Here is a 288358-nt window from a genome sequence, read left to right as displayed (position 1 = left end):
CTCCCCAATTCGCCAGCTCTAGTTATGACTCCTGTCCTCATGGTCTGGGATGGTGGTCCCCGCATTCCAGGAAGCAAACTGGAGGAAGGGAAGCAGGGAAGGGAAGAAAGGGCCAGCTGTGTATGTCTTTGAAGGAAGGTTTCCGCCATGCTGTAGCACCAGTAGGCAGAGAGGGAAAAGCTTTGTACTGGGAGATACTGGGCATGAATGATGCGGCCATTGATGATTAGTTCTGTGATGCTGGGGGAGGTTGGACTACTGTGAGGTTTAGTTTCCTCTCTTGTAACATGATAATGATGATGGTGATGACGTGATGGTGATGGTGATGACAAGGATGATGATGGTGATGAGGATGTGGATGAGGATGGAGATGATGGTGATGGTGATGACAAGGATGATGATGATAAGGAGGAGGATGTGGATGAGGATGGTGATGATGGTGATGGTGATGATGGTGATGGTGATGACAAGGATGATGATGGTGATGAGGATGTGGATGAGGATGGAGATGATGGTAATGGTGATGACAAGGATGATGATGAGGAGGAGGAGGATGTGGATGAGGATGGTGATGATGGTGATGGTGATGATGGTGATGGTGAGGACAAGGATGATGATGAGGATGAGGATGTGGATGAGGAGGAGGATGTGGATAAGGATAGTGATGATGGGGATGGGGATGGCAATGGTGACAATGATGGTGATGCCGATATAATGGTGGTGCTAACTGTGATGGTGATAATCATGATGGTGATAATGGTGGGGATGATGGTGATGGTGGTAATGGTGATGGTGATATTAGTGATAGTGGTAACAGTGATGGTGGTGATGATGATGGTGATAACGGTGGGGATGATGGTGATGATACATTAGTGGTGGAAGTAATAGTGATGATGATGATCATGATGGCAATGGTGGGGGGGATTATGGTGATGGTGGTAACGGTGATAATGATGGTAATGATGATATGTTGGTGGTGGTAAGAGTGATGGTGATGATGATGATAGTGATCATGATGGTGATGATATTAGTGATGATGGTGGGGATGACGATGATGGTGGGGATGATGGTGATGGGAATGATGGGGATGATGGTGATGGGGATGATGGTGATGATGGTAATGATGGTGATCATGATGGTGATGATATTAATGATGATGGTGGTGGGGATGATGGTGATCATGGTGGGGATAATGATGACGATGGTGATGATGGTGATGGTGATGGTGGTAGGGATGACAGTGATGATGGTGATGGTGATGATGGTGGGGATGACGGTAATGATGGTGATGGTAGGGATGATGGTGATGATGGTGATGGTGGTGTGGATATGATGGTGACGGTGCTGTGGCCTGCCTCCCAGAACTGTCGTAAAAGACAAATGAACTAAAGTGTACAATCCCTTGAAACTTAGAATGTGTCATACAAATCCCACTTGTTTTATTCAGGACCCACTTCTGATGAAAACTGTTCTTCTCTTGAAGGCTTACATTGAAAAACAAGCAGCTCCAATTAATTAAAACACAATTATTTATTACATTTGTGTTTGTTTATGTATTTCTGCATTAGAAGAGAAATAAATGAATATGCAGTGAATGAATTTTCCAAGAAAGATGGATTTATAAATACCTCTCAGGAAACACAAACAAGATGCACTTTCCTAACTGATCCTCGCATTAGACAGACCTGGTGCGACGCCATGCTGTATCCTGGTTATATGTCCCTCTGCGTATCACAGCTTGTATGAGAAGCACTAACTGCTGTCTCCCCGGCACCTGGCTCTGTGTCCAACATCTCCAACATGCTCCACAAAAGCCTTGATGTGAATCACACCAGCCGTGGTGAGGTCCTGGGGTGGTTTTCATCAGCTGCTTGCAGATCAACCAGCAACTCTTCGAAAACACACTTGCCCTAACATGCCTGTCCTGTCATGCATCCCATGGACTCAGCTCCTGGGGAACATTGATATGCTTGCATGTGAGTGTGTGGGTGTGTGGTCACACTCATCACTAATCTGCATCCCAGACCTTTGTCACAGGCATTTAATCACCAGGTTCTTTTTTAAAAATTTATTTATTTATTCATAAGAGACACAGGGAGAGGCAGAGACATAAGCAGAGAGAAGCAGGCTCCCCGCGGGGAGCCCGATGTTGGACTCAATCCCAGGACCCCGGGATCACACCCTGAGCTGAAGGCAAACGCTCAACCGTTGAGCCACCCAGGCGTCCCTAATCACCAGGTTCTATGCCAGCATGAAGCTACACCAGTATTTACTTGATATTTCTGTCTTCTAAGACATTTAAGATACATGTGCATGGCTGGATGCATATAAAATACACAATCATACCTGTTTGTATGTACATATGTGTATATATGATACCATGTACACATGTTATACAATTATATATTTGCACATATGTGTGTATATACCATATAACACGTATAATTATGTAATTTGTATATATATTATATAATGTACATAGTGCATATATGTCATATAATTATGTTTCTATATTCTGTATATTTGCATACACATTGCATATATGGATATTATATAATGTATATATAATCATTATTTGCAAATATGTGTATGTGTTATGTAACAAAAGTATATAATTTTTATATATATTTGTATGTATATATGTGAATACATGTATATATATTATGCAATATATAATTATACAATCACATAAATGGATATTATGTAATGTATATATAATCATGTATTTGCATACATGTATATAGGTTATATAACAAAATTATATAATTTTTATATATATTTGTACGTATATATGTGAATACATGTGTATATATTATGCAATATATATAATTGTACAATTACATATTTATATGTATATATAGGTGTATATACATATAGGTATGTGTGTATATATAGATATGTGTATATATTTTTATTTTTATATGTGTGTATATATTGTATACACATAGAGGTACATATTTGTAAAAATTATATATATTATGTTATGTGATTACATACGAACGTCATATACAATTATATACACATAATTATAAAAATATATTACCCATCATACCAAGTACTCTATGCAGCACATATACTGAATAATATGTAATGCATACATAATATACATAAAAATATAAGATTTATATCCTATACTCTATATAATATGTATATCCTATGTATCGTATATTGAATGTATATATACATATAGAGTATACATGTAAAATGATAGCTAATGTCCTCATCATGTGCACTGTTTTGCAATGTAAGAAATGGAACCTGGGATAGAGCTCGGGGGCCTTGAGGTGATCGGTGCCGGGTGTGCGGGCTCGGGGCTGGGTCCATACGACAGAGGTATGTTTCCGCACCTCACGGCACATTCTGATTTTGTTACTTGTCCTTCTCTACGTGTGAGCACAGCCGATGCGATCAGCCAAGCGTCTGTTTTCTCTGTTCCACACACCCTCTTGAAGACGAATGCACTGGAGCATTTCTGCGCGGGCAGGCATGGACGCAGGTGCCCACCCTATGGGCCCTGCGGCTGGCTCCAGGCAAGCGCACAGGTGAGCACAGGTGAGGGGGGCTCTGGGCGTCGTGAAGACTTGCGTACCCGGGCTTTAGAAGCAGGTGGGAGTGTACTAACTCCAGTTGTCTGTCTGCAGCCCGGGCTGGCTTGCGGGTTCCCTCTTCTTGCTGCAATGTGAGAGCGTTTTAACACGGGAGGAGATTTGGGTTGAAGCCTTGGGAATTCGTCCATGCCGGCCATCGTGTGCTCCGCTGTGACTGCTGAGCTAGGCGTCCACGGGTGCCCAGAGTGTGTCCCGTGCACCTGCGGCACCGACCTCACCTGGGGGCAGAAGTCTCGGCTCTGCTACATCGCAATCTGCCCTTCCGCAAGACTCCCGGAAACTGCCTCGCCAGCCTGAGAAGCCGGGACGTGTACTCTGAGGTCTGGCACGGTTTCTGCAAAAAGCGACCCACAGATGGGGGGAAATAGAAAACTGCCAAAACACGCACCAGGCTCCACTGTAGTTTTCAGACTCCCCATGCAAGACTGTGGATGCACACATGGGGACGAAGGATAGACGCCGATGTTTGCACTTTTGAGCTGCTCTAATACGCCAGGCCCACAAGGCAGGGGAATGTGGGAATTTTACTAACGCACGTATTGTCCGTGGCAAGTGAATATTCGGTTAATCCTGCTGGTGTGGAAGAAAAGCACCAAAGTTTCTCTTGGAGACCCTGTGGAGCCTGTCACTAGCTCCAGGTCTCCGGTCGTTTTGTCTTCCTCAACAGCGAGCAGATCTGTGATGGTCGTTTTTATGTGTCAACGTGTCCAAGCCACAGGGCTACAGAGATGTGATCAAATATCATTCCGGAGGGTTCTTTGTAAGTGTTTTATGTTATTTTCGGCACGCGGTTGGCATTGAATGCAGTGGACACTGAGTGAAGCAGATTGCCATCCACGAAGTGGATTGCCATCCACCCATGAGATGGGTGGGCCTCATCTAACCAGTTGAGGGCTTTAAGAGAATGAGCAGTGACCTCCCCTGAGCGAAAGGGAATCCTGTCGGCACATGGTCTGCACACCTCAGCTGTTTCCCGCATGTCTAGTGTGCTGGTCTACCCTGAAGGTTTTGGACTTCTCAGCTCCCACTATGGCATGACCCAGTTCTTAAAAAAAAAAAAAAAAAGAAAAAAAACATCTCTGTCTTTATATGAATATGCAACCTTTCAGTTCCGTTTCTCTGGACAACCCTGACAGATGCACGATCTGAGCCTCCTTGGGGCTCACCGTAGTACAGCTAAGAGCGTGATCACATATTGCAGCTCATACACAAGCACCAAATCCACCCACCCACGATTCACGAGCCCTTGCGGGATAGGAAAAAGAAAAAACAAAACGACATGGAAACATAAAAAAGCATGTTTCTCCCATCCCAGAAGGCTGTGGGCAGGTCTTCAGGGTAGGGATACCTTCAGAATGCTTCGGAAGATGTGAATCTAGGAGTTTGAGGGGACTTGCAAACATAAATGGTTATATCAATAATAAATAACAAATAACTTGCAATAACAATAACAATTAATAATAATAATAATAAAGAAGTCCTCATTGCTACTATGTCTAAACAAAGGAGAACAAACTATCGGATGGCAGCTGTCAGGGGGATAGTTTTGTATCATTGATATTGCGAATTCGGTGGTGGCGAATTGTGTATAGGGAGCAGTATGTGTCATGTGTTGGTACATGTGTGCGTGTATGCATGTGGTGTGGTACGTGCATGTGAGGCCGAGGACATCAATGCACGTATGTACGGACGTGTGTCTTATACCCACGTAAGCACACATGTCAGCTAAGGACGCCAGGCATCAGGCAGGTGCATCAAGGCAACCCCAACTAATTGAGACATAATTGGAGGAGCACGTGCTCAGATGTGTGCCCGTCACCCAAATACACCACGGGGCCACCGAGACTTGGTTTTCACAGTCTGAACACGCAGGTCCCCAGAGTCCCTTCCAGGTCAGACCGCCTGTCATCCTGGTGGGAAACCACAGATGGGATTTAAGTCACGAGCCATCTGCCACGGGAAGGAGCAATGTCCCTGAGGGAGGCAGCCTCCTGGAAAACACTGAGCGAGGCGTAGCAAGCCTGACGAGAGGCGACAGGGCACGCCAGGCACAGTTACCGCCAACGCCCGACACGGGATGCGGCGACTGGAGGGTAATAGACTGGGCTGCCTGCATGCATCAGTCGTGTTCACGAGGCACGGTGGCCCCTAATCAGCTCCACAGAGGAGCTCAGAGGTGAGGAACAGCCCCGGTCCTGCCGCCGCTGCCGCCGCCGCTCATCACACTTGCTAACCTCTCCCCGGCTCCCTGAGCGCGGCTGCTGCGGGTGTGTGCACTAGACCGTGTTCACCAGACCGTCCTGCTTTGAGGAAAAGACATTCAGAGCTGCACGGAGATCCCGTCTGGACCAGAGTGCGCTCCAAACGAGTGTCCTCTCGAGAGAGGCAGAGGCACGGCGTGGGGCAGCAGCATCCCGTCCTTTTACCCATTTTCTCCCCCAGTATTTACACCTCTGGATTCAAAGATCTCTTTCGAACTGGAACTCTGCACGCTCCTCCTGGAGCAGGTGCACACGTAGACACACACGTTACCCATCACTGGGTAGCTGCACTTATTCCTTGAGGCTCTTTCTGGCACCACTTCTACGTAGACATGCATGGACCTCATTCAAATGTCAAGGTTGGAGAACCCTTCGTGGACAAGGAGAATGCCTCCCTTCATAAAATGATTTTTTGGAAACGGCCTTTTTATTCCTTAGAGCTGCTATGCCTGGAAATGCACAGAAGATCTGGAGACTCCAGTGTAAGCCGGCCGCCTCCCCGCTCGCCGTGTCACCTTGGGCTCTGGAGATCTCTGGGGTTTTGCAGGGTCTGGTTGGGGAGACCACATGTAATCACGTGCGTGTGCTACCACAGCTGGGACTACCAACACCGGGAGTCTGACTTCTCAGAAGGAAGTCACAATCCAGTGATGGGACGGCTGTGGCTGCTGCATTGACTCCCATGAGCTCATCCCTGGGTGCTCCCGAGCACTTATGGGCAAGGCCATTTCCATCCCAGAAGGAAGGTCCTTCTGCTTCTAAACTTACGAGCCCTACGGGTTTTCTAACAGATGGCGAGCATGTTTCTCAATGGACTCTTAGCCCCGGCACACCAGTCGTTTCTTCATCCTGCCCCTGGTGCTATGTGAATGCGTATCCGCGCTCTTCCGCATCTCCATGTTCTTATTTTTTAAGAAAGTAGCCAGAAGAGTATTTTCCTCTCAAGGCTCTAGTGGAGAACAAGCAACTTTCTCTGTATGCATCTTATCTACAGCTCATCGATGGTGCACGTCCCCCGGAGCCACTGGAGGGTGACTGAGGTGTTCTCAGCCCAGCTATGGCTCAGAACCCATTGGGCTCCGGGTGGCCTGGGTGCATGGTACACTCTCCAGGGCCCGAGTGCTACGTGCACCCAGGGACACGCTCTAACTGCTCATTTCAAAGATTTTATTTTTTTTTTATTTTTTATTTATTTATGATAGTCACACACAGAGAGAGAGAGAGAGAGAGAGAGGCAGAGACACAGGCAGAGGGAGAAGCAGGCTCCATGCACAGGGAGCCCGACGTGGGATTCGATCCCGGGTCTCCAGGATCGCGCCCTGGGCCAAAGGCAGGCGCCAAACCGCTGCGCCACCCAGGGATCCCTAACTGCTCATTTCAACCTCCATCTTGGAGGCTCCACCACAGACAATGATGCCCATGACTAGCATGGTGGAGAGACCTCTCTCAAGCCCCCCACAAAAACCTGTTGGGCAAGGTCAAAGTGCGGGACCTGGTTTTGCACAGAGTAGCTCATACGTATGCCCACGGCACTCACTCACAAGGAAGCATGCACACTCACCGGATTCTCCAGCTCTCCATGAGCACAGATGGCACAGGTGTTGGCCTCTGCACCTTGGGTTCACACCAACCCCATGTCCTGTGTGTTAGATGGGATTCTCCGTAAAGCAAAAGGAGCGTTCTGATTTTTCTGAAATTATAAAGGATTATCATATCAGCACAGTCATGGATGCACGATTCTTAAAATACCATGTTGTTGTCTTTCCCAAACAAATATTTGGGTTTTTTTATTCCTGTTTTTTTGGTACCACATGACCTTTAATGGGATTTCAGAAAACACATAAATTCTTATAAAGGGTCTCAATTTTAAGATTTTCATATGGGAAGACCTTCTTCCATCTATAAGGGGCACTAAGCTACAGAGGGAAGCATTGAACCAATTAAAATAGGCCCATCCTGGTTTTGTTCCCTTGGAGAGGAAAATGTAAATACATTCAGTCATAGTCAGGAAATCCTATTAAGGGTATTTTGTTCATGTTCCGCAGCTTCACAGACGTGAGGGCACAGACACATCCTCTGTAGCCCCATTTGAGCAAGACATTTGCAAATCATCATCTGGTTTGCCTTCAGATTTTTACTCTTTTTTTTTCAAAGGTGGATTAAGAATGAAAACCTCTCTCTAAGTTCTAAATGCTCTGAATGTAATAATCAACCATAACAAAAACCATTTCTTTTAGAGGATGAAGATTTTACCGTGGATCCCTTAATGTGGATCCCTGTATGCAGCATGGCTTTGGAGCACTGCATAATTACCAAGTCAAACGCCGTGGATTGCATAAAGGGTATTAGAAATTATTATAATGGTATTTGGGGGAGACAGAGCTCATTTCCTAAAGGTCTCCCTATGTCATTCTTATTAATGATTTTTTATTTTTTATTTTATTTATTTTATTTTACTATATTTTATTTTATTTTTTATTTTATTATTTTATTTTATTTTATTTTATTTTATTTTATTTTATTTTATTTTATTTTATTTTATTTTATTATTTTTTTATTTTATTTTATTTTTTTGCCCCCTATCAATGCCAGGCAATTCAATACCATTTGGTCATTTCTTATGTCTGAGATGAAATGAAGCCAGGCGAGTTGGATTCTTCTGTTGTTTTATTTTTATTCCCCACTAGGCTTTTGGAGAGTTTTCTTTATTTTATCTGGTTTGACAGCTCCGTCAGAGTATGTCTAGGATTGGTTCCGTGTTTTTGTTTTCAGCGAGGCCTCCGATGTCACATTTTCTTCTGACAATGTCTTTGGCAGACTACATCCGTCTTCTGTCATTTCTATAATTACCGCTTCTGATCCATCTTCTAGAGGGCTGGAAGGACTGAGTGGGTCCGAAGACCCGAGGGAAGTGTGGTGGGCCTGATGCAGGGAGGGCAGGGGACAGGGTAGGGAGACACGGAGAGGCCGAGGCATGAGATCATCAGGTCTTAGAGGGTTCCGTGGGGTACGCGCAGTTGTTTAGAGCCCACAGCATGCAAGCGAGTCCCTGAGCATGGAGTCATGGCGGCTCCACGTCAGTGCTTGGAGAATGATCAGAAACGGGGAGTGAGCTCATCTAGTAGACTGTGATCATGGTCCAGCTGGGTGGTGGTAGCTGCCTCGGGGCTGGTGGCCACCATGATGGAGAATAGGGGGCAGACATGGAAGTATATGCCTTGGAGAGAATCGACAAAGCCTGAAAACATATTGAATATGGGGGAGGATGAGAAAGAAGAGTCAGGCACGTGCCCTGCAATTCTGCTTTGTGCATCTGGGTGATGCTGTTTATCACAATAGGGAAGGCTGGGTGCATGGAAAGAATCATGTCCCTCCGCCAAAGCTCACATGTGCAAGCCCTACTCCCCCAGTGGGATGGTTTTAGGAGATGGGGCCTTGGGCAAGTCATTAGGGTCTGATGGGGGCGCTGGTGGCTGCTTACTCTCCTTATAAGAAGAGAAGAACTCAATCTCTGCATCATGTGAAGACATACAAGATGGCGGCCATGGACAAGCCAGCAAGAGCGTCCTCCCTAGAATCCAACCCTGCTGGCCCCTGGATCTCACACCTCCAGCCTCAAGAACTGCACAGAAATACATTTGTGCTGCTCGGCCCCCTGGTCTGTGGTATGTTGTCACGGCAGCCCGAGTTAAGACACCAAGGGTGGTGGACTTTGGATGTCCTCGGCTATCTTTCAAGGAGATCCTCTTTGTCTCTGAGATGCTCCCTGCGTCCTTAACGGTGTTGGTCATGGAGGAGTTACTCAAGCATTCTGACCATCTTTTGTCCCAATTAAGTCTGTCTAAATCTATTAAAATAATTGCAGTGGGGTGCTGCCAACTGGAAGGGACTAGGAGCCTGGTGCTTCTCATATTAATAACAAGACACAGGGGAGGACAAGGGATAGGATGGAGTCGTGAACCAACAGGAGGATGATTTGTCACTAGAGGACCCCAACTGGAGGGGGACGTGGGAGATTTGTTGAAGATGCCTGATTGCCGTCAGGATTCCTCTTATAAATCACCTGCATACGACAAGTTGTCATATTTGAATGTTGAAGAGTCGGCCGCCAGGATCCACTTAGCTGCTCATCATCCATGAGCCCCTCAAAAAGCTGCACCTGCTTTGTGGACCGGAGGTGTTGGGGGAATTTCCCAATCTTTCTCTACTGCGAAATATCCTTGCCCCCAGACAGAGACAGAGAATCTCAGTGGGGCTGGACCCAGAATCATTTTCTTCAGCCCCGTGAGATTTACACTCTGTAAGGGGTGGTTGAAATAATTATCTGTAGACACTAACTTGTCCTCTTGTCACATCAAGCAGATTGGTATGTGCTGCATGATTTGGACTGATTTCCCTACCACAGTGTCGGATGTTGCCCCTACTGGCTGTTTGGCCAGAATTCCCCAGAGATCATGCCTCATACCCAAATCCTTTGTTCAGACGTGCGTTTCCCAGGGCCGCCGTGACAAAATGCCAAAGTGGGTGCCTCTGAAAAACAATAGAAATGTATTCTCAGTTCTGATGCCTGGACACCCAAGGTTAAGGTGCCAGTAGGGTGGTTTCCATGTGGATTCTCTGACAGAGACTCTGTTGCAGGACTCAGTGGTTTTCCAGGGTTTTTTTGCATCTCAGCTTGTGGATGCATCTCCCCAACCTGCTTAGTTGTCTTTGCCTTTTTTATAAGGACACTAGTTACAGTGGATCCAGCCCCACAATCTCATCCTAACCAGTCATGTCCACACAGAAACCTTGACACCACCTGCTTACCATAGCTCCTTCCCACCCAGGCTGTGCCTCTGAGGTCCCAGTGTGCCTCCCAAAGAGCTCACTGATGTATCTGGCGGGTGCTCTGCCAAATTTCTGGGATGTTCGGACCCACTAACAGGGTGCCCTCCTTGGTCTAGGAAAGGGTTTGATGGACCTGAGGCTTAAGTAAGGCTGCAAACATCAATTGCATTTTCATGAAATTGGATCTCTCTACTTTTTAAAAGTCACCCACAAGCATTGCTTGCAAGAGGAAGCGTTCTCAAAATATCCCTCAAAACACCCCACAAATACGTGTGAGGCTTAAGAATGCACATTTCTCCCTCTGCCCTTGTCTGGGCCGTCTCAGGCATTTCTTGTACTCACTCTTCATGACCATCTGCCCCATCTGGACCCTTTGTCCAGAACATTCTCTTCCAAATGATGCCACTTATCCTCAATCCTCCAAAGATAAAAGAGGGATAATCAACTCACTTGTGTGATGGACACATCTCAAGCCTCAATTTAGCCACCAAAGCTTTGCACACTGAGTGTGGCTTAGCGTCAGGTGGTCCTGCGACCTTGTCTCCAGCCCCTTGGCCAGCCTCACAGGGCCTCAGACATAAGCTGGGGTCGACTCAGGGCTGCCTGTCTATGGAGGGACTGGGCTTCTATCTTCTAGGCACTGAGTAGTAGAATAAAAATAGCCTTGTGCACTTGTATTGGGTCTCCCTGATTCCTTGTAACCAAATTAAGACACTGATAATATTAAATCAGCCATTTTAATCATGTGGAGATGTACTGTCAGCGGCATGGAGCATATTCACACCGTTGTGTGATCATTCCCACCATCATGCCCAGAATGTCATATTCCATTGTGTGCTCATCCACTCATCTGTTGATGGTCATTGGGTTGCTTCCACATTTCCGCTATCGTGAATCATGCTGCTCTGACCGTGGGTGTGCAAATGTCTCTCCGAGACCCCGCTTTCAGTTCCTTTGGGTCTATACCCAGAAGTGGAATTCCTACATCACAGGGTAGTTCTATTTTTAATTCTTTGAGGCACCGCCATACGGTTTTCCACAGCAGCTGAGCCATTTTACATTCCCACCAACATGCACAAGGGTTCCAATCTCTCTATATCCCTGGAAATACTTGTTATTTCCCGTTCTTCTTCGTTTGTTGTGAGAGCAGCCAAGCTCATCAAGATGCCTAATTCCAGCATCGTCCATACTGCCTGGAATCTGCACTGACCAACAACCTACACGGATACCTCCCCTGGTGTCTTCACATCAACTTGACATCTACTGTCGCAACCTGTACAACCATTGGTCTGAAATTCCCATAGAACATCTGGATGTCTCCCAGGATGAGGACAGAATGAACACTTACGAGCATCGTTTTGGTGTTTGGCTGCAGTCAGGGGATATGAGTTCTGGGGTTTTGGCCAGAGACTGTGCCCACTGATGGCTTCATCTGCTCCCCACATTTTCCCAGCATAGCTTGCACAGAAACATCAATGTGGGCAGTCCTGCCTGGTGCAATGTTGTGTGTGTGAACATGTCTTTCTTCTTCCACATTAACTAAAGATGGCGGCATTTCAGGTAGTGAGGTCGCCATGTCAGCTTGGATCTCCACGTCAGCACGGAAAACATGTAGGTCCTGCGGACACACACACCTTTGTTGGGTTAAGATCCTGGCGTTGCAGTACAACCGGGACTCCCCTGACTGGTTTAGAGGAAGAACACTGAGCCCCACTTGATTTGTATTACGTTTTGACCCCCCGAGGACTAACAAATGGTGTGTTAGCCTAATGCAACCTACTGATGGGAGAACAAATGAAATCCTCCCAAATTAAACACAGCCAATGTGCTCCTCTCTGGGTGCCAAACAAGAGTCGAAAGACCTGCTGCTTGATTTTTCAGAGAAGAGTAATTATGTTCAGGGTCTTTAGAAAGCAGGATAAATTAGTGAATTTGAGAATCAGTTGGGTAGGTGGTCCTTGGAATCGTCCATTTGTGTGGCACGTGCCACTTAATGCTTGCCCCCTACTGTGCTCTTTTTTTTTTTTTCTAATTCTATGTAGTGGCGAGTATACGATTGACATTGAAATCAGGTTGAAGTAGGTTCACTGGAGAACAGTTATAGGCCCAAGATGTGATCACAAGAAATAAGGACATCCACCCACTTGTTGCATTGGGTCCTTCCACTATGCAGGGCAGGATAATAAATCTGAACTACTAAGATGATCTGAAGGGGGTCACATTCAGGATTCTCACAGAAATACACAGTTCATGGGGTGTTTCAAGTTTCTATACCGAGTCACAGAATATGCTGGGGAAGTAAGAATGATCTCACAGAATAAATTCTAGCTACGTCAAAATCAAATCTTTCATAAAATATGCCTGCTTTTCATGGTGGGAACTGATCCTTTCATCTGCCTTTGCTTGTAGCTTAAAAATGTGTAAATTGACTTATTTTTATATATATCTTCCTACTTATCATTGGTCCTATTTTGAGGTCCAAAAGGAGGCCAAAAATAATTGGTTTCAGAAGGGGATGACTGCAGGAAAATGCCTGACCTGACATCCGTGTCTCTCATCAAAAGGAGGAAGTGCAGCTAGCCTGATTTTCCATTTGAAAGTCAGAAATTGTCTTATTTCTAAGCAGAGTGGAAGAGATGAGCTTGGCTCCAGAGCTCAAGACCATAAAAAGCCAAAGGACTCATTAAAGCTTGAATTCAGATTCATTATTCCGAGCATGCCTTTGTGAGTTCCATTTCCGGTTTCAGATCTATAAGCTCCATTTTTTTTTTTTTGGAAGAGTGGCCTTCTCTTTTTCAAACAATATACTACCAATTGCACATTCACAAAGTTGTCAGGAAACACCAGGCTGGCTTGATTAATGGCAGCCACCGAAATGGAGCCTCCGTTATGTACGGGAGTTTGGGGCAAGCATTTAATCATCTGGACATGTGTTCGGTCCCCGTCATCTCTCTCTGTGGTGCCCAGACGGGAACGTCAGAAGAAGTGGGAGCCTCCATCCTCCCGTGGAACCAGCGGGAATGGAGGTCTGTGTTGACGGCTCTCCAGTTTAGTTCGAGGCATGTGCAAAGCCAGGGCTGTTTGGTGCATCAGTCCAGAAAAGTGAACTTCGAGTCTGCCAACCTCATTTACAACCAACACGATGCATAAGATCGCCCCCTGGAAGGTCTCTGAGTGTGAATTTGGTGCAGGGAGATATACGCATTTGGAGAGTTTTCAAGGATATTCAATGAAAAGCCAAAGAACCACGGAGACCCCACAGACGGCGGGCTTGGAAACACAGAATCTGATTTCCGAGGGCTCGGGGAGCCACCTGGAGCAGCTAGGTTTGCCTCAAGAGCGCGGAGCCCTATGCAGCCGACAAAGAACGGCTGGACTTACCCATCGGGAGCACACATGTGAAGGGTCCTCCGGGGAATCAACGAAACGCCGTCGGCCACCTGAAAAATCAAGCAATCAGAGAGTCTTTTTTATTTCCCAAGGAGACTAGAAACCACATAATAATACAATAACTGTAACGTCAAGTGACTGTGTTTGCATGGTTAGGACCAATCGGTTGATTTTTACAGATAAACCAGAATTAAGAACTCTTACCAAGAAGCAAACACTTGTCATCTATTTTGGGTAGTGGCTGGCTTTTTTCTTAAATTTATTTATTTATTTATTTATTTATTTATTTATTTATTTATTTATTTATTTTTTTTGCAAAGTGGTCCTTCCATGTCCCAAATACAAGCTCTGAAGGACCAGATATGTGGTTCCTGAATATTTCCTCCTGTTCTGCAGACTGTGTCTTCCCCCTGGTGATCACTCCCGTGGCTGTGCAACGTTTTTATTTGAGGCAACCAAAAAATCAATCAATCAATCAATCAATAAAATAAGTAAATTTTAAAAAGCCATTCCTCTGCGAGTTAAAGGTTGCGGATCTCAGGTTTGAGTCTTTAATGCATTTTGAGTTAATTCGCGCCTGTGTGTGTGTGGACGGGGTGAGAACAAGGGTCCAATTTCATTATTTTGCACGTGACTATGAAGTTTTCCCAATGGTGCATGTGGAAGGGACCACCCAGAGGGGTCTGCCCAGAATATACAGCACCCCAATCCAAGAGAGCTCATCTCCTCAAAAAAACAAAAACAAAAACAAAAAAAAAAACAAAAAACAAAAAACAAAAAAACACAACACACACACACACACACACACAAAAACATTTTTTGAGCAATAAAATTTTTTTAAAGCAATGAAACAAAACACTATTCTTTAAGGCAATAAAGCAAAATAAACAAAATGCTTCAAATCTCCCCAGTGAGGAGCACCAGGCTGCCTGAGTCTGCAGAGCATGAGACTCTCGATCTCAGGGTGTTGAGTTCGAGTCCCATGTTGTATACAGAGAACTGAAAAATAAAACTTTTTTTTTTTAAAAAGCCTCCCCCCCCCAAAAAGAAAACTTTTCTAGTTAGTTCAGCTTCTAAAATTGCACCATTTCCTTTGTTCCATAACAAAGGAAGGTAAAGAATCAGCTTTTAAACTGTGCATCAAGAGGGATGGTTTTGCTTAGAGTCCGTGACATGCGATGGACGTCGCTACAAATAGAGGCGGGAGGGACTGAGTCCCCACATCGGGAGGTCGGAGCCAGATGTCCAAGCTCTGAGCGCCTGCGCGTCGCTGCTAATTAGACAAAGGACTCAAGCGGGCGGAGCTGCCAACACTGGAGAACCGGTGAGCGGAGTCGCGAATGGCAGAGGTGCCCGAGCTCAGCGCGGGTGTAGCCCAACGGGGTTCACTTCTCCCAAACACCCAGAACCGAGGGAGTAATTCTCCATCATCCCCCCAGAATCCACAGCTTCCTTTTGTGTTGCCTGAAATACGCCCCGGCCTGTCAGGGCTCCTGCTCTCCGCAAACCAGGCACGGATCTGTGCACCAGGGGACGATGATCCCATTGACAGTGTGGGCCTCGGGGCGGGTAGTTACGACAAAGAAAAGGCTTCGAGAGCTTAGTAGGGGTTGAAGCTCACAGGGGATTTGGGAATGACAAGGTGCTCCGGGGGACCTGGGGAGGAGGAGTAGCACCGGATGAGCAGGTGTGCTGGGTGACACAGGGACCAGCAGGTGCACTGGGTGACCTGGGGAGGAGGAAGTGATGGGTGACCTGGGGATGAGCAGGTGCCCTGAGTGATACAGGGACCAGCAAGTCCACTGGGTGACCTGGGGATGAGTAGGTGCGCTGGGTGACACAGGGACCAGCAGGTGCATTGGGTGACCTGGGGATGAATAGGTGCCCTGGGTGACACAGGAACCAGCAAGTCCCCTGGGTGACCTGGGGATGAGCAAGTGATGGGTGACCTGGGGATGAGTAGCTGTGCTGGGTGACACAGGGACCAGCAGGTGCACTGGGTGACCTGGGGAGGAGCAGGTCATGGGTGACCCGGGGATGAGCAGGTGCCATGCGTGACACAGGGACGAGCAGGTATGCGGGATGACCTGGGAATGACTGGGTGTGCTGGGTGACCTGGGGAGGAGCAGGTGCTGGGTGATCCAGGAATGACCAGGTGTACCAGGTGACTCAGGGACAAGATGAGCAGATACTGGGTGACCTGGGGATGAGCAGGTGATGGGTAACACGGGGATGAGCAGGTGTGCTGGGTGACACAGGGACCAGCAGGTGCACTGGGTGACCTGGGGAAGAGCAGGTGCTGGGTGACCCAGGAATGAACAAGTGTACTGGGTGACACAGGAACCAGCAGGTGCACCAGGTGACCCAGGGACGAGATGAGCAGGCACTGGGTGACCTGGGGATGAGCAAGTGCGCTGGGTGATCTGGGGAGAAGCAGGTGCTGAGTGACCCAGTGACCAGCAGGTGCACCGGGTGACCCGGGGATGAGCAGGCGCTGGGTGACCCGGGGATGAGGAGGTCCGCTAGGTAACCCCAGGGAAAGCGGGTCTGCCAGGTGACCGGGTGTGCTGGGTGACATCAGGAATCCGCCAGGGCCCCCACCCCAGGCTTCTCTGTTTCCCCAAGAACAGCAGATTGTTGAGGGCACAGGCAGGACTTAAATATTTGGTGACACCATTACTGACCTCCAGGCAAGGGACCAGGTCTCAATCACCTGCTTTTTCTTGGGGCTTTTACTCTCTCACCTGCCTCCTTCTAATTTACACCCACGTGTGCGGCCCCTGGGTCTCTGTCTTCTTTCTCGTACACACACAGACACTGATGCACACAGATGATATTTTACTGATTCCTGTTGCTTGGGGATTTTTTCAGCCTTGCATCCCTAGTTCCTAGAGCCTGCTGTATACAGTAGGTGCTGCATAAATGCTCCCTGCACGCAAGAATCCGTGCATGCATGAGTCGTCGAGGTGCCCGCCTTTGAAATCCTGCACTTGGATTCCAGTTCTTTCTCCACCACCCTCTGTGCTCGTGACCTTGGGACAAGCACTGGGACATCCTGGGTGTGCGTCGGCCCACCTGCCAGATGGTGACCTCGTGACCCCGCGGGACGCTTGCGGAGGACGGATGGACGGACGGACGGATGAGAACAGAGCCCGCCCCTCGAAAACACGTGGCCGCTGGCCCATCTCGTTACCAGGGCAGGAGCTGCGGAGTCCGAGCAACGAGGTTGGAAAATCGTCTTGGCGGCGAGACGCAGAAACGTAACAAGTGCCGCCGTTTGCCTGACGTCGTTTCCGACGTGGAGGGACAGGAGCAGAGGCGGGCGGGCGCCTGAGGGCAGCCGGCCAGGGACAGGCGGATGAGCGCACGGGACTTTTAAGAAAAAGACTTAATTTTTTCAGAGCCTTTCCAGATGTGCAGCGATGGAGAAGCAGGTGCGGAGAGAAGCCCTCGTCCTCACGGCCCTGCGAACGCCCAGTCTGCGCCGCCATCAACGTCCCCACCGGACGGGGCGCTTGCTCCCATCGATGGACACGTGGACATGTCATCCCAGACTGGCGAGGTGACATTAGGTGCCCTTGTGCCTCCTGTGGGCTCACACAGACGTCTAAGGACGTGTACTCAGGACTACGGGGCCGAACGGGGTCGTGGGGCAGGGAAAACACCGTGTGATCCCATGGGGGGCAGCTATCGTTACGTGTGCATCGACACCTGCGGGCTGGACAGCATCCAGAGGCACCCAGGTCACCCAACATAGCTGCTCCTCCCCGGGTCACCCAGTGCACCTACTGGTCCCTGTGTCACCCAGCGCACCTGCTCATCCCCACGTTACCCACCATCTGTGCTTCCCCAGGTCACCCATCACCTGCTCATCCCCAGGTCACCCATCACTTGCTCCTCAGGGCATGACCCCGGGGTCCAGAATCGAGTCCAGCATCCAGCTCCGTGTGCGAAGCCTGCTGCTCCCTCTGTCTCTCTCTGTGTCTCTCAAGAATAAATAAACATCTTAAAAAATAAATTAAAAGCGGCAGGTGTTAACGTCCAGAAGCTGGAGGTCACGGATCAAGTCCCCAGCACGTGCTGGCACCTGCACAATGTAATAAATCCAGAATAAAGAGCGTGGCTCACCCACCCAGGCCGCCCTGGGAGTTCCACAGACAGGATGTGACACGCGTGTGCGACGGTGGGTGCCACAGAGACGTCGGGAGGCTCGCGGGCGGAGCACAGGGAGCAGCGCCTTGCTCTCAGTGCAAAACGTGCATAAGGTCCAAGGGGACTTGGGTCGTAAGGGGAGCCGCAGAGGGGGGCTGGGTGATAGACAGCCCGCTGCGGCCAGATGCCAGCACACACCCCCACCCCGCCCTGGATGTCACAGGATGACTTCCGATGGCGACAATCTGCGTTTCGCTGCCGCCCCAAGACGCGGGTGCGCGGAAAGCCCCGAGGTGCTGAGGTCACCGCGGTCACTGTCCCCGAAGCCTCGCTTTTTGCTAAATACCGCTTTATACAAAGATTTAAGGGAGGTTTTCCGAAGCTGTGCAAATATCCCGTTCCTCTGGCCGATCTTGGCCTTCACCGCCGGGCCCTCGCCGCAGCCCGCCTGCCGATTTTGTCCATGTGTTTGCGGCGTCTCCTCCTTTGCGGTGGGTGTGTCTTCGGTGCGCTGCCTTGTCTTTCCGACGAGCTGCCGCACGTCTCTCTGGGTTTGGCGGTGGTCATTCCTGAGGCTGACACGAAGCCAGATTTCTCAGGAACGCCGGGGCGGGGGGCCCGTTAACGGGGGCTTGGATGTTTTCAGACCGCCCAGTGGTCTTGAGCGTGGTTTCATGCGGTGGCAGGCATGGAGCGGACACAAGTGGTGTTTCTTGGTGGGGGCCCCAGTTGTGCTTTGGGGAGGATCTCCCTGTGGGCGCCCCGCACTCCTGCAGAGATTAGGGAAAACTGACTCGCACCTGCCACTGGTTCTCCAACCCCTTCAGGGCAACATCCAGGGATCGCGCGCTTATAACCCTTGTGGGTTTCGTCTTTAGACTCTTCCGTGGTTTCCAGCCAGCTCAGTGCTTGAGAGGTGACGTCTTTACCTATGAAGACCCAACCGATGACCCATGACCGCCATTACTGAGGAACGCCACCTGCTGGCTGTGATCGTGTCAAGGATCCCACACCCACGCGAGACCCTGGAGTTCGTCCACGAAGGCTCATGTGATTGCAACAAGGCAGATGCATCTGGTCCTTGGTATTCACCCAAACGAGCTACAAACACCCGTCCACACCTGAACCTGCACCCTGGTGTGTATAGTAGCTTCCTTGGGTCCAACACGGGGCACATGCACCAACCTACCCTTGGTCACCTTGACTCGCCATGTTGGACGCTAGATCTTTGGAACTTACTCATCTTATCATTGAACGTTTGCACCTTTTTTTAAAGATTTGATTTATTTATTCATGAGATACAGAGAGAGAGACAGAGAGACACAGACACAGGCAGAGGGAGAAGCAGGCTCCATGCAGGGAGCCCGATGTGGGACTCGATCCCAGGTCTCCAGGATCACTCCCTGGGCTGAAGGTGGTGCTAAACCACTGAGCCACTCAGGCTGCCCACGTTTGCGCCTTTTGACTAACATATTCCCATTCCATCCTGCTTCCCCAGCTCCTGGTGATAACCATCCTAGCCTCTGGTCCCCTGAGTCTGGTTATTTTAAATTCTGAGTGCAAGTGATACTGTGCATTACTCATGTCACTTCGCATAACGCCTTCCAGGTCCATGCATGTTGTTGCAAATGGCGGGACTTCCTTCTCTTTCAAGACTCAATAATATGCCATATACGTACACATTGGGAGTCTTGATGGACAACCCAGAGCTTAGAAGATCCCACTCAACTGAGGTCTGAGCTATAATAAAATATATACTATTTATATACAAATATGCAATATTTATATACAAATGAGCATCAGGTCCCACTCTCCAACAAATTCTTTGACGAATCCAATCTCATCCTGTTCTTCCTGTCCTGCCCATCCCCATTGCCTCTTGCTTCCCCTTCGAAAATTCAAATTATACACTTAAAAAAATGTGAACTGCAGGACACCTGGGTGGCTCAGGGGTTGAGCATCTACCTTCAACTCAGGTCATGATCCCGGGGTCTTGGGATCAAGTCCCGTGTCGGGCTCCCTGCATGGAGCCTGCTTCTCCCTCTGCCTGTGGCTCTGCCTCTTGCTGTGTGTCTCTCATGAATAAATAAATAAAATCTTTAATAAAAAAAAGTGAAACGCACAGCTGTATTGTCAGGACACAAATTTCTGGAGAAACAGGTAGAAAGTGTGGACAGAGCCGCCATACTTGCCGGCCTCCGCCATACTTGCCGGCCTCCGCCATACTTGCCTTGCGGTGGAGAGAACACCGCAGTCTGCAAAGTGTGGCTGACACAAACCCATGTGGCTGCGTCTCCTCCGCCCCCAACCATTGGCCTCAGCAAGAATCTAAGGACTCGCAGTGACTTAGATCCGGAATCTGACATGGTGCCACGTTTTGTCCACTGGCAAGTGACAAATAACATCTTGCTGAGATGGGAGGGGTAGCTCCTGGGTGTTTCAGATAAGGGTGTGAAATGCCAGCGATGATGATGATGATGATGATGATGATGGAACAGTCCTCCCGTTGAACAGCAAATGCAAACAGGAAATAGCTTGGTCATTATGGCGGGGAGGAGATGAGGACCCCTGGGAGAATGGGGAGAACCAGGGGCACAGCCAGGACATCATGGATCATGACTAAAGCCCGTGGCGTTATGATTACAGCCCTGCCATGCCAGCCCCGCCCTCTTCCTGCGTTTGGCTGCCATGTTTTCTGATATCAATTATCACCATTAGGTTCCGAGCACCGTGTGGGTGTTTGAAGCAAACAATCCACGGTCTCTGCCCTCAAAGAACTGAAGGCTTTGGGAGATAGCAAAGGACAAGAAGACCAAGAATATGTAAATCTTCCTACGAATGAGACAAAGTGAGATTTCCGACCCAAAAAAGCAAAACAAGCAAAAGCATTTCACAAAGAAAGCACTTCGATTCTTATCCAAGGTCACTTTGTAAAAGTTGACTTTGCTGAATGAATGAATGAATGAATGAATGAAGAGTCCAGACAGATGGAGCAAGATTTTAAATAAAAGTGGTTTGCTGGGGGCACCTGGGTGGCTCAGTTAAACGTCTGCCTTCGTCTCAGGTCATGATCTCAGTGTCCTGGGATCGAGCCCTGAGTTGGGCTCCCCGCTCAGCAGAGAGCCCGCATCTCCCTCTGCCCCTGTCGCTCCCCCTGCTTGTGCTCTCTCTTGTGTGCGCTCTCTCTCAAATAAATAAATAAAAATTTAAAAAAGGGGTTTGCCAAGATTTGTGAAGAAAATGATACACGAAACTTGCCATCACCAAAGCAGAATAACATGGCGCCACTATGTGTGTAAAAAGTCAGAATGGAGAACACGCTTATCGTGAGGAGCACCAGGTGATGGATGAGAGTGTTCCGTCACGAGACTGTACCCCCGAAACTAATATCCCACTGGATGCTAACCACGGTGGAATTAAAATAAAAAAAAAACTTAATTTAAAAGACACATTCCACATGTGGGAAAAAAGAAGTCAGAAAGGAAATGAAGATCAGAAATTCGCATCTTGACTGTACAGAAGAGAGGATGTGTAGATCGTACTTTGTTCACGCCGAAGCCGAGAGTAAAACGGGAGCTAAGTGGGTCGGGGCGCTTGTTGAAGATAAATTGGAATTGTGTGTTGGTGTTTGAACTTCTCTGAAGAAGGATGAATGCATCTCCCTGCGGTGTGAGTGCTGCTTTGATGCCGGACGTCCTTTTGAGCCATATAAATAGTGTGCATGTGCTCATACATGTGTTGGAATACCCATCCTACACGACACTGTGTTCTAGGGTCTAGAGGCAGGCGCGTGAATAACGACGGCCATATCAGCTGCCTCGTTGGGGAGGCCAACATGGAGACCTGGGTTTTGAATATGGTTTTGGAACGATGCCCCTGAACGGCTCCTTAACTGGAAGCTTGGAGGACACAGGACCAGGGAAGCACCTCGGAAGGTACTGAATGGTCCAAGGTGTTGGTGGTACAGATGGAAAAGGTAGTCACTGAGACAGCAGCACCATGATGACGTGCTAGAAGACATGTGTTGACTTGAGATGCATTTGGGATGCAGAAGCTGTAATTTGTGAGAAGAAATTAGTGATGCACATAAGGGGGGCCTCCAAGTCCCTCCATGAGGCACTTGGCGGGGGGTGAGGCATTCCATCAGCCAAGATTGGGAACACAAGGCAGGAAGTACATTTGGAAGGTGAGGCAGATGACCATCTCAAGGCAGACTATGGAACTGAGTGTGACGATGTCTCTTCCAGGGCCAGGAGAAGACCCAAAAGGGTCAGTTGGCTTTGCGTGCAAGGGGTTCCTGGGATCGCACAGACACACGGGGTTTGGGAGGTAATGGCAACTGTGAATATGAGCATGTGGCCAATGATAAGGCAATAGGACCAGACCGCAGCCTGGGACCAGAGTGTCAGGAGTGGAAAAGTGATCAAAACTACTTGCCAGCACCAAAACTGTTAAAACGTAGAGTTACCCTATGACCCAGCTATCCCCACTTCTAAATACATAGCCCCGCAATTGGGAACAGATGTTGAATCTAAGCTAGCACATCCATGTTCATAGCAGGATTATTCACGACAGCCAAAAGGTGGAGACAACCCAACTGTCCACGGATGGACGAAGACATGAACAGAACGGGGTCCATCCGCACAGTGGACTATTACTCAGGCGTGAAGAGGGAATGGCACCCTGGCACATGCTACAATGTGGATGCACCTTGAAAGCATGAAATAAAAGCAGCCAGACACAGAAGACCGCACATCGTATGGTTCCACTCACACACAGTGCTTAGGATAAGGAAATCCACAGAGAGAAAAAGGGAGTACTGGCACGCAGGGGTGGGAGGAAGTCGGTTGGGGAGGGCTGCTTGATGCGGCTGCAGGGTTTTTCCATCTGGGGCGATGCTCTGGCACAACAGGTGGTGCTTGCACAACACGGCGCACGTGCTCAACGCCACTGAACCGCACACTTTGAGTTTGTTCATGTTAATGCAAATTTCACACCAAGATAGAAAAAAGAGAAGAAAAAACAGCATGGCCAGCGTGGGTGGATGAGCATCGGCAACCGAGGATGTGAAAGACTGAATGTTAAAGTAAGAATCACCAACACAGGGCGTCTGGGGGGGGCTCAGTCGGTTAAGCGCCCGACTCGTGGTTTATTTCAGCTCAGGTCACGCTCTCAGGGTCGTGACATCGAGCCCTGTGTCGGGCTCTTTGCTTAGCATGGAGTCCCCTTGGAGTGTCACCAATGCCACAGGGAGTGAAGGAGACGGGCCGGTGCTCTCTTTAGTGATGGCGACATGGTTCATCTGGATGCATGCCACGTCCCGTGGAAGCAGGAGCCAGTGTAAGAGGCACGTGTGCAAGGGATGGGCCACAAGGTGAGGTGCTCGTTTCAGGAGAAGATGGAACTAGACCACGTGTGTAGTTAAAAAGAGTCCGTTAGAGTGACACACCATGCGACTAGGCAGCCATCGGCCGCAGTGATGGACAGCTCGGCCCCTCTGGGAAGACGGATGATTAAGCACCACCGCCATGATGGACCCCCATGGAGCTCGCTAGTTTTGGCTGCCTTGCTCGTACAAGTGGTTTGGCTCCAGGGAAATACGGTCTGAACAATGTGGGAAGACCCATGGAGACATAGCCAACTCCACCAGCCATGTCGGAGAAGGCTTCACGGAGCGGTGGCATCCGTGTCAGGGTGTTGAGTGACCTCCCCATGGCTGCCTGCCGTACCAGGTGCCACAGAGCAGAGGGCACAGGACAACGGACATGTCCTGTCCCTGTTCTGGAAGCTGGAGATCTGCAGGCCAGGTGTGGGCAGGGGTGATTCCTCCTGGAGGCTCAGGGGGTGTGTTCCATGCATCTCCGCAGCTTGTAGTGTTTGCCAGTCATTGCTGGCAGCCCTCAGCTTGGGGGGGGGGGGATGCAACACCGCATCTGCGCCCCCAGGTCCGCCTCACGTTGCCTGCGCATCTGTGCATTCACTGGGATGTCTCCTCCGTGGGCGTCTATCTCTACCTCTGTCTCTTCTCTTTTTTTTTTATTTTCTTTTTTTTTTTTTTTTTTTTTTTTCTGTCTCTTCTCTTATGGGGACACCTGCCATACTGGACTTGAGCCCACCCTCGTGGTCTCACCTCCACGCGATCCCGTGCAAAGACCCTATTTCTAAATAGGGTCACATTCACAGATCCTGGGGGCTAGGACTTCAGCATTATTTTCGCAAGACAGAGGGACACGGCTCAACCCGCGGCAGGGTGGGAGGCGTATGAAGAACCAGGGTAGTTGACGAGCAGATGAAAGGCACTTCTCCACCAGGGAGTAGGATGAACAAAGTCAGCGCGTCGTGCTGCGGGACGAGAGGCAGAGCAGCACTGGATGGTTGAGGTAGCTGGACACGAGGACACGAGTGCCAGACAAACAACGTAGGGCCCATGAGATGCAGACCCCAGGCTGACCTCTTGTTTTCCCTGGTGTAACAGCCCGGTGTCTCTCTACCCCATTGCTCACATGGATTTATTGTGGTTTTCAGCCGGCCTTGCCTCACGGCCTGTGACCATCTGGTGGTAATCAAAACGCAAGGATGGAGTCATTATTAAAACCAGCAGGACTATTAAGTGCGGCGTTGTCTTTTGAGCTCCACATTGTTTATAGGGATGGGGCCCATAGATGTCCGACCCCTGCTGTCCAGAAAAGAAAATCTGGGGAATAGCTAAGTGAGTCATGAGAGGCTGAGGAGGCGTGAAGCAAACAAAGTAATGGAGGCAGAGCCAGCCCCGGGCAGTGCGCGGGGGGAGGCAGGGCTCACCCCTGGGTCTCCAGACCTTCCAGATGACAATGTGCATCTTTTCACTCTGGTCCCTTCCTGGTCCCTAGCCTGCCGGGTCTTCGGCCACCAGGGACACACGAGATGAATGGAAGGATGGAAGTTTCCAACAGTGAAGGTTAAGATCAGGTTCCAACAATGCCGGTGATAAAACACTAATAAATACATCTCCAGGACCGTTCATGATATGTATTGACATATCGGCTGATTATAAGGAAAAACTAAATACGGATCATCGGGGAAATACAAATCAAGACCACAGTGAGATCCCGCCTCCCTGCTGTTTGTCAGAATGGCTAAAATCAACAACTCATGACACAACAGGTGTTGGCGAGGATGCGGAGAGAGGGGGACCGTCTTGCACTGTTGGTGGGAATGCGCACTGGTGGAGCCCCTCTGGAGAACGGTGTGGAGATTCCTAAAAAAAAAAACTTAAAAATAGAGCTACCCTACAACCCAGAAATTGCATTACTGGGTATTTACCCCAAAGATATAAACACAGTGATCTGAAGGGGCACCTGCACCCCAGTGTTCACAGCAGCCATGTCCACAGTAGCCAAACTATGGGAAGAGCCCAGATGTCCATCAAGAGATGAATGGATAAAGAAGATGTGGGAGATACAGACAATGAAAAATTACTCAGTCATCGGAAAGGATGAAATCTTCCCATTTGCAATGACGCGGACGGAACTAGAGGGTATGACGCTGGGTGAAATAAGAGAAAGACAATGTGATTTCACGCATATGTGGAATTTAAGAAACAAAACAGACGAACGAAGAAGAAAAAGAGGCAAACCAAGAAATGGACTCTTGACTCTGGGGAACACGCTGCTGGGGAGGGGAGGTGGATGGGGGGATGGGGGAAACAGGTGATGTCGTGATGAGCACCGAGTAATATACAGAATTGTGGAACCACTATATGGAACATCTGAAGATAATATTTCAGTGTATGTTAACTATCTGGAATATAAATAAAAACTAAAAAAAAAAGAATATAAAACGTTACCTTAGTCTCCCGGGTAGACCAGAAGTCCCCGTCTTGACTTTCTGTCTGGTGCCTAAATTTCCATTATTCTGCAAGGAAACTGTGTCCTTGGGAGACTATCTGTCCCGGCTCATTGACCTAGGAGAGAGTCAGGTTGTAAGTGGTCTTCCTGGAAGCCAGAACCCATCCCTTTAATATTGGGGTTTATTGTGTATGCAAATGGGAATTTTATACATTTCATGCCGAGTAGAACTCTGCTCTAAAGGACAGAAAAGGCTCTTTTTCTGGGATCGATGATGCACTTCACAGGTGTCCACCCTCAGTCGGGGTGTGTTGGGCCCGTCAGAGCAGAGGGATGCAAACGTTGCAGGTTGGTGTGGGGATGGGAGGTGGAAGGGGGTGGCCTAGCAGGGACATGGCCCCCCGGGGGTCAGCACAGTAACCAAGGGGCTTCCCATTCCTCATCTGGAAGTCAGAGGGCCCTGCAAATGCTCTCCAAAGCCTCCCCCATTCTTACATTTCAGGTGTTCTTTTCTTTTTTAAGATTTTGTTTATTTATTCATGACAGACACAGAGAGAGAGAGAGAGAAAGAGGCAGAGACACAGGCAGAGGGAGAAGCAGGCCCCACGCAGGGAGCCCGACATGGGACTGGATCCCGGGTCTCCAGGATCATGACCTGGGCTGAAGGCGGTGCTAAACTGCTGAGCCACCAGGGCTGCCCACGTTTCAGGTTTTCACGAATTTTCCACATTTTTTGAGTTGGTGTCACTGCACAAAGACCATAAGTGAGTCCTCCCGGCCACCAGAGGGGGCTCTGCAGACAGGATTTCCTCCCTCTCAGGAAAATTTGGGCTTATTACCCGTGTGATTCGTAAAGCTTGTCCTAGTATCTCCAACTGATCTTTGTCTTTCAGTTTTGAATGACTGGTTCTGCTGCTCCTTCAAGGGGGTGCGCTGCGGGGGGTTTCATTTGTCTTCATTTCTTCTCTTCCCGCCTCCAAAAAGTCCCTCCGCTCCTCAAAATACCACCTTTCATAGGGCCTAACGGGTGCTCCAAAACTACATTTCCTGCACGGACTTCTTTGCTTTCTCTAACTGTCCTAGGATGTTTCTCTTAGGCGTCTTGACTTTCTCAAAATTTCATCATTCTCCAAACCAGCGGTGATATCTGTAGGCATGTCCTGGGGTGGCTTCAACCAAGTACCTCAAACTTGGTGTTTAAAATACAGAAGTGCATCCCCTCCCCCAGCTCTGGAGACCAGAAGTCTGAGCTCCAAGTTGGGAGGACCACTGAGGTCCAGAGGCTCCAAGGAGGGTCCTTCCTGCCTCTTCCAGTGTCCGGGGCCCCAGATGTTCCCAGTCTGGTGGCCGCATCGATCCCATCTCCACCTCCATCCTCACAGGGCTCCTCCTCTGCATCTGCATGTCCTCTTCTGTCTCTCAGGAGGACCCCTGTCGTTGGACGTAGGGCCACCTCGTCCAGGATGAGCTCATCTCAAGATCTTTCACTTCATCCCATCTGCAAAGACCATATTCCCAGAGAAGACCCCATTCCCTGGTTCCTGAAGGTCCGGATATGCATCTGTGTGTTGGGAGGCCATCGTTCCCTCTGCTGCAAACATTAAACATCTGTTTCCCCTCCTTTGACATGGGCATGGGGCACTCAGAATGGGGTCCGGCCATATGGCCAGAGCCCTCCTGGAGACCCTTTATGCTGCTAGGGTCTCCCCTGGATCATGCAAGGGTCCACTGCATAGTGGTGACACACACAGTGGGGAGTGGGCTTGGCCAAGTGACTGTCTCCCACCCGATACAGGACGTGTTGCATATTTTCACAAAAAAAGCAAACATGAGCACTGCCAAAACTCCCTCTTTCATCCCTATCACACCTGCATCCCGGCTCCCTGTTAACAACGCCATTATTTTTCCCAGTGCACCAGGCAAGAAACTTCAGAAGTCGTCTTCTGATTTTCCCGGGTCCATCTTTCCCTCCATCTCCTGTGTCCTGTCATCACCTTTTCCACCTGCTCACCTGGGCTGGTCCCCGTTGCTTGAGGACCGAGCCCTGCCTCAGTTTCTTACCTGCTCTGTGGGATTCCTAAGACCCTCCGCTCTGAGGCCCTTTTCCTAGCTGAGCAACTGGATTTCCCACTGCTTTCTAACACTTCCATTTTTGTGAACTAAGTGGATTTTTTAAAAATATCTACATGTGCCTTGATAAATTGTGCAATACCACCACCACCCCCTGCTTTCTGCAAAATTCTGAATCCTGGTCAATACACAGCAATGTGTTCAAAATAGAGGGATAAAAGGAGTGTTTCAGTTCAGGGTCTTGGAAGCCTGCAGGGACATTGATATTCAGCAGTGGGGAAAATGCGGGTCAGCGGAGGCACGGACAGGTCAACCCACTGCCGCTGTGGGAGCCAGTCTAGACGGAAGCATTGTTTGAATAGATAAAGGTCACTCACCCCAGACAAAGATGTGCTCAGCCTCAGCCTCGGAGGTCACTGAGAACAAAACAAAAGAGCAAAAAACAAACAAACCACCACCTGCTATTCTTTATATTCACATACACCAGGTTCCTATCAGGTCATTGAGAATGAAACAAAAGAGCAAAAAAAGAAACAAAGACCCACCTGCTATTCTGTATATTCAGATACCTCGCTTCCTATCAGGTCTAAGTCTCAAATTTTATTAGGGGCCAAATCAGAAAACTATATAAAAAACATTATTTTTTAAAAAGATTTTATTTACTCATGAGAGACCCAGAGAGAGGCAGAGACACAGGCAGAGAGAGAAGCAGGCTCCCTGCGGGGAGCCCGAGGTGGGACTCGATCCCAGGACCCTGGGGTCACGCCCTGAGCCAAAGGCAGATGGTCAAGCACTGAGCCACCCAGGTGCCCCAAAAAACTGAGACTTGAAACAATCCCTCATTGATTCATAAAACTGAGAAGAGAACACCACGGTCTGTTCATGAATGTCACAGTCATTCATCAATTGATCAATTGTTCAACAGATACGTATCGATCCTGTGGCACTGGACACATATTATGACAGGCGGAGAAAGACATAAGTTCTATCCCTGTTAACGGAGTTCACAGCCCCGACAGGATCACGCAAGGCATTCCTCCATTTTAGATCAATGTGATGGGAGTCATTTCTGACCTTGGGTTGGTACAGGTGCTCGCATCCCAACGATCTTGTCAACCTGTGAATTCACGACAGTCTGATTTCCCCAACGCGACCTGAAGATGAAATAAATATCCTTACACGATTCGAGTTTGTGACACAGGAACGCAATCGTGATGACACATGTCGAGAAACGCCGGTGGCGTCTTCCTGCCAACGGCACATACGATGACTTGGGACATTTGAAAGGCACCATGTAGTAGAACGAGAAAAATCCTACATGAAGGCGAATCACGTAGCACTTCCTTGTATATGATGGGAAGACTCAAGACTGGGAATATCCTAATCGTTAACCGGTGACAGCGCAAGCTCAAAACCGCCGTTCTGTGTTCTTTTCTTGTATATCTCCCCGATCCACCGCACTCTTGAATTGTCACAGTTGGATGTTTCTCTTTGCAGCATTTCCGGGTGCGGCGGGATTTAGCGCGGGACCCACGTCAAGACACATTAGCAAAGATGCTCACTTTCCAGAGGGACCTTGCTCTGGGGAGACAGGGGTGAGCTGCCCTTCCACTTCTTGTGCCCGTTCCTATTATTTCATTCCTCATTGGGAGGCTCCCACTGGACCGTGCCCCGCAGGAGGACGGTCAGGTCAGCCACCGCCTGGCCGTCCCTGCTACCATAGCGACGCGTTCCTGTCCAGAAAACACCCGTGCGTCTTTCCTTCTCCGAGGGGAACTGAAAAGTGAGGGGTTGATGCGGGCATCGCCTGAGGACTTGTCCCTCTTGAGAAGCTGTACCTGCCCCCTTCCCACCTCCTGCGGTCATGCTCTGCTCATTTCCATCAAAAACAAGCCGAGTGGAAAACGCGTTCCCTTCTGTTCAGTTCACCGGAGACGAGTCAAGACCTGCCACTGACATTTCCAGCTCTACTCAAGGTTGCAAGGAAGAAAGGAACGGATGAATCACTACTTCCGAGGAGAGCGAGCGGAGCTCTCGACGTGGGATCTGACCCTTGGAGACAAAGCAAATGGGAGTTTGGGCAAAACCGGCAAAATCCCATCTGAGCAAATCCCATCTTTGCCGGAAAGCCACGATGCGGACAACTCCCCCTAAAATAAAGCAAAGGGGATTATCTCCAAGAGGAACCCGGTTAACCACGTTTTATGGGGTCGATGCAGGCACAGGGAGACGATTACGGTTTCTGGGAGGTGAGACTTTCATAGCAACTTGGGAAAACCCGCAGATCCCCGCGGGGAGTCTGTTCTCGGCCACTCCTCACACGTCTGTCACCGAGAGCGCTCAGACCCAAATACCTTCTCTTAAGTCTCTAAATTTGCGTGAACGATGAGATTAAACTTGCAAGCTTTCTAACCGTGGGGAGGCGATGCTGACAGCTCAAATTACAGGTTTTCACAGCCCCGGTGTTGTGCCTTATTTTTGCTTCTCGGAAACAAGAAATAGGCGTGCATAAATTAACCCGAAGAGATACTGCAGCCAATAATTAGCCACGCTTGCAGTGCAAAGTATGGGGTTGGTAGCGTGAGTCACAGAATATACAATTTTCTCCTGATCTGGCGCAGAAAATACATCGCATTCAGATGGCTCTTGTGTCAATCATAGCGAAAACTAACTCTACCTCCACCCCCACATTTTTTTGATAACAAAACCCCCAAAAGCCCAGAACCCAAACAACAGGCCCTGCATATTGATTAGAAGTCCAGATTCGTGTGCATCTTCGGGGACACCTGTCTTTGGGGTCTTGGCGTCACTGGCTATGGGAACGCAGATCCTTTTCACTTCCTGTCTCTCTGTTCATATAACTGACCAGCCATGCATTTGAAATTCCTAAAATCCACCTCACTTTCTCACATGCACCATTCTTGTGATGTATTGACTAATGCTATTTGCTTAATCAATGTTCATATTCTGTTTTTTTTTTTTAGAAAAAAAATATTTTTTTAAGTCAGCTCCACATGGGGGCTTGAACTCACAACCCTGACACCAAGACCTGAGCTGAGGTCAAGACTCAGATGCTTAATTGAACCACGTGGAAGCCCCTCCATGTTCATATTCTTGGCAGTGATATTCCTATAAGTTTCAAGAACTCTTTCCCTGTGCGTTTTAAATAGAATTTTAAATCATTCTTTGGAAACTCTCGCAAATCATTTGCAAGCACTTCTCCTCGCCCCAAGCTCTGAATAATATCCATACCTTGAGGGATCCTTGGAGGTTTCAGAGAACTGAGTTAGGAACTCTATGAGCTGGAGCGTTTTTATGCAGAGGTAAATCTTTCCAAATTTATTTAATCACTGAGACGGGTTTATTGACCTTTGCTTTGTTTTACTAAATTTTGGCAGCGCATGCTCTTCCTGCAATTGTCCGTTTAATTCTGCTTTCCAGGGGCATTTGCATAGACCGCTGCCAATCGCATTGATTTTCACGATTAACGCACCATTTCCAAGTCCGTTTGGGGCACGTGCACCCTGTCTTTCTTTTCAAGTTGCTTTCCAGTGGTTTATGCGACATTTTTTTGTTTGTTTTCAGAAAACTAAGTGTCTGCTCTATCGCACACACTTCTTAAAAATATTTACTGGGCATCTCTTTTGGACCATGCAGTGTTCTAGAAGGTGGACATAAAGCAATGGCTGCAATAGCGTCCACCGAGTGCATACTGACAGCAATGCACCTGCGGGAGTGTCTCGGGGGGCAAGCATGGAAAATACATGCGTGTCTGTACGAGTGCAGGAAATGTATAATATGTCGCGATAGGTGCTATGGAATCCTGGTAAACAGGATGAAGACTTAAAAGTGATAAAGAGTCTATGACAAGGTAACATTTGAACACAGACCAGAGAGGGCAGAAGCAGCCAGTGATGCTCATCTCTGGGCGTTGTAAGTCCTAGCAGGGGGATCAGCCAGTGCAAAGGTCCTGAGGTGGATTGTGATCCCTGCAGAGAAAGGAGATCCAAGTGTCGGAAATAAAGAGACAAAACCAAATGCTGGTGGAGTTGGAGGTCAGACAAGTAGCTTGCATCCATGTCAGGCCCCTGTCGGCTTTGACACCAAGGTAGGATTTTATATTCCCAACAAACAATTTATCATTTCTGCTCTTCGTCTACATACTCATGCACTAAACTCCTCTTTTAATCATGAAAAAAAGTCATTTTCTTCCTTTCCTGAGATTTGTTCTGCTTTAAAAATTCCTCAGTCTGGTGCTTCATTCATTACATAAAAACTAAAATCATGCCAAAACAGTCAATCCCCTTCAGGCTCCAATGGGAGTAACTTTTGCCCCATCCCCAAATTTATGAAATGGTATTTATTTCCATTTCCTTCCCTGGCCCAAAGGCCTTTAAAAGAGACTTTAAAAAATTCCAGTCCTGTAGTAGTTTTGTTTGTTAATACCTTGTGATTAAACTCTAACTTCATGACATTATGGCCCAAAATATGGTTAATCATATTTACACTGTTTGGATTAATGATGTTTTGCTTTTGAGCTAATATATGGTCTGAAAAAAACATAATATGTATTTTATGGATATGGATTTGATTATACAGGCATTAAATTTCACTTCTGCTATATAATTTGAATCCTTAATATCCCTATTCCCTCCTTTGTCTTCTTCAATCTGTCATGCACAAATGTCTTAATAGGAGTTTTATTTTTGGTCACAGGGAAGATGAGGTTATTTGACCCAATAGTCCTGCTGAAACAAATTGAATGTGCTGGAGAAGCCGATCTGTAAAGCATCTTATTAAAAGCATCACAGCACTGATGGGACGGCAGGATATCATCTGACTATGGTCTCCAGGGAGGCAGCAATGCAGAGAAGTAATGGGATCCCTGGAGCCACCTTTTCCCCAGAGGGCAGCTGGTGAACTGATCAAAATTAAACCTCATTTTTAACATCTCCCTCATGTTTCCAGAAAGAGAAGACAAAGGCTTTATGTCCTGGTCAAGGTAGAGAGTCTAATGGAGGGGTTTTCCTGCCCCGAGCTACAATTCTGAAGTGTTCTAACAGCAGTTCTCAAAGTCTGGTACAGAGAACCTCGAGGGGTGGTTCCTTGAGTCAAAACTATTTTCTTTTCTTTCTTTTCTTTTCTTTTTTTTTTTTTTAGGATTTTATTTATTTATTCATGAGAGACACAGGCAGAGGGAGAAGCAGGCTCCCTGCAGGGAGCTCAATGTGGGACTCAATCCCAGGACCCTGGGATCATGCCCTGAGCCGAAGGCAGATGCTTAACTGACTGAGTCACCCAGGTGCCTATAAGATTTTATTTCTAAGTAATCTGTACACCCAATGCAGGGTTTGAACTCAAAACCCTGAGATCAAGAGTTGCATGTTCCACCAACTGAGCCAGCCAGGCAACCCTCCAAATCTTCTCAGTTTGAACTGCTGATGCAGTAAATAGTTATTGATATAAATCACACAGACAAGAGTTGGGGTGCTTCATCGTTATTGAGAGTGCAAAGAGTTCCTAACACCAAGAGGTTGGAGAGACACTGACTACACTGTCAATATAAGAGTGGACAAGATGCACATCTGGGTTCCATTCTAAGAATCTACAGAAGAGATGCACTGGCACAAAGCTAATAAGGCAAAGGGAAGTTCTTGCAATATCTAAACACCTGTGTAACCTCTTGCAGAGTAGAAGGAGAAATTCACACCACGTAGCGGTACTCCTCCTCCCAAATCCCAAACTCTGAATTTAGTTTAAAATATTCCTGAATTGATCGTGTCCTCAGGCACAGTGATGAAATTTGAAAATTTGAAAATCAAATATATAACAACTTCTAGAGCAAAGGTACCTAACCATTCAGAATGAATAATATCATGGTATTATACATTCAGGCTGAGTTTCAACCCCAAAGAGACACTCAGAAGGACCAAACACATATCTTCTCTGGAGGAACGTCCCTTTCTTCTTGGCACAAGGAAAATGAGCAGTGCAAGTGTAGAAATTACTAAACTCATAAGGACTTAAGTCAGTGTGAGCCAATTCCAATGTGCGTGAGACATGGAACAAACAGAGCAACGAGGATTTCACAGGTCTGAATTGTCAGCTGCAGATGATTGTGTGACCAACCCCGAAGATTTTAAAAAGACCAAATCGAGCTCCAAGAAATGAAAAATACACACAGTGATGTTTGAAACTCAGTGGATGGGGTTTAAAAAGGGGATGAGACATAACTGAAGAGAGAATTAGTGAATTGGACGATTCGGTGGTCCGGAAGCCAGCACAGAGGGACCTAGAAATCAAACACATGAAAGAGATGTGATGAAGCGCCAAAGGTACAAGAAGAAGAAGAGCTAACAAAGGTTAGAAAGATGGGGGAGAGAGAGTAAGCCAACAGGAATATTTGCAGAGATGATGGCTGAGAACCAACCAGAATCGAAAAGGCAGATACCTACATGTACAGGAAATAACGTCAGTCTCAAGAAGACTAAAATTACGCACACGTAAAATACGCACATGTACCCATCACACGAAATTTCAGAACATCAAGGACATAAAATAATCTATCTTAAAAGCAGGCAGAGAACAAATTATATATATATTTACATACATTTTAAATTTTATTTTGTATATAACGTATATATGAATTATATATATTAAGATGAAATATTTTATATTTAGTTTATTTTATAAAATATGTATGTATATTTTTCAAAGGCTTGAGAGTAAGCTTCACAATTGTCGTCTATCAAGCGGTGGAAGCCAGAAATTCGAGAAGAGAGAAAAATAAAATAATTTAAGGATTGAAAGGAAATCGGAAAAAGAAGTAATTTAAGGATTGAAAGGAAATTGGCCCCCGAGAAAATACCTTCCAAAAACAGGGGCCGAAATCAATACGGTTGCAAAACCACGACACTCTGAGAACAAATTTCACGAGTGGACCATCCCAGAAGGAAAATGTAAAGACTATGTATGAAGGAAACTGAAACGAACCCAAGTTGGACGCTGGGAGAAGACAAGAGGTGAAGAAATCAGAAAGTGGCAAACACACAGGCAGATCTACACAAACACCGAATGCGTAACACAGTATTACTCATGTCCTGTGGAGGTGGAACATCTGGTGATAAAACGAGGAGCCGCATCTGAAATTAGTGCTTACCAAAGAAAACTTTCCACGGAAAAAGATTAAAAGTAATTTTTAGAGCGGGCAAACTTTAGACAAGTGACGTCATGCCTGATGTTACCCATGTGGTAAGGGTTGGTGAAATCGGTATATCCCACCGCAGGGGTCATATACATGGTGACCGTGTAGGGCCCCAGAGCTCCATCTTGCTGCAGGCTCTACTCGAATGCTTGGGAATGGAAACGGGGGGATGTCTTAATGGATAGCGTCTACACTGAAATAGATGCCAGCAGGAATCTTGCAGGAGGTGGCATCCCTCAGAACCCTGCTCAGCAGCCATTCTGCTGTACCTGGCACGCATGCGCACACATGCACCCACACACACACACGACTGCAGGCGGAAGTCTCACTGTTGACCTAGCGATTGACTTGTTAAACCAGGCATATTTCATTTCCTTTCAGATCAGCAGCAGGCTGCCAATCAATGCCGAGAGCTACCTGGTGGGAAGGTGACAGAGGGAGGGGGACACATCGCTGTATATGCTAAAGGGGAAATTTTGGTTGCAAAGAATGAGACTCTGGAAGTGAGTGATGGGATTCCACGTGTCACATCAGACAATTCTACGTGATAGCTCCTTTCCATGAGTCTTTCTTCGTGGGGTGAAATATTCTACTCTGAGTCCTCCCTCTGCTGACTCACTCACTGGTTAGTTTATTAAAAGAATTAATAGTAATGGGAGACCAATATCATTGATCTGCTCTTATATATGACGTGCTTATAGCTCAATTACTTTTTAAAAAAATCTACAATGTTTTTCTTTTTAACTTGGGGGATACGGTCTGATGGTCTGTCTAACCTCACTTCACCACGTCAGCTTTACACAACTCATGCTGCCATCTGTACAAGAATCACAAGAACCCCCACGTCACAACAGCAAGTGTTCACACACGTGGAACCCAGCCCAGAGTCTCAACACTTACAAGGTTCAATTTATGGGAGTAATTTTGTACATTCCTTGAATCGCCTTTGATCGCCCAGGGTAATTGTATCTGAAAAGATGCAACATGTTCAACTTCCTTCTTTGGAAACTAAATTTTAAAGGACATTTGACAACTGCTGTTGAACAGAGCATTTCTCAGCAGAAGTATCTTTCCATGGCGATGTTCACATCAATGTATATAGTCTCATTTCATATAGACTAATATCTTCCTGGTTAAATATTTGGGGAAAAATATGAACCAGGGACTCCTGGGTGGCTCAGGTCCCACATCGGGCTCCCCACATGGAGCCTGCTTCTCCCTCTGCTGTGTCTCTGCCTCTCTCTGTGTGTTTCTCATGAATAAATATATAAAATACTAAAAAATGAACCAGTGAAGTAATACATAAAACTGGATAACTCCTGAATTTTACTTGCTTTCACTTCTTTGGACAATCATAGTTAAGTCATCACCACTTGATGGTTTCAAACAACATTTTCTGGATACTGATGCCATGTCAGCCAAGAAGAACAGAGACAAGTAATACCTCTCTCCCTCTCATGCCTTGCCACACACACAGTCAATAACATTGCTCGTTATTGGTCTGTGGTCATCAGTGGATGCCCAATGGCACTCAAAAAAATGTTAGCATTTGAAAGACAACTTATTCCTTATAAAATCCAGAGCAGAAGCCCTGTAAGAAACATTTTGATACTTGTCTTAAATTGTATTTATTTAGACCAAAAAAGATCTTACATGACAACTCAAAACTGAAGTGTGCATGATCTTATTTTTTGATATGTGCTTCATAACTTGGCAAAAAGTATCCTCTTCATCGTCATTACCACCACCATCATCATCATCACCACCATCATCACCACCACCATCATCACCACCATCAGCACCATCATCATCACCATCACCACCACCATCATCACCAACATCATCATCATACTATCACCACCATCATTACCGCCATCATCACCATCACCACCACCATCACCACCACCACCACCACCACCACCACCACCACCATCACCACCACCATCATCACCACCACTACCACCACCACCACCAAGATCATCATTGTACTATCGCCACCATTACCACCATCATCATCATCACCATCACCACCACCAGCACCATCATCATCACCATCATCACCACCATCATCATCATACTATCACCACCATCATTACTGCCATCACCACCACCAGCACCACCATCATCACCAACATCACCAATATCATCATCGTACTATCACCACCATCATTACCCCCATCATCATCATCATCATCATCATCACCGTCATCACCACCATCACCAGCTGCCATTTGGGCTTCTAGAAGAACAATCTGACCTCATAAGACCTTCTCTCTACTTTATCCCAGGAAGACAATGGTCTGACTGATTTCTTCCTCTGAGCTGTGGAGCATTCTCGGCGACCTAGAAACAACTAAAAATGATGATCGAACCTCCTTGGGAGACACCGTCTAAGTGGCCTGTTGACAAATTGGTCTGGTCTGAGCATCCTAAATGATTTTCAGTGCCATTTCTGTTCTTGTACGCTCATTTGTTGTGCTGTCACTCTACAGCTCCTTGGGAATAAATTAATGAAAACTGAACTGAATGTTGTCTTTTTCTCTCTTTTAACTTCCCTTCAACAAGTATTGGTTTTTATCTGTGAGAACTCACTGTCCCGAACAAGTGTAGGCACAGAAATCTTCATTTTGCTACTTCGCCCTTCTGGGAAAAATAGCAGGAGTTAAGGATGAGCCATCTCTGGTTATGGCCATCTGGATACTAAAATACTCACTAAAATACTCCATCAACTAATTTTGAACAGTGGCTTTAGATACATGGTGTGCATCTGCGAAAGTGAACTTAGATATAAGTCAGAGAAGGGAGCCAAAAAAACCTATGCTTGGAAAATACACTAGAAAAGAACTGGAGGAGAAAATTAAAAACAACGGTATTTATTTAGATCAGACGTGGTTGTATCTGACTGGACCAAAAGCACAATCTTCTTATGGCCACAGCTCATGCTACACCTGAGTGCCATGGAAGAGCCACAGAAAATTAAGGGCGCCAAATAAACCATTTAGTTTTGACCTTCTGTGACTGACAATTGCATTTTGGCCCCATTTAGTGAGACCTGGTAGTGTCTTCTTAGCAAAGTTAGGGCTTGGGGTCCAAATATTAGTGAATCTGTGAGGACAACCTACCTGACTGCTATGAATCAACCAGGCCTGCCTGCAATCTCACAGGTTGAAATGATTGTTCAAGTAGATGAATGGTATCAGGCTGCCAAGGTGTAGTGGCAAAGTGTGCAGGTGGTGATGGTGATGATGAGGACACTTTTTGGCAGTCAGGGAAAGCCATGCAGGAAAAGTTTGGAAATAGAGGTAGGGATACTTCTCTCATTGGATGAGCCACCCATCTGTGCATCTATCCACCCATCTACTCATCTCTCCATCCATCCCCCATCCATCTACCTACCTAAGCATCCATCCATCCATCCATCCATCCATCCATCCATCCACTCATCTCTCCAACCATCTCTCCACCCATCTACCCATCCATCTACCTACCTAACCATCCATCTGTCTATCCAACCAGCCACCTACCCAATTACCCACCCATTTACACATCGATGTATTCATCTAGCCACCCAGCATCCAACCATCCATTCATCCATCAATCTATCATCTATATCATCTATTGCCTCATGCTCTCATGCACGCATGATATGTGAAGAACTTCTCTAGCCTTGTGGGCACAAGGCATAAAAGCTATGGAATAGTTAATAGAACTCCAGGATACCAGTCAGGCTTGAAGCTCCAGGAAGGAAGAACATGGACACAGGGGGGGAGGGAGAAAAGCCTGGGCTCCATAATTCAGATGCAGCAATCTCTTACTCTAGAAGACTGACCACAAAGGGCATGGTGGACTATGATGTAGGGCCCAAGTCAGCATCTTGAGATCAGCACCAGGGTGTTCCCTAATCAGGTAGCCCAGTGAGAGGAATGTAATTCTATCTCTCCATGAAGGTGCTACTACAAGAAGAGCTTTCTCTGTGGCCTGCTTTAAAGCCCCCTTGCTCAGGTCCAGATTGATCTAGGAAGGGACATGAAAATGAGCCTTTAAAAAAAAAAGAAAAAAGAAAATGAGCCTCTTAGTTGAGTTGTTGGGAAGGGGCAGTGAAGGACTCTTTGGATGAAGTCAGAGGCTGGAATGAGGAAAACGAAACCCAGGAGCAAAAGTTAAAGAGAAGGTGCAGAGGTGAAAAGAATCTGGAGCAGAGGTTGGAACAGAGATTGCATTTTCACCGGTGAAGGGCATAAAAGAATATTCAAGGCAGGAGTACTTGGGAGGGTTAGTCAGTTAGGCATCCAACTCTTGATTTCAGCTCAGGTCATGATCTCAGGGTCCTGGGATCATGCTCCAGGCTGGGGCTCTGTGTTCAGGGGCAGGATGTTTGAGAATTCTCTCCCTCTCCCTTTACCCCTTCCTCCTCTCACTCACTAGTGCTCTCTCTCTCTGTCTCAATTAAATAACTAAATCTTCAAAAAAATATCCAAGGCAGAGGGAATTCTAGAAGTGCAGGGCAAGAGTTATTCATGAGGGTCTTCTTAGTGGAACAGCATGGAATCCAGGGCAGCTGTAGGACACATGGTGGGTCATGGAAGACGGATGTTTGGGGAGACTTGAAGATAGGAGGAGGTGGACAGGTGGCCATGGACTTTGGATTGTAGGCAATGAGACAATGGTGTAGGTGTGGGAAGTAGAAGATCACTCTTCTGCATCACCTGGATTCCATCAGGAAAGAGTATAAGCAGGGAAACCAGTCATGAGACCATTGTAGTTGGAAAGAACAACTCACAGCAGGAGGTGACAACAGACAAACAAAGGCTCGAGAGAGATTTTGACAAGGGAGTGAGGTACGGGAATGTGGAGTGCACTAAAGTTTCAAAATCACTCCCTCTAAAGGGTCAGTGGTGGGTGCTTATTTGCATCCTTGGAATAAATCGCTGTGTTTTTAAAATAGAATAAATGGAAGATGCTTATTATGAAGATGTTTATGTTCTCGTAGAAGATGTGGGCAACGGGGGGACGTATTAATGGTACTATTAGAAGTGTTGTGTGAATGAGAAGGAAGCTCTCATTCCATCCACCCACCCATCCACTCATGTCTCCATCCATCTACCCATCCATCTACCTACCTAACCATCCATCTATCTAACCATCCACCTACCCAACTACCTGCCCAGAGAATGTGAGGCACCTGTAAAGATGTGCTTGCAGGAAATTCAGACTTTTAAGGGAGAGTGACCCCCTCACAATTCAACTTTACAGACTGTAATAAAACGCTGGGGTTCGGCTACAGGAAGCAATAAACTATTTTTGAGTAGCTTAGTTTTAATTTATTTAAGGAGCAAATATAATTTTTTAAAGATTTATTCATTTATTAGAGGGGGGGAGGGGAAAAGGGAGAAGGAGAGGATCTCAACTGGACCCTGCACTGAGCACGGAGACTGACCAAGAGGCCCGATCCCAGGACCCTGAGATCATGACTTGAGCCAAAATGAAGAGTCTGATGCTCAACTGACTTCACCACCCAGGTGACCCACAAAAAAAATTTTTTTTAAATATATCTCTCTCGGGGGTCCCTGGGTGGCTCAGCGGTTTGGTGCCTGCCTTTGGCCCAGGGCGCGATCCTGGAGTCCTGTGATCAAGTCCCACATCGGGCTTCCAGCATGGAGCCTGCTTCTCCCTCTGCCTCTGCCTTTCTCTCTCTCTCTCTATGTCTATCATGAATAAATAAATAAATCTTTTTTAAAAATCTCTCTAATATAGGGATCCCTGGGTGGCGCAGCGGTTTGGCGCCTGCCTTTGGCCCAGGGCGCGATCCTGGAGACCCGGGATCGAGTCCCACGTCGGGCTCCCGGTGCATGGAGCCTGCTTCTCCCTCTGCCTGTGTCTCTGCCTCTCTCTCTCTCTCTGTAACTATCATAAATAAATAAAAAAATTAAAAAAAAATTAAAAATCTCTCTAATATAATGTCCAAAAGCATGAGGCCAACTCAACCAGCAAGAGAAGCAAGGTGTACAGAGGATTTATGGAGTTTACATTTAGGGACTTCAGCACAAACATGCATCCTGACTTCTACTGGAGGAAAAGACAACTTACACGGGGATTTCCCCTGTTAGGATGCAATCCCCATGATGGAGCGCCCTGTCTGAGTCAACAGAGGAACCAACGACCACCGCTATCCTTGAGAACCATTAGCATCAGAATGCTGGGGACAAGGTGCCCAGCTTTTTTGGCCCATAAATGGTTACATGGAAGGGAATGAGGAAGGTGAGTAGGTTCCTACAGACTGGTGATAGTCTGGATTGGCTGCAAAAAACCCAGAGAAATAGCTCCTACAGTCTGTTCAGGATGGAGTTTCAGATGGGGGCATCCAAGTGGCATCCTCCCGCTGCGAACTTGATAGTACAAGAAATCAGTCTGCCCAAGATTTAAAACCGAGAAACCCACACTCACATCTCACCAAATGGACGCGACCAGCCATCTGTTGAACGCAAACCAAGAAGAGCCTGTCTATAACTGTTTAATTGAAGAGTTGGGGAACACCCAACATTCCAATTAAGACGACCTGGCTCTGATCTCCTGGAGGCAGGCAGAAACGTGACTGTGATTTAAGATGTGGGAATCCAGTTAATCATGTTATTCTGGGTGTACAGAAAGGCTGTGTTAATTAGAACAGACACAATCAGCTTCAATCACGGTTGCCCACAACATTCAGGGGAACAAGGAAACCTTCTGCATCATGATGGATGTTAATAAGTTGTATATATAACTCAATATCCTCAGAGTGTCAAGTTAGTACATATATAATGTAAAATGTATTATAATAGAAAAATACACCAGTTATGAATCATATATGTCATCTATTTGCATCTGCATGTAGGATATCTTTCTATGGCTGCGTAGGCTGAGCATATTAATACATGGGGTCTAATAGTCAAGAGGCATCTATACTGCGGGGCACGTCACAGGTCTAACATGGTAAATGTCCACTATGAGCTCCTAAGGACAGGAAGTCCAACAAGAAGTGTCTCTTCAACATTTATAGGTGGAGTCTTGTGATATCTGCTGACCATCTTTCTGCTTTTGTATTCTGTGGAATGCATTTTGGGACAATCTGGCAAAGAACTTAAAAAAGATGACACCGAAGGACTGACCCTTGGCAGTGGGGTCATCACTTATCTGTCCCTGACTGTGGGGTGCACATGTGGGCCCAGTGATGCCTAACCTTGTGGCAGAGCCTGTCCTGATGCCCACCTAAGTCCCCTCACCCCTCCCTTCACTGTAATGGGAGTTTTGGGTCAGACACGCTATTTGGGTGGCCAAGAAGAGGGAGAAGAACCCAAGTGTGGAAGGAATCCTGGCATCTGGGGAAAGAAAAGGGAGGGGGAGATCAAAAGAATATGACACAGAGAAGAAGATGGTCTCAACATTGAGGAGAATCACGGCAGCCCAGACTGGGACCTGACAGAGGATGCGGAAGCCCGTGGATAGAACGCCCAAGGGAGATGGAGCAGATACCAGCAGGAAACACATCCAATAAGTGTCTGGATTTGCAAGCTTGCGAGGAGAAACCACGCAGGGCAAGTTGCAAGAAACCGAGTTGAGGTTGGTGGCAGCTATGAGGCTGGCAAAGAAAAGGGCCCTGTCTTCACTAGACAGCGACCCTCAACTACACCTGTGGTTTTGGTTTAGAGATTAAGAAGAAATTCCGTCTCGTTAGAATTGTGAGGTCATAAAAAAAAAAAAAAAAAAGAAAAGAATTGTGAGGTCATGGCATGGACTTTCAAGGGAAGTCTTAAGTTTCATTTTCTGAGTGTTGTGCTGTTTTGAAAAAAGTGAAAAAATTTTCTTCCAGCTGTGCCTTGAGTTCAATCCTACGATGGAGCCGCAGACTTTACCAGGAGGGCCCACGCACAGGAGACTTTTTGCAAAAAATAAAAAAAATAAAAAAATAAAAATGAGTGGCAGGTGAAATTGCTTTGAGCTGCCAAAAAATCTAACAAACAGCCCGCTGTCAATTACTTGTCATGGGCTTCTCGGTGCTTTGCAAAGGCTTATTTTAGCTTTTGGGAAAAATCTACTTATCCCAAAATAAATGCCTGCAGTGGGTTGCTGTAGGAGAAATAGAGCCGCATCGTTCACTGGAAGACTGTGCAGGGAAATGATGCTGGTAGAAGCACACCTCCTAAATTACCTTAGAAAATACCAAAGGAGCTAAGCTACCGTGACCCTTCACAATAAAGAGCATGCGGCACACTCGCTCTTAGAAACTGCAAAAGGAATTAGGTTCATAAACTGCATCACGCACAGCTAGAATTGGAGGGTCCTCCTCGAGTCTTAGGAACTGTGCTGACCTGACACCATATACCTACCATCGATCTAATTCCGGCAACAGAGTCGCGTGCAACTCTATACGAGACATCTGTTCTTATTTATCTTTTACTTTATTTCTTAGAATGGAAGATGCCATCCAGCAGAAAACGGAACCAGGGAGGGGAAAGTTTACAACCCCAGAACCTTCCCGGTTTTGGTCCTGGTTTGAGAGTTTTCAGATCCTGGATGCAAACACCCAAACGACACCCTTGGATGTAGACATTTCATGACATCATGTCCCAGCGAGAAGAGCACATTTTATGCCAGCCATGCCTCTAGTGATACTATTTTAAGTCATTTTGAAAAAAACATCTCAAACTCTACTGTCTGATTCCCAAACTGCTACATGACCCAGGAGACGAGCAGAGACAGCCAATGATATGACGGATTTTTCTTCCTCATCCCGTATCAGATAGCTGACCGTTTTGGGGAGCTCTGCTATATAAACATTTATTTTATTTTCCCGAGCATTATAACTGTTTTTCTCCAAGTCCCGAGCTCCCCCTCCCGCCCCCGCGCCATGAAAATGTGTATCCTTCTCCTTTCCAACTAGGAACTCTGAATCTTGTGGACACATTCCAAAAAGGTGCATATCACTCCCTCTTTACCAATTTTTGTCATCATGTCAGAAAAAAGATGCTAATATATCTATTGGGGGTCACTAGTCGCTTGGGGACAGAGTAACCCCACGGTGTAAGCCGATAATGTCCAAAATCCAGCCTGGCCCATCTCTCCATTGATTACGGTAGATGAATTTTGATGAGTCCGGCAAAGCAAGTACGTATGGGTGAGGACGTTTCATATTCTATTTTCCAGCATCCTGACAACAGGAAAACTACAGAACATTTCTGTGGACATATGGTTGCCTCCTCTTCTCCAACACCCAAGGTATTTCTCAAGAAACAGAGAATTTAGAATGTTCTATAGCGTTCTAAATGGACACCGCAACCTGAGCCATCTGAGACAGTCCTATAAGCTTTCTATCTAAATATAAATAGGGAGGTTTGGTGATTCATCTCTCAAATTCCGCTTTATTTGTGTGTTTAGGTGTCTGTTCTGTCCCCCATCACTGGGTGGCAGAGCAAAGCCTTCCTAGCTGGATGACATGAAGGCTTCCCATGGCAACCAGGAAATATCAGACTCACTCACCGTCATCCAATAGCCCTATGAGAAGGTGATCAATATGCAGCTACAGAGTTCAGCTGCGGGGAATGGTTAAGGGATCAAAGATGCCAGCCTCCCACATAGCCAAGTGCTATCAGGACCCCGGGTGGGGTGCAAAGGAGAGAAACGTAACCCAATCCGGCAGGAGACCATTGAGGAGGCTCCAAATTAACCCTGGACCATGCACAGAAAGAATTAACAGCTGGCGACCGCTAGATTTGCCGTCAGTAGCGGAGGATCTTTACTAGGGCAGGACTCATCCTGCTCGGAGCATCTGCAGACTCATTCCCTCCGGGGACCCTGTGTTTATTGAGCACGTGGAGAAGGTTATGCGAGAGGTGCTAGGACCTCCTCCTCCTTCTCCAGGGGTGGACACGTGTACATGAATAATAAAGTCTCTACGGAAACAGGTGTGTGAAGTCCACAACGGACGTTCAAAGCAAGGCATTTCAAGTGGTGGAGTGACTCGTGGGGTCTCAGCAGAGTCCTTGCACGGGGGAAAAGAATTGTGCTGTGAAGTTTGTCTCAGTTTTCTGACGCTGCTATGACAAATGTCTACACGCTGGGTGCCTCCCAGCAACAGAAATGTATTCTCTCTCGGTGCGGAGGACAGAAGTCCAAAATCAAGGTGTTGACAGCACTGGTTCCTTCCGAGGGTTGTGAAGGAGAATGTGTCTGTGTCCCATGTTTCTCTCTCCCAGCTTCAGTGGCTGCTGGCCATCCTTGGCATTTCTGGGCTTGTAGATACATCATTCCAACTCCCGCCTCTGTCTTCAGATGGTCTTGTTCTCTACGTTTCTCTTCTCTTCCGTCTGCTACAAGGACATGAGTCATTGGATTTGAGTCTACCCCACATCTTGGGATTCTTACACGAATAGCATCTGCAAAGATCCTTTTCTGAATCAAGGTCACAATCCCCAGGTACCAGCGGTTGGGATGTAGGACGTATCTTTTTAGGGGAATGAAAATCCAACCCATTGTGGACCTTGAACAGTGTAGTCATGTAGGAGAATGAAAAAAAAAAAAAAACACACCAGGGAGGTCCATAAAATCATGAACCCTTTTCTTTTCCCGTGCAGGATTAGCCTCCAAGACATCTCGGGCATCCGTAAGCTACACAGAAGGTCGGTTTGTTAACAAGTTCGCAGATTCTCATGACGGGAAGTATGTCCTAGACTTTTGAGCATGTTCATGATTGGAGTAGAACCAAAGTCTTAAAACCTGGACCAATTTGTGTTGACAATACCCCCGTGTGGAACGATTTATTAGAAAGACCAAGAACGTGAGTCTTTTAGGGACTATGAGAGAAAAGGTTGCCTAGGGACTGCTTCGGAAAAATCACCACGAGGCACAACTGAGAGGTCCAGCAAAGAGTTGGCATGCTTTCGGACTTTTGGGTTTTTATCTGCTGATTTACTTCTCTCTCCTCAACTCATCCTATGGGCCTTCCCCCGTCCTGTTCTTCTAGTTCTTTCTTCTCATTTCTGTGTACATCAGTCGTAACAACTGCCTAACTAAGCGCTTAAGGATCTTCAATCCACCTTCCCCCCCGGTTCAGAGCTCCTTGGGTGTGTCACAAAGTAGCCCAATACTGATTATTATTATTATTTTTTTGCTTCTCAGCCCTCAATAGGTAAAGGTCCCCTCACGTGGACAGGAATCTAACCGTGATCGAGTGGACCCCCATTCACGGCACACGTGCAGAAATGCCTGTCATGAGACGAGCTCCTCTTGGAGGCCATGACGTTGATGTTGAAAAGGAAAGTTCTGCTGAAGAGTTTCAGGCGGGGGAAGATGATGGAGGTGCGAATGAGCAGGACTTGGCAGCTACCCGGGGTGCGGACAAGTGGGAGCTCAGAGACGTCAACCTCAGAGATGATGAATTGCTTCCATCACCCTGTGGAATTTCTGCCTTCCCAAATCCAATTACCCAACATTGGGCAATCTCACTCTCTCTGTTGGCTTTGTCCCCAAGAATGAACTGTGCTGGGTGGGGAAGCACATAGCAATGCAGGATGTTCTCGTTCTTACCCTTTTTCTCTGTGAGTTTTGGGTATTTCTCTGTTCCAGCTTGCCCGCTGGCTTCACTCCCTTCTCCCGGTGCCTCCACAGGGTGGTGCTTTGGGAGAAGACGCCAGACACATCTTGATGGTGTGTCCTGATGATTGAAGCTTGATAAAATCAGATTCTTTGTGTTCAACCAACACCTGGAGCATGAAGGCCATCCCTTCCCCTTAGTTCTTAGACTGGCTCTTAACTTTATGTCCTGGAACAAGTCGACAATGGTCATGGCCATGAAGCCATGGGGTAGGTGAGTTGTGGGTGGGACATCCCCACGAAACCTGAAACTTCTCCCCCCTGAGGTGGCTGATGCATCTTTATGCAAGATCCCTCATGAGTAGCGTGAGGGCCTTTTTGAGACATCACCTGGGAGCAGAAAAGTGCCCAAACCATGCTGTTGACAAAAAGAGTTTACATCTCACCTGCTAGTTGGGTAGATATGGAGAAAAACATTGATGGGGCAGCCCGGGTGGCTCAGCGGTTTAGCACTGCCTTCAGTCCAGGGCATGATCCTGGAGACCCGGGATCGAGTCCCACGTCGGGTTCCCTGCATGGAGCCTGCTTCTCTCTCTGCCTGTGTCTCTGCCTCTCTCTCTCTCTCTGTGTCTCTCATGAATAAATAAATAAAATCTTAAAAAAACACATTGATTTGCTTAATTATAGTTTGGAGGTGATTTCTACACACTAGGGCCATACTTCCTCCTGAGACTCAAGGCGGACAGTCCTTCCTGCCTCTTCCAGCATCTGGGGCTCCAGGCTGGTGGCTGCGTCCCTCCCATCTCTGCTTCCATCCTCATGTGGCTTCTCCTCTGTGTCCATGTCTCTTCTTCTGTCTCTTCTAAGGACACTCATCATTGGGTTTAGGGCCACCCTGATCCAGGAGGAGCTCATCTCAGATCTTTCACTTAAGTACATCTGGAAAGTCCTTATTCCCATTTAGGGTCACATTCACACGTTCTAAGGATTGCGACCTGATACTTGGAGGGCCATTATTCAGCCCACCACACCTGGCAGAGAAGATCTCCTTGGGGCTAGGCCACTCCTTCCCGCCATACAAGACCAGTCAGGCTGCAGAATCTGAGCCCTGTTTCCTTTGTTGCACAGTCTCATGCTGGATAAAGGACCTCATCCTTAACAACCAGAAAGCTTCACTGGCACTCTATTTCCTTGAGAGTTCTGAGAGGAAAGGAGGCATTTGTGGGAACAAACACAGCAGAAGGGGAACTTCCATTGCTCTGTGCATTTTGTGGGTGTAGTCATCTTCCCAGATAGCCAGAAAGCAAGGCACACGAGGGTTGCACTTGATGCCAAGATTTACAGAAGGAAAAGGTTTCCAAAAGGTGAGAGCCAAATTAGGAAAGATGTCTCCCCACCCATCCCCCAAGAGAGCGGCAAGGCCTTGGTAAGGAACCTTCCAATGTAACTTGAGATTTTGAAAGCACTGCAAAAAAAGGAACGAGAAGGATTGAAACGTATCTGGTCGTAATCAGGGAAACGATGGCGCCAACTGTCAAGATATGCCATTTTTATGCTTTCCAGTAATTAAAAACAGGTGCTTCTATTGCACGAGGAAAGCCATATGTGTATGGTGGGTTGTTTCCAAAAAGGACGGGTGAGGCAAAGGAGCGTCTCTTTCAAAGCAAAGCACACGTCCACGTGTTTCTGGGAGACAGCAAGTTTCCACACCGTGGTATCTCTAGATCCCCTTCCCGTAGCCGCGGGCATCTCCTTGAACAAAAGTAGGGGTCGTGCAAGTGCCCTGTAACATGGGAAGGTTCCCATAATAACCAAGTTCCTGGTTTCTGTATTTATGATGCTCTGACATGGTGGCGTCTTGCTGACCCTTGAAGGACGGCCCCTCCCAGGGTTAGCTAGTTCAGAGAGACACCAAACACCACCCCGGGAGACATGCCTTTTGAATGCAAACGAATCACTCCAGGGCCCACGCTGCCCACTGCCTCCTTTATGGGGTTCTCATATTCCGGGACAGCTGCCCAAATCTCCCCAGGACCAGGTGCCACACAACTGAGACAGCCCCCATGCCCGGCAACCTGCTGAAACTATTCACAGTGGCCGATGCTAAGCCTACTCACCCTGCCTGTCCCGTTCCTTCCCACGGAAACCACGATAAAGACTCTTGTCCACGTTTCACCCTCTCCTTCTGCCTCCTGACCAACGGGGCTGAAGCTTCCCCACTTGGCCATGCAAGCATGGTGTGCCCCCTCCCTTTGGGGACTGTCAACTATCTCTTCTCCCCCATCTTTATGGACATAAAATGGACATATAAAAATTGTATATATTTAAAGTGTACAATTGATGTTTTTGTATACAGAGATGTTGTGACATCACCACAAGCCAGACGAACACATATCTATCATCCCAAACAATTACAATTTCTTTGTTTGGGGAGATGCACCCTCACAGCACATTTCAACTACACGATAGTCTTATTAAGAATAGTCACACGTTGCTATAAATCTCACGTAAAAACCACCTTCGGACCTGCTGGCCATCCTATACCTGAGTGATAATAAAGCTCCCTGCCCTGAAATTTCCCGGTCAGAGTGTTGCGAAATTGTGTCTGAAGCAGACGTGATGCTGCTTAACCCGGCTCCTGTCATTTGCCATCAGGTCATCTTGGGAGCCATCTGCCCCAAGCAGCGGCAGGCATCAGTCATCGTCAACCATATGGAGCAAAAGAACTCCCTTTTGGATATCAAAGAGTCCGTATTTCCCCACGTGATCGCAATACAGCACAGCGTTCTTAAAATGAGGACATACAATGTCCCCAAAACAGCTACTACTCATTTTGTTGTAACTTATTATGTATTTGTATTTTATCTGAAAAAAAAATTAACCATGCGTTCATAGTTGGCACATATTATTGATGAATATTTTCTGTTTTGGGGCAGCTCTTGGGGTGGATATGGATCTGTGGCCCCATGCAGTGATTCATTACCCTCTGCCCTCTTCACTTGCCCCCACTATAGACCTACAATCTGCCCACTGTGGGCCGTTCTTCTGCATGTTGTTCCCCTCCTACCACCTCCAGCGACTATACTAGGAATTCTATTTGCTATACCAGGTACAGGTTTTAAAATCAGATAGCCTTAACCCTGAAGGTTGGAACTGGAATATGCAGGAAGTGCTTCCATAGAGGGCTCTTCTGGAGATTATTGAAGGGTGCCATCCACGCAAAGTGCTCATGAGTACCTTCCTGTGTTTACTAACTACCACCTCCCAGGGTCCACCTGCACCCCCAGAGCTCCCCCCTCCCAGGGCCCACCTGCCCCCTCAGAGCTCCCCCCAGGGTCCACCTGCACCCCCAGAGCTCCCCCGCTGGGTCCACCTGCGGCCCAGCAGCTCCCCTCCTAGGGTTCGTCTGGGGCTGTGGTCCCACCCTGGGGCCTCATACTGAGGTGGGTGTTGAAATGCCTCACCAGCTACAATTCTCAGTCGAGTGTTGAAATGCCTCACTGAGTACATTCATTGAGCAACAACACATGTTTATGAGATGCCAGTTAAATGCAGCACGCCGAGGGGCAAGTGAAAGAAATAATATGTGCCTTGAAGAGCCTGGTCTCCCTGGACAGAGTCACCAAGTATTATGGACTGAATTATATCCCCTACAATGTCTATGTTGAAGCCCTACTCCCCAGGAGCTCAGAATGGGACTATATTTGGAGATTGGGGTCTTTAAAGAGGGATTAAGGTAAAATGAGGTCACTAGGGTGGGTCCTGATCCAATAGGACTGGTGTTCTTATAAGAGGAGTAGATGAGGACACAGACACACACAGAGGGACAGCCACGTGAAGACACAGAGATGAGACAGTGTCTACATGCCAAGGAGAGGGATCTCACGAGAAACCACCCTCGGCCACACCTGGATCTCCGACTCCCAGCCTCCAGGACAGGGAGGAATAAACGTCCTCTGTTGAAGTTGCCCCATCTATGGTGATTTCTTGTGGCAGCTCAAGCAGACTCACACAGAAGTCGAGGACTACAAAACAAGAAGCACCATGAACCATGGCCAAGTGGAGGTGGGAGGAGGTGGCAGATGCACGTCCAGGTCGAAGAATTGTCATTTGCACCAGGATTAGACCCTTCCATACTGTGGAAGCCTTAAGCTTCTCTTCTGTATTTGCAAAAATCGCAAAAATCGAGGAGCCCCAGAGCAGGTCTGTTGCTTCTTTGCATTTCCGTAGACCCCTCCCGAGAGGGATTCCACAGTTGATTGTGATGGCCAGGATTAAGAACTCTACATTCATTGACTGTATGTTTTGTAGTTGGGCCAGGGTCTCTTGTCATTGTTTGGTGTCCAGGGTGGCCAGCACTCTGGGAGGGACCCCTGGGCTCCAGCCTGAGTCAGGGAGGAAGATGGGCCCTGGTGGGTCTTCAGCTCAGAGAGAACTGGCATCAGAAGGGGGTCTGCCTTTGACTCCAGACCCCATTCAGGCCAGGCTCCAATGTAGATCATCACTGTGGCCCTCCATACATCACTCAGACATTAAAAAAACGATGCCACTGGCAGGTTGGGGATGAGGGGGAATGGGGAGTGGTTGTTTAATGGGTCCTGAGTTTCAGTCTTGCAAGATGAGAATAATTTTGGGGACAGATGGTAGGGGCGGCTTCACTACCACGTGAATGTACTTAATACCGCAGAACTGTACACTTAAAAATGGTTCGCGTTGTGCTATTTTACCACAATTTAAAATAATAATAATAATAATAAAAAGAACAATTTGAAAAAAAGTCATCAAAAGATTCCAAATCAGAATGGCCAGAGAAAGGCATTGAAGGTGTCTGCAGGGCTATCTAGAGAAATACATGCTTTCACCCTAGAGCTGGTATTGTCTCTCGAATCTGCTGAGTACGTGTCCAGATGTCACAAAGCCAAGACAAACCAATGAGACGCAGAGGACACCTTGTAGACCAAAAGTAAAATTATGAAAAAAAAAAAAAAAGTAAAATTATGCAAATTTGCAGTACTGGTTTCCAATGGGCGCCATGTTGCAATGTGACCTTCCAGGGATGGGTTACACCCAGTTGATGATGAAGACACTAGAAGACTGAGAAAATAGCAATGTCTGCCTTGTGTTTTCCAGGTGGAAGGACAGACAGAGCTCATGCATATGGAGTGTCTCGAAGGCTGCCTTCATTTTACATAAATAAATGGCCTTTTTGCAAAGAATCCCTGCACGTCAGGGTTGCGCTGTGCGCGGCGGGTGCCTTTTTCTCCTTGACCTTCATGGAGGCACGATGAGGTCCGTGTGGTCATCTCCATTTTATGTGCGGCTGAACTCCTATTCAAACTCAGGAATGTTGTTCAAGTGCTCAGCAGAGCACTGTGGCTGGGCGGCAGGGAGGATTAAATTGGACTTCGAGTCTAAACAATGAATGAAGGGTACATGTCGTCTGCTGCTTTCCTCAAAGTGTCTATCACCTGAGGGCTGCTTGGTGGCCTCAGGAAATGAGCTTTTGATGCACCTGTTAAGGACAGAGGAAGCTGCGGGAGGGCAGGGTAATGTTGGGCAGAGTCTGCCCTGCTGTCCGGGTCCCTTCCTAATGAATACGAGTGTTAGAGCTCAGACAGCACAAGCCCCAGGCAGCGGATCAAGCGGCCACACGCCTAGTGTGCTGCTGTGTGCACAGAATTTCTGGACACTTTCTGTGTTTTCAGCTGCCGCCTCAGATTAAAGACCGCACTGCCAGATACATGATTTTTGAATATAGAACAGGATGAAATAGTCTAACCCGAAGCTTTCTAGCTCATTTAGTACTGTAGCTGTTTCTACTGGGATTTTTTTCTTTTTCCCCTGGGTTTGTCTTCCATCATGATAAAAGATCTGAGCTGGTCATGGGTGGCTAAAGAGTCTCCATCTGCTGGCTCACATGGTGGTGATTGTGATGGTGTAGACAATGGCAGTGGTGGTGTGGTGGTGATGATGCTGTTGACGATGGCGAGGATGGGGATAATGATGATGGCTACCAACAGATTTTGATCCCTTACTACCTGTTTGATTCTCACAGACCAGACCTCTGCATCCTTTGTTTCACATAATTTGATCTTTTCAAAAAGACTGAGCTTGGCCGTCTATTCAATTCTGCAAATGGTACCCTACCATAGCATGCACGATCCTTCAACTCTCATTTGCTTCTTTTATTCCCCCTAGAGTCTGATCACTTTCTCTTTATCATTATTACACCAGAATATGTAATTATGATGCCTACTGGTCACTATATCCCCTGTATTACACCATAATATGTAATTATGATGCCTACTGGTCACTATATCTCCTGCTAGTCATAAGCAAAATGAGGGCGAGGATCTTTGGTTGTTTTGCTCCCAAGCAGCTCAACAAATCCTTCATGACTTGAATCTTCAAGAAACTCTCATGAGGTGGTAAAATGATAGCTGCCATTTGCCAGATAAGGAAATAAAAAATAAATAAGTGGCCATAGTGAAAGGTAACATAAGAACTGGAACCCAAGCCTCCCATGATCCATGTCCTCTTGACAGTATTGTTCTCTGAAGCTTGATGAGTACGCATCAGTGGGTATGATTATTTGAGGATGAATGCACTTTCCACTCACACTTCAGGGTTACCTACATGCCAGAGGCCCCAACACTACGCAGCATTCTCTAGACTCTTAAAACAAGAATGAGTACCAGTCATGACGCAGGGCAGCTAATCAGATGTGATCTCATGGGATTCGGACACAATGGAGACCATGTCAGGATTACTCACAATGACCAAAAGGTAGAAAGGGCCCCTAATTGTCCATCAACGGATGGTAATTCTGAGTTTAACTTTTTGAGAAACTCCCACATGTCTCCACTGCAATCATGGAAGTGTTTCATTTCCGGGCCAAAAAAAAAGAAAAAAAAAAAAAAACCACCAGTAAGCATCTGTTTCATTTAAAAAAAAAAAAAAAAAAAAAAAAAAACCACCAGCAAGCATCTGTTTGATTAAAAAAAAAAAAAATGAGGCGAGGTGTTGGTGAGAACACAGAAATGAGAAGCTTCCTATGTTGCTGGTACAAAGGTAAAACGATACAGCCACACTGGGGGAGAAGAGTGTGGGAGTTTCTCAAAAAGTTAAACTCAGAATTACCCTATGACTCAGCAATTCTACGTTAAGAGTATATTTCCTGAAGAATCGAAAAGTGATAGGTTTCAATAAGAACCTGTGCAGGAAAAAAAAAAGAAATTCAATAAGAACCTGTGCAGAGATGTTTACGGCAGGATTACTCACAATAACCAAAAGGTAGAAAGGGCCCCTAATTGTCCATCAACGGATGAACAGATGAACAAACATGCGATAGTCACACCAGGGAATATTATTCAGCCATGAAAAAGGGAGCAAAGTACAGATCCGTGTTGAATGTGGATGAATCTTAAAAATATGATGCTAATTGGGGGGGGGGTGCCTGGCTGGCTCAGTTGGTGGACCATGCGACACCTGATCTTGAGGTTGCGAGTTTCAGCTTCGAGTTGGCTGTAGAGATTACTTAAAAATAAAATCTTAAGAAAACATTACGTCGTTGGAGATTACACTGATTGGAAACCAGTATGCTCATCGGACATGACGCGAATGGAAAATGTTATGGTAATTCACGTTCATGGCGAATCACGATAAAAACGTATATCCCGTAGTAAATCTCTTCCACCTTACTCTAGCTCGGGTGGACTCGGTGCTAACCGAGTGCTGGCCTGTCCACGTTTTCATTTCTCTGTGATGTGCAGCCACGAACGCTCAGGATTTGAACAAAACGGTGTCCTCAAGAAGTCTCCGGCCCTATGAACAAATTTGCCCTCTTACGCCCCCATTTAAAGGACACTGAACTAAGTAAACGGGGGAACCTCTTACATGGGTATAAGGCTGTCGATTTCATTTTTGAAATGTAAACCGAGGAGCCACGCTTTGTGTCATGCTGCAGATAAAATGACAATTTCCCCCCAAAGAACATGAAATTTATTTATCTGAGGAAACCAAGAGTGCAGATAAACAATTTCAGTAAATTTTGGGGCCCTGTGAAGAGCCAGAAGCAGACTGCATCCCTGTTGGGAGACATCCAGTAATTTCGTTTCATCACGGAAATGAAACCCTCTCCTTGGAAACAGTCAGGCGGGCAGAGAAGTCCTCCCTCAGAGGAGCCCGGAGCTGTCAGCATATATAAAGCGTCTCTACTGTTCTCCCCGGAAGCGGTTTTGGTCGATGCGTTTTCAAAAGTTTCTAAAAGTCTGCTGGCAAAATTAGATGCTAGCTGTCTTTAGAGAGAATGGCCCACGATTTTCTTGAAAACGGGATATTGGGTAACGACGAAAGCTTAAACACAAGCAATGAGCAAGCGTTTATTCGGAGACGGGGATTGCTTCACAAATTATCCTTGTAATCACAACAGTGAGCAGAGAGAGAGAGAGAGAGAGTGTTTAAGAAGCAAACAAAATTCCCAGTCACGCAAAACCCAAGCTCCTGGGGATATTAGGTATGTCTGGTGTCTGGTTGGAGAACATTCTTCAGTCCCGGGAGTGGAAAGCAGAGAAGCGTTACCAGGGCCTTGCTCTGTGCTGGGGTGAGTGGCGATTTAAGAAAAGGGTGGATATGAAGCAGAAGGAAAGCAAAGGTAGAGGGAGGAGCAGAGACCCGCGAAGTGGGGTCAAGGCTGGGGGCACAGAGCTCTCATCCGAAGGTCGCAAGATCATGAATACACGCACCGTCCCTCGAGCGTGTGGGAATTCTGTTGAAATGAGCAGAGAGATCACGGCTGGGCAGAGCGGCTTCGGCCACCCACAAGCAGCGCTGTGGACGCCACATGCTTGAGTGTCCACACCTGAAAATGTCGGAATCGAGGAGTCTACGCCAAGGCGAACGTGCCATTTTAGAAAACGGTGGACCATCGCCTGTGGGCATCGACCACCTTTCCTCCCCTGTCTGACACAGTGAGATAAGGCCCAAGGAGGAAAAAGCAAGATGTGTTTTCTGAAACATGGATTTGACTCCGTCAGTCCCTTATTCGAAAACATGTTGGTGATGTACACGTCAGGAAGAAAAAAAGTTAGGTAAAAATCATAAAATAGGAAAAAAAGTGCGTTGGTTCCTCTACGTTATCTGCAGGATGATGTCAATGTCTTGGTCCAGTATCCAATCGGACACCCCTTCTACCTCTTCCAGGTGAACTCAGTGTGGTCCACCAAATAAATCATTTCTTCAATCAGCCCTGTCAGGACCCAAGACGCACGTATTTCCCACTTTCCCGAGGAGAAGATTCCTCACGTCCGCTTCGCAGGTCAATGGCAGAGTTGGGGATTCAACTCTGGGTCTCTAGGCTCCTGACCTGGGCTTATTCCAGTATGAGGCTGTCCACTCCAGAAGCCCGTCTTCTCCTGGAAATGCTCCACCACGAATTACTTAAAATAGATAAAAATGCTGCCTTATCCAATATGATAATTAACTGGGTATCTCGATCTTTACATGCGAATTATGCATGCGTGGATGTGTGCGACTGTTGTAAGTAGAATAATAGACTCGTCGCAGTGAACGCACTTCAACATTTGATAGAAATTTAAGTAAAAGATCGCTGATCTTGAGTTTTGCAATTTCATGTTCACATTTCAGAGGAAATAAGACGTTTTCAGGCCTGAAGTCCCAAACACTCTGCAATGCAGCACTATGTGTATATAATATATTATAAATATATTATTTATATTATTTATTTATAATGATTATAATTTATAATTATAAATAAGTATTTAATGTATTAAATTAATATATCAATATATTAATTATTATTAAAATATCATTAAATAATATTATATGTAATTATATATTATATAATTATATATTTATATATGTTCATGTATATTATATAATTATAATTATATAAATATATATAATTATATATATAAATTTTTATATTATATATTATATATTATATATAAATTATATATAATATATTTTATTATATAAAATAATATATAAAAATATATTTTTATTATATTTAAATATAATTTATAAATATATATAATTATATATATTTATATATCATTATACTTATAATATTATTTAATATTATAAAGAAATATATATATTATATATATGTATTTTTTTTTTACTCCAGGGCACATGTAGAAAGTGTGATGGTGAGTTTTATGTGTCAAACTCGGTAGGTTGTGCCACCGAGATTTTTTAATTTTTATTTTTTTATCGAACCCTAGTGTAGATGTGGTTGTAACGCTATTTTCTACGTGAGATTAACTTTTAAATCAGTAGACTTGCAGTAAAGCAGATGATCTTCCATAATGTAGGTGGGCCTTCGGCTGGCGGCCTTGACAGAAAAGGACTAAGGCCTCCAGGAAAGGAGTTATGCAAGCACTTGACTCCAGTCAAACTATAATATCAGTGCTTCCCTGGGTCCCCAGCCTGCTGGTCAACCTTGCAGATCTTGGACTTGCCAATTTTCACAATCATGAGCCAATTCTTTAAAATAAATCTGTCTCTTGGTATCTATCTGCCTATCTATCCATCCATCCATTATTTATCTATCCATCCACCTACCATCATATGTATTTACCCATCCATCTATCCATTCGTCAATCTATATCTCCATCTATCCATGCATCTATCTTATCTATTATCATATCTATCATCTCTCTATCCATCCATCCACCCATCCATCTATCCATCCATCTACTATCATGTATATTTATCCATCCATCCATCTATCCATCCACCAATCTTTCTATCTACTCCACCCATCCATCCATTCATCATCTATCTTATCTATCTACTATCATATCTATCTACCTATTATCTATCTATGCATCTATAATCTATCAATTATCATATCATCTATCTACTATTATATCTATCCATTTATTATCTATCTATCTATCTATCTATCTATCTATCTATCTATCTATCTATCATCTATCCATCCATCCATTCTACCCATCCATCCATCCATCCGTCTATCCATCCATTATTTATCTATCTCTCTATCCACCTACTATTATATATATATATATATATATATCCATCCATCAATCTGTCTCTGTCCATATCTCCATTCATCCATCCATCATCTACTTTATCTACTATCATATCTTCCTCTCATCATCATCATCATATCTAGTATCTAACCATCCACCATCTATCGATTATCATATCTATCATTTATCTTTCTATTATTATATCTATCCATTGAGCGTATAGGCTGCAGTCTCTATGGCTCAGTAAGAACGACAGGAGACAAAAAAAATTAAAAAAAAATGACGACAGGAGATGGTGCCTGCATTAGTAAGTGAGGTTCTGCTTCTCTTGTTCCGCCCGTCACTCTTACCTAAGAGAAGGCCTTTCCTGCCTGCCTTCCCTCCTCTGCTTGGTGGACAGACTGGGTAAAGGGCAGCAAGCGGATGAGCTTTATAGGGAAGCAGAACTGAAAGCAGGGACTCAGCTAACAGATTAGAATAAGGATGTCACAAACTGCTGTATACCCTGGGGCCAGACCTCCTTGTAAGAAGATCAATGGAGCAAAATCCATCTTCATTGACCTCAAATGGGCTGAGGCCCTGGGGAGCAACATTGGCCTGGCCCATTGCCCTGACTTCACTCACTCCCTGTGTCTCATGGGCCTCCAAGCTTCCAGGGAAAATGCATCATCACTTTAAAACTTTAACCTCACTAATAAAAGGGAAAATACAAATTACAAAGTCCTCATTTTGTGGTCTTGAAATAAAGAAAAAAAAAAAAGCCGGTAAAACCCAAAGGCAAATGCATTTTTCTCTGAGATAGGACTTCCCTCTGAATAGGGACTGGAAGCTCTGGGAATCCTGGCAGGATGGGGCTACACTAGTAGGGCTGCTAGGCTGGGAGCAGTGAGCCCAGGCATGGTGCCAGGGAGGGGAAGCAGGCTGCTCCCACTCCGCAGGGATGAGTGAGACCTTCCTCGAGGCAGGTCCTCTACGCCTGGGAAGCTCCTGGTTTGGGGACACTCAGTATGGGAGTCTGTAGTGGTCACTGCTCCCAGCGGGTTGGAGAGCAAGCATTTCTACCCTTCAGGAAGGGGATGGAAGTTTGTGCAATGTCGTGCCACAGCCACCAAAGTGGGCGTCTGCAAACTACGGTGTCTGGGCTTTTGTCACTAAAGTTTTATTGGCACGTGGTCAGGTGCCTCCATTCATACATTGTCCATGGATACTTCCCGGAAACAGTAGCACGGGTGAGTTGCAACGAAGACTTTCTGGCCTGGAAAACCCAAAATATCCACTGTCTGGTCCTCTACACAAACAGGTTGCTAACTTCTGACTTTTGGTATCTAAAACCCTTCCAAAGTTTCCTTTTAAGATAAACACAAAAACCCTTAGGTTCATAATATCTCGTCCAGGCTCTGCGGGGTTTTTAAAGATTAATAAGGAAAATAAAGAAACATTTAAAATGTGAAACCACTGCATCCCCAAAACTCATTTTTTTTTTTTTTGTGATTGTTTTGGGAAAAGCCTGCTGAAACCCTCAACTTCACAATACGCTCAGCCCTGACTTACCACGGATGTCATCGAGTGATGACAAAGCAACGACGCTGGGGTTCGGGACCTGTTGCAAGCCTGCCTGCGGGGCGCGGGCCTGTGTGTTTTATCTGACACGTTGCAGCTGCTGATACCAGAGCAGGGCGGGAGCCAACGCAGGGGATGGATGTAAGGGCCAAGTAGAGAAATGGCAAGCGAGACACTCCCCGCTAGCAGGCTTGATTCATCAGCACCCCCGGAATGAACCTACGGCCTTTCCATCCCCAGGCTGACGACAGGCTGTGTTTTAGGGAGCTGGAAAGAGGCTTCACTGGCGGTTCCTGTGTTCTCTGCAAACGTGCCTTCACAGTGGCTTCCAGGGCCCTCCTTCCGGAAGCTCTGTTTTCTCCGTATCTATTCATATGCACTCACACGCACGTGAACAAAACTGCACACATGCAGTGGACGCAGGCACTCCCACACTCATACATTCATACACACGCGCACATATATGCATATAAATGCACACATGCAGCGCACACCTGCACACGTACATTTACTCCTGTAGTCGTTCATGCATGCACACAGGTGCATAGAAATGCATGCCTGTGTTTCCTGCACACACACGTTTACATACACATAGTCACACACTCATGCACACACATTCACAATCATGTAAGAGCACAGACGTGCACACACGCGTTTGCTTATGCAGACATACATGCATGTACACATGTGCTTAGAAATGCATGGATGTGTTTCTCTCACACATACATTTAACCATGCACACACATCCACACACTTGTGCACACTCATTCCTACACACACATGCATGCACATACATGCATATAAGTGCCTACATGCAGCACTACCTACAGATACATTTACTCATCACACATATTCATGCATGCTTGAAAATAGGTGCATACAAATGCGTGAGTGTATTGTGCATGCCACGTTTATGCACACCAATTCACACACCTGTGCACACACTCATACACGCATATGCACATATACACTTGTGCACATTTATTCATGCATGCATGCACCCATGTGAATATAAATGCACAAACCACTGCACACATGCACGAGGCATCCACACAGCCATGCACACTCTTACACACGTACACCCATGTGCACACATATGAAACTCCTTGTGACATTTACAATATAAAACAAAGTCCAAGTGTTTATGTTTGGATGTCCCCTTCAAAAGCAGTGAATCCACGACAAAATCCATCTTCTTTTCCCAAACTGGTCCCTCCCTTCCAACTTCTGGTGTTTTCTTAGGGAGCTATTTGAGACAAGGAACCTTCTTTCAAGCCCCAACCAGCCTTGGGATGTACTGACCCATGACATGCTTTGCAGGAGGCAGTGACCTATGACTTGCTCTCTGGTTTTATAACTCTGCTGTCTCACTTCCCTGTCCTACAGAACTAAGGAGAAAAGGCTCAAGCACAATGTGACGATGGCAGCCACCGTATTAAGCACCTGCTCCCATCATTTCTCATTACTCTGGGGCTTTTATAGTTCCTGCTTTACAGAACGAGACACTACAGCACAGCGTGGTTACACATCTCTCCTGGGGTTGTGGGCACACAGGAGGGCAGTGGCGGTGCCAAGATGAGTCCTGTCATTTATACCACATGCTGTCAACCGTCTCTCCACCTTCATGGCTCCTGGGCCTCCTTCCAGCCCAGAAATCCAAGTCTCTGGACCGATCCCTGTCTCTGGCTTCCCACTTGTCACCATCAGACACTCACTCTTTGGAGTCAGAGTTCACATTCAAGCCATTATTTGCATCTGCCCAGAACTCTTTGGCCGCCTGCTTGGGTTCCTTTGTGCAGCCCTCCTCAGCTTTCCACCTGTGCTGGTCTTTCCGGGGTGCTCAGTGATGATGGGATGTCCTTGCTAGGAAGCCATCTTTCAGGAGGATGCCATAATGGGAACCCTACGGAGCCCCAAATGTGCCTTGTCATGTCACCGTTCATCCCCAGAATCCAGATCCTCACCAGCCATTCTCCACCAGCTTGCAACAAGCACCTCCATGTGCAAGGCACACTCAAGAGCTAGAAGGAGTTGAGGAAGTGCCCACACATGATCCTGGGTGACCCTGTCATCATCTAATGTCCAGAGGCTCCAGCCAAGGAGCCAGGGGAGGTCTGAAGGTGTGCCCTGCTTGGTCACCAATGGCCATGCCTCCATTCGGAACCTGCCTCCCAACTTCCCCGCTCTCCTTAGCCCAGTCCACCCACTGTCCCATCTTTCTTTCCTTGCATTGCAAATTCCCCCTGTCGCTCTCAATTCCCAGATGCTGGGGCCACTGCAGAGAGAAATCTTTCCAACCCGAGTCACATCATTCTCCTGGACTTGGTCTCACGACACTCCCATGACATGAGTCTCCTTTGCTTCTGGAATCACCAAACCGATCCCTGCCTCAGAGCCTTTGTGCATCTTCATGGAGCACTCTGCCATCCTAGATATACGTATGTCTCATGCCCTCCATCGAGGTGGTCTTTGCTTAAACATCGCCCCTTCTCTGATCCTCTCTCAACTCTCTCCACCTGCTTCTATGCCTTATCTGACTTTATATTTCTTCTTGGTGCTCATCATTCTCTGTGTTCATTTATATATCCACATTCAGATCCATATCTGTATGCATTTATATCTACGTATCTATGCACTTATCCTTCCTTCCATCCATCCAAGCAACCATCCATCCATCTTATCTATCTGCCATCCATCCATGCATCCAATCTATTTACCATCTATCTATCCTTCCATTTGTCCATCCATTCATCCATCTATCCATCCACCCACCCATTCATCCATTCATCCATCCATCCACCCGTCCACCCATCTGTCTATCTATCTATCTATCTATCTATCTATCTATCTATCTATCTATCTATCATCTATCATCTATGATAGTGGTTAAAAACTGGGGAAGTCTATGCCCCTAAAGGACACTAGGTAATGCCTGGAGACACTTTGGTTGTCAAATAGGGACAGGGGACTGGTTCTGGCATTTGTTGGTTGGAGACCAGAGATGCTGTTCAACAGCCTACAGAGCCCAGGACGCCCCACATCAGAGAGTCATCCAGCCCCAGAGGTCAGTAATCCCCAGGCAAAGAAGCCCTGGTCCAGCAGATGAAGGCATCTTAAGAGACTGAATGCTGCAAAAGCAGCAGTCTGGGAACATCCCCTGAAAAGCATGCACTCTGCCACAGAGTAGCCTCTGAATCAGCCTGTGTGTCTGAAAGCTGCAGTTAGAATCACCACGACCTTGCAGTCATTTGGGCTTCAGGGAAGGTGTCGTTTCCCAGAAAGCAGGGCCCTATTGCAGCATCTTATCCAGTGATGCTTCTTGCAGGACACCAACCTTTTACAAAATCCAGTATTTAAAAATTCATGTTGCAGACCGCTTCAGAATGTAAGACATCTCTGCTCCTTGGCTTTGAGAGAGGAGGGTCAGACAGATGATTTGAGGCTCCCTGATCCCACCCAGGTGGTGCTTATACGACAGTCTTTATGCAGAAATGTCAGTCTCTATGCAGATGCACAGGGGGCGGTGGACAGATCTATCGATCCACAGGTGCACACCTTTACAGACAGCTGCTGCACCTGCCTTGTACCATTCTATTTCATCTTTAAGGAAAGGCATTTCTTTGTTATTTATTTTTCTGTCCCTGCCAGCTCATTGTCCCTTTTGACCAATGCACGGACCCAGAGTGACTTGCAGAATTTCCAAGGGACAGAGCCTGAGTCTCTGCTTGGGAAGACGGTGGCACAGAGCATCAATTACTAATGTGGTCTGCAGCACAGCCGCGGGGCCCCAGCGCTGACTGCGTGCTCGGCATCTGTGCCCTTGGCCGGGACTAAGCCCCAGTGGAGTTGGGCACTTGGATGTCAGAAATGGTGTCTCTCTGTGAAAACAGCTAAATTAACGCCCAAGGGACTGGCAGCAGTCACAGTGTGGTGGGTATCACACGGCTTGGAGTGTGACCTGGAGAGACCCAAGAGGATGAAGCACATACTGTGTAGAGAAGAGAGGAGCCTACAGCAAGGGAGATAAAACGGAGAAGAAGGGTGGGTACAGAGACCCATTCTTGGCACCATCCCGCTTTCCAAGCCACAAAAGATGCTCGTAGGTGTCTCTGTTGGGATTGTTTTCAACTCCCGTCACGTGAAAGAATAACAAAACCTCACAAGACTGCAAGGAATGCCCAGAGTCAGGAAAGCTTTGCCTTCTCTCTGTGCACGTGACTGATGAGCATGCACCAGTCCCTGGAAGATGGATCAATCTCCTGTCATTAATGACCCCAAATTCAGAGGCTCAAAACAACACAGAGGTGCGGGCCTGCCACTCTGGAGGCCAGAAGTCAGAAAAACAGCTCTCAGGGGAATGAAATCAAGGCTTTAGGCTGGCTGGGTCCTCCTGGCAGCTCCAGGGGACAATCCATTTCCCAGCTTTCATGTAGTCTCTAGAGCCACGTTCTTCATTTCCCCAGGTTTCTGGTTCCTTCATACAAACCCAGCAGGCTAGCGTCATCAAACCCCTGCTTTCGACACCATGTTGCCTTCTCTGTATCTGACCTTCCCACCTCCCTCTTATGGAGGACCATCATTCAGCCAAACATAGGCAGGAAAAAAAAATATTTTGCAGAGCAAGTGGTGTTTGGTGAATTCTGGAATAAAATGGGATGCTCAGTTAGGAAGCCCCCCCCAAGGGCACATCCACTAGCACATGCAGTCCTTGTATGGTTTATGTTATTAATGTGTGATTTTAAGCAATTTGAAGGCACCATTTTCCTGAAAACATATCGTGAGCCTACATCAAGGATTTCTTTCTTTCTTTTTAAGTAAGGGAGGTTCATAAGCATTAAGATGTCGATGGAGGTTCTATGCAGGCTGGAGGGGTTGGCAGATACATGGCCAAGGCATTGGCATGAGATGCAAAAGGCAGGTACAAAGGAGGCAAATGTCCTACAGGACAAACCCCATAACTTAGAGTCCTCTCCTCTCTCCAGCAGGCATTAACTGATAAACTCCCCATTATCTGCAAGTTCCCACATCAGCTGATAAGAGTTGAGCCCTAATCCATAACCAATAGTAATTCATACAAGGTTACAATTGCTGAGGGTCAGATGCCCCCAGGTGGTTTGGTTCAACAAATGTTCATGCAGGACATGGAACAGGAGCACGAGAGTGTTTTTTCTCTCGCCCCATTTCCACAGGCTGCATGATTCCTATTGTCTCTGAGCACCCCATGTACCAGCTGGCTGCAGAAAGGAAGTAACAGACGCTACAAGTAGGTCCATATGGTTTCTGCATCAAAATGGTGCAAACGACCTTTCTGGGTGTTGGACGCAGTGGATGAGGCCCTTCTCTTGTAGACGCTGGGTCTTTGGATACAGGCTACGAGGTATCCTGTGTTCAGCCTTTAGAATCAGGTGCACACAAACACAAGTCAAGAGTCTTTGAAGGGAATGTAACATGTGGCTTGAAGGATGTCCAGTCCGAAGGGGGAAAGAGAGAGAGGAAAGTCCAACAGAGGCCAGGCCCCACGTGCTGGGGATGCTTCTAGACCCCATCCTCCCACTGCCTGGAAAGACCATGCCTCTGTTAGCTCCAGAGGACCATGGGCCCTCACCTGTGCGTCACTAGTTTTGCATGTGTCTTCCCTGCCAAGCAGGTGTCTCCTTGATGGAGAACTGTAAAGAAGAGAGGACCTTGACTTTGCCACATCCCGGGTAGGGTTGGACGTGGTAGCTTGCCATGAGATGGGAAAGGTTCCCCAAACATGAGGTGTCCAGATGCTGGCTGACCTGACCGCACACATGTGCTCATCCAGACGGCACCAGGTACACCTGTGCAGGATTTCACCATGAACATGTGATTTTATTCCCAGGTAGGGAAAAAAATCTGGTTATGGTGTCCAGGTTAATGTTTTATTAACAACGGACTTCATTCTTTTCTTTGTATTATGTTAGAGTCAGAAAAATAGTTACTTCCAGTCATATATCTTGAAATTCACGTCCCATAAAAGTAGCCATTTTAAAGTGAACGATTTAGTTGGATTTAAGTACATTTATCATGTTGTGCAACCAGTACACCTGTCTGGTTCCAGAACATTCTTACTCCCTCAAAAGGTGACCCCATCCTCATGAGCAGTCATACCCCATCCCCCTGACAACCATGAATCCACTTTGTTTCTATGGATTCGCCTACTCGGGATGTTTCTTATATCCATGGAATCATACACTATGTGCTATGCTGTGTGTGGCTTCTGTCACTTACCACAACGTTGGTTTAGAATCTATACTAAGAAATCACTGGAAAATATTCACGATAAGCCTCTAGGTTCCATGAAAAGATGCACATGAGTGAGCACGACCTAGGTAACAGAACAACTAAACTGAGAGTAGTCACAACACCCAGTGCCAGTGAGGATGTGCAGCGGCTGAAACACTCACATCAGGGCTGCTGGCCGGGGATGCAAACTGGAGCACATCTCTAGAAAATGGTTTGGTAGCTTCTTACGGAGCTAAGTGCACATTTCCTATAGGATCCAGCAGTCCCATTGCTCGGTATTTATGCAAGAGCGGTAACAGTGTACATTCACACACACACACACACACACACACAAAAAAAAAAAAGCCCGGTGTGACTATTGAGAGCAGCATTCTGCCTAACTTGCCCCAGAAACAGCCTGGAGTGGGGAACGGCTGTAGCACAGTGGTGCATGCATGCCCTGGGACACCACTTGGCCACAAAAGAGGAAAGACCACGATTGCATGCACAACCCTGACGAGTGTCAGACGCTCAGTGTTGAGTGAAGGAAGACAATTGTGAAGGGCTAACTACTGGATGGTGTCACTTATACCACTTTGTGGAAAAGACAAATAGAAGGAGAGAGAACAGAGTGGTGGTTGTCCTCAGTCATTGCTAGACAAAACGCTGGACTGTGAATTCACAGGCAGCAGGAGGAGGGAATTGGCCGGGATGGTATAAAGGTTCTGAATCCCACTGGGGAGGGGGTGCTGGTTACATGCATCTCTACATGTGTTAAAGCTCACAGGACTCTACTCCAAGATACGGTGAATGTTCTACTCTTTGTAAGATGTTGAGAAGACCTCCACTTGTTCAAAGAAATTGAAAATAGAATGACCATATGATCCAGCAATTCCATGACTGGGTATTTACCCAAAAGAAGTGAAAGCATGGACTTATAGATATTTGCACACTTGTGTTCACAGCAGCATGATTCACAATGGCCAAGGAGTGGAAGCAATCCAAGCATCCACGGATGGATGGATGGATGGATGGATGGATGGATGGATGGATGGATTGATGTATGGAAGGATGGGTGGATGGATGGGTGGGTGGATGGATGGATGGGTGGATGGATGGGTGGATGGATGGATGGATGGATGGATGGTGGATGGATGGGTGGATGGATGGATGGGTGGGTGGATGGGTAGGTGGATGGATGGATGGGTGGGTGGGTGGATGGATGGATGGATGGGTGGATGGATGGGTGGGTGGATGGGTGGATGGATGGATGGATGGATGGATGGTGGATGGATGGTGGATGGATGGGTGGATGGATGGATGGGTGGGTGGATGGGTAGGTGGATGGATGGATGGATGGATGGGTGGATGGATGGGTGGGTAGATGGATGGGTGGGTGGATGGATGGGTGGGTGGATGGGTGGATGGATGGATACATAGATGATAGATGGAGAAATGGATGGAGGGATGGATGGATGGATGGATGGATGGATGAACAGCATGGGATCCATACAGTGGAATATGACACAGCCTTGAGAAGGAAGGTCATTCTGACACCTTCTATGATGTGGATGGACCTCGAAGACATGGCACTCAGTGACATAATCCAGATGCAAAAGGACAAATCTTGTGTGATTCCACGTACATGAAGTCCTGAGGGGAGTCCCATCCATTGAGATAGAGAATAGATGATGGAGCTAGGGCCTGGGGTGGGGAATTAGTGGTTCACGGGAGCTTCAGTTGGGAAGATGGAAAGTTCCAGAGATGGATGGTGGGGGTGGTCACACAAAAGTATGAATGCACTCGATGCCACTGAGCTCTGCACTTAGAAATGGTTAAGATGGCAAATTGTATGCTGTGTGTATTTTGCCACAATTTATAATCTAAAAAAATTATTTTTTTGTTTGTGAACCTCTAGGTGAAAAAAAGTCTTGCTCTAGAGAGAACATGCAGAAGGACTCAGAAAGGTAGGACTGTGAGTGCTATTTGCATTTATTTTTATGCCACCCCTTTAAATTGTTTATTTGCAGTGGAATACAGAACATCATACCTGTATGAAGTATTTGTCTACAGACGTGCACCGGGGCATGGATGAAACGCTCTGCCTGCTGGGCGTGGCACCAGCCCTGTGAGCCTGCAGGAGGGACAAACATCCAGCGTCCCTCCCCAAGTCAGGCCCAGAGCTCTGAACTGAGCTGAACGTAGTCCCAGGAAATTGAGAAGGGAGGTGGCCAAGTGTGAAGTTGCCAGTTGGTGCTACAGACTCTTCGTCTCGATCATGGACCAGTCATGATCCTTGGGTGGATATCAGCTCTGTAGAGATGTGGAAGCTGCCGTAGAGCAGGGCACCTGGTCGGAACCTGCGTGCTCTCAGGTGAGGCTGGGATGCCTGCCCACCAGCCTCTCCCCAGCATCCCAGACCCTCAGAGCTCTGAGAGTATCACCCCGGGACACCTCTCCTCTGGAAAGTAAGCAGCAGTGCTCACGGGCTTCTGCGGATATCAGGAACTGTTTTAAAAATTTATTTCTTCATTTTTGGTCTGGAATGAAGTCATAACTCACTTGGAATGTTAATGGGGACTTCAGCTCTGCAATTGTAAAATCTAATGCACACAGCTTGAAATGTTTGGGACTGTGTGGTATTTGGGGTGGGCTCTTGGCTCCCCAATGGGAGCAGTTTGACCCTCAGGGGACCCCTGGGGGGTCACAATGAGGGGGCTGCCACTGGCATGTGGTGGGTGGAGATAAGGGATACTGCTCCACACCCTGCAATGCCCAGGACACCCCACTCCAGTGGTCATTCAGCCCCAGATGTTAATAGTCCTAAGGTGGAGACACCTGGCTCAGCATAACAGATTCTGTCTATCTATCTATCTATCTATCTATCTATCTATCTATCTATCATCTATCTTGCTGTCTATTGACCCATCATCTATCCATTTATCATATCTATGTATCATCTACATATCCATCCATCCATCCATCCATCCATCCATCCATCCATCCATTCATCCACCCATCCTATGTATCTAGCCATCCAGCCTTCTATCTATCCATCTATCATCCATCCATCCATATCTTCTCTATCCATCACATCTAACCATCTATCCACCCATCATCTATCCATCCAGGTACACATCCACCCATCCATTCCTATATCTATCTATCTATCTATCTATCTATCTATCTATCCACCCATCATCTGTCTATCCATTTATCATATCTATGTATCATCCATCCATCCATCCATCCATCCATCATATCTTCTCTATCCATCCATCATATTATCTATCTATCTATCTATCCATCCATCCAGCAGGCATGGCAGTGGTTTGCAACCAGAGACCAGCTTTTACTCCCCAGGGGACACTTGGGCACATTTTTGATCGTTAAGATTGAGGAGTTACTACTGGCATCTGGTGAGTGGAGACCAACAGTGTACAGTGCCCAGAATGCCCTGCCCCAGAGAATAAACCAACCCAAAATACTAATTTTGTCCAGGTGGAGAATACGTGGACTACCTGAGGGTACCCAACAATATCCTCCCATACAAATCATGCATATATATGTCTCTCTGTATAATTCAGATTTTGCAAATTTGTCTCATGGATACAGAATAGCTACACATATATATGTGTTTGCATATGAATATATGAATGTCTGTGTATAATTCACAAATTTCACAGATTTGTCTCATGGATACAGAATAGCCACACATATATATATATGCATTTGCATATGAATATATGAATATGTCTGTGTGTAATTCACAAATTTGCTTCATGATACATAATGGCTATATATCCATAAATACATATGCATTTGCATATGAATATATGAATGTGTTCTGTGTCTATCTACAAAATAAATTTGTGAAAAACCCAAGATCTGCCCACGTGCTTGTGTTTCCTGGCTCTGTCGGGACCTCAGGCTGGTGATTTATAAACTGCCAATCCCACCCAGTCTCCGCTTGGGCACATCCACGTTCCAGCAGCCATTTGTACTGGCTGGCGATGGCTTCGTTTGTTTTCGTCGCGGAGTTATTTTGTGTATATGACTTCACCACGAGTCATTTTCTCCTAATACCCAAGGCACATCCCGAAAACCAATCCTGTGCTTTCCGACAGCTTCTTGGAGTGGCTGTCATCATCTGGGACTGTAAGGGCTGCATCTGTGTGGCACCTCTCGGCTTCCTGGGTTCCCGGAATTGACCATCATATTTCACTCCGCGGTGCTGCTCACCAAACCTGCCATGGAAAGAATTTCCAAAGACGTGCAGAAAATGATGAAACCAAATTGGATCCATTCGTTCCCATTTTGAAGGCCGCTGGAACTCATGGCTCATATGCGCTCTCCTTCGCCTCCAGAGACGCGTAGCCCACGTCTTCCAGTGAAGCAGGGGTTTGGCTAGGAGGCAGCATTAGAACGGCTCGCCTTTGCCAATGATGTTCGAGTGAAGGCCAAAGAGAAAAAAGCAAAGCTGCCTGCAGCCATTTATATTCAGACCAGGCAGCAGAGGCCAACTCAGCGGATGAAGAGGGTGGGTGTGAGACTAGACTGTCCAGATATTACACTTTTTAAGTATGCAGGGATGGAAAACACCACCAGTAGAAGGCAGAGACGTCTTTGAAGAGGGGAGGTGTGCTTTTCTCCCTGGGACCTCGAATCTACATGCAAATGAATGACTTGACATTTTGCAGGTTTTTGTGTTTTGGAAAGCATGACGTGCCGCCCACGAGGGTGTCTCGAGAGCCTTGTTCAAAGTACTCGGTGTCCCAACATCAGGCGTGGGAAGAGCACCTATAATGGTCTGGTGGACCGAGCCCAAGGGGGGCTGCAGGACCCCCTTTCCTTCTGTTTTTTTTCCTACATTACTATGAGGATGGGAACACCTTGTTTGCAGGTGGCACATAGGGTAAGTGAGGTGATACTGGGAATCTCCCGCCTTGACGTCTTAGCTTCCCAGCTGGATGTGACGCCTCCCCTCTCATGACCCACCCTAGTTTGAAAAGGAAACTAATACCCCATATGCATGTGGGCACCCAGTGTGTGTGCCCCAAAAAGAAAAGCATCGTCTTGCTTTGAGGTGCTTTGCATGCTCTTCACAGCAAATGTTTTATTGACGTGGGATTCAATTAGCCATTTAAAGTGCACATTCAGATGCATCTAGCACCTTCACTGTGTTGTGCAACTACCTCTGCCTGGTTCCGGAACATTCTCATCCCCACAAAAGGAGATCCTGTCCCCATTAGCAGTCATGCTCCATATCTCTCCTGAGACCATGGGAACCACAAATCTTTTTGTGTCTCTGGATTTAACTGTTGTGGATATTTCATAGAAATGGCATCATACACCATGTGGTCTTTTGTGTCTGGCTTCTTTTGTCACGATGTTTTTGAGGCTGGCCCATGGTGTGTGTATATACGGGTACTCCTTTCCCTTTTCAGGGTGAAATCATGTTGCACTGTAGGGATGTATACTAATTTTTTTTTTTTTTTAAGTAGGCTTCACACCCAACCTCAGGCTCGAACTCACAACCTTGAGTCAAAAGTTGCATGGTCTACCGATGGAGCCAGCTAAGCACCCTGCTAATACTTTTTTAATGTGTTCCCACTATCTTCAAGTGAAATCACAGATACTTATAAGGAGACTTAATAGTAGCCATTTCATGTCCATATAATGCAATTTATAATGAAGTGATAAGCATTTGAACATGTCAATGCTCAGAGATGATGAAGCAGTAAGATGCTAGCCTCTGCATGTTGGATCCCCAAGAGGGTGCAGACGGAGGCAGCCCCAGGCATGCTGCATTAGTGACTCAAGTGCCATGAGCTTCAATCTGCGTTTCTGCAAATGGTGAAAAATCCAACCAAGGACAATCTTGAATTAATGCAGTGTTTGCTTGCCTGGAAAATTCAATGATTGTATTTATGTGTCAACATAGTTAAGTTCTAGGCTTGATTTCATGACACACAGGATGTTCACCTGCACGGACATCTGGGCAGATGTTGAGAAGTCATGTGGGCGTTTGGGGACACTGTACACCGGGTAGTCCTGTCCTGTGTCCTGCAACACATCTACCATGCTGGCCTCCACCCCGCTAAACATGAACAGGAGGTTTTGTTTTGCTTTAACTTTTTTTCAGTGTGTTCTTCTCTACCTTTCCATGAACCATGTGGAGAACAACCAGCATTGATAACCACTGGGCCACTGGAAAGGAAAGCCAACTCATCAGGTGGTGCATGTGACGTGGACACAACTCACAATGGTGGCGTTACTCACATAGGCAAGATCCTCCGCAGCCTTAACTCCCTTCTATAGCCAACCTCTCATGAGTGTGAGGACCAAAGACCCATTGAGAGGTGCCCGGGTGGCTTGGTCAGTTGAGTGACTGACTCTTGATTTTGGCTCTGGTCATGATCTCAGGGCCGTGAGATCGAGGCCCGAGTCAGACTCCATGCTCAGCACAGTCTGCTTCTTTCTCTCTCTCTGCTCTTCCTCCTCTTACCCCTTCTGCTCTCTCTCTCTCTCTTTTTCAAAGATTTTATTTATTTATTCATGAGAGAGAGAGGCAGAGACACAGGCAGAGGGAGAAGCAGGCTCCCTGGAAGGAGCCTGATGTTAAGACTCGATCTCAGATCCCAGGATCATGGCATGATAGAAGGCAGATGCTCAATCTCTGAGCCACCCAGGCATCCCCTGCTCTTTCTCAAATAAATAAATAAATAAATAAATAAATAAATAAATAAATAAATAAATAAAATCTTAAAAAAAAAAAGACCCATTAAACATAATAGGACACACTTTGCCCAAGTCATGGCCAACAGACATCTCACAGTGTAAATGTAAATCAAAACATCGTGCCCTACCCCTTAAATATATACATTTTTGGTAAGTTATACTTCAATAAAGTCAGAAAGATAAAATGAATATCCCTCCCTCTCCAAAAGAATGGTCCTTTTACTTAACATGCTATGATTTTCTCTAAGCTATTTTGAATGAAGGGTGCCTGGGTGGCTGAGTTGGCTAAGAATCTGCCTTCAGCTCAGGTCATGATGCCAGGGTTCTGGGATCGAGCCCCGCACTGGGCTCCCTGCTTAGCAAGGAATCTGCTTCCTCTCCCTTTGCCTCTCCCCCTGCTCATGCTTGCACATGCTCTCTGTCAAATAAATAAGTAAAATCTTAAAAAAGAAAAAGATATTTTGAATGAAAACTCACTGCACCACACCTGGCACCATGGTAGACCAGCCGTACCGCAGGTCCTTTGAAGAACAATATAAGTAGATCTTAGATGAAATAGAGCAAGCAAGATTTTTAATGCATTGCTGCAGCTAGATATATGGAAATAAAAAAATAATAAATGACATTCATCAAGTCAGGAAGTCGGACCATATATCCCAGAATGTAGGGAAGAAATTTAGCAATGGACATAACCAAAATTGATAAACGCTCAATAAGTGCACATACTGGTAAAGCTCTATTCCTGAACCAGAGAATGTCCTTCCTCGACTTTCTAGAATCCCAGAGCTGGAGAACTCCCAAGCTTGTTACTAGGCATAGACGTTCACACGCTGACGCTACAGGGCACATGCTGGAAACCAGGAGGGACTTAAGTCTGGGTTTACCTTTGTGCTTTTGTGGTGTTTGGTAAACAAGTTAAAAATCTAGGCCCCGTGACTAGGATACTGGTACCAGATGACAGAAAATACAATCCCAACTACAGCTGACCTTTGAACAACACGGTGTGAACTGCCTGGGTCCACTGAGATGCAGATTTTTTTTTTTAATACATATAGCACAGTCCTGTAAATGTGTTTTCTCTTCCTATGATTTTCTTAATCATACTTTATTGTCTGTAGCTTATTTTATTGTAAGGACACAGCATGCAATACATAGACTGCATCAAATATTAACTATGTCATTGGTCAGGCTTCCAGTCCACAGTGGGCTCCTACTCGTTACGTTTTGGGGGAGCCAAAAGCTGTATGTGGATTTTTGAGTGCGTAGAGGCTGGGCACCCCTAGCTTTGTGCTGTTCAAGGCTCAACTGTGACAAATTAAATCCCAGGGCTTGCACCCAAAACCACAGGCGTCATATTCCTGAACACTGCTGAAGCAGAGCATCTACAGAGATCTTGTTGTCTCAGAAAACCTGGGCTCAGGCAAGGTGTGTCATCATTCAGTAGATGAGGCATCAGAAAAAGAGACCCAAAGGCTTAATGATGGCGCCTTCCCAAAGCTCACATCCAATGGGAAATGGGCGTGGCATGCCCTCCCTGACCCGTAGACCAATCTAAGAAGTTCCCCAATCCCGCCTCCCAACCTGTCCCGCCTTAGAAGGAGCCTAGTGCACCTTGTATGGCCGTACTTTCAAATAGGCAAGATGAGGGATGCCCATGCCCACCTGTTCAAGACACAGAAACCCTTCAACATCCAGTTGGCATCCAGAGGGAGCTTGTGTCCTACATGGACTGGCCTTTGCCGAGCTCACTATTCTTTGTTAGACGTCCCTGCTGTCCCCTACGGTGACATCTCCAGATTCCAGGTGTTAGGACCTAATATCCACGGAGGCCATTATCTACCCACCACAGACCTCAAGCTCTTTTGGGACAAGAGCTAGGTCCCACTCAAGTTGAGTGAGCTTGTCTGTCCTCAGACCTTGGCTTGGCAGATGGAATGAATGAATGAATGAATAGATGAATGAACAAAGTGGTCCCTCCCATTGCTGAACCCAAACAAAACTCCCTGTTGCTACACCGAGGGAACAAAACAAGAGCTTTACCAAGGAGAGAAACACTCATGTTCATGAGTCCAACTACTGAATCAAGTCTTAGTTCATGGATGGAAAGTCATCACCCTGGCGTGCGCACAGAGACCCCGTGACTCCCATAGCATGAGTGACAGGCTCAACCCCATGATTCCCCCCATGCCTGTGAAGCCATGGATTCAGCTCTACTCACCCAGAGAGCCACACAATTTCTCCAGCTGCTGGGAAGGGTCTCTGAGCACCGAGGAATTTTACGATTACGTGTGGAGGGCACATACTAAGTTCTCCAGAACTGTGATTTTTTTTTTTCCCTCTCTCCCGCAGGGAGGAACAGCAACACAAGGGCTGTCATGCGACAAGGAGGAACAATCTGAGGCCAGGGTCCTACAAGGTTCAGATTGCTCTTGGAGTGCATCTCCTCAGCTTGGGGATTGCAGCATCTGCCAAGCCGTGGCATGCTTGTTTTCTCAGTGATGGAGTTTGTCAGCTTGGCCGGGAGCCATCCTGAGCCTCTCCTTGGAAAGCACCTTGGTGATAACGACAACGGTTGCTGGCTCTTGTGTACGATGGCCTCAGGCTGTAATAGGCTCTTGGACAACATACACGTGCTCCAAGGTTGGCATCTTCCAGAATGCAAGACTCTGCTTTTTAGTGCAAAGGGCTAAAGATGAGGCACATCTTGATCGTGAGTTTAGCTCTAAGAGACATTAGTCTGGGGTCTAAGGCTTTAGCAGGACATCTGGGCAGCTTGAGGAGGTGCCAGCACTCAGGGCGGGAAGCTGCGATCCGAATACGTCTGGTTCAGGTTGGGTCTTGAACTGGCTTGAACAAGAGGATGGTTTGAGAAGCTCTACAGAAATATGCTCACGCCCAGATGAATTAAGTCTGGAATTCTTTTGAGGGTGGGGATGAGCAATGCTCATTTTCAGACCCTTCCCCAGTGGGCAACCAAAACCCACCAGCCTAACTGGACCTTCAAGAAGGCCTTCCGCATGTTCGCTGAGAAGAAGCTTTGTTTAGGGTTGACCACCTTGGCCAAGAAAAGACGGAGAACTCTGTCACTGAAAGAGAATCCACCGGGGGCACTCTCGAGAATCCCAAAGCAGAGCGACGACACTCCTTGGCATTTTATTGAGTTCCCGTTAGGTAATGCTCCATTCCAGGAGGAGAACTTGATGCTTAAATCGCTTCACGGTGCCACCCCATGTGTCCTGGAGCAACCAAACGTTAACGTATGACGCACCTGTCCCCGCGTCCAGGGTGAACCCCACACTGGAAGCACTATCCCGGCAGTGATTCCAAAGCACGCATGTGCCCGGGGTCGACATCGGCTTTGGGACTTCAGTGAGACTCTGTTGGTTGAGGGAATGGATGGTCAGCTGACCAGCGGTTAATTTCCAGAGGTGAATTCAGAAGGTACTTAAGCAGCAGACCCACACCGTCCTGTCCATTGCGTCTGAAATCAGCCCGCGTGTCCGTGTTGGCATTTGGGAACATCCTCCCCCAGAGGGAGGACTGAGGCTTCCTTGCCTGACTGGTGGGTGAATAAGGGTGAGAGCCCTGAGGTCCAGGATGGTGTCCAGTAAACTGCAGGAGATCTTTGGAACCACGGGAACTGTGAATTTCCTGAAACAAATTCCTGTCAATTTGCTGGAGGCTCAAAAACCACAGGCATTCATTCGTCCTCCCGCAGCTCTGGAGGCTGGAAGTCTGACATCAAGGAGGGGGCAGGGCCGTGCTCCCTCCAGAGGCTCAGGGGAGGGTCCTTCCTGCCTCCTGGGTGTCCCTGGGCTGGTGGCCACGACCCTCCCATCCTTGTCTCCTCGATGGTCATATGACCTCTTCTTATTTTGTAATCAAATCTCCATCTGTGCGTTTTTCATATGGGAACGTGGTGAGTGCGCTGAGCGTCCCCTGATGAGCCAGGATGCCCTCCTCATCCTAAGATCTTGATTCCACGGCAAAGAGTGCTGTGCCTCGTCCCACAAGACATTGTGCTGAGTGATTACAGATCCTTTTCCCCCTCCCTCTCCCACAGAACCCCATGGGGAGTGCTGTGTAGTCCGCTCTCCTCCCCCCTCTCCTACAGAACCCCATAGAGTGCTGTGTAGACCACTCTCCTCCTCCCTGTCCTACAGAACCCCATGGGGAGTGCTGTGTAGTCCCCTCTCCTCCCCCCTCTCCTACAGAACCCCATAGAGTGCTGTGTAGACCACTCTCCTCCTCCCTGTCCTACAGAACCCCATGGGGAGTGGTATGTAGACCTCCCTCCTCCTCCCTGTCCTATAGAACCCTATGGGGAGTGCTGTGCAGTCCCCTCTCCTCCTCCCTGTCCTACAGAACCCCATGGGGAGTGCAGTCTAGACCCCTCTCCTCCTCTCTGTCCTACAGAACCCCATGGGGAGTGCTATGTAGACCCCTCTCCTCCTCCTTGTCCTACAGAACCCCATGGGGAGTGCTGTGTAGACCCCTCCTCTCCCTCCTCTCCTACAGAACCTCATGGGGAGTGCCACTCAGACCCCTCTCCTCCTGTCCTAGGGAACCATACAGGGAATATTGTCCTGGACCTTGTCCTCCCACCTGATGTACAGAATCCTTGACACATCTGGTTATATACACATGGCTCATGGGCTTGAGCTCATGACAGCAGCTCTGAGGGCTACAGGAAGCACCGGGGACCAGGTCAGTCTCAGGTTGTAGAGTTTCGGGGGCCCATGAGTCAGAGTGGGTGTCCAGTTCTGTGTGAATGGAAGAACAAGGATGCAGGGGACCCCCTACAGCCCCAACGATCGTGCTCCCCTAAAATGCCTATCTCACCTGGAACGCGCCTCCCCAGATCTCCTCCCTGCCTTATGCTACACAAGGAAGACCGCACAGTTGGGTTAGGCAGCATTTAATTGTTCATGGCACTTGTAGCAAATTGGCACATGATTATGGCTCAGAATCACCTACTTGGGGATTACATTCAATGTTTCTTTTGGCCCTTGATTTCCTGCAAAGGTAGGACGGCAGACAGGAGACCTCTGGGGACACAGCCGTGAAGGCGGACGGCTATGAACAATGCAGACATGGGGATCTGTCACAGACCTGTGCTTGGTAGACAGAAGGCAAGGTCTTCCCCAATGCAGCAGCTACCCCGAGAAGGTGTCCTGGGACACGTCGGTGATGCCGGTCATCTGGCAACTTCTGGCCCACAGCTCTGTTTGAAGATCTAGGTCATACGTGACTGCGAGAGACTTGGTCTCTTTCTCGTTGTACAGGTAGCGGCCGCCAAGTCCCTCCAGGTCCGGGGTGACCGCTGCATAGACTGACGTCCAGGCTCCCTCATCTGGGGTCTGTGGGGAGAAGGAAGAAGGCCAGGCCATGTCAGCTTTTAGAGCAGAGCGCATGGGATTCTCAGGACCCCCACAGGTGCCGTTGGGTGAGACAGCATGCTCATCACCTGGGTCGGGAAGCTCAAGCAGAAAGCCACGAGCGCAACCTAGCGGGGTCAGAGCCCTGCAGCTCCTGGCTTCGGGTTCGACACATGCCAGGTTGCACTTCCGAGATGGGTTGGTCCATTTCCACAGGCAGATGCATATTAAAATCCCAGACGTGCGTCGTCAAGTTCTCCAGCTCCTGATGAACCCCAAATGCGTCTTATTGGCTCAAAGCGGATGAATGCGGAGCCTCTGTGTTTTAGCAACACTAGTTAGCAACTGGGTGGCTCATGGCCACCATGCAGAAAGGCTCTCGGTGTCCGTGCAGCACGGTGAGCTTCCCACGGGGACGGACGCGTTCGCGGGCTACGGTCACTGCTTAGGGGCAAAGCAAAGTTCAAGCAGAAGCTGGAAACGTGGACGACACATGTGAGGGGTGGGAGTCGGCGTGGTCAGTGGGTGTTGGCGTGGTCAGGGGGTGTCGGCGAGCCAGGAGGAGCTCCAGAGACTGCGAGTGGTGGGAACCAAGGCGCCTCCGTGCAGCGCTGTGGTTCCAGATCCAGAACCGACGGTGTCCCCCTCGCTTCTTATTGTCAGGATAAAGACGTTTTCAGGAGCTTATTTTGTTTAATAAGCTCAACCCGCCCTCCACTCTGGAGCTTCCCATGTGCCTCTGTAAGTCTAAACAGCTGACCCCCGAACAACACAGGTTTGAATTGCGCAGGTCCACTCAGATGCGGAGTTTTTCAATAAATGTAACACAGTTTCATACATGTGTTTTCTCTTCCTCAGGATTTTCTTAGCTGCGTTTTCTTTCTCTATTGTGAGAATACAGCATATAGTACACACAACGGACAAATATGGGTTCCCCTACTGTGTGTGGCATCGGTAAGGCTTCCAGGCAAGCGAGGGCTTCAGTAGTTCAGCTTCGGGGAGTCAGAGGGGATACTGGGATTTTCAACTGCATGGGGGGTTGGCATTCCCATGCACACACACACTCACATGCACACATATATTCACATGTATCTGTGCTCACATGCACACACATATACTCCCTTGCAGACACATAAACTCACATGTACCTTCCCATGCACACATACTCATATGCACACAAACACATCCACACATGCACACACATTCACGTGCATACACGTAAACTCACATGCACACACGTAGTCACATGTAAATGTGCTCCCTTGAGACTCACTCACATGCACACACATGTATCCATATGTGCATTCATACATTCACACACATATACACATACATACTCATGCACACAGATATTCACATGCACACACATACTCATGTGCACATATGTTCATGTGGACACACATGTACTCACATGCACACACATATACCCATGTCTACACACATACATTCACATATACACACATACTCATGCACACACATATTCACATGCACACATACTCATGTGCATGCATATGCTCACGTGGACACACACTCACATGCACACATATATACTCATGTCTACACACATATATTCATATACACATACAGACTCATGCACACATATTCACATGCACACACATTCATGTGCATGCATATGCTCACGTGGACACACATGTACTCATATGCACACACATATACCCATGTCTACATACATACATTCACATACACACATACTCACGCACACATATTCACATGCACACACACTCATGTGTGCGCATATGCTCATGTGGACACAGGTACTCACATGCACACACATATACCCATGTCTACACACATACATTCACATATACACATACATACTCACGCACACACATATTCACATGCACACACTCATGTGCATGCATATGCTCACGTGGACACACATGTACTCATATGCACACACATATACCCATGTCTACATACATACATTCACATACACACATACTCACGCACACATATTCACATGCACACACACTCATGTGTGCGCATATGCTCATGTGGACACAGGTACTCACATGCACACACATATACCCATGTCTACACACATACATTCACATATACACATACATACTCACGCACACACATATTCACATGCACACACTCATGTGCATGCATATGCTCACGTGGACACACACATGCTTATGCACACGCACATGCACTCATGCATATACACATACATTCACACAGCCACACATACATTTACACACACACTCACCTGCACACATACACACAATCACCGTAGCTGGCCCTGGGCAGCCAGCTCTGCTAACATACAAAGGGGCAGAAAAAAAGAGTTGTTTTTTGGCTACAAGGCATCTTGCGGAGAATTAATCACATCCACTTACCAACAACTATCATGTGCTTAAGTACATGATAGATGTGAGGTTTAAAAAAGCAACCGCTGATCGTTTGTAGAACATTTCAAAGCCTTGGGCTTATAATGAAGACGGAAATGAGATTTCATTTGTATTCTTTAATTCCTAAATGTTTTGACAGCTCATGAAATAGATGGTTTTATTCATTTATTTCTCATTACATCTCATATCACATGCTAATCATCACCCATCAGAGCCATTATAGGACGAGCCCGTGTAAAAGGGAGGGTGTCATGATGTTGAGATGTACATATGTGTGTAGAGACGTGTGCACACACATGCTCACATGCACCCACACACTCACCCATAGACACCCATATGTGCTCATACACACTCACATGCTCCCGTGCACACATGCATGCTCACCAAGATGCACACGTGTACTCACCCACACATATATGCACCCACATGCACAGTCACATGCTCACATGCGCACACATATTATCCATATGCATACACATAGCCCACATGCACACACGTGCTCACCCACAAGCGCTCACAGTCACACACATTTGTACATGCAACGCTCACATGCACCCACACACTCACCCATATACACCCATACATGCTTACATACCCCACACACGCACACATACATGTTCACCCACACACACGCACACTGTTCACCCACATGCACACATACATGCTCACATGCACCCACATGCATATTCACCCACATGCATGGACAGTAGCCCACATTCACACACATGTGCTCACCCACAAGCTCTCACACACAGGACTTTAACCTTTGGGAACTGATCTGCATCTGCATCATCTGGAGGAGGAGGAAACACCCAAGAATCTTAGGACCTGGGTTCAAATTCTGCCTCCACCTGTTAACTGCGAGACCTTCACCGAACCACCATCCCTCTTAAGCCTGTATCCTCTCCCGGAAAATGGATATTGTAGCAATACTTTTCCAAACGAGTATCAGGGGAAACAAATGGCACCTCACAAGTGACCCATATAAACCCAACTGCGAACGGTAAACAGTAAACACGACAGGGGTGGCCATACTGTGTGCTGGGCATTGTGCCAAGGACTAACACCCATTTCACAGGTGAGGACCCAGAGCCCAGAGAAGACTAGTGCCTTCTCCACAGCACAGAGCTGGTGGGTGGAGACGCCGGGATTCGTACCCAGGGCCGCCACCTCCCTAGCCAACGTGGTTGCCCATAGCGTGTGCTGGTTTCTCCTAGAAAACACTCAGAAAGGGGCTGGGAAATGCAGATGGGACAGTGGGTTTGGGAAGACTTGTGAGCCCAAATGAGCTCTTGCAGCAGGAAACATCTCGTGCAGAGAGAGAGAGCCACCACACCTGCTTAACCAAAGGGAGAGTGTCCACGGGGCACAGCTCCTGCTTCTGTCTCGGCGAAGCAGGAAGGCTGAACATCCACCAGAAAGCCTGAAATGACCTGGACTGTGTTCCCTCCCGACCCCAAATACATATGTTGAAGCCCTCACCCCCAGGACCTCAGATGGGGCTGTATTTGGAGGTCGGGTCTTTAAAGAAGGCATTAAGGTACCATGAGGTTGTTAGTGTGCATCCTGATCCCATAGGGCTTGTGTTCCTATAAGAAGAGAGGAGAACACGGACACACCCAGAGGGACGACCACATGACGACACGGGGAGAACACAGGGTCTCCACGTCAGGAGGCCTCAGCCTGGTCTGGATCTCACACTCCCAGCTCCCAAGACGGAGAGACGATGAATGTCTAATGTTGAAGCCACCTCGTCTGCCTCGGCAGCCCCAGGCAGACTCATACGACGTCCGTGTGGTTTCTCCTCCCCAACTGGGGGCTACAGTGACAGCTGGCCGCGGTGGCTCTGTGCCCGTCCCAGGAAGGAGCTGTGTGCACATGGCTTTTCCAGGAAACAGGTGCTTATGCCTCTACTCATGGGCTGCATTGAGTCATGGCACGGACATGCTCTGATTCAGCAGGAGATACTTCTAACATACATCTCCAGTGAATGCATGCATCCTGTTCTCACCGAGTGTGCATCTCCCCCCCACCCCCGCCACCCCTCAGTTCATATGTGGAAGCCCTAACCCTGAACGGATGGTATTACCAGGTGGAGCCTCTGGGCCATAATTAGGGTTGCATGAGGTCATGTCAGCAGCAGCGCCTGTCCCCATGATGGGATTGGTGCCCTAATAAGGAGAGGACACCCCAGAGCTCTCCGTCTGTCCATCACGTGAGGACACAGGGACAAGGCCATGCACGTCCAGCAGAGACGTCGCAGGAGAAACCAACGTTGGCCACGCCTGCATCTCAGATTTCCAGCCTCCAGACTATGAGGAACAAGTACCTGTTGTTCAAACCTCCCCCGTCTGTGGGATTCTGTTCAAGCCGCCCAAGCTGATGAGTCCATGAGCCGACACCAAGCTCTATTTTTGAATGAGGCCACATTCCAGGTTATGAAAAAAAACACAAGGAGGAAACAACCACCCGTTTTTCCCTGAATCTCTTTGAGCTAGAACCCTGCACGCCACAGTAGTAGTGGAGGGTGAGACCAGCTTCAGTGGGAGCGTGAGAGACACCTGAGCTGCATTCTCGCTTTTCCTGTGCTTCCTCTCTTCCCTCACTTTTCCTCTTTGTCTCTGTTTTGTGTTACTACCTGACATCTTGCACCTGTGGTACCTGTGGCTCATGGCACCATGATCCACCATTGGCTGGGCACCAGGTCACGGGCTGGATGTCCCAGGGAGCCACCCCCGCCCCCAACACACACACATATACACACACACTGACAAGGAAAACTAGCTGGGTTGACTGCTAACAGGTCCAGCCCTGCCGCTCTTGAAGATCTTGGGCACGGTGATTCACTGTTGCTAACTCAACGCTTCACGTTGGCAAAAAGGCAAGATCAAAAGGCTTCCTCTCCTGTGACCCCTACAATCCGTCCCTGCACGGTGAACACGTAGACGATATTTCATGACTAATAAGCTCAAGCTTGGAGATGCTCGTCTCCAGCAAAGAGAGTTATTCATCCGTTCTTCCTCCCTGGGATCACTGCTTGGGTCATTCGGTGATGGAACCTCATGTCCTAGAGAAGCTCAGCGGAGCCCATGATCTGCTGAGAGCTCTGGGGTCACGAAACCGCAACAGGCTAACGATTGCCAACCAGAGCGGGTCAACGAAGGAGAATCTCTAGCTTACTCTGTCCCGGAGTATCTACAGGAACACAGCTGACGGCATTCAAAGCTGCTCTCCTCCAACACGAAAACGGACGTTCTGTGCCTGTATCTATAACCACACTCCCCTTCTAGAGTTTTCTAAGCTGAGCATGGAATCGTTTGGTTTTGTCTTGTTTTGTTTAATTCACCTGTAAGGATTGTCTCCTCTAGGAAAGTACCTGGGATCCGGTAGTCGGCTGTGTTCAAAATGTCTGGGCATTCAGGTCCATGGTGACGAGCATGACGGAGGCAAATTACAAAGTACCTAATTAAGAGAGACATGCAGAATGATCCAATCAACTCTGTGCTCTCTCTCTCTCTGGCCTCAAGGAACACCAAGGACGGATGACCAGCATCCAACGGTGCACCTGCAGATCTATCGGAGCCCCCCGGCAAAATTTGATTATCTGCCCATGTGCAGTTGTAGTTGAGATGAGCTGTCTTCCAGCTCATTCCCGGGATGACGAAGTATGTTTCCCGGGCGCTGGGTAGGGAAAAAATCAGCCGGTGTCTGAATAGATAAGAAGGTCCTCTAAACAATGCTTCCTCAGGCACAAATAACATATCCCATCTTATCTACAGCTTGTAAAAAAAAAAAAACAAAAAACATATATATCATCCTTAAAGACTTGTAAGATGTCTAAAATGTAAAACCAAACCCAAGAAGGGAACGTGTTACTCTTATCAGAGGCGGGGGGATCACTAAGGAACCAGATGCCCGCGGGGAGACCAGGGAAGAGGGCTCCGCGTATTTATAGTTAAAGGTTTTCTCTGCACGAAGCCGCGGCTGGAGCTGGAAGCTATGCACCCCGTTTCAATTGGATTCAGCACAACAAATGCTTATTAAATGCTCACCAGTGTTTTGTTGGCTCTCGGGGCAAAGAAAGGCAATTTTGAAAACAACCCCGACAACCCTGGAGTTGACAACAGGCAGGGGCTATGGGTCGATGGTTGGGCACAAGCGCGTGAAAAAAAAAAATAATAAAAAAAAGAAGCCCAGTAAGTAGAATAAATACAGGATGGAATTTAAGGCGTGCTAAATAGAGCTGCAAGCAATGTACGGTTGGAGGGAAACATGAATGCCTTATAATTACATAATTACATAGCGCTTTACAGTTTTGGAAATGCTTTCACATATATTATGTTAGCAATTTTCACAACAGTCTTATGAGATATTATTATCCGGAATTAACAAATTACCAAAGCAAGGGGCATCGCGGAGGATGAGAAGGAGAGGGAAGGGGTGGCCAGATCTCGGTTCTTCCGGAGACCCCAACCCTCTGCATCTCGGTCCTCAATCGACCTCCCTCTGGGCCCATCCCCCATGCCTATGGATTCCTTTTTCTTCTCCTTCCGTGTCTTCATGTTTGAAATGAAAACCCAATTCTGCTGTCTTCTGAGCCACAGACATTCACGGCAGCCCTGCTGGTACCTGGAAGTAGAGACTCAAGGTCGAGCATCCCTAAATCCCTCCTTGGACGTTTCCAATCACCCCGTCATCTTGACAGGCACCACCATTACCCTCACTTTCCTGAGTCGGAAACCCCATATTATCCTGATTCACATCTCAGAATCAACCAGCCAAGATGTCTTGATTTTATCTCTGGAAATAGTGTTCAAAATGATTTCTCTCCCTCTCCACCGCAGCCAGGACCACCTGCACCCCTGCAATGGTCTATAAGCAGAGCCCTCAGAAGCCCCCATGTCCTGCAGTCCATCAGATGCTCTGTAGGCTGGATGGCTCTGTAGGCTCTGACCCTATTACCTCGTCACTGACATTTCTCAACTGGCGCCTGCCCTGAAATCCTAAGGTGGCCACTGCTTGTAACAGATGATAGACTTGTCTCTTGGTACACCTGAGATGTGGCTCTTCGGAGAACTGAGACATGGGTAGCTCAGATCCTTTCTAAGTCTTGATGGGGGACACAGTTGACGTGGTGTCAGTTTGACCACCCGCCATCTTGAACTACTTTCTCTCTGACATATGGTTGCAGCATTGCTCATGGACCCTTGCTTAACCTTCAATCCACCTTCAAAGGCTCCATCCCCAGGAAGCCTTCTCCTCCTGCACCCGACGCTAGGACAGACCACTGCCACCATATTCGTCCTTTCATCAATCATGAAAATGCTCAAAGTCAAAGCAAGTGATAGCTAGTGGAGTCGCCATAGCCCTGGGAGCAATGATGGGAAGTGCCCACCTGACTCCCCAGTGACCATTCTTGATCACTCTGCACCTGGAGGGATGCATGAGAGGTCATCTGTCCAAATGAACATCATGCACTGACTCCCCGCTCCACGCATCCTGATTTGATGTCATCTTCATGATACCCCTGTGGGGTAGCTCTTTTTCCACCTGCTTTACAGACAAAGATGCTGAAGCCAACACATTGGGCAAAGACATAAGAGAATAGTCTTGATAGCTGGGATCCAAGGACAGCGAGTATGAGTTTTCCTTGGCTACTCTTTTTTTTTTTTTTTTTAAGATTTTATTTATTTATTCATGAGAGACACAGAGAGAAAGAGAGAGAGAGAGGCAGAGACACAGGCAGAGGTAGAAGCAGGCTCCATGCAGGGAGCCCGATGTGGGACTCAATCCCGGGACCCTAGGACCACACCCTGGGCCGAAGACAGGCGTTAAACCGCTGAGACATCCAGGGATCCCGTCCGTTGGCTACTCTTAGTGAATTATCATAAGCTTCGTGGCTTCATACAACACAGAATTAGCACATTAAAATTCCACAAAGTCAGAAGTCTACAGTGAAGGTCAATGGGTAAAACCTGGGGGTTGGCAGGGGCTGTGTTCCCCCTGGACGCTCCAGGTGAGGGTCTGTCTCCTTGTTCCCTGTCATTGTCCGACTGACTCTCCCTCCTCTGTCTTATGAGGACCCGTGTGATGACACTGGGCTCCCCTGGGTCATCTGGCATCTCCTACACCCCAGGATGGAAGAGTAATAGTGGTAGGTGCCTATGGCACGAGAGAAGGTCAACTGAAGGTTGTTAATTCAGCGTGCGCTTGAATGCTGATGAACGATGGGGAGGAGCTGATGATGCAGAGGTGGGAAGAAGGATGGCCGGACGTGTGTCCTTGACTTGATTAATTAAACGCGCCATCCTCCTGACACATCCATCAAAAAGCAATCAAATGACCCCACGACTGGGTTGATTCAAATGTATATTAAAGAGAACCAACCAGCACTGGTCACATATGTTGTGAGGTGAGCGAGCACATGCTACACTGTCCATTTGATCCTTTTTAATTGGAGACCGTGTATAAAGTATTCCAAGGAGGCCTGCTATTGTTTGACGTGAGCCCCGTACAGGGGTCCCGACGCCCACGGCACTGAGAATCACGCTTTTATGTGGCACCCACTGAACCCGAGGCCGGAAGGCAAGCAGATAGGGATGATGCCCCAATGCATGGGCCCCAACCCTGTGCTGAGCTACAGACTCTGTGCTGTTTCCTGATCCTATTTTTACTTCATTTCCATCATAATGAATATTCTTCCTACGACTTAGGTCTACAGCTTCCATATTCTTTTCTCTTCTGTACAGCGGCGGCACCACGCACACAACGGCTGGCCTGAGGTCATTTTTAATCCAAGCGGGCAGGTGCTGCAGGACGCAGGCCCAGGCGCTCAGGGCTGGGGCCAGAACGAGGTGGGTGTGGACGCTTCCCTGGCCAAAGAAACTCTTTTGAAATCTCTTTGCTTGAGGAAGTAGACACCAAACGATGAGTTGGTAGGAAGGCAAATTGGGAAGGAAGGGAGGTGATGAAGCCCTAAAGGGAGCTCCAGGTCTCGGCTGACCTCATGAGCAGTGCTCGGAGGGAATCGAGAGCGGGTGTGGGAGGCGGACCCCGCAAAAAGGCTTGGGAACCATCCTCATTAGTTCCCAAACTTGAAGAAACAGATAATTATCTAAGAGATGAAGCTGTCAACACTGACGTGGAAAGAGGGAGGAGTCCCCAAGAAAGCAGTATGCATTAGAGAAAAATTTGAAAACCGAGCTGGAATTATCTTTCTGAAAATTCCCAAACCCAGAGAGTTTGCAAAGGCTAATATTTCCACTTTTCCAAGGTACAGAGTTCTCACGATAATTACATTAGGGCTGAACTATAAGAGAGAAAAATACGGGGGGAGAAGTGGGCTTCTCGATTCTCTCGTTCTTTTGTTTTTTATGATTTTTATTTATTTAATTTTTTTTTTAAGATTTTATTTATTTATTCATGAGAGACACAGGCAGAAGGAAAAGCAGGCTCCCTGCGAGGAGCCTGATGCGGGACTTGATTCCGGACTCCAGCGTCACGACCTGAGCCAAAGGCAGATGCTCAACCACTGAGCCACCCAGATGCCCCTATGGCTTTTTTTTTTTTTTTTTCTTAAACAAATCATCAAGACTTTAGTATCTCAGCTTGATAAAGATAGCACAGAATGGGATCTACAGCGTTGGGATAAACATTAATCCAGAAGTCCTCAAAGAAGTGGCTGGGGAATGGGATCCTCTCGTGTACTGGACAACACTGCTGCATTACAGCAAGAATCATTCTAGAAATTGAGGACCATCCATTCTAGAGTAAGATATGGATCCACATTATCCAGATAAGGGAGTTAAAGCAAACAAAAACGTAGTCATCTCTGTAGATCCGACTCCGCAGATGTTTTCTATAAATGGCTGAACAGTAAATATTTCTCGCTTTGTGGGCCATCTGATCTCAAGGCCTTTATAACACGGACAACGTGTGAATGAATAAGCATGTGTGCCAATAAATCTTTATCGACAAACCATGTGGCCAGCCCGTGCGCCACAAATACCATAATTTGGTATGTAGCGAACTATTTTGTTTTGGGTAAAATTCAACATTCATATTTCATTCAAAGGAAATGTAAAATGGGAATGATATACAGCATAGTACATAAGAAAGTACAGTGCGTGGGACCCCTGGGTGGCTCAGCGGTTTAGCGCCTGCCTTCAGCCCAGGGTGTGATCCTGGTTCCGGGATCGAGTCCCACATCAGGTTCCCTGTGCAGAGCCTGCTTCTCCCTCTGCCTGTGTCTCTGCCTCTCTCTCTCTCTCTGTATCTCTCATGAATAAATTAAAAAAAAAAAAGTACAATATGCAATTGACAATATATATCTATAAGAAAATCATTACATGATTCACCATCAAAATGGCAAATAAGATATGAGTTGCCTACACCACCTACTATTTAGTTGCCTATCGAGTAGGTAAGAACATCTTCAAGAGAAGCACATATATTAGAAAGAAGAGGAGGGTTATGATATTTGCACATTAAAAATTCAAAACGGCTTGAAAATTAAATTGAAATCCAGCTAATTTAATTAAATAGACCAGAAGTGTATGAAAAAGAGGACGTCAGAGTTAGAATCCATAAAGACATAAGGCCAGAGGCATTCTCAGTACTTGCAGCATGTGTTGGTAAAACTGCCCTTGAGAGCCCAATGGCATGCTCTGGAAAACGTGGACGAGAGAACCTTCTACAACCTTCTCATTCCAGAGCCCGCCATGTTCCCTAGAGCAATGGGGATAGAAGCAGATGTGGAGATGTATGATTGATCCCTCAAGGCAACATTTCTGGAAACCCCAAAGAACTAGAAACACCCCAAATGTCTCTGATCTGGAGGACAGGTCGAAACCGTGTTGTACATACATGTGGATGGGTGCCACCGGGGCAGGATCGAATAATCTACTTCTCCAGGCGTCCATAGGGATTGATTTTAAACACTGAGTATGGAGAACTAGGAGTTAAATTGGTCCCCCCTACCCCCAAAAAACCCCACACAAGTTGAAGTCCTAGCCCCTAGTACATGGGAATGGGACCTTATTTGGAAATAGGGTCTTTGCAGATGTGATGAAGTGAAGGATCTGAGATAATAGATAGATAGATAAGAGATACAGACAGATGGATGAATGGTTGGATGGATGGATGGATGGATGAATAGATAAGAGGTGTAGGTAGATGGATGGTTAAGTGATTGGATGGATAGATAAATATGATAGACACATGGATTGATGGATACATGGATAGACACATAGACAGACGATAGATGGTAGATAGATACGACGGAGAGATAGATAGGTCTTTTCTCCTCTGCCCACAATGTTTTATTGTTTTATGAGAAATTATTCTAATGTCTTTTCTCTCTTCTGCTGCTGTTTAATCTGAAAATGGTCATAAGTTTTGACATTTCTGAATCAATAGGACACAGAAGATGTTGGCCACCAGTTTCTGGTTTTTCCACCAGCTGATGGGAGAGAGCTGGCTCTAGGGGCTTTCTGATAAAGCTCCCACTGCCCTGGTTGGGCTCCAGAGGATAGGCCTGCATCCAAATCCGGGCATCTGTGAATCAACACTGATTTGGAAATAGGGTCTTTGCAAGTATATGAGCTCGTCCTGGATGAGGATGAGCCCTACATGCAATGACAGGGGTCCTTGTAAGAGACAGAAGAGGAGACACAGACACAGAGGAGGAGCCATGTGAGGATGGAGATGGAGATGGAAGGGATGAGGACACCAGCCTGGGGACACCTGGGGCCTCAGACGCTGGAAGACGCAGGAGGGACCCTCCCCAGAGCCTCTGGACCTCACTGGTCCTGCCCCACCTGGACTCAGACATCTGGTCTCCAGGGCTGGGAGAAGATGAATGTCTGTGGTTTTAGCCCCTTGGCTTACACGTGCCCCCCAGGAAACTAATCTACTGAGCAAAGAAAGCAAATCACAGATATCATTCTACTTACCTTGGGGTCAAAGAACGCAAAGTCAAATTTCAGAGACAGACATGGGTGAGACACTCATGAGGAGAAACAAGAAAACAGTGGATGCTACAGACGTGTGGGTTAGTTCCTGCAGGTGCATTTGGGGGGAAAGCTTGGGCACCTCAGGTGGTGTGACAATGTGACTTCTGACCATCGAATGTATTTTGTTGTATTCACGGTTGGCAGTGTTTTGAATAAAACCTATTCACAGCAGAATCAAACATCGCAGCTTCATAAAACAATTAGCAACAAATGCCAACAGGAAAGGTACAGGCATTTACGGAGAATTAATGAAACACCTCTTGAGAAGCATTAGGGTTCTGGTCACAATTCCAAGATGCGGGGCTGCCCCCCACGTCAACCCAGTTCTGACCTATCTACCTGGCCGTGGCGTCAGATCCCACAGGGTAGGGGGCTCAGCCCTACAAGCCTGCCCGGCATCCCCTACGTCATCACCAATCCAGGTTGTCACCTGTGCTTCTGACCCACCCAGGTACAGAGTGGAGGTTCCCAGGACATCCTCCTGGGGTCTCACTGATCTAGGGTGACTCACAGGGCCCAGGAAACAGGTCACTGGCTAGATCACGGGTTTTTTATCACAGGCTCTAACTCAGGAACAGCCAAGGTGAAGGGATGCCTGGGGCCAGGTGTGGGGACGGGCGTGGAGCTGCTTCCATGGCTTCCCCAGGTGCACCTGTCGGCCCAAACCTGCACTGCCCACCAACCCGGAAGCTCTCTGAACCCCGACCTTTCATTTTCTACAAAGGGAGGCTTTATCGCAGGAATAAATCATTGGTCGCCGGGACTGATTCAACCTGCAGTCCCCGCCTCCTCTCCCGGGAGGTCAGGGGTGAGGCACAAAGTGCCCAGAGGCTTCTAATCACGTGGCTGGTTCCCCTGGCAACCGGCCCCCTCCTTAGGGGATTTCCGAAAGTCAGCCTATTCACATGACAAAAGAGACCTCCGGGCTCTCCGCACCCACCGGAAATTCCAAGGGTTTCGGGAGCTCTGGGCCAGAAACAGGGCAAAGAGCAAACATGTGTTTTCATTATAAATCACAAAGTCGCAAGCTTGGAGAAAGACACAACTGAGCGGAAAGACGACTTATTCTCTGACAAAGATGATCACCGTGTGAGGTCCCAACGCCCACCCCACCCCAGATTAGTTAGAAATGCCTGCCAATTAACTTCCGTTCTGGTTCTCCTCTCCTCTGCCCGTAACTCTAGCCCAGCCCAGCCCGGCCCAGCCCGGCCCAGCCCGGCCTACTCTACTTTGTTCCCTCTTATTTTGTCCTCTTCCTCTCTACTCTAGTCTAGTCTATCCTACCTGATTATTTCTTATTCTCTTCTATCCTATTTTATTCTTTCTTACTTTATCCTATCCTATCCTGTTTTTTTGTGTCCTATTCCTCTTCCCTTCTCTTTTCTCTCCTATCCTGTCCAGCCGTTTTATTCTATGCTATTCCTATTCCTCTTCTCTTCTCTTCTCTTCTCTTCTCTTCTCTTCTCTTCTGTTCTCTTCTCCTCTCCTCTCCTCTCCTGTTTTATTCTATCCTATTCCTCTTCTCTTCTCTTCTATCCTATTCTCTTTTTTCCTATCCTATCCTGTTATTTTATTCTATCTTATTCTATCCTATTCTGTTCTATCCCATCTTACTCCTTCTTCTCCTATCCTATTCTGTCTTGTTCTATCCTATTCTGCTGCTCTTTGTTTCCTCTCTTCTATCCTATCCTATCCTATCCATCCTATCCTGTTTTATTGTATCTTATTCCTCTCCTCTTTTCTTCTCTTCTCCTTTCCTATCCTAGCCTATCCTATCCTACCCTATTTTATTCTATCCTATTCCTCTTCTCTTCTCTGTCCTATCCTATCTTGTTTTATTCTATTTTATTCCTCTTCTCTTCTCTCTCTTCTATTGTATCCTATACTATCCTGTTTTATTCTATCCTATTCCTCTTCTCTTCTATCCTATCCTGCCTTATTCTACTCTTTTCTTATCCTATCCTATATTATTCTATTCTATCTTATTCTATTCTATTCTGTTCTGTTCTATCCTATCTTACTCCTTCTTGTCCTATCCTATTCTATTCTGTCTTGTTCTATCCTATTCTGCTGCTCTTTGTTTCCTCTCTTCTTTCCTATCCTATCCTGTTTTATTGTATCTTATTCCTCTTCTCTTCTTCTCTTCTTTCCTTTCCTATCCTATCCTATCCTATCCTATCCTGTTTTATTCTATCCTATTCCCCTTGTCTTCTCTTCTCTTCCCTTCTGTTTTCTCTTTTCTTTCCTATCCTATCCTGTTTTTTTGTATCCTATTCCTCTTCTCTTCTCTCTCCTATCCTACCTTATCCTGTTTTATTCTATCCTATTCCTCTTCTCTTGTCTTCTATCCTATCCTGCCTTATTCTACTCTTTTCTTATCCTGTCCTATATTATTCTATTCTATCTTATTCTATCCTATTCTGTTCTATCCTATCTACTCCTTCTTCTCCTATCCTATTCAATTGTCTTGTTCTATCCTATTCTGTTGCTCTTGGTTTCCTCTCTCCTTTTCTCTCCTATCCTACTCTATTCGACTCAATTCTAGTCTCTTACCCTGTCTTATTCTATCCTGTTTGATCCTATCTTCCTTTATTCTATCCTATCCTGCCTTATTCTACTCTTTCTTATTCTATCCTATCCTATCTTATTCTAACCTATTCTACGGCACGCTATTTGGTTACTGTTTCTTAATCTACCCTACCTTATTTTATTTCATCCTATCCTATCCTATCCTATCCTATCCCATTTTATTCTATTCTAGTCTTTCTTATTCTATCCTATTCTATTGCATTCTATTCTGTTTTTGTTTCTTATTCTATCCTGTTTTATTCTATTCTATCCTACTGTACCCTATTCTATTCTTTCTCATTCTATCCCATCCTACTCTGTTCTATCCTACCCTATCTTATTGTTTGTTATTCTATCCTATTCTGGTTTATTCTACTCTATTCTAAGTATTCTTTTTTTTATTCTATCCTATTTGATCCTATCCTGTTCTGTTCTATCCTATCTTATTCTTTCTTATTCTATCCTATCCTATCCTATTTTATCCTATCCTATCCTATCCTATCCTATCCTATCCTATCCTATCCTATTTTATTCTATCCTATCCTATCCTACTCTACTTTATTCAGCCTTACTCTATCCTATTCTACTCTTTCCATTTTCATTCTATCTTCTATCCCATCCATTTCTCTCTGTTCTCTTCTATCATAAAAAGCTGGCAACAGCCTAAATGTACAGATGTAGAGACATTGGGTGAATACAGATACATCCTCATCATCAATTCTGTTTTCTTCAAACTGCAAATCATCTAAAAGTTGATCTTGAAAAAATCATTAGGGGCAGCCCATGTGGCTCAGCGGTTTAGCGCCTCCTTCAGCCCAGGGTGTAATTCTGGGGACCTAGGATCGAGTCCCGCATCGGGCTCCCTGCATGGGGCCTGCTTCTCCCTCTGCCTGTGCCTCTGCCTCTCTCTCTGTGTGTCTCTCATGATTAAATAAATAAAATCTTAAAAGAAAGAAGAAAGAAAAGAAAGAAAGAAGAAAGAAAAAAAGAAAGAAAGAAAGAAAGAAGAAAGAAAGAAAGAAGAAAGAAAGAAAGAAAGAAAGAAAGAAAGAAAGAAAGAAAGAAAGAAAGATCATTAGGCCAAAGAGAGAAGGAAGCTCAGAACACAGAGCCATGGCGGAGGGCATGGCCAGAGCAGACACAGAGCCATGGGGGAGGGCATGGCCAGAGCAGACAGGTGAATTCAGAACAGACAGGAGCATCCAGGTATTTAGAAAAGGAGAGTCCTTCCCCTCTGGGATCAGTGGGATCAGCAGAGCAGGAAGGACGGGCTTCTGCACACACAGGGACCAGCATCACTCCCTGCTGCATCCTCCCAGGAGGGATGCTCAGGGATGCACGCAGGCGAGGCTCCTTAGAGACACACGCAGGTGTGCAAAGCACGCCCAGATGCCTCCGCCAGGGGGAAAGCAGAGCCAAAATCGCATGTGCTTTCAGAAAATACTAAAGGAGTGATGCACACCTGCTGCAGGGGGATTTTCCAAACATGACAATAGCCCTCAAAGTAGGAAGTCTTCACAACGCCACAAAGCGAAACTCGACCTCTTGAGAGAACAGACAACCAATTTTAACGCCTTTGACTCGATTTTGGCTTAAATTACCCCGTCGAAGACCATAAATGACGAGAAATTGGGGGGCGGGGAGATGTGCCACAGGAGACGCATGATTAAATATCCCTCATTAAATAGAAAGGGTTTTTGTTTCTTTCTTTCTTTTTTCTTTTTTTTTTTTTCTGAGCCCGCAGCCCCCCCCCCCCCCTCGCCGTGGGGAAAACAAAATGGCTAAGGACCTGTTCAAAGAATTCACTCAAGAAAGTCATGTCCATAAAAGGGGATTTGGATTTTAAGTGGAACTGCAGAGGGGAGCTGGGTGATTGACAGCTGAGGCCAGATGCCAGCGTTCTCCCCCAACACCCCCTGCCGGAAGTCACAGGATGACTTCCATAGACTAGGATCTGGGTTCCCATGTGGCCCCAACATGGGGGTGCACGAAGAGCCCCAAGGTGGTGAATTCACCGCGGTCACTGTCTCCGAAGCCTCGCATCCTGCCCTCCATGGCCCTGGACCTTGTCCTTTCTCCTTTCTCAACCGCGGAAGAAATTAATACCATGCGCTCTCCAGGACCCTGGGAGCTGGAAGCGGTGCCCGGATCCCACGGCTGCGTGCTTCCTTTCATTGTCATTGTCACACGAGACGCCCCATGGGGGAAAAAGGAGCAAGAATCTAAACTGGAGCAATGAAGGAAGCTGCAGACCGACGCGGACGTGCCTGCCAATAACCACAGACCCTCCATTGCTTGATGGGAGAGCGGGGACACGGATTGGGAAGGATGATGGCCCCGTTGACAGAGAAGCAGCACCAGGGAGCTCCTACAGGTGGGATTTGGGGTGGCTTGAAATGCTGTGCACAATTCCACGCCGCGCAGAATTCAAGCTGTGTGCGTGGCGGCAGGTGCATCTCATGCACCATCTGGGTCTCTGCAGGATGAGACTTGCTGGCTTCAGCCCCACGTGTCAGAAGCTCACGCGCTTCCCCCACACGGGGACTGTCCCATCTTTGGGCAAAGGTCTCCCATCAACCTCATGGGACCTGGGGCACATCAGGGAGGACCATGTGAGTCCTGCAAGGGGCCTTCTGTGCGACTTTGTGTTTGTACAACGGAGGCAGCCTGCATCCTCCCGGGAGGGATGCTCAGGGATGCACGCAGGCGAGGCTCCTTAGAGACACACGCAGGTGTGCAAAGCACGCCCAGATGCCTCCGCCAGGGGGAAAGCAGAGCCAAAATCGCATGTGATTTCAGAAAATACTAATACGTGCTTGAATCCACACCCCCTCCCCCCCACACACACACGGGGAGGCTGTAGCGCGAGGCTTCGGTGTTGGCGACCTGGGACACGGGGATGCTCACATTTCTGAGTGTGCACCCAACCACGGCTGGTACGTGGCCTGGGGGTGGCCACCTGTGGGGCCGTGGACCTGAGGCGGGCACAGCCAAGTAAGCGCAGGAGGCCTACCTTGAAAAACCACCATCCGAAGAGCTTCTTGATGAGACGCGTGCCCCAGAAGACGTGTCTGTAGAGGTTCGTGTTGACCACCCCGGGGTCGACCACGTTGGCCGTCACGGGGCTCCCCTGGGCGGCCAGCAGCCTCTGCAGGTGGTAGGTGAACAGGACCAGGGCCAGCTTGCTCTGGGCGTAGGCGGCATGTGGGGAGTAGCAGCGGCTGGGGAAGGAAAGCAGGACATGGGTAAGAGTTTGATGCATTTCTCACCTGCAGGCTCCCTCACTTGCCCGGATCCCTACCTGACCAGGTCCTTCACCTGCCCGGGTCCCTACCTGTCCAGGTTCTTCACCTGCCCGGGTCCCTAACCTGCCTGTGTCACTCACCTGCCAGGCCCACACCTGACTGGGTCCCTCACCTGCCCGGGTCCCTCACCTGTCTGGGGACACAGTCTCCCACCTGTTGTCTTCCCCTAGGCTATTCTGATGTTTGGTTTCCACTCCCTCTGCTCATGACGGTTCTTCCAGTTTGTACAACAACCTCGAGGCTCCATCACCCGGGATGTCACCCAGGCCACTGACCTGATGCCCCAGAACAGAACAGAAAGTCCAGCATCCCAGTGATCGTAAGGATGGGGCGATCCCCCCACCCACCCGCCTTTAATGTGAAGGCAAAAACAGCTGAGAGCCCAGCTCCAAAAGCTTGGCATAAATCCGACCTGTCCACATGTGACATTTGTTTCTACGTTCATTTTTTCGAAAACCGACACGCTCAGTAAAGTTTCACAGTAAATATACAGAAGTGCGAATTGGAGTGAGGTCAACGTTACCATCCTTGTGGCCTCATGACGTGCAAGGCACACGATCCTCATATTTTTTACCAGAATGTATATTTTTGGAGCAGTTTTCGGTTGACGCGACACTCAGAGGCAGGTGCAGATTTCCCGTGGCCCCTCCGTGTCCGCAGATGGACATGCACACCCCCAGCCCACGCCCGTTATCAGCATCCCCAGCAGAGGCTGTGCTAGGCACACCTGCTGCATCCGCACGTCATCACCACCCAGGTGCATAGCGCACCGTGCGTTAGAGCTCATCCTCGCGGGCACACCTCCTATGGGTTCGGGCAAATTCAGCGACCGGTGCAAGGACGGCAGGTCAGCAAAGGGTGCCAACCGGGCCAACGTGCCAACGAGCGATTGCCAAAATGATCCCAAACGTGCCCTTTTTTGTAGGGACGGATTACAAGAACAATACAGGCTGGTGGAGACCGTGCAAATTCCGTCCCCGACACAAGACGAGCTGCAACCCCTCAATTATGGTCAACGGACTTTTTTTTTTTTTGAAATGTGTCCTATGTGCTTCCCATAGGGGAGAAGATGCAGGTCCAGGAAGCAGGGGGTGATGAAGTGCATGGAAATCGATGCCGACTTTCATCTTGGCTTCCGGCCACCTGCGCGCCATGTGCACGCGAGCGTCGGGGTCTCCACCTGTCCTGTCGTTTGGGACGCGGCCCTTATAAATGGTGGGGAACATCAATACGCATGTTTGTCGTGGGCAAACGGAGGCGTTGTGTGATGATGGTGTTACAGGGTAGCAGGGAGAGGGGAGCACCCAGAACGTTAGGAACACACAGCGGGGACGGGGTAGGGGGTCGTCAGTACGTGCGTCTGTGTTTCTCTACACGAGGCAGGAAGAAAGTAGGTAACGACCAGCTGTTTCCGGGAGGTTCCCACCCCCATCCTCCACCCCCACCCCGTCCCCACAGGTTTATGGGGAAATGACACTCCCACCTCAGGTCCAATTAACAGGAGGACGCGATGCCCCCGCTGACGCTGGTCCTCAATGAAACCCCATAGCCCAGAAAGGCACTGGGCACCATAGACAACGAAGGTATTGAACGTTCACGGGTAACACGCGGGCGCAACCAGAACCACACGGCGCCCCTCGCCGCCTGCGATGAGCGGACTCATTCAGGACGCGGCCGCGTGGCTCCGATCTCAAGGCTAGGCTTTAGTGACTCGCTTTTGTAATAAGCGTTGTCACAGAGCAGAATCGAGACCCGTAAACACAGGTCCCTATTTTCAGTAAATAAAGAACGTTATCGGTGTCGCCGCTCCACGCATAAGCAGGAGGTCAACTTGAAACCAAAGTCATCGACGGTCATAATCTCGCCTCCCATCGAAGCAGAAACACTTTTCTGGTGTACTTTTGTGCTCTGCAACGGAGGGATGCAAATTAAATACGACAGCCCGCTTTACAGGGGGAAGTCATGCCAATTTTAAATACACGTATGTGGGTTTTCATAGAAAATAGCTTTAAAAAAGTGCAAAAACAGCATTAGACTTGGGTTTATTTACAATTTACGAACACTTGGTAAATGGTGGAGGTGTGAGGAGACCAACGAAAGGGCGTCTGGGCTTCCGGACATGGTAAGTTCTGAAAAGGTTAATAAATATATATACTAACAGCAGTTAAAGGGTTACTTTGGTAGGATTTGTGAATTTTTCTGAAGTTCTGCTCTAAGTCAGATCGGAGCATACTCCTGTCTACACCATGTCCGTCGATATAGTTTCTATGTGGTTTCACGGGTTATTTAACGACTCCCACGCCGGCACACAGGGCTCCTTCTCCGCCAAGCTGCCCTATACTGCCCGTCAATCTCTTGTAGGACAATCAACACCCTCCCGTCCTAGAAACCCGCGGACCTTTTCTGTTATTTTTCATTGTTTCACGAGGAGTGGGTTTCCCAAACTAGAAGTTGTGCCCAGGACCATGGGATTTCTGAGAGAGTATCTCGAGCTGCTGAAAAACGCAATTTATTGAGTTTTCTTACTGAAGTAAAAAAAAAATTCAGGTGTCTCTGAATTTGCATGTCGCTCACGGTGTTTGAAACGCACATTTTCAGCTCGATAAAGAGGCGTGCAGAAGGCAACACAACCGAGGGTGTCACACTCACATCATGTGAGTAAGGTGTGAGATCTCCCTTGTGGGACATTAACGCATACATGGCACAAGCAACACGATGATGGAAAGTCCACCTGCGACCGTGAGCCCAGACGCTCCCCGGGTCCGACCCCGATCAGTCTCTTCGGGACCAAGGATGAACGGCACCTGTTCTGAGGCAAGTCTAGTCACCTGTCACCTCCAGACCACGTTTTCCATTAGCGGGACGGACACATGTCATGTGGCGCCCATCCCTGGCCTTCCACCTTTCATATTCCCGAGGACTGTGGGAATACGGACCGCGCAGCAGGGGCTCAGGAAATCCCGTGAGCAAGGAAGGGCCTCTGCGTATACACAAAGGGACGCCCCAGAAACAGCCCTGGGGACGTTGGCGCCCACGTGCCAATTTGCAGCCTTGTGCAAACGTGCGATGTGGTCGCTGATTTAACACGGCGGGCACGTCTGCGGCGTGTAACGCAATCCCAGGGCAGTGCAGAAACGCGTGAACACTTTGGGGAATTTATTGAGAGCCCTGGGTTTCCAATGAGTGACATCACGGGCTGTGAAAACGTCCGTACAAATGGCCACACAATGCACGGACACTCACTCTTCAGGTTTACACAGAGGAGCCTGTGGCCGAGGGAGGCCAGACACTCAGACAAGCCGTAGTGTAGGCGGAAGAGCCTCCTGCATATGCTGCCCAGTGGCTTGCTCAGACACCAGTCTAATCGTCGCTGCGAAGGTATTTTCTTAGATGGGATTAATGCTGACATCAGGAGATTCGGGGTAAAGCAGCTCCCATTCCATCATGCAGGTGGGCCTTGTCTAATCAGTTGAAGGCTTTAAGAGGAAACATGGAGGTCTCCTCCAAAGAAGAAAGAATGTGGCCTCATCACTATAGTGTGGAAATCCTGCCTAAATTATCCGTGTGTAGGGTCAAGATGGCAACACTGACTCTTCCTTGCATCTTGAGCCTGCTGGTCGACCCTGCAGATCTTGGCCTTGGCCGCCGCGCTGATCTTTGAGCCAATTCCTTAAATGAATCTACGTCTCTGTCGCTCTCAGTCGTACATGTAAACCATCTATAAATATTTATCGAGATGTTTTTAACTTAAATAATGACACTTTCACCCCTTTCCCCCAAAGTGAAACTCATTTTTTTTAAGAAAGCTATCCACTTCTTCACGAGTCCGTTGCCACTGATTTACAATTTTCAAGAGTCCGCCCCTCTTCTCTGTGAGTTTCCAGCAAACATCATTGCAGTGTTGGCAACGATAACTGGCCAGCTTGTGTCTACACCAGGGGGAAAGCGAGGATCGAGTTTCTTCACGTGGGAAAGCAGAGGGTTTGAAGCCCAAGGGGTTGTCGAATTTTAACATGCGGCCACCTCTCCAGCATGGCTGTCCATGCCCGCCAACTCCCGCGCGTTGGCTCCCCCTGCTTCCTCTCTGCACAGGCTCATCCTGCAGCACCTGGGCAGCCCCGTCCCCATGCCCGTCCTCAGAGACCACCTGCTCCCCCACAGAACCTCGGATCCACTTTCTCCCTCCTGCCCCCAGGGGAAATCCCAGGGAGGGTGGTCCCTGCCCCCAGGGCACAAGCAGAGAGCCCACTCACCCACCCACCCAGGAGCCTGGCTGGCTAACGGTTGGCTAAGAACTCCCTGGAAGACCGGATGGGGCATTGCCATGCATAAACACGTGCTGGAAAGCTCCCCCCGGGGCCGCACGGCTGGGCCACCCTATCCCTTGGGGCGCCGAGAGCATCCAGCCCGCACACATCCCAGACCAGGGGTCAGGGGCCTCGCAGGCAGGGCATTTCCTCCGCACACAGTTACAGCTGCCCACACAAACGTAAGCTCGCACCCCAATCACACTCGGGGACTCTTTTCTCCTTAAGGAGCAGAGAGCGCGAAACACAGACAGGAACGCGGCGCCTCCTGGGCCACCAGGAGTCACCCGGGCGCGGCACACCGAGTTAGGGGGTTGGCCCCCGGCAGTTGCAAAAGAGAAGATGTCATTGCTTCAGACGCCCAGGTCCACGCCCAACTTGTGTCTTTCTACCAAAAATAAAAATAAAAATGATAACACCGCACAGCTAAGCAGCAGGAGCATAAGATGCATGTGGTCTGACGATGATGCATGTTAAATGCAATTAGCAATTAGTATGATGACGATTTTGGCATTCGTGCCAGTGGCGAATCGTTTCCTTGTCCCCCCAACACTAACGGAATGTCACATGAGGTGGCGATTGTAATTATCACATTGTAATGTGACAACATATGTAAGGTCGATTATATAAGAATTATAACATGATAACATCGTGCGCCACATAATGTCACATTGTATGATAATCGTTAACAGGATAACGTGACACATATAACGTCACATTGTATAATTGTAGCAGGATAGTGTTGTGACACATATAACATCACATTGTATAACTGTAACAGTGTAACGTCGTGACACATATAATGTCACATTGTATAATTATAACACTACAATGTTGTGACACATTAGTCACATTGTATGATTATTGTAACAGGATAACGTCGTGACACGTTATAACAATTGTGACGATGAAACAATATAACATGTATAATAGCAATTATGACATGACATGATAGATATCATATAATTTCAATTACATTATGACTTTTTAATGTGTAAGTTACAATGACAACAGTATAATGTCATATATATTATATAACAATCATACCCTTTAAAACATGTGTGATAGTATATAACACTTATAATTACATTATAACATATAATGATACATAACAATCATATTTGTGACACTGTAATGCCATACATATGGTATATAACAATTATACTTAAATTATTTGTGACATATATCACAATTATAATCACATTATAATGTTACAATGTATGTTATAATTATGATGTCATATTTAGGATTATAATATTGAGGTACAAATGTAATTTTTGAGTATATAGCAATTGTACCTCGATAAAAAAAATTAGAATTTAAAAAAACGCTGAGGGGGATCCCTTGGTGGCTCGGTGGTTTGGCACCTGCCTTTGGCCCAGGGCATGGTCCTGGAGTCCCGGGATCGAGTCCCACATCGGGCTCCCTGCATGGAGGCTGCTTCTCTCTCTGCCTGGGTCTCTGCGTCTCTCTCTCTCTCTCTCTCTGTGTCTCTCATGAATAAATAAATAAATCTTAAAAAAATAAATAAAAAATTAAAAAACGCAGAAAACAAGACATGCATTGTGGGGTGCAGTAAGAGAACACCACAGAATGTTCGCAGGGAGGTTTTTAGTGATTCTGACAATGGAGCAGAGTCCAAATTGGTGGTTTTGTTCTGTTGTGCGTACTTATTTCCTGGGATGGAATATAGACTCTATGCGTGATTGTCTAGTAACATTAGGAGGATTTTTTTTTAAGATTTTATTTATTTACTCACGAGAGACCTAGAAAGAGAGGCAGAGACATAGGCAGAGGGAGAACCAGGCTCTCTGCGGGGAGCCCGACGTGGGACTCGATCCCAGGACCCCAGGGTCATGACCTGAGCTGAAGGCAGATGCTCAACTGCTGAGCCACCCAGGTGCCCCAGGAAGATCTTCTTATTTTAATACGCTTTGGTTTCATCAGGCATAAAATGAAGACGGGAGTATTTAGGTGAGGGCATTTGTGTGCCATACTCATGGGCTGGTCCCCATGAGGCGCTTCAGAGCAAAACGGTGGATAATTCGCAGCTAGTGGTCATGCTGATGGTAAGAGAGGTGTCTGACCAACCTGGTCGGAGGGGAGCACCGGTTCCCGTGACGCTGCACACCATGCCCCGCGCCCCCCCGCGCCCCCCGGGTGAGGCCCACCGCAAGCCCGAGCCCCGCGCGGCCTCCCGCGAGCACGCACCTGCCCTGGAGGTCATCCATGTCCAGCTCGCCGATGTAATGCGTGGCCGACGACACGGTGACCACCCTGGCGCAGCGGCCGGGAGCTCCCGACTCCTTCAGCGTGTCCAGCAGGAGGTTGGTGAGCAGGAAGTGGCCCAGGTAGTTCAGCCCGAAGTGCTCCTCGAAGCCGTCCTCGGTTGTCCTCTCAGGGACCATCATCACCCCGGCTGCAAGGAAGGGGATTGCAGGGACATGGGGGAGCCGCTCCGCACACGGGCTCGGTGCGGGGGGGGGGGGTGGGGAGACACGTGGTCCTCACGGGCAGCCCAGGGTTCCTGGTCCTAAATCCACAAAGGCTGCCCGCCCGCACCCCACGCCAGCCCCGGGACGTTGATTCTTCCCGACACGACACAACAGTCGTCCACACAAACGGTCGCTTGTTGGAGGAGCTCCCCGCACAGGTAGGGGCGCTCACGCTCGACCCCCAGGCTGCCCCCTGCAAAGTACTGACCCAACTATTCACACAGCCGCCCCCGCCCCAGACCCCAGGCCAGCCCTGTTGGCTGGTACCTCACCAACATATTCATTAAAGCATGTTGCCTGTGCCTGCCATATGCATCCTCCCCCAAGCTCACTACATCCCCACGCCCATCAGGGCAAAGCCCAGCTGACTGCCCATCACTACGTCCTTTTATTTATTTATTTATTTATTTATTTATTTATTTATTTACTTTTAGATTTTATTTTACTTTTTTTTTTTTTAAGAAATTCCATTTGCCAACATACAGTCTAACACCCAGTGCGCATCCCCTCAAGTGCCCTCCTCAGCGCCCGTCACCCAGTCACCTCATCGCCCCCCGCCCACCTCCCGTCCTTACATCCTTTCCGTGGACGCCGCCTCCCGGACGCGCAGCAAACACGCCTGGTCCGTACGAGTCCGTGTCCTGGAGCAGCCCAGCTTGCTTCAGCGTCCATCTGTCGGACGGCACGTATGTACCTGTATGTGTATCTCACATGGTGCAATCCTGCGTGTGCTTGGGCAGGTTTGTTTGCATATGTACACGTGCATATGTGCTTACAGGCACTTGCATCCATGTGCACATGCAGCTGCACACAAACGTGTAAACGTATACACGTAGATGTTTCCAGGCACAGCTGCATATGCCTAGTTATGTATTTATGTGTCTCTTTATGTGTGTGTTTACACATGTGAATGTGCTTGTAACTGTGTCGGCAAAGGTGTTTGAATATCCTTCCACGTTTGCATTTCTCGTTTTTGCAAACATATTTGTGGATAATGCATGCATTCCCACGTTTACTTGCGCATGTTTGGAATTTCCAAACGAGCCCATATACGTGCCTGCTTTGCACGCACACGGGCATATCTATTTGTGTGCACATTTGCATGTGCTTGTATTTCATGTCTACGTGCTTCTCTAGGTAGGTGTGTTTGCACCCATGGACGTGTTTGTGTTCATGCGTCTTTCACGTGGACACATAGATGTATTTGCATATGTACACGTGTGTTAGGTGTGTGTGCAGATGCATATCCACATGTAATCGTCAGTGCTTCTGCATATGTGTAGAGTTTTCTGCTGGATTGCGAGGCCCCTCCCTGCACACACAGGCCACACGGCACTCCGCCGCACACCAGCGGCCATGCAGGACGCACTCTGTGCATTCACGCCCCTACACGTCCAGCCCTCATGCAGGCTTGTCACTTGTGAGGTGCTCAGGGCAAAGGAAATGTCTGATCCGGGCTGTGGGGATCACGGCAGGAGTATGGAGTCTGGGGTGCAGCAAGGTAGGTAAGTCACTTTAAAGAGGTGGAAATGAGAGCCCGTGGCCTGCATCCCACACACACACCTTCTGCGATGCTAAGTGCTTTCCGCCACCTCCCGGAAGGCCCAGCCGTCTGAAAACCCATCCAGTGGATTGAAAATGGATCCCCTGAGCTTAGCTCTCACAGACCCGCAGGGATGAGATCTACATACACGGGCAAACGAAGCCCCATGGGGTCTTAGAATACATTCAGTGAAAGGTGTATTTAAGAATAAATACACAGGTCCTCAAGTCAGCTAAGAACGCATTCCCGAAGGGCACCTGGCACCCGAGCCTTCAAGCGGGTGTGAAGTCTGGCATTTTGAGAACATGTAAGCGCCTCCCTGCTGATGCCATTTCCTTGGTTATCATATTGTTCGTGATGATGCCAGATAAGGGAGCTGTGTCCATGCCTAGGGGACTGCAGATGCCTCGCCGGGGGAGCCTGGCTCACCTCGAACTCCCGGCTTCTGCGAGGCTGGTTGGGACAGGACCCGAGCTCTAGGCAGCTGGAAATGAGCCTGCATACGTTTCTGACTCCTGCTTGGTCGGGAGACAGAGTCTGTGTCCCATCATCCCTCAGATCTTGGCCGCCTCGTGCAGCTTTCTGTGCTGAGTACAAGGCAGCAGTGATGGCAATTCCGGACCATTTCCAAGGCTTGGTCAGGAAAGACCCTGCAGGCCCTACCTGCCTGTGAACGCTGCTTCTGGGGAGAACCAGCTTCACTGAAGAAGACTGGCTGGTGCCCCCGAGGCTGCCACATTGGAGAGAACTCACGGCAGTCATCTGGTCAACCGTCCTCGCTGAGCCCGAGCGCTGGGCAGCATCAACCTCCCAGCACTGAAGCAAGCCATCTGGACACCCAGCCCCGGGTGAGCCGTCATGTAAATCGAAGCTCGAGGGACACCCAGAGCTAGAGCCGCCCAGATTCCTCTGCCCCCACCCCAAATTGCAAGCAATAGAAATGTTCATTTTTGAGTCATTCGGATTGGGGGTGATTAATAACACAGCGGTCGCTACTAGAATATCAGTGCATGCCTAAATTACCAACTGCTGCGATACCGGCGCATGCCTGTTATTAATTCCTGCACATTCGTGCATGAAGAAATTATCAATTCCTAGAACATTGCTTCATGAGTAAATTACCAATTTGAGGAATATCAGTGCATGCATAAATGACCAGTTCCTGGAATATCACGGAGTGACTACATGATCAATTCCTGGAAGACCAGGGTATGCCCATTATCGATTGCCGGTATACCCGTGCATGCCTAAATTAGGACTTTCTGCAGTATTACTGCACACCTAAATTATCAATTGCTGGCATATCACTGCATGCATAAATGATCAGTTCCTGGAATATCAGTGCATGACTAAATTATCAATTCATGGAATATCCCTGCATGTATAAGTTATTAATTCCTGGAATATCAGTGCGTGCCCATTATTGATTCCTGCAATATGTCTGCATGCCTATTATTGATTCCTGCAATATGTCTGCATGCATGCATTACCAATTCCACATTGGAGAGCCCCATCTCGTGGGACAAAGGTTTGTCACCAAACTCAGCCTTCCAAGTATCCAAATTCATTGGAAAACCCCACATAATGGAATAGGGGCATCTGTGGGGGGTATGGGGCTCACTAAGGATTATTCTGAATTTTGGGGTGCTAACCTGCAGTGAGGTCCCAGGGCTTCCATCTGGTTAGTTAAAGACAATCTGTCATAAAATAAATAACTATTGTGGGTTATTCTCTTCCTCGTGATGGCCTTCGAGTGCCTGCAAGATGGTAGCAGAGAAAATAGCTAGGGGACTCTGCTGACCCTTGGGGCAGCTGCATGGACCTTGGGTTTCACTCCCCTGCGCTGAACCGCTGGATTCATTAGTGCTACTTGTTTCGGGGACGTCAGCGGTCCAGTGAGCACACACAGGAGCTGAAGGACAACCGGAGCCTAATCGCCCGAAGGCTTACCATATCCGACTCATTCTGTTTCTATCATGGATTATCTATGATAATGTCCCCGACAAGTAAGCGTGGGGTAACTGTCGAGCCCGAGGGGAAATGCCAGCATGAATCCTCGTCTGACACAAGTTTCTGGTGACAGATCATAGCCCAAACTCACTGATCCACACTCTTAAGAATTTGACAATAATGATGCTCTGGGCAAAGAACGAGTTCAAGGTTACTCCAGAAATCATAAACTGGTTTTGGAGCAAATTTTTGGCGTTTTAGCAGCATCATCGGGGAAAAAGGTGCTTTTAAAGAGTGGCGAGAACATCACTGTCATGCCTACAGTTGGTCACCTCCTGGAGTGTCCAATCCATTCCCGGGCTCGTGGAAGCGAGGTGGGGTTTCTCGGCACCATGGAGGCTGTAGCCAAAACCGTCTGGGATCCCCTGCACACTCATAATCCACGATTATGTCGCATACTGAGACACTCCACGTTCATCTCTAATTCTAAGGCAAAATGTCCCGGACACCTGCCTGTGCAGAACATCATTGATCTCAGACGATAATATTTATGGAACGTCTCTTCCGTGCTGAGGGAGGAATTTTAACTGTGCATCCAGGGAGGTGCATTTGTGTTTTTGAGATATTGCTGTCACATGAGCGCTTCGGAGGGCTGTCCCTTGAGACTGAGCATTGCTGAGACCTTGGTATCTCCCTTTGCCAACTGGAAAGCGGGAAAAGGAGCAATAAAAATAATCTGCTCTTTGAGCCATGCATTTGATAGGTGAGTGGACCTGCATGCAGAACCACGTGCTGTGGCAGAGGAGAGAGTGTCGTGTGCCTTGCAGAAAACAAGAAAGGCAGAAAGAAGAGAAGGAAGAAAGCACTGTCTGGTGGCACATGGGCCAGATGAAGGCTTCCTCACTCCAGAACACGAGGAACATTTCAGAAATGCCACCACCACTCTGGGGAATGACTGCTACCCCTACCTTCAGAGCTACTGTCCCTGTCCAAGCTTTGGATTCCATGGATATATGCATTAGTGGCATCACAGAAAGCAAAACCAAAGATGCCTGGAAGCCGGCAACCGTGGTAGTCAGGAGAGGGATATGCAAATGTGGGGGATGGCGGGGTAGAACATTCTGGAAGGGAGCAATGAGCGTCCTGATTCTGCCCATAAAACATGAACAGGGAAGGAGTTGTGCATGTGCCTTGCAAAAGGACACTGGGAAAGATCTATCTATAGGTTGATGAACATCTGTCGTTCCAGGCAACATGGGTGGCAATGAACCCACAGGTGCATGGGGACTGGGGCACGGGGGTAGTGAATGCACAGTCACATGTGAGCCAGTGAAAATGTCGAAATCGAAGGCACAAATAAGCGTATCCAAAGTAATTCTTCAATGTGAACACAACGGGGAACACATCATGTGGATGGATCCCCATGGCTTGCCCAGGCTCCGTATTCCCATTTCCATTGTGGAATAACTCTCCCCGTTACCATAAAAGGCAAACACATCACCCACCCCATACGCCGTGACGATGGCAAGGATCCAATCATTTCCTGAGATGTTTCCATAATGAGCAACGGATCTCGATGGAAAGTACCATCCACTTGGATCCGCCATCTGCACCAACGAGGACACCTGAGGCCAGGTGGTTTTCAGAAGAGCTTCTGGGGAACATGCTTCCGGGGCATCTGGATAATTGGAAAACCAATGTTTACTCAGCGTACTTCCTGGAAGCTCACAAAGGGCATGTGGAAAAAACAAAGGTGTTCAATGCAGGAGATGCAATGCACATTCACAGCCTCCAGCCTACTCTTCTGGCAGTTCTGGGATATAATAAATCATGTCAAACAGCCCTGCAAACACCCACCACCAGAGGAACATCCAAGTGCCTTCTGTTCTAGGGAAACCCATCACACGGCAGAAAACAGGGAGAGACACATTGGAAAACAAACAGAAGGCATCGATGAGAAGTGGTCTACACACATTCAGATCCAATAATCCATTGACGCACACACACGCAGTGCTGATTCACCACCTTCCGTGTTCCTGGAAGGGAGACCAGATGATGGCAGAGCCTGTTTTGTAGAGGAAACACCAAGTGCATAAATAGGAAAACGGCTCAGGCATCTGTCTGCCAAGAAGCAGGTACCATTACTCCTCATTCAACTGTAGTCTTCTGTGGATGCAAACTCCATCAGGATGTACCTGGCCAGGTGAGAATCATTTACTTCTCACGGTTATTCTATTTCTCAAGGGTTACCACTGCCATATTTATTTTTAGGAATTCTTGATGTCGGGCAATTCATCCATGAGAGGTATGGGAAGAAGTCCTACAAGGATAAAACATCAATTCTGTGCAGTGATTTCAAACCTGATCAGGTGTGGAGATGGGAGACGGGATAAGTATAATTTTTATGTGAATATGCTATAAATACTGAGCCGGCCCTGTAGGAGATATACTATTGATTCTTCGTGTGTTGGATAAATGCTCAGCTTGGATCCTGAGCTTCCAGAAAGAGGCAGTCTGGTTCTATTTTCATCACACTAGCAAATGCAAACACTATTCCTCTCTGAAGTGCTTAACATTTGCAACATCTTGATAGCTCTTATCTTTAGGAATTAAATAAAAGAGAGAGAGACAGAGAGACAGAGAGAGGACAAAAGCGCAAATTCTAGCTTCCCTTAGCCCCCGGGAGTCCTCTTTGTGGAGCACAGTCAGGTCCGTTTTCCAGGAGACAGGACGCATGTAGCTGCTAAACAGAAGTGGGTCCCATTAACCCACATCCTTTCAACCAGTCACCTTGGCGGGAGAAGATGATATCATAGAGGAGGGTCCTGGGCAAATAGTTTCGGGAAATTCTGCAGACCCTCCTGGACATGGACCATACCATTCCTTCTCTGTCAAGTCCTGTGGTTGAAAGACCTGTTTGCATCTGTTGACTCCTCCCAAATATCTCCAAAAGAATATTGAGTCAGAATTCCCAATGCACAGAGCAAGAATGAATGCTCACACACAAACCAAGGTGAGAGACACAGGAGACATGCTTTTGCTTCCCATAAATCAAGGTAAATCTGAGCACACTGCACTAGTGATGAATCCATTGCAATATTGACTGGCACCATCCTGGCTGGCCCCAGGGCCATTTGTCCCTGTGGCCCTACTCCCATCTTGGGTTCCATGGGATGCCTACTTCAGAAGCCCAGGGCTTTCCAGACAGATCATGTTTGGGATGCAGACTCTTCTATTATTTATACGTGACCGTATTGTCATATCGCAGGTGGCACTTCTAGGATAAGCCATGTCCCAGAATAATTGCCTGTTGAGTGTCTGTCTCCTTTGCTAGAGAATGATTTCCAGGAGGTCAACGGTGCTTGTTTATCACCTTAATGTTCCTGCCTGTGAAATACCGAGCTCTCCTAAGGTGGGTGTGGTGGGTTGAATGATGACCCCCCCACCCTGCCCGCCAAAGACATCCACATCCTGAATCCCCTTATGGGAGACAGAATAATGTCCCCAGAAACATCCACATCCTGGTACCCATGTGGGAGATAGAATGATGTCCCCCAATTGTCCTCATCCCGGTTCCCACACAGTGGACAGAACAATGTCCCCACTAATGTCCATGTGTTGATCCCCATGTGGGAGAAAGAATACGGGGTAGATGGCACCCCCAAACACGTCCACATCCCAAACCCAGTGTGGTGGACGAAATAGCATCCCCAAAGATGTCCACATCCTGATCTCTAGAGCCTGTGAATGTATGTCCTTAGATGAATAAAGGGACTTTGCAGATGGGGATTGGGTGTGGGCCCCTGTGATGGGGATGGTCCTGGATTACCTTAGTGGTCCAAGGTCACCACAAGTGTCCTCACAAGAGGGAAACGGGAGGCTCAGAGTCAGAGAATGTGATGCGCAGACAGAAGCAAACATCATAGAGAGACAGGGGGAACTGCAGATGCTACCCCACCGGCTTCGAAGATGGAATCGGGAAGTGGCCACGAGCCAAGGAATGCCAACAGCCTTTAGGAGCTGGAAAAGGCAAGGCAAGTCAAGTCAAGAGAAATCAAGGAAATTTCAAGGAAAATCAAGAGATTGTGTCTTAGGGCCAATGCCACCTTTCACCTCAGGGTGAAATCCCTGAGCATGTTGTGTCTCCATGTGTCTGTGACATGGAGCAGCAAACACAGGTCCCAAGCCCAGAGGAAGGTGTGTGTGTGTGTGTGTGTGTGTGTGTGTGTGTGTGTGTGTAGGACAAAGTCTGGGCTGAAGTGACAACAACATGTGGATAGGATTCCCCGAAGAGGAAAAATGGACACGGCGTGCAGAGGGTCCAGCCTCTCCAGACCCACATTCCAGCTGTGTCCCGGAAGATGTTAGATAAGCCAGACGTGCTTGGTTTACGATCTGCAGAAAAGAACAAGGGGCTGTGGTAGGACCACCAGGATCACCTTGAAAGTGAAGGGCAGAGAGTGAATTATGGAGCATCTACCGATGATATAACAGAGTCTTGTTGTGAATCTGTCTGTAAAGTCTCAAATTCCTGTTGAGCGCAAGACACAGCTTTCATCCCGCTGTTGCCAACTTTCTCCATAATGAAGTGCTCCGGTCGCTAATTACCGAGGGTGCTATGTAGACTGAGGACATAAGACGTATACTTGGACTGGATGCCCACAGTCCTGCCAGCTCGTGTCTACACTGGGTGATTCATATTATTATAATTCTCAACATTTATAATACTGATAAAGGCCCTGACAAAAGAAGCCCCCACCGGCGCCAACATGGAGAAATCCCAAATAACTGATTTCTGCAAATAAATTTAAGGTATGCTCATTTCGGGAAACCTTGAAAAATATCTAAAAAGGTCTGTGAAGAAAGTAAAATTAAAATCATTCTGAACCTTTCAGTGAGTAGCCCCAGTACTAATAACATGCACGCAGTGTTTGCTCCCAGGCTAAGTAAGTGGAAGTGGTGTTAGTTACGACTTTGTCCAGCACTCGCACATCACAGCTATATGTGCACACATCCTCACACATAAATAAATCAGTGGGGTCGGACCCTCTAGGTTGTATACGCTGCGTCTTTCCCTTCACTGAGAATTTCCAATCAAACAGATGCATTGGGCAGAAGCATGAATATCCGCACCCACTTCCTGCCCACCAACCCCATTAATGGACTAACGCGGAACAGCCGTAGGATACAGACTTAGATTCACTCCTCCCCGCAGAAGATGTCCACATTGTTATTCCTGTGATTTCTCACTGTGGTTCCTCCCGTGGCAAAAGGACTTTGGAAAAGAGAGTCAACTAAGTCTCTTTAGTTGGGGAAATTTGCCTGGATCATCCAAGTAGGCTCAGTGGAATCACAGGGGTCCCATGGTAATGTTTTCCCTGCCATCCAACAGATGAACGATTTAGCAAATGTTTTACGTGTTTTGGAAAGAAGCTGTAGTGTCCGATTGTGGCTATTCCTTTCACTGTACTAATAATGCCATGTATCTCCTCTACGCACAACCAGGTGGTCTCTGAGATGGAAAGCGATGCCTGACATTCCGCCTTATTTCCGGTAGTTTGGGTGTTCTATGTGGATTCCATTTGGACATGTTAATGGTGCTGTCTCCTCCCTGTGGAGGGTTTGGGTGAACTTCTATGACATCTTTCAGGTGTAGCAGGGGAAGAGAGGAATGTCTTGGGTACGAAGGTGAAAAACCAAACTTGTCTCTGTTGCTCTTAAGAGCTGGATATGGGGGGAATCCCTGGGTGGCTCAGTGGTTTAGCGCCTACCTTCGGCCCAGGGCGTGATTCTAGAGACCCGGGACTGAGTCCTACATTGGGCTCCCTGCATGGAGCCTGCTTCTCCCTCTGCCTGGGTCTCTCCTTCTCTCTCTCTCTCTGTATCTCTGATGAATAAATAAATAAAATCTTAAAAAAAAAAAAAAAGAGCAGGATATGGCTGAAAGATGGGATCAGGGTCAAGGCTGGTTTGTGTTAAAGATGGACAGGTGGGCAGATTGAAGGCAGAAGTCAAGAGACACTGGGGGATGCAGCCTGCTGATGACGCCCATGGGGACATGGTGAGGATTTAATAAGGTCACATTTGTGAAAATGCCCAACCCTTACACACTCATAACACAACTTCCTCCTTAGCCCACATGGGCCAGTGAAAATATCAACTCCACACAACGCGTATCAGGCTTACCGTCGTCTCAAATTGATTATACCAATGACAGAAGCCGAATGCATCAATGAAGCAAAGCCGTGGGGACCACAGCACATGCTCTCATGAGCTTTCATGGAAATCCTGCTTTCCCCAAGGACGCCTCTCACGGGACAGCCAGCGTGCATGTGTGTATCAGAGTTAATGTCTGGATTTCCCCAGGACTCACCATTATTGACCAGGACGTGGAGAGGGATTTTCTTCTTCTTGAACTTCTGGACGAACTGCCGGATGGACCTCAGAGACGCCAGGTCGCAATACAAAAACTCCACTGCAAAAGGACAGAAACACCGACTCGTGATTATGGCTCAGATCATGATCTCAAGCCCCGTGATGGTCTCCACACTCAGCAAGGAGTCTGATTGAGATTCTCTCTCTCTCCATCTCCCTCTGCCACTCCCCCTGCACTCTCTCTCTCAAATAAAACAGTAAATCTAAAAAAAAATTCACAACACAGGAGAGTCAGCCACAAGCACTAGGTCGGGAGGGTACATATTTTTGGAACATACACACTTGCTTTCACTTCGAAGGGACATTTTGAGATAACCTACAGTCCCCAGCTTCTCAGTGTGAAGTACGAAGCTTATGTGTGCCACGTAACATGGCCAGTGAGGGTGAGGAAGCACCCGTCTTCAAGATTTTCTGTAAAGAAATATAGTGGGAATGGGGGGTGGACATGCTTTTGGATCAAAGCCCTTCCGGGTGAGATCTACAGATGGGTGCCACCCTGCAAATGGATTGTTACCAGTCTGCTGTAAGACACAGCCCAACGTTGAGGACAGTGGTTAGAATATTTAAAAAAAACAAAAATCAATAGTCATTTTATGCTTGCTGAATCCAATGATTTTTTAAAAAGTGAAATCGGAGGCCCCACTTTTGCATATTTTAAAATTTTAATCTTCTAGTGATTCGTGTCTAACCCGTCTACATCAGTATCAGTCTGTGACATGTTTGGGAAGAGAGAGTCTTGCCACAGATGGTTTGGAAGCGCTGGTCTAGAACACCGTGCCATCTGGATACGCATTCCTGAGGCACCATTCGAATTTCCCCCTGACGTATATTCACAAGGAGAAGACTGATTGATTGATTGATTGATTGATTGATTGATTGATTTTTTAAAGAGGGAAAACCTACACTACTTCTGCTAACCAGAACCCCTGGTAACAGGGTTGGTAGACAGGCACAGTCAGCTTCCAGAGCCAGACCACTGGTAGTGCATCTCTGTCACGTCAGGAGGCACTTCTTCCCTCCCTGGAGAAAAGGGTTCCCAGCTCGCCAGAAACATGAGAGCCACCTTTCCACCTTGGGATCGTTGCCTTCTGAGGCACCTGAAGGGCTTGGCTACACCTGCTTTTCTACGCTGATTCAGGAACTCCTGCCCCCACCCTTGGCGCCGCAGGAACAGGAACACATGCTGGAGGGGGCTGGCATTGTTTAGGGAACATGAGCCCCTAAACCAAGCTCCACAGTTGGGGAGGGAAAGGCAGCCACTGCAGACCAGGACTCGTCACAGGGTCCATCCGTAACAACGGGAACATACAAGGCAAGCTGCAGCACGTGGCATCCCACCCGTGTCAAGTAGAAGCACCAGGACTGAGCTCCGACAAGACACAGGGAGTCACACTTGCTACGGGTTCAGTCGGCACATCCACCTAAAATCTGCATCCCACCCACACCCTCAGGCCTGGGGTCATAGGATCGAGTCCCATATCGGGCTCCCTGTGTGGAGCCTGCTTCTCCCTCTGCCTGTGTCTCTGCCTCTCCCTCCCTCTCTCTCTGTCTCTCTGTATCTAATAAATAAATAAAATCTTTAAAAAAATAAAATAAAATAAAATGTTTTGAGAATCTTCAATGTACCCCTCGGGGACCAGAAGTACCCTATCTGTCAAACATATGACTGGCAAATATGAGGTATACCAGTCGTCCACATGGACAAACTGGAAGACCCAGGAAAATGCTAGAAGGAGGTGTGAGCCCTGGGCCATTGATCTTGATTCAAAAACAATATGGCGGCATCCCATTGGGGCGGGTGGAAGGTGAATTTGATACGTTGGTCATAGTTTTGAAAAGCAAAGATTAGCAATGAAAAGGCCAAAAGTTATCCAACAAGCCAATGGGAAGCAGGCCTGGCCCTGCTCCTATAGGGAAGGGCTAACTCAAGACTGTGATGTTAATGGGACACAGAGGATTATTAGCGGTGGACCCAACGGTCGATCAATATGGTGCGCCATGGTCGTGCTAGGTCACTTCCAGCCACACGGTGTTCCGAGTAGCACAACATCGAGCTGTATTTGTCAACGACTGTTGCACACGCAGGGAGAGATGGCGAGAGAATCCCAATCCTTACGGGAGGCTCCGCGAGGGTCCATCTTTGCTCATTTGACAGACTGACAGACAAGAAGAGAGGAGGATCCAGAGAAGGCTGCGGATAAGACACTGGACAAGACTGTAAAACGAACTTACAAATAGGAATGAGTGGTGGGTTTTGTTGTTTTTTTCTTTTTTTTTTTTTTTGGTAATGAGGAAGATTTTATAATTATGGGCACCTATTTCTATATTAGTATGTGAAATTGGTAACAGAAATATGATCATTTCAGGGAAATGAGTGCTTTTCTGTGAAAATACTGATTATTATGGCCTAATCAAGGAAATTAGGAGTAATCAGACTGACGAATATGAGAGCAATAAAAAATTACAAAAGTATGGCATCCGGAAAGGAGGGGGTGGGCGGTGACGGTATTTTAGCGAATTGTTTTATACTTTGAAAGAGACAATCCACCTCTCCTGACTCCACACACAGCCCCTCCCCCCCAAAAATGCTGAGTTGATTCATTTGATGACATTTGCAGGGTTCTGATAGAACAATCTGGAAAGAGGTAGCACCAGGAGGGCAAGGAGACAGAAACTGGAGAGCACCCGACGCGCTGGTAACATCTACCCACACAGATGAAAATGCCGCGAACACAAACGTAAATTAAAAACCCTTTGGGTTAAAGAAAAGCCCGTGCGTCCAAGAGGAGGGAAAAGAGCAGAAGGTCGTTCCCAGAGAGGTTATCTGTTTAATGATGGATCCCCCCAGGAAGAGGCCATGTCCTGCTCCCCGAGTGCAAACAGGAGGCGGGGTACACCTGTGCCCGCGGGTGTGACACCCATAGCTGACCACGGACCCCAGACCGACCCCCGGGAGCTGCTGCACCCGCTTCAGGCACACCCCGGGGCAGGGGAGCAGCTGTGGGATGCAGTGTCCCCCTCCCTGCCAGGGGTAAGGAACAGGGCTCCTGAAGTGCCGGGGTCCGCCCACAAGGAGGGGAGGTCCCCACCACCCCTGACCCCCTCTACCCGCCCCCCGCACCTCTGTCTCTGCGGAGGACAGAGGTGAAGCACGGTGGCACCTGGCTGTTGACACGCACTCTGCGCTCCTCCGTGGGGCGGGCAATCCCGCCCTCTAGGTGTTCAGTGCCCTTGGGCCGTCCCCTAAATACCCTGGGGCAGGGGGTATGGTGTGTGTGTGTGTGTGTGTGTGTGTGCAAGAGTAGACCGCTGAAGAGACAGGGAGAAGCAGCACAGAGACACAGAGAGTCGGGCAAATGGCACACAGAGAGTCAGAGAGAGACGCAGAGACACATGGAGACAGAGACTGAGAGACAGAGAAATGGCAGAGATGCTCAGAGACAGACCCAGAGACACACAGAGGAAGAGACAGATAGATACCACAGAAAGACAGACATGCAGGCACAGAGACTCAGGGAGACAGAGAGATAGCACAGAGAGACAGACACAGAGACACAGGGAGACAGAGACATAGAGATGGACAAATGCACAGAGATAAAAAGACACAAGCAGAGACAGAGAAAGCACAGACACAGTCAGAGAGAGACAGGAACAGAGACACATGGAAATAGAGATGGGGAGAAACAGAGACAGAGAAATGGCACAGAGAGACAGTCAGAGAGAGACAGACAGACACATGGAGAGAGTAGAGATAGACACAAAGACAAAGAGATACAAAGAGACAGATACAGAGAGACATAGAAAGGTAGACACAGAGACAGAGACACACAGAGATAGGGATAGACAGAGCAAAGGGAGACAGACACAGACGTAGTCAGAGAGAGAGACAGAAGGCAGACGGCCAGGGGCGCGGGGAGGGAGCACGGTGCGTGAAGCATGGAGCATGTCGGTGCCTCTGTGGGGCTCCGAGCCCCCGCGAGCAGTGCTGACGCTGGGGCCCAGTGTGCAGCGAGGGAAGGCCTGGGAGGAGAGGCAGGTGCGCCAACAGCATCCGCCCAGAGAATGGCGCCAGGCCTTGGCAGCCACTGGAACGCGGCCGGTGCATTTGCCTGGACGCCCGACCCAGAGGCCAGGCCCTGCTGAGGCCCTCGGTCCCTCACTGCCTCTCCCAGACAGCTGCTCGCACAGCGGGCAGCCCCACATGCTGCGCCACCCGGCCTGTTTCTGACACACAGGGTGCACTGTCCTGTCTGGTTGGGCCTCCTGCAAGGACTCAAGCACCACGACCCAGCGTCCGAGACCTGGGGCCCTGCGCCCGGTGGACATGGCAGCTGGAGCCCGGCCTCATTTTCCTGCTCAGGGAGATGCTGCTGGCTCACCTGCCCAGCCTTCTGTATGCAAGACGCCCATTCCTTAACCAAAGACGTCACAGACACCAAACGCTGCCTTCGAAGCAGCTTGAAAGGACAACCTGTTGCCCTTCTGGGCCCGGTCAAGTGTCGGCTCATCCTTACCAAGAACAACTTCTCAGAGAGTCTGCCCTACAGAGCGATACTGTCCTTGTGCACACACATGTGCCCATGCCACCCCCAGGGGAACCCCCTTGTCCTGGTGTCCCTGACTGGTTTTCTCTCTCTAGAGATACCTGGCCCACCCAGCCAGCACTGTAAGGCCCTACAAATTCAAACCCAAGCAGCTCAAGTTTGAAACAGCAACAGCCACCACCCCAAATACCCAATCACAGCAACCCAAGTCATGGCTTCGGCACGCACTCATGTCGAGATGCGTGGAATTTCAAAGCACAGACTATGAATATTAGGGAAGTGGAAATTGTCAGAACACCCTTGATCTGCCCCCAGACAAACAGCAGGTGCCCCCAAAGTGCTTTCAACACAAAGAGAAAAGAGCAGCTTGGAACCAACATATAGACCAGCCGATTAGGAGGCACTCAGCGTGTCGCATGGAAACGGGCTTCTAAACAGCTCGGGGGAAAAAATTCCTTCTCCGAGGAGGGGAACTGTTGTCCTGTGAATCTAATTTGCTTTATGCACCAATGGGGCCGCACAGGAGGCAAACTTCAGCCCGGCCCTGATGCTCACGGGTTGCTCATCAATGCAGGTGCAGTGTGGGTGTTGCTCCGCGCCTGGTGGTTCAGCATGGCGTGCCTCTTAAAACTTAATTCCTAAGGGGGACTTCCCAGCTTAGATCCCATGCCAGGGTCTATGTAACCAACCATGGAGGAGACGCAAATGGAAACCACAAGGAGAGGTGACCTCGCACCTGTTAGTATGCCCACCATCAAAAAGACAAGAAGTCACAGGTGTTGGCCAGCACGTGGATAAAGGGGAGCCCTTGTGCCCTGTGAGTGGGAATGCAAATGGGTGCGGCCACTCTGGAAAACAGTATGGAGGGTCCTCAAAAAGTGACAAATGCAACTGCTATACAACCCAGCAATGCCACTTCTGGGTATACATCTGATGGAAATGAAAGCAGGAGAGTTAAGAGATGTGCTCAGGGCAGCGTTACTCATGGCGGCCAAGACGTGGAAGGAACCCAAGCACCCATGGATGGATGGATGGATGAAGAACAGATGGTCCATCCACCCAACACAACATGACTCCGCCTTCAAACAGAAGATTCAGGCATTTGTCACAACGTGGATGGACCTCGAGGGCATCATGCCCAGTGAGAGAAGTCAGGCAGAGAAACACAAGGACTGCATGATCTCACTAACGTGCGCAATCTAAAAAAAGTCAAACCCACAGGAACACAAAATGGCGGATGCCTGGGTTTTAGGGACGGGGAACGAGGAGATGTTGGTCCTAGGGCATGATGTTTTAGCTCCAAGTTCTCAGGATCGAACGTACAGCACGGCGAGGATAGTTAACAGGACTGAATCATATACTCGAATTTACTGCGTGGAGATCGTAAGTGTGCTCACTGCACACACCAAGTGGGAGCTATGTGACGTGATCAATGTGTCAACTGAATCAAATAGGGTGATCACCTCAATGTACGTATATGAAGCCATCACGCTGTACACTTAGAAAGAAATCACCTTGGCTGACCTGAAATACACAGGTCTGTCCATAAATACCCCAGTCATAAAAAAAAAAAAAATTCAAATGCTTCAAGGGAATCTCTTGGTGGCCAGAAATGGGGAAAAATTGGATCCCAATAAACACCCTCCTGTGCCTACGTAACCAGCATGCTAAATGGCGATATTAAGGGTCAGCCAGACGTGCTTGCAAAACAGGTAGAAAAAGGACAAGCACCAGCCACAGGGGAGGACAACGAGATGTTTGTACATGAGGCAGGTTTTAGGACATGCAGGGAATTGCTATCTGAGTATCTGACCTCCTCGGTGGCTCTCAGGCTCCCCCGTCCTTGCTCGCTGGTGAGAAGGGAGTGTGGATACTTGGGTGTAGACAGCAGATGGACAGCTGGAACCCGGGGAATACAGATACACATACAGGACCATCCTCCCCCTAGCCGGGACTAGAGGGCTCGAGGGGCCAGCTGCAGCAGCTAGCTATGCTGCGTAACAACACATCCCGCAGGAACTGGCTTGAAATGACACCCACGTATTATGTCCCCATTCCTTGAACGGAAAGTCTGGGCAGGGGAGTGTGGGGCCTCGGCTCAGGGTCTCAGGAGGTGGTCAGATGGGGCTGGGGTCTCAGCTGGAACCAAGATCCTGTTCCAGCCTCATTTGGGTTGTAGGTGAAATTCAGCTCCCTGTACTTGTAGGACTGGGGTCCTCCTTCCTTCCTCCTGCCCTCCTTCCTTCCTTCTTTCCTTCCTTGCTTCCCTCCTTGCTCCTTTCCTCCCTCCCATCTTCCTTCCTTCCTTCCCTTCCTCTTCTTTCCTCCTTCCTTCTCTCCTTCCCCTTTCTCTCTCTATGCTTCCTTCCTTCCTCTTTTCCTCCCTCCACCTTCCTTTCTTCTGTCCATCCTCTCCTTTTCTCCTTTCTTCCTTCCTCCTTTCCTCCCTCCCACCTTCCTTCCCTTTCCTTCCTTCCCTCTCTTCCTCCCTCCTTTCCTTCCTTCTTTTCCTCTATTCCACCTTCCTTCCTTCCCTACCTAATTCCTTCCTTCCTTCCTTCCTTCCTTCCTTCCTTCCTTCCTTCCTTCCTTCCTTCCTTCCCTCCCTCCCTCCTCTCCTTCCCTCTCTCCCTCCCTTCCTTCCTTCCCACCTACCTTCCTTCCCTCTCTACTTCCCTATCTTCCTCTTTCTACCCTTCCTCCCTTCTCTTAAACAGCTCCCCTGAAGACATGCAGATTCTGAACATCTCTAAATGAGTCGATGACACCATTAATCAAGTTTTCAGACACAGGGGACACAATGAAACATTCTAAATATGTCAGGATTTTTAAAATTCTTTGGGCGTGATGGGGAACTCCAGAATTTATCACGTCCTTAAATATACCCTCTGGCCTATCATGGTTCCATTTTTCAAAATTCCCCAGTCTTAGTTCATAAAAACAGACATAAAGAATCATTCCCATAATAGGTCTTCGTTGTTTGTTTGTTTTTTTGCTACCCAAGAACAGGAAATCATTTTGCTCTGTTGTGTTGTTCATTTTCGGCTACACTCTCTCCCCACCGACTTGCAGACAAACAAGACATGATGGTGCCTGGTGTTCTGTGTTTACTTTATGAATATTTCATGAAGGAGGTGGCGTAGAGTGAGTACTGCCTCCCAAATTGTTGTCCCTGAAGCTGTTACGCATCCCATCAAGGGGAAGATGAAAGCATCGCAGTATTATTTGTGCCTCTTGGAAATTACGGCACTTCTCATCCTGAGCCAAATGCCTTGCCCTGCGTCCGTCAGCAGCACAACCGGGGGCCTGATGATCAGATCTGGGAATGAGGTCCCAGCATCTGCACAGTAATGACTGTCATTTTGTTGGGGTGCCACATCGATTTTCCGCATCATTTCCCTCCCGTGGCCATAAAGCACACATTAGGATTTGGCAGGACCTGTTCATCAACACTCTCAAACCTTCCCGAATGACACGCGCCATCAGGACGTGGAACGCAGTTTTCTTTTTCCTCCAAAAGGACCACAGTGTTGCCCAATGGTGGACGACTTTTGTGCAGGGGACTTTTATCTGTTTCATTTTTCTCCCCAGAAATGGTTTATCCTCTGCAACGCATGGCTGAGACATGCTCACAGATGACAACGAAGTCTGGCCGGGGTGCTGGAACTGCCGTGAGCTTTGCGGCAAGCTAATGCAAAAGGTGTTCATCACCGTGCAAGGGCAAAGAAACCCAGGCTGAACTGGGTGCTGTTGCCCAGCACTTTGGGGTGCACGCTCATCCTCAAAGCACCCTGAAAAAAATCTCAGTACTGCTCTATTATGCTCTCAGATTCATGCACCAGTCAGAGCACATGTCAATAGGAATATCGGGTGATCTGAACTGTTTTTAAATGTAGTGCCACAGACACCTGCCACACCAAAGGCTCTCTATATTATTATATGTTAAATGTAGAACTTTTTTGCTAGATTTCATTTATTTATTTGAGAGATAGTATGTGGATTGGGAAAGGTGCAGAAGGACGGGAGACAGACAAGCAGATTCTGTGCTGTGTGCGGAGCGTGACGCAGGGCTCAATCCCACGACCCTGATATCATGACCTTAGCAGAAACCAAGAGTTAGACGCTTAAGTGACTGAGCCACCCAAGTGCCCCTTGTATATGCTATATTTATATTTGTAGATTATATTTATTGTGGTATATATCATATATAATATAAAGATACAAAATAAATAGTATATGAATATAATAAATACATAGTATGTAATATGTAACATACATACCATGTAATATATACTACGTATTGTTACATTATGTTACGTTGTATATTATTATATTTATATATAATACAAATATATAAAGTAAATAATATAAAGTTGCATATCATTTATGTAGTCACAGAAATTTTTCAAGTAGCAAAACAAAAATCATTAGCACATTAACGTAACCCCATCATCGGCTTCAAACAAACCTTTATTTAGCTTGAGACGCCGGAAATACGGAAGTCTGGCAAAATGACTTCACATCTAGCCACCAGCCTGGAAATGACACTGTCTACAAATTCCATAAAATCAGAGGCGCATCTGCATGCCACCGGGTTTGCTGGAGGTCAACTGGCATCTCTGGCTGGGGAATGATGCGTGTGGGCGACATACAAGCTCCGGGAAGGAACATCGCGAAACACAGACACGGTGTTCTCACTGAGGTTAAGTGTGTGAATGGGCGCGTCTGTTGTGCCAGGAGGTGGAAATTCCCCACAGGTCTCTCCCATTTCTGCATTTCCTTCCTGGGAGGCACGGACTGTCCTTTCTCTGGGATTATCTTTGAAGTACTTGCAAAGCAAACAATTTAGAAAGATGACATGGCGTCTGCAGACCAATGGACACACACACACAAAACGAGGGGGATCGCATGGTCTTTTTCTTCGGTGTCAGATCCAAACAGTCAACGTGCACTACAGTTAATAAAATATTCTGTTAAGAAAAAAAAAAAAAAGTAAAGAAAGTCCCGGTTATCTTTTTACAAATTAATGTCGGCTCTCCTTATTTTGTAAGGGCCTGCCAACGTTCTTAAGGTGCAGACTTAAAATGTTTGCGTTTTGTCACAATATTTGATTCCAGCTAATCACTTTTGGTTTGTTGTGTTTTTTGGGGGATTTTTTTTAGATTTTTTTTTCTTTCTGCCTGCAGCCTATCTGAATTGCCTTTTTCTTGCCAATTTAAAGATACCCAGATGGTAATGATTTTAGCAGTAATATTCTTCAGAGAACAATGTTTGGATTTCCTGTTGTATGAGTTCATGAGGTCCGCAGTAATAGCAATGTGAACAGGGAGGCTTAAACAGCACACATTTGTTCCCTCCTGGTCCTGGAGGCTGGGAGTCTGAGATCCAGGTGAGGCCAAGACTGGTTCCTCCTGAGGCCTTTCTCCTAGGTGTGTAAACGCAGTCTTCTCCCCATGTCCTCACGTGGTCATCCCTCCCTGCATGTCTGTATCCTCAGCTCTTCTTACAAGGACCCCAGTCCTATGGGATCAGATCCCACCGTATTGACCTTGTTTTGCCTTAATCCCCTCTTTCCAGGGGACCCCTGGGTGGCTCAGTGGTTTGGTGCCTGCCTCCAGCCCAGGGCGTGATCCTGGAGACCCAGGATGGAGTCCCACATCAGGCTCCCTGCATGGAGCCTGCTTCTCTCTCTGCCTCTCTCTCTCTCTGTGTCTCTCATGAATGAATAAATCAAATCTTAAAAAAAATTTTTAAAAATCCCCTCTTTCCAGGCCCTATACCCAAATACAGTTCTATTCTGAGGTCCTGGGAGCTGGCATCTCCTACTTATGAATTCTGGGGACACAATTCAACCCAGAACGCCTGTGGATGGTGAGATCCCGGTTAGCGGGCCTGAACGTGTCCCCTCCTTGGGCTCCTCCAACCAGATGGTCTGGCGTGGTCCTCGTTGGCACCCGTGCCCCACAGCGCGAGGATGTCTGGACATGGTGACCAGGGAAGCCACCACCTTAGAACAAGGTGATGCTTCCTGGACCACACAGGCCACCTGTGTGGCCTTGCTAGCCACCTTGACGGAAGGTGCTAAGAAAACACTATCACCTTCACTCACCCACACAAAGTATCTCTGAAATTCCAGACTGAGTATGTCACTCTCCACAGACCACTGAGGCACTGGCGAAACAGTTTCCCATGAGCACAGGAGGGGACAGAATTCTCTGGACATTCTCCAAAATGGTTACCATCCCCCTCCAACTACAGGATTGAGTATTTCTCCAATAGTCATCATTAGAAGGAGGTGGCGCTCCTGCAGGGGGAGCTCCCGAAAAGTGCAGCCCCAGCCACCTGGACCAAACTGGGTCCCTGGGGTTCCAAATTCTTAGGCTTGTCCAGACTCAGACTCCAGAAGCTCATCAATCACCCTGCAAGCGTTCCCACCTCCCCCTGGGAGTTTCTGCTCCTGTTAACTTGCGATTCTCGGCATCCACCAACATGCACCTGTGTGTGTGTGTGTGTGTGTGTGTGTGTGGGCGCGCGCGCGCGCGTCCCTCCAGGTTTCAGGACAGCAGTTGGTCATGTGATTGCCATTCTCGGAGGACCTAGGAAGATTTGGTTTTTAGATTTTTAATCTCTTGTTTTTGTTTTTCTTTTTTCCTATGAGGACAGAGAGGCAACCACCAAACTACATAGCAGAGCAGTCACTGGAAGACCCCCCATTTCTGAGATTCACAGCTCTCACCTGGAGAGAGATGCTCATATCTCTCATTTGTAAAGCTTCTCCCTGGCCTAAGAGGTTCCTCCTCTCCATAGCTGGAGACACATAAAAGTTAATGGGAGACAAAGGCCACCAGCAAGACTCTACCCTCACTTGGTTCAAGAGCATCTCCAGGAGGTTCTCAAAGGCACCTATTCATATTCGGGCACATGTTCCTAGAAGTATGTGGTCCATCTCTAGGAAGGGAGAACAGCCCCATCACTGAGTAGCTTCGGAACGTGACTACCTGAGTCCTATTCCACCTCCAAGGCACTTGTTGGTTGGGCAACTTTGGGCAGGTCCCTCCATGCCTTCGAGCTATGGGGTTGTATCACTCTGCTGGGCTGCCATAACAGAGCATCACAGACTACACCACGTAAAGATGAGAAGGCTGGAGGCTGGAGGTCTGGGATGAGGCTGCCCATGTGGCTAGAGCCTGGTAGACCAGTCTTCTTGGCTTGTCAATAGCCGCCATCTTGTTCTGTCCTCACATAAGCAGAAGGGAAAGAGAATAAGTTCTCTGAAGTCCCGTCTTACAAGGACACCAATCCCATCGTGGGGGTCCCACTCTCATGATCTCGCCTAACGCTAATTACCTCCCAAAGACCCATCTCCTAAGGCCAACATACTCGCAGTTAGGTTTCTACATGTGCATTTTGGAGTGACAAACCTTTGCTCTCTGGCAAGGTAATCATCTGCAGATTAGCATAATACCTTCCTTTTGTGTCAGGGTGCAGGCTCACGTGAGCTGTAAACGACACCGTGTGCCAACCAAGGACACGGTGCAGTGTCTCCGATCTAGCAAATGGCCTGTAAGCATTAGCCTCGACGCTAAACCTGATTGTCATCACTCGTAGAGCTGTTTGGCAAACCCAGCACGGGAGCGCTGGAATCATGCCAAACACTTACTGTTGTAAGTGCTTCCACCACTGAGACACGAGGATATATTTTGGCCTCCCCCGTTTCCAGCCACGCTGCAAGCACGGGACGGTGTGCATGTCGGGTCTTGTGTCTGCTCCGGCGTGTTCAGCTGACACGGCATGGAAGCTATCAAGGATGTTTTTAAATCTCTTTCTTGTCAAGGCTCAGGGCTAAGTAACCCTGTGGGTGCCAAGCGCTCCAAAGTGCTGACCATCAGCTCCTTGCCTTTCTGGGTCATGGATCTCTCCAGCCGGGAGGCCATACGCCAGCTCGCGGCTTGCTTCCTACATTCATCCTATTTATCTTTAGAACCTGCTTGTACACCTGTTTCTAATTTAAAGTTAATGATGATCCATGATGGGTCCTCACAGTGACAGACGCTGACTCTGTAAGTAGACGCTGCCATATCCAGCCACAGGGACGCTACTCAGGTGTATGCTAGAGAAAAGCACAAGTCGGAAGACACATCACCCCATATCTCCCACAGTCAGGGCTCCGTGAAAACATCCTTGGATTGATTTACAGGTGAACAAATCATAACAAGATGGGTTTTCAGGGACGCCCAGGTGGCTTGGTGGTTGAGCGTCTGCCTTTGGCTCAGGGCGTGATCCTGGGGTCCTGGGATTGAGTTCTGCATCAGGTTCCCTACAGGGAGCCCGCTTCTCCCTCTGCCTGCGTCTCTGTCTCTGTGTGTCTCTCATGAATAAATAAATAAAATCTTTAAAACAAATGGATTTTCAGGCTCAAAACCCTTAGGTGGTATCATGAGGGACCCCCATGCCCACTATGTCCCTAGAAGTCTATTCTCTTTCCGTGACCTCCGAAGTGGTGACTGTAGAGCATGAGTCATCTGAGAGATGCACAAAGGAGGGTGAGTTCCACTTAGGGATGCCAATTGCAACACATTCCTCCCTTCCCATCCCTCATGCTCTAATAAGGAAAGAAACTAAGGGTGCACCGTGTTCTTCCAACAGAGCACCTGCAGGTATGTATGGTGCCCCACGCTTATGCCCGGTGAATGTGTGAGCTCACGCTTCATTTAAGGTTGTGGAATCTGGTTGTGGAATCTGGATGCGGACGCCTTGCTCACCTCACCAACAATGACCAGGATGGACAGGTGGATACAGGGACACCCTCCCTGGATTTGGAATATTAATTGTGGGTGGAGAATCTACTGAAAGCTGGAATCAGCCCAGCCTGCCTTGACCGCCGCTCACGACTACTGACTGGATCACTTGAAATGTAAACCTAGGAAGCTGCAAACAATCCGGGGATACCATCATTCTTTCGTTATATAAACAGATTACACTGGCTCTGATTCTTGACATTTCACCCTTCTAATGGCATTAAATGACTTTCAAATTCCAGACCCGAAGGAAGTTGCCTTCAGTTTTTTTGTTTCGTTTTGTTTTCCTGCGCTGCCGTTCTTCTGGTCTACCAAGCAAATGCCTCGCGTCCATCTTCTATGAACAACATCCTCAGTAAGCTGTGGAACTCACAGCGACCAGCTCTTAGAGCCCGTTGTCCCAGAGAAAAAAAGTTCTCCTTCATACCAGGGACACATCCAGCCACAACAGAGACAGAAGGCACAAAAACCCAAGGGCAAGAGGCAGTTCACACATAATGAGCTGAGAGGGCGCCATTTTGATTGCAGAAGTGTAGTCTTGGAGTCAACGAGAGAGGAAAAATGGGAAGCCCTGGTATGAAGCAGAGAGAGGAGGAAAGGACACAGTATGGGGCATTCTAAACATCTCTAAAATGTCTGGTGATTATGCAGGAGGTAGAAGAAATGCCACCAAAGGTCCCCAAGGTGATGATGGAGGGGTCAGAAGATGGGAGGAGACGCTCATGGAGCTGTCCAACCATGAGTTGGGGTCCAGGCTTCCACATTTAGAAGCTGGGCTCATTAACCTGGTTTTCTCATGTGCAAAAGGGAGCCAAGAATAGTACCCACCTCTGCGACGTTCTAGGAGCAAGCTGTGCAAAATTCTTAGCATGACACCCAACGTATACTAAGTGCTCAGTAACTACTTCCTTCACCCTGAAATTCCTGTTTTTCTTAGTTACGAGGACGATGGATTGTCAGGGGAGGTGACAAGCAAGACGTCGTGAAAGGCAGAGAGAAGAACAGACTGATGGATGGAAGGCATCCATAACGAGGCTCCGGGGAGCACGCTGCTCATGCCAAAGGAAAGGCGCTGAATACAAAGTTCTCTGGAGAAATGTACCAGGAAGGAGGGAGACGGGCAAAGGCAATATAGCATTGCAGTGGTGTTTTCACGGCGCTTTTTAAATTAGGTTGCTAATTGGCCAAATTAGGCATTGGCTGGGTGACAGCGTGTGGGGATTAGCCGTCCAGTGTTAGCCAGGACTTTGGGTAAACAGATGACGCCAAACACTTGGAGCCTCACACACGAGCACAAAAGAAGCAACAGCCACTGTGTGCATGTGAAATGCAATTTGTGTTTGCCAGCTGGCCGCCTGTCTCTGGGGCATGACCACCACTTGGTAACAGCCTACCCTGGTGCAGCCCCAAGTCGCCGGAGTCTCGATTTTATGCATTGGCAAAGGTGCTGGGATCTTCCTCCTTTGAAATCCAGCAAAAATATTCAACAGCAAACTTTTTTTCAGATCTCCAACATGGTAGAGCCACAGAAAGTGCTTTGACTTCAAGGCGATTTGGCCAAAGGTGATGACGCAGACGTCCCTACACCCGTATCCCTGTTATCACTGTGCACTGATGACGCGTCTAATTCTCCAGGCTGCGATGTATGACCACATACGTGGAATGCTGCCAAGCAGGGAGGCTCACCTGAGTTGTGATTTTTGCGGGTATCAGCGATGTACGTGTGGCTGACCACCTGCACGATGGACCTTCATCTCCAGTCCCTCCAGGAGGGTCAGGCTGATAGCACGTGGCCCAGGAACCACACCATAAGTGTTAGCATAAGCTACAGGGCATGTCCCAAGGCCCCCAGGTAAACTGAGGCAGGACATCCCAAGAGGTTAGAGGTGACCTCTCAGGAATGCTCAACCGGTCTTGGGCACAAATCCTTTAGCGCACACCATCCCTATCACATCCCGGAGAACCACAGGGTCCTGCACTGGACCAGGAGCTACCATCATAAACTACACCGCAATTTGGGTTTAGGTACTTTTTTTTAAAAGATTTATTTATTTATTTATTCAGAGAGAGTGAGAGAGAGGCAGAGACACAGGCAGAGGGAGAAGCAGGCTCCACGCAGGGAGCCCAACGTGGGACTCGATCCCGGGTCTCCAGGATCATACCCCGGGCTGCAGGCAGCACTAAACCGCTGCGCCACCGGGGCTGCCCTTAAGTACTTTTTCTAAGGTGTTGGTTCCTTAACTTTAATTTTTCCACTTCAAATTCTGGTGCCGAATTTGCTTAGAAAATTCGGTCCGCTCGTATTTAACTTTGTCATCATCTTTGCACTTACACCCAAAGCTCCCTAAATGTGAGTCACAGAATGCAGTGCTCTTAATATTGTGCAGAGTTCTCAGCTTTTATTTTATTTTTTTAAAGATTTTATTTATTTATTCATGAGAATACACAGAAAGGAGAGAGAGAGAGAGAGAGAGAGAGAGGCAGAGACACAGGCAGAGGGAGAAGCAGGCTCCATGCAGGGAGCCCGACATGGGACTCGATCCTGGGATCATACCCTGGGCGGAAGGCGGCACTAAACTGCTGAGCCACCCGGGCTGCCATTTATTTATTTATTATTTATTTATTTATTTTCCTTTTTTTTTTTTTTTTTAAGTGAAACCTTCTCAGCTACTTTAGATGCTTGTCTTGTCACTCAGTCGGACAGTTTAATCTGGAGGCACCAAGCCTCAGTCTCTGCCCCTTTCTCTGCAATTCCCCGCGGATTTTCTCAATAAAGAGCATTTTGTTATGGATAATGCATCCTGATTATGTCAGACATCTGCGGTAACATTTATTGGGCAACAAGGTTAATTGCCTTTCAGCAAACAAAAACAGGTTGTGTTTCCAGAGAAACACAATAAGGAGTAAGGAGGGAATGTTGTTTTCTCTTGTACCCATTTTGTCACGAGTGCCTAGAGGGTTCAAATTAGCTTTTTTGGGGTTTGGGGGGGTTCATTTACAAGGTTCCATATATGCAAAGCCTCGGGATGCGTCCAATATCGATGACAGTCAGTAGACATTGTACTCTTGCCGGAGGAACACATGAGACAGAGGCCGGTGGTTTTCTAAAGGCAGGTCAGGGGGGTTCATCTCGAGAGTTTCATGCATCACGCAGGTCGGGGGTGGGGTTTAAGAAGTGGCATTTCTCAGACATCCCCAGCGGGTGTTGGATACCACTGGTCCAGGAACCCCGCAGTGGGAGCCACCAGATGAGACCACATCCCAAGACATGTAGCTGTCATGGCCGACCATGGACACGGGACACGGACAAAGACGAGACACACGTCTGTGTTTCCCTGCTAATCCTTGTTGACGTCCAGCCAGTCTTGTCTATTCTGACTCTCGCCTGGATCCGAGGTGACTCAGCCCTGGCTGGGAGGCCGGTCGGCAAAGAGTGGGTGGTTGTAATTCGTGGTGGATTCTTCTGCTCCAGCGATGAGATGACATGTGACAGGTGTCACCAGCTCGAGGAGGCTCCCCATGAGTTTGGAATAAGGTGGGAGCCGGCTCTACGAAAATAACTAGGACACGTGAAAACACAGAGGAGCTCGATGTTCCCAGGGCTGTTCTGTAATCCACTTAGTCTGACTTAATACCCCTGGTGGATCACACTGCGATCCCTGGAAGGTGCCAGGAAGTCAATGCTGATATGTGAGAAGCACTGAAAATATCATCACCTTTGCCAGAGGTCAAAGGAGCAAAATGGGACTGGTTAGGATTTATGGAAATCGGGATGAATATTCACTCTGCAAAGACTCCTAATTGCTACATCGCTCAATGCCCCTTCTCCCCCACCAGCTCCGTGTTTTTTACTATTTGATCTCAGTAGTGGGTTGAATTGTGTCCTCAAAAAGATATGTCCATGTTCCAACCTCTCAAACCTGGGAAGGGGACCTTATCTGGAAATATGTCTTTGCAGACTAGATTAAGTAAAGGATCTGAGATGAGCTCATCATAGATCAAGACCACCATCCATTGCATTTCAGTAAATGCCACCTTCATCTTCCTAACTGCTTGGAGCAAAACCCTTAGTGTCCCTTCACTGTCCCCCATTGCCGCCATGCTCGGTTCAACTGGAAAATTCAAAATATATCCCAGATCCATTGGCTTCGCATCACATCTATCGTCTGTCCAACGTTGATTTTCTGAGTTCTGGTACCTTGACAGCTAGGGTCGTGCTGACCCCGGAGGGATGGACGGTCCCTCACAGAGTAGCCAATTCTGAGAGCACATGATTCACATTTTAAATACAAAGCCATCCAGAGTCCACACCCCAACCCCAATCTCTATGGGGCCGCCATTCCCTGAGCCACGGTGCACCTGCCTTCAGCTCCCCAGGGCAGGTGCCAGGCAGCTAAGGAAGCCCCTGTGCCCTAGAGTTGATGAGAGTGTTCACAGCAGCCAATCCTAAGCCTGCTCACCCTCCCATGGAAACCACCAGAAAGGCTCTTGTCCACAATTCCCACTCTCCATCTGCCCCTGACCAGCCTTGGTGTTCCCCATGTGGTTCTCATGACACTGCATCTCCTTTCCTCGCGGGAGCTGTGAGCCACAATCTTTTCAGGGGCACCTGTGTCCCGACCTGTTGGCCTCACCATAATGGAATAATAATGAATCCTGCATCTTAGGACCACCTTGCCCCAAGCCACCATCTTTCCTGTGATTGCCATGGCGTCTTGTAGAAAAGGAGCCAATGGATGGAAGAGCTCCAGCATCCTTAACAAACAGAGGCCATTCTTCAGTGGTTTCTTGGCCTTATTTTGGTTTCCAACAGCCGCCTGAATTGTCGGAGGACTGTCATGACATGGAAGCATGCCAAATGTCATTTAAAAATCCAAGTGCGGGCAGCCCGGGTGGCTCAGTGGTTTAGTGCCCGCCTTCGGCCCAGAGCATGATCCTGGAGACCCGGGATTGAGTCCTGCATCGGGCTCCCTGCATGGAGCCTGCTTCTCCCTCTGCCTGTGTCTCTGTCTCTGTCTCTCTCTCTTTCTCTGTGTCTCTCATGAATAAATAAATAAAATCTTTAAAACAATAAAAATAAAAGTGCTTCCATGGTGCCTACTGACTTCAGAGCACTCCTGCATTTCGTATTAACAGGGTAACTTAAGTATTTACTGCACTATTTTAACAGAAGGTCCAGACATTAGAGTTATATTTTAAGCCACGAATATTGGAACCAATATCACCTTATCGCTTTTTCTATGTTAAACCACAAAAGCAAAGTGGTAGCAGCATGCTTCAACCCCACATATACATCCTCACATACAAGCAACATTGTTCAGACACTTGGGTTTTTATTTCGAGGTAACATGATGTAATTATCTTCAATTCTGTGAGTGCATAAGAAGCAAACCAAGCAATGAAATAAAGTGAATGTCATAAAAAAAAATCTAGTTTCAACTAAAAGAAAAACAATGCTTCCCCCCCGCCACAACCAAAGCACAGAGCTGACTTTGCAAGGCTATTAATTGATTTCTAGACAAGGAAGATGTCCAGCTTTAAGAAAATTCAAAATTGATCTTGAGACACTTGAGCATTGGTTCCTGGCACAGATGTGCCTCCCGGGTAGGTGCTGAATTGGGGATACTGACGTCACATTGTGCAGAAGTAGAAATGTAAGTGTCACATGGAATTGGACAGCGTTACTTGTATGCACGTGTATGTAATGAAGGTTTGGGGGGTATTGAAACATGGTCTTAGTGTCATCTCTTGGAGATGCCACACCTGAGCTATGGCATGAAGAACCTGCATCCATTCTAAAGTCATAGTCAGAACCGCTCAGTGCACTGAGTGGGTCGCAGGATGAGCCAGACACAATCTCTGAATAGTGCATGTTTTGTCTTGGCGAGCCCAGCCCTGCTGATTAGTGAGTGCTCAGCCCTGTCGTTCCCAGGAGACACGAGACCTCCTATTCCCTGCCTGTTATAGGAGCTCAGAACCCTCAGGAAGCAGGTGCACCAGGTGGACAACAGCTTGTGTAATTTGCACAATGAGAGGCAGGACAGTGCTGCAGTTCGTCACATGGATGCTACATCTTGTAGGCTCCAGGTTATAGTCAACAACATGTAGGACACACACACACACACACACACACACACACAGTATTCCATTGTATAAATGTAGCTCATCTTCCTTATCCACCCATCCATTGATGGATGGACACTCAAGTGTGTGGTTTGGAAACTTGTACGTCTGGGCATGGAGATCGACTAAGAGCTCCCTTCAGCTCTCATCATGTGCCAAATTGATGGTGGTGTGAGCAGAGATCACTCTTCGTAGACACACAGGGCCAGACGTAGTGCTGAGGAGAGAATTCCAACACTCGGTAGGAACATCCTATTGCAATTGGTTTGAGACTCTAATCTGTGTCTTCTGTCATCGTGCCATAAGCCAACTACCCCGACATCCCGGATTCACCTTCACCAGGCTGTATGTGCTCTGATGCTTCACCGGCTGTCCCGGGGCCGGTTCTATTTCTAGCTCCTGGGCAGGAGGGTGACTGGGCATCTGGCAGTGCCCATCTGGCCGGCCCCTATCTGCCTTTGGGCACAGCTTGGCCCTTCTTCTGAGTCCCAGAGCATAAAAATAGTCACCGGATGAACTCACCGGGTGACAAGCACATGAGCCATGTGTTCCTCCTGGAAACTCAAAGACGGCTGGGTTGGCCCAAGACACAGCTCCTGGCCGCTGGCAGAGACTGGCTCTTATTCATTTACGAAGCTTATATAACTCCCAAGCTCATGGCACTGAGACTGGGCACAATCAAAGCAAGCCCAGCTCCATGCTGTCTCCTACTCCTCACCTTGCTAATGGAGCCACAGGGCTCTGTTCTTCTCACTTGTCCCTTGGAAGGCATATTTGGCTTCTCCTGCCATCTACTAATTTAAAAAATTCAGTGATTCCTAGTTAAGCACACACTGGGGGTATAAAAACAACACAAGGAGCCTCTGAAAGAAGTGCATCCTAGCACGCCAAGCAGTAGCGACCTTCAAAACACGCAAACGTTCGCTCTACAAAGGGAGAAGCCTTGAGCTACGTTTGGAAAGATGATTCAGCCCACGACCAAGACAACACTCCAAATGGCATCCCAAGCTCCAGCTCGGAAATCAAAGACAGACCTGAAACCCACTCTGTTCAACCGTTTTCTAAACTGACTCCTGGCTTCTTTGAAGGATTGTTGTTCTAGAACGTCAACGCGCTGTCACCTGGCTCAGCTGCTCCCACCATTGGGACTGTACGCTTTCAATGTTCCTGGGTCAAGTGGAACTGGCCCACTTGCCCTGATATGTTGATGCCCCTCATGGATTGTCCCCTCAGCCCTTCTTTCTTCCCTACTCATCCCTCCCTGGACAGATGGTTCCATTCTTAGGGTCTTCCCTACTGTATTCCAACACCGAAAGCTCCATTCAGAATGTGGGTGTCCCTTTTGAGCTGGAGAAAAGCATTCCCCACCATCAAAACTGTTGGGAGCTAGAATCATGGAATTCATCCTGGGTGTGTCATCTGCTCTACCCCCCCATGATCCCATGGCAAGGGCTACAGAGGCCCACCCTCCTCTCTCTGTGGGCCACCAATGCCTCAGCTCAGACCTGGTCCTCGTTGGTCACCACTTTCATACTGACCTTCTTAAATCTTCTCCCTACCTTTTGCCTTGACCTCTATGATAAGCTCATAATGACTCTCAAAATTACAGCCACAGCCCAGGCTGGCACAACTTTCTATGCAAATCAGTGCCATCTTGCACCCATCTGGTTTCTCGCCTCTGGCTTCCCCTCCTGCCAGCTGTCTTGATGCTGCTGTGAAGCCTCATCTCCTCATATCTCAAGCACCAACTACCATCTTTGCAACCCTCCTCTGGCTTCACCTCACCCCGCATTGTTCACTCCCTTTGGTAGGGATGTAATGTCTCAAGGAGCCCCCTTGCATTGAATGGAGTTCTACTTTCTAGTGCCATGCAGCCCACCCATGTTGTAATGTACAAAATAGCGGTATCTGTCCCCGACTAAACCATAAGCTCTACCATGGGGTGGATGCTCATGGTTCTGAGCACCCAAGGATTGCCCCTCCATTCCTGCTTCACCCTGGCAGCTGCTTCCCTGCACCCGCCCTCTCCTGTTGTGGGATCCGGGAAAGTTGTTGATGAGGACACGCCATGCTCCAAACCCAGGACCAGGTGTGGGACCCAAACCAGGTCAATTCAAATGCTTCCCTGGGATGGCCTGAATGTAAATGAGAAAAAGACAGTTTGTCAGCATTGGAGGCAGAGAAAGGGAAGGAAAACAGAAAAGAAACCCATCTGAGAATAAAGCTCACTACAGGAAAAGTAGATGTCGGAGGTCAGAAATGGGCATCTGGGAGCTGCCAGGACCCCCATCCTGGTCACTGAAGGGGAAGTGGACATGAAACGTGGTGCAGAATGGATGTAGAAGCAAAAGCACCCGTCTTGTGGCTTAGCTGAGGTCTGTCCATTACAACCAGAGTTTTGACTACTCATGTGCCCTTCACATACTCACTCTGGGTATATAGGTTTTATTTTAAAAAAAGGAAGCAGCTAAAGTGTGTCAAGTCTAGGAAAGACTTGCCAGACATAAGAAAGAGGTACATGCAGATAATGCATGAGGAGAAGCAGGATGAAAAGGCAAGCAGATGTGAAAGCCGAGTCCCTCGGCCAGCTGTCACTTGCAGAAATATATTAATGTGGAAAATAGTACAAAAGGTCCTCAAAAAATTAAAAATGGAACCGCCATATCACCTGGTAATCCCACGTCTGTGTATTTACACAAAGGATACACATCAGTATCTCAAAGAGATGTCCACCCCGTGTCCATTGCAGCATCATTCACAACAGCCAAGAGGTAGAAACAACCTGGATGTCCACTGATGGATGGATGGAGGAAGAAAAGGTGGTGTATTTGTACGGTGTGATATTAGCCTTCAAAAGGAGGGAAATCGCATTATATCAGCCACACGGATGAAGGTGGAGGACCTCACGCTAAGTGAAACAAGCCGATCATGGAAAGACAAAAATTGCATGATTCTACTTACATGTTCTATATAAAACAGTCAAACCCATAGAAAGTAGAATGGTGTTGCCAGGGGCAGGGTAATGGGATGTGGGGAGATGTCGGTCAACGGGGACAGAGTGTCAGTCATTCGGGATGAAAATGTTCTCTGTAACTGCTCTACAACAGCCTGTCTGTAGCTAACAATACAGCACTGTGCATTAAAAATGTGTTAAGAGGGCAGGTCTTATGTTAACTGTCCTTACTACAATTAAATGCCATTTTTAAAAAAATAAATCGAAGAAGCTTTTATGCCCTAACACAGAACGTAATTCAAAATGAGACTGATTAACTTTTCACATCTGCTCTGATGAGTAGATAAGAATACTTGTAATTCCAGTATTAAGCATTTGAATGTAAATTGCTGCTTATAAGAAATGCATTGATAGCTTTGTCTGTGGCCTTTGCCAAGCAGCCTCAGGGAGGCTGTGGCTCAGCCTCTGATAGCTCACGCAGAGACCTTCTGATTCACAGGACAATGCAGGTAACCACATTCAGTGACGGAGGGAAACAGTAATACTGTTCAGTGGAAGGCTAGTGTCATGGGCATGGGCACGCGGAGGGCCATATAGTGCATGTCTGGTCTTTGGATGAACCTTGGGGACCAGCCCTGAGTCCCTGACCCCCTGGAGAAGCAGCTATTGCTCCCTGGCCTCTGGTGCTGGACGCACTGCCTATGGGGTGGGGCCACCAGACCAACAGCCCATCTACTCTGGATAAAGGGCAGAGGGTCAGCAAGGGGAGCAAGTGGTACCCCAGCTTCCCATCCAAGATGCTACCAGTCAATAGCCTTGAGCATCATCCGGTGTTAAGGCTGCTTAGCAAAATCAGTCAACATGGCCAAGCTGGTTCTTCTACACCTGCTTTGTCCTCGGCTCTGTCTCCCGGGCCACGTGGGACAGCTGCTCTTACACAAATTCCTGCGCATGTGTGTCCCCTAGAAGCCCCAGTGGGAGACCATGAACCTGAGCGAAAATGAACATCAAGAGACTCCATCCGACGTGCTTTGCTATTTGTCACCTGCAGAATGGGAAGCCTCCATTACAACTTTGAGGATCGCCTCTCCCAAAATGAGGCTATGACTCTGAAGGAAAACAGACAGTGGCACGAGGTGTCCAACACAGAAAGGCAGGGCTTCGTGAGCACCCTGAATTAAGAAGGAACCGGGTAATATCTGCTTCCTCCACAGAGATCATGGGAATGAGTCACAGAAACATCAGTGGCAAGGAAGCAGATTATGCTTAAAATAAAACTCCTACAAAACTGTCTGCAAAGACACGAGCTGTCTTGAGACGCTCCGTCGACTGCAGCGTCACAACACCTTCCTACCCGCGGGGCCGTGGCCCCAGACGCTCAGGGCTGACTCACCCTTCCTCAGCTGCAGTGCACTCCTCAGCAGATCCATCAGATCCCTGTCTGTGATATGCAGAATCCACCCAGGATGCCATAAATCACCTCCTGAAACGGTGTGCAGACACCGCTCTGGAGGGCTGTTTCCGGGCTGCCTTGTGGGAACTCATCACGTTGAAAGCTCTCTGGGGTAAGAATCTCATATTTTGCATCTCCGCAAGACCCAGCAGAGGCCTGGCAGATTTCCCTTGGGTCACTGCAGGCACAAAGGCAATGAAAACAAGCATAGGCGGGACCAGCATGGGGATTAAGAACAGACCTTCAAACAAAGCCCTAACACCTCAATCCCTCCTACAGGGTATTCAGCGACTTGAACCAGCAAAATCTCAGAGAAACTCAAGGTTGAGGGTTCATCTTCCATGTCACAGAGCCAAAAGTGTGCCCAAAAAGGCCACAAGCATGTTTCTAGGGTCCACAGGGAATCAACAGGGGCCAGCAAACTCAGATGTTGGCCTCGTTGACAACCAAGCAGAGTGGGGCCAGTAAAGAAAATCTCAGGGGAATGAAGACACGCTCATCAACCTAGTGAGACACAAAGTTCCCCTGATTCACCAAGCCCCTAAGAAACCATTCGTTTCCTGGGTCATGCCTCAATGTGTTGCAAAATAAATACACTAATATTTCAGCGGGAGATTGATCATCTAGTTTATCAATTGTTTAGGGTAAAAAAAAAAGAGCCCTTTCCCACCTCCCGCCACAAACAGATATACACGCATTCCTCGGTTTGGCAAGAAGATGCACCCAGGTGGGAAAAAGATCAGGGCAAGGATAGGAAAGAGGAAGGGGTCCCCTTGAGAGCCCCTGTTCTGCCTTCTGTGCACAACCCCAGCAAGATGGTGCTGGTGGAGGATGAAGGAACACAGGGTTGCAGCCATATTAGGGTAGCTGAGCCAGGGATGATGGTTAACATGAGTAATGTGTCCTGGAAGGCAATGCTGTGTGCTGAAAATGATCCAACATCATGGCATGGCTGTCCACTCTGGCATTCTGCCATCATTGGACAACTGTGCACTCTGGTCTCCCACCATCATCGCATGGCTGTGTGCTCCAGCCTGGTGCCATCACTAGACAACTGTGTACTGTTACTTGCCACCATCTTTAGGTGGACGAACCAACCCACATCCTTTATGGGCAAAGAGAAGGCATTAATTAAAAGAACTTCTCACATCCAGGGGGTGGAAATAATGTTGGGACCCATGAGAAAAAGTGGGAAAACACCGAAAGAGGAAATAGACTGCATACGTGGTCATAATGGGTACATGAAAATACTAGCACTATGTTGGACACGGATTGGGAGCATCAGTCAAGGGTAGGTTTGCAGAAGGTGGGAGAGAACAGAACAAGCTTTAAGGATCATTCCTTCACCATCTCAGTGACAGCAAGAGATGAAGGGGTAAAGTAACGAGATCGAGGGTCCTGGTGGTGCTCACGGGAGAGGTTATGGAACCATGTTCTGGAGAACCCAGGACAGCACCAGATGCATGAAGGATCGGCATCAAGACTGCTGAGAATTGAGTCTGTGATGTGGAGAGAAGGCTTAATACAGAACACAGCAGAGAAAGGTGAAGGGATAAACCAACGGAGGGGGGAAATGGAGACATGGAGAGAGAAGGCAGACAGTGGGAACTCAACACAAGGACAGTCGGTGTCTTGGAAGAAAAGGAACTGAGAAAAAGAAACATGAGAGTCTGCGCAAAGGTGTGTGCAAAGAAACACTCAAATGTGCTAGGGGAAGAGTGATCGTGAGCTGTGTTAACTATGTAAATCGTGTCTAACTGCCAGCGACCGCATCCTATAAGGTGGTTGATCTTCAACGCTGGACAATCCTAAGGGCATCCAGGGCACAAAATACAGGATATCAGACAAAGACAACAGTAAAGGAGGTTGTGATCCCTCTTCCCCAACATTAAATTTCACTAAAGAGCAGAGAAACAGCCAGTCTTGAATGACAAAAGGTGTGAACACATCCTTATAGACCGAAGGGATGAAGTCCTTTGGGTAGGAAAGTGAAATACTGTCAAATACTCCAGGCATTGGGGAAATGAAAACCAGTCCTCACTTGTTTCCCATGAAATGCTCTCAGATGCTCCTCCCGGGAGCACTAAATTCTGCTCAAGTCAAGAACGCACCCTCGGGCAAAGATGGATGGTCTGCATCGAATGAGGGATTCATGGAAATAAGAGATTACTGAATAATCGTGGGCTGAATCTACCTACCCGGGGGGAAGCAATGCAGGGGGGTACAGAATACCTCTTGAGAAAAGAACACAGGTTTATTTGTTAAAACTATTAGAACCGTAGAGAAGTTCTTGAAAACATGAATGAGTTTGGTGGAATTGTGTGGGTAGGAGACTTCCTAGGTCTTCAAAGGGCAGAGCCCGTAGTCATGACTGATTGAGCCCTGAAGATGACGGATTGAGAAATGTAGGTAATGAGCACTTCAAGTTATGACAGTTTCAACAAATAACACAAAAATTACCAGGCAGCTGGGGGATGACCTATGGAGACTCCATGGGAACAAAACACACAGCACACTACAAAACTGACAAAAGGCAAAAAAGAGGGAACATAAAATAGGAGGACAGAGCACTCACAAATAACAAAATATACAAAATACAAATATTTTTTTAAGTGACTGGGACAAACACGGCTAGTCAAGGGAAGATTGACGTTATCACGTAGGCTTAAAACAACAAATATGCAGTCCGTCAAAAAAGAAAAAAAAAGAAAGGAAGGAAGGAAGGAAGGAAGGAAGAAAGAAAGAAAGAAAGAAAGAAAGAAAGAAAGAAAGAAAGAAAGAAGAAAGAAAGAAGAAAAGAACCCAAGAAACAGGGATCCCTGGGTGGCGCAGCGGTTTAGCGCCTGCCTTTGACCCAGGGCGCGATCCTGGAGACCCGGGATCGAATCCCACGTCGGGCTCCCGGTGCATGGAGCCTGCTTCTCTCTCTGCCTGTGTCTCTGCCTCTCTCTCTCTGTGTCTATCATGAATAAATAAATAAAATCTTTAAAAAAAAAAAAAAAAAGAACCCAAGAAACAAAAGAGTGATCTGTGCTGAACATAAAAGGGGATTACTAAATAAATTAATAAATGAACAAATATAAAAGGGGATTACAGGTGAATATAAACCCAAAGAAATCTAGGATCCAAATATTATTTTCAGAAAAAAATAAATTCAAAGCAAAGAAAAATATTGTAATTTAAATGGTGATAAAGGGCAGACGCTGCTATGAAGTTACAATGACTGTATGATCCCGGTTCACCCCAATGGTTGCTTAGGAGTTTACAAACCAGGGAGCTGAGATGGCCTGGGACTCGCTGAGTCAGGTCACAAAGCCCTACTTGGTTACTGTTCTAAAACCTGCGAACGAATGTGGACAAATCCTTACTGCCCTTTGAATGCCGAAAATTTAATATTGTGCCGCCAGGGCGCCAAAGGTAGATGCCTGATGGAAGAATGACTAAATGGCAAATGAGTATCTATAGGAATCTATCAGAACATCGGGTCTCGCGGCACCTATCGGGAGAAGGATGGAGTTGGAATTTAAGGACAAAGGGAATGGGTCCTCCCTTGTCCTCACATTCAGTGGTTACAAAGACGAGGATGGGGTTGGAATTTAGGGACAACGGGAATGGGTCCCTCGTTGTCCTCACATTCAGTGGTTACAAGGACGACAACGAACCCTGTCCTGTAGATCCTGCCAACATGCTGGCTGTAGCGTGGGCTTTAGTTAGAGAAAACCCCAAGACTGATGAAGGGAACACTTCCCATGCACATTTTAATAGTGCTTTTGAAGAGACTGCTGCTAATCCTAACGATGATCACCGTATTGGGTAAGGCCATCCGTGCATCATAGGATCTACTACCACTTATGATGGTTTTATAGGAACATGAATCTGCGGTTTAGTAAGGTCTTGAAAACACTTTCAATTTCCATCGAATCGGAGAATGAATTTTTAGAGGTGGATGAAAAAAATGCCCAACTACCAAGAGGGGCAAACGGGGAACCGAGGTTGAGTCAATGCGCCCCAGATGAGGTGCCCTCGTGGGCGCACATCAAGCTCTATCCAGTCTCCTTGGTTCCTTCCCATCCTCCCACTAAAATCTTGACTCTCGTGATTCAAGCAGACAAAGCAGAGCTGGATAAGTCCTCTTGATTGACAGGCTGATGAGAGGCACTTTCAATTGAAGAGCCAGAAAATGCAACATCTAATAAAAATGCTGGGGATGTTCACCCAGTGGCAAAGCATTCAATTTTCTTTCCTTCAAAAATTAATTACAGAGGGTGGCTGCATTTCTGTGAATTCAGAGCTTCTAATTCTTTCTTCAATTAGTGCTTAATTTTCTTCCCTAGGAGAAGTGCCAGGTCCATAATACGTGCTTCAGTTAATGATGCTTACAGGGACCACATATCAAAAAAAGATGGGATTACATGACTGACGACAATGGGCCCTGCAAGTATATCCTTGACATCGCTGGCAAATAGCTTCAAATAAACACTCTGATGTTTTAATACCATCAGAAGAAATTTCAAAATCCATCCATCCCCAAGTTCGAAGAAGGGAAGGTGGTGCAGGTGGGAAGAAGGATCTGCGGAAGGAAGGACATCAAAGACGCTGTAGACGTGGTGGTGCTGTCCGGCTGGTGGTGTTGCAAGTGTCGGGCGGGTCTACACTGTTTAACTGACTTTCCTTGGGATCGCTCACTTTCAAGGCTGTGGTTGAGGGGCACAGATGGCACAGCTCATCTTGGTTTTATCGATAGTCCCTCAATCCATCCATGGAAGGTTCCCAGGGAAGAACCTATTCAACAGAGACACCGGTGTTGTGCTCTGCCTCCAGCACACAGGAGGAGGAGGGGGCACGACCAATGACACAGATACATCCAACTGTGGGTGGCATGATCTCGGGGTCTCTCATCTCGTATGTTGGTATCATGCTGCCATTTTTATCACCGTTCCAAGAACAAATCTGCATGTAAGGGGAGGAGGGCTGGCCCTGGGCCACCCATGTCCTCACTCACCCGATTGGAGTCCCAGGTGTGCAGTTATTTCCAATGGAGAAGGGGTTGTGCAGGAAAAGTGCTCACCACGTGACCGGCCCAAGGCCCCAAGACACAGGGGGTGTTGATGTGAAGGGTGAGTGTTTGGTGGGACGGAGAGGTCCCACCTCTAACTGGATGTAAATTGCCATACGTGATACCTACAGGTGTAAACTCTCCCCCGGGGCACTGGACTGGGGCTCCCTTCCCAGAGCCTCAGAGTGCATTTAGGTCTTGAGTCCCGGCCATTTGCAGTTCTAAGGCAGCCATGCTCCGAAGAACTGGACTCGCTATCAGTGGTCCTCAAAGACAGTGTGTTGTGCTCTCTCCTCTTTCCCCCAAGAAACAGTTGGCAAGTCTGGAGGCATTTTTGGTTGTCACAACCGGGGTAGGGAGCGCACACTAAGTGACATCCATTGTGTAGAGGGCAGATTGATGCTCAATATCCTAGAAGGCACAGGACGGGTCTGTCACAGACTTTATGTAGCCCCCATGTCAATAAAGCCAAGACTGAGAAGTTCCGCTTTAGCATAGAGATGCTTTCTTTCTTTCTTTCTTTCTTTCTTTCTTTCTTTCTTTCTTTCTTTCTTTCTTTCTTCTCTTTCTTTCTTTTTCTTTCTTCTCTTTCTTTCTTTTTCTTTCTTCTCTTTCTTTCTTTCTTTCTTTCTTTCTTTCTTTCTTTCTTTCTTTTTCTCTCTCCTCTCTTTCTCTTTTCTTTCTTTCCATCTATGTATCTATCATCTATGTAAGTATGTTTTTATGTATGTGTCTATCTTTGTGTGTGTGTGTACGTGTCTGTGTACGTGTCTATCTGTGATCTATCATCTCTGCCCATCCATGCATTTATCTACCCATATGTCCATCTAGATCTACCTATTATCTCTCTTTTATCCATCGTATCTATCCATCCATCTATTCCTACATCTATCTATGTATCTACCTATCATCTACCATCCATTTATTATCTATGTATGTATGTTTGTATCTTTCCATCTACCATCCATCATCTCTAACCATCCATCCATCTACCATAAGTCCATCTATATCTGTTATCTATCATCTATCCATCCATCTCTACGTCTATCATCTATGTATATACTTATCATCTCCATCCATCTATCCACAAGTCCATCTATATCTACCTATTATCATCTATCATCTATGTAGTATGTATGTTACCTATCACCTCTATCTATCTATCTATCTATCTATCTATCTATCTATCTATCTATCATCTATCTTCTATCACCTATTTATCTGCCTCACACTGGTTCTCAAGTGGGAGAAATTTTGCCTTCCTGAGAATATTAGCCAATATCTGGAGACATTTTGGTTTGTCATGTCTTGTGGGGGGAGAGGGGGAAGTGCTCCTGGCATGTGCTGGATGGAGACCAGAAATGCTGCTCAACACCTTACAATGCCCAGGACGCCCCTCATGAGAGAGGCAGCCAGCTCCAGATGTCAGCAGTGCTGAGGCTGAGAAACACTGGTTTACAAATATTAACATATATAAGATATTCATATTTTCCAAACATGTTCTGTGGATATTACAGAATCCAGGAAAATGTTTTAAAAAGTGAACAATGTTTTGCCATATCTTTGGATCCAGCTTTCAGTCAGCAACAGAAATGCACTAACCATCCAGAAGATTCCTCTGTCAGTAGACACATGTAATACACTCTGATCATGAGGATAGCTACTCTGTAAGAGGCACTTTGAACACAACAAAATCTTTTAAGGTCAACGGTCCCTCTGACCCTCAAACCCACGATGAGGGTTCACAGATAGGGAAGCCAAGGCTCACAGATGGGGAAGCCATAGTGGGCCAAGGCACATGACTTGGCCCCAGTTCCAACCTAAGTGAGTGGAAAGGCAAGGCTTGGGTCGTGCTCTCCTCACCCCAATTCAGAGCAGCCTGTGGGTGTCAGGAGCCAGGAGGACATATTCTAAAAGTGTGGAGGTGTGCAGGATTCTGGAACATGTGTCCCTTCTGGAAAACAACAGAGGAAGGAGGAAGGGAAAAAGAAGTCACAGGAGAGGTTTCAGGAAACTCCTCCACCCAACATGTTTTTACCCTGGACACATTCTACTGAAAACAGGTGTTCACAACCTTCTGGAAGCTTCTCCATCATGAGAGACCAACACTCACCATGATGCACGCCAATCCCGCCTGTGGTCCTTCTCACAGTATCCCTCTAACATGCCCTAATCTCTCATCGTTCATGAAGGTGCTATCTCATCCTTCATTGTGGACCATTCTACCACCTGAACTGCCTGTTCAGTGATGGTCTGGCTTATTGAAACTCATGGTGTGCTCTACTGGGACCCATAGTCCCCCCTCCTCCACCTTCTGGAACATTCAACTATCTGAACTGCCTATCCACTCATGATGTAGCCTGTTGACACCTATGGTCTGGCCAGTTGGGACCAAGTTTCCCTCCCCTTCTGGAACATTCAACCATTTGAGCTGTCTATTCATGGTCTGGCCTGTGGGGACCCATGGTCCCCCCTTTTAGGATCCTCCACCATCTGAGCTGCCTGTCTACTTATGGTCTGGCCTCTTAGGACCCATGGTCCCCCCTTTTAGGATCCTCCACCATCTGAGCTGCCTGTCTACTCATGGTCTGGCCTCTTAGGACCCATGGTCCCTCCTTTTATAACGTTCCACCGGTGCAGCCAGTTAGGACCAAACTCCATTCCTGAAGTCATGATGACAGTAGTATTAGTGTTCATGGAGGAGTTCATACATATGGTGCCTCCTGTTTGCAGAGGAGTGGGGATGTCTTCCTGGGAAGACTGAGGTGTCTGGTTGTAATCCCAGCCCAGCATTCACCACTCAGGGCATTGTGAGCAACTTGGCTTATCAATATCTCCATTCCTCAACCATGACATAAGGGTAATTAAGGTGTCCACCTCAATGAATCCCTGTGGCGTGAAACTTCACACATTGTTAAGTCACTGGTATGTCCCAAGCTCTCAGAACTTAGCCTCCTGTTTCTCTGTGCTAAAATGCACATAACAGAACATGCCATTTTTAAGTAAATTCTTTAAAGTGGGAAGAACTGAAATGTGTATCAACAGATGATCGGAAAAACAAATGTGATCCACCCATACGATGGAACATTATACAGCCATAAAAAGGAAGGAAGCTCAGACTACGCACTATTAGGTGGTTGAATCTGGAACATTACCTGAAGTGAGAAAAGCCAGTCATAAAAGGCAACACACAGATAAGTGGTTGCCAGGTACTGGGGAGTGGGTGGGTTAATGGCCATGACTGCAAATGGACATGGTGTTTCTTTCTTGGGGGGAATGCCAGAGATACATTCTGCAATTAGACAGTGGTGATAGTGAGTGTATTAAAAATAACTGAACTTTAGGACATAGGATTATACATCCATAAAGCTGTATGACAAAGAAAAACAGTCACTTTTTGTGGCTGAGTAGAATTGCATCGTGTGTTGATGGACCACATTCTGCTTGACCATTGCTCCTTTGCTGATGGGAATTTGGGCTTCTGTGCATTGGTTGTTGTGCACCACGCTGCCACAAAAGCGTGTGGGCACGTCTTTGTTTGCACACCTGGTGCCAGCTGTCCTGTGCAGACGTCAAGGACGGGAACGGCTTCTCCTATGATCACTCATATTTAACCACATGTTAACCACATAATTATGTATAAAGGGGACTTTGAGGGGCACCTCAGACTGCAAAGTCTCATGAGTATCATCCCATAGCTCAGGCTCCTGCTCATCCTTCATTTTGTGTCCTGGGTCTTTTAAAAAATCAGAAAGAGCAATCTTCTGAGAGGCAGGCAGCTGCGAGTCACTCCCTTTCTTGGTTCGTTCCCATCTGGTGGGGATGGACAAGCTGTATCAGTTGGCCACCTAAGTGACCTTTTCACAGGCAACATCCTTGAAAGGGTTGACTGAGCGCCATGACTAATTCCGATTCTAGAAATTCCGCAACCGTCAGCATCCTAAAATACGCCCAGGGCGCCCCAGCAGCTCTGCAGTGAACGCCGCACGATGATAACACAAAACCGCAGTTGGCTTGGACCGAGCTCTTCTCATTGGGAAGCGCCACCATCCTGCAGCCACTGAACCTGGGATGGCTCTGAATTTGGGGTCATTGTATGGTTTGTGGAGAATCCTGCACTGGTTCTGTGCACGCGTGTCGAGTCTGAGAGCACAGCCTAACTTCTGGGAAACTGCTTGACACTTGATGTGTGTTCTGGATCCGGGTCCTCATCGGGGACATTAGTTTTGAGTGACACCTGTCAGTCCCAATTCTGAAATACTCAAGTCAATGATTTCCCTTACTCTGCAACTGCAGACTTTGATTCTGCAAAAGCTCCAGCAAACGCTGACTCAGTGGGCGGGTGGCTGAGCATAGACAGAAGGGTGGCTGGGGAGCTGGGAACCAGACAGTCCCTCTGGAGTCTCCAATTGCTCAGGGCTATTTCAAAGAAGTGATGGGTCTCTGGTAGGTGCCTTAAATCTGCATGTTAACTCCCTTTTACTCGGAGACTCAGTCCTAATTATCATGTGGTATTTATGATATTTTTGTTTTTTTTTTTTTGTTTTGGGTTTTTTTATGTGTGTGTGTGAAGAATTAGACACCCAACTGAAATTTGAGAAGCTGCAGAATAGGTGCATCTAATGGGTTGAGTGGGACAAAATGCATGTGGGAGGGGACATAAGAATGGCAGGTATGCTTCCCAGTTGGAAGAAAATAGACACTAGTGGGACCTGCAGGTACATGGCCCAGTAGCAATGTGTTCACCTTGGACATGGCTGTGAAGCAGTATCTGGCACCTCTCAATGGTGCAGGAGGGGGGGGTTGGACATGTGGTCACACACCAGCAAGACGAGAAACATCATGGGAGCTTCTCAGTGCAAGGACATCCCCAAACTGGGCAGGCTGACTTTGACCAAGATGTCATGGAAGGTGAAGAGGCACTCGGGTCTTTCTGCCACGAGACCCAAAGCCCAGCCCTATGAGGATGATGTAGACCAAACTCCCAGGCAAGCACGGGGACCCACAGCACATACTTTGGGAAAGTAAGATAAAAGCCCATCAGCGCTCCAGGTGAAGGTCCCTGGAGCAAAGACCCTAAAACAAAATGTAATTCTTGGAAGCACCCAGTGCCTGGTGGTGGAAAGAAATGAAACTAAACCATGACAAGATCAGACTCAAGAAGGAAGCACTGCATGGCCAAAGCCAACGTTGGGTATTTATCTACAGTACGAGAAAGCTAAAGCTAAAGGGGAAGGTGAATGCTCATGGAATCCAAGGACAAGGTGATAGGAGGTGCCAGAGTCGGACTCCAGGGTCACGTCCTCCCAAGGAGGGTGTCTTCTGGTACCCGTGAGCGGATGCTGGTGCCAATGCATGTCTGCCATGATGAGCACTGGTCATGTTGAACCAAAACTCAGTGTTCATCAGATCAATGTTTTCTCCAAGCGGGGCCACAGGTACTTGGGTGGGAGGTGGCGGGAGATCCATGCAGTCAGGACCATCATCATCTTAGTACTATGAACCGCGTGTGTCGTTCAAGGGTCAGCTGTATACATGTCGTTCAGGGGTCAACTATATACGTCCTGTGGGACAAAACGGAAAGTATACAGAAAGCACATCTACCGCGCACTGACGTCTGGTGGCTGGCAGGCTGCTTCCGTTGGAGGCTAAACTGGCTGCTTTTCCTCAGGAAACATCAGTTTTGCTTGGAAGAGCAACTGATAGACAAACTATGGTTATTGCGAGTTGGGTATCTGGCAGACATTTTCTTGAAAACAAACACAGTGAGCTTGTCACTTCAAGGAAAACAAATGACAGCATTTACCGCCGCCAGTGACAACAGTCGAGCTTTCAAGAGAAATTCAGAATTCTGGAAAACTCTGTATGGGGCACCAGAAGCTCGACAGTTTCCCAAGGCCTAGGCTTCTCTGATAAGACCAGGGGCTGAACTGGAACATGTATTTTTTTTCTTGATGTCGTATAATGAAATGGGTCTCGGTAAGTCACCAGATCAATATTTTCCAAAGGACCAATGCAGAAATGATCCATTCCAAACGATAAATAGGCCGACTGATTTTAACTGAGCAGAATAAGAAAATCTCATTGATGATGACTCCGGATTCGATGCTGCAGCTTGGCCATCATAGAACAACTACTTGGCGGGTCTGAGGATGGTGTCAAAGATAACCCACCATTACCTGAAGAAGCAAAACACTCTGTTTTCCAGCTACATGTGCGAAGCTGGATCTTCTTCAACGGAAACATACTGCAACACGGGGAATACCGACATCCATGGGAGACTCTGGCTGTTTTCTCTTAGGCCATACATTTGGAAAAATATAAGACATTTGCAAAAAAAAAAAAAAAAAAAAAGTAAAAATGCTGCTTCTCTTCTGTGGGAAAAGCCACACCCAAAGAAAGAGCCCAACGTGGAAAACTCAAAGTGTTTGCATATGGCGGCTCAAGAAGCAACCTCAGTGTTGTGCCATGCTGTTGGTGAGCATTTGATGGGCACCAATGGTGCACCAGGCCACCATGTGCTAGGTGCATTGCATGCACCACGTCCAAAACACAGAGACGTCCTCATACACAAGGCAGGTTGGGGGCTACTGGGCAGGTGTGGGGGCTCAGCATAGGGATACAGGGTCCAGGCTAGGACAGGTCGGCCTGGGATGGAGGCACTCAGCCCACATCCATGACATAGGGGCATCCCGCCTACAGGAGCTCAGGGTAGAGATACAGGGCCCAGGCTATGACAGGTCCTCCTAGGATGGAGGCACTGAGCCCACATCCACTACACAGGGGCATCCCTCCTACAGGAGCTTGGGGTAGAGATACAGGGTCCAGGCTAGGACAGGTCCTCCTGGGGTGGAAGCATTGAGCCCATGTCCACTGCACAGGGGCATCCCTCTTACAGGAGCTCGGGGTAGGGATACAGGGTCAAGGCTAGGACAGGTCGGCCTGGGATGGAGGCGCTGAGCCCACATCCATGACACAGGTGTATCTGTCCTACAGGAGCTCGGGGTAGAGATACAGGGTCCAGGCTAGGACAGGTTGGCCTGGGATGGAGGTGCTTAGCCCACGTCCTCTGCAGACACACGTCCCTCCTGCACAGCCTCCACACAGGGGATACAGGGAGAGGACCCCAGGTCAATCATGTCAGCCAGGAGCTCTAGGAGAGCAGGGTGTCTGGGGCTGGCCGCTCACTTGCACACAATGGAGATGTGTAGAGCATGCTCAGTGACACTTGTGGAATGAGTCCCGAGAACACCGCCACCTGAGGGGCTCTCAGAACTTCCTCCTTCACAACGGGGAGTTGTTCCTGAACTAAAGATGGAGTGACTCACCCCAGTGATCACAAACCACAGCAGGTCCCCCTGGCTGCATGTCACAGACACATCCCTGTCACCGCCACTGCTAAAGACTCCAGATTCCACCGGGCCACTCGTCTTTACAAAACCACCACTTGTTGGGGTTGGAGCAGCACCAGAGATTCGCCACAATTTTCAAAAAAAAAAAAAAGCTATGAAAATACTCCTCCCTTTCCAACCATGTATGTGACTGAGCCAGGCCTTGTTTCAACAGGAAGAACCCGCGGCAAGAGATGGGTTGCAGAAGTGGATAGTACAAGCCGAACGTCTCCTTGGCGGCGACACACGGGAGACGTGCCCTATGTGTTCTGGGCGTAGACTGGGACGTTCAGAACGCCTCACACTTTTGCAAACATGCGGCTTAAGAGAAGACCGCTGGATTCCCCGTCGACGTCTGCGTTGCACGTGTTGCAACATGTCGTTTGTGTTGAAGGAGATCCAACCTCACACGCATCCCAAGCTGGAACAGGAAGAAGCGTTTCTGTAGCTTCTTCAGAGACTTGTAGATCATCGTTGACACCATCCCTGGACCCACCGAGTGGTTTTTGTAGGGTGGCCAAGCAGCAACGTGGAATCTGGAATCATCATCAGTACAATCTTCTTACTGTGTTGAATTAAAGCCGAGTGGGTCTATCTCACATTTGGAATGGATCGCTGGCCCACGTACACAAAGACAAAGAGAAGAGGCAGTAGATCATCCATGAGACTACACACTGTCCATATTAAAGGGGAGTTTTGGGGTTGTTTTCAATGCTACCTTCCCGTGATTTTTCCTTCATTCCTATATACTCAAAGAGTTTGGCTTGAAAACTTGTCTGTGAAGCAAATCCAAAATCTGCAACCTCCTGTCTTCTACCCTCGGGAGAACCCTCACGGACACCAAGCTCTAACAACGGATGGACCCCCCCGGGGGCCCCCAAGCACTGACGATGGATGGACCCATGAGTTCCCCCAAACTGGGATGAGATGGAGAAATCCCAACATGTGCACAACCCTTAACCCGATGGGCATTCAGGGAATCGTGAGGACCCAACTATTCCAGGTGGTCAGGCCTGGGTGGAAAGCAAGGGGACCACAGAGCAGACACTGTGCATTCCACAAACATCGGGTGGGAAAACTCTCTCCAACTGTATTTCTGTTAACCCGTAAGGAGATTACAGTTACTATCAACATGTGACCAGGGTTCAGGATTTCATCAAGAGATCACGGGGCTCTCTCTGCCCGCATCCTGGATTAATTTTATGTGCAATATCCTCCCAACTGTGCCTGACTTTGCAAAGCGAACGTGGGTGCACAGTCGCGCCTGCTCCCCAGAGAGCTGATTCGAAGGTTTGCTGGAGACGCCCATGACCCACTTCTGGTCTGAAAATGGCCACTTTGCAAATGCCCAGACACCGCCCAGCCCTCAGGTGCAGGCGCCCCATCAGCGAACGGCACAGCTCGCACCAGAAACTGCTAACACCACAATCCAGGCTTTCCCAGAAGAGCATTTTTCAGCAGTAGAGCCAGAGAGATGCTATTTCCTTAGATAATTAGTTTTAAATTGAAGCATCATTTGAGAAGTCCAAATAAGAACAGGAGGAATGCATCTTCCCCTTCCACCCCGTCAACGCACAGATGAAGCATCGCTAAACCGTGCAGAACAATATTGACCTAAGGTATGGAGTCATTTTTCTGCGGGATAACTAAATAATTGGGGAGGAATACACAGGACGAAAATGGCACCTGAAACATCTTATTTCACACACACAAACACAATCTAAAACTCCTGCAGCAAAATGGGCAGATTTGGTAGAACCACACAGCAGGTACACACTCGTTCATTCCATTATCTGCTACGTCTTTCATATGCATGAATTATGATAGAAAAATTTAAGGGCACATTGAAATTCAAATCACTGCTTCAAAAATGCAGAAGATAATTAGTTTTGATCTCATGCTTACACGTACCTACTCTTTAAGAATATTTTCAAAGGGACGTTGCCTTCTCTGTAAAGTGAAACTCCCCGCTCTTTGTCGCATCTGATTCCCCTCCGCGGAGGCGAGCCCACCACCCACGTCGAGCGCGGGGAAACGCTCGACTTTCCAGAGCGCTTATTAGCGTGTGCGTTGGCGGTTAATAAACTAACCAGGACAACATTGCATATTCAGGGCACCCCCAAAAGCGTGGCTTAAAAACAAAACAGATAACTTCTCATGGTTCTGGAGGCTGGATGTCCTAGGTCAGGGCATCTGCAGGCGTCCTGTCTAGTGAGGACCTGCTTCCTGGGTCACGGAGGGCATCTTCTCGCTGGGTCTATGTGTGATGAGGAAAGAGCTCCAATCCCTTCTTCTCATGAGGACGCTAATCCATTGTGTGTGTGGGTCCCTCCTTGATGGCTTCATGGCGCCCTAACCACCTCCCAAAAGCTCCACCTGCTGATACCACCTCCACGGAGGTCAGGGCTTCCACACATGGATTTTGGGGAGACACACATTCAGTCCATAGCACCTGTGCTCCTGGAAGACACTGAGTGGGGAGAAACTGTCTACCCTTTTGTGTTCTAGGAAACACCTTCCCTCTAGGAACCCACCAATGCCATCTCCCTTACACAAGACTCACCATGCCCCCCACCTGTTCCTCTGGGTCAGGCCAGATCCGGACCTCCCTCTCAACCCCACTTCTGGGCTCACGAATGACTGGCTGAACCGTGTGCACCCTCTGAGCCATCTGGGCAAGACGCCCCCTTGAATGATGAAATCCAACTTTGGTTCAGCTGTCTCCTTCCCCACCCTGCATCCCTGGGACTTCAGGTCAACCTCGCCTGAGCCTGAGTGGTAGGAAAATGCAGAACAACCCCTCCAAAAGTCAGCTGTCTGCCAAGATAGAGATCTGCAGCTCTGACATTTCAATCATGTCACCTGCTTATCCCACGCGGCACACCTGGTTCTTCTAGGCTCACAGGTAAATGGAAAGTCCTCTCTGCTGACCTTGAGTTGCATGTATATCTCACAGTCGGGGTTCGCTCCTTATTACCACAGCCCCCTCCTCCTCCCCCTCCTCTCATTTCAATAACTGGTTTGCAAAGTCCTTCAAGCTCTATTGCTTTGCCTTATGAGCAGGAAATCCTTGGCACCCCATCCGAAACATGACAGCTCTAAAGAGGAGCTGTCAAATTAGGCCGTGGCTGGACAGAATCTCCGTGGACATATAAACTATCAGGGTGGCAGAAAGGGGACAAAGCTGAAGCTCAAGGTGAGGTCTCCAGGGCTCGACCACCAGGCGGCCATTGAGATGAGATCCTTTGAGGGGCTCCCAAGTGCCTGGTGCGGTGTGGATGGGGTGCATCCTTGCAGATCCCATGGGAGGATGCAGGATGCTCAACACATGACACAAGTGCCTTGGAAAAGTAAACAGACATGGAAGACAGGGGCCAGATTCCACCCAGGATCCCTGGGAGACTTCATGGATGAGGTGTCTGGTGGGGAAACAGACGTAGCACGTTTAACAGGTAGAGGTGGGGAGAAGGGAGTCCAGGAGGAGGAAGTGTTGAAAGCAGGGCACACCAGCTGGAAGGTGTTGGAGGATGATGAGGACAGATAGAAACCATCGACGGCTCCTCAGCCCAAGGAGGTGTTCATCTGGCCTTCTGACCACAGCAAGTCTGAGAGACCTGGGCAGTGAGTAGGGAAGAAAAAGACCCTCCCTGGGTCTGCAAACCTGCCCCTCCCACGCACCTGTCCAACCAAGGTGACAGCCCACCATCTCCCCAGGTGATGAGCATTCTTGGCTCTAAACTACCCACATCTGGTTTCACTTAAAAATAAACAGAGCATTCCAAAAATAGAGGGCACCACCTGCATCTTCCTGAGAAGGCGCCGACCCCAATGAGGCCAGTGGACCGCATGCTCGTGGAAAATGTTGAGCAGGTGTCAAAGGGGATCCTGTGGGTGCACAAAGCATGAACTCCAGGTGGGGATCTGCGGGCACTAGGTAAGCACTCCGATCTGTGGCAGGAAGTTATTTACACAATGCAAAAAAAAAAAAAAAAAAAGCTTCCTTGGGGCTCCTGGGTACCTCAGTTGGTTAAGCATCTGCCTTTGGCTCAGGTCATGATCGGGTCCTGGGATCGAGCCCCAAGTTGGGGGCTCTGCTCAGCAGAGAGGCTGCTTCTGTCTGCCTGTGCCTGTCGCTCTGCCTGCTTCTGTTCTCTCTCTCTCTCTCTCTCTCTGTGAAATAAATAAAATCTTTTAAAAAAGAATAAGAATAAGGCTCCAAATAGCCAAGTGCCACTGTACCCACTATGGCTCTCAAATGCATTTCTGTGCTTCAGGTATTGAGGCTCCGCACTGACAAAATAATGACCTACTTCCACCGTAGAAAAGGCTGGCATATTCCAAAACACTCTCCTTCCCTCCTTGAGCTATTTGTAGTTGGCTGGAAAACCCTGTGTGTGTCCCTCATTTCTACCCCTGCAGGGACAATCCTCACGTATTGTACGATTGTGGTTTGTGTGTTTGTTTGCTTTTTTCTTTGTTATTCCAGGTCAGCTCCAAGAAGGGCATAGATCAGTGAGTCTTAAAAGAATTCACAGTCTTCCCCTGAGGATGTAAAATTTACCTCTCTGTGATTGTTTTTTTTTTTTTTTTTTTTTTTTTTTTTTTTTTTTTTTACTAACTTGCCCATAGCCACCATTGTCACCACAATGTTTTCACCAAAACACAAATAAAAGGCGACTTTCCTGGAGTCTTGTTTTTCTGCAGAAGAAAGAGTTCCCTCCTCCTCCTTCACAGGTGACTCTGATTCAGGCGGAAAGATGGAATTAGCCGACCATGTGACTCCTTTCTTCCCTAATTCTATAGGGCCACGGGGGCTGAATGCAGCGGGGTAGCTGAGGCATTGTAAATTGTAGGGGTGTGCGTGCCTGTGTGTGTGTGTGTGTGTGTGTATGCGTGTGTCTATTCTTGCCATAAACTAAAGTACAAAAGGGAATTGTCAGAAAGGAAGAACAATGCAAGCCAGCATCCTCCGCAAGGCTGCTATTTATTATCTAAATAGGATGATGGCTTTATTATGAACGTGATGGGTCCTGGCAATAGGCTGACAGTGCATTTGCAGGTCAAGTGGCTGATGATCTAACGTCCACTCCGATTCTAGCCCAGGACCTCAGTGCAGTGGGTTGAACCCTGGCCCCTTAGATGTGTCCGCTCGGGACTGGTGCATGAGAATGTACTTGGGAAATGGGGTCTTTGAGGATGAACTGAGATATGATGAGGCCCTACTTGAATTAGGGGGGTCTTAAATCCAATGACTGGCGTCCTCATAAGAAGAGGGACACTGACACACAGGAGAAGGCAAAGTGGAGGCAGAAGCAGAGAATGGAGTGATGTGTCTACAAGACAAGAAAGACCAAGCATAGCTGAGAGCCAGCTGAAGCTGGAAGAGGCAAGGAAGGACCCTCCTCCAGAGCCTTCAGAGGGAACCAACCCTGCCACCATCTTGATTTCAGACTTCTGGTTCCCAGAATTTGGAGAAAATAAGTTTGCATTGTTTTAAGTCTCCTGGTTGGGTAGACTTTGTTACAGCAGCCATGGGAAACCAACACACTCCTCCTCACTAGTGACATGAAGGAGGACCCACTGAGCAGTGAGTGATGGCATCGGGAGCCTGACATTCTAGAAAGATCTGTCCTTCTCATAATGCTTCATGTGCAGATCCCCTAACAACCCCATGGATGGGTCCATAAAGTGCTGCCTCTGGGAATCCCACAGCATAAAACCACGGACAGAAGCACGACCCAGACAACTGAAAATCCTGGCACAGTGGCTGGGTATCACATCAAAGGGACAAATGCATAATTAGTGCATAGTATGCTACTTATTAGATGGTGGAGTCTTCTGGAAAACAAGGATCGGGATGCATTTGAAAGAATGGGCGCTCTTTTATGCCCAATTGAGGCCACATTCACAGATGCCAGAAGTTAGGACTTCAACGTGTCTTCTGGAAGGGGTGGGAGACACGATTTTACCCTGAAGAGTGGAGTAGAATGAGCCTTAACTCCGATGACGGGCATCCTTATAAGAAAGCCTTTCCAGCATAGGATGGAGGACCAGCCTAACTAGTCCTCAGAATCGCCTGGTTTTCTGAGATCCTATTACTTTTAGTTCTTAACGTAGCAATGAGTCTCCAAGCGCCAATAGTCCTTGTCACCTGGTAGGGGTTTAGTTGAGTAATTACGGGATCAACTGCCATCTTAATGAATGACCTGTTCTTGAAAGAACGAGCTCTCAGACTGAGCAGTGTCCAGGCCAACATGCCTCATTCAGTGTGTTCTGGGGCCGCGGAAGATGCTCTAGGGGTTGAAATGACAGGCCTGGCATGCTTTCAAGCCTCATTATTCATAACGTAGGGCATGCTTTGGGGTCCCTTCTGTAGTGCTTTTAATGCACTTCGTAAAACGTTTCTCTCGCATGCATAAAAACTCAAAATGGGGAAATGAGCTCTTGCGGGAATATAATAGACACGCGGGAGCAGAAGGAAGTTAACTTTCATAGAAAGGGCAGCACGACTTTGTCGTGTTGTTGGCAAATACCTTTGTCCTCCAGGACATGAAATCTGGCCGCAATGCACGGATAATCCTCATTTCTGGATTTTCTTTCTTCCTTCTCCTTCTTCTTCTTTTCTTCTTCTTCTTTTTTTTTTTTAAACATCATTACCTCTACTTTGGAAATAAAATTTTTCCAGATACTTTAGGGAACAATTTTTTGTTGTTGTTGGACTGTTTCCAAACTTCTTATGCGATGTATTCAGGAAATGTGTGACCGGCTTGTAAAAATGCTGAGCCTTTCTTCAGACAGGGCCAAGAACAGAGTGTGGATGTGTCCTCCGGGCGGCAGAGCCAATTGACTGGTCTTCCCAGCTGTGCATTTGTCGGGTAAGCAAAGCTTCCCTCATTCATCACTAAGGAGGTGCCTTTGTTCTCAGTAAGACCCCTGAGTTCTCAATCAGACAGAGGATGCGTGTCCCAAGGCCACAGCTGCATGGGCAGATTCATGCGTGGGGGCACCGTGGTGCTAATTTCCCTGCCCACTGGACCACAGGATCCATTATGAGAGCTAAGTATCCAGACCCACTCCATCAAAGGCCAACAGCAGCTGCCATGTGACCAGACTCCACAAAGTGCTGAATAATCGTTGAAGTGTCCCTATAAAGATGCGACCATGTGCCAACACTCAGAATCTGTGAATGGAACCCTACTTAGAAATAGGACTTTCGCAGATGGGATGAAGTGAAGGCTCTGAGATGAGCTCATTCTGGATGAGGTGGCCCTACATCCAACGACAGGGGTCCTTGGAAGAGATAGAAGAAGAGATGCAGACGCAGAGGAGGAGCCCTGTGAGGATGGAGGTGGAGACGGGAGAGACACGGCCTCCAGCCTGGGGACGTCTGGGGCCCCAGACACCAGAAGAGGCAGGAGGGACCCTCCCTGGAGCCTCTGGATCTCAGTGGTCCTGCCCCGTCTCGATCTCAGACTTCTGGTCTCCAGAATTGGGGGAAAACAAATCTCTTGTTCTTCGCACCCGGTTTACAGAAATTCCTGACAACATTAGGAAGATTAATATACCTGGTTACAGACATCTCAGTTTGCTACTAAAATTAGCTCTGGTGTTCCTTTAAACTTTAAAACTATATGATTGTCTGAAGAGCTATGGTTAAGAAAGACTAAGACTCAGTGACGGGAAAGATGGAAAAGTTGAGTGTACCTTCCAATAGACCGAATGACAAAAAAGAGTGGCCGGGGATTGATGGTAGTTTCATGGAAGTCATTTAATGCTGTTATGGTCGGGAGGATGATGAGTCTAAGGCACATTTTTTTTTTTTAAGGCACATTTTTCATATGTGGTTGTCAATGTCTGAAAACCTCAGAACAGTGTAGCTGCTTTTCTACGTGGTCCCACCCGGGGAGAAAGACCCAGAGAGGAACACACAACTCCATACCCCTGGCTACACCTTCGCATCAAGACTTTGGTGCTGTGGATGGAAGTCGTCTAGCGAACTCACGTGGGATCCCAGGACCTGAGGCTCTGTCCATAAGCACTCAGCATCTACAAAATAGGAAGAAACGCAGGTGGCAAAGGCTCCCATTAAAGAGAATGTCCAAATGAGGCAGACTCCCAAGGCACTGCTCAGTCAGCGTAGGCCGGGAACAGAAGACAACAGAGAGTGGAAACACCACCGAGTGTATCTGGATACATGCATCTGGAAAGTGCATCTTTCTGTGTGAAACTGGAACTCCCCACTGAGCATAACCTTAGGGGACAGAGAAGACGTCTTGGCCATGACCGTCATCCTAGGCTCTGTGCCACCAAGGAGAAGCAGAAGCAGAAGCAAAAGACCAGCAGGATCCACGTGAAGAGGAAGGCACTTGCCACATTTCTTCATGGACAACTGACAACCACGGCAGAGGAAGACGTTAAAAATAAAATCTCATGGGTGCTCAGCAAGGACAGCAGCATTGTACTGGGGTGTGTGGGTCCTTTGCAGCCCTGTTTTCCCAACCAGCTTTAGGAAGGCATCAGCAATACACACAGACGTGCACATGCTTGTCATGTGATGAGTGTGAATGTCTGCACACACCCAAGGAACCATCACCACGGTCCAGGGTACAGTCACAGCCAACACATCCCAGGATGTTCTCGTGTTCTTTGGCTTTTTTGTTTGCACGTCCACTTGTCTTTTGGGGGCAAGAGCACATAACATACGAGATCGGGCCCTTTAACAAATGTGTAAGCGCAGCACGCAGTAGTGGTAACCAGGGGTGCCACTCTGTACAGCAGATCTCCAAGAATGTGTCCACCCTGCGTCCCTGAAGCTCCGTCCTCTGTTGACCATCTCCCCACGTCCCCTTCTCCCAGCCAAGGGCAACCAGCACTCCACTCTCTGCGTCTATGCATTTGATTTTTTTAGGCACTCAGAGAAATGGAATCAGCCTGGCTTTAAATACAGTGATTCTGTAGCTCGCAGAGACAGACACTCGCCCACCCCATGCCTTCCTGTCACTGCAGGGCACGGCCAGCGGTTTAACCCAACAACCTCATGGCCATCAGCCTGTCACGCGTCCTGTCACTTGAACATCGTGTGCCACAGGTCATGGAACATTTTCTAGAAAAGCTAAATTTAGGAGAGTGGGGCATGTGACCTCAGTGGACAAGAGTGAAGAGTGACCTCTGCTAATGGGATGTCTTTTTAAGAGTTTTGGCACATTCAGAAAAGGTGGTAACTTTAGCAGAATTTGATGGACTTTTCTGGGTCCCTTTTACTGGGAGAGATTGTACGAGATGACACAAGGTTCTCTGAGTCCACCTCCATTCCTCATGCCACCCCATCACATTGCGTTGAGCCCCAGAGCCCATTATGGCTGCACAAAGTACGGCCGCCCACCCTCAACTGTACCATAATCTGAAGGGCGGACTTGCCTACCCTCTGCGTGAACTCTGGGGTTACAGTGGACCCAAGATGCACAGACTCCATCGTTGCAAAAGGCTTGGAAATCTGCACCCAAGAATGGACTTTCTTCTGGTTGACTCGCTGATGACCCTTTAGAACTTATCTCCTAAGGAACTGGCGTGTTCTTTATTAGTTCCATGATGCTAACAGCTTTGACTTGTTTACAGGATAGAGAGTGAAGCCCGAGACCTTTGGGGCATGCGTCCCTGGTCTTGGCTACTTCCCAGAGCGGATGTGGGAGTGTGCATCTGCATGTGCATCTGCAAGTTTTCAAGCAAGAACCGTACAGAAAATGCGAGTTCATCTTGCAGAGGATTCTGTGCTTTCAAGTGTGGGGGTGGGTGGAAGGATTCACAGATCCTTGTGCGGCAGCCTGTATTCTCTCTGAAGCTAAATACCTTCCCACGGAAAGCATCCTGTGGCTGACCACTCACGCCACGGGTCTCTGAAGTTCTTACATTCCGTACAGATTTCCCACCAGAAACCTCTGGAATCGAAAATCTTGCACCAAAGAACCTGCCCCTGAAAAGTCCACCTTTTTCTTCTTGACGTTGGAGGGGGCAGTACATACAGTCCTCCAAAAACACCCCTCCCTGGTCTTCCCCTGCTTTGGCCCATTGCTTTTTATTTGGAAGTGGACCACCCCTGGATGCCCCAGACAACCTCTCCGCCTATCTGTTCTTCCTCCAAACCTGTGCCCAGAGGATGCAAGCGCCGCCCAGCCTGTGAGGCAGGTTCGGGGAATCCAGCATCGGACTGGCCCTTGGGAAGAGCAGAATAAGGAGTCTCGAATTGAGACAACCGAGTCTGGTTGTTCCCACGCTGCAAAAATCCCATCCTATCTGTCTGTGCGTATCGCCTGATGCAGGCCGGTTTAGCACACGGTGATGGAGCAGTGACCCTTGGCCACACACTGCATTCAGGACAGCAATAAACAGAGGAGGGCCAGGCATAAGGTGGATGAAACACAACATGTGTTCAAAAGTCCAAGTGTAAGGGGCTGTGATGGGATCAACTACATCCTCTCCCGGGTGCCAAGGAATGGTATCTTCCAGCCTGAACTCCCAGGACCTCAGCATGCAACCTTACTCGCAACTAAGGTCACAGCCGATGGGATTAGCAAAGATGGGGTCATTGTGGGATAGGGTGGCTCCTAAATCTAGCATGACAGGTGTCCTGATAAGACAAGAAGAAGCACAGATACACAGATGCAAGGAGAAGGCCATGGGGAGGTGAAGCAGATGGGGTGCCTCTCGGGGTGTCTACAAGGTAGGAGATGCAGAGGATCGCCGGCGGCCTCCAGAACGTGGCACAGATTCTCCCTCGGGTTCTCCAGGAGCAACCAGCTCTGCCTACGCCTTGGCTTCAGACTTCTGGTCTCGGGAACTTGAGAAGACATGTTTCTGTCATTAAAGCATCACAGTTTGTGGTGCCTCATGATGGCAGCACCCCTGGTCTGGCTCACTGCAGGGCAAACCCTGTGGACCCGTGGCTCTTTGTGGCTTTGTCTGCCTGTGGACGTGTTGGTGTAAGTCAGCTCTGCAGCTGTGGCTTGCATCGTGCTAAGTGTTCATGAGCAAAAGCGCTGTGGGCATAGCATCCGCTCCGGTCCCGCACTGGATGCTGGACCAGTGAAGACCAAAGAGGAGGTACAGTATCTCACAATGGACTGAGGAAACACATCACAGAGGCTATTCACCCTCCCTTCCCATGTCACGAGTCCACGGTGGCCCTTGTCCTAATCACGCCGATGCCACGTGACCCTCTGTTGATTGCTGACAACTAGCTACTTGTACGCGGTGACCAAGCACAGAGCGGATTACTCTAAGCCTGCCTGCATGATATGCGAACAACCACCAAACCATTCGGAAATCATCATAAATGGGTCAATGGAACGATGGACGACGCTGTGAAATACCACCGTACCAGAACATTTTCATGCAGTTGGAAATCCCTAATTTCTATGAATAACATTAGGGATCCATGGGCTGACGCTGGAAGCCTTCTAGGACATTGCTTTGACCTTCTGTGTTACCGTATCAAGACGTGCCCCTGATTTCACCCCGTACCTTAGCAGGAATTCAAAACAAATCAAGGCAAGAGGGAGACGGAAGGCCCTCCTCTGCCAAATGAAAACGATGTCTGGCAGCATCAGCGTGGTTTCCTCAAATCAACTTGAGCTAACGCGTAATTGCAACACTAATGAATCCGGAGGAGTATTTGCAGGACAAAAGCAATTAGACCAATTATGAGGGTCATTAAGTGATGGAGACACTGTCATCCCATCTAGCAGGCTTGCTGGAATCCGAGACCAAAGGTCCGTCTTCTCCATTGATTCTGGAATCAAGGGTGGTTTCCCTTGGAAAGACGGCATTGTGGGACTGAGGGTCTCTGAGAAAAGTAATCATAACGACTTGTGGAGACATAGGACTGGAGAGAATCAGAAGTGAATTCAACTGACACACAGAAGGTGGTGCCCACACATCAGGTGAAACCCGCGGTGTGGATGAGATACCCAGCTATTACGCTTGGGTTCCCCATGGCTGCTGTGACCAATATCCCCAACCTGAGTGGCTGAAAACAACACAGGTGCATTGTCTTACAGCGCTGGAGGTCTGACGTCTGACCTAAGTCTCACCGAGCTAAGACCAAGGTGTGGGCACAGCTGTGCTCCTTATGGGACCTCCACTTCCTTGCCCTTCCAGATTCTAGAGGCTTCTAGCACACTCCTTTGCTTTATGGTCCTTTCCTTCATCTGTAAACCCAGCCATGTTGTCTGGTTCTGACCCTTCCTCCATCCTTGCCTCTCTGTCTCTGACAGGTCCTTCTCCCTTCCTCCTAAAAGGACCTTGTGATTATAATCTGCCACCCAACCTAATATATTCACACACCCTGTATATTGAGATGTGGGCATCTCCCGGAGCCTTTATGTAGTCCACGTGCGACCACAAGGAGGCATAATCATGCCTATACTTGAAATTCTTAAAGTGTCATGTTAGCAAGGGGCAAGAGGCTCCCTGTTGGAACTCACACATGTTCACTGGTAGATTGATACATCCTACTTAGCTTGTGTAGGAACTGGATTCTAGGACCCATCCCCAGGTACCTGTGTCTTGGTGCACATGCCTCCTGGTGGGGGCGGTGGGGCAGTGAATAGGATAAGATGTCACTCTGAACAGGAGGCTGCATCATAATGTAACATAATTTGGACTCTGCAGGTGTAATTAAGGTCTCTAAGCAATTGGCTTTGAATTATCCTGTGGTGGTCTTTTCCTGCTCAGGTAAGCCCCCAGAGATGGAAATAGCAGCAGGGAGTCCCGATGCTGGAAAAAAGGCAACAGCACAGGTGTGAATGGGCCAGGAGAGAGCCACACAGCAAAGATCCAAGGACCTTTTCTAGGAGCTGAGACAAAGGAAGTGGGGATGTCAGTCTCCAGATGGAAGGTGCTGAAATCACACAACAGCCACGGTCTCAACCTCAGATGAGAATGCTGCCCTCATGCATACCTCGATTCAGCTTTCTGGGACCCCAAGCAGAGGATCCAGGAAACCTGTGTGGGGTATTTTAGAACACCTGGGTAGCTCAGTGGTTGAGCACCTGCCTTTGGCTCAGGGTATGATCCTGGGGTCCTGGGATTGAGTCCTGCATCAGGCTCCCCACGGGGAGCCTGCTTCTCCCTCTGCCTGTGTCTCTTCCTCTCTCTCTCTCTTTCTCTCTCTGTGTGTGTCTCCCATGAATAAATAAATAAAATCTCTTAAAAAAAAGTTACACATGGATTTTCAGCTGTGTGGGGAGGAGGCAGTGTTGGTATCCCTAACCTCTGCATTGTTCAAGGGTCAACTGTGTCTTTAAAATCCAGCTAATCAATGAATTTCTTGTAATAACCTTTACTTTCCATATATCCACAAAATATGGCGGGATGTCTTTAGATGCCAAATCTCCTCAATGTAGCCAGTAATTATTTCAAACATAGTTGTTATTAGTGATTACTAACAATTCTTTAGTAGATATAATGGTCTTACATGTTGCTCCATCACCTGGCAATGTCTTTACAGGTCTTCCTGCTTGTTTTCTTTTTTTAAAATCAAACAATACATTGTATGAATGATATAAATGTCTTGATCTGTGTGGGTTGTGATAACAAATTAGCACAGACTGGGAGGCTTATAAACAATAGATAGGTATTTCTCCACAGTGCCTGAGGCTGCAGTCCAACAGGTCTGGTGTCCTCTTCTTTTTTTTTTTTAATATTTTATTTATTTATTCATGAGACACACAGAGAGAGAGAGAGAGAGAGGCAGAAACACAGGCAGAGGGAGAAGCAGGCTCTACACAGGGAGCCCTAGCACAGGGGTGACTGTTGTGTTTTGGAGACCAGTCAATGCACACAGAGGCTGTCCAGAGCAGCAGATGGGGCATGAGCAGATGTCTGCGTCATAGGGAATGATGGATGAAAACCCGACCATCAAACCCATTCTCCACGGAAGAACCAAGACACAACACAGGTAAAAGTGATTCATCCCCGGCTGCCAAAGTTGGAACGTCAAGAGTTTTAAAATCTCAAGGGTTTTCATCAGACGCTCTCAGAACTTGACAGATAAACAAGAGGTTCTACTACTAACCTAAGCAACAAATCCAATTCATTCCCGATGCTGAATCCTGGCTTTTATTTTAAAGATCAGATGCCGGGTAGTAGCTGGAAACACACCTTGTACGTGTTTTCCAAATATTTTAAATAATTAAAGTCATGCGACCAAAGATAGGAAATAAATTTATTTATTTATTTATTTATTTATTTATTTATTTATTTATTTATTTATTTATTTTTAAGGAAACCAATTTAAATGGAAAGAGTTCAGGGTCTGACCCTGAGAAGTTCCTCAGCTAACCGGAAGCCGCAGCAGTAAATTAGCCAATTATGGTGAACATCACTGACTGCTCCATTTGGGGTTCCTTCACTTAATGAAGTAACAACAGGGGGTGATGATGTTTAAAGTTCACAGGTGTAGGGGGAGTGGGGGTCCACCTGGATTTCCAACCAGAGTCCACTCAGAGCCAAGCTCTTCATTCTGGGGCTGTTCCTAAGGTAGCACGGGCTCTTGCTCGTGTTATCGAAACAGTGAACATCACCCAACACCGAGAAAGGACTGGAATGAGTTTATCAATGAGTAGTTGTTTCCAGTCACAGGATGTCCGCCCCAAGTCCTGACGTATAGACACTGAGAACATAAAGTGGCCCAGTAATGCACCCTATACTCCATAAACACCACCTGTGCCCTGACTTGTCTCAGCATCACGTGTTGGCTCAGAAATCCCAACCAAACTCACCACCTGCTTCCTTAAACTTCTCTGGACAAATCTAGCAAAGCTGATTATTCTGTATTACTTAAAATACCATTTAACAATAAAAAAAAACATGAAGAATAATCTCTCTCTCTCTCTGTATATGTAATCATCTCTCTGTAAATAAACGGAAATGTGTTCATTTTATGAATATTATACATACTTTTAGATATTTATATTTAATAAGTATCTCTGTTTATATATTTAAAGAAATAGGCACATATAAATAAATAGATATAAACATAGATAGACACAGATGCATCCAGACTCATACAGACACAGGCACTTTTGGCTTTTTGTTTTTTCTAAGTATGCTCTATGGTCACCATGGGGCTCAAACTCACGACCCCCATATCAAGAGTCACATGCTCCTCCAACTGAGCCATCCAGGTGCTCCACAGACACACTCACTTCTGCTAATGCAAATTTCCAAGGCTCTCCTTGACAACAGCTAAAAACAAAATGAATTCAAAAGTAATGAAAATTAAGTCTGGCATTGAGAAAAAATAATAATAATCAAAATCACCAGAGTATCTCAGGTTGTTGGTTGAGGTGGAGGAGGCAGCTGCAAAGAGGTGAATTATCTATAACCTAAGGAATGGTTTCTCTCCATTGATTGAACCAAGTGAGCAATGTTCCCTCATTTGCCTGCTAAGAGGTATTGAGTGTATTTGATTCAACTTTATATCCAGGCTAAGTCAGTGAACAGGAATCAATGGCTTATGTAATTTGGGCATGAATCCCTCCCCCCACCACATCTGTATCTGATCCCTTTTCCATCCTCCCTTGCATGTTGGTTAGAGAGGTGGCCCTCCAAAGGATATATTCACCCAGAGCCTCAGAATATGGCCTTCTTTAGACAAAAGGTCTTTATAGATGTAATTAGGTGAAACATCTGGAAGTGAGCCCATGCTGGAGGGAGGTGACCCTGAATCCAATATAAGGTGTGCATATAAGAGATTAAAGAGGAGATACAGACACAGAGGAGGAGCCCCGTGAGGATGGAGGCAAAGATGGTGGGGCTGCGACCACCAGCCCAGGGACACCTGGGGCCCCAGATGCGGGAAGAGGCAGGAAGGACCCTCTCCAGAGCCTCTGGAGGGAGCACAGCCCTGCCCTGACTGGATCTCAAACCTCTGACCCCAGAACTACGACAGGATGAATTCCATTTGTTGAAGACACGCAATGTGTACAAATTCATTTCAACAGCCCCAGGACACTCATGCATCTCATAAGAAAGAAGTGCGATGGCACTCTGCATTCATCCATGTTTCTGAGAATATCTGCTGACTTCCCACAAAAACCCCAGATGGAGCCACAGAGGGAGGAGAAGCAGGTACCTACGGATGTTGCCAGCCAGCAGGAAGAAAATGCACAACGTGACCATACAAACGCCCACACGGGAGTCCCACCAAGTGACACAGAGAGACCCCAGGAAGGCAGCCTGGTCTAGTTTCGTCCATCACTTCTAGGACATCTTGACGTACACGCCAACTCACAGAATCAGAAGGTGCCGAATGCAGAACATCTGAAAGCCACATGGGCAGCAAAGGACAACTCTAGAAACTGGAAAGGTTGGATAGGAGAAAGCAGACTTGGCCTTAGCCAATTTCTACAATGACAGGGTCAGTGCTAAAGAAGTTGGGACACAAAGCATCTTTGTTATGCCAACGACAGGCCAGAGCAACTCAGGTTCCCAGAAAAGAGCTGCAGCCAAAGGGAAGCAAGACATCTGGCATGATGAGAATTCTCCTGGAAAGGACAAGTCTCCTGGTAGGTGCATGAGTTAATTAATTCAACCTGGCAGGTGCATGGTATTGATTCTGGACGTGGAGAATTGGATCGGTGGCAGGTGGCTGGAGTGTGGCATTTTTCCCAAGCTGTTCAGCTCGGGAAGAGTCAGCTCGACAGGGAAGCACTGTCTCTATATCACCTATGGCTTGCATTGCCAATGGCATCACTGTCACCTGCAGAGGGGACAATGCTTGGGAGGTCCTATGAGCTCTCCTAGACTCGTCTGGCTTAATGAAAATATTTAGTAACACAATCTCCAGGGCTTGGAGAAGCGATCTTGGATGCCCCTCAACCACAATCCTCGTTTGGCTGAGCTAGGGAGCAGAATGGCCTGTCAGTCTGCTGGCATGAAGGCTGGTATCAGCTGCACAAAGCGGATGGGGAGGGAGTCCAACCCGGCCAGCTTCCCTAGGCCCCCAGGAGGAGGACGTGGCAGAGACAGAGGCTCAGGTGGATGGGCCCCAGAATAGTCTCAAGACGGTCGCCTACAGCAAGGATGTTTCTAATGAAGAGTGGACCTCACGAATTACCTGGGCAAGTGTGTTAATCATGAGCCTTACATGGCATTATAGCGGTCCCATCCCAGCTAGGAGGTGCCCAGCTAGGATATTTAAAATGTGGTTAACAGATGTCAGCGAAGTTTCTTTCCCCGAAGAACATTTCCCATGGGTAGGACACCAGGAGGTCTGATGAGAAGTCTGTGCTTATTAGAATTCACAGATTTGAGATTTGAATAAAATAGGACTCCAGAAAAATGGGCGGGGGAATGATCATTCCCCTTGAATCTCTTTTACAACCTTCAGATTGATCCTTCCCTGGGCGGAATTGAAAGCAAATCAATTCTCTTGACTTATGTTTCCTTGGAAGTGTGCTGTCTCCGTGCTGTTGCGACCAGAAGCAAAAGTGAAGCGGTGTGCAACTGACTTTGCCAAGTTAGGTCTTTCTGAATAAGTGTTCCATAAGGTGCGAATTCCAGCCACAGGAAGAACAGAGAAGTTGGGTTCAACTGCAGATCTAATATAAGAAAGTTGGAAATGATTGAGTAGTTTTTAATGTTATGTTGCCTGGAGAGACTGTATTTTAATCAATGCATAGCGTATCCAGCTACCATGGTGACGGTGAGCATGTCTGGTGAATGCTCTATGCAAATGCAAGGCTGAAAAGTGACAAAGGCAATATTAAATATGATTTCTTACCGGAAACCTCCATTCCAAGTGACAAAGGTATCAATGAAAATGAATATGAACACGAATTAATTCATTTCTGGTAGTGTCAGGGGAAAAGACTCTGCTCTCAGTTGGAGTAAAAGTTGCAAAATTTTAGCTCTGGAGAGAAGACTGAAAATTTAAGGAAATTGAGTGTCCAAGGTCAAACAGACAATGCAGATTAGTTTCTTCCTATATTCGTTCTGACAATTATCTTGAATTAAATATGATCTCAACACATGGCATGGAGTGAAGCCACAGAATTAATGAGTCTCCCCTGTAGCACAGCAGGAAATGAATGTGGTAGGGGACAGACACGAATATGAAATTCAGTGCCAGCAGCTAGCTGGGCATCCCTGGAGAGCCCAGAAGAGTCTCTGGGCATCACTCTGCAAATTCTGTGATTTTATGTGATAATAGCTGTAGTGGATAAGAGAGCAACAACAATCATCACCATCACCATCAGCACCACCACCAACATCATCATGTCACATCATCACCATCACCACCTTCATCATCATTACTACCACTACCACCATCAATAACAATATATCACCATGATCAATATCATCACCATCATCATCAACCATCACCATCATCACCATTATCACCATCACCACCATCAACCATCACCATCATCACCCATCACCACCATCTACAATCAACCATCACCATCAACCATTACCATCATCACCATCAACCATCACCATCATCACCATCAACCATCACTACCATCTACCATCGCCATCATCACCATCAACCATCACCATCATTACCATCATCACCCATCACCACCATCTACAATCAACCATCATCACCATCAACCATTACCATCATCACCATCACCCATCACCACCATCTACCATCACCATCATCACCATCAACCATCACCATCATCACCATTATCACCATCATCACCATCAACCATCACCATCATCACCATCATCACCCATCACCACCACCTACAATCAACCATCATCACCATCAACCATTACCATCATCACCATCACCCATCATCACCATCTACCATCACCCATCATCATCATCAACTATCACCATCATCACCATCTACCATCACCATCATCTACCATCACCATCATCACTATCATCATCAACTGTCACCATCATCACCATCAACCATCACCATCATCACCATCATTATCATCATCACCATCAACCATCACCGTGATCACCACCATGACCATCAGAGCACTTAGCATTCACTGAGATCCCCCAAACGACAGCACATCATGAGGTTGGTGATAAGGGAGAGGTTATGGAGCAAGGAGTGAAGCACCTGACTTTAGGACAGCTCCTTTAGGGTTTTCTACAGATGCTAAGTCTAGGGTGAGTAGGATTTCAATGGTCAGGAAGGGAAGAACAGCCAAGAAGCAGAGACAACATGTGCATGTGTGCAGCTACTCAAAGGAGGCATGAAAGGTTCTCTGCCCTTGTGACTTTATGCAGGTAAGGCCACAGCATGACTCTGCACTACAGGGTGGATGCTCCAGATTGGGGAGAACCTGGGAGCTGGGAGGCCAGCTAGGAAGCTGTGCTATGGACCAGGACAGGTGTGACCTGGGGTGTGGTCGTGGCAGCAACAGAGAAACAGAATGGGAATTTTCGAGAGACGTTGACAGAGTAGACACAAAGTGTTGAGTTAGTGACGGAAGATAGAAATAAAAAGGGGGAGGTGGAAGAAACCATGAGGAAAACCCCAGGGTCTAGCCTCCAGCCGGGAGGGGATGGCACCAACAATGAATGAAACAGGGAGGAGGAAGAGGTCAAGTTCCACCCTGAATGTACTGAGCGGGCAGAGAGCTCCAGCTGGAAGGACTCTTGGAGAAAAATACATCAGTGCGAGCAATGCCCAGGGGGAGGCATGTGGTGTGAGACCCTGGGCTCAAGCCTGAGGGATGAAGCATAACCAGGACAATCAAGTTAGAAGAGGCTGCACAGAAGTGAACCAATCGGTGGCCGGAAAATCAAAGGCGGCAGCATCACGGCGGCTCATGCAACCCAATCTTTTAAGACGGCCTAGAGGACACGGCTCTGAGTGCTCACAGGAATTCTGTTCACTCAGCTACGTAGCCTATCCTTGCATTATTTCGCCTCTGCGGCTAGAATGTAAATGTCAGTGGGCAAGAAACCAAACACGTCTGATGGCATGTAAGTAAGTGTCCGCAGAGTCCTGGGAGACGCCAGCAGGGGCTACGCCACGAGAAGGCCTCCAGGTCACGGCCAAAGGTTGGGGCGGTTGCTGGTGGTTGCTGCTACTTTAAAGGATGGATGGTTTATGGAGCTTAGGAGACAACTGGCCAGAAGGGCAGGAATGTGGCGCGCGACCAAAATCCTGCCCCCGTCACCACAGCAGACATCGCTAATCGATTAGAGTCGCCCTTGCTTCTGGGTCGTCCTCACCTCGTCTCCGCCTGGCAGGCAGAACCAATCCACCAGCCTCAGGGTTGCAAGGCAGTCCATTCGCTGTGCATTCAATGCACGCCCCAGGCATAGACAGAGCACCGCCCGCCTTCCAGCTGCTCCTACAAAATTAATTACTTCAGAGGTTTACGAATTAGTGGACTTGGAGTTCTGTAGGCGAATAGTTCTGTAGGCGAATGAAGGTGTAGTTGCATCACTCAAGGGACATTTTTCAACCTGGGAGTCTACTCAGTAGCTGACGTTAAGCTAGATAGTCCGTCTCTAGGTCGGTCCGCAGGGTTGGTCTATGACGTTGCCTTGGAAATTGCCCATTTGGGAAGAAAACACATGGCGTTTATTCTATTTAACACAGAGAGGACGCTGGGGGGCTCTGGTCACTTTGAATGGCATAAACCAAGGGCTGGCGAACTTTGGTCGTAACAGGCCAGGGGGTAAATAAATACACTTGGCCTTGTGGGCTGAACTCTTCAACTCTTAGAAGAAAAAGCCACACACATAAGTGAATGAAGGGTGCCACTGTGTGTCGATAAAACTTTATTTGTAAAAACAAGCAGAGGGCCAGCTCTAGGCCAGGGGGGATGTCTGCAGACCCTGGTCTAGACCACCCTTGGAGGTTTAGGAAAAGTATAAAGGAACTCCATCACAGGCAAGAGCCTTTTCGGTGGGGAGCTCTGACGTTCGCTTATTTCAACAGATTGCTGATCCGTCTCCGATTTTCCATTTCGATCTGGAAATGAGACATCCTTTTCTAACTGGTAATCAAAGATACTAGCCCAGAGTCAAGAATAAATTGCTCCTCGCCCAAATTTAAATCACATTTTATTAGATGTTATTTCCTCTTTCTTGTTCCAAGGCAGATTTAATTTGTTTTGCTCTTCTTACAGGGCAGAGGATGAATAATGGTCTGCTGAATTACTATTCTTTCTTTTTTTTTTTAAAGGAAATGATTATTAATTTTGTTCGTAGCTTCTCTGTTCTCACTTGGTGTTTTATTTCTGCACAAATACTTCCATTTCCCTAATCCCCAATTTTCACTTCAGTCCCAGGGCACCCAGACACAACTTTTTTTTCATCATTTCTTAGTAATTCAAGAACTGAGCACCGTATAAATTCTCTCAATATATTTTGGCTATATTCTTTAGATGGCGGCATGGAATAGAAATACGGCAGATTCCATTTTTATTGTTTATAAAATACTATCTTCCTGTGTGTGAATTTTCTGTCTACATGCTTTAGAAGGGCAGCTTTCAAAAATTAACATGTTTAGGCATGTGGAAATCACATGTTTTAATCATTGAAAGTAAATATGAAAAGGAGGCTCTCCCACCTCACTGTTGGCTGGGACACCAAGGTTACGGATAAAGGAATATGAAGTGAGAGGTGAACTTACAGACGAAAAGTGGCGGTGAGGTGGGTCCCCCAACTCCAAGGCCTCAACCAGACCAAAGATGTGCAATGGGACCAATATTCAGTCGGGGGAGGGGAGCATGAATTTCTAGAAAAGAATCAGCTGGAGAAAATGGCTGCCTATTCTACAGCCCCATTCTCCCTTGGACGGGAAAGAACATCCAGGAACCCCCTCCCGCCACCACCAAGAACCTGAATCGCATGGCCTGCTCAGGGTGGACAGAGCACAGGTGCCTGGCTCGCTCCTGAGGAAGCCCTTGGCCATGCAGGGGCAACAAGTCTATGGACAATATAGGTGAGTGAGTTCTATGGGGTTATTATTGGTCCTATTCAATGGGGCCACCAGGATGGGCAGAGGGACCCCATGGTAAGAAGTCTGTGGTAAATACACATCCATCTCCAGAACTTTCCATCTTCCCAAACTGAAGCTCTGTCCCCAGGATACATTAACTTGGCATCCCCGTCCCAGCCCCTAGTCCCACCACCTACTCCCTGTCTCTATGGATAGGGCTCCTCTATGAACCCCATATATGTGGAATCACATGGGACTTGGGCTTCTGTGTCTGGTTTATGTCACTGAGTGTCCTGTCCTCAAGGTCCATCCACATCTTGGCAGGTGCACAACATCCTTTCTCTTCAAGGCTGAGTCATATTCCATTCTATGCATGGACCATATGCCATTTATCCATCCATCCATCCATCCATCCATCCATATCCATCCATCCATCCATCCATCCATTGATGTTATCTTCTTGAAGGCCATTAATCAGCCCAGAGGAGCATCTACAAGTCATTCTTAGTACCTTCTCAAATGCCTCTGCAACCTCACTGAGGCTCTCAAACATGCCCAGACCCCACCAGTGCCACCATCACTTCCTAAGAAAATGATAATTATACCTGGAAATCTCTAGCAGCAGGGAAATGATGCAGCGCATGGTCTGAGGCCTTGCTCTTTTGAGCAAGGGAGGTTAGCTTGCCTTAAGCAAGGGGAACCTCAGTGGGAAACTTTCATCAGCCCCTTACAGGCACCATCTAGGGCACATTCCCCCGTCGGAGGCACACGGGGACTGTAGAGTGTGAGAAACAGAGCAATGAGCCCCAAATTGACACCTCGCTGCCATTTCAGAAACCATAGCTTTATTAATGGTACTTAATAGTTTTCAAAGCCAAAGCAGACTACAGAGGTGTCTGCGGAATAAAGGGACAGGTTGGAGAGACCTGGATTTGAGAGGCTGACATATAGCAGGAAAGAAGCAGTTGATAAACGTTGTACGGGGTGGGAGGCATTTGTTGTGAGAGTGAGGCATCTCTTTCTTGGGGTGGGAGAAGGCCCATCAAGGATGGGCTCCACGTGACCGTCAGATGGCCCACCACCACACCACCACCCGCAACCCGAGTTCTGGGTCACACAGACCACATGCCAGAAGGCAGGCAGGATAAGGCGCTCTGGCTGAGCTGACAAAGCCACCTTGTGACTGTTTGAACGACACTCATTACTTCTTATCTGTTAAATAGTGCATACAATAGGCCCTGCTAAAACCACCCGTTTAATCTTCTGGGTAATTAACTTGTAAAACAACCCTGTCCTCAGTACTGCTGACACGGAGACGGAGACGACGTGATCCCGACAGGTTCCGTTTGCAGAGAACACGGTGCCAGATTAGAAACTCCCAGGGGGGTGGGGGGCTGCGGCTGTGGAGGAATGGGGATCCCCTCTGCCCAGCCCACCCGGAGACGTGAGAGAAATGAACTCAGAGCGCAGATGGCATTTCTGCAAAACAGGGGTGCGTGGCAGGTGCTTGGTAATCAGATGTGAGACGTATATCTTATGGGACGTATAGGATAGGCTGTCAGGAAGAGCATGCCCTCCAGGCAGATTCACCCCAAAATGCGATCAGACTTTGACAAACTGGGGCACCTGCAACCCCTAACCTGCAACCTTACAATCACCAAAAACGGATCCTACCGTGACCTCCACCCTAACCTCATCCTAACTATACCCCCAACCCTGAACCTGATCCTCATTTCAACCCTGGTCCTGATATAGACCTTGGCCAAAACCATAAGAAAAACCAAAATTCTAACATCAACCCCAAATATCTAAATCCTTAACTCACATTAACCTTGACCCTGAACGTGGCCCTAGCCCTGACCTTAACCCTAACACTAACACTAGACACTGTCCCAGATCCTACCCCTTACCAACCCTAATGGCAATCCAAGACCCTGACCCTAATCCTGACCCTGATATTGACCCTGAACCTCACTCTGACCCTGATCCTAACCATCCTTCGATGTAACACAGGAGCTGGATTTTCAAAAAGCGCAAACACCGTGCATGGCTGCTCATCCTCCTTTGTGTAAACCCCCTGCTGCCTAGCTATGTCTGTGCATTTTGCTTATTCATGCTTATTCATGAGCATTCAGAATCCTATATAGAGGGCAGTCTGTCCTTAATAAAAATATAGATTCAGCGCTAAAAGAAATGAGTCCTCAAGACTGTTGGGCCAGCAGGATCAAGGGGGATCGGGAGGCACCAACAAAATGGCGGCAAATCCCCCACCCTGTGGCCCCCAACTTTGAACTTTCCTATCAGCGGCAGACCACCGAGGATATGTCATCGTCCTCGGGGGAACCTGAGTCTATGCAGAAAACCTGAACCTTACCTTACTCTGACCCCATATAAGGGCATGGGCAGTTATTGCTCCATGCTGACTTCACCAGTAATATGCCTAATACCTATCATCCTGTACAGATACCCAACCCCTTACTCCACCCCCCTTAAAAAGCCCCCTTGCAGGGATCCCTGGGTGGCTCCCAGGATCCATCCAGTCCCATGTCAGGCTCCCTGCAGGGAGCCTGCTTCTCCCTCTGCCTGTGTCTCTGCCTCTCTCTCTCTCTCTCATAAATAAATAAATTCTTAAAAAAAAAAAATAAAAAGCCCTCTTGCACTCTCCTGCACCTGACTTCCCCGCTCTCTCCCTCCACTGCGGAATCTCCCCCATTAAAAGCCTATCCCGACCAACTTTTGCCTGGCCTCTCTATTTCATTTCACTACTGATCAGATTAAACCTGACAAAGGCATGAAAAGATAGGGCGGATTCCTCAATGCATATGAGTAAGTGAAAAAAGCCAGTCTGAAAAATACTACATATGCTATGATTCCAGCTCTAGGACATTCTGGAAAAGGCAAAACCATGAAGAGAGTAAAAAGAGCAGTGGTTGCCAGGGGTTCAGCGGGGAGGGATGAGCAGGTCAAGCACAGAAGATTTTTAGGGCAGTAAGATGATTCTGTTTGGCATCATAATGGTATATCCATGTCACCGTACATTTGTCCAAATCCCACAGAATGCACAACACCAAGAGTGGCCCTAATGTAAACGATGGGCTTTCATTATCAATAATAACAATAACAATTAATAATAATGTCTCCATATTGGCTCATTGATTGTGGCCAAGATGTTAATAATCAGCAAAGCTGTGGGGGCACATGGTTGGGTATTTCCTGTTCTATGCTCAAATTTCTATAAGCCTAAAATTCCACAAAAAAATTAACGTCAAATATCTTTTTTGGGGGGGGGGTAATAAAAGTAGAGATTCCAACAGGTCTCGCCATAGTGGCCAGGTGAGCAATGATGCAATCATGCACGGTGATGTCCTCTCCCCACCCCCAGGTACAAAGAAAGAATGGGTGTTACAGGTAGGAAGCCTTCTTGTGACTCATTTCCCAAAAGGAAGTTCTGAAAGTGCATTCTCACCTTGAATTTTACAAGCAGAGGACATACAGAATTTTCTCTTGAGTAAGAAGGGTCATTCTGTAAGGTGAAATTCTTATAGTCAAGTGCACTTGGGAAGACCACAGACAGGAAGCTGTTATAAGATGACAAGTTAAGGAAATCCTTGCTGTCCTGGGCTATCACGTCAACCTCTCCATCACCTCCCCAGCACTGGACGGGTGAAAACACAGCCTCAATTAAGTACTCAAAACAAAGGACGAGTCAGGGCAGGTGACTGATGGGTAAAGCCCATGCCTGGGATGGTAATGATATAAGTGACTGAGGAACAGGCACGCCAAGCACTGAAACCCCACAGAAAGCCCTCCCCGTCCAAGCCCAAGGCTTATCAGCATGTTCCAGCACTGGAGTGATGATATATACGTTAGAGAAGGAGAAAAAGGCTGAAGCAACCTCAAGGTGTGGCCTGCCAAGTGGGGGTGCTCCAGATTCAGAAGGCTAGCTCAGAGCACGCGGAGACGGGTGGCCAGATAACGCAGGCAGAGAGGCATCTCTACCTAGAGCTCTCAAAGCAAGGCATTGCGACATCCACATCCTATGTCAACTGGGTGCATTTCACCCTTGCCGGCCCTCTTCAGGCCAACACAGCTTCACCAAGTGGACTAACCATCACCCAGATGAGCAATTCAGCATGAAAACACATGGCGGGGGAGAAGGGACAGCCATGATTGGTGCCAGCGTCCTGGAGAGCCACCTGCCAACATGCATTCCACACCCGTTCTACTCCTCATTCTGGTTCTCAGAATACATCTCAAGGGCAACTTGAAAAAGCATTCAAGGATACAAATACAAGGACATCAAGCTTATACGATAATAATAATAATAAGGTACATTGATAGGAAATTAGGTAAATAATTTGGTCTATCTCCACAACGGAAGAGTAGGTAGGCATAAAAATAAGGACTTCTATTTATGAACAGAGAAATATGCCCAACAACATAGAACATGTAAAAGTGAGAGGTTATAGGCGGAATGGAAAGCAGGATCTCATGTTGGTTGGTAGATATGTACACAGAACCCAAGCAGCAGCTGTGTCGTGCTTCCTCCTGAGGTGATGCTCTGGATTTGAAGGATTCATGCCCTTGTCTTGGGTCGTGAAGACTCTAGAACACTCCGCAGCCCTTGGGCATTTCCAGGGTCCTTGGGGAGCATGTGGTTCCCTCTGCTGATTCCTACTGATATGAAGAGTGGTCCATGACTTTCCTATGAAAGTCACCACCATGACTTTCTTGCCATCATTTTGTCCCACTGATGGAAGCATGGGATGCTATCTTTGGCCTCACACACACGTGCACTCACAGCACATCCTCTACGCACAAGCCAGGTGTGTGTGTAACAGGTCTTCCTGGGGACAGAACACACTACACTATACAAACCAGTGTTCCTGAACACCCTGGATGATGGACAACCAACTCAACTTCTATCTGCCCATATCTTTCCCTTCCACTTCCCTGCTGCTCGCTCTCCATCCCTCCCCATTCCCAAGGATCTCACTTATTTCTGAGTTCATTCCTGGAGATTGAGTTCAAATTTCCAACGTCTCCACTTATTATAAACTGCATGAAGCCGAGCAACTTCCCTAAACTCTGTATGATCCCATTTGGAAAATGCATATAGTGATAATACCTACCTCAAAGGACAGGACCCGTGAATTGACGCATGTAACAGGTTTTTACAACAGTAGCTGGTCCATACATAGCAAGTATCCAACCCAATGTTGGCTGTTTCCCAGCTTATGGCAATTGCTAACATACAGAAGTGTAGTGGTTTCTTCTCCTCGGGCTCTTCACTGTAACCTCACTAGCTTATTAGAGAATGACCACAAATCCTGGTTTGCAAAAGACAGTTCTCTTTGATCGCTTTCCCCACCCTTACAGGGTACTTCTCAGATTGCAATGTGCACAGATGCAGAGCTCAAGCAGAAAACAGTAAACAGAGGCGCCAAGGAGTCAAAGATCGGAGTTTAGGGTTATTGGGGCACCTGGAATTGATCGTACAATGCCAAAACTGAAAGGTGCGCAGGCGTAGAGCTTGAGCAGAACATAATAAATAGATGGGCTAAGAGGTCAGTGGTCAAAGTTTGAGGCTGTTACAGGGCAGCTGGAATCAACAGGTACAATCCTAAAACCAAAAGGCCTGGGGGTGGGGGAACAGAGCACCAAAATATGAGTAGAAACTCCTGTGCACCCTTGGCTGAGGACTGAATTTCAAAGGCTCCAACTTGAGACACCAAGGTGCTCAGAAGCAAACAACAGCTGGAAGGTTGAAAGGTGAGCAGAGAAATTTCAGCCGCTGCCTGGTGCTGGGGAGACACTATGACATTTAAGTCCTGCCAAGTTGGAAGGGTTTGGCAAGCATGTTGGACTCTCACCTGAAACCTGAGATGGTCTATGTCTTTGAAGAAAGGGCTGTGTCTCAACATTAAGAGCTCCGTCCAAGGCCCGAGGGCAACAATGAAATAGACTCATGACAACCAGACCTTCAGCTGGGCTTCCATAAGATATAGGTATTCAGCAAGTCTTATCATTGCTTGCTACAAAACTCAACACTCTTCAGAGTTAGACAACGGAACCCAAAGTCTGCACCATGGATCAGTCACGGTGTTTAATACACAACAAAAATCACTTCACGTGCAAAGAAAGAACAACATGTACATAACCTGCTGTCAAGAGAGAAAAGAAACAATAGAAACAGACTCAGAGATGACGCTGATGTTAGAATTCACAGACAGGACTTCAAAATAACTAGTACCTATTAAGGAGCCTACAGGAACAGATGGGCATCAAGGATGAGGACACGAAAAATGTTAGGAAATATAGGTAAACTAAAAATAACCAATTGGAAACCCTGAACCTGAAAAACAGTTTGTTTTCCTGCAATCATGGGGGTCCCTGGGCAGCTCACTGGTTGAGTGTCTGCCTTCAGCTCAGGGTATGATCCTGGGGTCCCAGGATCGAGTTCCGCATCAGGCTCCCCGCAGAGAGCTTGCTTCTCCCTCTGCCTGTGTCTCTCATGAATAGAGAAATAAAATATATTTTTAAATATCCAATGATGGGATTAAAAGTATAATAGGGGCACTTGGGTTGCTTAGTCAGTCAAGCATCTAATTTCGGCTCAGGTCACAATCCCAAGGTCCTGGGATCAAGTCCGGCATCGGGCTCCCTGCTCAGCAGGGAGTCTGCTTGTTGCTGTCCCTCTGCTGCCCCCCTGCCCCCACACGTGTTCTCTCTGTTTCAAATTTAAAAAAAAAATTTTTAGTATAATAGACACAATTGAAAAAAACAATTCGGTGAACTTGAGGTAGGTCAACAGCAATTATCCAAACTGAAGCGCAGAGCAAAATTTTTAAAAGCTGGGATAAAATGAACAGTGCTCCATGAGATGCCAGACGGCGTCACGCTATCTAACGTACGTGTAATTGCAGACTCATAAGAACAAGATGGAAAGAACAGAGCAGATAACATTGTTATAAAAAAAATGACTGAAAATTCTCTAAATTTGATCATGCCCAACTAGTCACAGATATAGAAAGCCTTTTACACCCCAGCAGGATAAACATAGGAAGAAATAGGAACCACACTTATGCATATTCTCAAACTTCTGAAAACAGAAGAAATGGGAAAAAGACACTTATATTCATGAAGTACTGATAATAATTATAGCTGACTTCTCATCCTAAATGATAAAGATTCATGTCAAAAAAACTTTGATACCCTAGGGTCAGGGGCAGGGTTCAGGGCGTGATCCCTGAGTCCCAAGATCTAGTCCCCCATCAGGCTCCCTGCAGGGACCCTGCTTCTCCCTCTGCCTGTGTCTCTGCCTCTCTCTCTGTGTCTCTCATGAACAAATAAATAGAATCTTAAAAAATAATAATAATATCCTGGAGGTCAGTGAATGTCCTCAATCTGGAATTCTGTATCCACGGAAAATACCTTGCAATAAACACAGGCGAAATAACGACATTTTCAGACAAAGGAAAGGTGTGGAAACTTGCGATGAGCAGACTCACAGTTAAAGAAATGCTTGCAGGATTTTATGAGGAAGAAGTGAAACAGCCCCAGATGGAAACTTGCATCTATGGGCCGGGGCGGGGGGGGGGGGGGCTGGGGGCCACAGGGGAAGATGGGGATACAAAGGGATCACCTCATCTGCGGATAAATACTTGGGATCATGCAGCTCTCACACCTGCTCTCTGCAGGGAGTGCAATGTGATTCCACAAGAAGAGCCTTTAAGATAAAACCTGCAAATACAGGAACTATAAATATTTATGTCCAAGGCATTACAGTACCTCACAAAGACTCTCCTGCCCGTAAGGGGTTACAGCATCGGCTAGCAGGGGGACCTAAGGGATTTCTCACTCGGGAACACGCTCGGTTCTGTCTGCTGAGAACCATGTGTCACTGAGAACGTGCGGCCCTATCCCTGGGTCTTAATGATGTGTGTAAAATATCTTTACAGAACACTCCAGTTTATTGTTAAAAAAAAAACAACCCTTTCTTACCTTATGCTTCTATTTTACAGCAACTGAAGTCCCCACTTCACTTTCCCAGGAGGGAAAAATGCTACGGAAGGAACGTTTCTAGAATAATTTTTTGAAACGGTTTCACGTGCATGATGTCGCATCACGTAGCTTAGATGCACAGAGCATCTTGAGATGTCTTCGAAGGAACCACTTGAGACGTGTCCAGGGGAAAAGCAGAAACAAAACGGCCGATGACACTGTGGGCCGTGAAAATCGTCCATAAATTATTGGTGGGGGAAGCAGAACGTGGCAGGCGCTCTGAGGATGGAAATTCTTTCTCGTGGGATTTTTTTTTTTAAATCCTCTAGGTATTTATAGAGGCGCTAAGGAAACCAGGCAGACAATTGCCCTCTCTCATAGAACTCACCTTGCTAGTGTTTCGAAAGGTTAAAATTAATCGTTGCAAGGCTGAGAGATGAGGAGCCTTTAATGTAAGGAACAAGGTGAGACCTATAATAGCCGATTAAATTTTCAGAAAGTGCTGAGCGACTCCTCCAATGCCTTCAGAAAAGACACAGTGACCTTCTAAACCTTCTAATTACCCCCAGGAAACCAGCTGTCTGTCCGTCTGCCTGGCTGTCGTCTAGCTAGCCAGCGTGGCTGCTTATTGCCCAACCCAGGACACTGAATTAAAACTGAAGGGTAAAAAAATAAAATAGGACTCAAGTTTGAAAAATTTACATCAATAAGGGCTATTTTATGTTAAGTAAGGAAGACAAGGCGTCTTGAGTATACACCAGACCTGAATGTACGTGCAGAATATTGTTGAGACTACTCTTGGGGATATCATTGACTGTTGGCCAACAAACTTCCATCCAGTGCTCCACCATAGGAACGGGGCGTTGAGAACTCTATGCCATAAAGGAAAAGGATACCGGTGGGCAGAATCAAGAGATCCATGCAATCAACACTCATTCAAGGTTGTCCCAATGGACCAAGCTCCAGAAGGACCATTCTGCAGAATCAGAGTGTCTACGAGAAGAAGAAACATGGTAGGTGTCTACTCATCTCACGGTAGGTCTACATTCGAGATATGAATCTCCCTCGGATGACGAACACTAGTAGATGGCGATCCAGGGATGCTGTTACCTGTTCCCATAATGCACATTGAACTGACATCATAGCATTTTTTTTTTTTTTGCTTCCATGACCAATTAAAATATTTTACAGCCAGTTGGATGATCCAAACATTATAGTTCAAAGATGGATTTCTAAGCTGAAACTGTCTGGCCGGCAAGGGCAACACAACTGACTTTTCTGGGTGCAGGAAATGGTCTCTTTCAACAAAAGCGATTTTTTGGACCTAATACCTAAGCCAAAGCCCGTGAATCAAACAGCTGGCCCCACTTCCCGATAAAGACGGATGAACTACTGCTGGCAGAATGATGTCAGGGAAGATGGAAACTGGTCAACAAGCTATTTCTCAAGAGCACAAAGCAAAGCCTGTTTGATAAGATCACAGACGTTGTATTTCCAATGGGATCGCCACACGGAAGATTTAGGATTAGGGAATTCTCACAGCTTGTGAGAGTCTATGGCTAACGTGCAAAACAGAAATACCTTCTCTAAGTACTTTTAAGAGTATTTCAAAGCTCTTTTCCCGTTTGTGCTCATGCTCACTGGGATCCTGTTACGTCTGTCACTTGTTTTTGTGGTGGTGTTGGGTTTTGTACTTCTATTTTGCATTTTATTTATTGATTTTGGTCCTAGATAAGCAGGAGTAGGTGCTCCAAAAGAGATGGCTTTCTTCAGCAGTTATTACTCAAGAACAATAAAGATTTTGGTGGCGCCATGGATACAGGATGACAAGGCACTGAAACTTATCCCTGGAAAACGGCTCAGTTGAGAGATGAGCCATATCGCCTCCGTCCCTGAAAACACTCATAAATTTGTCCTTCCAAGAGCTCAATCACCTGAAGGTTGGGACGTGGGCAGCCTCCCACCCCAGCCCAAAGTAGGGTCTCGACCAACCATGACCTCAAAGGCAGAAAGCTCCAGAACCTAAGGAGGATGAGGCATTTAAGCATTAGTTGGGTTTTCTGGTTTTTTTTGGTTGTTTGTTTTGTTTTTGTTTTTTTTTCTTTTTTTTTACTTAGATTGAGTCCAGAGAAGAGGTAGAGGTAGGCTGGAAAGGTGGTAGGCATTGAGAAATCATTGCATTCTGACAGTTATCTACGTATTATGTATTACGTATCTAATGTTACGATGTGTGCTTGCTGGCTCAAAAAAAAAAAAAAAAAAGACAAGGACTCTGCAGAGCAGAGACACAATTACCCAACACAGAAATCACAGAAGAGCCATAATCCATAATAAGTGTGGCTCACACAGGCGCCAAGCCAAGTTGCATTACTGGGGGTGTGTGGGCAAGAATTTCAGAGGCTCTGGTGGGTGCACGCTGGTGTGGAGAGAAGCGTCTGCAGCTGAGCTCAGCTCTGGAGAGCATCCCGAGCTAGACTTGATTACAGGGAGATGTGCTGAGAGGAAGGAGGGCTGCTGACGGACGGGCGGCGGCCAAGGGACGGGGAGACGCAGCTCCCCCAGCAGGTGCCCACAGGAGCTGCTGGTATACCTGTTGTCCCACGGCACAGAGAGCGGCCCTGGGGCTCCCGGGATGGCGTCCTTGGGGGGGCTCCCGAGCCTGGATGCAGATTCAGCCAAAGTGCAAGTCTATTCAAGAACCACCACCCAACTACCCCCATCCAGCCAAGCCCCAGCATCGTCCACCTGACACAGCGGGCAGAAGGGGCCCTGCACTGACCAACTCCTCCACTCACTCACTTCTAATATAAAACTAATAGTGTTACTTTCTTGTTTAATTCAATGCAGCCAAGATTCACTTAAAATGTGTGTGTGTGTCTGGCTCAGACCTCCCCCCGCCCTCCACAGACCCATTCAGTCACAGTGGACACAGGCGACCGCCATGAACAGGTTCTCCACTTGGAGTACCCATGCTGCACACCTCAGGGCTCACCCAGCCCAGGGCCAGACACCTCCTCGACCCCGCACATCCACTCCCAGGCCAGGCTAAGCCCAAGACTGATGACCACCCTCGGGGCATCTGTCAGTCCTGTCCTAAGAAGCAGAAAGGACAAAGCAAAGTAGGGCCAGATGCCCTCACCAAGGACACAGAGCCATGCTTCTTGTACACACACAGGGTCTGCCCCTTTCAGAAATGGAGATGCCCAGGAGTGGGAGGCAGGAAGGGGGTGCAGCATGCATCGAGATGGGCTGGCACTCTAGAGCCCGCAGGGGTGCACCCAAAGGGTTATCCGTCCTACTGCCTGGATCTCCCAGATACTAATTCGGTGCATCAACTTTGTGGCATTTGATGGGAAAGAAGAAACAGGAGCCGACGGCAGGAGGCGCCATCAGCTGACGAGAGGCGGGTGACCGCTCTCAGAAGTGAGCATGCCATCCTGCGATCATGAGTCATTGCCTTGCCGACCCAAGACCCTCGGTGGCCTCCCCTCCAGCGCGGACATGCGGACACAGAACCGTCCCTTCGATGCATGGCCTTTCCACGCCCACAGCTCAATCTCAACACACAACACAGGAGCCAGCATTAGTCATTTCTAATGTCAGACAGGGCTTCTAGAACATTCTTTCCTCCGACAAACAGGGCTACTGGTTATGGGTTTGTGAGTAGGTGTGAAGCTCTTAAACGTCACGAACACTTACTCCCTCCTTGCTTAGGTTATAACCTAACTTGCCTTAGCAAGTTTTGGCAAACTGTCCTTTCTTAAAATATATATTCGGAATGCTTCAAAAGTCTCAAAGAACACATGATTTGGCGGTTTTCCATGAGACTCCTCTTTGAGTCTCGAAATAGTGGGACTGTGAGGGGTCAACCAGATAGAAATGCAGATTTCTGGGCCCATCCTTAGAGGGTGTGACTCCTCACAGGGCTGGGCATCTGTATTTGTAACATACTCGTCGTGATGCTGCGGGGCTGGGAACACAAGCGTGTCGGAGAACACCACCTCCTTAAGCCATGGTAAATGGGGACAGGGGACAAAGATCGCGTATCATGACCATTTCTGTGCAGGGCAGGTGGCGGAAGGAATCGGCTCCCGTCTGCAACAGCCACCTGTTGTCATACAAAGAGTGGAACCAGCTCTGGGCTCTGGGGAAACAGCTGCCTATTGTGTCCCAGGATCAAAGGGATCATGTCACAAAGGTGGGAGGCACCCAGGACGTCCCCCAGCCATGCGGACAGGGTGAAATGGCAAGTTTCGCAGCGGCGCTGTATGACCTAGGTAGATAATAAGGACGCCATGGGACAGACGCTAACTGGACTTGACTGCCATCCGTGGCTCGCTCTCTCCTAGCCTATTAAGAAGAACCACCATTGGGACGCTGGGGTGGCTCAGCCAGTTAAGCATCTGATGCTTGGTTTTGGCTCAGGTCATGATCTCCGGGTCATGGGATTGCACCCCATGTCGGGTTCCATGCTCAGCGTAGAATCTGCTTCTCCCTCTCTTTCTCATCCTCCTCTGTTTATGCTCTCTCTCTCTCAAAATAAACAAATAAAATCTTAAAAAAAAAAAAAAAAAGGGAAGACGAAGAAGAAGATCCACCATACGCTCAGACAGGGGAAGCCCCAGCACATGGGACATGCTCAAGGCGCCATCTTGGTTGGAGCCAGTCCAAGATGGTCACGTGCATGTTTTCTTTTTCTGTTATTTATTTGAGAGAGAGAGCGCAAAAGTAGGGGGAGCGGCAGAGGGAGACAGAGAAGCAGACTCCCTCCTGAGTAGGGAGCCGAATGCAGGGCTTGACCCCAGGACCCTGGGATCATGACCGGAGCTGAAGGCAGACGCTTCCCCGACGGAGCCATCCAGGAGCCCTGTATCTTCTTTCTTTACACATAAGGCCCACGAGCAGGGCTCAGAAGGCACTCAAGAGCACTTGCAAGCAGGAGAGATATTACAGACAGGTGTCCACGGCTCGGGGTGAACAAGGAGAGAGAGCAAGCGCTACAGGGTTTGCGACAGAGCAGGGTGGAGCCAAACACATCCCTGTTTGAATGATCTCCAGTCAAGAACCAGCAACCAGTAGAAGCACCTGCTGGCAGGTGCCTCTCACGGTTCCCGCATGAAGACATGCCGCAGAGGGCCTGCAGCCCTGGAGATGGACACGGGGTGAGAGCGAGAGACAAGAACGAGCACCGCTTCCCAACACATTCCCCAGGAGCCGCCTACACAGCAACGCTCTCCCGGGGACATGGTTACTGCCATTCGTCTCTTGCCAGCGGGGGCCGGAAATCTCCAAAAGAAACACACCAGAGGGAGAGACATCCCCTGCCCCCCGAGTGCCACCTCCACCACCACCCCCCTACCCCATGCTGGCGATCCCAGGTCCCACACCGGGTTCCGGGGCTCAGCCACAAACACACACTCAGACCAAGGAAAACAGCCGCTTGGCTGGCGAGCAGTACCTTTGTCGTTCAAAGTCTCTTCTTGTATTTTTCTCACGATGTCTGGGGCACTGCTGTCATTATTTCCAGCTACAAGGAAAAGAAAAGATAGGATCGGTGGGAATGTTGTTCAGACATTATTGAGCATGACAAAATGCTGTCTTGAGACGCAAAACATAACCCCGGAGGGATCTCTTTACGGTTTCCCATCGTGCCATGGGGTGGAACGGGGCCGTCAGGGCAGTTGCGGCCAACGCCACCTATCACCAGACAAAGCCTCTCCTCTAGCCTGGATCGGCGAGAAGGATGCATTTGTATGAAGTTTCCCCTTTTGATGATTACAGGGGCGTCAGGCACCTGGCGGCACAATGAACATGGGGGGTGGCTGGGTCGGGGCAGGGGAGCCAAGAGGAGCCTAAGCAACAAAATGTTGGTGGGAAGGTCAGAGCAGATATAGACCTTGCTAAGAAACTTTTAGCGGACACTCAGCAACTCCCACTCACTGGTGGTCTGAGCTATAAACATGATCATAGGACATTCCTACTATGTACTTGGGATTTCCTCATCCACGACTCCATAAAAACCCATAAAAACTCCATTCTTGGAATTTCCCATTTCCTCATCCACGACTCCATAAAAACCCATAAAAACTCCATACTTGGGATTTCGCATTTCCTCATCCACGACTCCATAAAAAACCATAAAAACTCCATACTTGGGATTTCCCATTTCCTCATCCACGACTCCATAAAAACCCATAAAAACTCCATGCTTGGGATTTCCCATTTCCTCAATCACGACTCCATAAAAACCCATTAAAACTCCATTCTTGGGATTTCTCATTTCCTCATCCACAACTCCATAAAATCCCATAAAAACTCCATTCTTGGGATTTCTCATTTCCTCATCCACAACTCCATAAAATCCCATAAAAACTCCATACTTGGGATTTCCCATTTCCTTATCCATGACTCTGTAAAAACCGGCAGAGAAATGGCTCCGGTGGTCGTTGAGTTTAGAAGAAAGGCAAAGAGTGTTTCATACGTGAGGGACATCACTGTTAAAAAAAAAAAAGACTATGAAATTTGGGGGTTGAAATAGTGAAACAGGTTTCTTAATGTCTGACTAGATGAATGTGCACTGATGTTTGGAGGAAGGCGTGTTGCTTCCCAACTGTGCCCCTGAGCGCACAGTCCTAATTTTAAGGCGTGCCACATGGGGCTGCAGTTCGGGGGAGAAGCTCAGGAGATCCCGTCTTCCCATATGCCATCACAAACAACTGGACCTGAGGCAGATTTTCAGATCCTTTGCGGGGTGAGCCAACCGTGAGACTCCCTGCATGGGTGAGTCATGGGAGCGCTTCCACAGAAGGGGATTAGAGCTGGCATCTGAGGAACACACATGTGGGTGTGAAGCCCCCAGAGCCCCGAGAACTGACAGGTGGCATGAGGACACCAGGCGACACACCTAGCCTGGGAGGGCCAGGTCACAAGGGGGAAGGGCTGGCTCGCGTGACCCTCCCACCTGGGGCCCCCTTCGAGAATAGACGCTATTACACGGTTGTTAGATTTTTTGCTCCGAGAGTCGTCCTGCGTGGCGGGGTGCACAGACAGGCAGGATGCCGTGTCAGGGATAACCAGAAAATTGTATTCCATCTGTCAGTGTTGTAGGCATCGAAGACAACAAAATAAAATTCACCTTTCTTTGAGTTGGGGCTATGTACATGCATGAGCTTATTTCTGAAATCCCGTGCGATTTTAAAATATTCAATAACCACCCATTACCAGGCCACCCTTCTGGCATCAGGGGTGGCCCGGTGGAAGCTTGCACGAACTGGGAGAGATGCTCCATGTTTGCAAAAAAGATATAAATGTCCAGAGGAAGCAGGAGGGCATCAAACCAGCAGAGGAAACTGGTCATGGTGGCCGCTCCCCCTAACGGGCAGCTCATACTCTCCCTAAGGCATTGTATTAGAGGTATGGACACGGGCACTTTTTTTGGCAAAGGTCATCTTTATCAGCTGGCTCCCCAGAGCTGGATATGGAACCTTGACTCTATGCAATCACTAGAGTTTTCCCTACATTTACTGAGCAAATATTGTGTAAGAGACAGCACTTGACCAGGATAGAAGGTGGGCACAAGCACAGCAGGTCTGCCTTCGGCTCATGCTTTCTGTGGAGGACAAAGTTTTAAAGATGTTGAACCCAGGGATCCCTGGGTGGCACAGCGGTTTAGCGCCTGCCTTTGGCCCAGGGCACGATCCTGGAGACCCGGAATCGAATCCCACGTCGGGCTTCCGGTGCATGGAGCCTGCTTCTCCCTCTGCCTGTGTCTCTGCCTCTCCCTCTCTCTCTGTGTGACTATCATAAATAAAAAAATAAAAATAAAAATAAAAAAATAAAAATAAAAAAAAATAAAGCTGTTGAACCCAAACCAGGGCCAGCAAACTAGGAAGCTAGTGCCTAATCTCAGGATCTGCCTGATGTAAAAAAAAAAAAAAAAAAAAAATTGAACAATGGCCATGACTGTAGCTTTAAATATTGACAATGATGCTTTCCCGCTATCAGGGCAGAGTTGATCATTGAGAGACACACCTAGGCAAATAGTTATTATCTGGTCCACACCAGAAAAAAAATTTACTAGCCCCTGGTCTCAACCTTCAATGGCTGTTCATGAAGAATTACAAAGAAAGATCCTCCACCAAAACAGTATTTTGTGACTATAAGAATGAAGACACCGTGAGCAGATGAGAAATTTAATAATTAATGTATTTATAGCACTATTAATGTGCTTGCGTTGGATCCAGGTTCCCTTCCCAATTCTCTAGCAAGTAATGGAGTATTCTTTAAACATTAATGGACTTGGGATTGGAAAATTTGAAACTGAATATACACATCTCTTAGTTTGTATTTAATGTGAGATTTATATTGAAGTGTCCAGTGATAATATTTCATTAAGTGGCCTTCTAGCAAACTGTCACACAAAGTGAAAAATTGTCCCTCTCAGAGCATACGCAATTATGCCCTGAAGGACTCAGGGAGGAAGGAAGATTCATGCTTGATTGGACTGCCTGAGAGGGGTCAAACTGTGACCCATGCAGACGTCAGAAGCTCGGTGGGAAAGAAGATGCAGGAGGGTGAGGAGCACAGCTGGTGCTTACTCTGTTTAACTCAAGAAAAGGAGAAATTTGGTGCTCGCAGGACTGTTTCTGGTGCTCAGGAAACAACTCCTAAATGAGGAGGTAACAAGAGAGCTGGGGCTCCAGTCCTCAGATGCATGGGTGCTATGTGCTTCCTCACATGCTTTCACTGCATTGTGTCTGCAGTACCTGCTCGCTCCTCACTCAACTAGACCTCAGCATGACCTAACCCCAACCTGACTTCCTCATGACCTAACCTACTAGATCTCATCATCACCTAACCCAACTGGATCCCATCATCACCTGCTCAACTAGATCCCATCATCACCTAACCCACTGGACCTCATCATCACCCACCCAACTAGACCTCATCATCACCTAATCCACTAGATCTCATCATCACCCACTCAACTAGATCTCATTATCACCTAATCCACTAGACCTCCTCATGACCTAACCCAACTAGACCTCATCATCGCCCACCTAACTAGACCTCATCATCACCCACTCAACTAGATCTCATTATCACCTAATCCACTAGACCTCCTCATGACCTAACCCAACTAGACCTCATCATCGCCCACCTAACTAGACCTCATCATCACCCACTCAACTAGACCTCATTATCACCTAATCCACTAGACCTCCTCATGACTTAACCCAACTAGACCTCATCATCACCTAACTCAACTAAACCTCCTCATGAACCAACCCAACTACACCTCATCATCACCCACCCAACTAGACCTCATCACCTAGCCCAACTAGACCTCCTCATGACCCACTCAACTAGACCTCATCATGAGCTACCCAATTAGACCTCATCATGACCTAACCCATCTAGACTAAACCACCACACTGAAGCAAAAAGCACAGAAATGGAACCATTTTTTTTCTTTGCATTGCAGCATTGCCTGGGTTCACAAAGAATAAAGAAGATGAAGACAAGTGCACTAGAGAAGTTACAGGGGGGGATGCCAGCCCCCACCTGTTCTCAGACCATAGGATCCTGCTCCACCAGCTTACTTCTGCCACTAGCTCTGATCCAGCCGGCCCTCAGAGGGGACTTACTGCTCCTTCTGACATCACTTTGATCAAGTCATCCCAGATGGTGGCAGAAACCCAAGACATGGCAGTTGTCTCCCAGAGATCTGAGACCCTTCACTCACACACCTTGTCTCCATGACGTGCTCAGGTCCCAGGGAGAAATAAACATATCATGGGGATGCTACAGTTGAAGGGGAGCTCTGGAAGAGCACACTCAGATGGGTCTCCTGTCCTGCAGGACCCCCGCACCTGCCAACAACTCCTGTTCATCTAGGGGGGTGGATACGGACATTGGTAAAGACTGTCCTCGCAAGGACTTGTCAAAAACCATTTTATCATTTCCACATCGATTCAGACAATGGAACTAGGACACATTCCTGAAGAAAAAAATACTGGTGAGGAAAAAGAACAGTGAGGTCGACCAGGAAGTAATCAACCCCTCCCAAAGCTTGAATGTGCTTGAATGTGCATCATTCTGCAGACCCCCATGGCTTATGAGAGAAAAATGCCTAAATGGGTCCATCAGGGAGGAATCACTGTAAGAAACTTGCTTTTTCAGAAAAATGACATAGGGCAAGGGTCATGTGATACAAAATTTTTAAATTGTGGAGTCATGTTTTGCAAAAGTGAAAAAAGAAAGCTCAAAGTTAGAAGTATGAGCCCATTTGATTATGAGACTGAAGGACCAGCTGAGCATACCCTTCCGAGGACAACAGAAGGTCACAATGGCTAGACCTGGGGGCTCCCCATCTGGGTTAAGAGCCCCCCAAAAGCCTCCCACCATGGAATTCTGGGGGTCTGTGAGTTTCAACACCAACAACCAATACCATCATGGTGGCCGACCCCCAATGGACTGTGGACAACACTCAGAAGTATGGGCGGGGTCTGTGACTTGGCCACCGACACAAACCAGAGATGTTTGCAGACCTTAGTTCAGGGGTTGAAGCCGTCTCAAAATAAAGTTTAGGATCATCACAGCTTCCAATCAGTAGGAGTTACTGAGCCCACCAGTAGGTCCTGTTATTTGTCGTATAAAGATACAAAGTCTGTGATTTCGTGGCAGGTTTGTGTTCTTATCTATTTTTCTACCTGCATCTCAATACCATTTGGTTTACAGTATGTTTTTTAAAGATTTCATTTATTTATTCATGAGAGACAGAGAGAGAGAGAGAGGCAGAGACACAGGCAGAGGAAGAAGCAGGCTCCATGAAGGGAGCCCGACATGGGACTTGATCCCGTGACCCCGGAATCACGGCCTGGGCCAAAGGTGGTGCTAAACCGCTGAGCCACCCGGGCTGCCCCATTTGGTTTACAATATTATGGATTTTGGTTTGTGTGTTTAGGCATCAGTAGACGCCAAAGGGGCCCAAGCACCAGGAAAGGGGAAACCTGGCTGTGTACCGCGCTCGTCAAGAGACAGGAAAGAGTAGAACACATTCATGTCTAAATACCCAGCCCCAACGATCACTTCTTAACTGAAATTATCCTTCAATAAATGATGGCAGGCAAAAGTTGAAGGAAAAAAAGAGAGAAAGGAATAAATAAATCATTAATGAATAAGGACCACACACAACATTATTTAGAAACTCTGAAGTGAAAGCAATCCGTCACACCCTAAAACCAGACATATAATATGATTTCTGTAAAAACGGACACCATGAAAGATATTAACTGAATGCAAATGATGTCAATAGGGGACATAATTAGCATGAATTGCTTTGTGTGTGTGTATTTTTTTTTTCCCCAAAGGTGATGTGCACCGTATCGTTTTTGCTAGCTGATTAAAAATTCTACCCCCAATGCACCAGGAAAACTAACAAAAGTAGAATGGGTTGATTTGAGCTGTCTGTTTTCCCCAGGCAAAGAAAATCCCTTTGTTTTCTTTTTTCTTTTTTTTTATGATAGTCACAGAGAGAGAGAGAGAGAGAGGCAGAGATACAGGCAGAGGGAGAAGCAGGCCCCATGCACCGGGAGCCCGATGTGGGATTCGATCCTGGGTCTCCAGAATCACGCCCTGGGCCAAAGGCAGGCGCCAAACCGCTGCGCCACCCAGGGATCCCAATCCCTTTGTTTTCAAAGAAGAGTTTGATGCCAGGATAAGGACCAGACAGAGTTTCAAACAGAAGAATGGAACATGTAGTGTCAATAGGATACAGCTGCCGAGGAAGCCAATACGTTGACACGTGCTCAGAGTCTACTGTGGGCTATGGTGCATCTTCTGCAAATTCGTATGTTGAAGCCCAGATCCCTAGGTCCTCACAACATGACCTCATTTGGAAGGGGGTCTCTAAACAGGTGATTATGGTAAAATGAGGTCATTAAGGTGGGTTGTCACTCAGTAGGGCTGGAGTCCTTATAAGGACATCCTTAGGTGTTTCCCAGATCTGTTTTACCCCTAAGCAAATCGCTGTTTGCACACGGATATAACTGGGTATCTTCCATTAACCAAAAATACGATTATCACCTAGGATCACATGCATGCCCAGTCTCGCCAGATGCTTCGCAGTGGAATAGCCGATTCCATCCGTGCCTCCGGTCACTATAGCAACACGTTCCGGTTGTGGGGCCAGAACTATAGAAGAAGAAGAAGAAATAAGTCAGAGTTTTAAAAGCAGAGTACACGTTTGGAAGAATTCATCACGTGAGAACACACGACGGAAAACGGGAGTTGAGAGTCGGTAACTGTGGTCCGAGTCCTCGTGGACTGGAGGACAGGCAGACGTGGACAAGAGTCTTTACCGTGGGAAGAAATGGGTGAGGTAAGCAGGCTCAGCAGGTTTAGGATGAGCTGGTGTGAATAATTTCAGTAGATTCTGGGTCACGGGGGCCCGTCCCTACTTGTGCGTCCCTGGCGTTGCGGTGATTTGGGTGGACAGAGGCCAAGCGTGTGGTCCCGGACCTGGTGGGGCGAGGGCTCTGAACTGGCTGGTTGGCATGTGAGAGGCGTGCTCCCGGGCGAAGCGCTTGGTATCTCTAGGAACTGGCCAGCCCCGGGAGACTGAGCATTTGATAAAGGTGACAAAGATGAAAATCTTTACTTAATTTTATTTTTAAGATTTATGTCTTTATTTGAGAGAGAGAGCGAGCGACAGAGCACAAGCGGGGTGGGGGGGGGGAGACAGACAGGGAGACAGACTCTCAAGCAGACTCCATGCTGAGGGTGGAAACCAACGTGGGCTCGATCTCAGGACCTTCACATCACAACCTGAGCCAGAACCAAGAGTTGGACAACGGTTAACCAACTGAGCCACCCAGGTGCCCCAAAGATGGACTTTTCAATCAACGGTGTTGAGACACATAAATAGACATTTGGGAAAAAAGGCAAAATTAGATCCATACCTCATATAGTACCCATCAAAATTAACCAAGGTGAAGAAGTTACACAATGAACGTAGCAGGGGGAAGAAAAACATGAATACGTTTATCTTTAACCTCAGAATATGAAATGCCTTCATAACTACAGGTCAAAGTTGAGAAGAATAAGCAGACAAATTTCACTATGAAAATGAAAGAAAAAAAAAAAGCACACCAAAAGCAAAGCTAGAAATAAGTGATAAGCCATTTAAAAATCGCAACTCTTATCACATGCAAATGGCTTTTTTCCCGATATGTAAAGAGTTCTTACAAATCAAGAAAAAAAAACACTCTATAAAGAAGGGCAAACATAACTCTGTATATGAAAACATACAAAATGGTCCTACAAAGAAGTGTGAGTTTTTACCCCATAAGAGACATGTTCACGAAAACTCACCAAGATGCCATCTGACTGGCAAAAGTGCAAACACTTTGATGCTACACTTCTCTGACATGGTGCTGGCAAGCAGACACTCATGTATACTGTGCATGGGAATGCAAAGAAAAGTCCATGTGGGTGTGTGGGGGGGTGTCCTCGGGTAACATCTAGTGCAACTTTTTTTAAAGATTTTATTTATTTATTCATGAGAGACAGAGAGAGAGGCAGAGACACAGGCAGAGGGGGAAGCAAGCTCCATGCAGGGAGCCCCATGTGGGACTTGATCCGCGGACCCGGGATCATGCCCTGAGCCAAAGGCAGACGCTCAACCGCTGAGCCACGCAGGCGTCCCTATCTAGTGCAATTTGAAACACATTTATCTGTTGATGCCACAAAACCATTTCCAGGAATGTGCTGGATATGCAAGGTGGGCTGCCATCATGGAGCCCACGTTTCTCACTACAGCCACATCCCTGCATGTAGGGCCATGGATGAACAGCCTACAACACATCCACGCTGTGGGGTGTCCTAGCCCATCCTTGGTGTCCACAGTCACTCAGGGAACAGTCAGCAGCCTTGATTGGCCTAACCGCAGCTGGAAACAACACTCATGCATCAATGGTCCTAGACATGCGCTTTTGGGGGACATTCGCCAGGCAGGGGCGTGGGGCAGTGCAACCGGGGCCCCGGCTCCCGCACAAAGCCGACCTCACACACACGTCGGGGTCAGGGAGCCAGATGGCGTGGCCTTCAAGCTGCCAGGGGGACATCTGTGGGGCTGGAGAGGCGTGCGCGAGCCCCAGGAAGGAGAGTGACCGTGTCTCTCATTGCCCCGTGGCAACCCCTGCAATGCACATTGTCCAACAACGGGTCTGCGGAGCAGGCGAGCACGCACGCGAGCCCCCGCCATCCGGGGCTGCGCTGCTGCACGGTCCTGCGCACTGCCATTGGCGGTTGCATCCGGGCCGGTTCCGGGGCAGGCCTGCGAGGGCTCGCGAGGAAGCACGCAGGAGCTGCTGCTCTGGAGGGGGCCGAGGACAGGCGTGCACGATGGAGGGAAGTTGCAGCAGCCAGAGCGGAGGCAGGAGGTGACGACCTGAGCGGCGTGCAGCGGGCGAGGCGTGTGAACATGCTTCAGGTGCAAGGGAGGATGCACAGCAGGTGCAAGAAGACGGAAGCCCAGGAAGCATCTGGAAACGAGATTGGGGGCCGCGTGGCCCGACGGGCAGGAGAGATAGCGCCACAGCTACCGCCTGCGGGGCTCCCTCCCCATCGAGGTGTCGGGGCTCAACCCTGTGTGCAAAGCAGACCCCATCCCCGCGGACCTGCTACATGCCCACCTCCTGCAAACACAAATGTGTCCCCCATCCATGCGCCCGCCATGCTTTCCTGATCAACGCAGTCAACTTCATGTTCTGCGACGTGCATCCCACCTCCTCCAGGACCCGCTCTACAGGAGCTGCTTTCAATTCCTTCCAAATCCCGACTGGTTCGCACGTAGGATTTATTTTTTAGAAGCAGACGGCGCTGCAGAGCCCCGTGGACACCCCATAACGGGGATGCAGATGTAAAGGCTTTGCTCTTGATTGCTCAGCCTGCACACAGCGGCTTCGATGTACAGATACTGAAGTATAGTTTGCACACGCATGCACTGAAATGCACGCCTGACGTGTGTCCCACAGAGGCCGGCCCCCAGGCTGCATCAGGCAAGGCCGTCGCAGGGGAGGAAGAGAGGCTGACCCGCCGGGGGTCCCGCCCCCCTCAAAGCTGGGGTGTGCACCTGCTGTGTCCGCATCCCAGAATTTGCCACGTGCACTGAACAAGCAAGCCATGGAGGCCACAACCCAAGGAGATAGATGGGTAGATACATACAAACATACGTACACAGATGATTGATTGATAGATGATTGATAGATAGAATGGATAAAATGGATAGATTGACAGAGATGATGGATGGATAGATAGATTAGGTAGAGAAATAGAGAGAGAGATAGGTAGATATAGATATGATGGATGGATAGACAGATGGATAGCTCGATAAACAGAATCGATGGATGCAGAGATAGATGACTGGTTGGTGGACGGGTGGATGGATGGACAAGCTGAGGCTGGTTCCTCGTGAGGCCTCTCTCCTTGGTGAGCAGACTCCATGTTCTCCCCGTGTCCTCACGTGGTCATCCACATGCATATTTGTGCCCTCGCCCCTCTTCTTATTAGGACCCCAGTCCTATGGGATTAGGGCCCACCCTCATGACCTCACATTATCTCGACCATCTGCAGAGCACCTATTTCCCAGTAAGACCCCCTTCACAAGTACCAGGGCCAAGGCTTCAACATATCTTTTTTGAGAGGGAGGGAGGCACAACTGAAACCCCAGAAATTGGTGCAAATGCACACACACATCTGTGCAAGGGCACACCAGCCTGACTAGAGGGGCTCCCTAGGCCACTCTCCCCATTCATTTTATCTCCCGGACGCAGCTCAGTTGCAGCCCAGACGCCTTCTATGCTTCCCCACCCGCCCCGCCTCCCAAACCCGGCTGCAAACTGGGGATCACCGTGCATCACCTTGCACGCCACCCTCTGTTCTGCACGCCCGCGTCCTTCCTTTATCTTGGTTCCGCCACCAAGTCCCACAGGCCAGCTCACCAACGACGGGTAGGAGGGAGCGCTCGGGACATGCTGGCTGTAACCTGACCTCCGCCAACCAGCCGGCACCAGGTCAGCAGCTGCTACACATGCACCGTGAGGCCGCTCGGGGACAACGTTCACGTCTGCTGCTTTCATCCCCAAACCACCCCGCTCGGCAGCCTCACGTCCAACGGCGCACCCCTGATTTGTTCTGGGGGCCACCGCACAACTCAAAGCACGAGGAAAGCAACCAGCACCTCCGAAGCCTATTTGCTTCGCAAAGGCACGAAGTGTGCAGGCCGTCCTGAGAAAGAGCTCCCGTCCAGAGCCCGGACTATGTTTAGAGCCCTCGTGGGTCATTATGCTTTTTTAAGAACTGAAATGTCCAGGGTTGACCTCATGCCTCCGTGAGGGCCAACATCTAGGGAAGCAATAAAATGACAGCTCTCGGCAACCTCAGCTCCCGGACCACAGCACAGGAAGTAAGACAGGGATCAAATACTTAAAGATTTGAAATGTTTAAAAATAGTATTTAGATAATTTATGTATGCAAATTATTGAATACTTTATATATTCAAATATTCGAAATTTAATCTAAATATCCAACCATTTGAGGGATTTAAATATTCAAATATTTGAAAGATTCAATGATTATTTAAGGAATTTAAATTTTCAAATATTTGAACAATTTAAATATTCAAATATTTGAAAGATTCAATGATTACTTGAATCATTTACATTTTCAAATATTTGAAATATTTAAAATATTGTTTAAATGATTTGCATATTCAGATACCTGAAGTGTTTAAAATATTGTTTGAATGATTCACAGTCAGATGATTGAAATATTTGAATATTGTTTAAATAACTTACATATCCAGATACTTGAAATATTTCAAAATTCTTTAAGTAATTTAATTATTCAGATACTTGAAATGTTTAAAATATTGTTTAATTTGAATATTCAAATATTTGAAATGTTTAAAATATTATTTAACTTAAATATGCAAATATTTGAAATGTTTAAGATATTATTTTATGTAAATATTCAGATATCCGAAATATTTAAAATAGTGTTTCAGTAATTAATTTATTCAGATACTTGAAATATTCAAAATACTCTAAGTAATTTACATATTCAGATACTTGAAGTGTTTAAAATATGAAGTTAAATATTCAGATACTTGAAATGTTTAAAATATTGTTTAACTTGAATATTCAAATATTCGAAATGTTTAAAATATTATTTAACTTGAATATTCAAATACTTGAAATGTCTAAGATATTATTTTATACAAATATTCAGATATCTTAAATGTTTAAAATATTGTTTGAGTAATTAATGTATTCAGATACTTGAAATATTTAAAATATTCTTTAATTCACATATTCAGATACTTGAAGTGTTTAAAATATTCTTTAAATTATCATATATTCAGATACCCGAAATATTTTAATATTATTTAAATAATTCACATATTCAGATACTTGTGTTTAAAATATTAAGTTAAATATTCAGATATTTGAAATGTTTAAAATATTAACTTGAATATTCGAATATTTGAAATGTTTAAAATATTATTTTACTTAAATATTCAGACACCTGAAATGTTTAAAATATTGTTTAAACGATTCAAATATTTAAACTTTTGAAATATTTAAACACCCGATGATAGAAACCGACGGGAACGCGGTGGCGGCTATTAGTGGGTGACCGCTCAGCGACAATGCCTTTTCTAGGGAGCTCACAGAATTTGTGCAGGGAAACGTCAGGTCACACTGAGCATGTAAAAAAAAAAAAAAAAAAAAAAAAAAGGTTTAATTCTGCAGAATCGAAAGTGCGTCGGGTAATATCAGAAGGCACACGAGGGGCTGCCAGGTACAGGATAAAGGATGCTTTGTTCGTCCATGACGGACGGGGTCCTCGTGAAGCAACAGGAGCATGTCGTCTCCTTCCCACCGAGAAGAGACAAAGAAAAGGAACGAGGGGTCCCAGATACTGAGCTAAACATTCACGCCTAAAGCAGTGTTGAAACTCAAAAAAATAATAATGATAAAAAATAAAAATAAATTAAAAAGAAACTCACATCTAGAATTAAACACGAGCAAAGGGAAGCGAGTTATTGGTGCCGATCAATGACAAATGCCGGCTCTTCCTCCCCTGGAACACCTGGTCCTGCAAAAAAAAAAAAAAAAAAAAAGTGCAGGGTTGCACAGAGACGTGTGCACCAAGGCTGTGTCTTTTTCACCCAGGAGCTGCCAGCCTCGCTGAGAAGACACAGGTCTTCAGTGGGAATGTCGTCGCGTGCAAGAGTTGTTACAGGTGCTCTTCCAAAAGAAAGCCTTACTGTCCTAGTGACGTCTGGGAAGGACCCTCCAGGAAATTATGCCCAGTTTGGAGACCGAGGGGGGGAGAGAAAAAAAAAAAAGCAATTTGAAAAGGGTTGCATGGCGTGCGAGGCCGTTTCTGTGGCAGTCCTGAAGCGACGGCGCCGTGGAAGCGCAGAACAGACGAGCGGTTTGCCGGGGGTGAGGGATGCATGCAGGTGGGAAGCCCGAGGCGGGAAACACGCTTTGCATCTTGACCGTGATGAGGGAGGCACCACCCTGTACGTGCAAGGAGATCCCAGGCCGCGAACCCCGGCAACGCACGGGTGGGTACCTGAGAAAACGGCGAGGTGTGGGTAGAAGAGCGATGCCTCGCACGCCCGCTGACACGTGCGTTGGGGTCGCGCACTACAGTTTGGCAAGGGGAGGGGGGAAGCAGGTAAAGTGTCCGCGAGGTTTCTCTATATTCTTCTTTGCAATTGCGTGTGAACTACGGGGATTTGCAAGGACAGACATAAGAAGTCTAATAATCTCGAGCCACGTCATATAATCCGCTTTAAAAAAGAAAAAAAAAAGGCAAATTTAACAACAGGGAAGTCTTTGCCATCTTGGCTTCTGCCCGGTTGTGTTGGAAATGCCAGTGTGTTTTACGGCTCACGTCGGAGCTGCTGGTAAATGCACGTCTCAGTCCTTTCCCCAAATGCTGAGGGCTGTGTACACACCACTGCTCCATGTGGCCGCCAGGCGGTCTCCGGTGCATTCCGTCCTTGGCCATCAAATAATGCGTTCCTATTCCCCGCTGGGACGTGAGAATGGCGCTCTGTGACGCAAGCACCCGAAAGGATGCCCTGCACCGTCCGCCTCTCGGGACACGCAAACCAAAACGGGAGTGGGATCTCGCTTCGCGCCCACTAGTTGCCAAGGATGGAGGGAAATGCGGATTGTCGCGCGTGGCTGGTGGGAACCTAAAATGCCACGGGCATCCTGGAACGTGAAGGAGAAACCACGCGGTCCGGCGGTCCCGCTCCCCGGTACCCATCTACCCAGGAGAGGCGGAAGCATGTACGTGTGTGTGCAGCAGGGCTCAGAACAGCGTTATTCACAGTAGCCATGGAAACAACCCAAGTGGACCAACGGATCCACGGATGGACTATTACTCAGCCATGAAAAGGAACGGAGCTCGGACACCTGCTACCGTGTGCACAGACCACGAACACACGATGCTCACGGACAGAAGTCAGGGTCCCCAAGACCACGTAGGACACGATTCCATTTCTAAGAAAATCTCAGTGGAGGGAAAACAAAGCAACCACCACGTTGAAAACATGCCCGTGACCTTTCTGAAATTCTACACAAGCAGCTCTGCCGTTTGACGTGCAGGATGTCATGCCAACTAAGCCCAGTAACACTACGGGGTGTGGGGGGGCATATCCCATAATAGGGTCATATGCATTGCTAGAAAAGGAATGAACTGGAAGCTCAGGTCGGGATCTCAGGGCCAGGGGATCAAGCATTGCATGAGGCTCTGCAGTTAGCAGGGTCTGCTTGAAGACTTCCTCAGTCTCCCTCTCCCTTAACTAAATGAATGGGAAGGAAGGAAGGAAGGAAGGAAGGAAGGAAGGAAGGAAGGAAGGAAGGAAGGAAGGAAGGAAGGCTGTTGATAATGTCACCATCAAGAAAAGAACCATCCAGACAAACCCAAGTATTTTCCACCCCCGTAGGCTTGGATTCCAATAAACCACAGAGAAACGATCCAAGGGGAAAAGATAAGATAGCAATTACTACGTGATGTAGGATGATGTGGGAAAGGAATTCGGGTTATGAGGAGATAAAAAGCGTCAAAACAACATCAAAAAAGGAAAAAAAAATCACCTCCACCAGCAAGGGGGAGGGCAGTCTGTTTTCTCACGAAGCTGTCGACTGATTGGACAAGGCCCACCCACTCTACACAGAGTCACCTGCTTGATTCAAAGGCTACTGGTTGTAATGTTTGCCTCGTGTAGAAATACGTCCCTACGACATCCAAACGAGCGCTGGACCACAGGTCTGCATGCACAGCCCAGCGTAGGGGACACGTAAAATTAACCGTCACAAAATACACATCGTGCTGCTCAACGAAGGGGCCGACACCAACCACCCCGAAGCGTGGAGTCTGCTCGGTGAGCGAGGGCCTTCCTGAGGGAGGCCACTGCATCAAGCACGCACAACAGGAGGACCAGAGAGAGCGGCCACCCCAAAAACGCGCTTGGAGGGAAGCAAGACGGACGGGGCCATGGTGCCTAACGCCCTGCACGTGGCAGGTTCCTTGGAAAGGCAGGACCTCCTCATTGAATGTGGAGGTGACGTGAGGCCCGAGGTCAGCGACAGAGGTGGCAGGGACCCGGGCAGGGGGCAGCCAGCTGGGCCAAAGAAAAGCATGGAGGAGGCGCCAACATGGTGCCATTGTCCACACGGTGGCTCGTCCTTGTGACTGGAGGCCCGGGCGCCCAGTTCAGCCCAGTGTGTCTGCACAATGTGGTAAGCTGGCACAGATGCCAGGAGAAGGTGCCACGGTGCCCTCAGGGGCAGAAGGGCAGGACGCACAGGAGCCGGCCACCGGGCCCTATTCACCCCAACAAGCTCCCCTTGTGTGGTCATGAGCCTGCCATCCCACAGTTGCTGCCGCCACTAACACCCGTGACCGCTGCCGGCAGACCGACACGTACGGGAGCGGCACACGTCACCCTGCAGATGGCAGCTCCAAGCAACCGAGGATGGACCACACCGCCCCACCGCCCCTTGTGCATCACAGACATGGGGTGACATGACGAGATGGGGAGGGCGGGGCGCACGGCTGGAATTCCTTCCGTCCTGGGCCAGCCCTCCCCATTCCCAGGCTCTTGGTGGAATCTCATGTGCACCATGCGGTCCTACAAGCTATGTGCTTCCTCCAAATGCCCATCTGGACGCAGGGAAGCTGCTCTGTGCCCCGGGCTTGAAACGGGGGCTCCCTGTGGTCAGGTGACCAGGGACGCATCTCAGAGACCCAGCAGGCCCCAGAAGTGGCCTCAGACAATATGGTCGGAAAACTGCCTTGTCCATGTTCCGACCCCAAAAGGATTAGGGCACAGTCTGCCTTCCTTGAAAAGATTATGAAAGCGACCAAGGTGACCTTTAGCAGGTGGATGGATGCATCAAGTGCGGTCCATCTGGGCCGGGGAATATTACTCAGTGCTAAATAGAAACGAGCTATGGAGCTGTGAGAAGCCAGGAAGCTACCCGAAACACATACTGAGAAGTGAAAGATGGATGGATACATGGACGTGTGGGTGGATGAGGGGATGGATGGATGGATGGATGGATGATGGATGCATGGATGGATGGATGGATGATGGATGCATGGATGGATGGATGGATGGATGGATGATGGATGCATGGATGCATGGATGCATGGATAGATGGATAGATGGATGCATAGATGGCCATGTGGGTGGATGAGGGGATGGATGGATGGATGGATGGATGATGGATGCATGGATGGATGGATGGATGATGGATGCATGGATGGATGGATGGATGGATGGATGATGGATGCATGGATGGATGGATGCATGGATGCATGGATAGATGGATAGATGGATGCATAGATGGCCATGTGGGTGGATGAGGGGATGGATGGATGGATGGATGGATGGATGAATGATGGATGCATGGATGGAAGGATGGATGGATGCATGGATGCATGGATAGATGGATAGATGGATGCATAGATGGACATGTGGGTGGATGAGGGGATGGATGGATGGATGGATGATGGATGCATGGATGGATGGATGATGGATGCACGGATGGATGGATGGATGGATGCATGGATAGATGGATAGATGGATGCATAGATGGACATGTGGGTGGATGAGGGGATGGATGGATGGATGGATGGATGGATGATGGATGCATGGATGGATGGATGGATGATGGATGCATGGATGGATGGATGGATGGATGGATGATGGATGCATGGATGGATGGATGCATGGATGCATGGATAGATGGATAGATGGATGCATAGATGGCCATGTGGGTGGATGAGGGGATGGATGGATGGATGGATGGATGGATGAATGATGGATGCATGGATGGATGGATGGATGGATGCATGGATGCATGGATAGATGGATAGATGGATGCATAGATGGACATGTGGGTGGATGAGGGGATGGATGGATGGATGGATGGATGATGGATGCATGGATGGATGGATGATGGATGCATGGATGGATGGATGGATGGATGCATGGATAGATGGATAGATGGATGCATAGATGGACATGTGGGTGGATGAGGGGATGGATGGATGGATGGATGGATGGATGAATGATGGATGCATGGATGGATGGATGGATGGATGGATGCATGGATGTATGGATAGATGGATAGATGGATGCATAGATGAACATGTGGGTGGATGAGGGAGGGGATGGATGGATGGATGGATGGATGGATAGATGATGGATGCATGGATGGATGGATGGATGGATGCATGGATGCATGGATAGATGGATAGATGGATGCATAGATGGACATGTGGGTGGATGAGGGGATGGAAGGATGATGGATGGATGGATGGATAAATGGAGGGATGAATGGATGATAGTCTACATGGCACTATAACTGCACATGTGTCACTGGCGACGTGCAAACTCATAGAATGCACAACTCCCAAGAAGAAGCGCTAACATAAAGAATGCATCTGTATGAGGATGATGGGGTTGGTGTGGGTTCATCAATTATAGAAAATCAACCATTTGTGGGGCTGGGATGAACACGGGGGAGGCTGTGCATGTGTGTGGTCACAGGGGTACATGGGAAATTTCTGTGTGTTCCCCACAATGTTGCTGCTGGACACATTTATTTGCATGCTGGGTATTTTTGTTATAGGGTGCACCTAAAGTTGTTCTTTAAAAAATAAAATTAGGGATCCCTGGGTGGCGCAGCGGTTTGGCGCCTGCCTTTGGCCCAGGGCGTGATCCTGGAGTCCCGGGATCGAGTCCCACGTCGGGCTCCCGGTGCATGGAGCCTGCTTCTCCCTCTGCCTGTGTCTCTGCCTCTCTCTCTCTCTCTCTGTGTGTATCATAAATAAATAAATTTAAAAAAAAAATAAAAATAAAAATAAAAAAATAAAATTAAATAATAATAGTAAAGAAAAGAAGATGCCAGATGTGGTGTTCAGGAAGAGCCAACACCCAAGGACATAGCTGTCTGGGGAGGAGCCCCGGCGGTCCCAGAAACACCCCATGTAGAAAACACAGAGGGCGCTTTACAGGCGTATTGCTGGGATTATCCGAGGAGCACCCTTGTGCAAGTGGTTATGAGCTCCACCCCTCCTGTGGGCTGGAAAACAAACTGTGAGCACCCTGGGAAAGCGGTGTGGTTCCTGGGGATGTGACAGTCAAGACCTGGCCCAGCGTCTTCACTCCAGTCACTCGTGGGAGCCGCCAGTTCATGTGAGGGATCATCATCCGTGTCAAGCCGACTGGGTGGAGGGAAGCCTAGAGGGCTGGTTACACCTTCCTCCTGGGTGTGTCTGTCTGCGAGAGTGTTCCTGGAAGAGATGAGCACCCAATTCGGGGCACTGAGTAAAGCCCAGGGGCTCCTGCAGTGTGGGTGGGCCCTGCTGAATCAGTTGATGGTCTGAAAAGCACCCAAAAACATGGAAGAAGGGGGAGAATGCGCCGTCGCTGCTGGAGCCCACGTGTTCACCATCTCCTGCCCTTGGACATTGGAGCTCCTGGTTCTCAGACCAGCACTGGCCCCTCCAACGGGGCGTCCTTCGTGCCAGACACCCGCCAGGCAGCCTGTTGCTGGCTCAGATGCCTGCATCCGGGTGTCTTTGCCCTGCCTGGAACTCCCCATGTGTGTCCCGCTGCAGAACCCCTGCCCGGGCTGTGTGGTCCCAAGGCAGGCCTACAGCCATGCTGCCCGTCGCCAACAGGGCCCTGCCTTAGCGTCCCCTGCTGGCAGCTGACTTCACAGTCTGGTGACCTGACCCTATGAAAAATGTCCTATCTATCTCCCTGGCCAAGTGTGTGAAGGGGTGGGAGCCATGTCAGCCGAGGACGCAGGGGACTGGACACCGAGTGCAGGCTGATGCTCTACCCAACTCCCCTGGGACAGAAATACAAAAGGTCCAGTCCTCCAAGGTTCCCCATGACCTGGGGAGGCTGCACCATAGGAATCACACGGGTTCTTCTGGTATGACTTAGAAAGTGGGCAAAACTGTAAATCCATGACGCGTCAATCAGTGACGGGTGTCCTATAAGGAAGTGTCATCAACTCGTTAAATGTCATGAAGGGAGAATAAAAGTCACTCAATGCACCTTCAGCTTAACCATAAAAGTATAGGAAGGATGGATGGGCATGTAGATGGGTGGATGGATGGATTGATAGATCAATCGATGGATAAATGGATTGATGGATGGATGGATGGATGGATGGATGGACACATGGGTGGATGGATGGGCATGTAGATAGGTGAACGGATGGATAGATATATAGATGCGTGGGTGGGTGGGTGGATGGATGCATGGATGGAGAGATAGATGGGCATGAAGATGGGTGGATGGATGGATGGATGGATGGATGGATAGATACATGGATAGATGGATGGGCACGCAGTACCCATCAAGTACCATGTCCCAGAACTGCCACCGTCTGAGACGAGAAGCGCTGGTGCCTGGGACCCCGTGATCAGCGCTCTTGGGAGCCGCCCCACTTTGGAGACAGGCACAGAGGCCTCAGGGCTGCATCGCTCCAACGGAGAACGCCCTGGCCCTTTGCCCCAAGGAAGGGCCTCCTGAAGCAAGCGCTCCCCCAGCATGTGCCAGCTGCCAGCTGCGATGCACATGCCTCGTCCCGTGTCACTGGGAGAATCCAGCATGTCTGGGACAATGGAGACGCCAGACAAACTGCTCTGGAATCAGGAGGTGGGACTTGCGACCACCTTGCCACCAAGGCTTGCCTGTGACCGGGGTCAAAACACCGGGCAGATATTAGGAGAATCTTTCCAGAATAACCAAGGCCAACATCCCCAACAAAGGGGCCGCACAAAGCCCCCCAACCCTGGAGACGCAGACTACAGGGTACTGGTGGGCACCTGGGGAACCCAGAGACCACGCAGCTTCGGAATCAGGGGTCCCTAGAAGGGACACTGGGTCTGTATTTCCGTCAAGCAGGGCTCTTGTACCGCACGGCGGCTGCAGTCACGTCCTGGGAAAGTGGGGTGTGGGCACAGGATTATGTCAGGGGCTAACACAATGGGGCTGGTGTGCACGCCTCGGGACCCCTGAGGAGAGGATGGTGGGCTTCATCGGAACTGCGGTGGCCACGCAAAGGAAAGGTGGGAGGCCTTGCACGTGCAGAGTGCCACCAAGGAAGCCAGCAAAGCTCAGGAGGATGCGGCCAAGGGGGCCAGTTTGGAGACCCCGACACCACAAGATGGAAAGTGTCAGAACAGCACAGGCACACGCTAAACAGGCAAGTGCATGTCCTCCTACCTCTGTCCACCCCCCGGAATGCGCATGCCCCAAGTTAAGAATCCAGCTGTGGTGTCCAGGGTGCGTGCAGATGGCCTGAGCTCCTGCAGCCACTCAGGAGGTGACGTGAGAACCCCAGGGATGCCCCTGTTCCTTCTCATGCCTGAGCGGGTAGGGCCGTGCGCTCCCAGGGCGGTCACCCCGCGGCCTGACCTCACGGACACGTGGTGCGGCCCGCCTCGCTGGGCAAATGCGATACAGAACCGCATAACCCGCAAATGACCCGCCCGGGCTGGAAAGAAACAGGGCAAACCCCGGGATCCAGACGAGCGCACAAGGAAGGAGCCGCCGTCAAGGTCGGGAAGGCAGCCAGGGCGTGCGCGCCTAAAGGATGCTGTGGGTGTCCCTACAAGGGTTCCCCATGTGCACACGGCTGAAGCGGCGACCGCAGGGCTCATGCAAGACCGCAGGGCAGATGGGAGCCTCCAGGTGTCCTGTGCGCCCACGCTGCGTCACACGTGCAGGGCCACAGCCCAGTGGGACGATGGCCTCGGGGACCGCGTGCTCCACGAGGACACAGGTACTTCCTTGGTCGGGGACAGCGTGTCCCGCTACAGCGCTGGCTCCTGCGAGCGGCTCCCACATAGAACCGCACTGAGCGGGATCCGCATCCATGGCGCCCCAGAACCGACCGGGAGAGCACCCCCTGGGTAACCCTTCTGTCCAGAAAATAGATATAATGAAATCAACCGCAGCTCAGACTTAGGGCTTTAGAGTCAGATGTGAGCGTAACAGCCAGAGACGCACACTTGTGCGTAGAAGCAGAGTGTGAGCACGGGGATGCGTGCAGGCCGGGGTCCGTGTGCCCAGGGAAGCGCATGCACAGGTGTGCACCAGGCAAGGGCGCACATGTGCTGTCCAGGGAACCCTGCGCACCAGCCGCCTCACCGTGGCACGGCCTGCACGTGCTCCACGGGAACCCCACGGGTCACCCTGTGCGCATCGGCTGCGTCACCCTGACCCCTGACGCGGGGACTCACATGTTCTCTGGGGAACCAACCCCGCCCACGGGCTGCGTTACGCATCCGGCGCACACGTGCTCCAGGAAACCCCGCACATCACCTGCGTCACCCTGAGGCGGGCGCTCACGTGTCCTCCGGGGAACCCCGCCCACCAGCTATGTTACCATGGCTCCGGCGCACACGCGCTCCACAGGGGACCCCAGGCATCACCTGTCACCATGCCACAGGCGCTCACGTGTTCTTGGGGAACCCCACACAGCGGCTGCGTCACCATGACATGGGCGCACACGCGCTCCACAGGGAACGCCACGCATCACCTGCATCACCATGCCACGGCCCACACGTGCTCCACGGGGAACCCCACAGATCGGCCCGTGCGCATCGGCTGCGTCACCCTGACCCCTGTGCTCACGGGTTCTCCAGGGACCTCCACACTCGGGCTGCATCACATACGTGGCTCCAGCACATACGTGTTCTCTAGGGAACCCCGCACTCGGATTGCGTCACCGTGACACAGGCGGTTACGTGTTCTCCGGGGAACCCCTCCCACCGGCTGCGTCACCTGACAGAGGTGCACACATGCTCCACCATGGGGAACCCCGTGCATGGGCTGCGTCACCGTGGCTCCAGCGCACACGTGCTCCAGGGAACCCGCACATCACCTGCGTCACCATGACGTGGATACTCATGTGTTCTCTGGGGAACCCTGCCCACCGGCTGCCTCACCATGGCTCCCGCGCACACATGCTCCAGGGAACCCAGCACATCACCTGCGTCACCATGACGTGGATACTCACGTGTTCTCTGGGGAACCCCGCCCACTGGTTGCGCCACCGTGGCTCCAGCGCATACGTGTTCTCGAGAACCCCGCACTGGTGTTGCGTCACCGTGACGTGAGTGGTCACGTGTTCCCCGGGGAACCCTGCCTACTGGCTGCGCCGCCTGACACGAGCGCTCACGTGTTCTCCAGGGAACCCCGCGCACAGGCTGCGTCACCATGGCATGGGCGCTCACGTGTTCTCGGGGAACCCCACACACTGGCTACATCATGTGACACGGGCGTATGCGCGCTCCACGGGGAACCCCACGCATCACTTGCGTCACCATGGCACAGGCACTCACGTGTTCTCCAGGGAACCCTGCCCACGGGCTGCGTCACCATGGCATGGGCGCTCACGTGTTCTCGGGGAACCCCACGCACCGGCTTTGTCACCACGACATGGGCATACACATGCTACACGAGGACCCTCACGCATCACCGTGTCACCATGGCACGAGTGCTCACGTGTTCTCCAGGGAACCCCGCCCACGGGCTGCGTCACCGTGACAAGGGAGTACACGCGCTCCACGGGGAACCCCACACACCAGCTGCGTCACTGTGACACACGGGTACACGCGCTCCATGGGGAACCCCGCGCATCAGCTGCGTCACCATGGCACGGGCACTCACATGTTCCCGGGGAATCCCACGCACCAGCTGCGTCACCATGACACGGCCCTACACACACTCCCCGGGGAACCCCGCGCGTCGCCTGCGTCCCCGTGGCACCAGCACCAGGTCCTCCCCTCCCCACAGGTGTCTGCTCACCGCTTCGAGAGGCCCTGGCTTCCAAGACCACTGGCCTGCGAAGACCAGCCAGTGAAGGAAACCGCGAGAGGCCTGCTCCCGGCCGGCACGTCACCAAGGGGCGGCTTTATTCCGCTGCGTTTAGGGGTGCGCAGGTCTCCAGAAGGGGCCATACGTACCCTTCGTCCCGGGCAGGGACTCTCCTCGCGGCCTAGAACGTCTTTCAGGGAAGCCACGACAGCCTCCGTGCGCCTGGAGGGCTTCCATCCCAATGAACACACATCACACAAATAAGTAGGAGCCCGCTGGCTTCTCGGGTTTATTGAACAAGAGTCAAATTCGAAAGCGTTAAATAGGAAACAGAACAAAACAAAAAAACAACAAAAAAGCACATCCCGTGAGGAAACCTCCTACCCAGTCGGTGTCGTCGGGACCCAAGTCTCGTTCCTGGTAGGGGCCCCGCGGGGGGTCACCTCCGCAGGACACGGCGGCATCCGCCTCCCTCAATGTCCGGGATGCCCGCAGGTGCTGCCCGCGCGCGTCGTGCCCAGCGGCTCCAGGTTCCTGGATGTAGTCATCAAGGCAAAAGCGTCCCGTTGTCCATGTTTTAAAAAAAATAAATCAGCGGCCCTCGCAGCACAGAGTTAAAAAGACACAATGCAAGAGTCCCTCGACCCCCCACCCTGCCCCCCAAGGGAGAAGTGCAATCACCCTGGGCACATTCCGGTCCCTGGTAATTTTGAAAACCAGGGTTCCCGAGGGCGGGCAGGAGGGTCTCCACTCTCGTCCTGGGGAAAGGGAGGACCCTCCGAAGCTCCGGGGACACACGAGCACGCTCAGGACCCAGGTGCCTCGGGCTCACGGGACCACATGCACAGAGCGAATGGCAGCGAGGGCCAGGGCGGAAGACGAGGCGCGCCCCACGCCTTTCTCCTGCTCGTTTTTGGCACGGCTTCGCCCCGTGTTCCCTTTTCACGCTTTGCACCAAACCTGAAGCTGCTGTGTCTTCCTCGCGGGGCACGTGGGCTGCAGACGGTGTCCCCCAGCCGCACCCACCTGGACTGGACAGTAAACGGGAGCGCACGAGTGCGACAGGTGTGCAAAGGCCTGCTGACAGCCTCTGGGCTGGAAGGACGTGGGAGTTTTTTTTTGTTTTTTTTAATTTTCCCAGCTGGGTTTACAGCTAGCCCTCCCGCGGAGAACAGGACCTGGTCCTGGGGGTGGAATTCCTTATCTGGGAAGCGAAGGGGCCTCCCTCCCTCCGTCCCTCCCTGCACTGTCCCTCCCTCCTGGCTGCACTGCTCTGGGAGCTATCATCTGCAACCGGCAGCCAGCAGGTGCGTAAAGGGGCTTCTGGAACCTTCCCAGCGCATCCCTACGCTTTGGCTGGGATGCGAGGGGGCTCTCAGAGGAAAGGTGCGTAGCCCACGTTTTTCCCGCCAGCACGGCCACCCCCGCGCGCTTGGTATTTACAGCGGAGCGGCCAGCGCCGTGGTGACCACCTGTCCACCCACCGGCAGCTACACAAAGCCGCTGTCCCTGATGCCGAAGAAGCCAGCGTGCACAGCATCCCCAAGGGGGAACACCTGCTCATGGTCCAGGCCCCACTCGCCCTCGTCCTCGTCCTCCGGCTCGGCCTCGGCCCCGGTGCGCGCATTCTCGTACAGGAAGATCTGCTCGTCCACGTGCGCCGGGGCCAGCCGGTTCCTCTTGGCGCTGACCACGTTGGCGGAGGAGCCGAAGAGCCGCTCGGGGAAGACGCGGGTGGCCGCCACGCACCAGTACTTCTGTAAGACCTTGGGCAGCACGGGGAAGAGCGCCAGGCGGTCGGACCACCACTTGAGCGGGTCCTCGTTGAGACCCAGCACCTTCTGGGACTTGAAGTTGCTAAGCTCCTCGACCACCTGTGCGTGCCACTCCTCCTGGTCCTCCACGCCCCCCGTCTGGCAGAAGATCTCGGCCAGCATGCTGTTGATGACGCTGGTGGGCGGCGGCGTGGACGCCAGCACCAGCTTCTTCACGGGCGGCTCCTCGGGCAGCGCGTACATCTTGTCCTCGGCAGTGGCCGCCGGCCGGTAGCCGCCATCCTTGACCTTGTCCAGCAGGCCCTTGGCCTCCTCCACCACCCTGTTCTCCACCTGCTGCCGCTCGAAGGCGGACAGGAAGGGCAGGCGCTTGTAGCGGGGGTCCAGGAAGGTGGCCACGTTCAGGAACATGTCAATCTCCGGGGTCTCCTGGTAGGTCTTGGACAGCTCCTTGGCGATCACCTCCTTGGCCATGCTCACCTCCTTGCAGTCCGTCTCCTTGATGTTGAGGGTGGTGTTGAGCAGCATGTGCAGCAGCGGCTTCACCATGCTGATGGTGGGGTACTTGGAGGCGGACAGCATCTCCGCCACCTGCTTGAACGGCTGCAGCAGGTCCACCAGCCCCTCGATGGTGGCCCACTCGGCGGTCTCCAGCATGAGGTGGTGATTGTTGCTGTCCTCCACCAGCACGCCGGCGATGACAAACTGCTGCTCCTTGAGGCGCTGCAGCATGGCCAGCGTGCTGCCCCACCAGGCCACGCGGTTGCTCACCAGCATGCAGTGCGCCATGTTCTGCTGCTTCTGCTTCTCGTAGAGCATGTACATGGCCACCGTGGACTGCTGGAAGTACTCCACCAGCTTGCGGCAGCGGGCGAGCAGCCCGGCCAGCTTGGGCAGCTGCAGGGCCTGCTGGATGCCGGCGTTGAACGTGTGCCCCAGGCAGGGCATCTGCACCGAGATGTCCAGCAGGGAGCACGCCTTCACGATGTCCTTGCCGCAGTCCGTGGTGGCCCCGAACACCTTGGCGCTGATGCCCCATTCGATGAAGGCCTCGTACAGGACCCTGGTGATGGACTCCGCGGTGTTGTCCTCCGGGACCTCGAACGTCTTCAGGCAGCGGGACCCCACGGACAGGCAGCCGGGGGCCCCGCCGCCCAGGAAGTGCGCGGCCAGCGTGACATAGGCACGGTTCTGGTTGTCGCTCCTCCACATGTCGGTGGAGATGCCGCACCAGGACGCGTCGCCGAGCTCCTTGAGGACGGCCTCGCGGACGGCGCCGTACTTCTCGGGGATGGCCTTGCTGCACAGGTACTTCCTGCTGGGCATCTCGTACCTGGGGTCGGCGGTCTTCAGCAGCACCTTAAACGTCGGCTCGTCCACGATGGACGCGGGGTACAGGCCCTCGCAGATGAGCCCGATGACGGCGGCCGTGAGCTCCTGCTGCCGCTTGCTCTCGTGGCCGTGGCCGGCTTTGGTGGCGAGCGAGTCCGGCGGGGTCAGCTGCGAGGCCTCGGGCTTCAGCTTGGAGAAGGCGGTGGCAAAGGCCTCGCGCATCTGCTCCGTGTTGCTCTTGACGAACTCACAGAACTCGTCGGGGTGATTCTTCTCCAGGTGGTAGGAGAGGTTGGAGGTGTTGCCCGAGTAGGCGATCTGGGCCATGCAGATGCGGCAGTAGATCTTCTTCCACTGCAGGATGCATCCCTCCGCGTTCGTGTCGAAGCCAAAGTACTTCCACACTTTGCTCTTGGCGCGCGGGTGAGCCACTAACTTGAGGTCTGTCTGGGACGGGTCCAGGCCTTTCGCCTCCATGGCTTCTCCGCCGCGGCCCGCCTGCGGGGCCTCCACTCATTCCTGCGCACCTGCTGAGAAGCAGCAAGACAAACACAGCGTGAGAAGGGACCCAGGCACGGGGGCTGCCCTGCGAAGAGCGAGCGCACGCCACGCCGAGGCAGCTCTGTCTCCAAGCCGCGGGCCACAGACGGGGCCGCCTTTCCGGGTGCGCGTGGCTTTTGCAAAGCGCCCGAGGTTCGGCAGGCAGGGGTATCCAGGAAGCAAAAAGCGAGATTTTAATTTGGACAGAGCAGTCTTTGGGTTGGCTAAGAGGCACTGCAACGTTTTTGGGTTTGGTTTTTTTTTTTTTTTTTTTCCGAATTTTAATGTTTTGAAACGACGCCTTTTTGAACATGGCATGTTCTCCTTTTATCTTTGGCACATCCGTCATCGGTAACGTTAGCGGGGCAGGAATGGACATCTTGATCCCCGGAGCTTCTCAAAATGCCCAGCGTGGGCAACCACACGTGCGTGCACAAATATGTATTTGCCGTGCACGGGTTCCGGCATCACCAGGCTCTCGGAAGGGAGGCTCTGACAACCAAGGAGCGGGCCCCCCCAGGCGGACGGCGGGGTAGGGGGGTCCTGTTGTCCCTGATGCCCCCATGTCGGGTCCCTCAGAGCCGCCAGACAGGGCAGAGACACCCAAATCGGCAGCTGGGTTCTGTTCAAAGGTGTCTGTTAAGTCTGTAACTTTTTAACCCTGGGAGGGGGTGGGCGGTTAGAGAACAGCCTGCACCGACCAGGCATTTTTCCGAGCGTTGGGAATCTGTTCAGAGCGAAATGCCGACGTCTCCAGGGGATTGCATGGTGCCCCCCCCACCCAGCAGAATTCAGGTACTCCCAGAACCTGTGAACCGAACCTTATTCAAAACAGGACCCAGATGTGATTAAACGAGAAATTACAAGATCGTGGGACGGACGCGGGCCACAAGCCAGGAGCGCCCCCCCCTCCCCGCCCCCAGAAGCTGAAAGAAGTGGGAAGGAACGTCCCCTGGAGCCTCACACAGCAATGTGGGTCTCAGACTCCGCTCTCCAGAACTGGGAGAGGATGACTTTCTGGAAAGGATGAAGTTCTCCCATTTTAAGCCATTGGGACTTAGCGTAAGGCGGATCCAGGGCAGTCCTAGGACAAGGGTAAAACTCATAAAAGGTACTGAGCGTCAACGTCTTGCCCAAAATGCCCCCGCACCCTCCACGTCCCCGGGGACGGCCACACCCTGCCACCCCGGCCTGCTTGAGGCCTTCCAGGAAGATGTCACAACAGGTCTGATGAATGGGGCTTTGTGGAACCTGGGCTGGACGGAAGAACCCCCAGGCTGCACGCTCTGCGGCCCAGTCGGGAGGAACCGCGGGAGGAACCCACGGCGCCTCGCCCTGGGTGTGGAGTAGGGGCCGGTACATCCTACTCCGGCGACACCATCTACCCGTATCAGGTCTTCCTACGGCCCTATTATCCTGCTTCTGATAAGTATCATCAACTTAACCAAACCATGTCACGAAACCCCAGCTAAGCACTGTGCACCAAGCACAAGGAATCCCCAGCCAAGCGGGTTCTCATGGAGGCGCCCCCGCTGGGCCTTCCAATTGGGTTTCCTCTCCTCGGGTGCAAACAGTTACGTCTCAATCTCCGGGGCCCCCCAGGAAAGGAGGCGATGAGCAGAGGAGCCCCTGTAAGGCTGCATAAGGCACCTTCCGCCACCATCCGTACCGCTCGGCCCACCATGGCTTCGGTCACAGTCGCCAGCAAAGGCTTCTTCAAGATAGACTCTCACAGCTCATGCAGGCAGGCGGTCCAGGCACCCCTGGGGGACCGTCTCCCCCCCCCCCCCCCCAGGATCCTGCGCAGTCCTGCCTTTTCCAGCAAGAACAGCCAGATTTCTTCCCACACAGCCACCCACACAGTGCATCCCAGGGGAGGTGCAAGCAACAGCACAGAGAACTCGCCGCCTTCCCCGCATCCCGGAGCTCGAGACGCCTGCTAACAGGCAACACGGGGGCGGGGACGCCGCGATCACTAGCCTGCCCTCCGTCTTGGAGGACGTCGTTATTCTGCACCTGAAGCACCGTGTCACTGCTACTTACAGGCAGCTGGCTTGTCACTGCGATTCTTAATATATTCTTAACTAGGTCTTACATTTCTGGTTTCATTTCTAGCAGGTAAAAGTTACATAAACTAACACTGTTTGGGATCCTCCTTTTTTTGTTTTGTTTTGTTTTGTTTTTTGAAACGAAAGGAACCCTAAATCACGAAGCTGGGATCTCCCAGGGTTTCATGTGCCTGGAGCCACCGTGTCCACAGAAGCAACAAGAATTCACTTTCTCTGGACAGGCGTCTTAAAATCCTGTCGTCTGGAAACCAGGAGGCCTTCCCAAACAGCTCGGTCCGCGGGCTGGTTGACATGGTTTGGGGTGGATGCGGCCTCCGCAGGTATACCACACCCGGGTACCATACTTTCCATACCCGGATGCCCGCCTACTTCCAGCGGAACATATAAAAAATGTGTACAATGTGGGAACTGCGCTCGAGAACCCATCAAAGAGACTTTCTCTCCTTTTCAAAACGCTCTGATACATCGAGACGTATCGCTCCCAAGAGAACAACAACTTGCAGCAGGATCTCACCCACGGGTTGAGTTTTTCGGGCGACCTCAGGATGTCGGATGCGGTAATTAAATCACGTATTCTAAGCTACGGTGAGTGGACGCACCTGTCTGCGAGGGCCGCCTGGATACCGTCTCCAGAACACAGAGGTTCTGGGAATCAGACCATGTCTGCAAAGGCATGACCATCAATCCTGAGTCTGTAATGAGCTGGTTTGGGGTAACTCGTAAGAAATCAGGAAACGTGCACATCGAGGACAGCGGACCTCTCGCCTCTCCCTTCCTTCAGACCATCTAAGTGACACCAGTCGTTGTACGTGCCACGCGTATTCCCGTTTAGAAAAGGTGCAAGACAGACCTCTTTCTGTCAGTGCTCGCAAAATTAAAAAAAAAGAGGAAGTAAAGAAAAAGAAAACTTCCAGCTACTTCCAACCGGAAATGGGAACTGGGTCTTTGTGACTGTTTAGCTGGAGGCCCCAGGTCCCAGGGGCAAAAAGTTCAAATGCCACCGTCCAGTGTGGAGCAAATCACAAAAGCTTTGAAAGGCACAGCGACTGCGACGGGGCCTCCAGGAAACACATGACAGAAACACTCTCCTACCAGAATCTAAAACCGTTTCTAACCCCACAGACAGGCCGAGGCTCGCGTAGCACCAACAAGGAAAAACTCATCTTTATATCTATAAGGATTGTCTTTGGGCACACACACAAGGATTCCTCTGGCTGCCACGTGATTTCATGAGAATTCTAATGTTTTCACGATTATTTTTAATCAAGAACTAAAAAGAACAAAGGAAGAAGCCATCCACGTAGACACGCCATAAAGAAGTTTGCCAAACAAGCCCGTTTTGGTGTCCTGGTGCAGTGACAACCCCGCAACTCTGAATCGCACTCCCAGATTCGCCCCGTCTTTCGCGGCGTGCCCCGAACGGGCTCCTAGGCGGGTGACAAGCCCGTGTCCAAGGGAAATCGCACGGGTACACGTAAGGAACGGCGCTCTACAGTTTGGAGTGGCTTTCCCCCGTGCCTCCCGGTTCACAAGCGGATTGGAAAGGCGCACGCGTTCCCTTGTCGATCCCCGGCCTCCGGGATACCTGCTGCCTCCTTCCTCGCCCTGTGTTGCGCTCTAACGCGGGTAAATACGTCAAAAGAAACAAAAACCGCGATGAATTGCAGGGTATCAGACAGGTAAAAGCGTAGGTCCTGTAAAACCAAGATTCCTCTCCCCCGGGGTGGAGGATTGGGAGGGTGGGGTTCACGGACAAACACCTTCCTGCGGCTCAGGGCTGAGGTTCTGCAAAGCGTGGCCCACCGGGATCCCCGTGCGCTGCCCCACATCAGTGGGTAGAGACAGGAAGGAATTCACAAGTGCAGCCGATGCTCAAACAACACGGGGGCCGGGGGCACCCACTTCCCAGAGACACACACCCTGCAGCATCTGCTTATCACTTTTGAGGACCCCCAAACCTTCGCTAGGAGAAGCCCACTGTTGTGCAGGAGGATCACCCCCCGTGTGCACAGTGCGTGAGCACAATCTTGGGTGTTGTAAGCATCGGGTGCTGACTCCTTACCATGACGAAATCCAGAGGAAAGGGAACGGGATTAAGGAAGTCATTAGGAAGGGACGCCTGGGTGGCTCAGCGGTTGAGCGTCTGCAGGGCGAGGAAGGAGCCCCGGGATCGAGTCCCGCATCGGGCTCCCCGCAGGGAGCCTGCTTCTCCCTCTGCCTGAGTCTCTGCCTCTCTCTGTGTCTCTCTCATGCATAAATAAGATGTTTAAAAAGTGGAAAACCGTAAGGCAGAAAAAAAGGCACTTACAGAATCTTGCAGTATTTATGGAAAAAGAAAGAAAAGGGAGCGTGGAGCGCCGTGGGCCGCTGGGAGCAGCGCTGTTGAAGCGCCCAGCGTAGTTGGCAGCGAGGCGCGGGGTGCGTGCGCTCGGCCCAGGAGGGTCGCGGTGCGCCCCTCGGGGTGCCCCCAGGCCCGGGCGAAGCGCCCGTAGCTACAATGTAGCGCCGCTCCAGGCCGCAGCGGATACTTTGTTTGCAAGATACTTGTGCGTCGCCCGAGGATCCCCCGGCATTTAGGCTGCGGCTTCCGCGACCCCGGGGCTCGGGGGTGCAGCGCGGCGCCCGGGCGAGCGGAGCGCAGGGCGCGCGTCCCCGCCGGCTCGCAGGGGGCTCGCAGGGGGCTCCCCGGGGCTCCCCGGCTCGGGCCGCTCCGCACCCGCTCGCCCGCGCGCCGCGCACCGAGCCGGCCCCGCAGCCGCAGCTCCCGCGAGCACCAGGGCGCCGGGGCCACGGCCAGGCCTTCCGGGAAGGCCGCTCCCCGCGGGCGCAGGGGAACGGGGCACACGGGGGCGCCCCGGCCGCGCGCCCGGGCCCCAGGTCGGGGGAGGGACGGAGCTAGGGGGACCGAGGGGGGCGCGCGGGCCCGGCCGGGGCCCGGGAGGGGGCGCGCGGCGAGCAGCCAGGGTGCGCTCGCCCCCCCACAGGCCCGCCGAGCTGGGAGCGCCCCCGCCCCCGCCCCCGCCCCCGCGAGCTAGGAGCGCGCCCCCCCCCGGCCCCGCCGCCCCCGCCCCCGCCCCGCCGGCCCCGCCAGCAGCACCACCCGCCGCCCGCGCGCCCGCGCCCCGCTGACCTGGCTCCGCGAAGCCCCCGACGCAGCGCCGCACCAGCTGCGCCAGCACCACCGCCGCGCCCGCCGCGTACACCCGCACGGCCGCCCGCGCCGCAGACAAAGGCGACATGGCTGCCCGGACGCCGCCTCCGCGCCGCCCGCCGCCGCCGCCGCCGCCGACACCCGCCCGCCCGCCCGCCCCCGGGACCCGGAGCCACACCGGCCGGCGGAAGCGCGCCCGCGCGGCCCGCCCTCCGCGCCCGCCCCGCGCCCGGAACCCACCCGGGACCCCGCCCCGGCCCGCCCCGATCCCCGCCCCGATCCCCGCCCCGATCCCCGCCCCGATCCCCGCCCCGATCCCCGCCCCGCGCCCGGAACCCACCCCGGACCCCGCCCCGGCGCCGCCCCGATACCCGGAACCCGCCCCGGGACCCCGCCCCGACCCCACTCCGCCCCAATCCCCCACAAACCCGCCCGAGGACCCCTCCCCGACCCCGGAACCCCGCCCGGAGCCCCTCCCTGGCCCCGGGGCCCCGCCCCGACCCCCTCCCTCCCCACGGACCCTGCCCACGCACCCCGCCCCCACCGCGACCCGGGAACGGAACCCCGCCCGGGACCCCGCCCAGACCCGCCCAGACCCGCCCAGACCCTGCTCCGACCCCGGAACCCCACCCGGGACCCCTCCCTGGCCCCGGGGCCCCGCCCCGAACCCCTCCCCACGGACCCTGCCCAGACACCCCGCCCCCACCGCGACCCGGGAACGGAACCCCGCCCCGACCCCGCCCCGACCCCCGGAACCCCACCCGGGACCCCTCCCCGACCGCGGAGCCCCGCCCTGACCCCCCTCCCCACGGACCCTGCCCACACGCCCCGCCCCCACCGCGACCCGGGAACGGAACCCCGCCCGGGACCCCGCCCAGACCCTGCTCCGACCACACTCCACCCTAATCCCCCAGAAACCCGCCCGAGGACCCCTCCCGGACCCCTCCCCGACCCCGCAACCCCGCCCCGACCCCAGAACCCACCCTAGGGACCCCGCCCCGACCCCGGAACCCACCTTAGGGACCTCTCCCCAACCGCACCCACACTCCGGAACCCTGCCCAGGACCCCTCTCTGACCCTGACCCAACCCCACCCTGACTCCGGAACCCACCCTACGGACCCCTCCCCAACTCCGGCCCCGACCCCGGAACTCCCCTGCCCGACCCCGCCTAGGACCCTCTAAGCTTCCCAGACCCCGCCCGGAACCCCCTGGACCCATCTAGGTACTCCTCCCCGACCCCACCCACACCCCTAGACCCCTCTTGGACTTCGACCCAGGACCCCACTCTGACGCCAACCGGACCCCGAACTCCTGCCCCCGGACCCCCCACTACCACCCCGCCGAGCCCCCGGACCCCTGCCTGCTGACCTCTCCTCGGCCTCCCCCATCCTGGACCCCCGACCTAGGACCCTCACCAACCATGCCTGGACTCCGGACTCCGCCCCCGGACCCATCCCCGACCTCACTCAGACTCCGGATACTGCCCGTGGACCCCTCTCCGACCCCTGCTACACCCCAGAACCCCTTCTGGACCCCGACCGAGACCCCACTCGGATCACGACCCGCCCTCAGACTCCTGCCCTAGGACCCCGACCCACTCCCTACCCCATCCAGACCCCGCACCCCTGCCCACTGACCCCTCCTCAACTCCCCGAATCCGGAACCTCACCGCAACCCCTCCTGACCCCTGTCTGCACTGGGAACCCAGCAGGCACCCTAGACGGGGAACCCCCACCCGGATCCCTCAACCCGGCTCAGGACCCACCCAAGACCTTTCCCCTGGACCCTTCCCAGACCCTAGACCCCCCCCCCCATCCACCCTGCACAGACCACTGCTAGGACTTTCTCTGAGACCCATCCCCCAGACCCCTACCCAAAACCCTCCCAAGGGACCCCCACACCTGGCCCCACAAGGACCTCAGTGCCTGCCAGGGCCCGAGACCCCCGCTCACACCCCATAATGGTAGCACCAAGGAGCCTCTGCACTAACGTCCCTTGCACACTCACCAGCAGAGATCACCCACCCCTGCCAAGTCTGGGACACAGGATCCCACGCTGGAAGCCTCCAGAACCCTGAACCCTGCACCAGGACCCCCTGGATTCGCCCTCCTCACTCCCCGAGGACTAGGACGGGGACCGACCGGGTCCGACTGCAGGGGGCACCCTCGCCCAGCCCTAGGGGCACCCCCTACCACGGGGGCTGTACCCTGTGGAGGCCGAGACAATCTAGGGCACCCCACCTGAAGCTCGGCGCTGGCACAGTACAGGCCCCCAGGCCCCTACTTCACTCAGCGGGAAACCCGCAGGCCCCTCGCCAGAAAGTCCCGCACGGGGAGAATGAAAACAGCTTAAGAAACTCCCCCCACTTCCCCCCATACGGGAACAAAGAAGCTGCCCCCCTTCTGGAATCCCCCAGACCAGCCCATAGAATCCCAGCTGGAGCCGCCTCGGGGTCCAAGCCCCCGCCCCCCTGGGCCGCGCATACTGGGGCCCAAGCTCGCTCTTGCTGATGAACCCTGTGTGCTCGGTGCTTTCTCGGATTCGCGGTCGTGGGCACAGCGACCCCTTCCCTCGCGGCCCCTGGACTGCACCTGCGGCCAGGCCACCTGGGTTAGGAGGGTTCCTTCCGCCTCTGCAACCCCCGGTCCTACAGATAAACTGAGGCCAAGGAGCCTTCGGGGGATCCCCTGCCAAGTGGCCCTGTCGGCCTGCCCCGCGGGCCCAGGTGTGCCCCGCCCAGAGCACCGGGGAGTCACGGTCCCTGGCACCCCGTCCCACTCCCCAAAGGGTTTCCCGCGTGTGAAGTCCTGGTGTGTGGGGTGGGCACGGCTGTGACCCAGTGTCCCTGGTCCAGGCAGGGACTGTGGGTGGAGGTCCCCGGTCTGGCCCGGGTCAGGGCGGGGCCTGTGGACGGGGGTTGGAGATGCAGGCGGGGTCCCGGGTGGGGGGCCGGGTGTCAGGGGCGCCTGGGGGGACCTGGGTGGGTGTCCGTGATCTAGGGCCCAGGCTGCGATTCCCGCAGGAAGCAGGGAGGGAGGGACTTCGGAGCGTTTGTCCCAAAAGCAAAGCGAGCTCGCCGTGGACACGCAGCCAGGCCAGTCAATGCCCCGGGGGTGACGCTGAAGGCTCCCCCTTCTCCTATGTTCCCAGGAGGTTTCTGGAGCCTTGAACTGGGGAGGGGGTGCTGAGAGCTGCGGGCTTCCCTAGGTGCTTCTAGCAATGGTTTTTTGAGGGGCTCCCCGGCCCCATATGCTCCTCTGGACGGGTTTTACCAGACTTGTCCTAAATCGCCCCAAATCGTGCGGGAGCCCAGTGTTCTGCGGGCAAGACGTCCCCAGGGTTGGCTGCTCTGGTTCTGCCAAAGGCTCAAATCTGGGGGTTGCCCCCCGCCGCCGCCCCTGGGCCCCTGTGGCCATGGCCTGGAAGGGCCGGTGACCAGGACGTCGGTCGCGAGCAGAATCTAGGTCCTGGCGGTCGTGGGGTGGACATCGCCGTTTCCCAGCGCGCCAGCCCGGGCTCCCCGCAGGTTTCCCGGCACCCCTGTTCCTTCGGTGTATTTGGGGGGCTTACGGGATTAGAACGCAGGCAGCAGGTTAATTCAGGATTACCCGCCTATTTTAAGGCGCAGACGGACCACATTTACATGGCGAGAGCTGCCCTCTGCGTGTCCCAGGGTCCGGACGCCACTCAGGGGCCCCCACCTCCCGCGAGGGGTGCATGCAAATCCTAACCGCCCGGGGACGGTGCTTTCCGTGTCACATCTTTCCAAATCGGGGGGTGAGAATGCAATCAAGACGAATGTGGGGAACCCAGGCAGTGCAGCCGGGGAGTGTCGGGGTTTATTGCGTACATGTGACGAATGGACGAGGCAAAGGTGACCACGTGCTGGCCCCAATGACGCAGGACCTTCAAGCGTGCGAGAAAGGAGGTCAGTTCCCACGGGGTAACGGACACAGGGGGACACGGAGCCGGCAGGTGTTTTAGGAACAAGACCAAGAGGGCACCTTGGTTCCCGTGGGAGGATGTGACCGCCTTATTGGAGCCACTGGGGACCTCAAGCTTGCTGCTCAGAGGGAAGCAGGCTCTGTGCCTGGTCCCCAGGATACGAAGGGTCCGCTGAGGGGACCTCACCAGGGAGGGCGGCGTGGGGTGGAGAGTTAGCACTTCGGGCCGCTCGGGGACGTGCGGGTTTTCTCCAGACCCCAAGGAAGCTATGATGTTTATGATACGGGCCCTTCCAGCACTGTGTGGTTGGGGAGTTGGGGTCGCAGGTGGCGCCACACGGGACGCAGGGGACCCCAGTGTTTCCAAGCCAGGCGGGACCCTGCAGAGATGTCGTGCGCAGCCCGAGGATGTACAGGGACGTTTCCCCACAAGTCCGCGGGGTTTGGAGACCACCGAGGCTGCCCCGAGGCTCCCGGAACAGCCCCCGCTGGGGAATCAGCAGCACCCAGAGCGGCCCCACATGCACCAGCCCACGTTCCCCTTCCGCTCATCACGGTGGCATAGAATAAAATGGGACCAGAGATTCGGAAACCCACCTCAAAGACAACCGGCTCTTGCCCCCCCCCCACTTCAGATACACCCCTTATTCTGGGTGCGCCAGCAAGCGTGCAGCCGCTTACACAGTCAAGGACCACGAAAGGTGCCTTCCAGTAGGTTCGTGACATTTTGTGACTCACTTTCCCCTAAACTCAGCATGTAATGTTTCCAACATCCTCTTTGTAACCAGGTGGATGCTTTGGGGATGGCAAAGGAGGACTTTGGGGTGGTTCCGACCCGCTCGCACTCCTCGCTTCTCCGGAGAGCTGTGCGTTCGATTGAAAGTGAGGGGTTGGGGACGATGCAGGATGCGCGCCAGACGTTCAGAAAATGTTGTTTCATTCAGAAATGCAGTGACATCAAAATCCCAAATCCCTGCCCTGCCGTTGGTAAATATGTGATAAAACACGTTATATCGATTAGAGTCCTTTCTTCGGGGCACAATGTATATTCAGGAAAAGCAGCCGTCTTGAGTGCACTGTCCAATGCGTCTGCCCCCAGCCGCGCGACACCCATGACATCAAGATGTACAAACGGGCATCGCTCTGTACAGTGAGCCGTGGGCCGCCCCAGGCAGCGCTCTGCCAAAAACCAGTGGTTTGGGACTGGGTTTTTGGGTTTGGGGTTTTTTTTTAACCTTCTTTGCATGGTAACTTAGTTGCATCTGTTCTACGACTTTGCATAAGTGGAATGACATGGGATGCACTCTTGTTGAAATCTGCTGTCCGCAAAACGAGATGCGTCCACGTTGGTCCACGTACCTGTGGTCGGTTCCTTTTATTTCTAAGTGGGAGTGCCACAATGTGCTTATCCATTCACCTTTTGGGGGGGGGTTTGGGTTGTTATGGCTCCTAGCTGTTTGGGGACATAATAGGAATACACAATATACCTATTACGTATGTAAATATATTATATATTATATATTCATATATAATTACATATAAATATATTATTATGCAATATAACATATATCATAATTACATATTATTTGATATATTAAATAACATATTATATGATATGTTAAATGACATATTATTTGATCAAATAATATGTAATATATATCATATAATATATGCTTATATATTATACAGTATTATATAATTTAATATAGAACAAAGGACAATATAATGTATAATATAATAACATATATATTACACACATAATGTGATAATACATGATATAGGAGCATTATATACAATACCCTAATATATAACAATATTGATATATAATAGTGTGTTATGATAATATATGATACATTTTTATTTATAATTTATAATAATGCAATATCGTGTTATTATAGGACATATTATATTATGTACCATATGATATTTAGCATAATATATTAATATATTAATTATATATATTATATCAGTATAAAGTAATGATGTAATATATTTATGACGTATTATATATGTATAATATGCATAATATATAATATATTGTATGATAATAAAATATTCTATTACATATTATTGCATTATTAGATAGTATATGAATATTATAACATATACACATAAAGCTCCAAACTACTATTCTAGACTATTTAATACTGTCCCACAAGACACTGGGCCCCTGATCATTTTTCACATCATTTTTCCTCCCTATTCATCAGATGAAATTACTTCTCTTACTGTATATTCATAAGTACTGATCTGAGGGACGCCTGGGTGGCTCAGCAGTTGAGCGTCTGCCTTGGGCCCAGGGTGTGATCCCGGGGTCCCGGGATCGAGTCCCACATTGGGCTCTCTGTGTGGAGCCTGCTTCTCCCTCTGCCTGTGTCTCTGCCTCTCTCTCTCTCTCTCTCTCATGAATAAATAAATAAAATATTTTTTTAAAAAAAGTACTGATCTGCCATTTGGAGGCTGCAATAAAGTGTATTCAGTAAATGTTCTGTTTCCAATATTACTCTTTTGGTATGGAATACCCACTTGGCTCTTTGTTTACTTTTCTCATGAAATTCCCCATCTGCTCATTCATTGTCAGTATTTTCCTTTAGATCCAGAAAGATTTTTACAGTTTGTGTCTGGTGGAAGCAATCCATGTCCATGGACAGGTGAATGGATAAAGAAGATGTGGTCGTGTATAGAGAGAATGGGATATTGCTCAGGCATTAAAAAAAAAAATGAAATCTTGCCATTTGCCATGACATGGATGGAACTGGAGGGCATTATGCTCAGTGAAATAAGTCAATCAGAGAAAGACAGTTATCATATGATTTCACTGCTGTGTGGAATTTAAGAAACAAAACAGATGAGCAAAGGTACAAAAGAGAGAGACAAGCCAAGGAACAGACTCTCGACTCTAGAGAACACAGTGATGGTCACCAGAGTGGACGTGAGTGGGTGGATGAGGGATACAGGTGATGGGGGATGAAGGTGTGCACCTGCTGTGATGAGCACCAGGTGACAAATGGAAGCACTGAATCACTATATTGTACCGCTAAAACCAATATTGTATTGTATGTTAACTACGCTGGAATTTATATGGAATAAAATAAAATAAGATAAAATAAACGACATAAAAATTAAATAAACAAAATAAAAATAAAATAAATTAAAATTTAAGTAAAGTAGTAAAATTAAATAAAATAAAAGTGTCTGCTCTTTCCACCATTAAGTCATCATCTGGGGTTGGTTGATATTGATGATGCTTTTTTTTTTAAAGATTTTTTAAAATTTATTCATGAGAGAGAGACAGAGACAGAGAGAGGCAGAGACACAGCTGAGCCACCTGGGCTGCCTGATGATGCTTTTTTCATGATTTTAGATGACATCTTTCTGATTCTTCTTGTCTTTGTTTTGTTTTTTTTGTTTTTTTTCATAGGCATGGACGCTGCAGATGGCGTGTTTCAGACTCTGCAGAGAGCAGCAGACGGGTGACTCAGCTAAAGTAAAGGAAATGCCGCCTTCCCTGCGGTGGACAACCCTGAAATCTTTGCCCTATGTTGAAGATTGTCCCCCGTTCCTTGGCACTTGCCTGCACCTGCCTGGTGCAGATCCTCCAGGGGTTTGGGCGATGCTCAGGCCCAGATGCGACACCACCACCCTGCAGGTCTCTCTTGTATTTCCTTCCTCATTTCCCAAGTACCCGGGCAGCTACCTGTCAGATCTGTGCTGTCACTTGTAAGCTAATAAATCTGCAGTGGGCAGACCCGGTGGCGCAGCGGTTTAGCGCCGCCTGCACCCTGGGGTGTGATCCTGGAGACCCAGGATCGAGTCCCACGTCGGGATCCCTGCGTGGAGCCTGCTTCTCCCTCTGCCTGTGTCTCTGCCTGTCTCTCTCTCTCTCTCTCTCTCTGAATAAACAAAAGAATTAAAATATTAAAAAAATAAAAATAAATAAATCTGCAGAGTTTCCAGCTTCACCCAGGTCAGCTGACTGGGCATGGCCCCACAGTGTACTTCCTCTTTCTTTCAAGGTGCTTCCTCCTCTGCAATTTCTGCCTGTTTCAGGTCATTCATCACACTTTTCAAGTAGTTTCATTTTGCTTTTTTTTTTTTTTTTTAAATTCCACTGAGACTTTATCCTTGTTCCATCTGGAATGGTCAGCCCAATAGGAGCCACTCTGCAATTGCAAGAAGTGGTATTCACTCCTTACAAGCGACTTCAAGAACTCAGGGAGGTAAGACGAGAACCCTGCTTTCACACACTGGGGCCTAGCATTCACTTCTGTGTTGAAAATATCTGATGGTATCGCACAGCTTCGTATGGTGAAGCCTTTGAAACGGGGAGATTTGGGAAAATGTTATAATGATTACGGTATGATTATATGGCGGTTTGTTCATTGTGAAGGCTTTTTGTGGTTATTGGTGGATATTTCCCTCCACTGTTATTACAAAGAGAACGTATTGTCTCACTTCTTATATATGGAGATTGAATCGCTGAGGAAATGTAGCAAGGCACGAGCAACCCGGAGAAGAGCTTGGTCATGCTTTCTGCCACTCCAAGAGTTGGAGATGGGAAGGAAGGAACTGTAATCAGTATGTGAGGAAGAAGGAAGGACGGGACCGCGGGTTCCTGCGTGGATGGACACGCGTGTGTGGACAATGCAGGGATTCTGCTATGCAGGGTCCCCCCCCCCCCAACTAAACGCAACAGGACTCTGGAGACCGCAAAGCTCCATTTATCACCAAGAGCAGACCGACCGCCAATTGCGGACACCCCTGGTTTTGTCGTGCAGGCTTCAGAGGCTTCAGAGCTTTGTGGGGTGTGTGCTGCTTGCTCTGAGCGGCGCACCCCCAAGTCAAGGTGCAGACTGCGTCCATCCACGAGCTCTCCTGGGGACACCACCGCCTTACTGGGGTTTCTGATGGCGTGTCCCCCACACGCTCTTGCAACACCACCTAGTCCTCCAGCCTGTCACAGAAACCGACCAACACCAACCCATATTTCCTTATTTCCTGGTCGTCGGACATCGTGTGTCTTACAACCTGCAACCGCGTGCTTTCCTAGATACAGAACCACCATGAAAGACTTCAGAAAGTGCGCAGAAACAGGGTTTCCACTTTCCAGATTACAGCGAGATCCACGGGAGTGGGGAAGGGTGATGCATGCCTGGGTGCCATCAGAGGCCACCGGGAAGGATTAATGCCGTTAATCCCTTTCCTGCACTCCACGGAACACAGAGGCAGGGTCACGGAGAGCTCTTTAAAATAATAAAATACGCTGCCCAGATTATAAAAGGCATTTTGAGGATCCTGATGCTTGAAATCCCAGGATGCATGACAGGAGCGATGATCGCTGGTTTAAACTTTTCATTCATGGGTTTGCTCATTCATGGGGGACGCCTCTGGGCCAGATGGGCCCACCAGGAGCGTTGGAGTGCAGGACGGTGGCGAGCAAAGCAGCACTCATGCGAATCTCAGTGCCCTGCGCTTTGACTCCGATGATTTCATCATTTTTAGAAAGATTAGTTGGCATCTGTTCTCAAAGCATTTGTCCAAATGCTTTTTTTTTTTTTTTTTTTGGAAAGCCAAGCACGTTTCCTCTTGGATTACTATATTAAAAAAAAAAAATACCTGGAAACAGATCCTGGTAATGGTTGCACAATGGCGTAAAATGCCTGAAGCCAATGATCTGTACCCTGGAAAATGGTTCACATGGCATGTTTTATGGGATTTATATTTGTGTATGATAGACACGTATGCTATTTATTTATATTATCTTAGTTAAAATGCTTAAACAATACACATTACATTTCAATATCTCCTAACCATGCACCCAAAGGGCAACACAACACAATGCAATGCATGCATGCTCAGATACCCACCACCCATGTGAATACACACACTCCAGGAGTGGCGATTCCATGTATTTTTTGGATGTCAGTCTGCATTTCCTCAGAGAAAGGTATTGGTATTTATGCAAATTAAGTTTGCTATCACTTTTTGGGGAAGAACAGCACGTTGAAGGGGTTGCATGGTCGGTGTGGCTGCAAAAATGCTCAGCATCGTTCTCCCTTCCTTATCAGATACCAACCTAGGAAGCCGAGGTGTGTTTCCTGACTCAGCTCAGTCACCAAACAGTGTTTGTTGATGTGTCTCTCCATAGTATGTGCCCCTACTTTCTTCCAAAATGATCAGGGCATTGATGGCTGCAAATAATGTCTACCACTTTTGTTTGTTTGTTTTACACACACTTTCTGATTTTTCAAAGCATCTGCAACCTGAGGATGTGGAAGTCCTGTGGGTGAGTTTGGTGAATGTTCCTCAGATTATGCCTCATCTGACACCCATGCCTTGGCCACTTTCCATGAGTTATTTTTTGTAAGATTTATTTATCTATTTATTTATGTATTTATTCATGAGAGACACAGAGAGAGAAAGAGAGAGAGAGAGAGAGAGGAGAGGCAGAGACACAGGCAGAGGGAGAAGCAGGATCCCCATAGGGAATTCGATGTGAGACTGGATCCCAGGTCCCCAGGATCACACCCTGAGATGAAGGCAGACGCTCAACCGCCGAACCACCCAGGTGTCCCCCGAGGAGTTATTTCTAAAGCAATGGCTTTCCTTTGCAAAATTTCTTCCAGAAATGCAGAAACACAAACTATCCTTCAAGAGAAGCCATTTCTGGGCCGACTTAGGTGAATCTTTGCATTAGGGGAGGTTCTGTTACACGTGATCCGGGAGCGATGGCCAAGGACTGGTGATGATGAAGGGTGCGCGTCATGAGGGCGAGGCTACTGAGAAAAAGAAGGGAAGACTGGATCGTTCTCCGGGATTAGACCAGCTATCCCTGCTGGGTTGGACCAACAGTACGTTGCAACGGTCCCCATTAGTTTTGTTGAGTGTGTCCTCAACAGAGTGGGACCTCCCTTAATGCTCACTAAGCATTTGAAAACAAATCCCAGCCAGATACATACTGCAGCAAGCTTGCCAAAGAGTCAAGAGGGAATTATCCCCTCCATGACGGCTATCAATTTAAATTGTAACTGAGCGGTCAGGGTGTCCCCCCAAACCATCCTCAGACTCTCCCGTCAAGGGGTCTCACACAGCCTTGCACCAGAGCGAATCTTTGGAAGAAAGCATGCCAAAATGTCTTATTTCCTTTCTACTTTCCTGCCTCAGGGCATTGCCACGCTGATAGCATTGACACAGATGACAGCCCCAAGGCTGCAGAGACGATGTTGCCTCTCACTGGTCTTGAAACAGCAAGAAGGTTCTTCGTGGAGGAATGGGAGACTGGGTGCTTCCCACCCCGGTGATCCCATAGGCCATGAAAGGATGCGCTCATCGTGCACGTCCATAGTTATGTCTGTGCAAAAGCATGCAGATCATATCAGCTCCAAGTCCGGGGAGCTGGAGTTTGGAGGAAGTTGGCCAACCTCAGCTTATAGCAAATCAGACTTGGGAAGACTCAGTTTCCCCCTGTCGCCATAAGCTGTCACCAAGTGGAGCCTACCTGCAGTCAGGTGAGCTGGCTTCACATGTGAGAGATGCCTGCCATTGACATCCTCCAAGAAAGCTGCCTTTGAGATATTCTTCCCAGGTACTGAGACGATCTCCATCGAGCTGACCAATCATGCAGGTGGGGACTCACACCACCTGGTCATGAGTTCTCCTTCCACCTGTTATGGAAAACTTCTTCCCCGGACATGATTTTGGGGCCAGGAAGGTCAAGAAAGGTAACAGGTTTTCCTTCAACACAGAAAAAAAAGGTTCAGGTTGGACAAGACTTGAATGAGCCGAATGTTCTTTCATTATGCTTGATTTTTTTGGTGCTACACATGGCTCTGCCTGAACTCTGTTCGAGTCCAGGTGATTTACTCTGAAATCTGCTGATGTTACCTGGTTCCCACCATTCTTTATGGTCCATGAGTTGACTCAAGGGAATTCATTGCACAACGAGTTGGGGGGGGGGGGGCGGGCGTGGGCGGTATTCAAATAAAATGGTGATTGCCACTCTTGCAAACTAGGTAGGATCTGGGGAGGGCTGGCACATGCAAATGACTTGATAAATCACAAGCAAAGTTTCCACAAGAGACAAATGAATAGCATCTGCGAAACAATAACTAGACACCTGTTGGAAATAAGGTCATTATTTTAAGTGTCCAGAATCTGCATTCAAAGCTCTGCACGGCCAGCCCCGACTTTAAAAAGACCAACAGAGAGAAATCTTTAAAGCTCTAGGAAGTTGCTACTTTTTTTTTCTTGTCTTTTGGCCTCTTTTGTTTGGTGGTTTCAAGGTCCCTGGATGTGATACTCAAAGTTCAGCACCGTCCACGTGATACCTGGTGGGCCATGCCCCCTGTGTGGCCTCGACTTTGTTATCTACACAATGAACAGGGTGGACATTTGACCTTTGAGATTTGCCCAACATTCACATTCTGTTTGTGTTTGTACTAAGATGTGTCCTGATGTTTCTACGTCTGTATGTGTGCACACAGCACCTCATAGCTGCTCTGGGGAATACTGAGCATTCGACTTGTTTAATGTCTGGTCTGTGCACACATACACACACACAGAGGTGGAAATCCCAGGAGGATTTTGCTTATTCTGAGGTTTTCACCATGTTCCTTTGAGAAGAACAGAGCTTGGCACGTACTAAGTGTTAATGAAATATTTGACAAGTGAATAATGTGTGATGGGTTGAATTGTGTCTCCCTCCAAGATATTTTGATGCTCCGACCCCCAGAACCCATGAGTGTGACTTGTTTGGAAATAGGGTCTTTGAAGATATAATGAGCTTAGTAGAATGTAGTCCCATGGGGTTAGGATGGGTCCTAAATCCAACAACCAGTGGCCTTAAAAAAAGACATTTGTGGACCAAGGGAAGTTGTCCATGTGACAGCAGATCAGACATTGGAGTGATGTGTGGATAAGCCAAGGCGTGTCAAGGATCATGGGCAACATCAGAAGCTGAGAGAGAGGCAAAACATTTTTTCCCCCTTGGACCTACAGATGGAACCAACACCTCTGGCACCTTCCCCTTGGCTTCTGGACTTCAGAACTATCAGCAAATACATTTCCAATGTTTCGATGCCACCCACTTTGTGGGCATTTGCTATGGCAGCCCTAGGAAATTACTACAGGATGCTGTTATACTTCATGGACCCTGTCCAGAGTCTCAAGCTCAGCAGTATTGATATTTAGGGCCATATAACTCTTTACGGTGGGAGGGCCTTCTGTACATGGTAGGATGTTGGAGCAGCATCTCTGTTCTTCATCCACTTAATGCCAGTAATATATCCCACCCCTAAGTTGTGAGAATCCAAAATGTCTCCAGACATTACCTAGTGTTCCTTGGGGGACAGAATCACCCCGTTGAGAACTACAACCCATTAAACTCATTGAACTCTCTGGCCCTCTTAGAACCAAGGAAAAGTCACACACAAAAATAGAGACTTCTAAATAAGCACCAATCCCATGCAATGCTGTAATGCTCAAAATCCTCCAGGTACAAGAGGGACAGAGAGTAAGGTGTCCCCCGCCCCCCCCATATATACCAGGGAAGATGGCCTCAAAAGCAGGTTTACAATGGCACTGTCCATTGGAGAAGCACATCTCTCCAGCCATGCGCTCTGGCCGGGGTTGATCGTGGACTGCAGAAGAATGAATTTCAAAGATGAGGTTGAGAGCTATACTTCCAATGGGTCATGGCAGCCAGTCTTCATTTTAAAATCACTGGATCATTGTGCATCAACTATACTCCAATTTTTAAAAAATAATTTAAAAGAATAAAACACAATCATTGATTTTCCATATTTGGGACAAACGCAGAATTTAGCCGAGATGTATGTGAGACTTTTTTTTTTTTGAATCAATAAGTAGCTTGAAGGGACTTATCATTCAACCCATAAGAACCAGGAAGCTTACGGAGAGACTACAAAATCTGCCTGTGGATTTTATAAGTCTGGAATTCACTCTCCTGCTTCGTGTGATATTTGACTTATCACTGTGTTAATTATTTGAGCTTGGTCTCTAGGGCATGTGTGCAGAGGGCTCAATTTTTTTAATTGAACAAATAAATTATTCATCTTAGCTTATTTCCTGTTCTGAGTGTTTTTATGGAGGCAGATGAAAGCTAAAAGCTAATTTATGTAACAGATCTGACTGCCAAATCAGTAGTCCCTGCCTTCCCGCTGAAACGGCGAGTCCAGACTTGATGCTCGCCTCAGTTTTTGCGCATTTAAATCTTCTATTTTGGAAGGATATGTACACGTGGACACAACCCCTCAAATTCCGGATGGATGTTTAAGCACACAGAGCCCCCCCCCCCACACTCGAATGCTAAAGAGACAACGAGCCTTCTTATGTTGAGAATAAACCATGGAACTTTACCATCCAATGTGGCACAGCACCAGATAAAAATTTTTTTAAAAAGGTTCTGTTGCTCACAGGGAAGCTGCAAAAATATTTTGACATCCTGAAGGCTGGTTCCTGTTGGTGTATCTCTTGCTGTGTAAAGAAAAAGAAGGAAAAGAAAAGAAAAAGAACAAGAAAATCAAATTTGTCTTGGAACCCACCCTTGATGTAGAAACAGAACACGTTCCGGGGGTAATTTTCATCTCCTGACCATCAGATGATGTTGCTGGTTCATCATGTCAGATCGTTTCATTCACATTTTTATGAAAGGACATCACTGAACCTGTGCCTTTTGGGGGCCATGTCCTGAGTTCTATGTGTTTTGCCCTGGATGTGCATCCAGAAAATTGTACCAAGGATGCAGATGAGCCAAAGGCTCTGGGAGTGCGGGGGCAGGAGGAGCAGGTGCCGAGGGGGCTCAGAAGTCAGGACTTGCCTCGACCCAGAGCAGGTGCAAGGAACAGGTGCATCTGCTCTGTGTCTGGTAGAAGCTGTGCAGGAAGGAAGCAGAAGCAAAGACCCCTCCTTGATGGAGTCCCTGAAGAAAGAAGTCATGCTGAGCGGTCAATGGTAGCTCAATGGGTGGTGGAGACCAGGGTGTCATCCACGCTACAACCACTGTCCCAGGGATTGGGGTCGTCATCTTCTGGAATCTCTTGGTGCTTCCCCCAAGGGACCACCATCTTCTGGCCTCCATGGCACCAAAAGCAATGGTAGATCTTCCAGGTGAAGGTGACACACTCAGGTCTTTGAGATACGGCGGCATGAAGGGGAGAAGTAAATCCAGAGGGAGGAGGCTGGGCTTCACGAGATGCATGAGCCCCCATGGTCTCCTCATTCCCTAATGGGCAAAGACCATAATGGCGTTCAGAACCCAGATAAGGTGACCCAGGGTCATGTCCCAGCTCACAGCTGCCTTCTACCCCGTTCATGGCTTGAAGAGACTGGGTTCGTCCTGCCATTTGCATGAGGACCCCACTGGGAATCCCCTCTTGTCCTTCCTGGGTGCTGAGGAAAACCCTCTGGGCCACACCAAATGGGCCTCTCTTCCCTCTGTCAGGGTGCTGCACCTGGTCCTCTCAGAGGGCTGGCTGGCCCCTCCTCTCCATTTCCTTGATCTTCTTTCTTACCTTTCTTGAGGTACATATCTACTGCCCATGTGCATGCCTAGACCTTTATCTCTATGCCCTTACCTGTACACCTACACCTGTACTATACCTGTGTCTACACATCTCTTCCTATGCTGACAGGCATATGCCTGTAGCTGTACCTATACCTTTACCTACATCCATTTATATATACGTACATGTACATACCTTTACCTATGTCTATATACCTGGGCTTATGTGGATATACCTGCATCCAGACTTTTACTCATATGCCTTTCTAGGAACCTCTACTCTATACATCAACTACATGCTTCTATCTGTACTTCATCTATATCCCTACATCTGTCTCCATATAGCTTTATCTATGTCCATAGACTTTTTTAAAAGACTTTCTTTATTGATGTATTCACGAGAGACACAGAGAGAGAGAGACAGAGACACAGGCAGAGGGAGAAGCAGGCTCCCCGTGGGGAGCCCAATGTGGGACTCAATCCCAGGATTCCGGGATCACGCCCTGAGCCGAAGGCAGACGCTCAACCGCTGAGCCACTCAGGCGTCCCTATATCCATAGACTTTTACTTCTCCACCCGTACCTGTACTATATATTTATGATTCTGTACTCATGTTTGTAACTATCCCTATATGTTCATACTTCTGCCCCTACAGTGATGCTATACCTCTATCACTGTACACTTACAGTTGCACCTGTACCTCTTTAGCCACACCTCTACAATATACACCTATACTGGATCTATGGCTATACCTCTGTCTCCATCTCTCTTGTCTGTATCTCTATACCTTTACCCCACCTCCATTGACATATATATGTACGTCTGAGCCTCTCCTTCTATATCTGTATCCCTGTATACATACCTCTATTTCTCTATATTTTGCATCTGAAACACTGTTTCCACTGCAGATCTATAAGCACAGCATCTACCTCAGCCCATGCATGGAGTAGGATGTCGGTAAGCATGGGGTGTTAGCGATGGAAATGTCTTAATGATTTCCAAAAGAAGGAAGGAAGAAGGAACTCAGTGATGAGAAGGTAAGCAACTGAAAGGGATGCCCTGGAGTCAAGGCTCCTGCTCATCGATGACAGAGGGAGTTCATGACAGGCCTGGATCCTGGGATAGAAGTGATGTCCATCTTCTAATGGAGTCATGGCAGCACTCCTCCCGTTAGTGATCCTCTCATTGTCTTGTCCCACCAGACTGTGAACCCTGTAAGAGTGAAGATGCCGGTCTTTCTTTGTCTTCACAGGACTTGTCATGGTGCCGAGTAGGCATTCAACACACGTGTGCTGAGTTGGCTAAACGAGCAGATTATTCCAGTCCTAAAGTTAAGAGTAGAGTCAAAGAGGCTTGCAAGTGCAGTTGTGCGGTTATGTCTATCGTGCCAAGTAGACTCAGGATCCAAGGAAGCAGGAAGTTTCATCTCTCTCCAGTCCCTGTTTTATCCCAGTGCCCACCATGCCTGGCATACCAGGGGCTCTGAAAACATAAGTGAAGGATGCAGAGAGTGGTATCATGTCAGCACCATGGGTGAGGAAGCAGAATAAGGATTCCCCTCTGCCAACATCTCTGAAGAACCAAAGATACTTGTCCCAGAGGAGGTGGATATATAAGTCTGTCCTAATTTTAGTGAGGAAATCTCGGGTGTCTCCAACCAATGGAAGAATTCAGGAATGGGTTAGAAATGGAGGTCCCCCAACTGGATGCCCTTTCTCCAGAATTAAGGGCACTGGGCTTCTGGACCATGAGCCCAGAGAGTTATTCCCACCCCTTCTACCATTTGTCAAGGAACTCAAGTTGTTGACACGGCCAACATTGAATTTCTCAGCGTTTCATGCCTTCTGGGTACCCCCAGCTCAAAAGGATGAGATTGAATGTTTACCTTTGCAGCTGGCAAATGGCTTGCACAATTCCATGGGGAGGTCATTGGCAAGCGGGGGAGAGGCCATCATTTCTCTGGAATGGTCCTTTGTGTAAGGATTTGATCAGTACGACTTTTCTTGGGTTTTACCCTGACAGATCTTAGTCCTTTGCCCAGAACCACAGATTTTAACTCTAACACTATAGTTACCGTGACAATTGAAATGAGACACTACAGCGTGCAGAGTGCCTGGCACAGAGCCTAAAATGTGGAAGAAAATTCAATGAATGCAAGCAGGCTTTCCCTTTCGCTGCCATTTAAACATTTTTATTTTATTCCTCAGCAAGCTTTGGATCCAGATTCTTTCCATCTTTAGCAACACTGAATTTCAAGTGGCTTCTGTCTCAATCGAGGGAGACTTTCCATTCAGTTGGTGTGTTTGCCACTGGGCTCTGCAACTTATTCAAGGGAATGACTTCGAGACCTTTGTTGGAAACCCTACATGAGCCTGACCTGCCCGCCATTTTGTATTCATCGTGGGCTTTCCTCTCTCTGAGACCAAGTAGGGGCGTCCATCCAAAGGGGTTTGTTTTCTAAGACAGTCACTGAGGATGAGTTGCCAGCATTTCCCGTGTGCACTCATTTAAGAGACCGTTGTGTGTGTCATATTGTGAATTTTATCTTCCCCTGACTGGATATGTAAAGTCGCCTTGACTATGGTTCCAATCCATGGTATCACATGTCATTCACACTTGGTTTTGTATGGCGTGAATGGAATATGGAACTGGGAGGGGGCGGGCCTTGTTTTGCAGAGTTAGAATCAGAAACCGGTCTTACATCTTCAGCCTACTAACAAGTTCACCAACAATCTTGCTCTGAAAAGATTAGCTGACAAAACCATCCCATTGAAATTCCAACATGGCGGCTTAATTTTTATTTTTCATTTTCGACACGATCCCCGGCTGTTCAGAGCATCCCATCATCGTCCTGCGTACCTGTGTGGAGAAAATGGAGCCTTGGTCAGTTTTATAAGAACTAGGAGAGAGATTTAAAATTAACTTGACTTCTGTAGACTCTTTTTAAAATTTTAAGAAAAACCAACTAGAATGAGACATTATTTGAAAAGCTAATTATAATTCATTTTATTCTACTGACTAAAGCAGGTCCCTGTTGGTCTGCTATCTATTGATAGTTTAATAATGTGTTACCGTTTGAATGCATTATTAATTCAACTTTTGAAACCCTTGTAATACAAAGCTTGGCTTTATAAACTCGAGAATAAACTCGTGAAAGTCTTTGGTGTGATCCCTTCGTATCTCATCCTTCAAATAGAAGGACTTTTTGCATTTGCATTTACTCCTTTTTCAAATATAAAACCTAAGACATGTCTTATTGCAGATGTCTTGAATGCCTCCTCTGGTGGAGTCTTTCTCTGTCACCTATAGCATTATTTCTTTTTTTTTTTTTTAATTTTCTTTGCTCTTGTCCGTTATTTTTTTCTTCCTCCTAAGCTGTGTTTTTGTCGTGTTTAATTTGCCTGTCTGTTTAGGAATTTTCATTTCATTAGGATTTATCGCTTTGAAGCCCTGCTGCTCTTGCAGTGAATCCTTCAACTGCGTCAACATCCAGCTGCGCCTGCCGCCGTTGGGATGGGATTGTTTTCAGCTGGTTCCTGAGTCGTGTCCTGCCTTTGTGTCTTGCAGGCCGGCCCCTGACTGAGTCTTAGATCCTGCTCTTCTATTCCGACTGCAGTTTTCCACCTTGCCTCTTTGTTTTCTGTTTGGGACTCTGACACATTCCGGAGTCAGGAACTCAGCTGGCCTCTGCTGGGTAAATATTTGGCCCGACTCTACACCAGACGCGGGTGTGTGGTTTCCTACTTTAGTTTTACATGCATGGAATTCACTTGTTTTTCTGTGTGTGCCCCCGTGGGAGGTAAGAGCGGGGAAATGGCTGCAAATCCAGCCCACGTGGTGCCATCTTGGTTTGTCCTCCATGCTCGTCCTTTGACGAGCCTGCCTTGGATCACGGATAAAGTCAACTACAAGGAAAGTCAAATAATGATCATGATGAATGGCCCTAAGACGCAGCTGCTAAAAATTACTGAGAATTCAGGCAGGCTTACTCCTTTCTACCCTGCCATTTGCAGTCAAGAATAGCCAACAGTTGGGTTCATCGCCCCCCAACGTGGTATTTAGGAGAAGCTTGATATTGGAGCCGCAGGGAGATTTCCATGCAGGACCACTACAGGAGGATTTCCTGGCAGTGGGCAGCCTCTAGGAGGGTCTCCTAAGACCTCCAGGTAGTGATATGCACACCCCTGTGCTATCTGGTCCCCATGACTATGGGGGAGGGGAGGACACTGTGGCAATGTGGGATGGTGGGAGGTGGGATGTCACCTCCATGATTGCACTGCACGGGGTGATAGCTTCTGTCTCACTAGCAGACTGTCCCATTGGCTGGCTCTGATGGAAGCCAGCTGCCCTGGGGTGAGCTGTTAATGGAGAGAGGCCCTCACTGCAGGGAATGCAGGGTGACCTGCAGCTGACAGCCAGGGTGGATCTGAAGCCCTTGGTGAGCAGAGCTGCAAGGCGATTCCTGCCCACACATCTCGGGGCGCCCCCAGCCCTAGCTCCTGTGCTTGCGTCTTGAAGCTGTGTCTGCATCCCTGATGCCCAGGAAGCTCACGGGTGCAGGCTGGTGAAGCCTCTAAGCTTGAGGGTTATTTGCTCTTCGGCAAGAGATCACTAATGCACACACGTAGGTACGGGTGCTTGGAATGGAAATACGGGGAGGGGGGAGGTTATGTTTTCCTTAAAGATTTTATTTATGTATTTGAGAGAGAGCACGAGTGGGGGAGAGCAGAGAGAGAGGGAGAAGCAGACTCTCGCCGAGCAGAGCGCCCAATGCAAGGCTTGGTCCCAGGACCCTGTCATGACCTGAGCTGAAGGCAGACGCTTACAGGTTTTTGAAAAGAGACTCAGGTTGTCTAGTTGTGCATATAGATGAGCAAGACAGGTGTAGTGTGCGGGGGGGGGGATGTTTGGAGTCTCACACTAGATTGTGTGACCCTAGAGACATCCCCACGTAGTGCTCTCCGCTGGATTAAATCTTCCCAAAGGAAGAAAGCTTTCCACATGAGTGGCCTTGGTGCGGCCCTAACCCGCAACGCTGGCCGCCACGCCTCCTCCCGAGATTGCTTGGGGGGACTGCCCCATGGTACAGAGTGGGAGGCAGGCACTTAGATCGATCCCACTCTTGTGTCCGGTACATCAGCCTGTTTGAAACGAGTCTCGTGCAATCGGGCCTGTTTCTGGGTTCGGGCTATCTGTTCGCCAGCAGACATCCCCTGGGGCACATGAGTGTTAGCGGATGTCCTGACCCAGCCTCTGATGCCTGCAGCCGTGAGCCCGTGCCAGCCCCTCTCACCTCCAAGCCCAGGAAGACACAGATTTCTCCTGAGCAGGAAAATTGAATTTGGCATCTCATTAACACTCATGGGTGGGTTGTGGTTTTCTCTTCTTGTTTGTTTTTGTGTGTCTGTGGCTTTTTCGGGTGGTTGTTAGTTTTAAAAAAATGTGCAGAGGAGGTGGGATGTTTTGCAAGTGGAAAAATACTGTAGACGCACACACACATGCGGCGCGCCAACCACAGGTGTTAAGGGATTCAGCAAAGTGTCAGCTCAGCCCATCTGAGTCCAGACAGAGGGCGCCGTACTTGAGGTCGGGAGCCAGCACACCACTGTCTACACCAGCTGCCACTTCAGGCTGGAAGTGGAAAGCAATCAGGGTTGCCTGGGGTCCAGGTGCAAAGACACCCACTCTGAGCCAGCAGCCCGGGCTCCTTCCTTGATTTCTGAAGACACTTTGCTTTATCAGCCAGACCTCAGCATCCTTTGCTCCTTGTCTCTCTCCCTGCAAGATGAGACCCCGTTGCCTCCACTGTGACCATGACCCGCCAAATCCTGGTCAGAATCCCAGCCCTGCTCACCTCCTGCTCCAAGCTCACCACAAGGAAGCGTTTTTCTGCCAAATGCTTGGGATCTTCCCCACTCCTTTTGTGTGGGTGGATTGCATGTGTCGGCTTGACTGGGCCATGGGGTGGCCAGATTCGTGGATAAACATGATTCTGGGTGTGTGGCTGGGAGGGTGTTTTTGGATGACATGAGCCATTGGACAGGTGGAGCCGGGAAAGCAGAGGGCCTTCCCCCATGTGGGTGGGCCTCGTCTAATCAGGTGAGGTCTGAAGAGGTGGAGAAGGAGAAAGAAGGGGAAAGTCTCCTTCCACCTGAGTGTTTGAGCTGGGAAATATGTCTTCTTCTCCTGCTGTTTATTGGCACTTACACCAGAGACTCCTCAGTCCTCACTTGCAGATGGCAGATCCTGGGACTTCTCAACTTCCATAACTGCATGTGCTGATTCCTTATAATATGTATCTGTCTATTCATCTACCTGTCTATCCATCCATCCATCTATCTACCTATTTATCCATCCACCCATCTATCCATCCATCCATCTATCCATCCATCTATCCATCTACCTATATCTATCTATCTATCTATCTATCTATCTATCCATCCATCCATCCATCTATCCATCTATCCATCAATCTACCTATCTGTCCATTTATCCATCCATCCATCCATCCATCCATCCATCATCTACCTATGTATCCATCCATCCATCCATCCACCTATCTATCCATCCATCCATCTATCCATCCATCTATCCATCCATCTATCCATCTACCTATATCCATCCATCCACCCATCCACCCATCCATCCACCCATCCACCCATCCATCCATCCATCTATCCATCTATCCATTCATTCATCTATCCATCCATCTATCCATTTACCTATCTATCCATCCATCCACCCATCCATCTGTCCATCCATCCATCCATCCATGTATCCATCCATCCCTCTATCCTTCCATCTATTCATCCATCCATCTGTGCATCATCCATCCATCCATCCATCCATCCATCCATCCATCCATCCATCCATCCTCCCATCCATCTTATTGATTCCATGCAGACCCTGACCAGCACACCTTTGCATTCCCTAATCTGCCATGCTGCCCCTAACCATTCTGGTTCTTTATCCACTTCAAATATTGAAAAAAAACATCTCTCAAATATAACTCTCTGTCTCTAGGATATTCTGTTATCTCGTACCTGAAACCCTATCTAGTGACCCAGAGCCAATACCAACCACCTCCCTTGGCTCAACACCTAATTTCTGTGACCTCCCACCCCCAACATCACTCATAAAGCCGCCTTGTTATTCCATCAGCACACTCTTGGCACCATGGTGGCTCCTTCCTTTGCCCTAGGACACGGTTCCATTCTCCTGTGTTTCTCAGGTGAATCTAGAGAGGCCTGGGCAGACTCAGAGAGTTCCTGGATGTCTACTGTGCTGGATCAAAACATGTGATTACATTGTCCAAATAAAAAATCAAAAACGAAACAACACATTTCCAATGATTTCAGGAATGGCTGCTCCTCCAGTGTAGGACTCAGAAACTTTTCCTTAAAAAAAAAAAAACACCAGATAGTCAATCTCTCAGAGTTTGTAGGCTAAGAAGGACAGTGGAGAATCCCATATGGGTTATGTCTTCCATTTAAAACGGCACAGTTTGGGGGGCGCCTGGTGGCTCAGTCGGTTACACGCCCACCTTCAGCTCAGGTCATGATCTCGGGGTCCTGGGATCCAGCCCCATGTCGGGCTCCCTGCTCAGTGAGGAGTCTGCTTCTCCCCGTGCCCTTCCCCTTGCCCATGTTCTCTCTCTCTTTCTCTCAGATTAATAAAATCTTCAAAAATAAAATCAGATGACGTGGTTTAAACATGTAAGGAGCATTCCCTAGCTTCCAAAAGGAGCCACGGGGCTGAAATTTCCACTCCCGTAGGAAAACGTGGGGATGAATCCTTAGGGATGCTGTTCTCTGTTTCACCCCCTGTTTGTTTGCTCGGCACTGAGCACATTGTGCTGCACTGATTTTTTTTTTTTTTTCACTTTGAGTTATTTTGTGCCAGGCAGCTGGTTACGCATGAGTCGTCCAAAGTGACCCGCATGTGGCTGGTCCTCATTTCCTCGATGGGAGAACATTTGGGATCTTTGGTCCAGAATCCCGGATGGTTAATAGCTATAAACTTCAAGCATGTGGGTGAGGAGGGTGAGAGCAGACGCAGGACCTACGCCGAGCGCCTGGTGGTCCCAACACTGAGCCACTGAGAGGTGCTCACGCCATTCCAGATTTGCTCCTTCAGGCATCTGTCACCCTATTAGTCACAGAACTCCGACCCCCTACACCGGCTCTTAAAGTGTAATTGTGCTTGTAGATCCCTGATAGCTGCTAATAAGCATCCGCCCGAGAAGCCAGGCACACGTCTTCTGAGTCACGGTTTTGAATTATTTACTACGTCCCTTAATTAGAACGGAGGGATGATCCTCTGGATGGATGCAGACGTGTGCATCTTCGAGTCGACGAACCCGGGAGCTGCAGATGATCCCTATCTGGCGGCAGCAGCAGGCTACAGACGTTTTGCTTTCCTTGCGTCCTGAGGCTGCGTGAAAACGCAGGCTTCCAGGTGTCTTTGGGGAGAAATGAGCGATTTATTTGAATTATTTTACTGCTGGAAAAGCACCGGGAGCTGGATGCACATTTTCTCGGGGTTTCTCTGCTGGGTTTTGAGCTTGTGTTCCGCAGGGTTCGTTGAAAGGTGCGCCTCAGTGATGATGGATGTGTCATTGTGTTTTGCACGTTACATGCTCCTTTTTTTCCTTTCTTTTTCTTCTCTTTGTGGTTCAGTTTCTAACCTGTGCAGGTACAATATATGCCACGTGTTGGTGGGTTTATGGAGCTCCAACAGCACTGGCGAGTGACTATCCCCAGACGGGTTTATGTACTTTTTTTTTCTCATCTGCTTCACTGAGCAACTGTAATCACCATGTATTAATTATACAACGTGCTAATGCTCCATCACAGAGAATATCCATAAAAAAAAAAAAACAAAACAACCAATGGGGACACTTGAATGCACGGACGCCTATTTTCAGCACACGTCCCTATTTTAAACATTTAAAAGTAAACTACAAGCCGTGTTTCTCACTGATGGCTTTACTTCATTTCCAGCCTGACTTCTAAGGCAAATTTATGATTGATACCAAATTCTATTAGTCGTAAATACATTAGGCACGAGGCGTCCATCCTTCTGCCCTCGGGGGAGAAATATTTTGGAACCAAAATCGTACCTTTTTACTCCAAATGCGTTTATTTTTAGCTAGAAGAATTCGGTGGCCAGAAAAAAAAAAAAATTCTTTTTTTTGGAAATAATCCAATGCTTTCACATAGTACAGCAGCTCTGTTTCGGCTTGATAAGGCATTCAGGTGTTTGCAAAATATTTCCATCCCTTCAGCGATGGGAAAATTGGCAATGGTACTAGCATGGCATTTTTTTCACACAGAAATTTTGTCAGTTAAAAGCTGCCTGGATGGCGCCTCTGGCTTGAGATTTTTACTCACGTCCTTACAGGGCTGGGCTGGTCCTTCACAAACGTTGGGATTCTGTGCAAAGCTCTTGAGGTGTCCTACAAGGTTGGGTAGCTATTTCTTATTTAGGATTTTTTGTATATTTATGTATATTATATGATAATATACATAATATTCCTATATATGATAATAATATATAATAATCCTATATATGAAATATCAATTGTTCATTATTTTAATAAGTTTATTTTTGCTTGATGTCCTTCTACCACAGTGAAGCCAGTTAGACCCAGGAGACCCTGTGACTCTATAACAACTTTCCTGGATCCTGAAGATCCTGGAATTTCTTCCCAGGTTGCACATCTAGCGCTTTTCTTTTCTTTTCTTTTCTTTTCTTTTCTTTTCTTTTCTTTTCTTTTCTTTTCTTTTCTTTTCTTTCTTTGTTCTCTTTCCTGAGAAGGTTTTCATATGCACATATGGTAATTGGAACCTTTGTCTTTGCAAACACAGCTCTCTGCCAGTGACCCTACAGGCATCCTCTGCAAACCCAAAGTCTCTCCTCGGCCCCATGTGAGCACATCCACCATGCGGGAGACTCCGTTCAGTTACCCCAAAACACACGCCCATTCCGATTGGTGCAGAGCTCATGGTGGTGTACCCTCTGACCTGTGCAAAGATGCATTGAGGTTTCAGAAGCTTTCTGGGACCATTCATGATACACGAGCGTGGGGTGGGGGTGGGGATGGGACAACCCACTTGGATTTTGCAAAACCTCATCCACCAAAGACAGATAATGCATTGATCTGGGTGGGTGAAAAGCCCCTTCTTTAGATAACCATGCCTTGTGGTGGATGGAATCCTCCTCGTTAATAGGCAATGAGTACATTTATTCCAGAGCCACCAAGCAAGCAAGCATGGGTATCACCCCCTCAGCTCTCATGTGACCCCCAGCATCACAGACTCCCTCCGATGCCCGTTGGGTTGAGTGACAAGCTGTGGAATGTCATGATTACATTAGGAGATGTGACCCCCCCAGCAGCACAGACTCCCTTGGATGTCCACTTGAGTGAGGATTTGCAGAGGGTCATGGTTGTGTTAAGAGACGCAAAGGAGAAAGTATGACCAGGACATGCTCCCCGGGCTGGACAGAGCTCCCACCTGGCTGCCCGGAGCTGCCACCCAGGGTTACCATAGCCACGTAAGCACAGGTAAATCAGCCCAGGTGCTGTGTCCAGAGGCCACCGGTGGATGCAAAACAGAGTCAGAATACTGGAAGGAGATTTGACATTGCCTAGAAAAATTCTGTGAGACTGAAGAGGTGGTGGCCCTTGAGCATCTCTGAGGAATATTTAAGAGCGTGTGAGGCTAAATTGCACCAGAAGGTGTCACAGAACTGAGCGTTGGCATACCACGTGTGTCCAGTCTCGCCATAAAGTCACAGACGAGCTTCATCCACACCTGTCACTGTGCATTGGCTTCTGGATCCCACATGCTTTTTCCTTTGTAATGCTCTTCTCGTTGGAGGAAAATGTGTCATTCTTAGCCAAAGCCTGTATATCTGGTCAGCCAGACTAATAAGCTAATTATGTGAGAAAATTGTGTCAAGGCAGAAATTGCATTCAGCTGTAAAGGCATAGGAAAGCTTTGTGCAAGACAAAAAAGGAAGAAGAAGAATGGCATTTATTTTGATTTGGGGATTCAGTGACTCTCCAAGATTGCATAAAAATTAATTTGGGGCACCCTGGGTTTAGGGGTTTAGCATCGCCTTCAGCCAAGGGTGTGATCCTGGAGACCCGGGATGGAGTCCTGCATTGGGTTCCCTGCATGGAGCCTGTTTCTTCTTCTGCCGGTGTCTCTGCCTCTCTGTCTCTGTGTCTCTCATGAATAAATAAATAGAATATTTAAAAAATAATAAAAATAAAAAATTAATTCGGAGATGCAATGGTGCTCCCGTGGTTTTAAGTAACAAGGGTGGTATGTTTCAGAGTCACACGTAAGTGCACAAATGGGGTGCTTTAAAAAGACGGGGACGTTTATTAAATATTTTAATGTACATTATTTGATAGCGGCCTCATGCAACTTCTGCAAATAAAAATATGTATTTATAAAACCTAGGGCTAAGACTCTTGTTAGCACCAGGGTGTTGTAGACCGGCTAAGGGGTGTGGTCCACGGAAAGAAGCATGTCAGTGGGCACCACCAGTGAGAGCTCACACTTTCCAGTGCAAATTACCAGATTATCGTCTCTCACTGACTTCGGTGTTTTCCAAACTCTGTTGAGTGATTCCTTCTAACAAATCACCCGGGAAGCTAATTGCGGTGCCAGCGGGAAGTAACAAAGGCTCTATGGGCCAAAATACATAAGAAACGCCGGTCTACAAGAGCTGAGGTCTTCACTGCAGCAAAAAGTCTCCTTTATACAATATTTATTTGCAAAAATGCAGTGAAATCTTCCCTGAGGGACGGATATTACGGTACCGTTCTCGGCTTTCCCCGACGTACCTGACTACAGGATGCTTTCCTGGCTTGGGTCATGTCGTTAACATCTGGATCAGATTGGATCCCAGGGGATAAAACCATTAAAATCCTCAGCGGGTTACCTGGTGGACTAATAATACGGCTCGTATAGTTGAGTAGATGCTAATCGGGCAAGAGGAGAAGGCCTTTGCCAAGGAAGTTGCAGGTGAAATACGCATACGCCACGTGCCCGAAAGTGGAGTGTAAGACAGACACGCATCAAACGCATGCATCACAGATACGCACTTGTTCATGTGCTAAAATCTTGTGTTATCAGAGTTATTTTTCCCGAAGTAATGACTTTCTTTCATCCCTCCAGGAAAATCCTTCTCCATCTACAAAAAAGTCTCTATGACTCTGCGGAAGTCTTGCATGTGTCCAGCATACTTAAGCACGTGATATGAGGTTTGCACTCAACGTTTAGATGCGTGGTGTTGAGACCACAGATTTCCAGGGAAGTGTGGACGTGCAGCCTGGAGCCTCGTGACGAAAACATACGTGACGGCAAGTCCCTACAACAGAGACTGTGGCCCTTCCTTAAGGTATTTCTGATCATTGGGGGCACCTGGGTGGCTCAGTTGGTTGAGCCTCTGTGGTTCAGCTCAGGTCATGAATCCAGAGTCTTGGATCGAGCCCCGTGTCAGGCTCCCCGCTTCTCCTTCATCCTCTGCCCCTTCCCCCAACTCGTGCCCCTTCTCCCTCTGTCAAAATAAATAGATAAAAATATTTTTTAAAAAGATGTTTCTGATACTGAATTAAAATAACAGTGAGGGCAGTCCCGGTGGCCCAGAGGTTTAGCGCCGCCTTCCGCCCAGGGCGTGATCCTGGAGTCCCGGGATCGAGTCCCGCGTCGGGCTCCCTGCATGGAGCCTGCTTCTCCCTCTGCCTGAGATCACTGAGTGATCTGCCTCTCTCTCATGCATAAATAAATAAAATCTTAAAAAAAAAAAAAAGAACAATGAGAACAGGAGATTGAGGGGGTTTCTTTTAAATCCGTGTGGAGGTCCTAGAAATGATGCATGGGGTACACATGGTCCTATAGCTTCCCCCTCTGAACCACACTATTTCTGGAAGACATGCAGGTGATATTGGAAAACCCGCAGCACCTCCGTCTTTGGGAGAAATTAAATGTGGGGAATGTGTGACACGCTCTGAAAATTGTAGGCTCTAGCCAAGGAAGACGTCCAATAATTAATTTTCAAATCGTTTTGCTCGTCAGGGCATATCTCCAATTTCAATTAATAGGGAACTGGGGCATTCCCTCTCGTGGTTACGTTGTCCAAGAAATTTTGGGGAAACAATAAGCGTGTTCCAAGACCTGGACAAACTCACCAGTGTCTGTGAATGAGTCTGGAGTCTACCATTGAGGTTCCCTTGACTGCCAGCCCTGAGAAACCCCAAGGAACCGTGGGGACGTTATTCTGTCCAACACTTTTCAAAGGATGAAAACCGTGCTGAAACGCACCTTTGGCTTTGTAGCTCAAAGTGCGGTCCCCGGACGAGCAGCGCCGGCATTGCCTGGGACTTGGTTGGAAACACAGCATCTTGGCCTGTCCAGACCTGCTCAGGCTGACTCCGTGGTTAACAAGACCCCTGGGTGATTTGCATGCGTGTTATGACCTGAAAAGGCGGCCTCCGCAGTGATGTTTGTTCTGGTCCGTTCAAGTTGAAGACAAATCTATTAGTCTCCTACGGCTGTTGTAACAAATGATCACCAAGTTTGTGGCTTAAGTCAAAATAGTCTAAAATCAGGATCACAGGACCACCACATGGGCATCGGGACATGGATGTCTTTGGGGACATTAGTCTGTCCCCAACATGTGGATCGGGATGTGCAATCTTTGGGGACATTATTCTGCCTACCGTACTGAGATGAAAATGCACTGATCTTTGGGGATATTAGCACATCCACCGCATGGGAATTAGGATATGGACGTCTTTGGGGACATCATTCCATCTCCAATACGGGGATCAGGAGATGGAAGGCTTTGGAGGCCATCATCCTCCCTACCACATAAGGCAAGGCCATTGGGTTACCAATGAGGCAACAAAGGATTTCCTGCCCCTCCACATTTAGAACAGGGATTCTGGAAATTCAGAAGTGTGTTCTGGGCTCATCATGGTTGCCCTAGCTCAGGACGCCAGGTTGGCTCATTTGCTTGAGCATCTGACTCTTGGTTTCTGCTCAGGTCATGATCTCAGGGTCATGAGATGGAGCCCCAGGTTGGGAATACAAGATTCTCCCCCTGTCCCTCCCCCTCTTCCTCCCCCTACTCTCTATCAAATAAATAAGTAAAATCTTGAAAAAAAGAAAGAATTCCCCTATTTCAACCACTCACTGGTCTTGTAAGAGTTACAGACTCTGAGCCACAATGCTTTCTACTAGAAATGGGGACACTTCCTTGCCTAGAAAATAAGATTAATGGGGCAGTCAAATGACGAGCCCCATGTGGGAAGCTGTGAAGGGTCAGGCAAATGCAGCCTGTCCCAACCTCGTGAAATAACAAACACAAACTAGCCCAGAAAATAAGAGATCACTTTGTGATGAACCATCTTGCCCAAAACTGCATGGTGCTCATTTGCCTTTCAGCCTGGGTCTTTGGAGGACTGTCCCGTTTCTTCGCCTAAAGTCACCAGTCGTCAATGGAACCATTGCTCGTTGGAACGTCGCTTCTTCGCATCTCCGCCTTCAGCCAGGAGGGCCAGCTATTTCCGAGTTCACTGGGAATTCAGGGGCAGAGAAGTCTGATGCGTTCTTGACCCGTTCCCTGGAGCAAAGCTTTTACACAATAGAGGTGGTTATTTGTGGGAACTCATTGCAGAAAACAAGCCGGGCCGGCCCGCCTAACCCGGGAGGTGGGGATGGAATGTGGGAAAGCCACTTGACTGACCCGCAGTGCGAAATGCACAAGGCCGGGCGATGCATCACAGAGAAGACAGGGGGAGCACCCCAGATGGGTCGCTCAAATGCATTACTATTCCCAGAAACCACCAACATCATGCACCTGAGCAATCTTCCCGCCTTCTTACATGTGATTGTGTGTAGCGTGTCCCCGACGTAGATCAAACCAGGGAAAACCAGTTACAAAACGGGCGTTAGTAAATCGTGGAGGGAAAAGGAACTTTAAGGAAAAACAAATCGGTGCTAAGTAACGTGTTATGTAAACAGCGAACGAAGATACAAAGGGAATTTTACATTTTTCATTAAATTTTAAAAATGAGTCTCACGAAGCTGACGGTTTTTAGAACTCGCTGTTGGGATCCCTGGGTGGCGCAGCGGTTTGGCGCCTGCCTTTGGCCCAGGGCGCGATCCTGGACACCCGGGATCGAATCCCACGTCAGGCTCCCGGTGCATGGAGCCTGCTTCTCCCTCTGCCTATGTCTCTGCCTCTCTCTCTCTCTCTGTGACTATCATAAATAAATAAAATTAAAAAAAAAAAAAACTTTAGAACTCGCTGTTGAAAGAGGCAGAGTCTGCGTGGGGTGCTCCCTGCGGAGTTCTGTGGAAGATATCCAGAGCCGGATTCTACGCAGAGCAAAGTGCATCTGCCCAGAGGGCTCAGGACTCGGCTTTAAAAAGAAAAAGTCTGGATTGGTTGCTTGCCAACGCTAGTAGGGGATACTGGAATTCTCCAGCGTCTACACGCTAATAGGGCCACCTTTCACCGTGTTTCTTGCATCTGCCCACCTCAGTGGTGTGGAATAATTAATTTAATCCAGGATAATTGGTTGTTTTCACTGATACAGCAAACCCTGGTCAAAGGTGCAGTAAGGTGGATAATATAAAGATAAATAAGAAAAGGCATGAGACCTTCCAGGCATCGTGAAATGAGCGACGTTTCGAATATAAAATATCTCAGACCCGTTAAGTTGTTTGTCCACATGGGAGCCACAAACAGGACTCCTGTGCTCTCCGGATTTCTAGAGTAGGACGTGCTCAGTTGTCGGGCCGAGAATGTTACTCACTGACGAGACAGTGAATAACATTCAGTATTGCAACCTGCCGTTTCCAATTTCCTGAACCATCAGGGGAATATAATCCTTCTCTTTACTGTTATTTATGAACCATAACTTTTGAACCAATTACACGTGGCCAGAATGTAATCTCTTGTGTATAAAGTCATGGGAACTCTTTGGAATCTAATTGTCTCTGGAACACATAGCTAAGCAGAGAGAACTGTAAAGGGATCAACACATACTGTGCGGAATATGTTTTGTGATTTCTTTTTTTTTATTTTAATAAATTTATTTTTTATTGGTGTTCAATTTGCCAACATATAGAATAACACCTAGTGCTCATCCCGTCAAGTGCCCCCCTCAGTGCCCGTCACCCATTCACCCCCACCCCCTGCCCACCTCCCCTTCCACCACCCCTAGTTCATTTCCCAGAGTTAGGAGTCTCTCATGTTCTGTCTCCCTTTCTGATGTTTTGTGATTTCTTTGCATCACGAGCTTGTCTTTCTCTCCAGGGGTATGATTCCCCTCAGTGTAACTGGGAACACAAGTCTCTTCTAACCAAGTTATTCTCTTCCTCTGGGTCTATTCCTTGGTGAAAATAAGAATACACATATAAATAGTCTGCAGAATGATCTAGATTAGGCCAATTCATTCATTGATGGGTGCATTTATTATTTAATGAGTATCGATTCCCTAGGCTATGGCAAGGGTTGAAGTAGGTTTGGATATTACATAGGTATTAATGTTTGATTTCAGAAAGTAAAGGATGGATAGGTGGGTGCATGGATGGATGGGGTGGGTGGGTATGTGGACAGATAAAAGGGTGGATACATGGGTAAGTGGACTGGTGGGTAGGTGGATGAATGGAAGGAAGCACAGGTTGATAATGGATAGAAAAATGGATGGATGGGCAGATAAATGGATGGATTGATGGGTGGATGGATTGGTGGGTAGATGAATGAATGGATGGATGGACGATGAATGGAAAAATTGGTGGATGGATGGATAAATGGATAAGTGGACTGATGGGTAGATGGATGGATGGATTGGTGGGTGGATGGATTGGTGGGTAGTTGGATGAATGCATGGATGGATGATGAATGGAAAAATGAGTGGATGGATGGATAAATGGGTAAGTGGAGTGATGGGTGGATGGATGGATTGGTGGGTAGATGGGATTGATGCGCAGATGGATGAATGGATGGATAGACAATGAATGGAAAAATGGGTGGATGGATGGATGGATGGATGGATGGACAGACAGATGAATGGATTGGTGGGTGGATGGATTGGTGGGTAGATGAATGAATGGATGGATGGAATGGGTGGATGGATGGATGGATGGATTGGTGGGTGGATGGATTGGTGGGTAGTTGGATGAATGCATGGATGGATGATGAATGGAAAAATGAGTGGATGGATGGATAAATGGGTAAGTGGAGTGATGGGTGGATGGATGGATTGGTGGGTAGATGGGATTGATGCGCAGATGGATGAATGGATGGATAGACAATGAATGGAAAAATGGGTGGATGGATGGATGGATGGATGGATGGATGGATGGACAGACAGATGAATGGATTGGTGGGTGGATGGATTGGTGGGTAGATGAATGAATGGATGGATGGAATGGGTGGATGGATGGATGGATGGATTGGTGGGTGGATGGATTGGTGGGTAGATGGATGAATGGATGGATGGATGATGAATGGAAAATGGGTGGATAAATGGACGGAGGAGTGGATGGTGGGTGGATGGAAGGATAGAGTGATGTATAGAAAGATGGATGGATGGATGGATGGATACATGGGCGGATGGATGATAAATGGACTGGTGGGTGGATGGAGAATAAATGAGTGATGGATAGAAAGATGGCTGGATAAATTGAATGGATCCACAGCTGGGTGAGTAGATGGGTGGGTGATGGAAAGGTGAAAGATTCTCAACTTCGTGGCTTGCCGCCCATCCCCTTCCATCCTTCAGGCTGTCTGCTGAGGCTATGCGTAGGTATGCTGTGGCAGGGGCCCCACGGATGAGCTGTGTTATCGTGGGCATGCAAGTCAACCACTCTGTGCCTCCGCTGTCACATGCTTAAAGCAGAGACATCCACAGTGCCTATCTCACGGGACTGTCCTGAAGGCTTTGTGAGGAAGTCTGGGTCCCCACGGCGTAGTGAGAGCTCAGGACAAGATCCCACAACGGAGGGAGTGTGGTATGTCAGTCAAAACGGGGAAGACGGATAAACGTGTGCAAAACCCGAGAACAGTGGGCTGTGCCCACTCACACTGGCGCACAAAATCAACTAAAGAGCCAGCGAGAATGTCGTAGGGGGTTAACACATGGGGCCTGCAAGTGCGACACACAGGAGTTCGCATCACGCCTGCTCCCGGCTTGCGCTTCCCCGGGACCAAGCAACTTCCGTTCGTCAGCTCCCCCAGTCTGTAAAGGACCAAGAGCACCCCTCCGTCCTCGCAGGGGCCAGAGGGAGTGAATGAGGCAGCGCCGGCTAGGACACCGTAGTGATGATATATTTTTATGCATCTACGTGTTAGGACAGCGCGTGCGCTAAGTGGCAACGCTTCTGCCAGATTAATGGCCTCCCTGACTCCTAGAATCGAGTCCTGAGAACGGATCCTTCCATGTCTCCATTTGGAAAGGAAGGCAGGCACGTGTGGGCGGGACTTCTCCTGGGTTCTCCCAGAACGCTAAGCTTTTGCAAAACGTACTGATGCTTTGGATCTGAAAACATTTTTCTCGCAACTACCAATATGACGAGCACCAGACACTTACCAATAATCACCTTCTTTTTTTTTTTTTTTTGCTTCATCATTTCTACAACTTTTGGCGCGCGTCCTGAATTTATTGTAGCCAAGAGTTTCCATGCGAATCTCGGAGACAACCGTCTTCCCATCCCGTCACCGCTGCCACGGCAAACACAACTGCAGCCTCTGATGGGGCCGTTTCCGTTTAGAACGAGAAACGTCCCTTTGCCGCTCAGATTTTTAGACAAGGTCTACGATCCTTTGTCTTTTTCTAACATAAGGTTTTCAGAGAGGACTGTAAATTCTTATCTTCTTAGCCAGCGTGCCTGGATAAACGTACACCCTGTGACTTAATGAGATAACCCTGCCCTCTTAATTCAACAAGCTTCTCTCACGTAAGGTCACAAACATCTTTTTTTTTTTTTTTTTTGTCCTAACTTTGTTCCTTGGTGAAGTGAAAACGTTAAAAATAACAGTCGCTGGCCCACGTGGAGAATGTACACCGTAGTCGTTAACGACATTCTACGTGCATGAAGATGCTTATCACGCTGGCCACATACAGTAGGCTTCCTGTTATTGTATCTTGGTGGGCTTTTTAAAATTTTGGTCTAAAAAATAAATAAATAAATGTTTGATCTATTTAAATTTTTCTATATTTAGATTCCTTTAGTTAATAGTGTATTATTAGTTTCAGAAGTAGAGGTCAGTGATTCATCAGTTGCATAGAACCCAGTCTCATTGCATCCCGTGCCTTCCTTCATGCCCATCGCCCGGTTGCCCCATCCCCCACCCACCCCCATCTTCACTTTTCTAATCGGGTCCCAGTGATGAGATGCTCAAATCTGACTGCAAGCTGGTGAAGCCTGAGTCTAGACCATGCTCTTAGCTAGGACTCCCCAACCCAGGGGGTCTTCCCACCTTCTCCCACACCCGGTGACATTAGGGGAAACTCATTAGGGTCATGACATGTCTGGCACCACTCAGGATTCTCCACGTTTAGGCCTCCCAGGGGGTCTTGTAGGGCACATCCCAAAACATGGGGGCCGGGCTGGCTATGTCAGGACTCCTTTCCTCCCCGCGCCTGGGCGCTCAGCCCCTGACAAATCCCCCAGGCTCAGCCCCTGACAAATCCCCCAGGTGACCACTGAGGCAGCCACTTCATGACCACGTCACCTGCTGCCTTCCATGAGCCATGCTCCACATCAAGGAAGCCCCCTTTCCAAAGGGAACATGATGCCCCCACCCAGCCCCTCCCAGCACTGGATCCTTGTGTTGGGAATGGGTGTAGATACAGAAAGTAGCTCTTAGCCCAGCTTTTCCCATATTTTCCTTCTCTGGATTAAAAGTAAAATGAATGCATTCTAAGCAGAAGCGTTAGTTGTTTTTTTTTCCTCACCCAATTATAATTGCACTTGTTATGTGTTTCCGTCCTGTTCTGGGTCGCGTTGAGGGCCTGCTTTGCGTCTAATGGGGGGGATGTGTCCCCTAGAGGGGCAGCTCAGAAATCAGGCACTCGCCCCGTGAAAACTGAGGGCAGTGGGCCTGCGCGGTTCTGTAGGCCCAGAGGTGAGGGGCTTCCTGAACCCTCCTGAGATACGGGGGAAACCTGACCTCATTTAGGAAGATGACCTCAGAAGAGCTCTGGTGTTAAATTCAAAACCAAGTGTCTGCCGTTGCTTTTTCATCCTGGTTGTTTTAATAGAAACAACACCCTTTCACACCTATCAGAAGCACTCGGGAGGTGTCTCATTCTGCAAAGCACGCAGAGACTAGACGATGCCAGCCTCATGTGATCAACGCCTTCCTGCCCTGGCCCGTCTGCAGGGACACTGAACCCTCTCTCTGCGTGTCCCAAGCGCTACCGTGCTGGCGGGCACGGTTGCCACACTTGTGTTACCACAATGACACAAAGATCTGTACCTACGCCGTGCGGTTTCAAAAATATTTTATTTTCTGGAATAGCCATAATGTCTCAGCTTTGTCTTTGTGGCCTCCCTCCGCGTGGGGAGGCGGAAGCTATGACAGGACGACACGGAGGCGCCATACATCACACCTGCGAGACAGAACGATGGTAGCGTTAGAGGAGAGTGTATAAAATGCTCACCAGGGTGCATACGGACAGGATGGGGGGTGGGGTGGGCGTTGCCGGGTTGCACACCGCCGAGTACATTCATGGAGACGCGTACACGCCCCGCGTGGCAGGGCCCACCTGAATTGTCATCTGGTTTCCCTCGGGTTTTCAACCAAGCAGAGGAAAACGACCTCAAAGTCCTTCGTGGCTGCCAGACGGAGGGCAATGCAACGTTTGCCACATGATGCCATTTAGAAAGTGCCTGATGCATTGTAGAGAGTCCAAATGTAACTAACGCTAGGCGTGTTTCTAGAATTTTCCACAACTCTCTTCTTCTTCCATGTGCAAAATCTCCAGTCTGTGTCTTACGGGGTCATTCGGTTTCTTCCAGAGCGCGGTTCCTTCTCCTTGCAACAGACTGACAAAGATATCTGGGATATCTTGGCAACAAGGGGGATGGGGAGTTCCTTGTGTCTCTTCCTTTGAGCATTTGCTCTGCACACAGGAGGAGGCCAGAAAGCACTGGGGGCGGTTCATGTACTTTTTTTTTTTTTTTTTTTTTTTTTACAGCATGGATTGCTTCTGAGATGAAGTGTGTCAGGCCCCAGTTGCACCTACCTTACCGATGGTATGATCTGAAGCTGATTGTCCTCTGGACGTCTCTAGCCGGGAATAAGAGGAGACACTTCCGATGGGCTGCCCTACGGGCGTTGGAGCCCCTGTGAGTTACGACTATGCACAAGGGGAAGGCTGATGAGAACTTCACAACAGAGTGGGCCAGGCGGGCGGGCAGGGATGGCTGGATGGGACCACTGGGGTGTGTGGAGGTTACAGATGCCAGCATGGCCCCGGAGGAGACACTGCCCATGAGTCCTGACCGCCTGGTAATGGCTTGGCAAGATGAGTGACAGGGGGGTGGCCTTCACCCTCACTGGTGGTCACCCCACCCTTCACCCCCACAACGCAGCTGGGATGGCATGCTGGTTGGCAGTCTCCAGAAAAGGGCTGAGCAGTGACCTCCAGGGATCCACCCCTCTACATTGGAGTCCTGGCCTGCCGGTGGCCCACGATGGAGATGTTCTCATAACCTCTTGACTTGTACCTGGAGAACAGGTGAACAAAGGCTCCACAGCCACCGGAGCTCTCCGTCCCTTCAGGGGCCCTAAACAGGCAGAAAGAGAAAGAAAGAAAACAAATGTGTAAGAGGAAAAACAGGTGAGCAGTCTTCACGGCTACTGAGAAGCCACTTCACCCAGTGTCCACATCTTGGTTCCTAACGCAAGCTCAAATCAAAGAAACCGGGTCTCCCTGGAGAACTGGCTAGCTCCAGGACTCACACTTGAAAGACAAAGGATGTGCCTGGAGCATCTTGTAGTCCTAGAAAGCGAGGAGACGCTCAAAACCCAAAATGTTTGGGGACATGTCAAAGGGACGCAGAAGCCACCCCGAAAGAGATGCCCAATGGCCAACACCGCGACACTTTGAGAATAAAAATGAAATGCCATTGGGTTGTCACCCTACAGGTAAAATAAATATCCACAGGAGCCCATACCGATGCACCTGCATGATTGCATCATACCAACAAATGAGGGAGAAGAGACAAATGTCCCGTGCGGAAGAATTCCAAATAACTGACGTAGGGCCTCCACCCTCAAGAAGGTAAACTCCTAATCCTTAAGTGTGGGCTGTACACAGCCCTTTTCCTTCCAAAAGGTATGGGAAGAGGAGGAGAAATTGGACCAATAGAACCTCAGCCAGATGATGACAATCAATACCCACAGCGGTAAGTCATGCTGACAGTAGGTACCTTTGATAAAATGTGCCCAGAATGGCATTTCATTTCTGTGGTCCTCCCCTCAGAAACCAATCACCCCAGTCTGCTCATGGCCAAAACCTCAGACAAATCCCCATAGAAGACATCCTTAAAAAAAAAAAAAAAAAAAAAAAAAAAAAGAAGAAGAAGCCTGACCAGTCCTGCTCAAAGCTGTGAAGGTCATCAAGAACAAAGAATATGAAAAAAAAATAAAAAAAAATAAAAAAAAGAACAAGGAATATGAGGAATTCCTCAAGAAATTGTCGAAGAAGCATCACAGCCGAGAGGAACCTAAGGAGACATGACAACTAATGAAATATGGCGTCCTGGATGGGTCCCGGGGCAGGTCAAGGGCACTAGGTTAGAAGTAGTGACACCCAAATAGAAGTCTGGGATTTACCTTCACAAAAAAGGCAGGAGGGGGCTTGACATGCGCCTTCATAAATAGAATTTTCCGTTCTTGGATTGTTTCTATTCTGCATATGGTTGGACCAAGTGGAACCAAGATCTGGCCATCTGGGCCATCTCAAGCCTTAGGAGACATTCCGTGTAGCCTAGTGGGGCACTCCCAGTCCCTGCTAATCTCTTTTTTGGGGTTCCCACCCCAAAAAGCAACCATCATCCATCAAAGAAGCAGATCCTCTGGTCATGTGTAAACCCACTCACGTTGTATGGGCCCGTCCCCCAGCCAGGAATATCACATGTAGAGAACAACCACATGTAGAGGTGGTTGATAATGTTCTCTGAGGTCACTTGGCCAGACAGGCAGCTGCCCACCCCCGTGCCTCTCATGCCCATTGACCCCGAGCCCCTCCACTTTGGACAGAAAGTGGCGCAAAGTTTTTCCCAGATAGGATGTTCTGAACCTGTAGGACCAAGCCGGACTCAGGGCCTGGGGGCTCCCAAGTGGGGCATGACGATGAGGTCTCACTGGCTTCCGGACCACGACGTGTGGAGCAGAAACTACTGCAGCGCCTCCCGACCCGGGCACAGCATGCGCGTCTCTGCGTGCGTGTGCACGCTCTCTCTCGACCTGGAAGGCCCTCTGGAGGACCGCTTTTTGCCCTTCAGGGCTCCACCGGGGGTCATGTCCTCTGAGAAACCTCGCCGCCACTTCCCGCCCCGGCCCTACTTGGGTTCCAACTCCATGTTTCTGTAGCACAGAGACTGAGCGGTCTGTCTACCAGGTGTTTCATGGCAGCCTGCCCAGACTTCTGTTCCAGCGTGGATCAAAATGTACCGCTATTATCAAATAACCTTGCCGTCTCCCCAACCGGGAATTTACACTCAGGGAATATGAGCCACATCTGGCAGATATTGCGGCTCCTGGACCAGGGAAGGAGGTCAGCAAAGGTTTTAAGTGACTGCTATAGGCTGAATTGTGTCCCCCTCAAAAAGTCACGTATTGAAGCCCTCACCCCCAGGACCTCAGAATGGGACTCTGTTGGGATATAGAGGGCTTTAAAGAGGGGATTAAGGCAAAATGAGGCCACTGGGGATAGATCCTAATCTGATAGGACTGGGGTCCTTATAAGAAGAGGGGATGAGGACATGGAGATGCACAGAGGGACGACCACGTGAGGACACGAGGAGGAGACGGTGTCTACATGACCAGGAGAGGGGCCTCGGTGGTGACCACAAGCCACGTGAGGAGTGGCACTGGAATCAATTAAAATTCAGCACAATTTAAAACCCCGGGGCGCTCGGTGGGTGTAGCCACCTCCAAGTGCTTGGTAGCCGCTGCGGCTGCGGGCTACAGTATCAGCCAGAGCAGGTCTAGAGTTCTCACCCGTCCTGTTCTTGGTTGGATTCCTCTCCTCTGACCCTCAAGGAAGCCCTGCGAATAGCTGGTCCCCTCCCAGCTGTCCCCAGAAGAAGGCCCTGGGATGGTTGCGCCATCCTGAAATGACGGCAGCAAGGGGCAAGCACGGATCCTCTTCCAGAACTTCCGTAAGGGACCCGGCTGCCCGCACCTTGACTTTATTCCCGTTACACTGCCTTTGCCATTCTGGCCTCCTGAAGTGCCAGAGAAGAAACTTCTGGTGTTTTAGGGTGCGTGCGCTTGGGATAAGACAGCACGGCAACCGCGGGAAGCGGATGCAGATCGTGCGGGAGCCGGGCTTGCCCGGACCGTCTGGAACCGCAGAGTGGCCCGCGGCCGGGCCCGAACGTGCTCCATGCCTCTGTTTTTTTATAACTCAGCTGCGTTCTGACCTCCTTGTCTCAACGGCACCTCTCAGAATCGGGGCAGCCTCTCAAATTGGGGCAAGATCCTCCTCCTGAGAACATCTGAGTTGCATACGGGCAGGGGGCTCCTCTCAGCCCCCTCACCACCCGCCGCCCCCCCCCCCCCCCGCCCCGGGTGTGCCGATTCCAGTCTGGAAGCCACGGACCGCAGCAGCGACGAGACACGGTTTCCACTGAGCTAAACACTGGAGCAGGGGCCCCACTGCCCAATTCCCAGTTCTACCGTTTCCTCCAAACTGGGTGTTTCGTTGATTTCTTGATAAATTATCTCAGTGCAGTATTGCATAGGGACCCAGAGGCCTCAGATAACCGTCGGACCAAGGAGATAAGCGCGGTTCACGTGCTGCCATCCCTCTGACGTGCACACGAGTTTTGTTTTGTCTTTGTCCAAACACGCGAACAACAGGGTTCAAGACACGCGCACACACATGCACACACACGCACACACACTGCCCCTGGGTGACAATGACGGGTGATCCCGCACAAAATGAAGCTTTGGTCAAAGGCCGGCCCCGCCCCGCCTTACCCGGTGAGCCCGCCACCTGGGATCGACAGACAAGCCATCACTCCGGAACGCAACTAATGACTAAACGGGGCACCCCAGATGATTTCTAGGTTAGTATCTGGACCTCCCTCGTTTTTGCTTTGTTCGGAGACAGAGACGCGGTTGGCTGAAGTTCCCTCCACTGGGGATGCCGCCAGGAGTGGGGAAATGTAGGCTTCAAAACAGGTCACCCGGCTCGGAGAGGAAGCAGCTTCTCTTTATAGCACGCTGGACTAAATAAAACCCCGAGTGCTGGAGACGCGGCCTAGGGGACTTTTTTATTCCAGGAGAAGAATAATTATTTCCTAAATATAATTCCTTTGGTATAAGACAGCCCCTCCTCATGGCTCTGCACCCTAGAAACGCAACGATATGACAAAAAGAGAAAGAACCCCCGGACAGAGGAAAACCTCAAACCGCTAATTCCTGTTTTGCACAGTGACATGTGAGCTTCTCCGGAGCATTAGGATCCGGGGCTCTGCCTAAAGAAAAGAAAAAAAAAAAAAAAGAAGCAGAAAATTAAAACAAAATAAATCAACACAAAGGAAAGTGTGTAGGGTCGGTCGGTTCTGCAAGAAGGCGATGTGTGTGTTTCTTGGAATCACGGTGCCACGCAAATCCGCAATAATGACCAAATGGTTTACAGGGACATGGCATTAGGGTCATGATACCGGAGAAATGTGTCACCGATGCATGGTGGGGGGCGGGGGAAGAAATAGGAATCTCAGCAAAGGATGAGCGCGGATTTGCCAGTACTCGGTGCGTCAAGAGACGGGCACGCACTAGAATGCACGTGGCCGCGTACCCGGACACGTCTGTTCGTGGGCTTGGACAAATCCCGAGGGTGTGCAGCTCGTACCTGCACCCGGGAAGGGCAGCCGGTCCCGGGTGGACAGAAATCACAATGAGAGAGGTGCATGCGCACGTGCCTGTTTTGCTCAGCCCACCTGCGTGCAGCTGTGTGGGCCCACACGGAATTTCTCGCAGATGAACCACACACGAGCAAACACAAATCCCCCAGCGTGCTCAGGGCGTGTCTCCGAGTTCTCAGACGGAAGCTTGTGTGCCGATTTGTTACCACTTTGTGCCGGTTTGTTACTACTCGGCGCCAGTTAGTGGCCACTCTGTGTCAGTTTGTTACCACCCTGTTCCCCCGCAGCAAAAGTCTACACTCACACCGCCTTTCTAAGCACCGCATTGGGAAGGATTCAGTGCCACACGTCCACCTGTGTGCCCCCCCATCTTCCCCACGCTACGACGCACTTGATTTTTCCTGTCGTGCTTGTTGTCTCCGAATTTTCCTGCTTCACCGTCGATGGCGGCTGAGCGTCCCGACGCGGTCATTCTGTTGAGACTCGCTCCGTGGGGCGGGGGCACTCAGGGCGGCGGCGGTGCACGTCTTCTGGGAGTGATGCTCCACGATCGCCTCCGGGCTCAGGCCCATCGCCACGCATTGGGTCCCACGGGGGCAAAGGCACACGGAACGCCAGGTTGAGTCTGGCCCGAGGGTGGGTGACACACAGGGGGGCCCCTGGCCGCAGGCCCTCGGGTCTCCACGGTCACAGCTCCCACCGCGGCGCTCCTACCCGCGCGGGGACAACCAGCTGACGGCTCACCCCAGGGCTCACGTGAGAGTCGCGGCCAACAGTCAGGGCCACGGGAGGCGCCCAGCCCGCCGCGGCGCTCGCTCCCAGCCCCCACTCGGAGGGAAAGTGTGAATGGAGAGAATGTAGGGAACAACCGGCCTGCGCACAAGTGTGGCTGACCTTTCCCTTCGGGGCCGCCCGCAGATTCAAAGCAGCCCGGTATTTTTGGAAGCCTTTTGGAACGGCCTCCCCGCCCTGCCCAGCCCTCCCCTTACGCTCACACTATTTTGAGCTTAAAAGCCACATTTATTAAATTGGCTCGCAAACTCCTTCCCCTCCCGGACTTGGCTCCGACCAACGAGGCTGAGGTTTTTCCAAAGCTCCTGGCGTCCGCCCGGAAGGCACCACGTGCGTGTGGGGGCCTCAGCAGGGCTGGCGTGGCTTGAAAGATGCCACCGCACGTGGCAGAGACGGGGAGCACGGGCGCCGGCGAGTCCCCGCGGGGACGGACGGACCCCCTGTCTGCAAGTCCCCTCCAGGCGTGTGTCTCGTTGCACGGGATGGTTTTGCTCGTTGCAAGCCTTGACGCATTCCCGCTCCTGCCGCCGGGGCCTCGGGGATGGGCAAGATGGGCAGCCGCGGGCTCCCTGGCACCTCCCATCTCCCGTGCCCGACGGCACCCTTCCACGTTCACATACACGTCCACGCGCTGTCGCACGTTCCCCTTGCAGCTCCGCGTGACCCACACGACCCATCTGGGCTGGCTGCCCCCCTCGGCCCGCACCTTCGTGCTGGCCATCACCCTCCCGCCCCCCACTTTCTAAGAGGCACCTGCAACCCAGCCCCCGAAACGTGAGCATCTGGGCCGCAGCGCTCGGCGCGAGAAGACACGAGTGAGAGCTGTCCACCTCCCCCGACCGAGTGGCATTCCTTTTTATTTCTCCTCTTTTTAACTCAAAAGAGGTTTGGAAGCAAAGATCAGACGTCCTGGGTGTTCTTAATCGCCCAACGTCACTTCTGTTGAATGCTAAAACGTTTGCTTCTGCCAAGGAGTCCTGTGTCTCGGGGACGTGCACCTGGGATGCGTGGGCCGCGGGCTTCGGGGACCAAGAGCTGGGATGCACGCTCTCTTGTTCACCCCCGAGCGCCCCCTGCCCCGGGTGACGCCCCAGCCAACGGCCCCACAAGCGAGCACCGCCTGGCCACGTGTGGGGCAGCCTGGGCCCGACCTTTGAATGGTAACACTGAGGACGTTCTCTCCGCCGAAGGACAGCCAGCCGCTCTGCTGGCGTCACGCACGCCCCCTCCTGCATGCCCGGTGTCCTGCTTCCCTTCCTCTGATCTCCACAAGCACATGGAATCTCTTCCTTCCTATTAATGATCCTTCCCAAGAAGTGGCGGATCGCAGGACGCCCCTCTTTGCCCCGTTGCAGACCCTCCAGGGCAGCAAGGCCGCAGGAGCCACACGACAGGTGTCCCGGGAACCGTCCGTCAACGACACAGGATCCAAAGTTCATCCACTCAGCGCTCATAAACCCATTCTCAGGTTCAAAAACATAAAGCATTAAGACAACATTGCTCTAAAACAATTTTTTTTTCCCCTGGCACCAGGACCATGACCGCCAGATTCCCAAATGTGGCTACACTCTTGAATTCATTGGCTTTTTTTTTTTTTTCCTATTTGTTATCAGTTTTAGCAATGAGATTCGGGTTTAGCAACTGCACAATAACCCCATCCTGGATCAATATTAATGGAGAAACGGGTGCAAAGTTGTGTGTTTCTTCCCACTGAGACCTGGACGTGCACTACTTAGAAATATAGTAAGCAGTTATTTTGTCATCTATAAAAAAATTTAAAAGACAAATATTATTGCTGAACCCAAATGAGCAGCTTCCAGATCCTGGCTGCGCTCCTGAATTCATTCTTATTTTTCCCCATTCGTAGGCTGGTTATCAATATTAATGAAGAAACGGGTGAAAACCTGTATATTTTTTGCCGCTGAGACCTGGTGGGGAACTACTGACAAATATGTAGTAAGTAGTTGTTTTGTCACCCATTAAAAAAACTTAAAAGATATATATTATTGCTAAACCCGAATAAGCAGCTTCCAAATCCTGGCCGCACTCCTGAATTCATTCTTTTTCCCCCCGTTTGTACGTTGGTTATCAATATTAACAAAGAAATGGGTAAAAAGTTTATTTTTTTCCACTGAAACCCATGTCTGGACTGCTTAGAAATGTACAGTATTTTGTCATCTACCAAAAAAAAAAAAAAAACTTAAAAGAGAAATGTTTTTGCTAAACCCAAATAAGCAGCTTACAAAACGTGGCCACACTCCTGAATTCATTCTTTTTCTCCCCATTCGTATGCTGGTTATCAATATTAATGAAGAAATGGGTGAAAAGTTGTATATTTCTTCCCACTGAGACCTGAGTGTGCACTTCTTGGAAATATATACCAAGTAGTTACTTTGTCATCCATAAAAAAAAATAACTTAATAGAGAAATATTGCTAAACCCGAATAAGCAGCTCCCAAATCCTGGCTGTACTCCTGAATTCATTCTTTTTTCTCCCAATTGTATGTTGGTTATCAATATTATTTTAAAAAATGGGTGAAAAGTTGTTTATTTTTTCCCCCCGAAACCTACGTCTGCACTACTTAGAAATATATAGTGAGTGGTTATTGTGTCATCCATTAAAAAAAAAAACAACTTAAAACAGAAATATTATTGTTAAACCCAAATAAGCAGCTTAAAAAAAGTGGCCACACTATTGAATTCATTCTTTTCCCCCCCCATTTGTACGCTGGTCATCAATATTAATGAAGAAATTGGTGCAAACTTGTCTATTTTTTCCAGTAAAACCTGCGTGTGCACTACTTAGAAATATACAGTATTTTGTCACCCGTAAAAAAAAGTTAAAACAGAAATATTATTGTTAAATGTGAATAATCAGCTTCCAAATTGGGGCCACCCTCCTGAATTCCATCTTTTCCCCCCCATTCCTATGCTGGTTATCCATATTAATGAAGAAATCGGTGCAACGTTGTTTATTTTTCCCCACTGAGGCCTGGGTGTGCACACTTAGAAATATATGATAAGTGGTTGTTTGTATCCCATTAAAAAAACCACTTAACAGAGAAACAGTGGCTGACAACAGAAACACAATGTAAAACTTTGGGGAGAGGCCCCGGATGTGAGATGTTGTTTACACACGCAGGTACACACCCCTTGCACACGGCCGTGCGTGCGTGCGTGCACTCAGCGGCCTGGAGACGATCGCCGATTTTCTGGCGATCCCGGGCAAGTTACATAACCTCGTGGTGTGGCCTCACGTTCCCGCTCCGTGTCCTCGGGATCATGAGTGTACCCGGTTGCCGCGAGGACCGCAGGCCGCTGTGGGAAGCACACCCTTTCTGCCTCACGTCCTGTACGCGAGGGCCTCGCTCTGAAATATGAGGTATCGTGGTTATTTATGGGAAACCGGGCTTTGTTTTTTAGGGGTTTTTTTTTTTTTTTTGGTTATAATTTTATTTCTTTGGCAGTGGTGCAAGCCACCGTGTGTCTGCTTGCCCGTTAGAAAATGAGGAAGGTGAGAGATTGTAGATATTTCTGTCTTGACACGCTGTTTAGGCTTTTCCCGGATCATCCTTCTGCGTGGATTCGGGCTTTATGTTACGGGACCCAAGACGGATTTTTAAGGGATGTGAAGTGTTTTTTGAAACAAATGAAATTTCCTTGTGTTTTTGTTTTTTAGGCACGAGATAACCCACGGGGTCAGCATGATCTAGAGGCTCACCGGGGGGCCGGTGGATCCGAATGAGCCCTGACGGACGCGACGGGGAACCGGGCACTAATTGCACAGAAGCAGACAGAGGGCTGACGTGTGAAAGAAATGCGCCCCGTCTCCGGCCCGGAAGCTCCGGGTGCAAATCCGTCATTGACCGGGGATGACCCTGCACTTCCCAGCCGTGTGACCTTGGCCAGGAAACCGCCTCCACCTGCCTTGGTTTCCAGAGCGGAGTCGGGGATGCTTGCAACACGGTGGCCTCTTCCCAGGACGGTGACATAGACCCAGAGGGCCACCCCCTGCAAAGGGCGTTTGCAGACCCCAGAGGGGCTCTGTGGAATGTGAATTATTCTGATCCCTTTGGCCTGCAGGGCTCCGGTCGGTGTATCCCGGGCTCCTCGGGGGTCCGTGTAGGGTGGGGACTCCCGTTCCTGTAGCAGGAGCCTCCGGTACCACGTGTGCCTCTGCCATTTGAATTGTGCTGTGTTCTCAGGCAGTGATGACCCTGCCAGCACATGTCCTCATGACTCTCACGTGGGGACATTTTGCTCAATAGTCGTTCACGGCGCCCCCTGTGCGGCCGGGGAGCCCCTCGTGGACGGGGACGCGTTCTCCGGGAAACCGAATCAACACGACTCTGTTGCGATGGACATGGCGTGTGAGCAAAACCCTCCCGGGGAGGGGCAGGGTGCACGGACCTCGGGAGTCACCGGATGTCAGCAGAGCGTCAACTCCTGCGTGTGCAGCAGGCGTCGCATCATTCGCCGCGTGGACCGACCACCCGGCCACATGGAAAAATCCTGGAGGCTGCCACTTATATAATTTTTGACTATTTTCATTGTAACTGTGTTTTCTCGTCCCTCCGAGACGTGCCCTGGGAGTGACCCAGCTCCCCCTGCACCACACACACACAGACACACACACGGAGACACACACACACACACACCACAATTTCCTCTCGGGGAGGCTCACCCGAGACCCACGCCATGTCGTGTTGGTCGCCTTGCTTTCCCCGACTGACTAGCCCACAGGGTGTGTGTCTGTGTGCATGTGTGTGTGTGTGTGTTGGGTATAATTTTGGATCTCGATTCACGTGCTGTGCGTGGGATGCAGACGCGTGGAGCTCCGGTGGCCTTTCCTCCTCTGCGGGAGCCATTCCAAGGCCCCCGCATTCTGGGAGGTGGTCCTCCAGCGTCTACGCTCCGCTTGCTGCCTAATCTCACCTGGTGCCTGGGGCACGGGGCTGCCTCCCAAAGCTCTCACAGATAGCTGTGCACCGTTACCACGGCGTTGTTTGGGACGGAGTTGGTGTTTGGAGAGTGGAGCTGGAGGGGTGTGTGTGTGTGTGTGTGTGTGTGTGGTGTGCATGGGGTCCCTGGGGAGATTTTGGGTTCGGGGCAGGGCCTTGTAGACATGCACCCTGTATCTCGGAGGAGCTCTATCTGGGCAGCTCCCCAGAATCCCCGAATAATGCACTTGCACCAGTGGCAGCGTTAGGGGTGTGTGCGCAGGGGGCTCTGCAAACCTTTCTGCGCTTTCTCAAATCCCTTTCCTCATGTTGGAAATGGGCCTTCCAGCCTCTTCCTCCTCCTCCTCCCCGGCGTCCTCCCGCACTGGATCCTGGAAACAAGCCCTCCCGTGTTGCAAAATCACTCAGCGTCTGCACACCCGCGGTAACTACAGGAGAAACACCACCACACTGGCGCCAGCCCCAATCCTACCCGCCCCACACACGCCGCATCAGACAGTCTGGTCCCCGCTTTGGGCTTCGCAAGGTTCCCGGGGACAAGGAGTCTCTGCGTTTTTCCGCTCTCCTTAACCCTCAAGCGGCTGGAAGTGGTGGAGGGGAAAAAGCATGAGGGGAATGCGTGGCACAGGGCAGGCTTTGCAAGGTCCCCCTCCCCGGGGGGCGTGTGAGGTGCAGGCAGCCCGTGCAGCAGAGGGGGACCCACACCCCCTGCTCGCCCTGATTCCCCGGGAAGGCACCCCAGTGTCTGCAGACGCATGCATCGGCAGCCGGTTTAAACGCGCTGTTTTTCCTCGCAGGTCCTCTGTGCACACCCGCGTTCCAAGGGAGGCATTTTTTTTTTTCTTTTTTCTCTCTCTCTCTAGCTAACAAGCTATTTATTTAAGTCACAAACTTGCTCGGGCGCGCTTGGTGGAGGGCGAAGCTTCGCGTTGGTCCCATTGGTGTCTGTCGTGTGTGTGTGGGGGGGGGGGTAGGCAGGGGTGCGGGGACTCCAAAGCAAGCCCCCTTCCTGAGCTGCGCACCCCCCTCGTGGGGGGCCTCCTCGGTGGGGCGCACCCACCTCCCCACCGATCTGTGCAGTGTTGTTTGCAATCGCAGCTCTCGCCGCGCAGGGCTGCCCGGGGTGGGGGGGAAACTGAGCGCCCGGGTCCCCGCGCCCTCGGGCGAGGCCCCGGCACCGGGCAGCGCGCGCGGCGCAGGTGTGGCCCCGCGGCTGGAGCGCCCGCGCGCCCTCGGACCCCAGGCGCGGGCGGCGCCTGCCCGGGAGGGAGTCGGGGCGCAGCGCCCACCCGGGGCCGGTCCCGCAGCGCGCGCGGCGCCCCGGCGAAGTTGCGGCTCCCCGCCCGCGCGCACTCACCGGCTCTCGGCGCTCCGATCCTGAAGGTCACGGCCCGGCGGCGGCGCTGGAGGTGGCGGTGGCGGTGGTGGCGGAGCTGCAGGCGGCGGCGGGCGCGCGGCGGGGCCCGGGGCGGGGGGCGCGCGGCCCCCATGCCCGGCGCGGCGGCGGCCCTCGGGGCGGGGCGCCCTCAGCGCGGCGGGGCCCGGGCGCCGCGGGGCTCAGATGCCGTGGTCGCAGTCCACATCGCGGCAGATGTACCAGAGGATCACGTAGAGGATGAGCAGGATGGCGAAGATGAACAGAGCCACCAGGATCGCCTTGGTCACCGGCGAGATGAGCGACTGCATGGCCCCGGCGGGGCGCGCGGGCGGGCGGGGGGCGCGCGGGGGCGCGGGGCGCGGCGCTCACGACCCCCGAGCGCGCCCGGAGCCCCGCGCCGGCCCCGCGCCGCATCCGCAGTGCTCCGTGCCGGGGACGGGCGCCCGCGCTCGGCCGCGCTGCTGGCTCACCGGGCCCGGCGGCCGCGGGGCTGGGCGGGCGGCGCGGGGGGCGCGGGCGGCGGGCGGGCGGGGGCGGCGGCCATGGGCGAGGACGCGGGCGCGGGCGGGGAGCGGGAGGCGGCGCGCCCGACAAGTCCCCGCGAACTTGGGCGGCGGCGAGGCGGCGGGCGCGCGGTGACAGGTGGAAGCCCGGCCCCGCGGGGCGCAGCGCGCGGCCGAACGCGGGCGGCGGGGGGCGCGGGGGCGAGCGCAAGGCGGGGGTGGAGCGCTGCGGCTGCGGGGCTCCTGCGCGCGACCCCTGCGCCCCAGGCCGCCCCGGGGGGCGCATGGCAGGCTGCAGGGGGGCCCCCCGCGTCCGTCTCTGCGCGCCACCCACCCCTCCCGGGGGTCCCCTTCTGGCCCTTTTGCGGAGCCCCCTCCCCTGCCGCCGCCGCTGGCACGCTGCGCTGCGCTCAGACGAATGGCGAGGTTGGAGGGCGGCTGCAGGGAAGGCGCCCCCTTCCTTCTTCTTCCTGGGGAGGGGGCTGCGGGATTGCGTCCAAGCAGCTGCTTGGCGATGCGGCTGGAGAGCAGAGGGTGTCAGGAGCCGGGGGGAGGGGGAGAGGGGCGCCCTGTGTTGTGACGGACAGATGAAGACCCCAGCGCGGGATGCGGGGAGGGGGGCGGGGATGGCAGCCTTCTGAGGCTCCATAGGAAGCCCCCTCCGCACGGTGGCAGGAGGCTCCCGTCCTGGGCCATGGAGAGGAGAGCAGGGACCTTGCCCCCAGCTCCTTCTTACACTCACACTCACACTCACACACTCACACTCACACCTATCCTGCAGGCTGGGCTGCATGAAGGGCTGATGCCTGGTGGGCCCACTCCCAGGACCACGAGTCAACAGAACATGCTGAGGGACACCCCCCCCCCCTCGCAAAGGCTTATGCAGAAGTCGTAGGAAAAGCAGGGGGTACCCACCCACCCAGCCGGGCGGCCTTAAGCTTCACTGTCCTGGATGCGGATGTGGCGCATTGGGGGTGCAGGATGTGGGGCCTAGGGGAGGACTCCGTGCCAGACAAGCAGCACATCAACCCCGGAGCCGGAGGGCACGGAGTTCAGGCCCAGCATGCTCTGGGTCCTGTCTCCACCACCCCCGACACCAGGGAGCAGCGGCTGGCCGGTCCACCGTGTGTGAGAGCAGTTGTCACGTGCACCTGCTGAGCAGCAGTCAGAGAGCCCCGCAGAAATGCAGGCGAGGACCCCATCCCCGGGTCCCTGGGGAGGTAGAAGGAGCCGGGGTGCACACTCTGTGTGTGAGCCCGACTCCCTGTAGGTACAGGCACCATGTGTGACGTTGAGAGCCTCGCAGAAGGAAGCCATCACGTGGCCCAGGTGGACGCGGTCTCCCCCTGAGCCCACAGCTGGTACTGGGGGGCTGCATGGGTCCAGCGTGGGGACGCGTTCGTCAGGAGTGGCCTCCAGAGCGGCCCTGCCGGCTCCGTGCCTATCCTGCTGGCCGATGCTTGCACCCCAGGCAGGGCTGTCCCCCCAGGATGGCCTAGGAAGCAGGGCACCCCCCTCCCCACCAGGGGCAAACGGGGAGCCCCACATGGGCAACACGCAGCAGCCGGGAGGGCGGATCCAAGGGCTTGTGTTTGGCTCTGCAGGCTGTGGAAAGGGAGGCGGGCCGCAACGGGAGGGCAGGAAAGATCCTTGCAAGACAAATGAGCCAGCTGCAGGACGTGTAGTCAGGGGGCTTTCAGTCCCATCTCTCTCTCTCTCTCTCTCTCTCTCTCTGTATATGTGCATCTCCCATCTAGATCCCATATATGTATATGCATCTCCCATATAGACCCCGTACACATATGCATCTCCCATATAGACCCTGCATATATATGCATCTCCCATGTACATCCCGTATGTGTATATATATATGCATCTCCCATATAGATCCTGTATGTACATATGCATCTCCCATATAGATCCCATATATATATGCATCTCCCATATAGATCCTGTATATATATGCATCTCTAGTGAATATTTACATATTCCTATATATATATGCATCCCATATACATACATATGTATGCGTGTCCCATTCGATTCCATATATATGGCATGTCCAGTGGCCTGCTAGTATCACCATGAAGTGTCTGCCTCAATACTGTGCATTTTCTTTTTTCCTTTTTTTTTTTTTTAAGGATTTTATTTATTTATCCCTGACAGAGCCAGAGAGAGAGGTAGAGACCCAGGCAGAGGGAGAAGCAGGCTTTGCGCCAGGACCCCGATGCAGGACTCGATCCCAGGGCCCCGGGGTCGTGCCCTGAGCCAGAGGCAGGTGTGCCAATACGGTGCATTTTCGAGGGGCTCCAGCTTCTCCCTCTGCACACGAGCATTGCTAGCCTCCAGCTGTTCGTTGGTTGGAAGGCAAAGGCTGGTTGAGTGGAGACACCCCTTGGCCCAGGTGTCTCTGTGTCTCCTGCACGCTCAGAGCTCCTGCTCCTCAGGAGTACGCTCAGGGAGCGGAGCCAGAGTCCCTGACGTGGTGCATTCCACCTGGTTCTGGGTGCAGAGAGCCTGCGGGGCGCCCACGACAGAGCCCGGAGCGACACAGCACGCGCAGGTGTGCAGGTGTGCAGGTGTGCAGTGCAGGCGGGCGTCCCGGGAAAGGCACCCCGCTGGCTCACTTACCCCACGGGCCTTGCGTTCTAACGGAAGGGAACAGGAGCTGCACCGGCGGGCCGGATCGCGGTGCTGCCTCGCTGTCTCCTGGGTGGTCGCGGCCTGTGACCTGCGGGGCGTGCGCGCTGCACTGGAGCTTTAGGGTGGAAGAGAATGCGGTGCCTGCCCCATGTGAGGCGGGCCTTTGGATGGCGCTGGAAGCTCTCGTCTCTCTGGGATGTGCGTGCGTGTGCACGCCGCGGGGCTGGCTGGGGACGGACACGTGGGAGTCAGAAGTGTTTGCAGAACACCAGGCGGCAGGTGAGGCATGGAGAGCCGTAGACGCCCAGGGATGCATGGACGGGGGAGCCAGGCCTGTTCCTTCGGGTAAAAGGAAGTGGGCAGGTGTCGGAGGTCCTGCAAGGTGACCCGAGCACGTGTCTTTACCTAACACAGGAAGGCAGAGCAGCCTAGCAGGTTGGTGTTGACCTCCGAGCACGGTTGCACGTACAAACTCGCGGGTGGGGACGTGGCTGGGCGTGGGGCACGCGGTGTGGACCGACCTCAGGCGGACGGCCGTGTGTGCGGCCACCTGCGCGGTGTCCGGGCCGCGTTCAACGCCTCGGGCGAACCCTGCACAGCGCTGGGCCGGGTCCAGCGTGTTACAGAGCAGCTTCCACAGCGCTCCCGAGCGTTTCTGGACAGCGTCTTCTCTGGCTCTTGCCTCAGTGGCCTCGAGTAATCCAATAATAACTGCTCCTCCCCGAGCTTCCCTTTGAACGCGAAAATGTGTTGCTTTTTTTTTTTTTTTTTTAATCATAGGAAGCTTGGCCAAGTTCTGCTCATCGGTTGCTTTTTTTTTTTTCTTTTGAGAACGGCCGATCTCGGGGCTCTCGTCTCCCCGGGGTCTTCACGCCCAGTCAGCCAACGTTCAGCCCCCTTGCGACTCGGGGAGGCCGTGGTTCCAGCTCCCGGCTGCAGGAATCATTTGCAAAACACCGGGATTCACGAACCTCCGGTTTGTATGCGGCTGGTTAGCGTGTAGATATGGGCGGTCTGAGGAGGTTGAAATCAGGGTTATTTTTATTCTTGGTCGATGCCCGAGTGATGACGACGGTGGTGACGATGACGATGGCTGGTTACGCGAAGGCTCCGCGCGGGCTCAGGTGCGCACGGACGTGGTATTTCCGGGCGACGCACAAAGCAAATGGTGAAAACCAACCGAAAGGCCAGGAGGGCAAGCCGGCTGTTTGCTCCAAGTGAAGGTTTTACGGACAGGCTCTCGGGGGATTTCAACCCACACGGTTTAGGTTGGTTGGTCGCATTTTTGTCTGCTGCCGGATGCGCCTGACACTAGAAAGATTTGCACGTAAAGGGGAGCGGAGGTAGCCCGTCGGCCGAGTAGGTCGGGCTCATTCACACAAGGAGGCATCCCTCACCTTCTCGGGATCACTGCTGTGTCCCCAAACGCATATCCGTGACACTCACCGCATCATCACGGGAGTAATATGCTCATGGAGCTCACGCCACCTTCAGAGTTCAGTGCACGCTTGTATTTTTGTACTTCATCCCAGCAGCGATGGGTTGAGAGCGGACTACAAACACCACAGGAAAGGGCGTTTTTAATCATTTAAAAAATGACATACGAGATGTTGGCAGATTGAATTTCACTAAGGCGTCAAAAATAAAATATTAAAAAATAAAACAAAATTCCCAAAGAGTCTATATAGCACGAGACGTTTTGTGTAATGAAAAAGACGAAATAATACGTACACTCGTGGGCTTATTTTTGCGAAAGGAAACCCAAGTTTTGGAATCAGGCTGGCATCTCGTTATGTCTCTCCCCCCCCCCCCCCGGCCCGCCCCCCCCCCCCCTTTTTGTGAAGGGCCCTGAGCTGCCTTTCTGGAGCGATGGGTTCTTGAAATGCGCATTGAGCATAAGTTCGTGTTGGTCCACGTCTTGGATGCGAGGGGCCCTTCCCGATTTGGGAAGGATGAGTCATCCTGACCTATCTCTCTGTGCCGCTTGGGGGAATCCAGAAAGCACGGCGGTTGCGTCCAATCCCGGGGAAGATGCACCTTAACCCTCGACTCCGTCGCCGGAGCACCCAGCAGAGCGTGATGCTTGGACGCCAGGCGTCCTACACACGACTCATTGGGTTCATGGTCTCCATTTTTTTATGTTTTTTTTTTTTTTTAAGACTTTTATTTATTTGAAAGAGACAGAGGAGGAGGAGGAGGAGAGGGAGACGGAGAAGCAGACTCTGTGCTGAGCGGAGCTCCCTCCCAGGACCCAGAGGTCATGGCCTGAGCCGAAATCAAGAGTCGGAAAGCTCAAGCGACTGGGCCCCCCAGGTGCCCCCGCTGCGTCCCCGTTTAGACTCTGTGCTCGGTACAGCTAATGATCAATCATGTTTCACGCACCAGGATGCCGTGCGCAGAATGGGGGGGGGTGTGTTCCCGTGGGCTTGGACGTGTCCAGCGCTCTCCGAATATGACACGTCAGGCATGGGGGTTGATCCACATGTTGTCAGGTTGACTCAGGTCGATGGGGACCCTTGGCAGGTTTTGGGAAAACCGGACAACGGCCGTGAGACGTGTTGGAGGAACGAGGGCCGATGGCCACGTGCGTGAGGAGTCCCTTCTGAAATGGCTCTATAGGAAACCGTCACGTAGCGTCCATATGTATATGTTGTGTTTTCACAGGATCTCACAAGTACAAGATGACACGGAGTGAAAATCGGAGGGGAACACAGTCCCCCACACACCACAGACGTGCCCTCAGGGACAGCTCGTCCAAAAATGGTGCATGGGGAGAGCGGTGCTAACGGTGTCCAGGTCTGGAAGAGCTGCCCGCCCCCGCCCTTCCAGAGAGAAAGCAGGGAAAGCCAGGTGAGCAAACGGCATCTGTCCCAGGGCCTTGTCACTTGGGTGTGCAACGAGCAAGCCTGCATCATTTGCAAACGTCGCATGCCTTGGTGTAGGAATCCCCGCGTGCTCAGCCTCCTCAATCATCAGACAGCATGGACGGGAGGTGGGGACGTGCCAACAGGGGGTGCAAATGCAGTTGTGGGGCACTTGGGGCAACAAGCAGATACTTTGCATGAATCAGTGACTCTTTGGTGGCATTTTGAGGGCGTTCTAATAGGTCCCATAGAGCCAATCCCTCCGAGATAGGTAGTTTTGTGCCCCTTCTCCAACCAGAGAGCTGAACTGGGTGTTGGGGGGGAACAGGGGCAGCAGGACAGAGTCACCGGTGAGGTTTGAACCCCGCCATCCCGTGGGGGGTCGGTCATCAGAATAATTCAGGGTTCCTACAGAATCATGTCCTAAGCTCCAAAAAGGCGTGAGATGTGGGTCAGAACAGAAGTGTGATTTTCTCTCTCTCTCTCTCTCTCTCTCTCTCTTTTTTTGGAAAACTCCCGTCTTCAACACAAATCCTACATTTTCAAGTTACAAAGGCAGATTTTGTGTGCTCCTTTGGGGGTACCAGAAAAACGCATCAAGGCAATTGTTGCATATTGTCGGCCACGTCCAGGGTCACCGATTCATGCTTTACGCGCGGGTCCTTTGATGCTTTTACGGTGGCGGCCTCCTCCCCCGGGGCGTTCGTCTGGCTGGTTGGCAGCACCGTAGCTTGCTTTCCTTCGGGACGGGAAGGACCATAGGGAGACGCTTCTGCAGAATCATCACCGTGAGGTTTGGGGTCTGACGGGGACCCCCCTCCCCTCCGGGGTTGAGGGTGTCCTGTGGGTTCTTCTGCTCCTGGGACGCGTCCCCATGCAGGCGACAGCGCTACAGCCTCAGTTGGGTTTACGCCTGTCTGATGGCTCCACCTAGCGGCCCCGTAGGGTGTGGGTTGCCTGCCCTTTCAGTCTGGTCCCGGGCGCTGGAGGGGGGCTGTCGTTAGCCCTGATGGAGGCGTGTGCACACCTGCGCACCTGCACGCAGACACTGTGCTGTGGGGCCACCTGCCAAACAGGACGTGCCCACCCCCGTTCAGGCGGGGTTTCCACGTTTGAAGATTGGTTGCCCCCGCAGAATTTCAGCATTTAAGCTTCTACCACAAAGTAAACTGACTGGTGATGTCGAGGTGGGATCTTGAGGGGATGGGATGGAGGGGTTGGGGGACGAATGGAGGTTCTCTCCCTGCTCCGACCCCAAAAGAACAACACGGCATTGCTTTAACCTCCCTGCTACGCCCATTGTTATGAAATGAGCTGCCGACCCGTATAAGCTTCCGTCGCGTCAGGTGCTAGATGTTTGCTTCTCACTTCCAGAATTGTCCAGCGCAGGGGCTCCCAGGTGGCCGGGACACTACGGTGACCGTGGACCCCTGACTGCGTGGGCAGCTCCCAGCGCCAACGGCTCTCCACCAGGGAAAGGCAGCAGGTGCTCTGGTGCACAACAAGCTGGCTCAGCTGCTCGAGTCCATGGTCCTGGGTGTCCAGTCTCGACACAGATCTTTGCATCCCCTGGGGTTATCACGGAGATGCAGGGAGTGGACAGGGAAGTCCCCACCGTGGACGAGGAAGGACCATTTTCCAAGTCATCTGAACATGCATCGTGACCCAAATGTCTAGAAGACCTTTGGGAGGAGTGGGAAGCCGAAGGAGAAGGAGAAGAAGGAGAAAAAGAGGAAGAGGGAGAAGAAGACGAAGACAAAGATGAAGATAAAGAAGAAAAAGAAAGAAGAAAGAAAGAAGAAGAAGAAGAAGAAGAAGAAGAAGAAGAAGAAGAAGAAAGAGGAGAAGGAGAATAAGAAGTGGAAGAAGCAGAAGAAAGGAGAAGAAGATGAAGATGAAGAAGATGAAGAAGATGAAGGAGAAGGAGAAGAGGAAGAAGAAGAAGAAGAAGAAGAAGAAGAAGAAGAAGAAGAAGAAAGAGGAGAAGGAGAATAAGAAATGGAAGAAGCAGAAGAAAGGAGAAGAAGAAGATGAAGATGAAGAAGATGAAGGAGAAGGAGAAGAGGAATAAGAAGAAGAAGAAGAAGAAGAAGAAGAAGAAGAAGAAGAAGAAGAAGAAGAAGAAGAAGAAAGAGGAGAAGAAAGAGGAGAAGGAGAAGCGGAAGAAGCAGAAGAAAGAGAAGGAGGAGAAGAAGAACAAGAAGAGCAAGAACAAGAAGAGCAACAAGAACAAGAGGGAGGAGGAGGAGAAAAAGGAGGAAGAGGAGGAGAAAGTGAAGAAGATTCATTTCCTAGTGTAGGGGTCAGAGCTAAATTCCTTTAAATTGAAATTAAAAGCGTACAAAGATTTAATGATCCTGTCAATTCCTCAAAAGATTAATCATAAATGTGTCGTATGACCCACCAATTTTCTCCCAGGTGTATACCCAAGACACACGTCTACCCAAAAACTCATATGCTTGAATACGTAATATTTACAGCAAGACCAGTCCCAACAGCTAAACGTCGGAACCGACCCAAATGTCCATGGATGGATGAATGGATAAACAGAACGGGGTCTGTCCACACAGGGGCATATCACTCGGCCACAAAGAGAAGCTCTGACGCCTGCTCCCATCAGCCGCTGGGTTTATCATACTTGGTTACGGCTGCCCCATGACCCCAACAACCTTAGATTTAAAATTTTTGGAAAGTGGCTCAGGGGGGGACTCTTGACAATTTCCGGCCCATCTTCTATATAGTTTCCACTTGTCCCTAAAGACAGTAACCCCACAAAAAACCCACAAAACTGTGCTAAGTAAAAGAAGCCACATATAAGAGCCCACATGTGATTCCATTTGCATGAAATGTGGAGAAAAAGGCAAATCTATCTGCAGAGAGTTCATCCGCGGCTGTCGAGGGGAATGGGGACAGATGGCTTCATGGGGACAAGGCTTCCGTGCGGATGGTGATGGTGGCCCACTTCCGGGGCTGCTCTAACAGGGCACCACAGGCTAGGGAGCTTATCAATAATCGATATTTAGTCCTGATGCTTGTAGACCCTGGATATGCAAGATCAAGGAGTGTGCAGATTCAATATGTGTGAATCCACTTCCCGGTTCTCAGGTAGACATCTTCCCATTGTGTCCCGACACGGAGGAAGGGTCAACCGGGTTCTTCTGAGAACACTCACGCCATCATGGGGCTCCATCCTCAAGATCTAATCCTCTCCCACCGGGGTGGACCCAGACCCCACCTCCACATCCCATCCCACATACGTATTTCGGAGGGATGCGCACATTGAGTCTACATCGTACAGACCAAGGACCTACTTCCTAAGGCCGTGGTGGAAATAGACGCGGTTCACGTAACTGGTGCTTAGTAACCTTTCCACAAATGTTTCACTGTGACTTTTAAGAAGTGGGGTTCACCTAGGCAATAATAAAGTAATAATGGGTTTGATCCCTCGTATGTGTTGAAAATAGTAGGATGGACGGTGGCTTGCTCAAAATCAGGTCCACGTGTTCATGCCCGTGTCCCGTGAATATGATCTTTTATGACGAAAGATGTGGCCAAAGATGCCATTAAGTGAGGGGTCTTGAGATGGGCTCATCCTATGAAGGTGACCCTAAATCCAATGACAAGTGTCCTTGTAAGAGACAGAGGAGGAGACACAGAAGAGCCAGGAAGGACCGTCCCATGGAGCTTCCAGAGGGAGCCCAGCCCTGCCCCACATGGATCTCAGACTTCTGGTCTCCAGAGCTGATAGATATGAACCGTTCTCAGCCGCTGGGTTTATCATACTTGGTTACGGCTGCCCCATGACCCCAGCAACCATAGATTTAAGATTTTTGGAAAGTGGCTCAGGGGGGAGCTCTTGACAATTTCCGGCCCACCTTCTACGTAGTTTCTACTTGTCCCTAAAGACAGTAACTCCAGAAATCCCCTTTGTTTTGGGGCTCTGCCCCATTGGACCTGTCCTGACCTATTTCCAGGCCAGCATCAAACAGGAGAGGGCCCACCCGTCTTCTGCCCTTGGTTGAGAATGTCGCTCTAGAGCAACGCAACCCTTTCCTTAGCAGCCTTAAAAGAAACCACCGTCGTCTCCCTCAGGACATCTCCACGCAAGCAACGGGTCCTAAGCTCTAATTTATTTCCCACCCCTCACGTCGTTGGCCAAACGGCGATCTACGCGGGGCAGAAGCACCGTTGAAAATAAAGAGCGTCACCTTCTGTGGGACAAGGCGGACGGCTTGGTCTCTTGAAGGGTGGACCCATGTCCACTTGCCCAGCAGGCACTGCCACCCGCCACTGTCTGGTAGGTGTCATCCTGGGATCCCTCGGTGCCCATGACCCTTGGGTTGGTTTCCTGACAGTTGCCTGGAATTTCCACGTCACCTGGCACGTTCCCAAATGGGTCAGGACCCCGTGGTCACGGTCATCACCTTTTTCCCCGGACACGTGGTGTGGCTTCCTGACTCTGTGTTTCCTGCGGTCTCGAGGGCCCCACCCCTTGGGGTCTAACCTATGCTTGCTCTTCTGCTTCACAGGCACCCCTTTGGTATTCTGCGCTTCCCCGTCCTAAGTCGGGACCTTATGTTCATGCTCCCGGGGAGATGAGCTACAGAGCCGCCTTCTGCACATGCCCTTTGGTCACAAATACACCCCACAAGTTGGACATCAAGGAAAAATCAGGGCTCAGCCCTAAAATCCCCACGGCCCTGAGATGTTCTGATTTTAGAGAGGATTCAAGACTATATTTCACCAGACTCGCTTCCCTCTTCCTTAGAGGAATTATAAGGAGTGACAATGACCCTCCTTTGAGCAAAGCATTCGGAGCCTCTAACAGAAAGGAGCGGCGTTAACTTTATCTCCAAACGACATGCACCTGTCCTGTTGGGGGAGCTGTGAATGGATACTTCTGTGCTGAGCTGCGGGATCACTGGATGCTGCCCCTGGTCGCGGTTGAGTGAGTTCGGGAGATTGGGAAACGCGCTCTTCTGGAATTCATACACGGTGAGTGCGTTATCTGGGCTTCCACGCGGAGCCCCCGGAATAAAAATGCACGACGGTGCTTCCCGGGAGTTCCTTCCCCATGCCTGTCGTCTAGGGATTTGTGAGAAGGAGACTCGTGAGAATGGAGGTGTTGGGTTTAAGAGGAGAGGGTGACTGGTCCGAGTCCAGCTCCCCATCTCCAGGCCCTTGCTGGGATTCTCTGTGAGCCGTAAAGTGAGATGTGCAGGGCTTCCCACGGTCTCCTTTACAAGAAGCCTGGTAGATGCTTCCTGCGAGCGTGCAAAGTCAACGGTGCAAGGAGCTGGCCCCTGTTTTTGCAAGAGGGTGGGCCAATGTGGCCGTTGGGGACACCCTTGGTGGGTCTACCGGGAGCTGCCTGGAGCTTGAGATCCAGGCATGGGGATGGCGTTGCGTGTGCTGCCCACCTGGGCAGGTGAGGCGGTTTTTGCAAACCCAAGTCCATGTGTGCATGACAATCAATCATTGAGGCGTGAGGTTTGCAGAGGAAGCAAAGGGTTTGTTGGAGAGGCGGGCAGATGAGGAGCCGGGAGGGCAAACCTTGAATCCACGTCCCCAAAGGGGCCGAGAACAAGTGTTTTATGATCGTAGGGGGTTGAGATTGCACACGTACTGATGAACAGGGCAGGAAAGTGTACTGTTGACGAGCAAACGTGGAGCATGTGCATTGGGCTAACGTGCATGGAACATACATCCCGTGGTCCGCGTGGGGCGGACGCTTAACCCCAGAATGAGGCAAAATTCAGCCGCTGAGTCATGAGGTTATCTTAGGACGGAGAAGAACCGGTGTTGGGCGCGCTCCCAGAACTAGTATCAACTGGATGGGGGCTCGGGCTGCTTATCTCGGGTAAGGAATGTTCCTAAGCTGTGTCCCTATCAGTTGACCTCGAATCCAGGCTTCTGCAGAGACAGCCCGTGGGTTGGTTAGTGGGGCCCCAGAGAGACACGATAGCTGATGCAGGAGACGCAATTCTTTGAAAGACAGGTTTTAAACTTTCTGGCTCGTTTCGCCCTCGTCAACCCTGTGGGGGCACAGTTTTATGCCTTCTTAGTCACGCATCTGTGGTGCCTGACGGCAGAGGCCCAGCGGGGAAAGGGAACATGTTGCCAGTGCACGTTGTGAATCATTCTGTGCCTCTTAGAAGTCACTGCCCAGCAGAGCTTTCCAGAGGAGGGAGAGGTGTCATCGTTTTTTGCTTTTCCCACAAACAGACCCTAAACGGAGCTTGCATGTGGAAGGAGGTGACGTGGGGGGGGGGGGTGCCTGTGGTCCAGACCTTATTTGGAAATAGGGTCTTTGCAGATGGGATGACTTGAAGGAGCTGAGATGAGCTCCTCCTGGATGAGGATGACCTGCTTTCCTACCTTTTCTCCTCTTGCTGCATCAGCCTGCAAACATCACCGGCCACTTGTTTGCCTGCAGGGATGGCCTAGGAGCCTGCATACTGTGAATATGCAATCAGCGCCCGCCCGCGGGGGGTGAATAGCAGCCCTCAGGGCAGATCCGCCCTATCCTAATCCCAACTAGGGTGGGGGGGGGGTTACTTGGAAATGGGGTCTTTACAGGTGTAATTAGGTAAGGATCTAGTGATGAGCTCATCCGCGATGAGGATGAGCCCTACAGGCAATGACAGGGGTCCTCATAAGAGACAGAGGAGGAGACGCAGATGCAGAGGAGGATGGAGGCGGAGATGGGAGGGATGCGGCCACCAGCCCGGGGACGCCTGGGGCCCCAGACACCGGAAGAGGCGGGAGGACCCCTCCCCAGAGCCTCTGGAGGGAGCACAGACTTCTGGTCTCCAGAGCCAGACAAGCCTAGATTCCCGTTTTAAGCCATTAGGAATGTGCACAAGCTATAAATGAAGAAACGAATCACATTTCATTTAGGGACTGGGTGAGGAGTTTGTCCCTGGTGTATAGGATCCACCTTCTGGAATGTCGTTTGGTGGGAAGCTCCAGGGACGCAGTTCACCATGCAAGCTCCCCTGTGAGCTCTACGCCCACCTGCCCATCAGACCCTTGCACTTTTCCTGCGTGTGAGCAGGATGGGAGGGACACAGGCAAGCTCTGATTTGGGCCGTCTGTGTATTTCCAGCTCTCGTCTTTGGGAGGCACAAAAGGTCCACACTGACAGCTCAGCGGGGAGTCTGCTTCTCCGCCTCCCCCCGTGCTCATGCTCTCGCTTTCTCTCTCTCTCAAAAAAAATAAATCAATAAAAATTCTTTAAAAAAAAAAAAAGAGACTGGTCCATTGGAATAAGCAATTCTGTGTTTTCGCTGTGCAGGGAGGCTGGCCGACGGCTCTCGGGAGCTGTGTGGGGGGGAGACCCGCTCCTGACTCTGTCTGCGGCCTGTGACCCTGAGTTGGGATCTATGGAATTTTACTGGCCGCGTTCCTGAGAAGAATGCTTCGTATCTCAGGGTCAGCTGCCCATGGCTATCTGAGCCACCTGAAGGAAAACGTGGGTGAGGGACATGTGGTCGATAAGAACGTTGCGTCGTGTTCCTGGTGGGATCTGCGGTGGAGATATCGGAACCACGTTTTCAAGGGAAGGTCATACTTAGCAGCAACAATGTGCTTTTTAGTGCTTCGTTCTTAACACATTCGAAGGGGGCCTGTCCGCTCCTCGGCCCACAGGAGATGCCACCTTGGTCACGTGCAAGAAACATGGCCTGCTCAGGTGAGCGCTCTGAGGGCCCAGGACACCACGGGGAGCCAGCGGCGAGGCGCAGTTGGATAATATAAACCTAGAAATTCCATATTTTCTCACTGATACTACCAGCGTCTATGAAGCCAACCACGTCAAAGTGCCTCCAACCCTAGCAGACGTCCTTCCTCCGTGGACTCGTGAAGGTAGCAGCCCACCCTCCACTTTTCCCCCAGCTTATGGAAACAATTTACGAAGATAAATCTCTACAGGATGACTGCGTTAAATATTTAATTAGTTCTCCGAACAAACAGGAGAATCTACGACTCCAAAGGAAAATAAAAAGGGAAAGCGGATTCTTCATTCGGTTACGTCTCTCATAAATATTTTCCCAGGGGCAAAGAATGTTCCCTTTTATATTAAAAATATAAAGAAACTCATGACTCCTCATTAGCCTCTAGAAATATGGTCATGATTTCCATTATATTAAAAACACAAACTTTGAAGGGATGCATCTGGGGGAGGAAGAGACAACCGTGGTTTTGTTTGCCTCTGGCCAGGTTGTTGATTGAATTTTATTTTTAAAGCTTTCAAGTAATGTATTAAGTAAATGGTGAAATTCATATTCAGTGCTGGCTTCAGGCCGTTGAGTCTTTGGGGCGGCTGTGTGGTCTATCGGGGAGAAACCCAACTAAACAGGGCACCTGTCCCAGGGGCGGCTCCCACACAGGGGACTCCACAGAACGTCCTCTTTCGGTTCATCTTGAGTGAGATTCTGGTTGTGACCCTTCAAGGATAAGCAGGTGCAGAGAACATTGGACAAGAAGGACCACGTGCTCAGTGGAGTGACTTAAGGATCCCCCGGTAAGCCAATGCTCTTGCTGCCTCCTCGCCTTCACCACAGGGACGGTCTCCAGCCCTGAGGCACTTTGCCCTGCCCGGGCGGTCTCTCATCAGAAGAGAGGGGTTCTTTTTTCTTCATTGCTGTTTCAGACTCTCTTCCTTATTCTGACAGCCAGCTGTGGGGGACAAGTTGAGATTTGCTCTCAGAAAACGTGTGAGTTAATCATGCCTGTGTTGTCTACAGTCAGTAAATTATTAAATATCGATAGATGTTTGTATAGATAGATGATAGATAGATAGATAGATAGATAGATAGATAGATAGATAGGACATAGAGATGGATGGATGGTTGCTGGATGAATAAATATGATAGATATGATATAGGGATGGATGTATGGATGGATGGATGGATGGATGAATATGATAGATAGATAGATAGATAGATAGATAGATAGATAGATAGATAGGACATTGAGTTGGATGGATGGATGCTGGATGGATAAATGTGATAGATATGACATAGGGATAGATGGATGGATGGATGGATGGATGGTTGGATGGTTGCTGGATGGATAAATAGGAGAGATATGACATAGATGGATGGATGAATAGATGAATATGATAGATGATAGATGATAGTTAGACATGATGGATGGATGGGTAAATGGATGGTTGGATGGATAGATAGATTGGATGGGTAGATACAATGGATACATAGGATGGATGACTAGATAGATAGGATGGATGTATAGATAGATGATGGATGGATAGATGGGTAGATGGATGGATAGATGATAGATAAACGGTCAGATGGATGGATAGATGATAGATGGACAGAGGGTAGATAATAGATGAACACACTGGTAGAGATGTAGATTCAATAACGGTTAAAATTAAAGTGTAGATCACAGGTCCCAGGGGAATTAAACGGGAAGCCTTGAGGAGATACATTTTTGTGATCTACGTCAGAAACTCTCAAGGCCTGGGGCTAATACCCTCCACAGTCAGAGAAGGAGTCGGGCACTGGGAGCATATACATTTCTCATCTCCCGCTCAAGACCGTTGCAGTGACCAAGAATTTTTAGAATTCTGTGATGTGTGTCATTCCCTTTGCAAGTGAATCAAGGTGTTGCACCCCTTGGTGTGTAAGTAGGGAGATAAATCAGGTGCATCTTCAGGACACCAGCTCATACAGTGGGAACATTGCGCCCAGAGAGGAGTGATACTTGACGTTCATAATGGGCCACCAGAGTACCAGGCTCTTTACACAGATCCAATCGAATCCTCCCCAGGCACAATGAGATTGCATCGGCCACGTCCCTTGTCAGAGGCACCAGAAGTTCAAGAGGTTAAGCAAAGCTGTTCAGAATCATCGGGTCGGAATCCATGGTCCACTGGGAGGGGCTATTAACTGGTCAAGTCGTTCAGGTACATGAAGACCCCGAGCAGACAAATCTGAGCGCTGTCCCCGCCGCCATCCTGTTGGGCTTTTCTGGGCTTGCTGTTCCCCCCACCATCTTGTTGGTCCTCTGATGACTCACTAGGAATATTAAGTATCACCAGAGCCACGACCCTAAACAGGAAAGATGTCTTTGCACCCCATCATTAGCCAATATTCATCCTTACTGGCCTGCATGGCAATTAAGCCCCAATGCCAGTCAGCTCAGGACACTGATTAATTAGCCCTAAACCAGACTGTAGTTCCCAAATTTCACACATCCCACCCCTGGAGGTTTGGTGAAGAAGTTGCACCCAAGACCAAATGCATCCGTGTCCCAGGCCAAGGAGTGACCCCAGCTTTGGTGTTTTTCAAGCTCTCCAGGTGATTCTGTCAAAACCGGGCAGGGCTGGGAGTGACCGTGGGCCAAGCTGATATAAATCTGCAAGATTTCCTTGATGACACATCTGTGTTATTGTTAAGACGTTTTTCCCCATCAGATGGAGAAGGTTTTTGTTTTTTTTTTTTTCCTTAGCATCCTTAGCTAAAATTAGATCCCTCCCACTATCTTCATTTGTAAGCCTTTAGAGCAAATAATCACATCTTTGAGTTGGTCAGACTTCAATTTCTGGAGAGATGAGAGGCCATAGCAGATGCAATGCTAGAAGAACGCCCTGGGGAATCTCAGATGGAGGACACGGTGGGCTTAAGGGGAGCAAACCGGGAATGCCTTCCATGGCGCGGTCCCTTGTGGGTGTGAGTGGAAGCATCTCATGGCATTTAGCGCAAATGCTCACCTCGTCCCAAGGTACCTTGATGTTGTAGCTCATTTCTCTTATTTTTTTCATCAACTTAAACTTTTTTCCTTCCTTGCACTTTTTAAGAGACCCACACTCTGCATTTGGAATAACAGAAGCAGTGAGCACGGTGATGTGGATCGGTCATCGCGTTCCAGTGAAGCCTTGCCGGAAGCCCAACCAACCATGCACCGTCTCTGCTTGTCCTTGTGGGGGTTTGGAGGCTCCCGAGGTCACATGGAGGCTCAACAGACAGGGCAGTCAGTTCCTAACACAACCAAAACCAAGGCCAAACCCTGCCTGCCCCAGGTGTTCCACCTTTTGTAAGGAGCTACCGATGCATAAGATTGCAAATCAGCAGGTGTGATTGCAGGGCCGGGCTTGACCTTTGGCTCCCAGGTCAGGGCTGGGCTCTGTGGCTTCCACTATTCTTGCCAACCAGAGGGAGACTCTGCAGATTTATGTCACACAGATGGAGGAGGAGGGGTGGAGTATGTGGAGTGCATTCGTTTCTCTTTGCTTCTGTTAACTATTCCCAGAGCTTAAAACGATGGGAATATATGATCTCGCATTTCTGGGGGCCAGAGGTAGGGTCTGGGTTTTACCAGGTCAAATAGGTTGTTGGTGGGGCCGTTGCCGGTGAGGAAGAAATTCCATGGCTTTTGCAGTGTCCAGAAGCCATCTGCCTTGGTTGGTTGGTGGACACTCACTGCATCTTCACAGTGCATTGAGGAGCTTAGAGAGAGGACTGGGAGCCTCCAACCCACCGTCCACACAGAAGGGAAAGCTATGCCCTACAGTAGGATCACGACGGACAAGTTGCCTTCAGGATGCTGGCTGCGAGCGGCGTCACTGGATTCCTTCCACGGAGAATTCACAGTGCTGTTTCTCCATCCACCACCCTCTTTTGGTTGTCCTGGTTGTCAACACTGAGCAGAGCCTCCTTTCGTGATGGGAAAATGAACTTTGCACTTCAAGGGTCCAGGGAAGGGCGTTAGCAACGGGGACAGAGCAGCCACGTGAGAGCCCAAGCTAGAGGCAGAGAGATGGGCAGCTGGGGGCAGGAGGGAGCTCCCAGGGAGCAGCTGGGGGAAGGCAATCAGAATGGAAGGCAACGATGGCCCCCTGGGGACAGCCAAAGGGACGTTTTCAGGATTGGTGACTGGCCGTGGCCTCGCTGTGCTCATCTTGACTCCACTGCCCAGCACACTCTTGGGGGGGAGGGCATTATTCAGCCTGCCGCAGTCCCATGAGTGGGTGTGTTTTCTCCCACCCCCTTAATTAGGTTGAACAAGCTGTTGTTTGTGTCAACATTATTATTTCTGTCATTATTACGATTTCATTATTGTGCCGACCACAGGTGTCTGGAACTCTGCCCGCTGGATCTTGCAAATCACTGCCGCCTTCTTGAGGAGATCTGCTTGAATCAGTGTTCGGGACCCCCCCCCCCCCAGAGCAGGACCCCAAAGCCTGAGGGACTAAGTAGGTGTGACAGGGCCGGCGTGACCAGATGTGACCAGATGAAGTCTTGTGGGTGCACGGAGAAGTGACCCGGGTGTGTTCCTTGAGGAGGGAACATGGCTCCAGCATCAGCAAAAGAAGCAGAAGGAACCCGGGGTGTGGAGAGAAGCTGAGAGCGATAGTTGGATGTTCATCCGCCTTCTTCTCCACCGTGAAGGCGTCATGCCAAGACCTGTCAGTGCGAATGTCAGGAGCATTCATCACGGACCAGGAAATCATGCAAGATCTCAAACTGCCTGACAGGGTCTGTTGTGGGTGAACGGCATGAGCTGAGCCTACTGAGAATTTCGTCCGGATTAAGACTGTTTGAGTGTGATGTTTATCAGACGCAGACATGGACAAAGTGGGTGTGTAGCTTGTTACTCTCAATCCAAGAAGCTCAGGGCGTCTCCAATAGCATGATTTTTTTTTTTTTTTGAAGGCAGAAGCAAGTTTCAATACCAAGGATTTTCCTTCTTGATGCTTCTAAAGTCTGTGCTTGCAACCAGGATATCCTGGTGGTGAGCCAGCCTCAGTTTACCTTCCTGGCAGCCCTGCATAGACTTCACACCGTCTAAGCTCCCTTTCTTGGGCGACTGGATTCTGCTTGGTGCAATCTAAAAACCTCTTACATCCACTCTCCTAGGTCTGAAATGAAGGACACAGGCTTCATTGGCCCCTCTATTGTGTTGGGGACAGCCTATCCTAGGTGCGAGGCGAGCTGTTCACCTGCCACACACACCATTTTAGCTCGTCTGCTTTGGACTGTCGTGCCTTTTAAATTACAAGAAAAAATAGGCAGCAACAAGTATATGGGTGGATGGATGGATGGATGGATGGATGGAGTCATGGATGGACGGAGGGATGTTTGAGTACATGTATGGGTGGGTAGATAGGTGCCTAAATGAATGGATGGTTGGGTGGATGGATGGATGGATGGATGGATGGATGGATGGATGGATGTTTGAGTGGATGGATGGATGGATGGATGGATGGATGGATGGATGGATGTTTGAGTGGATGGATGGATGGATGGATGGATGGATGGATACATAAAGAGAGAAAGGTAGGTTGAAGAAAATGACTGGTAGGATTTCCTCTTGGGGTCAGAAAGGGAGAATTACATCCCCAGCCGTGTGTCATTTGAGTCAGGGTGTGCCCTCCTCCCAGTGTCTTGGTGTCCAGAGAAAACCCCAGTGCAGATGTAGGGTAGCCCTGGGCACTGAGCCCAGCTGCCTCTTCTGCACAGTGACCTTTACCAAATCCTCGAAGTGTCCCGGGTCTCTCTTTCCTCCTTTGTCAACCAGCACCTTCTAGTCTTCTCCTTCTTGGTAATATGTGGTCCTCTGCCACCCAGCCGGGCAACCCAAGCCTCTCTGGACCATGCTGGAAACCCCAGAATGGGCTTGTTTGCCTCTATTGGGACCATTTGTGGGACCCTTCACTCCGCCGATGCCTTCCCTCACCATGTTGTGTTGTCCTTCATGCCCAGTGAGCCGCCTCTGGTCAGCAGCAGCTGTTCCCTGACACAGAAGCCTTGTTCGGGGTTTGCTGAGTAGGCACCGTCTCCTGAGTGGGAACCCGGCCGGGCACAGATGACTGCAGGGCATATTTTCAAAAGTCATGGAAATTCTTGGTCCTTCACATCCTGTCTGCAAATGCATTCATACATTCCCTCCTCTCCATGGGGCACATGCCGTCTTGACCTTTTTACAGCCACAGTGGGAAGGCTGTGTATGCTGCCTACGGGGTGGCAGGAAACATGCCTCCTCCAAAAGGAGGACTCAGGGACTTTGGCAACTCCTGGAAGCTAGATAGTTGGTGCTTCGGGCCACAGCCAGCTGATTCGTGGACTGACCATCGGGGAAACAGAGCTGGACCCAAGGCTATAAGGACAGGGATAGTTAGGGACTGGGTGCCATCTTCCTACCCCAATGGGTGGCATTTTCATGACCCGGTTCTCTGGAGCACTCTGGTTCTTTCCTCTTCCCTGGGGAAGTGGGATGTATTTGCCTCTGGCTGGTCCCCAGGGCATCAGCCTACCTCGCACTGACAAAGGCAATCCATGGACCAGGAGACTCAGCACTTTTGGCTGTATATGTATTCTTTCCCCCAGTGATGCTCACCATTGAAAGAAGCATAATTACAACAGGAGGATCGATGAGCCACAAGGATTTCGCTGCAGAGGTGGTTGCAGAAATCATGTCCTCATTATCGGATTTGTCTACTTGTCGGCCTTATAATTTCAGCCGTGATGGATGCGCCATCTGTAGACCTGGTCATAAAAGTGTGAGAAGGCATAAATTGCCAACTATAGGGTCTTTCTCGTCACGCTCGAACCAGGCTTTCTTCCAGCTGACTGCAAACCCGGGGCACCAGTCTCCTCCTACCTGTCAAGGGCTTTGGGTTGCATGTTAGCAAGATGTATAAATTTAGCAAGAGAAAAAATACATTCCACTGTCTGGTAATGGTGCAATGTTTTGAGTCTTCATTATATGACCGAAAAAAAAAGAAAAGAAACAAAAAAAAATAGCTGAATTTTGTTTTCTACACTTCTAGATGTACAGGACCAGAGTTCTGAGCAGCTTTTCAGGCTTTAACGTATCACTAGGGTGGTGTTAACGTTTAAAGAAGAGGGAAAGTAAAAAAAAAAAAAAAAAAAAAAAGAGGGAAAGTAAGAATAGAGGCGAGGTTGTGGAGAAAGCACCGTCCTGCAGTGCTGGTGGGCAGGTCACACGGTGCAGCTGCTGTAGGAATCAGTTTGGCAGCTCCTCATACAGATGCCCATAGAGTTACCCTATGGTCCTTATGATCCCATCATCCCACTCGTACGTGTGTTAACTCAAAGGAACAACAGACAGGTGTTCACTCAAATACCTTCACCCGCATGTTCACAGAACCGTGCATGACAAAGGTGGAAACAACACAGGTGTCCATCAGTGGGTGAAGGCACGAGCAAAATGTGCTTTTCCCCCTTACAGGGGAATGTTACTCATCCATGAGAAGGAACGGAGCTCTGACACCGGCTACCATGTGGATGGATCTTGAGGACGTGACGGTGAGGGAGGAAGCAGACGCGCAAAAGGCCACATTGTGTGAGACTCTGCTTATATGCCAGGTGTGTCCACAGACAGAAAGTAGATTGGTGGGTCCCAAGAGCTGCAGGAGGGGATGGGGAGGGACTGCTTGCTCATGGAGACAGGGGGATGAGAATGTTCTGGAACCAGGTCGCGGTGGGGGCTGCACGACATGGTGAATGTGCTAATTGTGTACTTCAAAATACCGAACGTCACAGTACGTGAATTTTACGCCAATAAAGAATAGATCCTAACACCCAGGCATGCCCGCTTACAAGTCAGGCCCATGGTGGACCCAGCCTCTCCCAAGCTCCGTGGAGCCATGCTCGTGATCCGCAACACTCTTGGTAAAGGCTGTTTGCTTGCAGGACGTTGACCGTTGGCTTTGTCTCCACGCTGCTGGCCCATCGTGCTCATTGTGCTCAACCTCACGCCTTCATCCGCACAACTCCACCCATGGCTGCTTTCTGCCCCTCTCTTCCCTAGAAGCTTCTCCAGGGAACCATCCCTGTCTCTACCACCTGTCACCTTCCAGAGCCTTCTGGAAACTTCTGGAAGATGCTATCTCTGACCACCATCTTGGGCCTCGCTTCTTGTCTCCCCAGGTCCCCACACCAGCCTGTGTTGCCTTCACTCTCACATCCCTCCCCTCCAGTTAGGTCTGGGAGCAGCTTCTTTATTGTGGGGTCAGGACCCTAAGGGCTGGAGACACTTGGGTAGGAAGACCCTCTGCTTCCAGAATCACCCGTGCAGGGGACTGGTGTGAACTGGGGGTGAGCCCAGATCTGTGTCGAAGGTCACCATGCTCATACTCTTCCCACCTCACCCCAGGCGGCCTCACACAAGGGAAAAGTACAGGATAGAGAGGTGGGTTAGAATTTAAAACACTGGAATGGGGACCTTCGTCAAACGCGTGCTCTGGTTTGCTCTTGTTCCAACCTGGACTCCATGGCGTTGACTATCTTCACCGTAACACATGGATACTCAGGCAACATAAAGAAGATGCATGGACCACATTCGCTGTGATAATCCTAATTGTTTTCAGCAGAGAACAATCCATCTATAGGTGTTTCCTCCACGTGATTATGGCTCCAGTGGAATCAGAGTTATGGCGACATCCAAGCTGCCTCAGTCAAAGGCTCTGTTCAATACATTTTATTTCACGCCTGCCCTTGGATGCGCACAGAACGGTGCTCTTCCGAGAAAGAAATTGAAACATTAAATTAAATTAAATTAAATTTTAAAAAGAAGGAAGAAATTGAGCCAAGTTTGGTTGGACCAGCAATTCTAAGATGGAGCAAATCATCCCACCATCGACGTGGACTAATGGCGTCTTGCAGAAAGAGCGTGCTTAACTCTGAAAGAATCCAGGTTCCAGGTGCATCTCACCGACATAGGTCTGGATGCGCATCTGGGACGGACATAAAGTCCGAGGCTTTCCTCAGCGCAGAAGACACCATTTTCCTGTTTTTACCTGCAATTCACTCGCAATCTGATAGACATTTTCATCCAAAGCCAGATCCCTTCCAACCCGGGGTCTGCAAACGTGAGGTCTGCGCTCATGTGGGGGTGAATCAAAAAGGATTCGTGTCAATTGTTTCTGCCATACATTTATTTAGCTTTTAAATACTCTTTCCAAAGGAACATGGCTACTCGCCTGTCCCTTGTGTGCCTACGTGGCATGTTGGGTTTTTCTTCATGGCACTGAAAATATCGTTAAACGTCGTGTGTGGTCGTCCTCATTTAAAAGTTACCAGAAGGTAGCATGAGACCTGCCTCCAGATCCTTTGATGTGATATGTATCTAAATGCATAGTAGTGTTTGCCAGACACCAGATAAAGGACTGACTTAGCAATTGCCCGGGAGAATTGAATCACTTCTGACAGCCGG

The 288358-nt window shown here is 49.2% G+C and overlaps 2 protein-coding genes and 2 long non-coding RNA genes across 9 annotated transcripts in view; 1 reads left to right on the top strand and 3 right to left on the bottom strand.

Moving 5' to 3' along the window:
- Window positions 1-77373: 77373 nt before the first annotated feature.
- DHRSX (dehydrogenase/reductase X-linked) lies at window positions 77374-216518 on the bottom strand. The gene is made up of 7 exons (XM_077888790.1): window positions 216385-216518; window positions 191182-191289; window positions 184553-184621; window positions 112779-112880; window positions 102629-102836; window positions 95819-96026; window positions 77374-77831 (listed from the first exon to the last, which is right to left on the bottom strand). The coding sequence occupies exons 1-7, from the start codon at window positions 216491-216493 to the stop codon at window positions 77628-77630; spliced, it is 1008 nt and encodes a 335-aa protein (XP_077744916.1). The 5' UTR covers window positions 216494-216518; the 3' UTR covers window positions 77374-77627.
- ZBED1 (zinc finger BED-type containing 1) lies at window positions 207804-216526 on the bottom strand. The gene is made up of 2 exons (XM_077888789.1): window positions 216385-216526; window positions 207804-211175 (listed from the first exon to the last, which is right to left on the bottom strand). The coding sequence occupies exon 2, from the start codon at window positions 211120-211122 to the stop codon at window positions 209029-209031; it is 2094 nt and encodes a 697-aa protein (XP_077744915.1). The 5' UTR covers window positions 211123-211175; window positions 216385-216526; the 3' UTR covers window positions 207804-209028.
- Window positions 216527-252393: 35867 nt separating this feature from the next.
- On the bottom strand, window positions 252394-265632 carry LOC144309080 (uncharacterized). Its single transcript, XR_013375209.1, has 2 exons — window positions 265123-265632; window positions 252394-253698 (listed from the first exon to the last, which is right to left on the bottom strand). It is a non-coding gene; the product is annotated as an uncharacterized LOC144309080 (long non-coding RNA).
- Window positions 265633-266207: 575 nt separating this feature from the next.
- Window positions 266208-288358, top strand: part of LOC144309079 (uncharacterized) — a 33282-nt gene continuing 11131 nt past the window's right edge. For 2 of the 6 annotated variants that reach the window (XR_013375204.1, XR_013375205.1), the window contains exons 1-4: window positions 266208-269265; window positions 270954-271139; window positions 275683-276148; window positions 286373-286509. This is a non-coding gene — a long non-coding RNA (uncharacterized LOC144309079). Of the gene's footprint in view, window positions 269266-270953; window positions 271140-272967; window positions 275451-275682; window positions 276149-278450; window positions 279672-283251; window positions 285860-286372; window positions 286510-288358 lie in introns of those variants that run through there. The other 4 variants (XR_013375206.1, XR_013375207.1, XR_013375208.1 and 1 more) reach the window with 4 other exon arrangements.

Source organism: Canis aureus, chromosome X (genome assembly GCF_053574225.1).
Source record: "Canis aureus isolate CA01 chromosome X, VMU_Caureus_v.1.0, whole genome shotgun sequence".
NCBI classification, from domain to species: Eukaryota; Metazoa; Chordata; class Mammalia; order Carnivora; family Canidae; genus Canis; species Canis aureus.
Note: the sequence above shows the minus strand (reverse complement) of the source record. Positions and strands in the feature narration are given on the sequence as shown.

Excerpts from the sequence above, each read along its gene's own strand:
- ZBED1 (XM_077888789.1), bottom strand. The coding sequence starts at position 211,122 with ATGGAGGCGAAAGGCCTGGACCCGTCCCAGACAGACCTCAAGTTAGTG.
- DHRSX (XM_077888790.1), bottom strand. The coding sequence starts at position 216,493 with ATGTCGCCTTTGTCTGCGGCGCGGGCGGCCGTGCGGGTGTACGCGGCG. Across the intron at positions 184,622-191,181 it reads GGGCATGCATGTGATCCTAG|CTGGAAATAATGACAGCAGT; the intron begins GTGATAATCGTA and ends TTTTCCTTGTAG. Across the intron at positions 77,832-95,818 it reads TCGGATGGTGGTTTTTCAAG|ACCCCAGATGAGGGAGCCTG; the intron begins GTAGGCCTCCTG and ends TTCTCCCCACAG.